The 280,400-nt window shown below is 42.6% G+C and overlaps 1 protein-coding gene and 1 long non-coding RNA gene across 4 annotated transcripts; one reads left to right on the top strand and one right to left on the bottom strand.

The window, feature by feature from the left end:
* The first annotated feature begins 8,274 nt into the window (after positions 1-8,274).
* PDZRN3 (PDZ domain containing ring finger 3) lies at positions 8,275-181,862 on the top strand. 3 transcript variants are annotated; one of them, XM_028719371.2, is made up of 10 exons: positions 8,275-9,129; positions 19,516-19,602; positions 23,189-23,296; positions 161,411-161,664; positions 164,680-164,767; positions 173,853-173,951; positions 174,965-175,027; positions 176,783-176,887; positions 177,978-178,094; positions 179,119-181,862. In XM_028719371.2, the coding sequence occupies exons 1-10, from the start codon at positions 8,410-8,412 to the stop codon at positions 180,649-180,651; spliced, it is 3,174 nt and encodes a 1,057-aa protein (XP_028575204.2). In that variant the 5' UTR covers positions 8,275-8,409; the 3' UTR covers positions 180,652-181,862. The 3 variants fall into 3 exon arrangements, with proteins under 3 accessions (XP_028575204.2, XP_077781155.1, XP_077781156.1); XM_077925029.1 differs by lacking the exon at positions 19,516-19,602; XM_077925030.1 differs by lacking the exons at positions 8,275-9,129; positions 19,516-19,602; positions 23,189-23,296 and adding an exon at positions 138,763-139,031.
* Positions 116,880-215,717, bottom strand: LOC144327028 (uncharacterized). Its single transcript, XR_013392005.1, has 3 exons — positions 215,455-215,717; positions 134,796-134,900; positions 116,880-116,990 (listed from the first exon to the last, which is right to left on the bottom strand). It is a non-coding gene; the product is annotated as an uncharacterized LOC144327028 (long non-coding RNA).
* Between the last annotated feature and the right edge of the window lie 64,683 nt (positions 215,718-280,400).

Raw genomic sequence — 280,400 nt, forward strand, 5'->3', positions numbered from 1 at the left:
AAAGAGACTGTGTTAAAAAAAAGTTTCCTGCTGCAAAGAGCAGCAGCAGCAACAACAAAAAATCCCTGTGCTGGATTTGTGCCAGCTCTGAGTCTTGGTAGTATGACAAGGCCCCCTCACAGACACACTGCTTGAGGTTGTGACAGGAGATCAGCCTGGAATAAAACGACTCTAACGGTTTGAAGAGCGACTCCACCCCAGTACGCTACCTCCAGTCAGGAGGGTCATTCAGACTTGATTTAATAGGACTCCTCCCTCTTCTTGGCTGCAGTTGCCCACTGCTGATGGCAATTAACGGAGAAAGCAGGGCTTCTGTCCATTTCAAACCTCAGTCTGAAGAAAAACAACTCTGGAAAGGCAGTGTTAGGTGCCTCCTCCCTCCTGGACACCCAAGACCAAATGTTCTGAGAAGTTTCTTTCATGGTGTATTCTACAGCCCCTCCCCCTTGCCGCCGCCGCCCCCAGCCCAGCCTCTATGTAACGGCTTTTCAGCATGAGACGTGAGCTATGAGCCAGTAGCAGCTTTTCAAAATAACGCATAAGCTAAATACAAGGCACATAATGAGTGGGTGGCTTGGAAATCAGATTTTTCTCTCTCATTCATCAACAAAAGCCAAAGCCCATGCTGAGCTCATATCCAAAAGTGTATCTCACACACATTTAGCAGCGTCAGCTGCTGAGAGAGAAAAATCCTAATGAAAATACTATTCACGACGGTTGCCCATATTTTTCCACCCTGGTATTTATGCAGGCTCTCAAATAAGAGACTTTGCCTATCAGGGTTGGATTCATCGCTATGCTTATGACAACTGCGCTGAAGTCTAGAAACTCCAACAGTGAGGATTATCTGGGTGACTTTTCTAGCATGGAATGTGTGTGCCCATATTATTCACTGTATAATTCTTCAGGAGCTCAGAAAGGGATGTTTCATTCCCCTATCACAGGGCAAAAAAAGGAGGCCGATATGCTATGCTGTGCATCCAGATAATGAACATTTGTCGGTGTGGCAGAATAGTAGAGCAGCAGAAGGTTCCTATTCTGTGTACAGAGGAAATTTCGAAGGTGGTAGAAAGAAGTGTCTCTCTCTCAGACTCGAGGTAGAGAAAAATAGCTAGAGAATGTGGAGAAAAATAGCTAGAGAAAAGGTTTCTTACTATACAGTTTCTTACTATACAGTTTCTTACTATACAGTGGTACCTCAGGTTACATAAGCTTTAGGTTACATACGCTTCAGGTTACAGACTCTGCTAACCCATAAATAGTGCTTCAGGTTTAGAACTTTGCTTCAGGTTGAGAACAGAAATCGTGCTTCAGCGGCAGCAGGAGGCCCCATTAGCTCAGAACACAGCAGATCTCTGGCTCAGTGTGCGGCTTCCTGGCTTGGCCTCATGTTAAGTCCTCAACTCCAGTTCAGATGAAGATATTTGGCATAGCTTGCTCATCCTGGTTCAACCAGAGCTCAGCTGGCTGAGCCAAAGCTGGCTGAGCTGAGGCCGGTGCAAGTCCCCCAAATGGGGCATTGTGAGGATGTGGATGTCAGAGAGGGGAAGGAACATAGGCTGTCTACCAGCTAAGACCCTACCTGCCTACAGACTGTCTTGCCAGAGTGGTGCATGCTCTACAGTAATTATCTCCTGCTTGGACTACTGCAATGCGCTCTACATAGGGCTACCTTTGAAGGTGACCTGGAAACTACAATTAATCCAGAATGTATCAGCTAGACTGGTGACTGGGAGCAGCGGCCAAGACCATATAACACCAGTCCTAAAAGACCGACATTGGCTCCCCGTACGTTTCCGAGCACAATTCAAAGTGCTGGTCCTCACCTTTAAAGCCCTAAACAGCCTTGGCCCAGTATACCTGAAGGAGCGTCTCCACTTCCTTCTGGCGGTTCCCTCCCTGTGAGAAGTGAGGTTACAGGGAACCAGGCAGAGGGCTTTCTCGGTAGTGGCGCCTGCCCTGTGGAATGCCCTCCCATCAGATGTCAAAGAAATAAACAACTATCTGACTTTTAGAAGACATCTGAAGGCAGGCCTGTTTAGGGAAGTTTTTAATGTTTGATGTTTTATTGCGTTTTTAATATTCTGTTGGGAGCCGCCCAAAGTGGCTGGGGAAACCAGGCCAGATGGGTGGGGTATGAAGAAGAAGAAGAAGAAGAAGAAGAAGAAGAAGAAGAAGAAGAAGAAGAAGAAGAAGAAGCAGCTGCACCCTAAACCAAATCAGTTCAATAATATGTGCTGCCGCTGAAGCACCTGGCTACTTGGCAAAGACCACTATTTTAAAGGATTGTTCTCCCTCTGCCAGGCTTAGGCAGAGCAGCAACCCCACTGCTGAATGGAGTTTGGATCTGGTTTCTTTTGCCTCCCCACACTGGTCTTCCCTCCACTTTGGCTGCTGCCACCCGCTGGAAAGGTTTGGAAAGTGTAGCATCGGGCTTCATTAGGGTCTAAGACTGGAGCTGAGCACTCACCCTCCTTTGAAACAAAGCTGTTTGGTTTTCTTTAATAGCAAAAACATATTGGAATGGATATGTGAATTGCATGTTGCACTTCACCCTCCTCACTTTGGTAGAGGAGGAAAGTATGTCTATTTTCCAGATCTTAGATATCCTTCTGGTGTGGTCTTACATAGCGGCTCTTGATTATACCTTCTGAATGCATGGAGATTATATATGTATGGAAACAGATTTTCCAAGAACCAAGCTTTCCTGGCCTTAACACACGCACATAATTCTCAATGACATTAATGGGACCGTAATAGACCACACAACGCAGAAAATATATTTTACTATAAAGAGACGCAAGCTTGCATGAGAAGGCTCCATTACCTCGTTGCGACAGCTCAGAATCCAGCAGGGAAAGCTGAGGCCTTGTGAGTAATGGAAGTGGCTGCCCAATCTCCCTCCATCCAGAAATATATTTGCCTGGTTGACCCACTGATTTCAAGAGATAATATTTATGTGTTGTACTGGTCAACTAAGTGCTGTACAAGATACTCGAAACCAGATAGACTCTGCTTTACAGTGTAAAAGGGCAATTTTGTTATGTTTTATATTTTGTTGCAGATACACTGCATACAAAATACACCTCTTCTCCTGGGTCAATTATTAAGGATGTACACTTTTATATATATATAAATGCTTTATTTAGCAAGTCGGCTCTCAAGAGAATAAATGCCCTGGACCCAGAAAGGTAAAGGTAAAGGTAAAGGTACCCCTGCCCGTATGGGCCAGTCTTGACAGACTCTAGGGTTGTGCGCCTATCTCACTTAAGAGGCCAGGGGCCAGCGCTGTCCGGAGACACTTCCGGGTCACGTGGCCAGCGTGACAAAGCTGCATCTGGCGAGCCAGCGCAGCACACGGAAACGGCGTTTACATTCCCGCCAGTAAGCGGTCCCTATTTATCTACTTGCACCCGGGGGTGCTTTCAAACTGCTAGGTTGGCAGGCGCTGGGACCGAGCAACGGGAGTGCACCCCGCCGCGGGGATTCGAACCGCCGACCTTTCGATCGGCAAGCCCTAGGCGCTGAGGCTTTTACCCACAGCGCCACCCAGAAAACAGTATCCCAAATGCCTCTCTCCTGGCGTTCCCCCGGTGTCTCATTCTTCTGTATCAAATATCAAATGCTCTCAGACCATCACTTCATTTGCTATTGTTCACTTAACTAGCAGTTTCCAGCTGGAAAGCCTTGCTAGTTGGTTGCAGCAGAAACAACGGAGTGGCAACTTAAATGCTTATACGTTCACGAATCTTTATAGTGCTATAATTATTATTATTCTTTATTGAATTTGTTAGTCGCTTTATCCTGCCCAAGGCAACCCAAAGTGACTTACCACAAGGCTCTTTGTTGTTAATGAACTCCTCCAAATGACCTATGTATTATTATTGAGCATTCATCCTGATTTGCTTGCACAAAGCTTAGGCGGGGGTTGGATTGTGTTTGATATTTATTCAGCATTTGTTCTCATTTGTTTGTGGGGTGGCCATACTACAAAGAGCATTTATTCTGATTTGCTTGCTGGGTGTTTCTATGTCTTCCTGCTAGTCATTCCTATGTCCCCATCACTTTCCTAAGCACAAAAAGTCTATTACTTGATTTAAGTGCATTTGCTGTGCTAGGGCAATGCAGCATGTTTTTGTAACCCACTTTTAATTGTGCAAATCTAAAGTTTTGAAATTGTTGCTATTGTTAATTAATTAATTAAATTTCTATATCACCCTTCATCCAATATAAAAATACATCACAATAACAAACAAAAAAACAATTATCCTCCCAACACGCACACAGTTTAAAAGTCCATAGATTGTTTTATTAGCCAAAGGCCTGGGAGAAAAGGAATGTTTTGGCCTGGCACCTAAAACTATGTAACAAAAGCACCAGGCTAGCCTCCCTGGGGACAGCTGTCTACAAGTAGAGAGCCCCCACAGAAAAGCCCCCTTGTTGTGCTGCTGCCCTCCAAACCTCTCACAGAGGAGGCACATGAAGAAGGGCCTCAGATGATGATTGCAAGGTCCAGGTTGGTTCCTATGGAGAGAGGTGGTCCTAGAGTAGGGGTCAGCAACCTAAAGCCCATGGGCCACAAGCCAGCCCATGGACCCCCACCACTCACTCGGGGACCCCCGTCGCCCACTCAGTTGGCTCCCATGTGCCGCGCTAAACCAGCACAGAGCAGAGCGGGGACCACCTTCTGTGACACTGGCCAGCTTCCCATTGGCTGCAGGAAGGTCCTGCAGCCAATGGGAAGCTGTGCACGCCTCCTCTGCACCAGGAGGAGTGCAGGAAATAGTGTTTGTGCATGCGTGCATGCGCGCACACACACACTCCGGCCCACCGCAGCGTCTGTGGGACCATGAACTGGCCCAAGCCACAAAAACTTTGCCAACCCCTGTCCTAGAGGTATTGCAGCCCTGAGCTATTTATGTGCTTGAATCCCTCCTGCAAGATACTGACAGTCTAGGTAGGCACTTTATAGGTCAAAGCCAGCCAGTTTCCATATAGGCAGGTTGAATAGCTTATTGGAGTGAAGCATTTTGACATATATTTTTTAAGACTTTGATTTTAGGAAACTTGGCATATGCCCTGAGCCCAAAGAGCAGTGCAAGTTGTGTACAAAATATATATTAATTTTGTCCATTTACTCTTGTTCAGTCCCCGCCTCTTTAAGATTCAGGCTGCAGTCCTATATAGTCTTTATTGGAAGTTAGTCCCACTGAACTCAATGCTGCTTTGTTCCAAGTAGACATGTATAGACTCACACTGCACAGGAATTGCCCTCCCCAATATATCAGCCTGCATTGCAAATATAAAATATACATTAGTTAGAATGCCCATTCACTTTTAAACCTGTTTTCTTCTGCTTCCTCCCTTGCTGTGGCATGGCACACAGAAAAAGCTCAAAAAAGTGCCTTTCAGTGTCTTGTGTGACTCTGGTCTGTCTTAAGACACAATAGCCCTGTCAACTCAAAAGTTTTACATTTGGAGTGATACAGGTAGGGCACGAGATTTGCAGTCCAAGTGGTAGGAGTCTCAGCTGTCACTAAAGTCATAGGAAATTTAGAGACTCCGTGCTCATGTGAACCTGAGTTTGAATATGGGCTGAAAGTTCATCTTGCCCCCCAAATGTTTACCTGGGTCTATCCCACCCTTTTGCGAAATCCCGTTTGGCCAACTCTAAGACCTCATTTCAATATCCTATGGACAACAGTTATTCACATGTTATTCAAGAGGGTACAGGATGAGATACAACATTTATATCTCGCCCAGAGCCCCTTTTACAAAACCTCCTACCCCAGCCTTCATTACCTGTCTCACAAGTCTGCTAAGAACTGTTAAAAAAAATGCTGCAGACATTGTCCTTTGACCCTGTCTGCTGCCTTTCCCCCACCTCCACAGTCTGCTAAGAGTTGGAGAGGGCGAACAAAGACACTTTTGTCACCCTATACAAAACACGAGGGTATAGGATAGGTAGCCAGATGTCCTATATTTTCCAAGAACTGTGTTAGGGGGAAGGGCTGTGGCTCAGTGGCAGAGTACATAGGTTGCATTCAGAAGGTCCCAGGTTCGATCCCTGGCAAGTAAGGCTGAGAAAGTCTCCTGCCTGAAACTCTGGAAAGGGATTGTCAGTCAGTGTCGATTAGTGGTTCCCAACATTTTCCCCCACAGACCACTTGAAATTTGCCAAGCAAGGATCTTGGTGGATCCCTTAATGACGTTTCTGACTGTTGCAGAAATTGTAATTCCACGGAACTCAAATTGTAATACAACCAGAGACAATGCATGAAATAAAAGAAGCAATAAAGATCCAATATATTCGACACAATGGACAGCTTGTCTTGTCTTCAACCACAAATGCCATGGACCACCAACTAAAGGTAGACCCACAGCAGTTTCCTATGTTTAATTAAGTAATCCTGGGCAGTGTAGGAATTCCAGCCTTTCTGCCTAGCCTCTGCTTGAAGACCTCCAGCGATGGAGAGCTTACCGTCTCCTTAGGTTATTGGTTCCATTGACAAACTGCTCATACCATCAAGAAGTGTCTCCTAGTGTTCCACCTGAATCCACCCCAGTCTGTTAGATCTAGCCCTGCCCTCTGGGATAGCAGAGAACAAGTTCTATGGAAAAGATATTTGAAGAACACTGTCATGTACCTCCCCAGTCTTCTTTTATCCAGGCTAAACATACTCAGTTCTTCCAATCTTTCCCCACAGAGCTTGTTCACCATACAGCAGACCATCTTCATTTTCCTACTCTGAACACATTACAGTTTGCCAATGTCCTTTTCAAGTGTGGTGCCTAAAACTGGATGCTGTACTCTATTGGCTGGACTAGTGCAGGATAAGGTAGAGCTATTGCTTCTTGTGAACTGGAAACCACAGTTCCATTTGTGCAGCCTGAAACGGCATTAGTCATTTCTGCAGTCACATCCCATAGGTGACTCGTGACCAGCTTGAGATGGACTTAAGTCCTGAGGTCCTTTTGACATATACTACTGCCAAGCCATCCTATAGCAGTGCAGTTCATTTTATTTTCCTAAATGCATTTGTCTGATGAGTTTCATTTTGTTAATTTCAGTTTTCCATTCTGTCAAGGTCATTTTGAATGTTACCTCCATCTTCTGAAGTGTTAGCTATCTCTCCTGGTTCACCTGCAGATTTGACATCTCTAAGCTGGTATGATAAAAATGTTGATGAGTACCAACCTTAGGAAGGAACTTCAACAAAATTTAATTAAGCTCAACAGCCCTGAATAGCTCCACAAAACAGAACCAACCCTGATGCTCCAGAACTCCACAGCTTCCCAGAAACGACATTTCCCAGTTCCATGTATTGCTGAATATAATATCCTGCCATTCTGTGCCATTCTGTCACAGAATGATCCCCTCCAATTCCATGGAAAATATGCACTCAGGGCTCCACTGTCACCACCTCCAGGTCCACAAAGAAAAACTCACAACTCTGTAGAATGGAGAACACGAGAACCAAACAAAACTGAAAAAGGACATGCCAGAAGCCAGATAACTCTGCAATAAGAAGGAAAGGCAGCTTGCAGAGAGAGGGAGAGACAAGAGTACGGTATGCCACAAATCCATTGCATAAACACCCCACAGCTCCCCTGAACGTCATAAGACCAGATGCCGCCCCAAGAGCATCTCGGAACACAGCCCCACAACAACTCGAGCAAACAGATGAACGCGCAAACAGCTGTGCAAACAGATTCCCATAGCGCTATAACTAAGACCGCACAACCCCCTCCTTTTTCATATCGCCAGCATGCCTTCGTAGAGATGATTGTGCTCACGAATAAACAGCATTCTTAGCTGCGCTGGACAAAAAAGCGCGCGCGCACACACATGAAATTGAGCCAAAAGAGGGGGGAAATGGGGGGAGAGAGAGAGAGGGCGAGTGCAGGAGGGGTTGGGAAAGGCTGCGTGAAGGAGGGGCGGAAGGAGAAGGGGTGGGATGGGGGGAAAGTGGGAGAAGGCAACCTGCGCTTTCACTAGAATCAATGCGGTAGAGGATTCCTCCCCAGCATTTTCGAGGAAGTCTGAGGCAATTAGTTCAGTCAGTAGACAGCCTGCAGCCAGCCAGTCTAGGCTGCTCCCAAGGACTAGCGGAGGAACCAAGAAAGGAGGGCGGCTGCAGCTAATTCCCTAGGATCTCTGCAGTTTGGGGACTTCGAAAGAGAGACAGACAACTGTTTGGGGGAGGCTGTGCAGTTTGCGGGTGGGCGATTTGAAATTTTGGAGGGAGGGGGAAGATAGTATTGCAACCCCCCCCCCCCGCCACCTCTTTCCCCAAGAGGAGTTTTGGAGCGAGCGCTTGCTTGCTTGCGCGCGTTTTCCTTGGGGGTTTCCGCTTGTTTGCTTGTTCCATTTTTTTCCCCCCGAGAGCGTGGGGCGTCGGCGGGGCGATGGGCTTCGAGCTGGACCGCTTCAGCGGCGAGGTGGACCCGGACCTGAAGTGCAACCTGTGCAACAAAGTGCTGGAGGACCCTCTGACCACCCCTTGCGGCCACGTGTTCTGCGCCGGCTGCGTGCTGCCGTGGGTGGTGCAGCAAGGCAGCTGCCCGGTGAAGTGCCGCCGCATGTCGGCCAAGGAGCTCAACCACGTCCTGCCCTTGAAGAGCCTCATCCTCAAGCTGGACATCAAGTGCGCCAACCGGGCGCGCGGCTGCGGCGCCGTGGTCAAGCTGCAGCACCTGGCCGAGCACGCCGAGGCGTGCGGCTACTCGGCGGCCCGCTGCCGCCACCGGGGCTGCGCCGAGGTGCTCAACGCGCGCGACGTGGAGGCGCACATGCGCGAGGCCTGCGCGGCCCGCCCGGCCGGCTCCTGCGAGCGCGGCTGCGGCTTGGCGCTCACGCACGGCGAGCGCCAGGCCGGCTCGCACTGCTGCCTGCAGGCGCTCAAGGCGCACGGCGCCGCCCTGCAGGCGCAGCTGGCCGGCCTGGAGAAGGAGCTCAAGAAGGAGGCGCTGCGCGCCGGCAAGCGGGAAAAGTCGCTCCTGGCGCAGCTCTCGGCCGCCCAGCTCGAGCTCCAGGTGACGGCGCTGCGCTACCAGAAGAAGTTCACCGAGTACAGCGCCCGCCTCGACTCCCTCAGCCGCAGCCTCGCCGCCTCGACGCCCAACAAGGTGAATCCGCACGGAGGCCCGCCTTGGCCCCAGCATCGCCCTTCCTTCCTTCCTGCCTGCCTGCCCCCCCCCCCCGCCAGCCACTCGCCCTCCATCCTCTCTCAGGCGCAGCAAAGAATCCCGCGGCATCCTGAACAGGCTGCGCCGGTTTCTTTGGGGCAAACCTTCCCCCGCTCCCGCTTCGGTGGCTGAAGCGCCCTCTCGCGCCTCTGAGGAAGCAAGTGGCCCAGGCAGGCTCCCCTCTCTCGTATGGGACAGCTGCATGCTGCATTGCAGGGAATTGGACTGGGTGATTCTCGGGGTCCCTTACGTGATGCAGATGCGTTAGTCTGGAAATGAGCTGGGATAGTCGTGGCTTCGAGCTCCGCGTTGGGCAAAAAAGATTATTGCGTCGCGGGGGGATTGGGCTAGATGACCCCTTTTAGTCCCTTCCAACCGAGCCAAAACTTTGGCATCCCACAGAGGGGCGAAAATCAGAAAGGTAATTTCCAGCAACAACAACCAGGGGTCTTGTGACATCTCGATTTTATGATTTAAGTTGCCACAAGCCCCCTGGTTGCTGCTGTTGTTGGTAGTCATCCTTCTGCCCCCCTCCAAATGACACAGTTTTTGGGTCACAGGACCCAGCGTTTGCACAGTAAGGCATGGGAGCATCCTTCTAGTTTTGTCCCTGGTAAATAATTCCATAAACAGAATGCTGCAGGGCGCGTTTGCATCCTCCCTTCTTTACACCTCCCATATTCAGACCCCTGGCAAGGCAGTTCCAGGACCCCTACGGAACCTCTGAGAATGTGTCATTCATCACATTCAGGCGAAAGCTAGAGGTTTGGCACTGATGTTTTAGTGAGAGTAAATACCCCTTTGGAACAAGCACAACAAAAGGAGAAGCAGCTCCCGGTCCCAAGTGCCAGACTTTTGGCATCCTGTGGTGAAAGTTGTGTTTGTGTGTGTGTGTGTGTGTGTGTGTGTGTGTGTGTGTGTAGATAGGTTCCGGCCAGACAGAAGGTAGCAGGGAGGAGACAGGATTTTTGTTGTTTATTTTCTTCTCTTTTCCTCATTAGTAAGGCTTGGGAGTCTGCTAAGTGGTCAAATCTGTCCCCCGCTTTCCCCTTTGAAATCTATTTTTTTGCCTGCCTGCCCTCCCCCCATCTCCACCTCCCTCTCTCTCCCTTTGCTTACAGACATGTCTGTCAGCTGCAGCTTCAGCCAGCTGGAAGGCTCAACATGAAGGGCAAATATTTACAGCTAAGCTGCTCACCACTAACTTGGGAGAAACAGGACCTGCCTAGGAAAGGAGGGCTACAGAGAGAGAGGAGGGGGAAGGAGAGTACTATCAAAACATAAGAGAACTTATACCAAGTTCCCATGTTCACTGCGCTACATTTTAAAAATGAAACAGAATTCTTCTCATAACCGTGACAGCTGGCCTCTTGGGCAGTCTTTCAGGTGCTACATTGTGGGGTTTGTTTACTGCAACATCCGTGTGTGTTTAAACACTTTAGTATTTCCTCTCAAACATGGATGAGTGCTGTTTTTCCCCCTGGAAAGCGTTTTCATATTTTTCCAACACACTCTTCCCACTCATGGCTACATTTGATAGATTTAGTGTTTGAGTCTTGCTTGCGTGTTTTGGTCAGAGAGAAAGAAAAACATTAGAAGTTGTAAAGTGGGAGGCACAGAAAATAAGCCTGTTGAGGAAATCCAGGTCACAATTTCTTTTCCACTCTTCCTCGCCCCTTAAAAGGGGACTTTTATGAACTCGAAATGGGTGCCCCCCCCCTTGAATTCAACGTTGATTTTGAATCTCTGTTAGTAACCAGGATCATAGAATAAGGACGCTCCCTGACCTGAAAGCTTTCTAAATGTGACTTGCTAAATAACATATTATTTCTAGAAGAGGCTTAGCTTGAGCATAAGGTCGCTAGGATCAGCCATTACAGAATATGCACAGAATTTAAAATCTTTAAAACTTGCTCTGATTTCCCAGAATAATAGAGCTCAATGGCAGTGTACTTGTAGGATAGATGCAACACTCTTCAGACTGATAGTTCTCCCACCTTTTCTTCAAAAAAATAAATAAATCTCTACAGAGTTTAGAGAATGGGGTTTTTGCACCTTTCATGGGCATCTTATGCCAATGGACAGCAGTTCTTTCTGTTAGAAAGTGTTTTCTGGTGTCCAACTTAAATCTTTTCTATCTCACCTTCAGAGAGGGTGGAATTGGCTATCCACATCCATAGAAACAACCCGGGATAGCTCAGTTGGTAGAGCGTGAGACTCTTTAAGTTCGTAGTCATGGGTGTGAGCCTGATGTTGGACAAAAGATTCCAATTGCAGGGGGATTGGACCAGATGAACCTCATGGCCCTTTACAACTCTACGACTCCATGATTATTATTAGCTTCTAAGCTCTATGCAGATGTTCTAAAACCAGCTAAAATCATTGTATGGGGAAGGGAGTAGGATTGCCCCCCCCCAACTTCCCCTGTCCCCAACCCCAATGTATTGATTACCCCTTGAGTACAATCATACAAGTTGTAAGTGCATATCTGTAGAAGTCCTCCTGTCTATCAGTATGTTCCTTCTGCCCTTTGTTCACATTGCTGGTCCTAATCCTATTATGCTTGTGGTGCTGATATGTAACATCACTTCTACAACCTGAGCTGGCCTTTTCTACATACTGTTGCGTTACTGACTTCACCATCATTCAAAGCAGATCCTGAAACGGTTCTCCTTTTATGAGATTCTGCTGCTTGGGTGACGGTCCCAAAGTGTCGCTAGTTCCTTCTTCTAGTGCTGAGGTCTGCGCTCAGCCCCTACCGCTGGTGCATGAATATTCATTGTTTATCCATCTGCTAGTGGCTATCTGGCACTTTCAGAGGTGGTATGTCCCTGCCCTTACCCCCTGTGTTACAGCAACCATTTCAAATGTCTTCCTTGTTGCTTGGAATAAGACTGTGTTTTATTTACATTGGTGCACACTATCACTGTAGATAAAGTTGACTCACATTGGGGTGCTGATTTCCACTGGGTTCCTGCTAGGATGCCCCTTCCTGATGTGAAACCAGTGTCTGGATACCCAGGAGAGAGTGTGAAATGCACACAGCTTCCTTAATTTCCCTATGTCCTAAGCACTTGAAATTTTTCAAGCCTGATTCTGCAATTCACAGTTGCTAAGGAAGCAAGCTGTGTGCATCTCATAGTATGTTTTTGTGAGTGTCCAGACATGGAGTGATCTCATCATTGGAATATGTAATGTCTGAATCAACTTTTGGTCTTTGTAACTGTTCTGTGGCATTATTAGATTACTCAACTGGGTGTTTTAGTTGCTATTAAAAAAAAAAAAAAGCACATAGCCCCCCAGATAGTGTCTACAGTACGCAGTGTGTGCAGCAATGTTTTCATCAGATTTATGGACACAGCTGGTTAACATGACTGTTTGTTTTCAGGCTGTCCACAAAAAGGCTGTTATGCACTTTTCAGAAAAAGGCAGCGTGTAATCTGCAGAAAGCCAAAAGGTGTCATGTCACCACAAAACTGTGGTGTAGTGCTCAATCAATTACATGTCTTTCACAGCCATTCGGGCAACTTTCCAAGATTAACAGTTTCAGCCAGAAGAAGTGCAATTAGAAAATATACATCTTTGTGCGCTGGAGAATTGTGAAGGAAGACCAGCATGGGGATTGTCCTGCCACATGGCTCGCTTCGCTGGCGTGTGTATGGAGAGGGAATGGCTTGCTTCCAGTATTTTGATCCCTGGATTATTTAATCAGACAGCGATGTCAACATAGTTGTGTGCTGCGAAGGGCAAAGGATATAAGCAAGTGGCCAGGCATGCACACTGGGCTCAGGGATTTTGTAGATTCCAAAATATTCAGGCTAGCTGTAGCACCTAATATAAAACAGTGTCGTTCAATAGATTCAACCGCTATGGTCTTGTGACATCAAAACCCAATTTGGGAATGCTACAATTTGGATTGGGAGAATTTTGCGAATATCTTAATGTCCTTAGGTTCTTATCTCTAATCAGATGTCTATAGTCCAAATCCTTCAGACGATTTGGAGCTTCCACTTCCAGCTACTGTGGTTTCCTGCCCAAGACAAGTGGGACAAGACCATTTTACTGCTGCTTTGAAAACCATTCTACCAAATAGTTCAAGGCTTACTGAGAAGAGGCACATCCATAGTGCCTTGAAATCCTGCCTTCTCGCTTTGTCTAAGACCATCAACTTGTACATTCTGCCATTTAATATCCAGCAGTGAGAAATATTAGTCATGCAACACATGGCTGTCCTGGCATGATTTGCAGTTCCAGTGCCATGCTATATGCTAAGCCGTTGTGCTGGTACTGCAGTCATGTTGCTCCATCTTGGGCACAGCATGACTCCTAGGGTTGAGCCACTTTGTTATTTTAGCTTTTAGTCTGTGTTAACGGTTTCTGGTACCATATTTACGTGTCCCTTTTTAAAAATTATCTAGAAGTATTTCTGCCTGTGCAGTCAGTGCAATAAGAAACCCTCGCAAATTGAATTTTAGGGAGATGGTAGAATCAATGATATGAGGTACTTGGAGGAGGGAGTGCTAAGTGGGCTTGGCACGTGACTGACGAGTGAATTTTAAGGAACAACAAAATCTAGAGGGTTCTTTGATTCATATATCTTTCAGGCACAACATCTAGGCAGGGGAAAAGTCTGATAGCCGAGTGTTCCAAGGTATTCTAAGTCTGCAATTCAATAACATGGAAGCAGTCTCCATTTAATTCAGTGGAGGTTACTTCAGGATTGCATTCTAAGGGCAGTATACTTATATAATTCTCTTCTTCTCTTCATAGTTTGCCTGATGATCCCAACCATTTAATTGGAAGCAGAATTTTCCCACTTTCTGTATACAGTGGACCCTCTGGATACGAACTTAATGGTAATTCATTCCGGGGGTCTGTCCGCAACCTGAAAAGTCTGTATCCAGAGGCGCCACTTCTGCGCATGCATGCGTGGTGAAACTTGGAAGTATAAACTTCCGGGTTTGACGCATTAGCAAGCTGAAGTTTACGTATCTGGAAGGATACGTAAGTAGAGGTACAACTGTACTTAAATGGTGCTTCCCCTGCCCCTCCCACTTCCTAAACAGCTATTACTGGCAAATGGTAAATTACCCAGAAACCTTCTGTGACTCAGTGGTGAAACTGAACCTATTGTTTGAGAATCTGTGTGCTAACCTATTGTAATGGGATTGGCTGAGAAATGAGGAAAGTTATGTTTTTACTCAAGAAGTGAGAACACTCCCAGTGTTCAGAATCAAATGTAGAAGGTAGCTTCCTAGCTCCAAAATACTCAGCTGGGATCTGAAGCAATTTCCAGAATTATGTTTAAGAGCTTGACTCAGCTGTGGGTAAGCAGCATGCCAGAACGATCAGATTTGTTGTAGAATCAGATGATCTGAGCTGGGTGGGGTTAAGCATGACCATTTGCAATAAAATGCTTTAAAATAATAATAATAATTTAGAGTGACAGTGGTAAGTTGTAAAGGAGGCAACTCTTTTAAGAGCTGTTATTTAAAATGGCATTAATCTCAAGATGTGAATTTCAAAAGGGCTGTTGGAGCAACAAGTTGTTAGTCCCTTGTGTGGTGGTGCTTTAGAAGCACATCTGCTAGAATTATCACCCAGTTTCCTCCCTCGTATTACTGTGCTAAAATGCAAACAGCGGATCAGTTATGGATATGCATGGCAAGCTAGCAGAAATCTTTTTAAATGCTTAGAACGTTTGTTTGTTTTTAACTGCCAAATATTGTGATGATTTTTATTTTTACTTTTTAAACTAGCTGGTTGATGCATTGCAGATCTTTCTATTTCTCACTCGCCCCCACCATTCGTCTTTTGCTGAGAAACAATCCAATAGTAATGGAAACCTTTTCCTTCAAACTTTAATTACAGCTACCATCCTGAGTGCAGTCACAGGGTTTTGTGACAATAACATTCTTATGTTTCCATTTCTGAACTTATTAGACCTTAAAAGTGGCCTCACAGGACTGGAAGTTTTTGCCTTGAAATATTATCTGACGTCTGGGCCAGGGGGTTTCCGGGAAAACAGTTTCACCTCTTATTCCACTGCTCTCCTTTTAGAAGAGTTGAGCATGCTAGAAAGCCAGTTAAAGGCAACAAGAGAAAAGAAAAGAGCTGGGTATTTCTTGAGGCTGATTTTTGATGCACAATCCTGTATATGCCCACTCACAAGTCTTAAGTCTCATTTAGTTCAACTGGTCTTACTACAAGGTACAGCAAACTCTAAACTTATGTGGGGTTGTGTTCCAGGGATAGAGCATAAAGCCCAAATCTTGTATAGTCCAAACTCAGTGGATGCAATGGTGGTTGGGATTGCCAAAATTTTATTTCCTGGATGCCTGACCCCTTTCTATTTTGTAAAAAAATAATTTTAAAAATTGCCAAGTGTGCAAAGCTGAATGTGCACAAGTTAAATGTGCATAAGTTGTGGGTCTACTGTCAATGGCTACAGGATTTCAGCTTCAGTGTTACAAATGAGACACAAATCAATCCGTTATGGGGGAAGGAATATGACTGAAATAAGTGAGACTTGCTTCTAAGTAAATAGGATTTGGGGGTGCCTTGCTCTACCACTAAACAACATTATAGTCCCAAGTATAAACTGCTGTGCAGTTTTACAAGTTAATTTGGATCTCTAGATTTCTGTAATTTATACCAGCTGATACTAGCTCTGGGCTTTTTTCTTTCATAGGAGTGACAGGAAAATATATGATGGCTTGAGCAACTCAGCAGAATGTTTCTCAAATGTTAATATAGTTTGACTGACAGCTTCACACTGAAATGCCAAGACGGTGGAGGGGGTGGGGAGCCAAGCTTAAAACATCTGCATTGCGTTATTAGGCAACAATTGTAATTTATGCCATTAATTGGATATGGAAACCAGACATGTTAAATAACTTCCTCAAATTCATGTGTTTGTTTATAACATTTTCATCTGTATAGAATCATAGAATTGTGGATTCTGAAGGGACCATGAGGGTCATCTAGTTCAATCCCCTGCAATGCCAAAACCTTTTGCCCAATGTGGGGCTCAAACCCACAACCCTGAGATTAAGAGCCTCGTGCACTGCCTACGTGAGCTATGGTGTCTGGGATGATGCAAGGTTCATGTGGCTGCCTTTTCCCTGTTTGTTTTCTTCCTAGCAGGGAGGTTGCAGAGGCTGCTGATGTGCACCTGATTATCATCACCCCAGATTAAATTTTAAGATGGCTAAGACTGAAAATTTAAATAATCAAATTAAATATTTTGAATGGCTTTCGATCATAATTCTTCATTAATAATAATAATAATACAGTGGTGCTTTACACCACTGTATACATAATACTTTACAAACAACAGATATGGTTGGCTCCTGTGAGACAGCATTTTAAAAAATTAAGACCTTTACAAGTTGTAATATTTATGTTAAAAATGCACACTGTTTTAGTCCAAAACAATGTTTAACTCATGGTGAGATTGGAAATGTCTTAAGTTGTAAAGATTCATGGTTGCCACAATCAACCAGGCAGTTATCTGGGTGTGTGATTGTCCGTATCAAATGCTAAAGATACCCACTTGCCATCATCTATACATAATAATAGTGTTGGTGGAGAGACAGCCCATTGAGAACCAAGCGTTCATAATGATAATTGAGTATCAGTTGCAAAATAATAAAGGAAAACTGGGTTGAGCGGAATGAATTCTTATAGTATAAGTATAATCACTTAGTTTAAAACAAAACATGCATTCTCTCTTCAGTATGCAGCAATGAATTGTGCTTTACTTCTTAATTATTTTCATTAAGAAGAGTTTGGATTTGATATCCCGCTTTATCACTACCCTAAGGAGTCTCAAAGCGGCTAACAATCTCCTTTTCCCTTCCTCCCCCACAACAAACACTCTGTGAGGTGAGTGGGGCTGAGAGACCAGAGAAGTGTGACTGGCCCAAGGTCACCCAGCAGCTGCATGTGGAGGAGCAGGGAATCAAACCTGTTTCACCAGATTATGAGTCCACCGCTCTTAACCACTACACCACACTGGCTCTCACTATTAAATCCCACTATAGGGGCAAAAGCACCCAGGCAATCGTGGCGTTTACCGTTGTGGTTAAATAATAACCAGAGAGCTTGCTCTTCCAGTGGCTTGAAGGATGCATGACTTCTTCAAGAACTCAAATAGTTGGAACGTACAAACTACACATGGCTTGATTCAAAGCCAGTTGAGGGGGACATCAGTGTTCTCCATGGTTCCCAAAAGCTTTGTGATCAGGCTGCTATGAATAATAGTTGGTGTTTTATTTTTAAAAAGTATATCCCTGACTGGAGCCTTTGGGCATTGGAGTCCAACATCATTTGAAGGGTAACAGGTCTGTCTGCCTCCCCCCTCCCCCCATTCAAAGCACAGGTGGACCAGAACTAAAATTTGAGTGGGGGGGATAGTGCATGCAGCGAGAATTTACAGTGGGGAAAATACAATGGGAAGCAGGCTTTGGGGAAGCCATAGAGCCTGGTGATATAGTTCAGCTCATTCTAAAAGAAATTTATATTTCATTGTATCAACTTTTTTATATTTACTGTATTTAAAAACAGAGGTCAAAGTTACTGAGCTGCACCTTCTCCAGATATACAGGGCTTGGTCCTTTTTCATTTGTTTCTTTTCATTTCTCTACTTTCTCAGTGTCATTTCATTCAAGTCAGTGAACTTTCTTTGGCACAGAAATGGGTGGAGGGATACGTCAGTTGTTGTATTCTTTGGTATTATTGGTCGGCGATTAAAAAGTACTAGAAGAATCCTCCAACTCTCCCAGGAAATAAAATGCTGCCACTTAGATGAATCGGATCAATTCCCCATCGAGCACAGTAACGCCAACCCTGAGTGGAGTGCGTCTTGAACTCTGCTCTCCAGGATCTCAAGTAGAAGTTGTTCTCAGCCCTGCTACCTGATACCCTATTAAGTGGAGCTGAAAGAGCTCAGACTTGAATCCTCATACATGCGAAGCATGCATTCTCCTTCTGAGCTATGGCCTCTCCCTTTCAGAATTGAGAAAGGGGGATGTTATGTTAGCACATGGCATTCCTATATTAGGGAACAAACTCTGCAGCAGACCAAGGCGACTTGGTCAGGAAACTGCTTCATAGCATGCATGCATTATTATTTCTGTAATTAAATGTATTAAACATTAATGGAGAGTTTCCCCACAGAGTTTTCCTGTAGGATCCAAAATACTTAGTGATGGATGCAGTACTGAGAAGGCATCTGCATACAAATGATTATTAAACTTAACTTTCTTGGTCTAAAGGGAGGGGAAGTTGTCATTACATGACCAACATTCCTACAGTTGCTTTGTTAGTAATGCCATTCCACTTCCTGGAACTTTCTTTCATAGGCACACATTATTCAGTTGTAACAACTGAATGCAGTCAAACCACTCTGAGTTTTTTGGTGTGGTGGCTAATCTTGTAGACACTGTGGCGTGAGGTGGAATATCAAGCATAGCATCTATTTCAAAGGGCCTCCGGGATTTGGTGAGGCTAATTGCCAGAATTGTGTAAAAATGGTTGTGTGCATCAGTCTTTGGTATGGAGAATGTCTACACAGTTTTTGTCTGCTATCATACTTGGTGCCTTCTTTATCAATTGCTTCCAATTTTTTTAATTTTTTTTTTAAATCCCTTCCCACATCCATAGAGATTTAGTGCAGGCATCCCCAACCTTCGGCCCTCCAGATGTTTTGGACTACAATTCCCATCATCCCTGACCACTGGTCCTGTTAGCTACGGATCATGGGAGTTGTAAGCGAAAACATCTGGAGGGCCGCAGGTTGGGGATGCCTGATTTAGTGTAAATGTCATCTCAATAAATAAAATGTATACAGTCAGGAAGCAGATGTGGAAGGAGGGCAAGAGAGAGAACCATAAGAAGTCCTTGCATTGAGAGTATCTGTGATGGAGAACCCAGCTGTATTCACTCAATTACTGCTGAATGTGAACCTCCATCCATGTTTCTCTCAGGGAGGTGAGCTTTGCTAATAACCACAACCAGTAACTTTGGCTTTTGTGTCACCAGCACCCTAATCTATTCAGTAAGAATTTCAGGATAAAAACTAGCAACAGCTTCACCTTAATATGAGCTGATTTCCTTGATCCAGTACTGAACCTTCAGGAAAACTTGCCCCTCAAATGATTTTCACTAGAATCTGTGGAGAAAATACAGCTCTATGTCCTCAAGTGTTTTTATGGGTAGAAGCCCTCACAAACACCAGCTTTTAATGTCTTTTTTATGAAGAAAAGCCTGCCCTAAGCTTGCCAGTGTTCAAAGAGTTAAATTGACTTTCCCTGTTCTTTATAGGGTGAAGAGACTAAAGCGCTGACGCTTGTTCTTCATCGTGATTCTGGGTCTCTTGGATTTAATATAATTGGTGGTCGGCCATGCATGGTATGTTAATCATTGATGTATATATGTGTTTCTTATTAGCATTGGGACGTTTTTTGCAGTGGAGGGGATGCTGTTAGGCACATATTCTGCTCTAGAAAGTATTATTTACATGGGCTATCTTCACTTGAACAAATGCTACCCCTATGGATACATTCGCGCCTCTCATGATGTGTTGCCATAGGCATCTGGTTGGCCGCTGTTGAGAGCAAGGATGCTGGACTAGGTGAGCCTTTGGTCTGTTCCACCAGAGCTTTTACTTTCATCTTAGGTAACAGCATAGGGGTGTTCCATCGTACGCACTATGAGGCATGTTCTGTCTCTGCTGAACAAGATAATGTCTGCACGTAATGCTAAGCCAAGCAATAGCTTAGTGTGAACACACAGGCTCCCAGAGGGAAGACTGCAGCCACTTTACTCCTCTTTCGGTCCTGCTGCCACTGTGCTGCTGTGAGCATAGATATCTTAGAAGTCTTCGCTTCCTGTCTGAACCCAAGTTTGACCACATGCTAAGCCTAACTATGACTTGGCTCCCAGCTGCAGGAGGACCAGAGGATGAGCAGAACTGCCTCAATCTTCTCTAGGGTTCTAAATTAGCAGGGTGCCAGGCACATTTTGCGACGAAAGATTCTCCCATTTGTGAGCACCTCAGAAAGTCTGGGTGCCATTTTTTTGTGCCTGGCTGACATTCAAGGATTACTGAAATGTATTTACTTTGAAGCCTCGAAGTATGTGTTAAGGATAGACAATATATTAAGGAGTTTAACAATAAAGAGTAGAGTGTTTTGAAAACTGAAGTACGGTGCCAGGATTTTTTTATTGTAAACACCAAATTAAACATGTATTAACAATTTCTGATATTAAGTGGGTCACTTATGTGAATTGCATATTAGTTCATACTTATCAAAATAATAAATAAAAAGTGTTGCTGACCCCCCCCCCCTCCCCTGTGGCGGCTAGATGTTCTGTTTTGGTACCCACAGCCCAGGTCCCAGAAGCCATTTGGCTCCTAGCTTTCCTATCCCAGTTTCTAACACTTGACTCTGGGATACCATGCATTCACCCTAACCTATGGTTTCTTAGACACTATGTGCAATCTGTATGATGATATTTAGTTTGGGACTTCATGATTTCACCTCAGCTTTTGCTTGACCTGGGCTTGGGCTTCTTGTAACTTAAAACAAACTCTTCATATTTATTGGTTGTTGTCGTACTGTATGAACAAAATCAACAGACCTCCCAAGTCTGCCTTGTAATGTATGAAAGGAGGGAGGCTTATTTTCTTGTATAAAGGTTTCTTTGAAATAATTTGGCAAGCTTGTTGGCTAATGCACTTTAATTAAACCGTTTCCTTGTATTTAGCAGCATTTTAATGACACTTCTGTGCAATCTCATTGATGCTGCTAAAGATCCCTAAAGATGTTTACCCAATTAACAAAAGTCGCTTGATAGATTTATCTCGTTCACTGGTATATAGTTATAGATGGGATTGGGCTGGGAATTGTCACATACAGCGGAATCCTGTGCGTGTTTAATCAGAAGTAAGTTATGTTTCGGTCAATAGAGTTTATTCCCAGGTACATATGACTAGAATTGCAGCATAAACCACATATTACGCTATTATATACTTAGCCGCTGAACTGTTACAGATTAGTCTTTCCATTTTACAGCCCAATGAAAGTATGGACTGTTCAGAATCTTTAGGGAATTGGATCAGCCGTAACGAACAACAATTATGTAACACTCTGCTGCCAGGCTCATACTTCTCTCTTTTTTTGCAGGGGGGAGTGACATTATGAGCGCCATCTCTCCACCCTGCATTGAAAAAGCTTAAAATATGCAAATGTTGTACTTATAAAACAACTTTTTTTGGTAAAGTCGCAGGGTTGAGCCAAATGCTCTCCTATTTTGCTTTTTGCCATGTGTAGTAAGTTTTTTCCATGACTGTTTGCAGACATTCTTTGTCCTTTCTTTCTACTTCTTTACTGTCATTTCTCCACAACTAATCCCAGCAAATTAGGGATCCTGTTCTGGATACGATGATGCCAAGCTCCTGCTCAGCCAGTCAGTTTTTACTATATCTGACCTTAGTTGCTAAATGAAATCCATTTAGAGTGAAGGCAATATTCATGTATACGTTAGAGCAGTTTTTGCCAATAATTTTTTTGGGCAACAGTGAAACACTTTTTCAGTCCTGTTATAGAAGGGCGAACCTCATTTTTCACCAATCAGTATTTCAGCTCAGTTTTACGCAGCAATGTTCTGAAACTACCTTGGAGAGTTCAGCTTACATAAGAAGCTGCCTTCTACTGAACCACACCACTCGTCCATCTTAGCTCTGTTTATACCAGTGTTTCCCAACCTTGGGCCTCCAGCTGTTTTTGGACTACAACTCCCATCATCCCTAGCTAGCAAGACTAGTGGTCAGGGATGATGGGAATTGTAGTTCAAAAACAGCTGGCAGCCCAAGGTTGGGAAACCCTGGTATACTAACTGGCAGCATCTGTCCAGGGTTTCAGACAGGAGCTTTTTTCCATACCTACCTGAGACCTTCTACATGCAAGGCAGATGCTCTGTGCATAGATCTGTGAGGTCTTGGAGCAACACAAACTTATTCTAAACTGTATAGTTTCCCTAACAGACAAGAGCTGTGTTAGCAATGCCAAAATCTAAATGCTTTTCCTTAATAAGCATTCTTCCAAGCCTTACCTAGGCTGTGTGTCTTCCCCTCCTTTCACCACTATTCTTACGCAGTAGGTTTGGGTTGGGTTGCTCTGCAGGTCACGATAGAACTACAAAAGGGGAATGGCCTATAGCTCAGTGTCAGAGACCATGCTTTGGGAGCAGAACATCTCAAGTTCAGCCTCTGGCATCTGTAGGTAGGGCTGGGGTAGATTCACATGGCTGATAAAAAGAACTGTCAGATTAAAAAAAAAATCAAGGGAACAGATTACAGCAACAGATTAAACAACAACAACCCAGTAGCTGACTATTGGAAACAAAAACTGGAAATCTGTCAATTACAACAGTGGTGGGCAGGGTTCTAATAGAAAACTACAGTTATGCCATGAAGGCATGGGAGAAGAGGACGTCCCCTGGCACCAACAGGAAAGGGAGCTGGTAAACATGTCTGGGGAGTGAGTTCCACAGGTTAGGTGGAAGACAGGGATCTTGGCTCCAAAGGCAGAAGCACCTGCTGATTGGCCTCCAGGAAGTTTCATGTGGGGAAGGATGGCTCTCTCTTCTCTTCCACCTCTGCCTTTAGGTGAGACCACTGGTGGGCAGAGGAATGGAAGAACCTCACATTCCCTCGCTTTCTATTTTATCTGGAAAATCCAAAACGGTGGCACCTTTGAATGGTGGCAAGGTAAACACCTACCTGTCTGTGGCTGCGTTTGGCATTTACCCACAGAAAGTGTGAGTGTGCTATATTGCTGGGGCACTGGGCAGCGGTGTACTGAAACGTCCATATGCCGTGCAGTGCTTAAATGGTGACCAGTGCCATGAATTCAACATGCTTCAATCTTAACCAGTGTTTACATTCTTCTCTCCTTCCCCTCCCCCCCCCCAATTTTCTTTCTTTTCAAAGGACAATCAAGACGGCTCATCTAGCGAAGGAATTTTTGTCTCTAAAATAGCAGACAGCGGGCCTGCTGCCAAAGAAGGAGGGCTGCAGATTCACGACAGGATTATTGAAGTAAGAATGCTATGTTGGATCATTCCTGATGGGCAGAATTCCCTCTCTATTCTTTTGTGTATAGGATACCTAAGGATCTCTGGCCTGGGAGAGTTGTGATGTGGGTAGCAGAGGCTAAAAGACCGGGCAGCTCAAATATGTTCAACTTGCTTCAATGCTGACCTTCCTGACTTTAGGTACAGTTCTTATCTAAATATAGAGGCCAGATTATGGAAGGTATGTGCATGTCCTGGCATTTTGAGGAGCTAGCATGTACTTGGTATGCTGCAGTTATTTCTTTCTGAAGCTGTTGGAGACGTGAAGTTATTTAGTTAAAACCATATGTGAAGGCAAGTATCTGTTGTGAGAACTGTGACTTTATTTAGCTTGGTTTCTAAGGCATTTTTTCCCCCAAGAGGACCAAAATGTTTTGAACAGATGATAAAGGACAGAAGCCCCTGTTAAGTGAGCTTTTAAAGCACATTGTGATGAGCTTTCCTGAGAAATTCCTTGAAGGGTTACTGAGCACTCTTTCTTTCTTTTTTTTAAGTTCGTAGTCTGGAGTTCTTCCCATTTTCCTAACATTTTGACTGTTTGAAAAAGCTGTTCCTGTTGTCAAGATCATTACTTAAGATGATAGTTTGAGCTTAAGGGGAATGTTTGATTTATAGAACGGAAATCGGCTAACTGCAAATCAGATTCCATTGTTGTCTATATTAGAATTTGTTCATTTTCTTTCATTGTTGCAAAAGCGGGGAAGTTGGGGAACTACTTTTATTTTTATTTAAGGAAAAGTGCTGCTTTTGTAGCCAAAGATAGCATGGAACAGCCAGTTTCCCCAAGACATGGAATTCCTTTGCTCTTATGTTCTGCAAATGAGCAATAAACAGCTGTTAAAGATTTTCTGTTGGCAAAGCGTGATATATATATTTGCTATATTCTGCGTGGATAAAGAAAACTGCATTCAACAGTGTTTTTTTGTAAGAGGAGAAAATATTATGGAGAACATTTTGTGCTAGAAAGCATGTTTAAAGGTGCAAATGGAGCGAGCCAACACACATATTATTTTTTTTAATTCAACTGATTTCAAGTTATAATAAATTTTGGAGCAGGCTATCTGCAAAAAACACCTAGTTGGTGGGCATTCATGCAATCCTTTCAGTATAAAATGTTTTAGGACCTGAAAATATTTTTGTTCCCTTCAAGCACTCCGTTAGCAGTGGATCTTTGTCAACTTTGTAATACTTGAGGACATGCACAAAAAGACTGCCATCTCTGATTATCTTGTTAATATTGTGCAATATGTAGAAGCAGGATGGAGGCTCAGGTGTGCAGCAAGAGAAGAAAGAGGGTAGAAAGGCTATATATGAAGCAAGGTAAAGTGAGCACTAAATACCTCATCTTGCCCAGAATAGGAAGGCTCCTGACATTTGCCTTCTTGAGACTCTTCAAATTAAAGCTGAATGCAAACAATAGTTGAAGCATGCAGTATAATCTGTGCAAATTTACTTGAAAGTAAGCCCCATCATGTTCATGTAGGAGCAGAGAGATGTTATTCTTCATTTTGAAGAAGTAAATCATACGGACAACCTTTCATCGTCTTTGAGTGCGGGTGCTTGTGAAAAATAAACTGGCTATGAAAATAACAGTATAGGTGTGTGTTTCCTTCTACAAAGGAGCAGCTTGTAAACCACTACATAATTTTACATGTACCGATTAGCTTTTGGCTATGCATGCACAGTGATGAATCTCACCTTAATAAGTTACTCTCCTGAAACAAAAACGGAATATCTCTGCAGTTTAAAGGTTGTTCATTTGTGCCATAATATTAACAGTTGATGATTCTTGCCCCCCAAAGTGGGTTTGTAGCGACCAAAGAGTAGAATTTGAGTTCCGTACATGTACAGAAAAATGTTACGGGGGGGGGGGGGGAATAAGCATGGCATTTTATTAGCATCATCATCAATTTCCTGTGTGTGTCCACTGAGCAGAAATCTTCAGGCTTCAAAGGCTCATAATGCCTGCATAAGTTATCTTCAGTGCATTGCGATAGCCTTAGCAGGAAGAGGGAGCTTGTGATGGTTGAACGTTTGAACCATGTTTTATCTCTTTAATGTCCAAACACATTAACGCTATCTGGACTCCCTCACAGAATCCAATCTAATGTCTGAGGGCAAAGATACATTTCAAAGGTGACCTTGTCCAGCTGAATAAAAGAATGTGGAGCTAAGGAATAGTGATGTCACTGTAGTTATTAATCAGTCGACGAAGGTGTCTTCTGCTGAGCAATTGAAACATATTATTTTAGATTTATTGATCTGGGTCCTAGTTTTATCATCCTGGCTAACTAGCAGAGTGGAGACGGCAATCCACTCTGTAGAAGAGCAAGGCGGAGTGCTGTCTTTTAAATAGCAAGTTACAGTGCAATTTACCCCATGCTGCTCTTCAGCAATATCCATTCATCCAGGTTCCACTGAATGAATGGAGCAGTTCTTTGCATGTGGTAATGATAACCTCTGAAGGTGCCTGTGCATGTGAAGTAAGACAGTTTAAAAATGTGTGGCAATGTCTTTGGCTGGTTTAATAGTCTATATAGGCTCAGTTTATTGCCCTATACTAGTTTCCCATGAACATGCTAATCTGGGACACTGTGTTTCCACTAGTGTACATGTTATCTGAAGTGTGGATTGTACAGGGTGAGCCCTTTAAAAGAGGCCCCGTGGATACAGAGTACTTTTAAAAGAGTCACCCTGTAGTTGGCGTCACTAAAAATAAATAAAAAATCTACCGTCTGGTAACCAAGGGCAAGTCTTGACTATAGGACCTGGTTCATTTGGAATGAAACAGTGTACAAGACAGTTTGGATATAATGCTAAGCCAGGGAGGAGCAAAGTGGTACCATTATGATTAACCATGTTGTGCCAACAAGGCCAATGCCAGCATGATCCTGGAGCAATCTTCAAAATGTAAAAGAAGAAGAAGAAGAAAACTTAATAGCAGAATTTGCAAGCATTCATCTGTTTAATTGGTATGCTCCAGTTTGGGGGGGGCTGTGCTGCAGTTAAAACAACTAAGAACAAGTTGTGGTATTTGGGAAGGTTTCAGAGCCTATGCATTGTGTGGAAATGGTATCCCACCTAGCCCACTTCCAGGCACTTCTAAGTTGCAAGTGCAAAATCTGCAAAATGATGGCTGTAATTTGGAGCTCGCCCTCTTTTAAAGCCATTCAAGTTGGTGGCCACCACTACATCTTTTCAAAGTGTTGGTGCTGACCTTTAAAGCCCTAAACGGCCTTGGTCCAGTATATCTGAAGGAGCGTCTCCTCCCCCATCGTTCTGCCCGGACACTGAGGTCCAGTGCCGAGGGCCTTCTGGCGGTTCCCTCCCTGCGAGAAGCGAAGTTACAGGGAACCAGGCAGAGGGCCTTCTCGGTAGTGGCGCCCGCCCTGTGGAACGACCTCCCATCAGATGTCAAAGTGATAAACAACTACCTGACATTCAGAAGACATCTGAAGGCAGCCCTGTTCAGGGAAGTTTTTAATATGTGACATTTTTGTGTATTTTTCATCTTTGTTGGAAGCCGCCCAGAGTGGCTGGGGAAACCCAGCCAGATGGGCGGGGTACAAATAATAAATTATTATTATTATTATTATTATTATTATTATTATTATTATTATCTTATTGGATTGAATTCCTTAGTTTAACTATGTGCTGGGTGGATTCCCTATATCAAAACTCTCATTAATACACTTTTATTAAATGAATGACCTTTTCTATCAACAGTTACAGATGGGTAGCCGTGTTGGTCTGCCATAGTCAAAACAAAAAAAATTCCTTCCAGTAGCACCTTAAAGACCAACTAAGTTAGTTCTTGGTATGAGCTTTCGTGTGCATGCACACTTCTTCAGATACCTGAAGAAGTGTGCATGCACACGAAAGCTCATACCAAGAACTAACTTAGTTGGTCTTTAAGGTGCTACTGGAAGGAATTTTTTTTGTCTTTTCTATCAAGATCAAGTGCTTTCACACATTGCTGAGCTCGTGGAAAAACCTCCATGTCAACACTGATATGATTTGAGGGGTTTTTAGTGATCCGTAACATCAGCTAGGAAACTACACCTTATGGGCACTTTCAAACAATGTTCATGTATTTGCAGAGATGGACACTACCTCATAAATCAAAACGTATTTTTAAACCCAAAGTAGCTAGCAACCTCTTAGCTATTGTTTACATGGTCAAAGGGCAACTGAAGTGAACCAAGTTGAAAGATATAAAAGCGGGCTCTAATGACGCAATCAAGCCATAATAAATAACTCTGAAGCCTGCTGATTTCTGTGGCAGAATAAGACACGTGCTTCCATCTTTTGCACTAAAATTAAAGGACAGTTAAAAGTGCTTACCTTTGCTTGGATTGCACCTTAAATAATTCAGAACCTCACAGTTGTCTCCTGCTTTCAAGTTAAGTGATTAGTGTCTATTGTGGAATGAATCTGTCTTGATAGCCGATTCATAATTACGCGTGTGTCTTGTTAACGGATATGCAATGATGTCAGAATGATAATTAACAATGTTGTAAATGAAAACACCCAGAGATTCCCTCCTTGCACAAAGAAAACCCAAGTCCACTGATGTCTCGACCACACGAGCAAGTCATAAGGAACATATACTTAAAAATAACATCAATATACAAGCCCAGAAAGTACGAAGTTTGAAAATATGATCCACAGCATCATTTCTCCCCCTGTATCCTTTATCCATAAGCACAAAAGTTTTTCAGAGTTATTATTTTTAAATGCTTGAAGGCATAGATTTATTTTCATGGGAGAACTGGGGGAAGGCAATTTTCATTATTGCAAGTTAGTGAAGTGCTATAGCACTGCTTGAGTGAACAAATATTTTGTCTCTTCTCTCCCCTCCCCCAACACCCCAGTGTATGAGATAACTTTTTTTTGTTAGGCTACCGGTACAGTTTCCAGGGAGGATGATTGCATTTCAACTATTAATAGTGTCTGAAAAAAGAATAGCGAATTCATATCTGAATTAAAGGCTGGATGTTGCAAACTGGCAGAAGATGAAACAGAGAAGTAATATATTTATAAAGAGAAAAATCTGTAGGCCAGAGTGAAAACAGGAGGTCCATTTTTTCCCCTCTAAAAACATTCTCTGGGATAAAGCACTCTTCGATATTGCCTCAGTCTGACTTGAAGAAGGCAAAAAGAAAAACCAAACTGAGCTAGACTTAAGAAAAGAATAGAACAATGCAGATATAATTAATCGCTGTTATTATATTTCCATTCCTTTCTGATGCAAAAGGGGGCAAATCAACTTGAGGAGGGGGTGGGAATTGGAAATAGAGAGAATAATGTCTTCCAGCAGAGCTGGTCACATTAAACACATATTTTTAAACGTATAACTAAAGGAGAGTGTCTGACTTGTAAGCCAAGCCTTAGACAAGGACCTTTCACAGATTAGCAGCATTCTATTGCATGCCCAATGTAATAGAAAATTCACAGCGTGTAGACACACTGTGTGCCAGGGACATTTCATTTCCACCGGGGCCTGGAAATATCTCTTTAATGGATCTTATTTAAATAAGAAAAGATGTAATTAGGCATCTACATAACTAAAAAAGAGGGGGGGGGGACCAAGAGATAAATAATAAGGCACTTTAATGACCAAAATGTATAACGTTTTGGAACTTTGTGGGAATGTCCCCTCCTCCCCAAAAACCTGTAGAGCATTATCAGTTGGAAATAATGCCATTTGAACAATAATGGTGGAAGGTCTGTTATGTAAGAATCAAGTTGGCTTTCAGAACTGAAAGCAAAGTTGGTATTGGCTAGTTTCTCAGTTTTAAGGGTTCCATTTATTTATTATATACTTAGAGTGAAAACCATCTCTGATTGTCTATGATTTTGAAGCCAAGATAGCACCACCAAAGAACGAGAGAGGAGGTACCAGCATGTTTGGGGGAATCCTGAAAGTTGTAGAAAGACCCCTTCTAAAGAAGACACAACCCCAACAGGGCAACCCTCTCCAAAGCTCAATGAGGACTGAGCATGCTCAGTGAACATAGAATGGTCCAGGCTTGTTGTAGTGGGGGATTAAAAAGGAATATTCTGGGAGAAGGCACAAGTTCCAGGCTGGAAAACTGAACAGGACAAGTCCACATTGCAACATTTAATTGCAGGTCCCACTTGTTATAGCCAGCTTTTGTAATGAAAATACACAGGACATTTGCAGATGTGCAATTTCTGTGAAGAAATGAGTGTGATGTGGCTACCTTGTGTATTTTTCTTGGTACTTCTTGGACACCAACAACATTGGTGTGTGTGTGTGGGGGGGGTATATGTAATCAGTATTGTGTGATCTTCACAATCAGGAAATAGCTGACTTATGATAAGCATAAGGTTGTCATGTGTAGTTGTCTCTCTAAATTTGCGTTATGCCCTGCTCTGCAAAGAAGCTGTTTTGTGCTGTGCCACACACACACCCTTGACAGACATTTGATGGCTGGTGTCCCCATGACTCTCCCAAAATTTGAAATGTACTGACTGGTTCAAACAATCTCTTATAATGCTACAGAGTCCACAATAACCTTTTCATACCAATCACAGTTTAAAATGTGAATATTGACTCTCCATTTCACATACGTTCTGTTGAATTGATACTGAATATCATGGATTCTAAATATATGCCTACAGAAATCCAACTTTGAGTCTAGACTATGGGGGAATGTGACTTCATAGGAAAATGCATGTACGACAGCATCCAAAGCATAGATTGAACTGAACAATGAACAGGCCTAGTAAGTTAATTTCACACCAGCCAACTGATTTTTTTATAGTGGGAACTGAAATTCATAATAAAATGAATCCAGTGACTTACAATGGATGTTTACCATTCTGCTGGTCAGCACATGATAAAATATTTGTGAACAGTGCTAACAAATCACCATCTAAATTGTGCTAAGTGAAGTTGATAAACATATAACTGAGATATAAAAATGTAAGAATTTGGAGGTTTTTTCACATCTGGATTAGTTCCTTCAGTTTTCTGTAATCCCCTGTATAATTTTCCACATTTGAAGCCAAAGTCATCATGATTTAACTGTTGGATTTTAATTGGTGGGCTTGAACATTCTTTTTGAGACTCCACAGAGCAAACACTGCAGAGGTCTTTCCCTATCTGTAGTATTATTTCATGCATATCACAATAATTGGGCAATCAGGCACAATCATCCTTAATTTACTACATGTGCAGTAAATTACCATGTCAATTGTATGAAGTGATATGAATAAAATTGGCACAAATAAGCTAAAAAGCTATTAAATATTCAGAGCGCTGCTCTTCAAAATTATTTAAATATATCCAGTGTGGTTTCGTTTTGTTTAAACACTTGGTCTTCAGGAATTGCAGTAAGATCAATATAAATAGTAAAGATACTCCTGAGTTTTGTACAAACTTACTTAGGTTTCGGCAGAACTGGGTCTATATGAACCTTAAAATTTCAGTAGTTGATTCATAGCTTTTACAACGACAAAACCAAATGCTACTCCTAAGTCCAATACTCGGTTAATGATGTCTGAGAGGTATGTAATTAGGAGGGTCAGAAATAGGTAGATTGCATATTACATATTCAGTAAGATTAAAAGCTTCAAGTTTGGTCCATGTTTTTTCAGCTAACGTTTCCATGCCCACACTTAACTGATGCCATACCAACAGCCCAAGACACATGTTCACATGGGCTGTGTGGATATTCACTAGGAGGCACTGGACATAGTTGTATCTGGGTGGAGTTGAGGAGTATTCAGTTGCTGTTCTTCTCTTGTGTAAGAGAGTTCTTGTCTAGCTTCTTCTCTGGTGTGCCTCTTAAGATTTTTAGAAGTCAGATTCTCAGGTCTAAGAGCATTTAGCTTCCTGAGCCAAGATAGGTTAGCCCACCTGTTGACACTTGAGGACCCCTAAGTCATTGGTCACCAAAAGGAGCTATGATTCCTCTGCCAGTACAGGCTCAGTGTGAACTTAGTGCCACCAAGACAAGGTGGCTGCTCACCAGTTTCAATCTTCAGAGACTATTTAGTATAAGCCGCTGCCATAGCTGAGGTTTATATCCACTAATGCTTGTGCCAGATGAAGGCTCTTTGATCCAACCAAATGTGGAGGGAATCTATTTTTGCTGATCCCTCGTTTCCCGTGTTGCTCCATGCATGTCCCAGAAATCTGCTCCAGACCTTTGGGGGACCCTTTGGAACAGTGTAGGGGAATGTGGGGTGGAGGGGCTGGGGAATCAGCACAAATTGCCCTCCTTCTCTGCTCTGCTGATCAGAGCCTCCCCCAGACCAAAGAGTGTTCCATCTGCAGAAGGACAACAGTACCCACCTCAGTAACTACAAGGTCTGAACAGCACTTGGGTTCGTCCACGTAACACCTATGAGTCTCTGAATTACCGCTTTGAAAATTTGGAAACGGCAAAGGGCTTCCATGTTTGCACAGGGAATTAACCATCTTTACCCTCAACTGCAGGGATGCGGGTGGCGCTGTGGTCTAAACCACAGAGCCTAGGGCTTGCCAATCGGAAGGTCAGCGGTTCGAATCCCCGCGACAGGGTGAGCTCCCGTTGCTCGGTCCCTGCTCTTGCCAACCTAGCAGTTTGAAAGCATGTCAAAGTGTAAGTTTGGCGGGAAGGTAAACGGTGTTTCCGTGCGTTCCTCTGGTTTCGCCAGAAGTGGCTTAGTCATTCTGGCCACATGACCCGGAAGATGTCTGCGGACAAACGCCTGCTCCCTCGGCCAGTAAAGCGAGATGAGCGCCACAACCCCAGAGTTGGTCACGACTGGATCAAATGGTCAGGGGTCCCTTTACCTTTACCCTCAACTGCAGTTTTATGTGCTGTGTTGAAACTCACCCCCAGCTTCAAGGGTATGTGTGTGTGTGTGTGTGTGTTTTCATGGGAACTGTGTTCTGTAGAACAGAGATGGGCCAAGTTCTACAGGTTTTCTATTTCTGGTTATCCCTTTTCCATTTGCGTTTGGTTATGACAACCTTAGCAAAACACTTACAAACAAAAAAGGGGAGGAAGCACAGCAGAGTGGTAAATTAATAACGGTCCTCTTCAAAACCATCTTGTTTCATTTTAAAGTATTTCCACACATGGATGGGAAGTTGCCCATTTCTCTGCATCCCCTATTGTTTCCCTGCACATTGGCTTCCCTTCTGCCGCTGAAAGCTTTGAAGGTACAGTCTGCTTTGCAGCAGGGGAGAGTTACTGGCTCCTTCTGTTGCAAACCTTTTCAATAACTGGAGCCGCCTTCCTTAACTCTTTACTAGTTTTAATGGTCTTGTGGACTATTACATTCGTTTCCCATTTTGTCCACTCTTTGAAGTGTGTTTCTTTGCTGCTATGGGGATGGTGCAGTTAATTGGTAAAGGACGTTCTTTATAACACTCCGAAGCAGCAGACTCCAAGAATTGCTGGGGGGGGGGGGGGAGAGAAATGCATACAAAGATGTCAAAATCAGATAGATAAAATATTAGCCTCCCAAAGAGTCAAATAAATCTCTGGCTTTATAGACTATTAAAGTTGCTTTATCTTAGCTTGTGCATTGTGGTATTGTACATTCAGATTACAGTAGTCCCAGCACGCCTCCTCTTCCTTGCTTAGTTCTTTCTTCCTTTGGCTACATTAGGGCAGCTAACAATATCTTGGTAACTTAACACTCTGATAGCACATTGTTAAAAATCTGTGGATAAGCAAAAGCACCGTGGAAGCTTTTTGTTTAATGTATTTAGAGCGGAGCCTGAAGCTCCAGCCAATGGCACTTATGTCCCTTTGATTTTGAATGTTGGTCGTGAGTTAAGCCATTTTCCAGAAGTCATATGATGTTGTTCTTTATTCCTTTCTGGTGAAGGGCCTTAAACCCTAATGTCCAATGGAACAGATGGAATCTAGAATCCTGTGTATGGGCAGGATTCTCACTGTGACAAGTGGATCCCTACAAACATCACCATTTCCCCTTATTTCTAACACGTTCCATGTTAGAAATCACTTCACTGGAGCAAGGCCAGCGGGTGGAAATAAGTAGCATTTATTTGATTGTAGCTTACTTTGACAATTTAATATCGAGATGTTTTTGAAAGTGGTGCCATTTAAAAATAAATACATTATTTACCACTTGGAAGTATAATGGCATCTTTATGTTTGCTGGTTGTGGCCCACTTTCTGGAACGATTTCCTTCGTTTGATTAAAATGAAAACGCTAGGCTTCATCGCTATTGCTGTTAGACCACCAATTCCCCTTATAAAAATTTCCCTACTGTCTTCAGGAAGTCTTGCCTTTATCACATATGCTTAATTAAACAGAGCTGTCAATGAGGCGATAAAACATAGCAGAATTCACTTGGGAGCAAAATGCAAATTTGGAGCTATAAACAGAGGTCTTGGGAAAGGTCTTGACTGCTTTTGCCAGTCCAATTATCACCCAAGGTCATTCATATTCTCAGCAAATTAGGTGAGGGAGATCATCTTCCAAGTGTGAAAGTAAACTGTGAAACAAATGCTAGCAGGAAACAAAGGCTGTTGTGTTATATTTTTCAGCCCTACTGCTTAAAAATGTACCCCCATCAGTATTAACCAGCGCTGTTTAAACTTGCAGGCTGCTAAGTTAATGCACATTGAAAATATCCTAGTGGTGTTGTTGTTTTTTAAATTGTGGTTCAAACAATGAGAAAATACAGAGTAGGATTATCTTGGGCCAAATCATCAGTGTGTGAAATTCCAGGACTTTTTAAAACTTCACACACATACTGTGGCCTGGTTCGCACAGTCATGGGTTGTTGAGCTAAAAGTGTGGCTTGTTTAAACATCCAGACCAGCAGACTAGCTGTGTTGTGAACCCGTGCTTTGTTGTTGGCTTATGAACCAAGTTTTGTTTTAACTATGGTTATGTCCAAACCGTGCAGCCTTGTTAAGTGATGGTTGCTGTGGCCATCTCATCCTAAATGCTCACAAGTTACAGAGTCATGAGGCAATAGCAGCTTTGGAGAACCAAGATGTGGCTTGCTTACATCTCTGTGAAAGGACTCATTGTTCGTTGAGCAGGCCCTGCTCAGCATTATGTGTGAAACGGAAAATTTTGATTTGGCAGAATATTCCATAGTTTTTCAAGGCTACAGATTAGACACACTTGTTCACACAAGCCTTTTTTAAAAAAAAAATGCAGTCAATATGCTATTTTCCGTGGTTTTGGCATGTCCTATGTATTTTGCAGTATGCGTTCACATTTACGTCACCATTGTGTGCAAAGTCCTGGGAAAGTTAACCGAAACAGAATGTGAGGGGAAGATGAGATGCAGCATTTTAATGGAAGTTCAACATTCACTGGAAAGTTCACTGTGTGAAATATGTTTGTATGAGTGGCTCACCGTCAAGATCTCTGTCACATATCCATGGAGCTTGGTGTTCACTGTGGCCTCGTGCAAGCCAGGTATCTCTGTGGCTAATTCGAAAAGTATCAGGAGTTTCAGGCCTTTCCATCGCTTGCCAGTGGAGGAACCGATGTCTTTCCTAGCACATTTTTTTGGCTCACACCTCCAGAAATGACATAATCCTCTCTACATAATGGCAATGAACGTGCCTAGCTTTGATTCAGAGGATTCCAGTTGTGTGTAAAACTGTAAAAGATGTTCACATGAGCCCTGCAGAAAGGTGATACATGGGTGCATACATGATACATTTAATGCTTATGTAATCCATATGTAATAATTCCCACTTTGAGAAACTTATTTCATTTGAAGGCAGACTATTCATGGCCTAAATAAATAACAGGAGTTGTGAATTGAACATGCTATTAAAAATCATTAAGGGTGTCATGATAATTCAAACAGGAGTGCTGCGACCCTTGTTCAAATTCTTGTTGGCAGAATTGAGAGCTGTACTCTCTTGGATTCTGATGGAACCCTTCCAGTGTCTCATTCCCTTGCCAGTCGCCCAAGAAGTTACCTTGGGGGCAGGTGAAGTGGCAGAGGCAGCAGCTGTCCATCCATATACCCGGAGGTATGTCTTCTTATACCGGCGAGTCCCTAAATCCCTGGAGGGAATGTCGCACAGAGCACCAGTTCCCTGCTGGGGATGCTAGAACTTGTAGTTCCAGTCTCCCGAGACACTTGGGGGACAGGGAGTACTTCACACCACTTTCCCCAAGGGATGTTTTGGGGCACTTGGGGCAAAGAAAGGAAAGGCATCATCATCATCATCATCATCATCATTATTATTACTACCCCACCTATCTGGCCAGCAAGGGCTTTTTGAAGTGTTTGATTGGAACACTGTAACACTCTTAATGCCTGTTGGGTCAAAAAGGGGACTCATTGTCAATCCCTAGTACATATAGGTAGGAAGGGATGAGTAAGAAACCAAGGAATGATATTATGAAACCATCCCCTCCAGTAGATACCCGTGACTTATTACATATATGATCCTTACACTGGATGCATAGACCTGCACTCTAAAATACATTGTTTTACAAAAATGAGCCAGGTGGACTTTCGTTGGCCTTTAGATTGATTGAATATTGGCAGCTGGTGGTGGTGTTTGTAGTTGGGTGGACCTCTCTTGACCAAAGTAGAAGCTGGCCATATAATCTACTTTGATGGTGTAATGTCCTGTGTTTGCTGTTCTAAGAGTATACCCCGTTGAGATCAATTCACTCAAGTCCTTTGATTTCAGTAGGTGTACTCTGAGCATGGCTTAGCTGGATATCACCCAAGGTTCCCTGCTTAAAGCACTTTAAAATGGTGTCGAGTTTTTAGGGATTCATTTCAATGGTTTGCAAAGGAGGAGTGTTTTGTGAGTTGTGATTTACGAAAGAAAGCTAGTTGCTGTGTAATTTGAACTGCTTGTTTGTTTATCGTACATGATTTTTACATGTGCAGTTTGCCTCTATTTCACTGCTATAAGATTTCATTTGTTATTTCTTCTACGAATATTTCTTAACAGAAGTTGAAATAGTTTATTTACAACCCTAGGATCATATTATAATTCTGCTCCCCTTAATTAGAAAGGTCTTTCTTTAAAAATGTTCTCTGTTCATCAGTGAGGTGACACTGCTTTTATTGATGGATGCTGTCGATTCAGTACCATATATCTGCTCAGACAGAGTTCCAGTTATTGGAAACTGGGAGGTGTTGATCTTTCCTGCTCATGCCTTGTAGAGTTCCTCAAGGAGGTCTATAGCTTGGCATTGTGCCTGTGTTCCTTATTTCCCCCTAGTCAGTTTCCCCTCTGAATAGTGTAAATGGGTTCCCAAGTTTGGCTTTTTAATTCCATGGGAGTTAATGGCTAAGACCCATAGTTAAACATTTTCTTTTGGTTAGGTGAACAAAGTAGACAGTGTCTAGAGCCAAGGTCAGTAGTAATGCAAGAGTTTGGAGCACAGCCTTGGTTTTAAATTTTATGTTGCTTGGCAAGTGTTTGTACCTGTCAATTCATAGTCCTTGCTCGACAATATATTGCCATATGCGTGTTTAACCATTAAAAGCATTGAAGTGCATCCATTAAAAATGGCAAATGGGGTTGCTTTTTTGCTTTCTTTTATAATTTACAGTGCTAGACAGAGAGGATGCCTTACCCTTGTCAGTGAAAGGAGAACAAATCCTGTCACTAGAAAAGAAGGCATAAAGCTAATTGTTGATGGCTTAATGTTTCAGACCACCTACTCTGAGAATGCCAGGATTTTTTTATTGTTTGTTTGAAATGCCAGATGACTTTGAAGCTTTTTGGAGAAGAAATTTGTCAAAGAGAAACTCAGAAAGGAAAAAGAGCAATATACAAAGTTTCCAAAAAAAATACTGTTGACATTTTTAAAAATAGAAGAGAGAGCTCTGTTTCCTCACCATTGGACTAGCTGACACAGGACTAGTTTTCCTGTGTGAGTTTCTTGTGGCTGTTTAGCTGCTCTCTCTGGGCAAAGGTCAGAGGGGGCAGGGCTTCTGTTGAGGTAGGTGATTAGCTGTGGGAGGAGCTTATCAGAGCTTTAGGGCAGCAGCTGAAGAAGGAACAAAAAGGGTTTTCCTGTGTGAGTTTCTTGTGGCTGTTTAGCTGCTCTCTCTGGGCAAAGGTCAGAGGGGGCAGGGCTTCTGTTGAGGTAGGTGATTAGCTGTGGGAGGAGCTTATCAGAGCTTTAGGGCAGCGGCGCGCGCAGTTTGATCCATATTTTAGATTTAGGGGAGCTAGTCTCAAACATTTGTTGGGGGAGACCTAGGTTTTTTGGGAGGGATTTATTTGTCCTGTCTCCACACTTTTTATGATAGAGGACCACTGTAGTCACCCCCAACGACACGTTCCCAAGATGGAGGGTGAGGGAACAGCTGCAGTCGCCTGTGGTTCCTGCGCAATGTTTGCCATCTTGCCAAAGGTTGCAGGCAGCTTTACCTGCAGCAATTGCATGTTGATTGCCCTCTTAAAAGACAAAGTCCAGCAACTGGAGGAACGTGTAGCTACGCTCCAAAGAATTAGAGAGCTGGAACTCTTCTTGGAAGCAACAGAGCACACCGTCTCCACCAAGGAAGAGACAGGGGACTCCCCTGAGAAGGTGGCTAGTTCACCAACACAGGAGCCAGATATATGGAGAAACGTGACTCAAAGAAGTAGGAGGCCCAGGGTTCGCTCTGATTGTTTAGAAATACGCAATCGCTTTGAGGTCCTTTCCCCTAGCATGGAAGACGAAGAGCAGACTCCATTTGAGGATCTCTCCCTCATTACAGTCGATCAGGTATATGAAGACGAGGAGCAAAGGCAGTCCTCTGGGAATGTCCAGGCGACCTTGGAACCGACAGCTCACAGAAGAACCCCGACCAGACCTAAGAGGAGGCGTGTAGTGGTGATAGGGGATTCCCTACTGAGGGGAACAGAAGCAATGATCTGTGGGCCTGACAAGATGTCTCGGGAAGTGTGCTGTCTCCCCGGGGCTAAGATCCAAGATGTAACTGAACGACTGCAAGGAATCATAAAACCCACTGACAAATACCCCTTCCTCTTGGTTCATGTGGGAACCAATGACACTGCAAGCAATAGCCTCCAGAAGATCAAAAGAGATTACGAGGCTCTGGGCAGGAAATTGAAGCAATTAAATGCACAAATTGTCATCTCATCTGTCCTCCCAGTTGAACGACGTGGCCCAGGGAGAGGGGGAAAAATAGTGGAAGTGAACAACTGGCTTCGCAAATGGTGCAAACAGGAACGGTTTGGATTCTTAGATCACGGAATGCAGTTTCTTGAAGATGGACTTCTGGCAAGCGATGGGCTGCACCTCACAACGGTTGGGAGGAATGTTTTTGCAAAAAATCTCAGAAACCTCATCAGGAGGGCTTTAAACTGACTAATGTGGGGGAGGGAGACAGTGCTCCTGAAGGTAGGAGTCTATCAATTGATGAAGATGATCATCCAAATGTCATAGACCGAATGGAGCAAAGAGCATGCAGACCTAGTGGTGGGAGGAGAAAATCCTTAAATAAGAGACACGGGGGAATGATTAATGGACTTCAATGTCTGTACACTAATGCGCAAAGCATGGGAAATAAACAAGATGAGCTTGAGCTCCTGGTACAGCAAACTAAATATGACATAATAGGAATCACTGAAACCTGGTGGGATAAATCCCACGATTGGAATGTAATAATGGAGGGATACAATCTATTTCAAAGAAACAGACCAGACAAGAAAGGAGGAGGAGTGGCGTTATATGCCAGGGATGTGTATACCTGTGAAGAGATCCAAGATTTAGAACCTCAAAGCCAAAGTGAGAGCATTTGGGTCAAAATTAAGGGAGAGAAGAATAACAGTGACCTCATTGTGGGAGTTTACTATAGATCCCCAAGCCAAACGGAGGACATAGATGATGCCTTCCTGGAACAGATGGCCAAGCATGCAAAAGGAAGGGAGATAGTAGTAATGGGGGACTTCAATTACCCAGATATTTGTTGGATGTCAAACTCAGCCAAGAGCATAAGGTCAAACAGATTCCTCACTGCCCTTGCAGACAACTTCATTGTCCAGAAAGTGGGAGAAGCAACAAGAGGAACAGCCATTTTAGATCTGGTCCTAACCAATGTTGATGACCTGGTTAGTGGGGTAGAAGTGGAAGGATCATTAGGTGCGAGTGATCATGCTCTTCTGAAGTTTACTATACAGCGGAAAGGAGCAGCCAAGCATACTAGGACTCAATTTCTCGACTTTAAGAAAGCCGACTTCATAAAGCTTAGGGAAGTGCTGGGTGAGATCCCATGGACAGTAATACTAAAAGGAAAGGGAGTTCAAGATGGCTGGGAGTTTGTTAAGAGGGAGATAGTAAAAGCACAACTTCAGGCAATACCAATGAGACGGAAACACGGAAGGTGCCTAAAGAAGCCAGGGTGGCTATCTAAAGAACTTTTAACTGAGTTAAGATTAAAAAAGGATGTGTACAAAAAATGGAAAAGGGGGGAAACCACCAAAGAGGAATTCAAACAAATAGCCAGCACGTGTAGACACAAAGTCAGAAAAGCTAAAGCACAAAATGAACTCAGGCTTGCTAGAGAGGTTAAAAGCAACAAAAAAGGCTTTTATGGGTATGTTCGTAGCAAAAGGAAGAACAAAGAAACCGTGGGGTCACTCAGAGGAGAAGATGGTGAAATGCAAACAGGGGACACAGAAAGGGCTGAACTCCTCAATGCCTTCTTTGCCTCAGTCTTCTCCGATAAAGAAAACAATGCCCGACCTGAAGAATTTGGAGCAAATGATTCAGCAGAGGAAACACAGCCCAGAATAACTAAGGAGATAGTACAAGAATACTTGGCTAGTCTAGATGTATTCAAGTCTCCAGGGCCAGATGAACTGCATCCAAGAGTATTAAAAGAACTGGCAGATGTGATTTCAGAACCACTGGCAGTCATCTTTGAGAATTCCTGGAGAACAGGCGAAGTCCCGGCAGACTGGAGGAGGGCAAATGTTGTCCCTATTTTCAAAAAGGGGAAAAGAGAGGACCCAAATAATTACCGCCCAGTCAGTCTGACATCAATACCAGGGAAGATTCTGGAGCAGATCATTAAGCAAACAGTCTGTGAGCACCTAGAAAGGAATGCTGTGATCACCAATAGTCAGCATGGATTTCTGAAAAATAAGTCATGTCAGACTAACCTGATCTCGTTTTTTGACAGAATTACAAGCCTGGTAGATGAAGGGAACGCAGTGGATGTAGTCTACCTTGATTTCAGCAAGGCATTTGACAAGGTGCCCCATGATATTCTTGTAAAGAAGCTGGTAAAATGCGGTCTTGACTATGCTACCACTCAGTGGATTTGTAACTGGCTGACTGACCGAACCCAAAGGGTGCTCATCAATGGTTCCTCTTCATCCTGGAGAAGAGTGACTAGTGGGGTGCCACAGGGTTCTGTCTTGGGCCCGGTCTTATTCAACATCTTTATCAACGACTTGGATGATGGACTCAAGGGCATCCTGATCAAATTTGCAGATGACACCAAACTGGGAGGGGTGGCTAACACCCCAGAGGACAGGATCACACTTCAAAACGACCTTGACAGATTAGAGAACTGGGCCAAAACAAACAAGATGAATTTTAACAGGGAGAAATGTAAAGTATTGCACTTGGGCAAAAAAAATGAGAGGCACAAATACAAGATGGGTGACACCTGGCTTGAGAGCAGTACATGTGAAAAGGATCTAGGAGTCTTGGTTGACCACAAACTTGACATGAGCCAACAGTGTGACGCGGCAGCTAAAAAAGCCAATGCAATTCTGGGCCTCATCAATAGGAGTATAGCATCTAGATCAAGGGAAGTAATAGTGCCACTGTATTCTGCTCTGGTCAGACCTCACCTGGAGTACTGTGTCCAGTTCTGGGCACCACAGTTCAAGAAGGACACTGACAAACTGGAACGTGTCCAGAGGAGGGCAACCAAAATGGTCAAAGGCCTGGAAATGATGCCTTATGAGGAACGGCTAAGGGAGCTGGGCATGTTTAGCCTGGAGAAGAGGAGGTTAAGGGGTGATATGATAGCCATGTTCAAATATATAAAAGGATGTCACATAGAGGAGGGAGAAAGGCTGTTTTCTGCTGCTCCAGAGAAGCGGACACGGAGCAATGGATCCAAACTACAAGAAAGAAGATTCCACCTAAACATTAGGAAGAACTTCCTGACAGTAAGAGCTGTTCGACAGTGGAATTTGCTGCCAAGGAGTGTGGTGGAGTCTCCTTCTTTGGAGGTCTTTAAGCAGAGGCTTGACAACCATATGTCAGGAGTGCTCTGATGGTGTTTCCTGCTTGGCAGGGGGTTGGACTCGATGGCCCTTGTGGTCTCTTCCAACTCTATGATTCTATGATTCTATGATTCTATGATTCTATGATTCTATGATATTAAGGCAAGGCATGTGAGTGACGCAGCTGAATCTTTCACGCACTTTATCAGCAGTCTTTGTAGAGCTGGCTCTGATGTGTGGAAAACTTAATTCTTTCAACAACACAGAACAAACATTAGTGTACAGAATTGATGTGGTGTGTTTTGTTAGTAGAGATTTCTTGCATTCATTCTGTGCACAGAAATTCGGCATCTGTGATAAATGTACTGTATTGTTAACATATTTTGTATGCTACACAGTCAAAGAGGTTTTTATTTTATTTTGACTACGTGTCTGGGTAGACGAAAAAAATGAACTGTAATTCCAACAAATCCCTTTCTATCAGGCAAGCCATCAAACAGACAATTTATATGCTTTAGGAACTCTACCTGAGGACCCAAATAACCCTGGAAGTAATTAAGAGAAGAGTGACATAATGACAGTAGTGAAAAGACTATTTCACACCTTTTACCCACCTTTTTCTCTTACCTTCAGCTGCCTTTGCAGTTTTTTGTGGACTTATTTCAATAGATTATGCCCCCCTGTCCAAGTTTGCATCCTTGTAGTCTTTGATTTTTTTGTGGTGTGTGCACACAGTGCATATCCACCTCCGATGCTGGGGTCATCCAGTGAAACTGATTGGCAGGAGAATCATGAGAGACAAGAGGACGAACTTCTTCACACAGGTGTATAATTAATTTACGGAATGCTCAGCCAGAAGATACGGGGGTGACCACTGGCTTAGATGGCTTTAAAAGGTTATTAGACACATTTATGAACTGGTTGTCAGTAGCTACTTGTTGTGGTGACTATCTGCACAGTCCAGGGTTTAGGGGAAGTATGTGCCTCAGTGGCAGTAACAACAGGAGAGGGCTATTTGTGTTCATGCGATCTGGTTGGTCATTGTGTGACACGGGATGCTAGACTAGATTAACCTTTGGTCTGATCCACTGAGGCTCTTGCATTCTTATGTGAACCTAATCTACTGAAAAACGACAAAGAACAGTATCCACAACATGTCAAAACTGTTCTGGTTCTACAAGACACAACACCTTACATGGTTTCATCTTTCTTGTCTCATTGCTGTGCCTTCTGAATGGATCTGATAATAAGTTTTAAGGGCTGCTGGATTCAGCGGAACAGAAGTGATAGTGACAGGTGTGTTAAGAAGCTTTTTAAAATCCTGGCCTCTTCATTTGACAATAACATCTCCATCTGTCTGATTTTCAGAGTCTATCAGTGCCAAGAATGTGTGTGTTTGTTGCACAAACAATAGAGGAAGATTTGTCACAGAACTGGACTGTCTGCATATTTAAAAGTGCAGACCTAGTTAGGAAGCTCTGCTATTTCCAGGTGTGGCTGAGATTGTTATTCTATGGAATGCCTTTCCAGGAACCCCTTTATTGGCATCTATGGAAAGACCATTGCACTTATTCGTGATTCCTTGAAGCAGGTGGTAGGAATCAATCTACAGTTCATAAAACTTGCAGACTTTCCAGCGTTTCCCTTTCAGCTGCGCAAAATTTGTTTAATTTAGTTAGGTGGGAATTCTGGAAAGGTAGATGCCTAGTTGCTTATGCATTAACCAGTTGCAGATAATCTTTCCACTTAACCTGAATTCCCTCAACATTGTCTGTTGCCATTTTAGCCATGTAACCAAATATGGTCTTTGTCGTCTTAAGGCTCAGTCCTGTGCTACAATTGCAGGGCTGAGCTGAAATGAATTCCCTGACAGAGTAGTCCTGTTTGTGGTCAGTGAAAAGTGCCCCCTTTGGCAATTCTTGGGTAGGATGCAAATGGCAGCCAAGTCCATCTTACCTCTGGCTTTGATGAGCAAACTCCTTCCTTCCCCAGCGTCAGTTCAGAATGAGAGAAATGCTTTCTGCATTTACAGTGCACCAGCTTTGAATTAATGCTGTCCCTCATAGATAAATCTGACTGGCTATTGAAATTGTCTTAAAGTTAATTCAGACTGAGGGCAAGAAATAGTCCTGACTTTGAACAGAAGAGTGGAGCTCAGCTGCTCGTGAACATATATCCAGACAGTTGGGAGGAAGAAGAAAAATAAAAAAACAATTGCAGAGAGAATTGGTGAACCAGAGCAAACAGTTAGATAACCAAGTCGGTCAGTCAATTTATCCTCAAAACTGAACTGTCAGAGCAATAACACAAAAGTTTACCGTCTTCAAGAAACAGTAATACAATGCAAAGTCAAGAAAGTGCCAGCTCTTGACTCACAGATTGTGTTTTTTTGCAACACAGTATTTCTTGCTATTTTGTTCATGTGCTTATGTTGTATCCTCTTATGGTTTTGCCACTAGCAGAAGCACCTTTGCTTGTGTGAGGAAGGACACCTGACTTTTGCCAATTACAGTGGTACCCCAGGTTACATACGCTTCAGGTTACAGACTCCACTAACCCAGAAAAAGTGCTTCAGGTTAAGAACTTTGCTTCAGGATGAGAACAGAAATCGTGCTCCAGCGGCGTGGTGGCAGCAGGAGGCCCCAACTCCACCTGGTTCGCAGGCTGAGACCCTACCTGCCTGCAGACTGTCTCGCCAGAGTGGTGCATGCTCTAGTTATCTCCCGCTTGGACTACTGCAATGCGCTCTACGTGGGGCTACCTTTGAAGGTGACTCGGAAACTACAACTAATCCAGAATGCGGCAGCTAGACTGGTGACTGGGGGCGGCCGCCGAGACCACATAACACCGGTCTTGAAAGACCTACATTGGCTCCCAGTACGTTTCTGAGCACAATTCAAAGTGCTGGTGTTGACCTTTAAAGCCCTAAATGGCCTCGGCCCAGTATACCTGAAGGAGCGTCTCCACCCCCATCGTTCTGCCCGGACTCTGAGGTCCAGCGCCGAGGGCCTTCTGGCGGTTCCCTCATTGCGAGAAGCAAAGCTACAGGGAACCAGGCAGAGGGCCTTCTCGGTAGTGGCACCCGCCCTGTGGAACGCCCTCCCAACAGATGTCAAAGCAATAAACAACTACCTGACATTCAGAAGACATCTTAAGGCAGCCCTGTTCAGGGAAGTTTTTAATGTGTAATATTTTAGTGTATTTTTGGTTTCTATGGAAGCCGCCCAGAGTGGCTGGGGAAACCCAGCCAGATGAGCGGGGTACAAATAATAAATTATTATTATTATTATTATTATTAGCTAAAGTGGTTCTTCAGGTTAAGAACAGTTTCAGGTTAAGTACCAACCTCCGGAATGAATTAAGTACTTAACCTGAGGTACCACTGAGGTACCCACTGCAGCTGTATCTCCCCGTCCATGCCCCCTCAGAGTTTCTCTAAAGTTTAGAAGACCCTCTGTTGACTATATGAATATGACACAGGGGACTGTAACTCATGGAGGGGGCAGGTAAAAGTGGGGTGCTTTACAAGCTTGCAACCTGTGGTCCATGTATGTCCTAGTCATGATTTAGCATAAATAGGTATAGCTTGCAAGTGCAGTATTAGAGAGAAAGAAATGGTAGTAGTTAGGGTGGCCATATGTCCGGAATTTCACAGACATAGCCAGGATTCAGCCGTCAAAACAGCATCCAGGCGGAAACTGCTGAAATGTCAGGGAAAATCTGGACGTATGGCAACCCATGTTGGATGTGTGGATTTTGCCAATTTTCTTTTAAAAATCTCAGAAACTTCAATTTCCCCACACAAAAAAAACCTTCATTTTTTTTAGATTTTGGAATATTTTTTTTTGCCAAAAACAACTTTTGTGTCCAGAATTTTTTTCGAAATTTGGCAACCCTATAGTAGTGTCCAAGAGCTTGCCATTGTTTACTTAAAAATTAGTATTCCATGTTAGTCCAACAAGATTTTAACTGTTAGGCATGAAGAGAAGTGAGTCGGAACAATGTATGCATAGCAAAGACTGCAGCATCACACAGTAACCAACGCAAACTTTCTCTTGCTTATGTGGGAAGTGTCAAATGTCTGACAGCTCTGCAACTGGCTCGTTATTTCCAGCAACTGTGGCATTAGGATAAATAGCATTTACTCATTCCATGTTGGGCTGTTTCACACATCCTCCACACCACTCATGGCTAGAGTATGTGCTAACAAAGTAGTGTATTTCCTTATGTACTCTCTCTGGCACAATTCAGAATATAAGATCTAGGTAAATCAAGCCAAATCCTGGTGAAGAATGTCTGAACTGGTACCATTCTACCTCTTAGAGAGCTCTTTAGCATGGAGAGAGAAGTGAATTTGTGAAGCTGAATGCTAAGAGGATGGAAAATGAAAGTTGACTCCAAATTTTGATTGGCCTCTTACATTTCAAAGCTTGAATGTTTTTTGGGTTATGAACCCTGGTTAGCCAAGTCATACTTTGATGTAATATTGGAAAGGAGACACAATATTTGTGGATACTAGAGGATTTCATGAATGTAAAAATGTATATTTTTAATTATGAAGAAGAAGAAAGTATAGATATGTTCTTGGGGCACAAACCTCTTGCTAGCAAGGACTTTGTTTCTTTAAACCTCTAATGGGAATGCTAACTTTTCGTTCATACCATAATGTAAATTGGAGCCTTTGTAGTTTAAAGCTGCTAATGAATGCACACTTAATTGATGTTTTCCATGAATATTGTTATCAAGCTTGCAAAAGGACATATGAGTGTGGCCAACACTCCTGCTTGTTTACATGGGCTTTGCACAATCCTCTTTTTTTAAAAATTACTTCATTTACAGAATTTGTCAGTTATAAAAGAACAACACCTTAAGCAACATTTCATTAATTACTCATTTCTTTTATATATATATGTATGTTTTTTAAGTGTCAGATTTAACAAAGAAGGAAAAAACAAATATTTTTACAGAAAAGCATTGGTATTGTTTTGCCCACTGTAAACTCACATTGAGAAAATAATAGCCACCAGTAATTCCATCCAAAATTAAACATATAAGTGGATATAAGCCCTCCAGTTGTCCACATGAATTTCTTGTTTATAAAAAGAAATATCTTCAAATATAGCAAAGTGCTGAGGTTCTCACACCGTTGCATAATGCAGCATTTTCCAACCTCTGGGTCTCAAGTTCCTGCAAGTACAGTGGAACCTCTACTCACGACCACGGTCTGTTCCGGAGGCCCGTCCTTATGGCAAAACGGGTCATTGGGAGAGGTGCTGTTGTGCGCAGGAGCGGGCGGCAATTGCCTGCTTCTGCGCAGGCGCGAGTGGTGATTGCCACTTCTGTGCAGGTGCGAACGGCGATCGCCACTCCTGCACGTGCGCGAATGGCGCAAACCCGCCGGTTACTTCCAGGTTTGCGGTGGTCGCAACTTGGAACATCCGCAAGTGGAGGCGGTTGTAAGTAGAGGTTCTACTGTAGTTAATGAAGTCTATGTAGGCGGGTTGCGGGCTTTATAAGGAAGCCCCAAATAATTATTGCTTGTAGTCCTTCATTGGTACAATGAATGCCTTTTAACAACTTTTTGTTTTGTTGGCATAAGACTGCGTTGATATTTGTAATTGAACATCAGAGAGGCTCGAGAGCCAGTGTGGTGTAGTGGTTAAGAGCGGTGGACTCATAATCTGGTGAACTGGGTTCGCTTCCCCGCTCCTCTACATGCAGCTGCTGGGTGACCTTGGGCTAGTCACGCTTCTCTGAAGTCTCTCAGTCTCACTCACCTCACAGAGTGTTTGTTGTGGGGGAGGAAGGGAAAGGAGAATGTTAGCCGCTTTGAGACTCCTTAGGGTAGTGATAAAGCGGGATATCAAATCCAAACTCTTCTTCTTCTATAACACTTAAGAATTGTTCTCTGGCAGGGCAGCGGGTGGTAGTGAAGACTTAAGATCCAAAATTTATGTGACAATAAATGAATAGGTGATCATACCAAGTAAATTTGGATTCGTGGGCCGTACCAAAAAGGTTAGGATTCACTAGCATAATGCATAGTGGGTATTTATCCTTTTATCTAAGGACAAATTACACCTCCAGCATCTTTATGTGCTAGACAGTGCCTTTCTGTACAAACACTGCAGAGTCCAATAAGTAACAATTTTTGCTGGATTGGTCTCAGTTCAAATCTAGAGAAATATTCTAAATGCATTCTCAATTTCTGTTGTTTAGGTTAAATGGAAAATTCTATTTCACAACTCTCATAAGTTTCAGAACATCTGCCTTACAAAGATCCAATAAGCATTTATAAACAGTTGCAGCAGCTTTTCGAGAAGATCCATTAATTCCTTCCAACTGTTTAGGAGATGCAAAAGCACTCGAAGTAGACGGTCCATAAATAGACACCATTGGCTGTTGCAATTGACAATACTGCCATTCTGCACTCACAGGTAAAATTAATTCATTTCAAACATAGCAACCAATATTCACTTACGTTTTCTTTTTTCTGAGTAAAAAGGGGAAAATAATAAATAGAACCTTAGCGCACAATATATTACATATTCTCCAACATAATTTAAAACTCTCTTCCTCTTTATATTGTGTGTGTGAAAAAGTTTCCAGTGTCAGTAAGACAATATAAATATATCATTTCCATCACGAAGCCAGTTGAAATTTGGCCGCTGTTAACAAAAACACATTGTGTACTTTGAATGTTCCCTTTCCCTAAGTAGCACAATGAAACATTAGATGGGTTCAAGGAGATAGATTGCATACCCTGCAATGGACGCTTTATAGCTAAGGATCCTTGCCCAGTATCAGATGAATTGTCCAATTTGTACTCTATCAGTTAGCTGTTGTGGTTTGTGTGGGTGTTCTAAACAGAAATACTAATGTGCTGGTGGTGATTTAATTAAATAGTGGTTTAATGTTGGTTTCAAATCCTGTTTACATGAGAATCATGGTTAGCCATTACTGAGGTTATTGACTTTGTGGTAAGAGGGGGAAATTGTTCCCTAGAGGGACGGTGCGATCCTATAGCTCCTGCTTTTGATTAAATGGCAACCAGCATATTTCTATTCTGTCCCAATGATAGTAAGGTAAGGATATATTTCAGAAATAATAAGGAATGTCCTTTAACTGCTGGCCTTCATTTATTTCTGCTCCTGTTTATCCCCAGGAGTACTCACAATAAGCTGCCTAAAAAGTATTGTTTTATTGCTCCCCTTCATTGCATTAAGTTTGATTAATGTCGAGTCACTTCATTTCTGATGCTTTCTATAGTGTTTTGAGACTAAGACCTGTCCTCTTTTGAGATAAACCAGGGCATGTAACCATTCAAGCATTCTTGTTCTGGCTATATCAGTCTGGCAGCTGTTGCTTTGATTGAAAAGGTATGCTTGACAGCTCAGGACAAGTTTCATAACAAATGGCAGCAGCTTCTGAAGGGGAAAAATACATTTTCAGTAGAATGAGCCCCAATGCTTGTTACACTTTTAAGGATTTGCCCCAGCTAACAAGTGCCTGGAAACAGGAAATTTCTCAGTAGGAAGGGAAATAGCTTTCATTTTAACTTTCCAAAGCTGATGCTAAGATTTTAAGGCCTTAAAGATATATCTCATCGACTGGTACCACCTTACATTGCAGTTTGGATTATACAAAGATGGTACAGAGAGATATTGTGGCTTTTAGTCATTTGCACATCAGAGGTTCGCTTCAGTCTTAATCTGTAAACAATCAACCCATTTTATTAAATCCTAACTTTGGAGTGCTTAAGTCTAGGACTGCATTTACAAAGAGGGCTGCTGGATAGTTTCAGTCCAGACTGGATGTTTAGAAATCTGTAGAGGTAAAGTTAGATCCAAGGTTTTTCTGCACGCTGGTGAATGTATGGCACATATCAGGTTGTCAGTGGTCTAAATAACACAAGGAAGAGTTGGAAAAGGTCATACATTCCATTGATTCATTCAGGTTCCCTGCCTCCAATCTTTTCTCATTTTTTCCTTTCAAGATGTTGAAACATCTCTCCAGCCATTTCAACATAGTCTGGTGGAGGTCTATGCTAGCCCCCAAAGCCCAGCTAACTTTGCATGAGTATCCACATCTTATTCTCAGTCTGTGTTAGTCATAATAGCTATTAAAATAGCTATAATATAACTTTGATAACATTGGGAAGCTTTTGTGCTACAAAGAGCTAAGAAAAGTCACAATGGGTCTTGTTTCAGTGTGCTGGTTTAGACTTAGCCTTGAAGGCGTCTTGTTGAAGGCTTCTGCGTTGCCTCCCTTACACAGTATGATTCACTCCATGATTTGTTGCAAATGAAGAAAGAGGAATCAAGATGTTCAGGACGAGGAGAGACCATGTGGATTCAGCAGGCCTTTGCCCAGGACCTTTGAGGGGAGATATGGAATACACCGAAGGGAGGGGCTGATTCCGGAGCATGACATACAAGCCCCACCCACCAGATGCCCAACATTCTTCTGATCAAATTAGTCCCCAGTGTTTTTCTTACAGCAACTAGGTTGTGTCGTAGATTGAAGCAAGCTATGATTTCAGTCCCTATAGTATGTTGAGATCTTGGGATGTGTCAAATCACGAGGATAGTCGTATTTTCTCCCCACTCCTATTCACACAGTCCCCTCTCAAGCAAGAGATGGTGCTTTGATTTCATCGTTGGCTGCGCTGGCCACTGGTGGCTGTTTGAAAATATACCAGGGAAATGACAGAAACTGGAACGATGGATCTGCGTGACCCTGATGGTTCCAAATTTCATGTTGTAACCCGAGTTTTGGATTTTCACTCTTCTGTTTTCATGGTCCATAAAGAGGTCAGAGAGCAAATAGGTTATTTGATTTTGCAGCCAGGAGCTGACCTATAGCCTTTGCCTTCGTACTAAGCACCTGTTAGAACTAGATGTCCCATCTGGACTATGCAGTATAAATAGCAGGGCCTTGAGTTATGGGAACTCCTAACTATTTTGCTTGATGACAGTCAGAACAGCTGAGGACAATAATTGAGAAAGGCACTCATTTCGCGGGATTTGGTTCATTCAGTGAATGGCATATAAGCATGCTAAATATACCTAACCATTTGTTAACCTTTACACCTTCATGCAGAAGGGAAGGATGTATCAATAAAGGCAGATAGGCATGGGTAGCATAGTTTGGCAAGCAAGGCATTAGCAGTGTTCAAATTACAGATGCAGCTCTGGCCCCAGCCCAAGACCTCCTCCGCCTGCGCTTTTGGCACTGGTGCTCTGCTGGAGAAAGGAGGAAAATAAGGTTTTCCTAGTGGCTTCCTCATACTGTTGCTCTTATTCCTGCTCCAGCTGCTGTAATGGCAGCCCAGTATTGGCGATCCCAGGATTGGAAAACTTACCTTGTTGATTCCCACACCCCTCATTACTGTGATTGATATCCTGAGGTGTGCAAATGCTTTGTAAGCTAGCATTAGCGTGTGAACTGGGCGCAGCAGTTTATAGGCAACCAGTGCAGGTCTCATAGAACTGATGTTATATGAATTTGATAAGATGTACCTCTGGCGGCCACATTCTTCCACTAGTTGCAGCTTCTGGACTTTCTTCAAGGCTAACTTCAGTTATAACGTATTAAAGGTAAAGGTACCCCTGCCTGTACAGCCCAGTCTTGACAGACTCTAGGGTTGTGCGCTCATCTCACTCTATGGGCTGGGAGCCAGCACTGTCCGCAGACGCTTCCGGGTCACGTGGCCAGCGTGACAAGCTGCATCTGGCGAGCCAGCGCAGCGCACGGAACGCCGTTTACCTTCCCGCTGGTAAGCGGTCCCTATTTATCTACTTGCACCCAGAGGTGCTTTCGAACTGCTAGGTTGGCAGGCGCTGGGACCGAATGACGGGAGCGCACCCCGCCGCGGGGATAGGAACCGCCGACCTTTCGATCGGCAAGTCCTAGGCGTTGAGGCTTTTACCCACAGCGCCACCTGCGTCCCTTATAACTTATTACTGTAATCTAATTTGGAGTTTACCTATAAAAGAACCAAGTTCATATTATGTAGAAATTTTAGCCTACAAATCACTTTTCTATCTTAATTCACTTACTGTGTAGCTAAACCCATATTTAAACTCCTATATGTTTTTTAAAAATAAAATAGGACTATTTTACAGTATTTATTTATTTTTTGCAGCTTGTTTGTTTTATTTTCGAATCTTGTGGACCAGCATCTTTTTTTCATAGCGTTTGTCACCTTTTGGTAATTATGACTTGGAGAAAGATCACTGCAGGAGGTTGCTGAAAACGGGACTTGATGGGTTGCCAGCAGATTCCAAGCATACACCACATGTTGCCATATCAAATGATTCAGTCTGAATTTTTCGGTGCCTGAAGTGTGAGGGTGGTGTGAGAAAAAATGGAGAGTACAAAAGCATAGACCATATTGTTTGGTTGTCATTGGCTCACTCAGGCGTTCTTTACAAACATGTGCGTGCGTGCGCACACTGAGTTCCAAATAAGGCGAGTGGGAAATTTGGAAGCACAATACAGGATCAACTCCTGCAGGTTTTGGATTGAGGCATTCACTGGTTGATGCACAAGAGGGGATCCTGCATTATTCCACTATTATTCTCAATATAGGGCATCTATTCTGTTTTCTTTTAAAAAGAGAGAGAGAGAAAGAGAGAGTCCTGTTCTATGTTAACAAAAAGCATTTTACAAGTGTATTGGATCAGGTAGGTACCACTAAGGCACAGTTTATTCCTGTTGTGCTTTGGTTATCTCCTTGCCTATGCAGAGAAAAAGAGGCAGGCATCATTGGTCAAAAAAGTGAAAACCACAAGCTCTTTAAGTTTACTCAGGGGGGAAAGAGGTTATGTTAGCAGGATATGAACAAGGAACCAAAAAAAAAGTTCACTATCGGATTTAGAATAACAACAACAGCAACGATTTACAGCCCTCCTTTTTATGACTCAGGGTGGCTTACATATAAAAATAAGAACTGCTAAAAACATAGAAAAAGCAATCATTAAAAAACAATTAAACGTTGTTAGAAATAAAACTATATACATATAAAATTTATTAAACCATACAAACAATTACAATAAAGGCAGCCTGTATTACTGCAGTCACATCCACACCATACATTTAAAGAGCTATGGTACCACTTTAGACAGTCATGGCTGTAGATTGTTAAAGGTGCTAAGAGTTAGGAGACCACTCACAGAACTACATACGTAAGTTAATATTCCAAGACTGACTTTTGGAGGCACAGGCCATTTAGATATCATAGAGTTGCTTATTTCCATCAGACTTCCTAGTTTATACAGGTGAGTCCAGGGTGGGAGGCTGGACATGATGCCCTCTGATCTGCTTGTCATCAGCATGTGGATAAATAGAACCACCATCTTTGCATTCAGCTTTCAGTCTCTCAGGATAATCTTGCACTCTGAAGTGTCTACATGCTTTATTGCTTTGCTCTCTTGTTATCATGCACTTTATTTCCTTTGTATTAGGCTAGCACTATGTGGTTTCTGAAGATATCTAATGGTTTTGGGGTTCTGTGTGGACTAAGAGTCTGTCTTGCAATCTGTTGATCCATTTGGCTTGATGCACTTAGTTACCTCATTGCTCAGAAGAGCAGTTTGCTGCTTTTGCACAAGTTTGTGCCAATTAATTGTGAGATATTTTGGGATCATTCTTCTAACCAGCCTTGGTAGGATTATTAGACCATTGACACAATCTGCATGCCCATGTAGGTGTCGCGGGTTGTGTGTCTAGAGCAGGCATGGTCAAACTTGGCCCACCAGCTGTTTTGGGACTACAATTCCCATCATCCCTGGCCACTGCTCCTGTTAGCTAGGGATGGTGGGAGTTGCAGTCCCAAAACATCTGGAGGGCCAAGTTTGCAGCCTGTGCTTTGCCTGTGCTAGACAATTATCACTCAGTTGCTTTTGTTCCTTTTTTTTAGGCAAAGTTCAGGCATGCTTGGATGAAACTGAATTTCTAGACCAATTTAAATCCAACTTTGAACATAGTTTTGGGAGAGGGACCATGGGAGTGCAACCCTCCTTGACCTCTTGACTGCTTTTTGGTACCATTAATCACAGTATCCTTCTGGACCACCTCAAGGACCTGTGATTGATGGCACCACGTTGCAGTCCTTTCCAACTCTACAATTCATTGTTGTTATGTTAAAGCAGGGGTTTTCAACCTGGTCCCTAGTGGGCATTTCAGGATTCTAGATGGGCGGTAGGGGGTTCTACGGCACAAGCTGAACCCTCCTTCCATTGAGCACTGGTGGGCGGTAAGGAAATTTCACCATCAAGAAAGATGCATTAGTGAGCGGCAGGTATAAAAAGGTTGACTACCCCTGTGTTAAAGTATGTATATCATAATTGTTACAGATATGAAATGTATAATAACATGTATGCTTAGATTGTTGACCATTAGTAAAAGGTTTTTTTGTATCAATAACAACTTTAATTTATAGGGATTTCACTGTTAAGGTTCAGTCTCGTCACCCATGCTGCTTAACATCTGTATGAAGCTGTTGCAGGCTGTTAACAGATGGTTTGGGGGAAGGTGTCTTTAATATGCTGATGACACCGAGCTCTACCTCTCTGTACCATTGATTTAAATAGTAAATAAAATAGTACATGATGCAGGAAATTTGTGAAACCATCCTATAATAGTTTAATTTCTGTCATACAAAATTCATATTCAGCCATGATTTTCATCAAACAGATAGTTGGACAAGATGACTCAGAAGACTCTCTCAAACTGTAATTTTACTTTACCATCAGTGGAATTGTTTGCTGACTGGCTGAGGACCTGCTGTGCTTTCCCTTGCTTCAAAGGATTCTGGGGGCACCTTATAAAATGTGTTATAGTCACAGTGATGTCTAGGCTTACTGGAACAGGGTGTTGGCCTGACTAAACTGAAAATACTCCCTCCCCAGTTTTGCATTTGTGGCTGCATATCCATTGTCTATAGTACAATCTTAAGACTGTTACTGAGCACATAAATGCTCAGGGCAGAGTATATTTATCAACATGTATGCAATAGCACCACAAGCTTTGGTTTTGTGCCAGTGTTGCAGTAGCACTATGCCAGCGCAAATATTTAGCAGAAGGTGTCACAACTGTTGTTTTCCAGAACTTTGCCGAGTGAAATTGCGGTCTCACAACTGGAGAGTCTCCATGTGACTCTAATATAAACATGATATGCATGACTAATGTACATGCGCATTTGCTTTTAAATACCAGAGTAGTTAACATGTCCCCCCCCCCCCCCGCTTCACGTGCATTTTCAGTGCAAGCAATTATTTCTGTTGTGTTTCATTTTAGGACAAAAAAATCACCCTACACCACCAGTTTAAACTTTCTAGCATACAACAAAACCAAGTTGCCCTCTAAATTGTTAGTGCAGTTTTTCTCACATGCACAATAAAAAAAATCTGCTGTAGCAGCAGCTGTCTGGTTTTGTGGATGTAAGCATACATTGCAGAATGTGCTTTTGTTTAAGGTTTAAATGGCTTTTGCAGTCAAGTGTTGTAATCCATTAGTGATAAGTAAAGGTATTTGTCTATCGGTTGCGGTTAACTGAATTCCTGCATTAGCAACAATTTAGCCTCTAACGTAAAACGGGCACAGGAAATTGTTTAGAGGGAGTCTGGCTGCAGAGATGGAAAATTGGAGGAACTGGGATTCCCCTCCCCCCATCAGTAATGGGATGTATAACGGAATGGTGACAGCTAACATCTTAACCTTTGGAAGTATCTTGCACAGAGCAACACTGCAAGCTTTTTTTTCTTTTAGAGAATCAGAAGTTATAAGCAATCAATCTGGATAAGTAAACTAAAGATCCATGGTTTTATAAGTCTTGAGTGGCTGATTTTAGAGAATAGTTTTCTTTCTAGTATTCTCCTTTCTTTCTCTTCTAAAATCTTGCCAAACTGCGCAGAGAAACTTACATTCTTTTAAGGCAGCACAGAGAAAATTACATTCTTTAAGGCGCACTTCCAGATTTTCTGAGCATTGGATAAATTCAGATCGAACAAATATTTCCATTCAAATGTTTCCATAATGAAAATACAACTATTAATGCAACCATCTGGCACTGTGACATGTTTCAAACCATACAGATAGGATGCTGAAGTCCCAGTTGAACATTCTCTGCTTCGACAGCTGATTTTCTAGAGAACCTTTGCAGGAAAAAGTAGCTCTTTATTATTCCCTTTCCCATCTCAGTCCTTTCTCATATTGCTGTCCATTCTCCCAGCATGTGGTAGTGAGTTTCAGAGTCCAGCAGTGATTATTGTAGCTGTTGCATGCAGTACTGGTTTACCTTTTGAAAAGCATGTACATGTTTATGACAAATTAGTTTCTGTTCACGATACTTTGGAAACCATTGTATGATTCTGAGTTTCAAAGAATTGCTGCTGGTAGTGGATAGTAACAGGGCTGGTCCAAGGCATGTTGCTCCCTGAAGCAAAGGGAGATAAATTGTCTCTTCCCAGTCGCATTCCAGGTACAAAAGCTCAGCAGACCGTTCAATCTTATTTCAACATCCTCCACTGCCCCCAGGGGCAGTGACAGTGGCTTAGTTTAGTGGGTGATGAACAGGTTGCATAGCACACACACAGAGATCCCTCCACTTGTTGCCCTTCAATATTTGCCACCTGAGGCACCTGCCTAACACTGCCTCATGGTAGGGCCGGCCCTGGATAGTAAGATATATGATCGCCCATCAGCCATTCTTTTAAACTTGGGATTATAGAGTTGAAACCAAGAAGCAGGGAATGAAAGGAAAGTAGCCACCAGTGTAACTCCATCAATGCTTGCAGGAAAGTTCTAGTGTTATATAAGGGCAATAGCCTAAAGCAGTTCTCAACCTTAAGGAAGTGGAGGAGCATATTTGGATTTAGCACAAGATGTAAACCAGCTCTACCTTCTGCAATTGTAGCCTTTCCATAAATGGAAGTTTTTCAGCACTTATCCCCATTTTTATTGTCTTTTCTTTGTATCTTTCCCTAGCTTAGTTGACTCTACTTTGAAAGTTGAGACTAGAACTGTCAAAAGTCTACTATTAGATGGGTCAGAGGCAAATGGAAAAGCACATGTGTTGCCTGCAGAAGGTTCGATCCCTGGCATCTCTTGGGTTGTTCTTTTTTTAGGGATGAGGTTTTCTTTTCTTTTTTAAAGGAAACAGAAAGAATGTGGTGAGGAAAATCTATCTGCCTGAGACCCCAGAGAGCTGCTTGAAGTCAGGGTGGACAACACAGGCTAGATACACAAATCGTCTGATTTGCTTTCACCTTCGATATAGTGATTCTGTAATGATTCTTCAGTACTGGAATGGCCAATTCATGGGAATTGTACCTGGTGGAGGTCTAGTTGCAGCGTCTATAATAGATTTAAAAGTAAACCAAAGAAGGCAGAACTCAGGAGTTTGAGGTGGTAGAAGGAGTGCTGCACAGCTGCCGAGAAATGGGTACAGAGAGTGCTGATGTACCAGAGTCACAGCCAGCATGGGACCCAAACTCTGAGCATTCATTTTTTTAAAAAAAAAGTCTCTTCCTCTTCTATTATTTATTTAGATGATTTATATGCAGACCTTTTCACAGTCCACAGGGATGTTTACTATAAAAATAAGTAGACGAGAATGCAAAGAATATCATTTCTATCTAACATTTCTACCGAGATTACAGCTCCTGGTCTCTCTTCCTTCTAAAGAACTACTTACTGAAAAAGAAATGCAACCATTTCACAAATAAGGTAGAATAAATATAACTTAAAGAATGCCTTTTAAGAAGCTTGGACTTCATATACCATGCATCGATTGCTAGAGTTGCTGCAAAAGGAATCCCTGATCCAAACCTTTTCAGAGTAGAAATGACTTGGCTCTCCACCACAAAACGACACAGTCATACCTTGGAAGCCGAACGGAATCCATTCCAGAATGGATCAACTTCCAAAATGTTCAAAAACCAAATCATGGCTTCTGTTTGGCTGCAGGAAGGCCCATTGGACATTCGGGTTCCAAAAGAACGTTCGCAAACCAGAACACTCACTTCCAGGTTTGCGACATTCAGGAGCCAAAACGTCCAAGTTCCAGGGCATTCAGTATCCAAGGTAAAGGGACCCCTGACCATTAGGTCTAGTCGTGACCGACTCTGGGGTTGCGGCGCTCATCTCGCTTTATTGGCCGAGGGAGCCGGCGTACAGCTTCCGGGTCATGTGGCCAGCATGACTAAGCTGCTTCTGGCGAACCAGAGCAGCACACGGGAACGCTGTTTACCTTCCCGCCGGAGCGGTACCTATCTATCTACTTGCATTTTGACGTGCTTTCAAACTGCTAGGTTGGCAGGAGAAGGGACCAAGCAATGGGAGCTCACCCCGTCGCGGGGATTCAAACCGCCGACCTTCTGATCGGCAAGTCCTAGGCTCTGTGGTTTAACCCACAGTGCCACCCGCGTCCAAGGTACAACTGTATCCAAGGTATGACTGTGCAAAACAGCACATTGCTCTTTAATTGTCCCCGAGAGGGGGCAATGACAATAAAGATATTATTATTATTATTATTATTATTATTATTATTATTATTATTATTAACAGCAAGCAATGCTGCCCCATCTCCTTTAAGTCCTTAATGCAGTTCAATAAACTTTTCTGTCTCTGGTCCCAGAGAGAGATCCTATACAAGCAAGTTGCTTGTAGCAACATCGCTGAGCTGACATGGCATCTCTTGTTTTCTGGGTGAGTCATCATTTAACCTGAACAGAATGGTCCACCCTTTTCTTTGCTACTTACAGCTAGAGACAAACCTCTCTTGCCTAATACAAACATCTCTGCATTGCATTTTAAATACAGTGCTTCCAAACATAGCATTTCATGTATACATATTAAACCTATGCCATTTTCTTTCTTGTATGACTTCTTTATCTCTGTTGTCCAACATTATTAGCACAGCTTACTAGATGTCTGCCATATGAATCTTGTCATGTTTAGAAGCATTTGTTGTGAATCTGACTTCCTTTGCTTGATAGCAGATAGAACCTGGCTACTTAAGTGAAGGAGAACAACTAGGAGGCTACTTAACTGAGGATTCTTCACCAACTTGGTTATATGTTTGTCCAGCATTCTGTCATTCTATGTAACATTGATGATGAACCTAAAGCTTGTCTGTTGATAAGGCAAACTGCCCTGGGCTTCTTTGGGAGGAAGGGCAAGGTATAAATTGAATGAATAAATAAACGAAATGAGAAACTCCCTTGCAGCTAGCTTGGATACTTAATTTTTTTATCATATCCAACTGCTCAGCAACAGGCTTACACTCTTTGCAAAAATAACGTGCAGATAAATTGCACACACATTTTTCTTTCTTGGTATTCTCATTTTACACACTTACTGCCTGATTCCCTTTTTTTCAAGTGTATGATGTTTTAGGAACAGTTCTTTTGTCACTCTTTACAAAAACTTCTCAGACCAAGAAATGGATTCTTGTTTTGGACTGTTTGTGTTTATATCTCTTCTGCGTAGATGTACTGTTGTTTAAAAGGCTAATCAGGGAAAGAAATATTCTGCTCAGCATTCACTCGGTGAATGCATAATCCAGAAACCAACCATGAATAGGAAGTCAGCTCTATTGCAGGCCATAAATACAGTTGTATAAAACAGTAGCTATAGGAGGGCAGACTTCGGGCTCCAAATTGTAAACACAATCAAATTCATAAAGTAGTTTCTGGTTTTTATAAATGGTATTAGACTTTTGATATGTGATTACAAGAAGGTTTTTCTTTCTGGGAACCTACCTTTTTCAACCAGCACACTGCTTTCAATTCATGAAGATCTTTCCCCTCTTTTATAGAAAGTGCAGTTTGGCAAGTTTTAGCATATATTTAACTAACTCCCACCACATATACTGAAAGCATGGTTTCCATTTATAGCAAAATGAATTAAGCTGGTTTTAGAAATGCAGCATGTTGACAGTACTGGCCAAAAGCACATGTGTGACTTGCTCTTTTTTCTGAGTATCTTGTGGCAATAAATGGCGACCATGTAATCTCTGCCTATAATGCTTCTCCGAATTTTGCAGTGCAGTTCTCCTGACAAAAACGATACATTCCACATTTATACATATTATGGAAATCGTATAATGATACATATTTTCTTGAAAATAACATGCAAATGTGTGCTATATTAGGGGGAATTGTTTGGACGGGGGAATTGTTTGGACGGGGGAATTGTTTGGATATTAGGCAGATTTGCATGCAAAAATTTGTATAAGGGGGAATGCATATTCAAATTCTCACCTTTGTGACAGCTTTAAAAAAAAGAAAAAAAGAAAAAATCACAATTAGAAAGTGAGTGACACTGAAATGGACGGATTCATCCTTCCTTATGCTACAAAATGACTGTGCTAGAATAATCCCACTGGGCAGGAGCATCAGAACTTCATGACTGCAGCACTGTTGAAGCACATTGGTTGTTGCCGACCGCTCCAGGTACTTATTTGTTTGCACCGTAATTCTTAGCATAAGAACATTGTGAAGAACACTGCTAGATTATGGTCTGTCCCCATGCTGTTTCCAGCAGTGACTAACTACATGTCTCTTGAAGCCAGCTGTGAAATTCAGTGTACAGCTTTTAAGGGCTGAACTCCAGTGTTTTAAACACTTGCAAACACCTTGATTCAGGTTTTCCATTGCTTTTGTACCAGCAGCTCTCTGGGCCAAAGAATGAATCCTGGTCAGTTAGTTTATAGTACATTCACAGGTCTTCAGGTAGGCCTTCAATGAACTGGCATTCCACCTTGGTGTGCTGGAGCATTTTGGTGGTATGTTTACCCTAATTTTATGCATTACTGCAAGCAGTCCTTTGGGTTTATGGTGGATGCTTGTGGAAGAAGCCACTGTTCATCATTAATAAGAAGCCACAAATAAGGCGCTTCATGTCCTGACATTAAATGAGTAGAGTTGTGCATTGCTGCATTTGTTGTTTATTAGGCTAGCATTGAAAACATACGCACTTCGGTATTGAAACAAGCTAGATGCTGTTAAAGACTTAAAATCGCATTATTGTTTTGCGCAGAGGGATTTCACCACAAGAGAACTCTTGCCTCATAAACACTCAACCAATACTCTGGCACAAGTACAAAACAAATGATTAGTGGAGAAGCAACGGAAGAAGGTGCTACAGAGATGTGTTTGGAATAGATCCTGGAACTCTGCTGGCTCTACCAAGGGCCTCTTCATTTCAGTCATGACCACACTAGGAGTTATTTAATAAGCTTCGCTGAATATTCCAGAGATTGTAATATAATGGTGTAGCAGAGGGGTGAGGAACCTGCAGTCTTCCAGAAGTTTTGGACTATACCTCGCATCACCCTGATTGTTGGCCATGCTGGCTAGAGCTCATGAGAGTGGGCAGCGGAAACATCTGGACAACCTTAGGTTTCCCCTCAGCTCTCCAGTGTTGCAATTCAAGTTTAGCTTGCAGCAGTAATACATTTTATGCAAATCTGTGCCTTTTCCCTCTTTTTTGAGTGTGCTACATTTCCTTCTTTTTGCGATGCAGAGGTGCTCACTTTCTTGGAGACTGGTGTTAGAAATTATTCCTGAGTGACAGGAAGCTTCAGTTGCAGCTTCAGAATTAATTATTCTGTTAAAGCAGTAAAGGTAAAGGGACCCCTGGTAGTTAAGTCCAGTCGCGAACGACTCTGGGGTTGCGGTGCTCATCTCGCTTTACAGGCCAAGGGAGCCAGCGTACAGCTTCTGGGTTATGTGGCCAGCATGACTAAGCCTCTTCTGGCACAATGGAACACCGAAACCGGAGTAGCACACGGAAACGCCGTTTACCTTCCTGCCAGAGCGATACCTATTAATCTACTTGCACTTTTTGGCATGCTTTCGAACTGCTAGGTTGGCACGAGCTGGGACAGAGCAACAGGAGCTCACTCCATCACGCTGATTTGAACCACCGACCTTCTGACTGGCAAGCCCAAGAGGCTCAGTGGTTTAGACCACACATTAATACAAAAGCTGCATACAGCAATTAAAAAGAATGAAAACAGATAAAAACTATTCTCAAAGAAGCATTAAAAATTCCCCTGAGTAAACTCAGTGTGGTGTAGTGGTTAAGAGCGGTAGACTTGTAATCTGGGGAACCGGGTTCGCGTCTCCGCTCCTCCACATGCAGCTGCTGGGTGACCTTGGGCTAGTCACCCTTCTCTGAAGTCTCTCAGCCTCACTCACCTCACAGAGTGTTTGTTGTGGGGGAGGAAGGGAAAGGAGAATGTTAGCCGCTTTGAGACTCCTTCGGGTAGTGATAAAGCGGGATATCAAATCCAAACTCCTCCTCCTCTTCTTCTTCTTCTTCTTCTTCTTCTTCATGCTTCTGAAAAAGCCTATACAAATGAAAAAGTCCTTAGCATCTAGGGGAATGTGTACAGGGTTCGAGCCTATACAACATCTGTGGCCAGCACGTTCCACAGGGAAGGTGCCACTGTCCTGAAAGACTTAAGTCCCAGCTACTGTGGAACAAACCTTCAGTGAATGCAGCAGCTCAAGAAATTTCACAATATGTAAAATGGGACAATTTGTTTTATTACTATACACTTCTCTCCATGGCAGTAATGTATTGCAAACGGTAACAATCACCCTACCTTAATTTTTGTTTACCTCTTTCTAAGCTTCCTTTCCTGTAGCATTTGTAAAGCCTAGGCAGAGGAGTTTGGTAATATGGTTGGGAAGGAAGCATACATAGTGAAAGAAGAAAGGTTTCCTTCAGATCTGGAACGGCCAGATATTTTAAACCCCCACCCTTGCCTTTCCTGTACAAATCCACCAGATCTATATACTTCTTTATATTTAAAACAAACATAGCTGTGTTCATTACCCTAGCCCACATGAGATTCTTCTAAATAACTTACAAATGTGCATGCCTTTGGAAACAAAAACAGATTTTGGTTTTGGGCTGCCAGTGTTTATGACAGTAAACTTTGAATTTATAAAAACAACAACAAAAGAAGGAGAAGAAGAAAATGGGATTTTTAAAAGCGTGCTTGGTGAAAAATGTCACTTTTTAAATGGCAGATCCTGCTGTAAACTCTTTGGAGTCATGTGAGCAGACCTCAGAAAATCTAGCCTTCAGTTCCTCAGCTGAACAGAAGAGTTGCGCAAAATTTCTCCAATGGTCCCTTTTCCTGTTGCTCTCCAGAGGTGTTTAATGTTGATGCATGGTTTATCTTCTGGCATGTGACAGTCTGCAGCGGGTATAGGCAAACTCTGGCCCTCCAGATGTTTGGGACTACAATTCCCATCATCCCTAGCTAACAGGACCAGTTGTCAGGGAAGAAGAAGAAGAGAAGAGTTTGAATTTGATATCCCGCCTTTCACTCCCCTTCAGGAGTCTCAAAGCGGCTAACATTCTCCTTCCCTTCCTCCCCCACAACAAACACTCTGTGAGGTGAGTGGGGCTGAGAGACTTCAAAGAAGTGTGACTGGCCCAAGGTCACCCAGCAGCTGCATGTGGAGGAGCGGAGACACGAACCCGGTTCCCCAGATTATGAGACTACCGCTCTTAACCACTGCACCACACTGGCTCTCAAAGGGATGATGGGAATTGTAGTCCCAAACATCTGGAGGGCCGGAGTTTGCCTATGCCTGATCTGCAGGGATATTCCAACTGCATTCAGTTGAACACAGCTTGGAATCTTCCCTTTGCTGGGGAACCCTGCTTGTATGGGGTGCCTAACTGAACAGGGTTAAAAGGGGGGCGGGAAAGGGGAGCTGGTGTCTCTGGGGATATGCAGGAGGTGATTGTGAGTGCATCCCCTCCACACTCTAAACCAAAGCACATAATTTTTTATTCCTGAAAATATTGGCAAGATTGAAGCACATGGATAGAGAGTCCCAAATCTCTGTCAAATTAACCAAGTTGTTGAAAGAGTTTTCTTTTTCACATAGGCGGCAATACCATTTTTGTACTTGTGTGTTGTACAGAACTGGGGGCGCTGTGTCCCAGTTGGCCACCTGAGGTGAAATGGGAATGTACTGCCCCCTGTATCAAACTGGAGTGCTTCCCAGGTTTGCTGCAGAGGTGGTGTCCCACCTTCCCCTTTACCTGTGAAGAAGCAGTGCCGGGCTCCAGTGAGATTTCAGTGAACTCTCACCAGAAAGCAGTGTCGCTGCTGGCACCGCTTCTCTGCTGGTGATGGAGGCAATGTTGCACTGCCTCTTCAGCTTCCAGTGCCCAGGGCGGCTGCTTCACCTTGCCTCATGGTTGGGCCAGCCCTGTTCAGAACAGAGAGGCAAAGGGCAAAGGACATCACCAGTTGGAAACGCTTTTGAATGTTCTCTTGGCAAGACTAGCCAAATCAGTTTCCCGCAGTGTGGCTCAAACCCAGAATGATGGTGCTGAAAAAGAGATTCAGGGTGGTTAGGGCCGGATTAGACATTACACTGAGGACATATGTACCATTCTCCTGATGTTTTGGAAAAATAAAAATAATGAAAAACAGCTGTGGAAGATAGCAAAATGGGAAGTGGAGGAAGGGCATCCAGAAGGGTGGGGGAAGGAAGGGGCTGCTTAACCCTTGTAGCCCTCACCATCTTCAGCTAAAAATCAACCCCCCCAAAAAAACCCATACTGTTTGTCCACTGATGGGGGGAAAGCCACATCTTTTCATTGAAAACAGTTTCCCTCCCGCCCATTGATCTTACATGTTTGTAACGGGTACGATCTAGCTTGGCCTCTCATGCTGTATGTAGGCCCATTTACATCAGGCTGCGTCCCACATAATATCTTCAAAGGAAAGATTGGCAGGACAGAAGTTAACAATCAGCTACAATAACAAATAGTAAAGAGATCAGTATTCAGTTATGGGCCTTTTAAGTTCAAAAGAATCTTAGAGGTGTTTACATTATCAAAACTAATTCCCTGGTTGGTGTTTTTCCTGCACCCCTTCAAATAGCCCCACCCATTTTCTTTTCTTACTAAGGAAGTAGAACCAGTAAGTTTCTTTCTGTTTTCACTTGATGGAAACCATAAAGTCCATCTGTGTGTGCTTATAGACGAAGATAATGCAGTAACTGGTAATAACTCTGCTGATAGCGAGGACCCTAAATCAGCGATATTGGATTGAGGGGATGGACGTGCCTTGCTTGTTTGGATAACCTTGAAACACAGAGATATCGTTAGCAAGGTCGGGTTTTAGAAGGCCTTTGGAGCTTCTGTTAGGTCTGCAGGGAATGAAAACTTCATAGGTAGTAACTTTTAAAAATGTGACAGACAGGTCTAGCATCTAACAGTAATGAAAGAAGAGAGAGGTGGGTTTGGTTTTTTTAAGACTTCTCAAAATGCCTGTGGTTCATTGGGTGCTTGACTTGATGTTTGTAGTGATGTCACTAATTATAATTGGTAAGGAATGCTATTTCTCAGGCACACTAATAGAGGATTAATCTAGTCACCCTGCAGTTATTTTCATCCAACACTGAAAAGAAAGAATTTATGAAGGGGCTCTTGCACTTCACTGCTGTATGGAAAAAACATGAACACGTTTGATATGTGATCCCTCAGCTGCTTCATACATTGAATTTCCATTAGGCTCACAGAGAATCTGGCTCTTTTGAATGCTGTGTTCCAGAAGAATAACTAGATGTGTCTGCTGTAGGGTATAGCAGAAACACTGAAGTGTGCTGCTAAACATTTGGAGATGAGCATGCTTATTGTGCTATGAACTTTCATAGGCAAGTGCCTACTTCATCTGCTGCTTGTAATTGGACAGGGAATCAGCAAAATATGCTGGAGGATTGGTCTGATTTCTTGATCAAGTTGATAATATCCGGCGATAATCATAGAATTGTTGAGTTGGAAGGGACCCCGGAGATCATCTAACCCTCTGTAATGCTGCAATCTTAACTAAAATAGATGATCATCCAACCTCTGCTTATAAACCCTCCAGTGAAAGAGGATCCACCATCTTCCAAGACAGTTCATTCAAGCAGCTCTTACTGTCAGAAAGTTCTTCCTGAAGTCTCCTTTCTTATAAGTTTATTTGGGTCCGATCCTCCAGAGCAGGAGAAAACAAGCTTGCTGCATCTTCCATGTGACAGCCCTTTAGATATTTGAAAATGGCTATCATATCACCTCTCAGTCTTGTCTTATCCAGGCTGAACATACCCAACTCTCTCAACTGTTCCTCATAAGGCTTGATTTCCAGACGCTTGATCACCCGCCTCTCCACACGTTTGTCAATATCCTCCTTAAATTGTGGTGCCCAAAACAGTTGTGGTGTGGTCTGACCAAGGCAGAATAGAGCCGTACAATTACTTCCCATGATCTGGACACTATCCTTTTGTTGATGTTAATATCTGGGGAGAGAGGAGAAAACTGATGTTTCCTGTCTATATGCTCCTTTGTAGAGCAATATGGTGTCATTCACCTTGCATTCCTTATAACTAAACTGTAGAATTTGATGCATTCTGACCTACTGTATTCCCTGATTCTTCAGTAGAAATACTTGTCAGCAAGATACCTATGTACAGGACGAGGAGAAATGAAATTGTGGGGTTTGTCTCTGAAAGACAAACAACTTTGTGTTCGTTCTTTCCATATATTTTCACTCCAGCCAGTCATTACAAGAACTTGGAAAACAAGAAAGAGGGTCTGAGCTTTCTTTTCCACCTCCCGATACCCAATCCATTTGCCTTTTGTGCCATGTCCATTAAGTCTGGAAAGCTGGGGACAGAGACTGCCTTATCATTGATATTTGCACATGGCTCAGGAAGGCTTTTTGGCTGAAATAAAACAGAGTAATGATTGGAACAAAAATGCTTCAAATAAGTAATAAAACTAAACTTGTCTTCAGATTTATCATGTGATTTCACTTAAACTTTTTTGGGCTGGATGCCGACAAAGTTAATTGCAGTTCCTCTTGAAATCAGTTGGATTTAAATGAGCTGCAGCAAATTCAGTCTGGATTGAACCCTATGTAAACATGCATAAATAAATTATCCTGAAATGTATTGGAGGGGTGTGTGATTTCGCGTTCTTCACAATTTAGCAGTGTAGGGAGATGGCAGTCTTGAATTCCACAGAGATTGCTTTCCTGCTGTGCAATCCTACTGCCCCTGAGTGTTTGTTATGGAGACATTCAAGTCTCCAAGAATATTGAATTTATTGTAATCCAGTTATGCTGAAATATTTTAGGAAGTTTGATTCTGCAAAAGCGGTTTGTTGGACTCCTAAGGAAAGGCTAGAAATGTCAATGGCTCTTGTCCAGCTCCCATTTCCATTAGGTGGAATTAAGTTTAATTTGGTCCTGTTTGACTATTTTACATCCGATAAAACAATTGCTCGTCAGATGTTAAACAAAGGGAGTCATTTATCACTGCAATAGTTAGTTATGTTCAAGTTCTGACCTAAGAAAAATGGATATGTCATTTTATTATGCAAACTCGTAACCATATCTCCAGAACTAGAAATCTAATTATCAGCCATTGAGTCTTGAATTTTAGCTAATCTTAGGCTGATTTCTCTGACTTTGCTCACATGGCTCTAATTAGAGGGCCAGCCCACTCAGGCCAAGCGTTTCTGCCTGAGCTGATTCCCACCAGCTTCCACAGTTGACATGGATGACTGCAAGATCAGCATGGGCTCTGCAGGTTGCATTGTTGGTGTCTCACTTCGAACAAGGGAGCCCTAAGGCTTCCTTTTTCGGCACTTGAAACCCTTTCGGTTAATATACAGTACAGGATAGAGGGAGCTTAACATATATTGCAATAGTTGTTTGTTTGTTTAAAAAATACATTTTATTGCATTGTTTCTGATCCTTAAATACTGCATGCACGCGCATATATATATATATGTATATATATATGTTTGAGAGATCTAGTTGAATCTCATTTTGCTGCGATAAAAGTATTCTGTGATGTTTACAGAGATCAATAATTGTTTCCATTTCACATTCCCGGCATTTGAATGGCTCCACCCTCACGCAAAACAGTGAGTATTAAGGTTGCCACTGAATCACATAATACATTTAAATGTGTCTTGTGACGTGCTGTGCTCCCTCTGTTCAGAAGTTAAATTCTTCTTATTCTGAAAATCTTTATCGCTGAACAAATAGCTTCATTATTACGCAAACCCAGAAGTGACCGAAAATGTTACAAAATGTGTCATCACAACGGTATAACAGGACAGGGTGAACTAATATGTGCACTGCCAACGTGTCTGGGGGCCGGGAATGGAACCCCCGTGTGAAATGGCCATCGACTGTAAGCGATCAGAACTTGATTTATTATGGACTAGGTCACAGTGTCACAACCTGGAAATTTCTCTTGCACCTCTTTTTCCAGTTCTGAAGTCCCCCACCTGCCTGATTCATAGAATCACAAAATCGTAGAGTTGGAAGGGACCCTGAGGGGCCAGCTAGTCCAGCCCTCTGCAATGCAGGAATCTCAACGACATAGGTCATCCATGACAGATGGCCATCCAACCTCTGCTTAAATATCACCGGTGAGGGCAAGTCCACCACCTTCCAAGCGAGTCCGTTCCACTGCCAGAACAGCTCTTAGCCTCACAAAGTTCTTCCTGATGTTTGGTTGGAATCCCCTTTCTTGTAACTTGAATCCATTAGTTTGCATCCTGTGGGCAGACAAAAGAATTCTGCTTGCTTCAGTAGGTGGGATAAGAGGGAAGGCTATAATTTGAATACATTGGTACCTCGGGTTAAGAACTTAATTTGTTCTGGAGGTCAGTTCTTAACCTAAAACTGTTCTTAACCTGAGGTTCCACTTTAGCTAATGGGGCCTCCCGCTGCCACTGCGCCGCCGGAGCACGATTTCTGTTCTCATCCTGAAGCAAAGTTCTTTACCCGAAGTACTATTTCTGGCTTAGCGGAGTCTGTAACCTGAAGTGTCTCTAACCTGAAGTGTCTGTAACCCGAGGTACCACTGTACTTGGGAGTATTCCTTTGTGTATAAAAGCTTTGATTGGAAGTTTTGGAAAAGTTCCTTTTCTACATATCATGACGCTGATAACACGAGTTTGTCAAACGTTGTTAAGAGTTATGTTAAGAGTTAAGTTATCTAGCAGTCTTTACTTCACAACTTACGTCAGGCATCCCCAAATTCGGCCCTCCAGCTGTTTTGGGACTACAACTCCCATGATCCCTAGCTAACAGGACCAGTGGTCAGGGATGATGGGAATTGTAATGCCAAAACAGCTGGAGGGCCCAGTTTGAGGATGCCTGATTTACGTGTTCTGTGCTTGTATGAAGTATGCCTGCCTACTAGCAAAGTTTCTTGGATTGTTGTAGATTAGCAACAAAAGTGTGCTTGGTTCACAACATCTACTGGGAGCTGAAGCATTAAGCCTCCTCCTCCTTGCCTTCAAGCTCAGATGCTTTTTATTAGTCTATATAGTCACTTTTGCCAATAAAGAATAATCTTGGGACCGATGGTCTGGCTCTGTTGCGTGAAACGTTTAAGAAAAACAGGCTCAGTTTCAGCATTCCTGTGGTAGCAGAACAATGCATTCTGAAATTTAGATATAAGAAATACACATTCTAGGACACGCTTATACAGCAAGTCGTATCAGTGCATGCGGTATTCTCAGTGAATACATATTCTTAGCATCACATTTAATGAGGCGGTCCTACGAAATTTATTCCCATACTTACCTAAAGTTGTTCATACTGGGTTTGTTGTAAAACTCATTGCTCTGGTTACAGGCAGTGGTTTTAGCGTGCTTAGTTCAGATTTACTTACTGCACCCAGTGGGTGTCTTGAGTAAAACCATAAAGCAAAGGCTGCTCTTCAGTGGGGCATTTTGATGGAAATGTAACACTGCACACAGCAACCTATCTGTATAAGCAGCACTTGAATTTAATCATATGTTTTGCCTTTTAAAATACAGCAAGACAGAAACACCTTACGCTCACACTAGACTGGTTATACTAAGCCTTCAGGATAGAAGAATTGTAGAGCTGGGGTCATCTAGTCCAAACCCCTGCAATGCAGGAAACTCAACTAAAGCATCCATGACAGATGGCCATCCAGTGTCTGCTTAAAAACCTCTGAGGGTATCTATTCCACTGTAAAACAGCTCTTACCGTCTTGATGTTTAGTTGGAATCTCCTTTCTTGTAACTTGAATCCATTCGTTCAGGTCCTAGCTTCTGGAGCAGGAGAAAACAAGCTTCTTCCATCTTCCATGTGACAGTGCTTTAGATATTTGAAGGTGGCTATCCTATCTCCTCTCATTCACCTCTTATCCAGGCTAAACATACCCAATTCCCTCAACTGTTCCTCATAAGGCTTGGTTTCCAGACTCTTGATAACCCTCCTCTGCACACATTCCAGCTTGTCAATATCCTTCTTAAATTGTGGCGCCCAGAACTGGACATGGTACTTCAAGTGTGGTCTGACCAAGGCAGAATAGAGGGTACTATTACTTCCAAAGTTGTACTATTTCAGGGAACCCAGCATCATTAGTATTTCCTACCCGTGCTTCTGCTTAAACTTTTCTATCATATTCAACACATCTTGTTTCTCTTTACACATTGGGTCTTCTAACTCTAGTAACCAAAGGTAATTGATTATCTTCCTTATGTTTCATTCATTTATTGTAGTAAGTCCTCTGTACAGAGGTCCTTCTACTTCTTCCTTTTGTGTGGTACAGTGCTGTGTTATATGAAATATATCAAAATAGTTAGACCAGTAAGTGAGTGTAGTTGGGGAATCTGTGACCCTCCAGATGTTGTTGGGTTCTGTCTTCCAATCGGCTTCTGTCTGTATGCCCAACAGTAAAGGGTTGGTTGGAGGTGGGAGTCCAATATCTGGAGTGCTACAGCTTCCACATCCTTATGGTACAGTATGAGGAATTAGTTCCATTGACCAGCCTTTTCTGATTGTTTCTTAAATACTTAAAGGTAGCTAGATTTATAGTTTGAAAATCCTGAAGCAGACCTTGATCAAAGGCATAATGGGAAGATTGGGGTTGGTTTGCCCCAAATACCTTAATTTTGTCTTAATTTAATTTTTCATTTGGGAGCTAACAAGCCCTAATATGCTTCTTGCGAATTACTTTTGCTTCCCATTCCTGCTTAAGAGTTTACATCTGGTTCCTTACTAGATTTTGCAAGTCATCCTCCCCTGACCTGCTACCCCCTCAAGACTTAAAAGATTGTTTTGGAAAATGATGGCATTCTCAGCATAATGCCTGACTTTTTAATTTATTTTTTAACCATTCTTGATCTTCACTTAGTGAATGTATTGTGAGTAGGTTTTAAATGTGACTGTCAAGGTGCGCACAAAGAATCACAGTATAGCAAAGGGAGAGTTTCCCTTTGGGTACAGAAGTGAAACAAAACTCTAAAGTGCATGTAAAACCCAAACCTTAAGATTTCTCTGGCCCAGAAACTGGAATGAGCAGTTCAGTCTTAAAACTGCCGAACGCCTTCCTACTTCTAAGTTTTAAATAAGAATGTGGAAAGGCATTTCCAAATAGCCTCTCTCAGGTTGGCTTGGAAAATCCATGTGATCTTGTTCAGTTGTGTAATATATTCTGGTCAATGTTCTTTACATTGTCTGTCTGTGGAGAACTGGCTAGAGCTTAAGGTTGAAGGCGGGCGGACATTATAAAACGTAATGAAAAGTGGTTAGACAAGCATTAGCTTCAGTCCCCTTTTAAGTATAAGACTGGTTGAAATAAAGAATTCCTGTGTGTGTAGGGGTTTTCAAACCCCTTCCAAGACATCTCTCTTTCTTCCCGACCATGATTAGGTTGCTGGGTTTTTATAAAGACTACATTTCCAGCCAGCTTTTAGGAGCTGAGAGCACGGGGACTGTCTGCAGTAGGATGCCACCCGTTCTTTGAGGATCCTGCCTCCATCATGCATGGGCTGTGATAAGCCTGCATCAATGTGTTTTTCTCTGTTACTCTACTTTCAAAAGAGCTCGGAAGCTTTGGAGTTCTAGTTTAGCATATCATTCATTCCGTTGTCTTTTCTCTTAACAAAAATAAAATGTGGGTGATTTAATGTAAGCTGTGTAAGTGCTGATCTCAGGACTGTCTGATACGTATTTTCATTGATACTGTCTAATGGTTCACATAGCTAAAGCTCAACAGTGCCAGAGTAGCTAAATACCGTATTTTTCGCTCTATAAGATGCACTTTTCCCTTCCTAAAAAGTAAGGGGAAATGTGTGTGCGTCTTATGCAGCGAATGCAGGCAAGGGACTCTGTCAGCGCTCCCTTTAAAGAGCTGCGTGGAGCGTGTGTGCGGCTCTTGGGGGCTTTTCCCGAGGAGGGAGAAGGGCTGCCCCTTCTTGCTGTGAAATATTCACAGCAAGAATATTTTTGCTGTGAACATTTTTGCTGTGAAATATTCACAGCAAGAATATTTAGGCAGGTAAAACTGTGATGGGTCAAGGTCTCTCATGAACCATTTTCAGACTGAAAACTCTGGGCAATCATGCAAACAGATTAAAAAAATTTCAGCACACAACTACTCAGAGCCCTTTTTATGTGGTTACGTTAACTGTTCTCTCTGAGGCGGGGGAGGGGTGTGGTGGAGAAGGTGACTTGGAGTTGTCTGTGCTCAAAAACCCTTCTACCATTTCAGGTATTTGCAAGTTGTACCTTGAAGTTTGTCAGCTAAAGTCCTGGTTTCAGTATTCACCTCTGCTAATGGGAATTAAGGCCAAATTGTGACCACATGCTCAATTTTTATTACTGAAGTCAGAATCGGGAAACATGCTGGAGGAAATTGGATCAGAGCTGTGCAGTGAAATTCTTCCAGCTTTCTGATGATCGGGTTCCAAGGAAAGATAATTCAAGTTTCATAAACTCAGGCCAGCTGCATTTCTTTAAAACAGCATAATATTTTCCTTCAGAAACAGGGCAGTTTTCTTAACGTGGTGAAGAATAAGTTCTTGCATATTGTTTTTTGAACAGCTGTTCTTTATCTTCCCATTTCTTAGTTTGAGAAATCACTGGGGTAAAGCCTTCAATCAACTGACTTTACACTGTAAAGTTTTCCCTTAAATTGCTATTGTGCTATGCAATGCTCTTCTTTAACCATGAATATTCAAGGCCTACAAGACATTATGAGGGAGGGGAGAGAAGAAAAGGAGATTCCTCCTGTTCCTTCTAGAATCAAAATGTCCGTCCCCTGCCCCCCAAACCGGTGATAGGTTATGCTTGGAACTGCTGCCCAGAACATTGTGTGATGCCAACTCTCTCACTTCATTCAGATATCTACCATAAATATAATAAAATTATTATTTATAGTAAATGCAGCTTATCAAACACACATTGGACACGGTACTTGCATGCTCAGGTGCCCTAGTGCTTTTCCCCCTAAAAAAATGTTTAGGGGTACTCTCATTTTCCTGCTGATATTGAAATACTGCCGCTTAATGAGGCCAAACTTAGATTCACAAAATGTTTAGGGGTGTGCATCCCCCCAGAAAAAAAAGCACCAGGTGCCCCATAATTCCAAGCCATAGTAGCAGCCATCTTGCAGTCTGTGAAATGGAGCAGTATGGCATTCTCTAAGTGGGGGAGTCCAAGGTGATTTGATGGATGTGGGAATAGACGCTGGCTGATAATGCTCAGGTGACTTTTGCTTCCTCCAGACCATTGTAGGAGTATGAAGCATTTGTTCACTTTCTTCAAGTCTCTGGTAACCTCCTGCATATTAGCAGTCAACAAGCTATTCCACATCTCACATTTAGCTCCCTATCTGGAACCTGCTGGAAATGTGTCTGCATGGCAGAGCCTTCACATATCTGAAAACTGCTTGTCGTGCGGATGGCCCTAGCCATGTATAGGCCCAGTTCTGGCATAACACTAAGCCAGGCTTCCTCAAACTCAGCCCTCCAGATGTTTTGAGACTACAGTTCCCATTATCCCTGACCACTGGTCCTGCTTGCTAGGGATCATGGGAGTTGTAGGCCAAAAAATCTGGAGGGCCTAGTTTGAGAAAGCCTGCACTAAGCCAAGCGTTGGTATGAACCAAGTAAGCGTGGGGGTTCCTGGAGTGAAAATTCTGGCTGTGAAGTTGGGGTGAGGGAATGTCAATTTATTTAGTATGGAAAAGCAAGAAGCAGGGAAACTGAGGATGGGTGTGGCCAGATAAGGGGCGAGAGGTGTGAGTAACCTTTGTTGTTGGCCTTTCTGTAACTCACCATCCTTTAGTCAACTTTGCCAGTTGTGATGGTACTTACTTGTGGACAGGTGGTACATCAAGAATTCTGAATGTTGGTTGGGAGGTCTGGATTTTTCCAAAAGTAACTCGATCTCGTCTCCTTTTATTGACTCTGCAAACAGCTGTGTGTACATGTGTCAAGCACTAATAACATCCTGTGCATTTTGCATAACATTATGGCTTCCGTGTACATCTGCGTCCTCGAAATTGAACAGGATAGTCAGCAGACTTTGCATTTTACAGTAACTGCTAGATGCTTGCATATTGGCTAAACATTTGTGTTGCCTGTGTACTTCAGCCCTACATCTCTAAACTGAGAGGCCCTTGAGCCCAAGTCTGCCTAGGGAGTCACAGCAGTTGACTCGATTCTGCTCTGATCATAGTTGTATGGTTTATTGTTGCTCAGTAGTGTTGGAAATGCGCTCTGCGCATGTTCAGAGGCACACACAACCATGCTGTTATTTTGCATATTCCTGGAATTCAAAGTAGGTTCTGGGGCTGAGTCCTGGCAAACCTTGGGAGTTCTATACAGTGTACCATGCTGTTATAGTATAAATGTATACTACTAGTACAGAATAAAAAAGGCAGTGAGGTTGGGTCCAAACTTAGTACAGACCAAGGGTTCCCAAACTGTGGTCAGTGGATCACCAGTAGTTTGTAAACTTCATTCAGGTGGTCCACAATGTGTCTGTGAAGAACCCATTGTAATAAAATAAAATAAAATACAAGATAAGAAATAAAAGAAGAAATGAAAATACAATTAGAAATCACATAGCATCTAGCACAGCTCATTACATTTGCTACAAAGGGAATAATAATAATAATAATAATAATAATAATAATAATAATAATAATAATAATATGGTCTGCCAAGATCCTCAGCAATTTTAAAGTGGTCTGGTGGGGTCACTGTAAAAGACCCATTGAAATAAGTTGGATTTAGGTAATGGTTTGGATCCAGAGTTAGTTATGCTTAGAATAGGCTAATTGAAATCAGTGAGACTTTAATTAGCCACTCAAGAGTAAGCACAGCTAAGTCTAGAACCAACTCAGTATTTACAAATACGTATATAGAGCAAGCAAAATGGTATGCCTACCCTTTTTGTGTTAATGTTTTTATTTTGTTGATTTTTTAATAGTTTTTTTTGTTCTTAAGTATATGGTATGTCACTCGAAGGGTCCTTTTAGTCTGAAATGCAGCCTCTAAATGTTAATATAAATGTTCAGCTTGGGCCAGCAGCAGCAAGCAAGTTTCAGACAATTCTCCAGGGCCTTAGGCAGGAGGTTTCCCAGCCCTGAAATCCGAATTTCTGTAACTGAAGATTCTGTGGATTGGACAGAGTGCCATGTGCCTGCACACCATTAGCTCCGCCACTGCAAGTGTGATCCGGATGATCTTACTGAAAACAACATTGCTGTTGTTTTCCCACCAACTACAGTGGGACGAGATCTCTCAGTTTTTTATCTGGTTAATACAACTGTGCATCTCTGGCTCAGGACCAAAATCCAACCTCATTCATCAGACTGAAATGTGAAACCTCCCATTCAAGTTCCTGTCCATTACCAGTCCTCCTCTAATGAGCCGGCCCACAAGACCACAATTAAGTTATGGGCACCGTGCCATAGCACACAAAGATAGTTAGCAAAGGAAAGCAGTACTTGACCCAGTGCAATTAAAAGATGACTTTGATGAGAAAAAGGGAAACACCAGGCAGCAGTGACCTGGGGGCCTTTACATAGCAATACCTGTATTCCTCTTATGAGTGGAATGTGCAGAAAGCAGCTCTGTTGAGTACTCACTCGCAGAATTCTCCATATATCCACATCAGTTCCATACAGGTACATTCACCATATCTCGTCAGATGAAGGTTTCTCCCAAACAGTAAAAAGCACACGATGCGAAAAAGCATTATGCATGATTAGAGGATCAATTTGTATTGTTAATCTCAATGCCTATATTCCTGTTTGTCCAAGCAATCCACACCTTTTGCAGTTGGCTCAATCTCAGCAGGCTGGAGGTGATGGAGAAGTTAGAAAGGTCCAAGCATCACTAGGAAGTCATGGATGGAGCGGTGCAGAGATATTGCTGGCAATGTACATACTAAGAGAACGTGAATTTTAATAGTGCAAGCTAGTGGGGCTATTAGGATGGGCAGGTACAAATGAGAACAGGGCACAATTAATAGTTGTGTAGAAGAGAGAATTGTGGCCATTGGCCTGATCCATCAGGGCTCTTTTTAAATTTCAGCAGGTGCACCTGGCTTGATAATTCCCTGCTTCAGTTCCCTCTTCTACATAACTATGGCAAGTGCAGGAGCTCTGTCCTTTGCATCTGGCTGCCCTAGGTTTCATGGGGCAAATTGTCTCTGTCAAACCAGATCCCAGAATTTTGAGACTGATGGCACCTGAGGGCTACACGAGACTGATTGTTTTGACATGTATTTAATGATTTATGAAAACACTTCCCTGCCTGCTCTTCAGCCTAAACGAGTTTCTTGTGCTACCTTCCATAAAAATCATACAAGCAGTCCAAACCAATAAGCATTCTGTAAGCCACACTCCTAAGAAATGAGAAAAACTATTCAGATTTGACCAAAGGTTCATGAAGTCTGGTGTTCGGTTTCCAACAGTGCCCACTCCTTGTCCTGTGGAACTCATGAAAGCTACAGTCCAGAGCTGGCCCTGCAATACTTAGGTGGTGGATTGGGAAGGGAAGTTGAATGAGCAACCCCACGGTCTGCCTGAGTTTGTGCAGCACCGCCTGAGTGCTGCTGTGCTGCAGTGAGTGTATTCCTTGGCACTGTGGAAGGGACACGGGTGGTGCTGTGGTCTAAACCGCTGAGCCTCTTGGGCTTGCTGATCAGAAGGTTGGCAGTTCAAATCCCCACGACGGAGTGAGCTCCCACTTCTCTGCCCCAGCTTCTGCCAACCTAGTAGTTCAAAAGCATACCAGTGCAAGTAGATAAATAGATACCGCTGCAGTTGGAAGGTAAACGGCGTTTCTGTGCGCTCTGGCACTCGTCATGGTGTCCCTTTGTGCCAGAAGCTGGCCACATGACCCAGAAAGCTGTCTGTGAACAAATGCTGGCTCCCTCGGCCTGAAAGCGAGATGAGTGCCACACCCCATAGTCGCCTTTGACTGGACTTAACCATCCAGGGGTCATTTTACTCCTTGGCAGCAGCAGCACCTGAAAGCATCTGCCATGCAAAGCCAAAAATAGGATCCATGACTTGGCAGCATGCTGTGAGCCACCACAACCTGTCAAGAGTGCTTCTCACCTGGTTCTACTAGTGGTGCTCCAGCAGGGCAGGAGCCTGACTGTGGAATGCTTGGTCACACAGCTGCCAGAAGCAGGGCTGTACAAGGCTTTGGTGTTTGTGCTGAGCAGATAGCGGTGCTTGGGATGTAGTGATGAGACTCGGGTGGTGAAATAACTTGGGCCGGCCCTGCAATGGCCCTTCCTAGTTGCTGAGCCTCTGATCATGGAGCCTCTGATCATGGATGTTCCATTTTGTTATCACTGCTAGTTGCCATAAATATCTGCTATGAATTTATCAAATCTTTCTTTAAGACCATCTGGGCTCCTGGCAGCAGCTACATTTTGTGAATTATTTATGTTGATCATGCATTGTGTCACCCAAGCCATCATACCTTCACATCCTAGCTTTCAACCTTGGTCAGGAAGCAGAAAATGAACCTGTCCCCTCCTTCACATAAATAATGGTGATTGTTGATTACTCTTGTACTGCTGTTGAATGTTATTTTGGGACCCATAGAGCTGGCCTTGAACAAAGGCTGCCCTGCTTCATGCATTTGCTCTCCATCTACCTGGAGTGTGCAAGTTACTTCAGCATTGTTTAGCCATAATTGCATGCAGGAAGCTCATTACACCAAACACAGAAAACCCCAGTTAACAGCAATGCAAATGAGATGTTTAAGGCCAGCCAGATACAGAAGCCTGCTATATCCCTGCTGTTCTTCCTGACAGCTGGTGCAGAGGCCTTTCAAGGTATATATCAAGGCACAAAGCTGCCTATGGCAAAACACCATGCTTGCCTTCGGGGATTATTATTATTGCCGTCCTCCACAGAATATGAGTGTTTGTTAAACCCATGGATTTTAGTGGGACTGAACACTGTAAGGATGCGGGGGGTCTTTTAATAGTTAGATAATTGGCTGTGTAGTTCGGAACCTACCTAGCTTTAGAAAGGCATTATTCTGCAGCAGAAAACACAAGCTCACACGATTTCCCCTACCTGAGAACAGTTGCGGCCTGACTTTGGCCTCAGGTCTGCCTGCGATTTGTGTGAAGCCGCCTTTTGCCCAGAGATAATCAACAACCATCTCTGCCTTTGCTCCGTAATGTCTCCTCTAAAGGTAAAGGTAAAGGACCCTTGACAGTTAAGTCCAGTCGCGAACGACTCTGGGGTTGTGGCGCTCATCTCGCTTTATTGGCCAAGGGAGCCGGCGTACAGCTTCCGGGTCATGTGGCCAGCATGACTAATCCGCTTCTGGCAGAACCAGAGCAGTGCACAGAAACGCCGTTTACCTTCCCGCCGTACCTATTTATCTACTTGCACTTTGACGTGCTTTCAAACTGCTAGGTTGGCAGGAAATGTCTCCTCTAGCAGCCGCCATCACAGGAAAGTGCCGCAGCTGTATCTGCATACGGCCCGGTTCGTGCTAATGTTTCCTCACCCAAGCTGCCTTCTCAAGATGGACTGCAGCTGTTCTTGTGTAAGAGCAATTGACGGCATGAGCCAGCCCAAACAGTGGTGAGCGAAGGAAAGATTTCATAAATATAAACCTCATGGTCTCCCAGTGCATTCATTAAACCTACATCTTCCTTCTCGAGCAGCTGACAAGGGTATTATTGCCAGTAGAGTCCCTTTTGGATTTTTAACCATATCCTGCATTTCTGGAGTCTTTCCTTGCAACTTTCCTGATGCCCTTGATGCCGTTTTAAAACTTCCCCACTTTTACAGAGCGACTTGTTCTGGGTTTCATTGGGGAGGAAAGAGCAGGTTCTGCCTTCCAGTCCTCTGCTTCCTTGTTCAGAACAAGAGACTGCCTAAAACAGGGTTTTTGTTGCAGTTGAAGTGCATCTAAGAATGAAACTGTGTTAAGAGTACACTGGGCTGTGGTTCTGCTCTGTATCTCTCCTTCCCTCACCCCCCGCCCCCCCGGGCAGCAACCAGCATCTCTGGACGTGCTCAGCTGCTGTAATAAGATCCCCCCTTGCTGCTTGCTGCTGTGGTCCATGTTTGTCTTGGCACTCCACTCGCTGAGGCACTCTAAAACAGAGAGCCAGTCAGAGAACGCTTTGGGTTATTCCTTCGCCTCTTCTCCCTGCATGAAACAGGGTTGGGGTAGGGTGTGGGGTTTGCAAATAAAAAAAAAGCTGATGTTATCTTTGAGGTGCTTCCATTTACGACAGCGAATTGCGGATTTTGAGTAGAGCTTGTTGCGTTAAGCATGTTGATAGGGGAAGGGCCGGCTTTCACGCCTGGCGTAAAAGTCTACAGTAGTTTCCCTTTAGAAGTCTTAAGAACTCTGCCCATTTCCCCTTTGCTGTTCCCTGTGGTTGGGGCTGCCTCCCAGAACACTTGCATGCTCCTTTGTTTCCTCTAAGTCTTCCTCAAAGTTCACCTTTTCTGCGCAGCGATCCCTCTTGCTGTTCTGGCTTCTGGGATTCAGAATATTTTTTTTCTTGTTGTTAGGTTGTGGGTGAACATATCAGACGACACAGCGATTCTTCAAATAGCTCTTGTTTATTCACAGGCCAGGACAGGACAGAACTGAAGCGTTCAGTCAGCCTGCTTATATAGAGCTCCAGTACAATGTAACTGTAACAATTTTCTAAAACTATCCAATCACTGAACTATTTCAATCCCTTATTTGCATAACTATCTACAGTATCACCTGCTGGCCCAGGGTGAGAACTTCAGTACATAACACTTGTTTTCCTCCTCCAAAAACTAGGTGTCTTATAGAGCGAAAAATACGGCAGTTGCCCTTAGTAGGTATCCTTTTTGTCCTCTTTATTTCTTTGGCGGCTTTCTAAGGTGCAAATTGATGGTGGCCATGCATGTATAGCCCGTAAGGCTCTAAGCAAGTACCATATCATAGTGTCTGCTAGGAGCCAAATGGGTTCCTCCTTCCTTAGGCACAGTTCAGCAGTGGCAGCAAGGAAATGCAGCTTTCATTGCTCCAGCTCTGTTGATAAAGAGCCTCATTAACTGGTGCCATCAAAATGAAATATGTTCTCTAACAGAATTCTTAAGGTGTGAACATGGGCCATCATCAACCTAAAGGAGTACTCCACATTGATGAGTGATAATAAGAGTCAGATCAGAATGATTGCAAATTCTAAGTTGCTGTATGCCAGGGTGAGTTCCAGCTTTATGCCTGTACTGTTTGTGTGAATTTGGAGCCAGAGGAAGCAATAAATGCACATATTTGTCTTGAATTATTATTAGACAATAATATTAATATTTTGCATCCCTGTTTAATTTAATAGAAAATAGAATGCTTTTGTATGGATGATTGTCATTGTGAAATATCTGTACAGTGGTACCTCAGGTTACATACGCTTCAGGTTACATACGCTTCAGGTTACATACGCTTCAGGTTACAGACTCCGCTAACCCAGAAATAGTGCTTCAGGTTAAGAACTTTGCTTCAGGATGAGAACAGAAATTGTGCTCCAGTGGCGCAGCAGCAGCAGGAGGCCCCATTAGCTAAAGTCGTGCTTCAGGTTAAGAACAGTTTCAGGTTAAGTGCGGACCTCCAGAACGAATTAAGTACTTAACCCGAGGTACCACTGTATGTGCAAAGATAAACTAGAATGCCTTTCTGTGGGTTAAGGCCTAAGGTTCAGAGTGTAACGTTGGTAACGCTTACCTGTCTGTAGCAAACAGAATGAAACTGAAGCCACAACAATACATAATAAAATATAAGAAGAGCCTGCTGGATGAGGCCAGTGGCTCATCTAGTCAAGCATCCTGCTCTCACAGTGGCTGAAGCCAGCAAGCAGAATTTGAGCATAAGAGCACCCTTTCTCCTCTGGTTTCCAACAGTTCGTATTCAGAAGCATTGCTGCCTCCAACTGCAAAAGGGGCTTCAACTACTGTGTATTATAGGTAAAGGTAAAGGTACCCCTGCCCGTACGGGCCAGTCTTGCCAGACTCTAGGGTTGTGCGCTCATCTCACTCTATAGGCCGGGAGCCAGCGCTGTCCACAGACACTTCCGGGTCACGTGGCCAGTGTGACAAGCTGCATCTGGCGAGCCAGCGCAGCACACGGAACACCGTTTACCTTCCCGCTGGTAAGCGGTCCCTATTTATCTACTTGCACCCGGGGGTGCTTTCGAACTGCTAGGTTGGCAGGCGCTGGGACCGAACGACGGGAGCACACCCCGCCGCGGGGATTCGAACCGCCGACCATGCGATCGGCAAGTCCTAGGCGCTGAGGCTTTTACCCACAGCGCCACCCACGTCCCTACACCACTGTGTATTCTAGCACACTGTATTCTACACTGTAGAATACACCACTGTGTATTCTAGCACAGCTTAAAAAAAATAATATTGATGGAATCGTATTGGCAGGACAATACCAAATGTCATGACATGGCATAGTTCCTATTTTGGGCATTCCATAGAAGTGGGCTTCACTTTACAGCTCTACCACCACTCATGTGTGAAAAGAAATAAAAACTTCGGCCCTCCCTCCCTTCTGAAATTTTACAGAATTCATCCTCTCTCCAAAAACGCAGCCGTCATTTGGCTGCCTTATTTATATACCCCATCCTGCCAAAAAGAACGCTCCTAATACTTTGCCCAGCATTGCATGTGCCTGCATTTTGTCCATCAACTTCAGAAATAGCATCAACCTCAGAAAGTGAGTCCGAGAATTTTGTTGATGAGCAAATGTGTGTGTGGATAGGTGATCACAGTTAACTAGGTCCTAAACAGTTTAGCACAGACAAGTGTTAAAGATGTTGCAATAGCTTTCTCAGTATGACTTGGAATGAGAAGTTGATTTAAAAGGTTAAAAACAGCTATTCAGGGTTACAGCAACTTCTGCTAGGTTGGGCCTTTGGCATGTGAAAGGTGAACAAAGGTGCTGTATAGTTTTTTCACAGCGCAATAGTGTAAAATTATTGTAGGAAGTAAGTATGCTTTATTTCTTTTTCAGAATTCTTTTCACCTCCCACACCCCGAAACTGAGATGTATTGGAGTAGTCTTGTTTTCCTTGAAGTTGCTGAGATATTTCTGAGTTTATCATGCACCCCCACTGTGCAGTTCCAATTTACGATGCTCCATTTGTGAACAGGGGCAGCCAACATTATCTGTATGTGGTTGCTGGGGGTTAGGGGGAGAACTGCAGCTTAAGTGTTTATATAAACATGCAACCACGCTTGTGGAATGTTGACATATGCTTGCTCTGGAAGCTGTTAATTTGCACGGAAGACAGCAAGCTAAACTGAATTCCCAAGAAAGAAAAACCAAACTGGGCTTCACATTCCAAATATTCAACTGTGACCATGTCTCTGCTTTGGCCTGGGGATTCAAAATGATCAACAGCCCTTCTCCTGGCAGATGTCAGGGACAAGCCAGATGCTGCTGCTGCTGCTGCTGCAGAGACACAAATATCCTCCAAAGGGACCTGCCCCAAAGGAATGGAACAGCTAGTGGAGAGATGTCAGATTTCACGCTGCAGCTACCGTTTATAGCTCGGGTTACTTAAGGGAGGGAAGACGTCACTGTTAAGCCACACCTTTCCAAATAACATTGCTGTAGATTTGTGGAGCCTACAGGTTGTTTGGGCGAAACCCAAAAGTGGCTTTGAATGACAACATGGCACGAGGGATTGGGACAGGATTCCTCAGCCCTCCAGATGTTTTTGGCCTACAACTCTCATGATCGATAGCTAGCAGGACCAGTGGTCAGGGTTGATGGGAATTGTAGTCTCAAACCATCTGGAGGGCCGAGGTTGAGGAAGCCTGGACTGGGAGATGATGAAAGGGTGAGATGATGATTAAAGAGACAGATCCTATAGAAAGCAAAGTGTGTATGTGTGAAACCCTGAAGAACATAGAAAATGCAGTGTGCTGTTGGAAAACATGGTACAGTGAGTACCATGTTGGATTTGGATGGGGGATATCCAGGTTCCCTGCTTTTCCAATTTCACTGGCTGGCCTTGAACTCTTATTTCAGCAGCATCTTCCTTATTTGGTTGTTGTGAGGTTGAACTGAGATGAGGACAGGCATCAGCTGAAACTTCTTAAAACAAGAAAGAAAGAGAGAGAGAGAGAGAGAGAGAGAGAGAGAGAGAAGAAAAAAACTTCTGTTATTATAGCTTTTAAATAAACCTTTTAACTAAAGTTGTGTGTTTTCCCTAAGAGTACATCATGGCACATGGCGGGGGAAGTCTTAAATATGAGTTCATGTGACATTTGCCAGCAAAGAAAACACTTGAAAACTAGGAACAGGGGGAGAATCAGTATTACAAAGAACAGTAAAAATAGGCAGCCACTTCAGGAATTCATCCATCTGTGCAAAGCATAGTTTCCCAAATTAGGCCTGTTTGGGAATTAAACAAACAAAAGCTGTCATGTAGACTCACTAATGTTTGGAAATTCTACTGAGCTGCAAAAGCCACCAGGAGAATTTTATGGCATGTTTACAAGGCCATGATATTATTAACAGAAGCAGAAGGACCATAGCATGTGCTCTGCATACGGAGAGTCACTGCCAGTCAGAGCAGACAGTAGTGGGCTAGATGGACAAATGAGCTGGTGGTATGGAAGCCTTCTATGTTCAGGCAATGGGCTATTCCTTGATGGAACTTTGCAGCCCTTTGCTTCTTTCAGGAGCTGATCTGTTTGTCATCAAAAAGCATCAAAAGCTTTCCAAGAGGTAAAAGTCGTGGGACATTCATGACTGCATGAAAAGCAGAAGATGAAACAGAGAAAGCTTTCCCCCCATTTATGTCACTGTCTCTGAAAAAGCTTTACCTGCACTTTACTTGTAATTGGAGGAACAAATCTTACGTCAATGATGAAGACACATCATGTCAAACAGGCAGAATACGACCGGCAAACCTCTGTTGTGATTTCTTTCCCTCCTTTTTCCAGTGACCAGAAAGCTCTTGACATAGTCAACGGTGCTGGATGTACAGATTTTTCTCCAGGGGGCAAAGGTCTGCACTGCCACCCTTGCAACAATGACAACAGCCTCACTGTTGGGGGACCAGACTATGGGACAACAAAGGAAATGACATCTTTCTCCCTTTATGTTGCATGTGGGCTTCTTTAGAAAGGCCCACCTTCCTCACCTTCCTCATCTTCATCCTGCCACTGCTGGGCTGGCCACGGCCCCCTGGGGCAGGCAAGGAGGCAGGTCTCTCTATGATCTAACCCTAGCCAGGCACTCTGCATCTACCTTTACGGTTCTGATGGAACCACCCACCCACCCTCTTTTTATAATTGAAAACTGGCCAATACATAAGGAGTCACCAAGTGTGTGCCTCCCTCCTCCCTCCCATGCTCTTTTGCCGCCACCCCCCAACTTGCTGACTGGGACCGTGTCCCCCCCCCCGTCCCGTCCCCCGCAATCCTGGCCTGCCAATCAAAGGAAGAAATAAGAAGATAAAAAGAACCTTGACTTACAATGTGCTAGTTCTGCCTTAGGTCACTAAACCTTAAATCTTGCCAGAAGTGTTCAGCAAAATATAAGCTTAATTAAGACAGATGGGCTGATTGGGGGGTATTGGCCTGCCTTTTATAAATCCTTCATTGTTGCTTCATTTAACTTTGCCAATGAATCTCATCCCTTTGATGTTAACGTAACAGGATTAAAATCAACTTGTTACGATGAAGAGTGAGGTCACAGAAAGATTCATTAAGACCAGGGTTTGGTTAACATGTCTGCTTTCCTGGAAAAGTAGCACTATTGCAGAGCTTATTAGTGCAATAAGCCTTCACTTCTTCTTTCATGCTTCACCAGCTTTTACTCAGCTGTACTGAACAGTATTTGCGAAGCCAGAAGACTGTGGATATGACAGTCCATTAATTCGATTTGACCTGAGACAAAGGTACAATTGGGATGGGATGTGCAATTCATTTGTTCATTCGTTTTAATGATTTACGTCCCCCCACCTTTAAAAGCAAGTTGTCCCAAAGGCACAGCTTTGCTGGTTCATTATCCCTCAAATATTATATTATGCCAATAACATAGCCCAACACACCAAAATAAATGTGCATGATTGGAATACTACTACTCTCTACTGCCCGCCCACCCCCCAAGAAAGAAATCTAGATACCAGCATTTTTATATTCTATGTTTTTCATAAGTTCGGGGATATGCAGTTCTCTACTGCATTTCATGAGTGCCTGGCGTGCTCTGGTCCATGGGGTCACGAAGAGTCGGACACGACTAAACGACTAAACAACAACTGCATTTCATGTAGCACAAATTTGAAAGAGTTTCGAATTGCCTATTGGCAACGTAACACAAATTTTAGATAAACATGCAAACATTTTGTTTTTGTTTCTCTGGGACATGCTCACTTACAGCTCTCATCTCTATGTCTCCATCCCCTTTCCCTCCATGGCTAAAGCAAGTTGTCTGTGCTTCTCCCAACTCTTTGCACTGATCTTTTGCAAACAAAAAAAAATGTTGTGGGATCAATCAGTTCTTCCTCTGCTTTCCCCCCTTCCAGTCCTGTAGCATTAGCACTGAAACATGTTCTTATACAAAAACATTTGTATTTTACTTGATTATGACTAAGATGCTCATACTCTGTGTTCACAGTCAAGCTTTGTTCTCTAACCTTGTTCTGCTGGAAAAGGACAGCAAACAATGTAATGGGGGATGAGGGGAGAGAAAAAGAAATGCACATTGATGTGCAGGGTGAGCTAATGCTGATCAGAGGATATCATGTTCTGTATTAGTACATTGGAAAGGTTCCCATGCAATACATTGATCAGAAGACTTTTGACGTAGAATCTGAAAACACTCACTTTAAACCAGTTGCAATCCTACAAACACATAGTTGGCAGTAATAAGCCTCATTGAACCCAATGGAGCTTACTTCTGATTGCTCAGAATTTATTCATCCAGAAGCTTCATCTTGTAATCCATACCAAGCTGCAAATTTATTACGTCTTGGGGCATCTAACTTGCAATGAAATTTTATATTCAAACTGTTGGCTGCTTGCCTTGAGGTTTGTCTATTTAATAACCTAATGTGATACGTACTGCTTTATAAGACTTAATCTATAATGGTCTCATTATTTGGGAATGGTCTTAAGTGACCATTTATGTATTTATAGGCATGGGTGCTAAACTGTAAAACCTGTTCTTGCTGTGAAGTATAAGAAGCAATGAGGTATAAGAAGCATGTAGCATTATCGATAATATGTATAATGCTGTGATGTAGTGAATTCTAAATGCATTTCCGCATCTTAATAAAAATATTCTCCAAGCACTGCTTCTCACCTTACAATTTTGTGCTCGTGAGATCAACGCTCCTAAATGGTGATGTATCTGTTTTGGTGTGCAACAATAGCCTTGCTAAGCCTGCAAAATGTATCTTAAAACTTTATTTCTGCCTCCACTATTTTTCATCAACCCAAAAAAGATATTTGTGCAACAATTCTTACATCATTGTAAGAATCATTGTGTATGTTTGTTGTATGGTCTCATAACATGGTCAAAATAACAGTTGCCAATACAGACACAAAATAACCGGGTCTGCATTACCAAACTGTTGTGCACAAATAGCTGCTTCCCATGTGGAACTGCCTTCCTAGTACCACATTTTAAGCATCTTATTGCTCTGAAACTTGTCCATGAGATGCAATGGACCCTGATCATAGGCATAAGAGGCTCAAATGTAAACATGAAGCCAATACACTGAGTAAGAAAAGGGGTAAAACTTAGAGCTGGAGAGCATGCAACAGCTGTCATGGATCATGGGTCGGCAAACTAAGGCCCGGGGGCCGGATCCAGCCTTCTAAATCTGGCCCACAGATGGTCCGGGAATAAGCGTGTTTTTACATGAGTAGAATGTGTCCTTTTATTTTAAATGCATCTCTGGGTTATTTGTGGGGCCTGCCTGGTGTTTTTGCATGAGTAGAATGTGTGCTTTTATTTAACATGCATCTCTAGGTTATTTGTGGGGCATAGGAATTCGTTCTCCCCCCCCCCAAAAAAAAAAATTAGTCTGGCCCCCCACAAGGTCTGAGGGACAGTGGACCGGCCCCCTGCTGAAAATGTTTGCTGACCCCTGTCATGGATAGTCCAGGACCTGACCTCCTTTTGAGTAGTTATTCTTCTCTAAATTCCAGGCCACAAGTCTTTACCATGTGGATTGGCACCATGGGATGTAGATCAAAGTTTTGGGGACTCCTCGGTGCTCATGTAGAGATTGTAACAGGAGCATTGGCTCACAAAGAGAGGGATTTCAAATCGGATCCATTCTTTAGTAAGCTTTTGTGGGATGCTGTGTAACTGAGAGCTGAACTAATCATGTGCAGAAGTCAGCATGCACAGTTTTGTTACAGAAGGGGAAGTTTGAGCACCTTAGTACTGTGGACAGTGTCCTGTGCAGAGGGAGAATTTAACTCTCCATCTCCTCCTTCCACTGTCCCAACAAAAATAATAAAATCATAGAATTGTAGAGTTTGAACTGACCCTGAGGGTCATCTAGTCGACACCCCCTCCCCCGCAATGCAGGAATCTTAACACACAGCCCCCCGTCCAATTTGAAACCAGACCAGACTCTGCTTAACTTACCAAATGTGCTAGCAGTTTTACTGCTGCACCAGCAGCAGCCTCTCTGAAGCTGCTACTTGCATCATCTTGCACTGCCAGTTATCAAAACTGCTGGAAAAAAGAGAAAGAAAATGCAAGTGGGTCCTGCAACAAAATATTGCAGCATAATTCCCAAGGGGAGTGTTCCTGTTCTGACAATGTTATAGTACTATTTAGGCCTCTCTAGGAAGGGGATATATTTCAGGAATGAGGAAGATATAAATAGCACATTTCTGCACTGTTCCCAGCCCTTCTTGCACCCCAGATTTCCTTAGGTTTACTATACAGTGGTATTACATACGCTTCAGGTTACAGACTCCGCTAACCCAGAAATAGTACCTTTGGGTTAAGAACTTTGCTTCAGGATGAGAACAGAAATTGGGCAGCGGCACAGCGGCAGCAGGAAGGCCCCATTAGCTAAAGTGGTGCTTCAGGTTAAGAACAGTTTCAGGTTAAGAACAGACCTCCAGAACGAATTAAGTTTTTAACCCGAGGTACCACTGTATAGTGCTAGAGAGGTGGAAACTCCTAACCTCAATACTTTATAGTTGTACATCAAGGGGGCATGGAGTAAAGGGAATGAAAAAAAAAATCCTTCTTAACCCTGATTCCCCACCTTTCCCCTAACAAAAATTGTTAGGTGCAGGTCGATTTTTGCTCTTTCTCTGCCTTCCATTTCCCCCTTTTCTTCTTTCAGACTGACACATGAGCATTCTGTGTCTCAAACTGCTCTTAACAATAGACGTGATAGACAGACTCACACAGTTAGCTTGACCTCTGGTTTCTTTAGCCCATTTCCCTCTATCTCTCTGTAGACTAAACCTTCATCAGCAGGCTGTAAGATCACAGGCTCCTGTCAGGTAGCTTTGGGTTTGTTTGTTTGTTTGTTTGTTTGTTTGTTTGTTTGTTTGTTTGTTTGTTTTTGAAAATCATATTTTCTTTTAATTCTGAAACATAATGTATTTTATGGGCACCTAGGGCATCTCCTCTAAGTCTGTAGACACCACCACTTTATTTTCGGACGGTCATCTTTGCTCCCAAATCCATAGGCACTCAAGACACCCAAGTTCACTATTAAAAGGGAGTTTCTGAATCTTTTCCCCCTCTTTCTTGCAGCAGTTGCTATTTTGCCAGAAAGTTACAAAACACACGCACATAAAATCTTCAATTAATGATGATGTGGCAAGTTCTCAGCTGACTCAAGAGAGGTTGTGGGGATTCACACCAGCTGTGGGTGTTTCTGCTGCTTTTATTTTTCCTAGCTGTTTGCTTTCTTTCCAGCTCAACAACTTAACAGCTTTGTTGTGGTGCTGTATCCATGCAAATATTAAAAGTGTGCAGTTTGCTTATACTGCTGATGATTTTAGTGAACTGTATACTTCCATCCCTCACACATCCAGAGTCTCTTGGAATGGGCAGAATTGTATGTGACAATTGTATACTATGGGTTCTTCAGTGCAATGGACGCTTCAAATACATATAATTTCTCAACTGAAAGGAGATTGATTCAAAAATAGGTGGGGAATAAACAATACAGTACTTTGTCCAAAATTTATGGTATTGAACAGTCACATATAATGTTAAGCTATAAAAGTGTGTGTGTGTGTGTGTGTGTGTCTATGAGAGAGAGGTGTCATTTTCCATATTGTAAACCCATATTTCCCTTGTTGCACAGATACCTCTATTCAAACAGAAGTTTGGTTTTTTCAAAATAATGCAAAAAAACAACAACTTGTAAAGAGTATTTCATTGGAGACAGAAAGTGGGATCACCACTAGCAGCATTCCTGCTCTCGAAATGTGTCATCAGTGCTTTCCCTAAAACCTGCTGGTCTCTTTGCAGCCATAGATTGTGATTTTCGTCCATTTAACTAGGCTTTAGTTTGCTTCTGTTTGAATGGTTCAACAAGAGGATTATGAGCAAGGGTTCTTTCTCTTTCCAGGCTGCACCCAACATTGTCTGATTGGAGAGCAGCTCACATAGCCAACCTTTCCTTTCCACTCCTTCCCAGTGGAAAAGCTTCTCCTGAGGGTTGAGGGGACCTACAGGACAATTTTGACAGTGTTGTAGCTGGAAATCTACTAAAACTCAGTGGAGGAATCTTGCACAGGTCGTATAAAGTTCCCCAATGCCTGGAGATTCCACCCTTTCGCTGTGCTTCAGGTCCTTGCAGACAGCCATGTTCATTAGGTCCCTGCAACCTTCTAGGGAGAGGCTTCTTTGGGGAAGGATGCAAAGGGAAGCAACAGTAGTGTGGGCTGCCTTCCTCTTGTGCAAAACTGGATACAACCCTCTATATTAGATGAAGCAGTTCTGCTGCTCGTACATATGCTTCTACTCTTATCTTCTTATATTTCTTTGACTGTGGGTTTGAAGTCCCCTGGAATTTTTGGTTTCAGTTTGAGTATTTTCTTCTTGAAAAAGCAATGGGAATACGGTATGCGCCAGATATTCCCTGTTAATCTGGTTAGGCATGCAGCTGCCCTAAAAAACGCTTCGCTTAAAGCAGAGAAAGAGGCCTTGATAATCAGGCTACCTTTCTCACCCCTGTTGCAGACTGTAATAGAGATATTATCTATATTGATCTAATACTTTCTATAATCCCTGTTAAATAATCACTTGGTGTTTGCCTGAAACCATAAAAGCTATAAGGTCCCTGTATTTTGTTTCTCTTCAAGTCCCGCAAGCAATTACAGGCTTTGGGGGATAACTAGTTTCATCTGAACTTCAAAAAGAGCGTGAAGCCGTTTTAATCTTTGTTCGGGATGGCATGAAAGCAGTAGCTGGGCTGTTTGAAGGATTAGCTGACGGGCGCTTTAAACTGGCCACTCCTGCAAGGTAGTGTCCCAAGTCAAGTTTCAGCCAAGCATGAACTGAAGAAGCCAAATTGGTAGCGAGCACGAAGCAAGCACTCCTACGCTGCATGCTTCCTTGGTTTTTAGTGGAAGGCCCTTGACTCAAAAAGGCTTGAACTCTGACCTTGACCCCAGCAATCTTGAATCAGCAAGAGTAATTTGCTAAGGGTTATTGTGTGTGCAGAATCCAGTCTACGGGGCATTAGCCGCTTCAAAAGCAAACAGCAAGGAGTTCTAATGCGCTGTAGCAGGGGACCCTGTCATTTATTTTGTCCGCGTCATTTGTACCAATCTAGTCCTTTTGTTGCATCAATTCCTTTCTTTCTCTTGGGCATTTCAGCAAAAAATCATATGAAAATTATCCTGCCTCTCTTGTGTGTGCTGGTTACATTGCGCCTTCTGCTAATTTCAGATGTGTGCTGTGTAGTTCCAAGTTGACTGCAACGATATTCCCACAGGTTGGCCAATGATTTCGTAGTTGCATTTTCTGGTCCTTCAGCAGATGCTTGAATAGTTTTCAAAAGGTTAAGACAACCTCCTATGCGGGATTGGGAGTACAGTGGTACCTCTAGTTACGAACTTAATTCATTCCAGAGGTCCGTTAACCTGAAACTGTTCTTAACAAGAGGCGTGCTTTCGCTAATGGAGCCTTTTGCTGCCGCTGCACCGCTAGGACATGATTTTCGTTCTCATCCTGGGGCAAAGTTCTCAACTCGAGGTAACTCTTCCAGGTTAGCGCAGTTTGTAACCTGAAGCGTTTGTAACCTGAGGCGTTTGTAACCTGAGGTACCACTGTATAAAGGTACAGTATTACTAACAGAGGTGCAAACTCATCCCTGAGCCCTCCCTTTTGTGCATTGGTTATAAAACAGAGACCTGGTCTCTCACCTTTGCAAATGAGTAGAATAAGGAAAAATATTTACCTCCTCTCTGGCCTTGATGATCACTGGTAGAAGGGAGAGGAAGGAGAGCACAGCAAAGCACACTTATTAACTTTTGTATGTACTTAAGTCCCGTCCCCCCATGGCTAGGGGTGCATTTTTAAAAAAAACAACCTTGACAGCCATCTCATGTTTCCTTGGAGCCTACTTGTAAGAAGACAGAGAGCCCAAATGGACACGGTTTAGAAGATCTGTGATTTTATCTCCCAACATCATCATTTCGCATGAAAGCAGTTGTGGGGGTGGGGGGAGGTAGTTGATCAGGGCTGGGAGTTTAACTCTTTCCTTGACATAAATATTCGCTTAAAACAGCTATTGCACCCGAAAGCTCATACCAATAACAAACTTAGTTGGTCTCTAAGGTGCTACTGGAAGGAATTTTTTTATTTTGTTAAGGCCATATTCATGGAAGAAGATCTTACTCGGCTACGAGTGATCGCCAAAGAGATCGCCAAATTTCTACTTTCCAGTTGTGAGTCTCATCCCACCAGGTTTCAGCAATGCCTATTAGATCATATTAGCTATCCCATATTAAGAGCTCAAATTCAACTTTGCTCCTAGGACTAGGGTGATTCCCTAAGTTGTGTTCTTCAGGCTACAGTGTTCATACAAACATTAAAAACCACCCGTATCCGTGATTCCAGGTGGAAAATAGAGGAGGGGGCAGTGGCGTAGCGTGGGGGGTGCAGGGGGGGCCGGCCGCACCGGGCGCAACATCTGGGGTTAGGGCAAATCCATGGGTTAGGGGGCGCAAATCCACAGGTTAGGGGGCGCAAATCCATGGGTTAGGGGGCGCAAATTACTTGCCTTGCCCCGGGTGCTGACAACCCACGCTACGCCGCTGGGAGGGGGCACTTAAATACGCAGCCAAAATAGAGGAGCTTTTTGACAGTAGTGAAAGTGAAACTAAAACTAAATAGGTAGTTTTGCCACAACTCTGCTTTGTGCAATCCTTGTGGTTTTCTAATCTGTTTAATGTTGAAATAACAGTTGTTGCTCCCCCCCCCAAAAAAAATATATTCATTCCAATTTGTTTTCCCAGTTGAGCATAGTACTGCTGAGAACTCTTACTTTTAGGCTGAATTAATTAAATTATGGAATGCCAATCAAAGCAACGCCTTTCGAAATAAAAGCTAGCTTGGTGGGTCTTGCCCTTAGAAATCTATTTTAGGGGAAATACTGATCTTACATCAAAGCAACCAGTGAGGACCAACTGCTCTTTCATTTTTTAATAAGAGATTTTCTGATCTTAAAGGGGCACACCTGACATTGTTTGCATCCATAGCAAGTGGTCTGTAATAAGTGGCCCTATGGAAGCTTAAGCCAGCTTTCAAGGGTCATTGACTTTCCTGACTGGTGCTTGATCTGTTGATCTGGCTAATTTGCCCATCAGAGGAGGACTTAAATCTTACCATGATTGCCTCCTGAATGCTGTTGCAGCACTATTTTGCATTTTAAAAGAGAATTAAGTATTAACGTTTTCATACAGCTGAATAAAATTAAAAGTGTGTAGACATACTGTTTGCTTTAATGAATGCACACCTTTGTAAAAGCTATCCTTTGTAATAATTTGCAATATTTTCTTTTAAGCCAAACACAGGGAACCTATTTTGCACCAGCACATCAGTTCACAGTACCGTTTAATTAATGTGGCTTATGCTTCTTATTAAATCAGTCTAGAACATTTCATGCAGGAAAAAAAGGTACTGTGTGTGGGATGTATTTGAGATGTTTAACCCTGGTGTTTGCTTCAGTGGCTGCATTTGATCAATGCATTCTCAGTCCTCTAAACCATGGACTAGAAAACTGAAAATTGGCTGTGTGTTCACACAACCCCTTTCTTCTCTCTAGAGCGTTGTTTCCTCTCTGTAGAAGTGTGCATGCACACGAAGAAGATATCTGAAGAAAAGCTTATACCACATGAAAGCTTATACCAAGAACAAACTTAGTTGGTCTCTAAGGTGCTACTGGAAGGAATTTTTTATTTTTGTTTTCATGAACATTTAGCAGACTATCAGATGGCACAGAACTAATTAGGATTTTATATGTTTCAACTGTGTCAGACGAACACGGCTACATACCTGAGTCTAGAACCATGAAAAGCATCACTTTTTACAGGGAGCTCAGATCCCAATGGTCCAACCCAGTGACATACTACTATTTTTCCAGTTTATTTGTAGTGGGTCTTCAGCACTTCTCTGTCTTTTTTGAGACTCTTCCTGCTTCTGTCTAATTTATTATTTCCTCTTTCCTTCCCACTGAGGCAAGTGACCAGTCATCCTTGCTCAGTTTGTGTGTGTCCACATTTTTGAAATTGAGTGGCTGGAAGGTTGGTAACCAGGAATGCTTTGGACAATCTGATACGTCCTTTCTGCCTGGAGTTGCTACAAACTCACTCTCCTCAGCTGCTAGGCAACTACAGAATATGGGCGGAGCCCTGCCACTTGCTTTTCACACCCAGTCATGCTGGTCCCCACTGACTTCATTTACATTGATGTACATTAGTGTGCCTGCATAGCTACAGGGCAGTTTAAGAGAGAGAGAGAGAGAGAGAGAGAGATCCTAGTTCACTTCCCCATTGCATGGGACTTAATCTTACATAAGCTTTCCGAGGCTCTGCCATTGGGATAGGCAATATAGTATGTTCATCATAAGGTCAGCGGTTCGAGTCCGTACAACAGGGTGAGCTCCCATTGCTCTGTCCCAGCTCCTGCCAACCTAGCAATTTGAAAGCATACCAGTGCAAGTAGATAAATGGGTACCGCTTTGGCGGGAAGGTAAACAGTGTTTCTGTGCACTCGTCATGGTGTCCCATTGCACCAGAAGTGGTTTAGTCATGCTGGCCACATGACCCAGAAAGCTGTCTGTGGACAAACACTGGCTCCCTCAGCCTGAAGCGAGATGAGCGCCGCACCCCATAGTCAAGTTTGACTGGACTTAACCATCCAGGGGTCATTTACCTCTCTTAAATGTCATGTGGAACCACATTTATATTTGTGCTTTCACTTCACTTGAAAGATCAACGCTTGATCAACAATAAATAGTGTGGAGCCTCTCATTGGCGATCCAAACTATGGAAAGGTGGGGGGGGGGGAGGAAATGAAAGGAGGGGCTGGAGGGAACATGTGACTTCACAGCACATTCCCACTACACCAAACTATGGTGTGGGAACATAACGTCTGAATGAGCCGGCATATATGTTTGGGCGGTAGTCATTTTTAGTTTGGAGAAATTACTATTTTTAGGCTGGAGAGTTACTTTGGAAAACTATTTATGACTCCTGTCCAGGCTTGGCTTTTAGAAGAAAACAGCTTGACAAAACATCAGCTATAAAGCAGGATGTTCCAAGCTCGTTTCAAATGGCAGGTATATGTTTTAAGAGGCTCCTGAAAAAATAAAGTGCTATTTTGGAAAGCCTCTTGGAAAGACACTTGACCTCTGCTCAGCAGCATCTGGTTTCCAACTTAGTTTGCACCCCTCTGGGTACAATCCACGAAGCACTGTTCCAGCACAAGCCATATTTATTTCAGTCAGGCTTGCCTGAAACAGCATTTGGTGGATTGCATCCTTTTGTTTATAACTCTGAACCACCATGAATAGTGCAGACTTGTCAGTAGCCACCTGTTCACCTGTGGCAAGTAAGCGTCACCCCTTGATGACCATATGGTGAAACTTCTATAAAATTGGAGCAGTTGATTCTTTCCCCTGCCCAGTCCCTGACTACAAGTGTGCTACAAATAATATATACTTTTGTGGGTGGGTGAGAAAAGTATTTTTGGGGTCAGGATTAGTACCTTTTGTGCACAATTGCAAGGCTGGAATAAAGTCTGAGTTTCAGTTCAGATACGGTTGCAAACAAGGTATGGTTGCCACTGAAAACTGCTTTTGTACATGCTGCAATAATGATTTATCTGTTACCATAATCACATGTGATTTGGCCTGCATCACCTGGAAATGATCCACAACAGTGCCACTGGTTCCCAAGCAGAAGCAGCACTGATGTAGGTTCATACCACAACACACACTCTGACCAATACCTCTTTCAGAATACAGTGGTAGCTCGGGTTACAGACACTTCAGGTAACAGATGCTTCAGGTTACAGACTCCGCTAACCCAGAAATAGTACCTCGGGTTAAGAACTTTACCTCAGAATGAGAACAGAAATCGTGCAGCGGCAGTGGGAGGCCCCATTAGCTAAAGTGATACCTCAGGTTAAGAACAGTTTCAGGTTAAGAACGGACCTCCAGAACGAATTAAGTTCTTAACCCGAGGTACCACTCTACTACATTCCACCACCCCCTTCCTGGGGTTATTTTTATTTTTGGTCTCCTCCCCAGAATAGCTTTGCCTCATTCAGTTTCTTGGAGACCAAATACTGATTCTCAATCATTATCTTTTGAGGTTAGTCTCCACTTGATGAAATGAGGCATACCCCAGGCCATTAGCCTTTAATGGAATTACTACAGTTAAACAGTAACTGTGTTTGAGTTCACGCTTCTGGGACCAGTTGAAGTAGCAAGACATACAGGGTTATTATTCTGAAGAACGTTGAGTAAGTAGAAATTAGCACAACAGGAGAAGCCTACTACTGTTGAAACCCAAGAGTCTTGGACGGGGATTGACAAATACCTACTCAGTGGTAGTCCTCAAATACTCTCAAAGTCTCCTATCTAGAGGAACTTGAGGACACAAGAGAACACCTCTGTTTGGATGAGACTGTAGTTCTTTAGTTTTTACAGCTCATGATGAGAATTGCATACACCTATGGTCTTCTGAATCATGCTCATAGATTGTAAGATTTTACTGAATCTACTTTAAAACCAGGGTTCATTAGGAAAAAAACACCTGAAATACCTTTGATTGACTCTTAACAAATTCCTGGCTTCAATAAATACATGGAAAAACTTAGCTGGGACATAGTACTCTAAGAAAAGTCTATGAGGCATATAATTTTTATGAAACATATATTTAAAAAATTAAAAATTGTCCAGTAGCGCCTTAGAGACCAACTAAGTTTGTTCTTGGTATGAGCTTTCATGTGCATGCACACTTCTTCAGAAAAAGTCTTTTATGAAACATGGTATTGCTTTATTGTATATGTTTGAGAAAGAAAGAAAGAAAGAAAGAAAGAAAGAAAGAAAGAAAGAAAGAAATCCCAGTCCTCTGGTACACATGGCCAAATGTGGTCAGGATATCTGGTAAACAAACCAATTTTTCTTCTTTTTCATCACTCCTGACATAAGCCTTTATCATACCTGCTGAAACCAACTGTACCTCTTTTATTTGTGTTTTTATTATTGTTATTATTGTTTATTATTTCTACCCCACTCATTATTTCCTCAGCCACTCTGGGTGGCTCTCAGCATATATCAAAACCTACTAAAACATCAAATATTTAAAACTTTCCTGAACAGGGCTGCCTTCATATGTCTTCTAAAAGTCAGATAGTTGTTTATTTCCTTGACATTTGAAGGGAGGGCGTTCCACAGGAAGGTGCCACTACCAAAAATACCCTCTGCCTGGTCCCCTATAACCTCACTTCTCTCAGTGAGGGAACTAGCAGAAATCTTTCGTTATTACTAGGCATATTGTAAGCCTATGAAAAATTAATAAACATATTTATTTTCTAAAACACTCCTTTTGTCATCATTGGCGCTTTAGTTTTATTGATTGGCATGTGGGCATTACATGGAGCAAAGAAATTACCTTCATGACTGTGAAGGTAATTCAAAATAACGGAAAGAAGTGAAAAGTGAGTTGCTGAATGTTCAGGTGCCCAAAGGCAAATTCAGTCATCAATTTATCGATTTCTGTGGAAGTTCACAGCAACCTGGGATAAGCTGAAAGCATGAATTATGGTCTACAACAGAGGCAAAAAAAACCTATAATTTATGGTGTTGACTGCTTAGGTGCATATTAACAAATGTAGCAACTCAGTTTGGGGATTTTATTTGTTTACTTGTTTGTTTTTTTAGAGGAGGACTAGATTGTTGTGTATGTGTTTGGTTTCTCTGTGTTATTTAATAAGTAGATAAGTAATTAACAACCAGCATCATAATTACAAGAGGGAGAGACTAGGAGCTTGTTTGTGCAAAGCTCCCATTATCCTAAAGATTTTTGTCCTGATATACAACAACGCCTTGCCTATATTTTAAATACACACCCTTGAATCGTTTGTAGGTTACTGTGTTTCTCTAGGGGACTTGAAAACATAACCTTGAGAATTCCCCTGCCAAAGATAAAAGTCCTATATTGTTTGAATTATCACATACAGAGGATAAGACAGTGAGTCAAGTCCCCATTCTGTATCATTTGTACTTGGCCTTACCGCTTAGAGAATAGGCTGTCTGTTCTCTTTCAACTGACTTAAATCCCTGGTAGCCTATCAATGTGACTGGGTGATAGTGTCATGACTACCTGGAGGCTTTGTGCAATTATGTGTTGAAGGTCTCTATGGGCACAACCCAAGGAGAAGGCTTTCCACAGGCCAAATCTGTGAAGAGCTCATTCCTCAAGGCTATAGGCATTTTGCAGGAGTCATTCCATACCAAACATAATATCCCAGGAGTGGGAGTGGCAGTGGTTTCACCCCGGCCCCGCATGGGGCTGGGGCTGATTCTGCTTGTTCCTCCTCCGCAGGCTGGGCACTAGCGGCAGAGGGAGTCAGGCACAGGCAAGCCCCCCCCCCCCCCCAATATACTGCCAAATGAAGGCACCATCACGCTCTGCCCCTCAAATTGGTCCTGGGCTGATATACTCATACATCGACCAGGCCTAGCACCAAACCGGGGTTCAAGCCCAATCTTCTGGCCAGTCTACACCCAACCCCAAACTTCCAACTAGTACAGGTATTTGCAACAGACCTTGCCAGTTGCCATGGAGAGCTTGCATTATGAAGAGAACTTAAAGAGTAGAAGCCTATGGCATTTTTAGGAGCCGCTCCGACCACGCGCACTTGTGAAATAAAAAGTATCTGCTGACGTTGATTTTTTTCCAGTCCTCTGCAACATTTGTGCGTGCGTTCCTCAGATGTACTTGTCAGTGGAGGAAATAATGTTAAATTGGAGCTGCCTTGCATTTTCTCACAGATTTAAATGTGCGCCAAAGGAGACTTTTGCCACGCTTGCTGTGTGCGTAAAGGCACAAGTTCAGGGGCATGGAACGTGAGGAGCAGCTCTTTTACTTAGAGTCGGATGATGTTTAAAGATTAACTCACTCGGAAGAGTAGGAATCAGGGGGCCCCCAACATGATTTGTTTATCATTACCCTTAATGGCAACATTTTATGATTCAGAACACACTCCGTGCTTATAGACGCAGTCGACCCATCACTGCCATTGCCCAGGCTACATTAATTTCTGCTGAGCTTGCTCCAGACTGCTGTGCAAGCTCCAGTTACAGGAACTGAAGGGTTGTGAACACAGAGCCATACAAGATCACAGAATCATAAGATCAAAGAGAGGAGAATGTGGTTCCATGAAGGAAAAACATAACTCAAAATGAATGAAACATTTAATCTTTCTCAGGGAAACACCATATGCCTTTCACGGGATTTGCATGTCCAATGTATTTGGGGGAGAAAGTTTAGTATCGGATTCAGGATAGGTCACATTGCTCACATTTTAGCCCCTGTGCAGTTGTGCTTATGAAAACTGTGAAAGGACAAGAACTCGAGCCAATGTGTTCCAAAATGTACCGTGTGCTCACAGTGACGATACTTCACCACAGGAGCCCAGGTGTTTCCTGTCTGAAGTTTGGAATGGCCGTTCAGCTTACAGTGGGCTTACTGAGACATGCTTTTTATATGTTGAATATGCAGCAAAGAAACATTTTACTTTGAGTCTACCTCAGCAAAACACAAATGGCCAAAAGGACTGCACGAAGCCAAGTCATATAACAGTGCAGCTAATAAGCGCCTTGAAAAACTGGGTGTATTGTGCTTTTAACATCTTAAAGATCACTTCCTGGGGAATTGTGTTTTTAAAAAGGAGGTTATATTGGTTGTGTTAGTGAATATGGGGATGCAGGTGGCGCTGTGGTCTAAACTACTGAGCCTCTTGGGCTTGCCAGTCGGAAGGTCGGTGGTTCAAATCAGCACGATAAGGTGAGCTCCCGATGCTCTGTCCCAGCTTCTGCCAACCTAGCAGTTCAAAAGCATGCCAGTGTGAGTAGATAAATAGGTACCACTGCGGCAGGAAGATAAATGGCATTTCTGCGCTCTGGCACTCGTCACAGTGTCCCATTGCTCCAGAAGCGGTTTAGTCATGCTGGCCACATGACCCGGAAAGCTGTCTGTGGACAAACTCCAGCTGCCTCGACCTGAAAAGCAAGATGAACACCACACCCCATAGTCGCCTTTGACTGGACTTAACCGTCCAGGGATCCATTACCTTTACCATTTTTACCTTAGTGAATATACTTGCTCATTGGAATCTAAATCTGTTGGTTCTGCACCTAATACCTCAGATTGGTGTCAGGCAAAAGTATTAACATGCATAGATCTGCTGCTACAAACAAGTTGATTTGACTGTCTACTCCTAGGCTATGTGCTTTGGATTGTGGTCCTCAGGATCACTTAGGGGGGAATAATAGTTCCTTAGTACATGTTATCACTTTAGCCTTCTTTAGGTGTTCTTAAACCTATTCTGTAAGGGGGTACAGTGGTACCTCGGGTTACATACGCTTCATGTTAAATACGCTTCAGGTTACAGACCCAGAAATAGTGCTTCAGGTTAAGAACTTTGCTTCAGGATGAGAACAGAAATCCTGCTCCAGTGGCGTGGCGGCGGCAGGAGGCCCCATTAGCTAAAGTGGTGCTTCAGGTTAAGAACAGCTTCAGGTTAAGTACGGACCTCCGGAACGAATTAAGTACTTAACCCGAGGTACCACTGTATGTGGCTGTGAACAAAATCATCATCCCTGGCCTTCCTGCATTGAGCAGCCCTCCTTATGTTACACTCCTACCTGCAGACGGGAACCGTGACTGTTCAGAATTCATGAACACGAGAGGACTGCCAGCACATTCAGCCAAATGTGCTTGCAGCCCCCTTCAGACCTCCCCACTCACAATTCAGGGTGGTTGGAGTTGGAGGGTGCACAGACCCAAAGCAGTTCTTCCGTGGAAGGAGTTTAAGACTGCTCAAGGAGAGCTTTATGTTGTAATCATCATCAGGCTGGTAACTGCATTTATGGGGGTAGAGAGGTTCTGTTCTTAGTTGGTGCTTGTAAATGCAGATTGAGGGCAAGGCAATTGAGATAAATTCATCTTGAATCAACAGGTATGGTTCTATCATATAGCTTACCACAAAGCATTGCATTTTACAGGAGGTACATGACTTTCTATTCACTGAATGCCTGCTGCATTAGGAAAAAAGAGACTTTTTAATATATCCCTGCCTAGAAAACAACAGACCTCTGGTACACTTCAGATAGTTGGAAGAAGACACATGAAACCCGTGCCTTGATCACAGACTGTGAGGAATTGGGTTGCTATGTATATATGTGCTGAGGAGCTGTGACCAACTGCCTAAGCTGCAGCTGAAAGTGTCCTCCCTTGTTATCTCTTCTCATGACTGTCTACACAAAGATTCCACACCTTTTCCTGTCCCTGTAGGAAGATTTTCAGCATTGGAAGAGGTATTTAATGCGTGGCCTGGCTTGCATGGAAATCTTTCTTCCAGTTCCTGCCAACCTAGCAGTTCGAAAACATGTCGAGGTGCAAGTAGATAAATAGGTACAGCTCCAGCGGGAAGGTAAACGGCATTTCCGTGCGCTGCTCTGGCCCGGAAGCTCCCTCGGCCAGTAAAATGAGATGAGCGCCACAACCCCAGAGTCTTAGGGGTCTCTTTACCTTTACCTTTCTTCTAGTGCAAAGAATAAGCAACAATAGTATGCATTGGGCAGGAGGGTGCCAGGATATGTTTAATATTGTGGGGGAGAAATGATGGGGAAAGATGGCTCAGTAGGAGAGAATGGAGTGGATTTTATAGAGTTCAAATTCTGTGCTTTCTCTCACACAGGGTTTTGTATTTGTATAGGATTCTTCATAGTTCTGCAAATTAAAATCCTTTGCCCTTATCGAAGACCGCTGTCTCTTTGTTGGTTTTACCAACATGGCTTGCAATATTTGATAAGATTGCAAGCCTTTGGCCAAGGACATGGGGTTTTGTTAATCACATTTGTACCATATCATAAATTCAAAATATATTGCTTTAAGCCTAGAACTGGTGGTGTACATTTCCCCCCTTACTGGTTAATGTGGCATCCCAGACGAGGGAAGCTTATCTAAGAGTGAAGAATACACCTCTGATACAATAATATAAATTGCTCTTTTATTGTTAGGATAGCATCAGAGCTGAAAGCAGACCCTTACTGCTCCCAGTTCATGAATCTTTTCTACTGCTCTAAATTCATTATTAGGAAGCCATCTAGTGGACATTTGTTTCCTGGTTTAAGCACTCATCTCAGGCATACTGCATTGGAGTTGAGTTTTGGGACTGAGTCTTGAACTGTATATTACTTGAAGTTCTGTGATTTTTCAAGGAAAAATGGGGAGGAAGGCAGCTTGGGAAGAGTGATATTTGAGGTATCCCCCCCCTCAAAAAAACCAAAAACTCCAGGGAAAAGAGCACACCATTCTTTCTTCTGCTCTGACTCACAGCCTCTCTTTGCTGATTTTTATATCCTGTATACTACGGGTGCCAAGCCTCTGAACCTACAGATGTTACTGGACTTCCATGAGCTTCATGTGGTCCAAAGGCTTGCCACCAGGGCATCTGGTTGATGAGGAAACCTCCCCTCACATAATTAAAATTGTCGACACACACACACACACACAAACACACACACACACACACACACACACACACACGGCACCATTGAATCCAAGCCTAAGTGTTCTTGGTTAGTGAAGAAATGTATAAGTATTTCACCTGTGTGAAATACCTGTGTGCCTGACGAAATTGTGTAGCTGTTTGTCAATTGGAAGAGTTATGGCTGTGCTGTTAGCTTCCCCCCCCCAAAATAGTCCAATATTAAGCGGTTCCAGTTGGCTTGTTCTAGCTAAGCCGATGGAAACAGTCTTGATAAACTATCAAGTATGGCAAAGACATGAAACTATATTTTTTACTATGGAGTTTCCCCCTCTGTTGAGCGACTACACAAGTTTTGGCTTAATTATATATTGCAGTGGCATTTCAGAGGATAAAGTCCAACATGACTTTTGTGATTTGAATTATTTGAAAGATAATATGTTCTGCTTTTGTTTATTCTATTTCCTTTTTGCTTCTTTCCATATAGACCAAAGCAGAAATGTAATCAAATAATCACACAACAGCACACTTAATGAGTAACACATTGTATTTTCCAGGCCCTGATTGAGAACAACTCCTTGTAAATATGGTGTATTTGCCCTCAGATCAAGAAACCAGTTTTTTTGAATAACATCATTAAATATTGTATGATGTGTATTCGTAATTACTTGCCAAAATATTAAATGCTGTGCAACACTTATACGACCTAAGTTAATATAATTTTATGCTCAATTAAATAAACTTTTATGCCAGTTTTAAAACATTTGCTTAGCTTCCCCCTGGTGTCTACAGTGGTTACTCTGAGCCAAAGAACATTACAGCATTTGTTTAAAATGCCAGAAGTCTTAGAAAAGGCCTAATAGACGTTAAGATGAATTCTTAAGTCACTATATGGTCATAACTAGGCAGAAGCCATTATACTAAACAATTGGTGGTTAATAAACATATTTTAAACACATTATTAAATCACATGTTAATGTGTTAGAATTAATGAAATGTTCACTGCAAAAGGGGGGGGGGATGAAATAGTTGGGTTTTGTCCGGTGTGTGTTGCCATGGAAACAAAACCCTTTTCTGGGCAATAAAAAACAACCTTCCTGTCTGCCGAACTAGGCTGGCTCAACTATTTGCACAGGTGGTTTTCTTAACAGAGCACTCAAAGCAAATGCATTCTTCCTCACTGCTTTTGTTATGTATTCCCATAACACCGTGTTTCATTCCGGTGCCATTGTAATTAATGGACCATTATCAACTAATTAAATTACGTTTATATTTTAGTTGGGTTCACATGTTGCACTGGATTGACTTGCCAAGCCACTTTGCCTGGACATGTTTAGCTTCGTAACAGTTTTAATTAGCTGTGAGGTTGAGCGTAGCACTGCAGGCCAGCTCACTCCTCTGTACTTCATGAGTTGGTTTCTGCAAGATTCACATCCATGGTTTGGGATTGAGGTCACAGACAGGTTATGTGTCTAGCAGTGTGCGGCCCACTGACTGGAGTCACGCCATAAGCTGCAGAGAGAAACACCACAGCAACCGAATCAAAGATAAGGTGTTTGGGTTAATAAAAGTTGGATGGCTTTAAAAGAGGGTTGGACAATGCTTGCCATGAAGGCTGTGCTTTGCCTCAGCAGCTGGAGGAAGTGATGTTTCTGAGTACCAGTTGCTGGAAACCACAGGAGGGAAGAGGGTTCTCATGCTCTGGTTTTGCTTGAGGGTTTCCCACGGGCATCTGGGTGGCTAATATGGGAATGGGATACTGGAAAAGATTGGCCATTGGCTTGATCTTACTTTGAGTTCCCACTGTCTCCCCTTTATAGAGAATGTATTCACAGGGACCCTGTATCTTTTATCTCAGCACTAAGAATCACAGTGCTGAGCTTGATAAGGGTAAAAGACAGCATTTCTCCCCACCCCACTCTCACTCTAGCACCGGGGTAAGTGTTAGGGGCATGCTACCTTGTAATCTTTGTGCACAATGGTTTCATTCTAAGCTTTTTCTCCTTAGTTGAGGAAATCACTGTATTCCAAGTGATCTGCAGCATGTAAATTAGAAGCTGAAGCATTGGTTTTCTACAACAAGCAGAGATCTAATATGGGATCTCCCTCTCCAGCTCTGACTCTGATGTCCGCAAGGGAGATCCTATGGCTCCAAGGACCTCCCAGTCACTGAAAATCGTCTTTAAAGTGTACCTAACCAGGCTTATGAAACTTACCTCTGGCCAAATATTCAATCTGCTGGAATTGTCTTACTAAGAGCTAGGTTCATGAGTGCACATACATGTAAAATTCTAGCTTTTTAAGTATTCAATGTTCCTTTGAACAATGGCGTGCAATGAAACAGAATAAAAACTAGCAGCTGGAAGGTTCTAGAAAAGCACATGTGCAGAGTGCTTTAGTGGCGTCTCTATCGTGGATATGCAAAGATGTTTCTAGAAGTGTTGCGCTGTGTTTTGCACTGAGCAATTCTATCAACTCTGAACTTCATCCACATTAATAAACTTGTAATGATGTGCGCGCTGCTAAATGTGGTTGACATAACGAAGGGACTGGCCCTTTCAGCAATCTGTTTGTACACAATAACTTGTAAAATGAAAGTGGCAATTTCTGCACCAAGTTCAAAACTCCATCTTCAGCCCTGCACCCATGGCACTGTAATTCAGAATCTCATATAGCATGCCTGTATCTACTCTGTGTCTACTTGACTGGCAGCGGCTCTCTCTCAACTAGAGATCTTTCACAAAACCTTTTACCTGACTCTCTTTACAGGAGATATCAGGAGTCCAGCTGCATGCAATACATGGGGTTTATGTCTGAGATACTGGAATGAAATTTTGTATGTACAGCTGCAACATCATTCTACACTTAAAGATCAAACACCTGCTCAACCCTTATGCCCATTTTGGGAGGGAGAAAGATGCAAAAAAGGATCTTTAGAGCAGTATTTGAAAGTGAAATTTAAAAAAGGAAACTTTTATTATCCCTGTGTGCTTTTTCTTTCCTTTTTTTAATTCACCTCAGCTCTGATTAATTCCTTTGATTGTATACACAAATCAGCAGTTGAATCACATGAATAGTTCCTTCTAAATTGCTTATCATATAAACAAGTCATGTAGTGTTTATATGAGCCAGTGCACTGGGGAACTAGGAAACCCAGGTTCAAATAAATGTTTAAGGATCCCTAGAGGGTTTATATTTTGCTTCTCTTTGCCTTTTTTTTTTTAAAAAAGAATATTCATGAAATGGAAAATTCATACTGTTTAGTTCGCTTTGATAGCACCTATAACACTCATATAACTTTACAACAGGCATTCATTGTGACCATAATCTTTCACTAGATGGCACTAGAATGCCATAAACCTTGGAAGAAATTCTTAATATCTAAACTGTTCATCTATAAAATAAGATGTACCAGATGTCAAAAATTAAGCATTATAAACAGCTAAAGAGAATATGTTTTCTGGAATCATGTGAAGTTTTTTTCTTTCCCCTCAACTAAAATGTAGAAATAAGGTCTTATTTTTATTACCTTACATGCTGCTAATATTGCAAAGTTGTATGGCAATTTAAATGAAGCATGGCTGAAGGGTTCAATATATCATAGAAATATGAAATATAGTAATAAAACTTTGTTACACAGGGAGATGCAGGCAAGCCAAGTAAATATAAAAACAAATTTCAGCAGGATTGGGGAAATGTGGGGGGGAAATCACTCTAAAGGAAGGTTTATCATAACAGTCCCACAGAAGCAGGAATGCAAACGAGCTATTGAAAGTCACCCTGGTCTCAAATAACACAACGTAAGCATGCAGACATGCACCCCAGTTGATCAGGAGAGATCTCAGTAGTCTTTTGTTCTTGTTGCAGATGCTTACCACAATCTGCATTGTGATGCTCATTGACACAAGAAGTATCTTTTTCTGCAAATGGCACTAAGCAGACCAGTGATTGTGTCAAATGGTGAACTGGAGCATGGTACACTGGTGTGAATACCAACTGCTAGAAACCACAGGAGGGGAGAGTGCTCTTGAGCTTGGGTCCTCCTTGAGGGTTTCCCACAAGCGTCTGTTTGGCCTCTGTGAGAACAGGATGCTGGACTAGACAGTCCATCGGCCAAATCCAGCAGATTCTTCTAATGTTCCTGGGAACATGGTATCTAAGGATTTAAATCAGGATTGACTAACCTTTTCCTCTCTTTTTTTGTCCCTGGTGCTACATGCATGCTTAGCCAACATTGAGCAATTGTGTATACCCCATACTTTCACAAACACAACTTACATGCACACACATTTATTAATATTTAAATTTTGCTGTGAGCCACCTTCTTAACGAAAGTTAAGAGGCAGAGTATCAATATTTTCACTACATAAACAGATGGGCCTTAAACTCCAATCCTAGATGCACACTCGACTGATCAAAATTCCATTCTCTCAATGGGATGAACTTCTGAGTAGACTTGCATAGGATTGAATCGTCAGTCATGTGTTTGAGTCCTGAGGATTGCACCATGTTAAAAACAGCATTGTGGCCTACATAGTCTCAGTGCTGAGTTTCTTAAAGGGCATCACTGTGCAAATGTTCACAGGATGGCACTATGTAGTCAACCTTTCCTAAAATTTCTGCCCGCCTTTTGAAAATGCATCTTGCTCCCCCTAATTTTTATATTGATTTTACCCGATAATCTCATTAAAAAGCGTGCAGTGAACACAAAACCATAATTTACCTGGTGTTACAGATTCGTTAAACATCAAAACGGAACTTGATGGAGTAGAATAATCCTATTTTGCACCCTTCATTGAACATCTTTTCAAAATAATTTTATTCATTTAATTTGAAGGTTTCTCTAAGTGGAGATTGCCCTGGCTTTTCCAGCCTAACAGAATTTGCATTTGTCATCCAAAGCGTTCACTGTTTATCTCCACTTTAGTGTGTGAGATCGCATACTGGAAAATATCTGAGCAAATTGGTACTTATTTTCAAAGTGATGTTACTTAATACTCATTCAAAAGTGAAGAACTGGAGAAGGTCCCATTAGGGTTTCCTATGTGGAATTTCCTCTTCAGTACCATGGATTAGTCATGGCAAACAATGAAATTTACTCAACATTAAATGGGATTATTCAATATCTTTTTCACACTGGAAAGTCTCATACATAATACTTTGTATCAAGTAGCCAAGGACCGCAAATTACTTCCATTTTTTCATCTCCTTAAAGAATGACTTAATACCAAAGACATAGCTGCAGTCCTTAGAAGTGTCTAGATCAGCTCAATATGAAGGTGACATTTTTCTGTGGCCACAAGTTGCAGTTCACACTCACAGTGTTGCCCATAAACATAGTGAACTGGTGTGTTATAATTCTCTTTATGTATCTTGTATTTATAGAACTTAGTATATATACCCTGCACTTACCTTGGGGAAGAATGTTGCAGTTTGTTGCTTTACTGTCCAAGTCATTATGAGAAACATTAAGAACGAACCAGAGTTCTTCGCTTCATTTTCAGAATGAATTCACAATAGTGCAGAGGAAAAGACCAACCTGTCTCTCCCAAGCTGCCTCACTTCCTTTTGACTACTTGTTGGTTATTCTGGATCACTTTGGAGAACTCACTCCTGTTCACAGAATAGAAGGAAGAAAGAAGCAAGATAAAACTAGGGTTTGGGGGCCACGTGGAAAAGTAGGAAGCAACGGAGTAGGTTAATAGCAGTGGAGTTTGAGCCCAGAGAGCAAGAAGACAAAAGTTAAATAGGAAAGGGGCAAATGGTTGTGGGCAGGGAACTGAAAAATAGCCAACATGGCCTCTTTCCAAAAGATTTGTTGTTTTCTCAACCCTTTTCCCAACCACGTTGTGCTGCTGCTTTCTATACAGCAGCCATCTGTAATGTGGAGGGCAGAATTTAGAGCAGTAACAGTAATGGTGGGTGTATAGGAAAGAACATACCAAGCAGATTAGAAGGTACGATTAGTATATGATTAGTATGTTAGTATTTGATTAGTATATGTACCGGGGGGTGGAGAGAGAGAGCAAATCAGGGGTGCACAAAAGGGATGGCAGAGTAAGATTGGTGCAAGCAGTTGTGTGGGGCAATGGATCTGTAAGCTGGCCCGGTAAATAGGGTATGGGGAGCTTGTGAACCTTTTATTAGTGGTGAGGAAGGTATACCTGTTGAAATAAACTCTCAGGTATACCTTCAGCTTGTTTTTGTTTTTATTTTTATTTTGTATTTTGTGTTTTTATATTGTGATTTTATCCTGTGAACCACCATGAGACCTGTGGGTATAGGGTGGTATATTTACTTACTTACTTAATAAGGAAAGAAGGTGCAGAAACCATCTCCACTTTTTCATCTTGCCAGCCCAAGTCAGTCCTGTCATATATGAAATGGCAAATGAATTTACTTTAGACTTCATTTCCATTTACAGTCTGATCTACGAAACTTTTCAACTAGTGTTCAACAACAACTTTTAAAAAATATTCTGGTATACAGTTTTAATTAATCATGAAGTTTTATTGAAGAAGTAAAATGCAAGCATCCCACTGAGATTTGGGGAATATAATGTTTGGGAAATTAGGCCCAGTGTGTCTATTAGCCATGTCATAACAACACAGGGTCTACATTAGTTTGCTTTTTATTCACAAAGATACACATGTGGATCTTAAAGCCCTGTCAATTGTATTATTTATTGACAATTTTGTTCAATGACATAAAATAGTGAAATAATTGGACTTCGCTTGTGATGCCAGCATAGGCTTTAATGAGAGATTATTTCACATTTGAAACATGGTTTGACATAATTGGCAGCTCGACACATGACAGTGAGCTTGTGCTTGTCACCTTCAGAAGCTCTACAAAAACACAACAGATAAATTGCAGCATTTTAGCCTGCTCTCTAAAGTTGTTTTACTTGCTATAATGCCATCCTTTCTCTGATAGCTTTATGAGCACTAGCCATGATACATTAATATCCTGTCACAAAAACTAGCCTTAATCAGTTGATTTTTTAATTAGGACTTGAGACGTGCAAACATCTGCATATTTTACATGGCTTTATTTAGAACAATCCGAGGTTGAGAGGAGGAGGGGGAGTTGTGATTAAGTTGTGTTACTTATGAAAAGATTAAGCTTTTTTGTAGAATGGTTTATATATTAATATTCAGTTACAATTTCTTTTATTTTCCTTTGTTTCTTGCATTGACTTCAGATCAACCTGTTTTCTTTTTAACTGCATACTAGCAACAGAAAGGTATCCAGAGTGTGCTTTGTTACCTCACTGGCTGCAATAGGCCAAGCTGACTTGGTGCAGGCCAGGTCAGTGGGTAGCTTACATGGTACCCACCAGAAGTTGTAGACTAAAACTCCCATAAGCCCCAGCCAGCATGGCAGTGGCCTCGGGTGATGGGTTGTCCAAAACATCTGGAGAGTACCATGCTGTCTTCAGTGAAGGAGAAAATCCTTTGTACTATGTGAATTGCCTTAGAGTAGCGGGTGAGGGCCTGTGCAGGGCATGCTGAAGAAATTCGGCTATCATTTCTGCTCTTGCAAATGTTTTAATGTATCGAAACAATATGATCTTCTTCTGTCCAATTTGAGTGGCTGATAACGTGGTCATTACCAACACAAGCTAGTTTGTTTGGACTGATTTGTGTCTAAATAACTCAGACTGTATTACCTCCTGGTTGGCATATGAACTGGATTGTGTCTAGTTTCTGCTTTTCTGTCCAAGCAGAAAGATCAATTCCCTGTCTACTATTGGAGAGTGTGATACAAATAAGAGCTCTTGTAGGCTTTATGGTAATCAAATGGGAAAGACTGACGGAGTTGTGTTTCCAGTTATTAACACACATACAGCAATTGCAACAGCACAAGTTTGCAGCCTGAAGAAAGTTGTCCCATGTCCCTCTGGGCATGAGTGAATTAGAAGCCTGTTTATTATTAGGCAGCACCATGGTCATATTTAGAACTGATTGAAAAATCTGATTGAAAAATCAAAAGATGTTATTCATCAAACATTCAGCTAAAGAATTATTCTGTCGCACAACAGCTTTTAAACTTCTTTTCAATTTCACTAAATATAAGCCATGCTCATTTTGGCATAAAACTATATTATTTACCTCCACCCATCCCAAAATACTATTTCATAGGTTATAAATATTTCCTGCAATAAATGTTATATGAGGTGCTTTAGCATCTTTAATGGTGTTCTGTAGGAGAGCTAATGACCTTGCATGCTGCAGGCATAAATTATTTTTCTGCACCTTCCCCTGAGTAGCTTTATGTAAATACATATGGTGACTACTGCTCTGCAGTGAGCTATTCACTTAATGGAGAAAAAACCAAGATCCCATTTCATATAGTTGCCCTGTACAGTATTTGAGTTGATCCTATTCCACCAAATGAAATTGTATGCTAAGTATCATATGTAAGAAATATAGTAGATCTATATTCAGTTAATTTCATGCAACTATTTTGTGCTTTTGACATTGGAAACAACAATTTTATCATTTATACCCTTCCCATCTGGCTAACATACTATAGATGAACATTTGAATCCTGCACATTTGCACTGGTATATTTATTTGTGTTCCCTACCAAATTATAATCCGCATCTTATATTGTTGGCATCTGTCTGTCTTGAGGGGCAATGGAGTGCACCTCTAGGTGTGAAGTCAAACTGCTGCATTTGCAGCACCAAAGTGCCTCAGGGCACAAGTCTGGGCAGTGTGTATAACGGTCCTGGGCTGCCCAGATGAGTAGACCCTGCTCTCACCTTGCTGATGTCCAAAGGTAGCAGCTTTGGCATCAGCTTGGCTGCAGGAGTTGCTGAAAGGAAGAATACAAGGTCCCGTCCAACCGTCTTAGGGACTTTACTCCAGATTTGTGTAGGGTTTATTCCTTAGCTTTTTCTTACTGTGTCAGAAAGGTGTTTGACAGCACAAGGCAAAGCACTGGTTGCTTAATAGTCCTGCAAAATATCTCTTGGTTTACATGAATATGTGCTATTGGAAGGTAATCATTATGACGTCAACAGAATACCTAAGCTCTAACACAGGCATAGAGAATCTGTGGCCCTCCAGATGTTGTTGGACTCCATTCAGTCCTAACCAGCACAATCCAGTGTTCAGGGATGATGGGACCTAGTGTCCAACAGTTATCAGGAGGGTCACATGTTTGTTCCAACCAGTCAATATCGGAAGCCAAAACTTAAATTTATTGTTCATCTACAAGTAAATATAGCATAGTAGCGAAAAGATTGAGTTACAAATCTGAACTTTGAATTTCACTTTTGCCATAAACTCATTAAGTAGCCTTAGGCAAGGCATTTTCTCAGCTTCACTCCCCATTTCCCCTTTTGCCTGCAAAATGGAGATAATAAATGCTAATCTACCTTACAGGATTACAATGAAATACATAAGGTACTTTGGGCATTCTAAAATGCTATGTAAAAACTAAGTATTATTATTCCATTTTAAGGCAGACAAATTAACTATCCACTCTAAAAACAATGGTTTGGTTCCCAGTCTAGCATTATTACAGTAGAGGCTCAATAATGTGTTTTAAGCCACTGAGTGTGCTAAAATTATTTTGTTTTCATTGGCTGTGGCTCTGGGTGGCTGTAGTGCAGGTGGGGCAGCTATAGATAAATTGGAAGCTTTTTCTACAGCCAGTCACTTGACTGAACAGGGAAACCTGTTTTATACTGAAATGTAGCTTGTTCTCACCAGGTGATTGTTTGCAATAAAAGCTACATGGTTCTTGGCTGTCTAGGATTGTAGCCAAGTCTTTCTGGAAAGTTGTATAGTATATATATATATATAAAGTAATAAACTAAAAATAATGAATGTGGAAATTTCTATTCATTAATGGCATTTCATGGAACTTCTCATGCTGTTTTGTTTCTCGAATCTCCACGAATACAAATTTTAGAGAACCATGCTCCCTGCTATTTGAAAAAGTCATTATTTTCAATAGTTGAGGGCTTCCAGTGCCATAGATTGGAATATGAAATAATGAGTTTTCAATTTCTTAAAACTGGGCATGTTTGAGGGTAGGGGAAACATTACTGCTTTAAAAATCCCAAATATTTAACCATATTTTCAGCAAAACTACTTTCAAAAGTAAGCAAAACTTCTTGCCCATGGTCTTCTATATTCCATTAAATAAGAAAAAAATGTACAATATTCATAAGTGTGTTTTCATGGTTTCCCATCTTAAAAAGAGGCGGGGTGAAAAGAAGAGGAACCTGCAGTTTTATCTTTTTAGTTTCTTTGTTTCGAAGGGTTTCATCCATTCTTCGTAATCAGGTGTTCACTCAAATTTTGTTGTGCTAAAATCTAATGCTTTGTTTTTTGCTACAAGGCAAATCGTATTGATGCATACAGATTATATTTCCAAGAATGCACATTGTTCTGCAAATCAGCGTGAGGATAAGAAATGTTTTGTGCATATGTGCTTACCAAGGTTCTCATTAAAGTAATGCTTCTTTGACCCATGCCATTATAAACCAGACTCAAAGGCAAGAAAGCTTGTACTAATGAGTAGCAAGCATATCTTTCCCTCTCACAATTAGGTTACAGTCAGTGGCAAAACCAGATGGGGCATCTATGTGATGCTTATGCAGAAGAGTCTGGGATCAGCAACAGTAGTTTTTAAAAAACAACCCTGGATCATTTTATGATGGTCTTTGTAGTTTTGTCTCATTTTTAAATCTCTCTCTCTCTCTCTCTCTCTCTCTGTCTGTGTGTGTGTGTGTGTGTGTGTGTGTGTGTGCACTTACAGAGAGGGGGAAAATACAAATTTAGATATTCATAATGTCCAGTTTCAAGAGCTCTGGGCAGATAACATAAAATTTTAAATGCACATAAAAATAACCAAATTCAGTGGTGCAATGAGGTGATTTTTACATATTGGACTTAATGGTCTTAGCCGGGTAGGGAATAGCTCTTTAGATTGTGATATGCCATTTTATCCAGTATTACAGGATCAATTTCATCTACTGTGGTCTGAGTATGTGGGCAAGTGCTTACAGTGATTCAGCCAACTTTTAAGTCCCCCTGACTTTCTCCCATCATGGGAGTTAGCTAAGGAGTAAGTTGGTTGGGTGGATCCAGGGTGTGGTTAAGGAATATTTATACAAGGAGCAGTCCCACTCTCTGTCTCTCTGTTCCGATAAGGTTCCAATAAATTTGATCCCACCTCTTTGCTACCACAATGTCAAGGATAGCAAGTTCCCTCACCTCACTTATATAAACACGTGAGAGGGACACCAGCATTAGAGACAAGATGAAGATAAGATTGCTGATTTATTAAAGGGATGCATAGCTGCCAACGTTTCCCTTTTTTTAAGGGAAATTCCCTTATTCCGAATAGGATTCCTCACAAGAAAAGGGAAAAGTTGACAGCTATGAAGGGATACTAAATGCATAATGGGAATACTAATAATTATACCGAGGTTTTAAGAGTGCTTGTTGACAACTTCCAAAGACGCAAGAGACGCTGTTTCTGACACTAGCCTCTAAGTTGCCAAATTCCCTTAACCTCCACCCTAGCCAAATACCCTTACGGTTCAGTCTAGCTACTGGGGACAATCTGTCTCTGTAGTGCAAAGCTCCTCTGGTTGCACCCCTGTCTGCTTGGATAGTTTAGTCAATCTAGTATCCTACTTCCTCTGGTAAGATATTTACATAGGGCAGCCTCTCCATCATCAACTCTCTTCCCTTGATCTTCACCAGAGAGGTATTAAAAACACAGTAGATAAAAATATTCAGGCCCAACTTTTGCCTCAGCTTATATTTCTGGTCTTTCCCCTCACACTTCCCTCATCAATTCCCTTCTCTCTCCAACACCCCAATTGTTCAGTTCCCAAATGTCAGTCCCTGACAGTTAAGTCCCAGCTGACTGGAACTTCCAGCCAATCAGAGTCTGCTGTCACCCAGACCCATCAGTCTGAACTTAACTGGATCCAGGCCCCATCTAATGAAAACTTAAAGTGATTGTCTCTCTCCTCCTCTGTCAGAACCTGTCACCAAGAACCGCTGCTACACAGGCTTGTAGCATCATAACCGCACACAGCCTCAAATCTTTAAAGCCACGGCCACAGAACAGTTTTTCTTCAAACCTGAACATAAACAGACATAGATATATCACTGCCCCACAATCATTGTGATGGACAACCTTTATCAGAAGAGGAACAGAAGGAGTTACTTTTCCTCAGTCTCCCAATGGCTTTTGATACCAACAACTCCTGGACCAACGCCATAGGATGGGAGTTGGAGGCACCATATTGCTGCTTCTTCCTGCGGAACTGATTGGGTTACTGCACCTCATAAATACCCCAGTGCCATTTAACATCTGCTTGAAGCTGTCTGGAGCAGTTGTAAGAAGATTTGAGGCAAGATGTCATCAGTACACTGATGTTCATTTCTATTTCTCTGCTACACCTGAGTTAGGGCTTGCTGTGCCTGACTTGGACTAGTGCTTCAATGCAGTAGTGAGCTGGATGAAGACCAATCAGCTGAAACTGAATAAGACAGAGGCCCCGTTGGATAGCAGGGTTAGTCCCTGTGTTTAGGAATTCACCAGTTCTTAATGGGATTGCACACTGACTGGAAGAATAGGTACACAGTTCTAGATCCGTCACTGTCATTGCAGGCTCAAGTAACCACCATGGTGTGTCTTTCATAGAATAATAGAATTATAGAGTTGAAAAGGGCCACAAGGCTCATCTAGTCCAACCCCCCATTCAAAGAAGGAATATTTTGCCCAGTGTGGGGCTTGAATATACAGCCCTGAAATCATGCTCTACCAACTGAGCTATCCCAGCTGAGGAGTGCCTACTGCCATCTAACTGGTACACCCATTCCTAGACAAAGGTAGCTTGGTCAGAGTGACCCATTTACTGGTAATTTGACTATGTAGGGCTCTGCAAACACCCACTAGTGTAAAACGCAGCTTCTTGGCATCTTACTCTATCAGTGTATATCATGTACATATTATACCACTACTAAAGGAGTTACACAGGCTGTTTGTAAACTAGTAGATGAGGTTTAGAGGTTTGGTATTGACTTACAAAGCCCTAAACAACTTGGGGCAAAATTACCTGAAAGAGCACCTTTTCCACTATTGCCTAACGGAACCATTATCTTCAGCTAAGGAGGCCCTCCTGGTGATGCCACAGCCTATTGAAGTTTAGTTAGCAGCCACTAGGGGGAGGCTTTTCTGTGGTGGCACCTGTACTGTGGAACCATCTTCCCTCTGAACTTAGGCTAGAGCCCAAAACAATAAAAATCAGGTGTCTTTTAAACGCACATTTGTGCTCCCAGCAAAAAGTCCCCCCTAGATTTTCAGTTGCATTGTTGTCTTCTATTTCAGAGTTTTGATATGTGTTTTAATATTGTTGTTCACTACTGTTGTACACCACCTCAAGACTTCTCATGGGAGGCACATGAAAATGCTCCTAGTCAATAAGTAAATAAATTATGTGCATCCAGCTAAGCCATTGAGAACAGCTCTTGCTGATGTAGGAACATCCCCTACCTCTTCTCCCACCATGTGCTCCCCAAACACCACACCCCAAATCTGCTCTGGAGTCCCCCCAACCTTCTGTAGCAGAGTTGGGGGTGGGAATGTTCCATTGTGTGAATAGAAGTCATTCCACTTAGGCAACCAATGTGCATTACTTCACTCACTCCAAAATGTGCGCTGGCCCTGCTGTGCTTGGGAGCTATGGTTGTCCATTTTGCTGAGTTGGGGTGCTGAACGTCTGCCCCAGACGTGCACCATTGGCCATATTAAAAGTAAATACATAGAAAACAATCCAGCAGCCACAAGCATTAACTTCATCAGAAAATGCCAGCTCAGATAAGAATATTTTATAGCTTATTTTAAAACATAGATTGGAAGCAGGTCTTGGGGTTGTACCAGTCTGGCTGTACCAGTCAGATGGCAGTAGGCACATCTGAACCAAGAGACTCAATCATGCTTGTTTGTTTCAATGTGAAGTTTCTCTTGGCACTGGATGTTGAATGTACTTTCCCACTTAGGAAGCACTCATGTTCAGCCTGACGCTTAGGCCCAGTGCCCATGTCAATGCATAGAGGTGAAAGAGGAGGCAAAACTTAACTCCTCAGCAACTATGAGTGGAACACAAAGAGGAAGACATTATTCTGGTTTACGAGTATAGTCCTGTGAAAGTGACATTTTGTTCTGTTTTGTTTTGTTTGTAAATAATGATACTAGGAATAACTGTGAAGCATAATTGCAGTAACCATTTTAATGCCACATAAAAGGTAAGTTTCATATCCCACTTAGAACTATTCCTTGATAAGCATGCTTTCATTTTTGCTCATCCCCTTCTCTTATGAACTGTCTGAATCCCACTAATGAAGATAAAAAGTGGTGGGTAAGAACTGCTCATTGTAACCATTCTACCAGATTTGAAGTTAATTTCAGAAAATGTGAGAAATGAATCATACGTAATTATTTCTAAATATGTCAGCAGTTATTTAATAAAGGTCCTACACATTGCCATGTCCAGCACTCTTTGTTCTTTGTTCATGGTGGGACTGCTCTTGCTTATCTCAGCTTGCCTTTCAGACCGTCTCGGCCTTTTACTATGAAATGTATGTAAATATTCCAGATTGAGATTGATAAATGTTGGTTTAACAAGGCTGTTGCTTTATTGGATTATAGGCTGGTCTATATTAGATATATTTGATTACATTGTGTTACAGCAGCATTATTTGCACCCAATGTAATTACAGTTGTGTCGGAACCTACATTGCAAAGTCCACCTTCCATGACTGTTGATATTCATTCTTGCCGGCGATGTGCCATGCCGTAGCGCTTTGCCAGGAAATGGTTCTTTAAAAAAAAGGAAATTGGTTTGGTGGATGTTAAAAGCAGCACACAATGGATTTGCTTCATTGCTTTCTGTTCTCATTGGTGTTCTGTTAATTTGCTTTATTCAGAAAGGAGGAAACTAGCTTCAAATAATATGAAAAATAGAACTAACAGAAGCAAATGTTTTAACTATTTCCTTTCCTCGGTAGTAATGTAGTCTACTGTAATCCTGGCACATTTATTTGAGGCTTTTACCACTGAACCTTGTGGAATTTAGTTCTGAATGAACATTCAGAGACTGTAAGGCTGTAGTCCTAAACTCACTCATTAGAGCTGCTTTCCACAACCTGCCATGGAGGCACCTGCTAGATATTATTGGACTACAACTCCCATCATCCATGTCTATTGGCCATTCTGATGGGAGTTGTAGTCTAACAACAGCTGAAGTACACCAGGTTGGTGAAGGCTGCACTTGAGAGTAGGACCATTGGACTGAAATGGAGTTTACGTCTGAGCAAACATGGTTAGATGATGCTGCAGAGCTTCGTTCCTAAATCTGATTACAGTGGTACCTTGGGTTACAGACGCTTCAGGTTGCAGACTCCGCTAACCCAGAAATAGTACCTCGGGTTAAGAACTTTGCTTCTGGATGAGAACAGAAATCGTCCCCTGGCGGCGCGGGGCAGCGGGAGGCCCCATTAGCTAAAGTGGTGTTTCAGGTTAAGAACAGTTTCAGGTTAAGAATGGACCTCCGGAACAAATTAAGTTCTTAACCCAAGGTACCACTGTACTTGAAAATACATGACACTTTTAAATAATAAGTTTACACATAACCCAACTGAAGTAAATTGCAAATATTGCATGATTGTAATCTCGGCCTGTATGGACTCCGCTATAATCATACACACGCTTATCACCCAAGCACTACACAGAAAAAACATTTGAGCCTTTGATGATTGGTGCAGTTACTGTGGGCATGAATTTTGGTTGCAGGCTTAGCTGAGGATCAGTATACAGAGCATTATATCCCCCCCCCCCCAGTGAATGAATAGAGATGTATGCTGCCCCCTTATATTTGCCTGATGGGCATAAGTAAGCATGTACATTCTCTTGCAAAGGTAGAAACTCTGATGGGCAGTCATTATAGACAATTTGATGCTAGCTCACACCATTATAATCCCTGTATTCTGGTGTGCCCAAATGATTAACTGCTACCTTACTTACAACCCACCAGCAACAAATATCCAGAAGAAAGGGGTGGGGGCTTGAAATAGAATAGTGATAACTTGCTCAGTAGCATCTGGAGAACTATAGGAATAAATTTATCCGTGCTCCATAAACACTTAGACATTTATGGGCACAGAATGCATTTATTCCCTGATAACCTCTCTCTGGCATTGGGTGCATCACTTCACTATCTGCTTACCAAACTACATCTTGCAGAAACATTTCATGTGAATCTTTACTGGAGCCCACATCTACCGAGTTTTTAAAACCTCATAAAATTAATTGCAAGGTGGCCACGATAGGGAACAGTGGAAAGCTGATCTTCAAATATCTCCATTGTCCTTTAAAGTTGAGCTGATGAGCCAAATGACTGCTGGTTTTTTCCCATAGAACGGTAAAATTACTTTTAGCATGAATGATACTGCTCTTGTAAAGCATCTGCTATCTTGCACACTGATAAAAGCCATGGTTCTTGCATTATTAGCCTGCATCTGGTCTCAATTATTATGTAGTTAATTGAGAAGCAGAACAAGTGGGGTTTACATCATTGTAAAGTCTTAAAACTATTCATGACAACTAAGGAAGCTCATTGAAAGGTCTGCAAAGATGCACTGTTCCTTTCAGTGACACATTGGCAGGGGCTGTTGATTCAGGACTGCCTGAGTGTGAAATCCTCTGCAGTCGCTCCCATTCATCTCCAGCTATGTGACAGCCATGTTGATAAAAAGTACATGTAAAGTGGGGAGGTGGGCTCGGCTGTATTTTTTTTTAAGGGATTGATTAAGATGATTCATGGAAATTCAGGATCATCTGTGGACCTTCCATGCTCAGGGATGGTATAACCCTTGAGTACCAGAGGCTGGGTATAAAGCAGAGGTTAGACCAGGGGTCGGCAAACTAAGGCCCGGGGGCCAGATCTGGCCCAATTGCCTTCTGGATCCAGCCCACGGACGGTCGCATGGAATGGCATGGGGATTCTGATCATTAGGGCTGCGCCATTCCCCCCCCCCCCATTCACACACACCATGGCGGTGCCTCCTCCCTCCCTCCTCCTGGCTTCTCCCTGCCCTGCCTAGAGGAGGAAGGGGGCTGGGCTTTGTTGAACTGCAGTTGGCTAAGTGCCATTTTAAGCAGCCCCTCTCCGGAGCCAGCCCTTTTGCACCGCTCATTGTCCTGCCGCCGCTGCCAGCCCCTGCTGCTTGCAAGGGATGCTGGGAATTGTAGTCCCAAAACTTTCGGAGGGCTGAGGTTGAGGAAGCCTGGCATAGTCTCTCCACACCTGTATCCATATGTTTCTGTATCACATATCAAGGCAATAAACACATGAAGCTCCATTATAATGGGCCATTTTGTTTGTTTCTACCCGTGAGCTTCAGCGACTCTCCAAATCTCAGGTAAAGGTTTTTCCCAGCTCTGCTACCTGAGATCTCTTTTTAGGTGGCGATACCAGGTATTAAACCTGATGCATTCAATATGTAAAACGTCTTCTTCCACCAAGCTATGGGCCTTTCACTCTTCTACAGAGTTACCGGGAAGTCCAAAGCAGGACATGAGCACAATAGAAGTCTTTCCCCAAACAGAGGAGTGTCTGGTGGTGTGCATGCTAGCTGCAATCCAAAACAGAGTAAAGTGTATTTAAGTCCACAGAAATCAATGGGCATAAACTCCTCTATCTTTGAATTGGATTGTGGCTTCTAGGCTCAGGGTGTTGTCTTTTTCATCAGACTTAGTAGCAAGTGTGTTGCCTTCCACTTACTAGACCATCTCTGAGTTGGGATAAATGTTTTGTTAGCTTGTTGCTCTGTGTATACTTTAGGTTTCAGCTTTTGCATTTCACTATTACCAGCTCCCTGATAAGCCTACAGTATCTATGTTACAATTTAATGATTTCTCCCAGCCCCCCATATGTATTTATGTCAAAAATGTTGCCAAGTCCTGTTAATTTATTTTACACAGCCATGATGTAATCGTTAAGGGGCCATAATGAAGATTGAAGGTTTAATAATGCCAAGTGTTACAAATTTCTATTTAATCATTCCTAAATTGATTAGTTACTCTTTGCCCAAATGCCTAGCCATTGAAAGGCAGGGAGCTAAAGATACAAACTCCTGTGGTCGAGGTTTGATGAATGTGGCTTTGGTGCACTGGTAATTGAGTTATTGAATTTACTCATCTTCCAAATGATGTTTGCATTGTCTCAGCCATATGTGTTTAGGGCCAAGGGAAGGTCATTAGGAGCTTCAGTCCGGGGGCATGTTTAGGTTAAAGTGATTTTGAACAGCCAGCATTGAGGTTAGTCAATTAAAAGAAATAGCACAGCAAGATGCTATGGGCAGTTGGGGGGAGTGCGGGGTGGGCATGTCACACACTGGTCAGTTCCCAGATCCCAAAGGTCTATTTAAAATAGTCTGAAGGTCCTTTAAGTAAATGTCTACTTCTAGCCTCAGGCTATTTAGCCATTGATAAATTGCTGCTGTAACTGAGAGGCAATTTTATGTGAAGGACACCTATAAACAAACCCCTCTGTTTTATAGCTAAAGATAGGGTGTACAGAGCCAAGGTAAAACGTTAAGTAATAAGACCTACTGGATTTCATGAAGGAGAAATGTTTCAAGAATGGGCCTGTTTTGATCACAATAATTTAGGGATATCCTTGTTGCCTTTGTTGAGATGCACCCCATCAGAAGTGAATTGAAAATGGCATAACAATAAAGGTGAGCTCTACTACTTTTAGTTATGTCTAAGGTTAATTTAGGGCGGCTTTAGCCACAGTTATTTGGAGGAAAGTCGTGACTGTCTTCACTAGAATTTGTGCCTGGGATTGCAGCCTTAACAATAGCAAGACTATAGATATGAGTTCCTGGAATTGGAGACAGATAGGTTATCACAAATATTTAGGATAATAAGCCCAGTTCTAACATCTCCATATGCAAGGAGGCTGGATAATTCAGTTAAAACAGTATCTTGAAAATAGCCCAGGTGAGATTGAGGATTGCTTTTAATTTGTAGGACTGTTGGGGGCTGAAACTCTGCAGCTAGATTCTCAACACAGCAGGCCTAACTCTTTAAATATGCTTCTTGAGAAATTTCATATGGTTCAGCTAATGCGATGGGTTGATCAGATGCAAATGAGGACAGAAGCTGCCTCTATCCTTCCATACTTGTTTAGAAAAGATAATGTGAAAACCTTGCTGAATTTGTCACTATTGTTCTACCCAATCTGTTAAAAGGTGCAGGAAAATTGTTTTCTCTTGTTCATGTATTTATTCATTTTATGATGATGTGGGGGGACACACACTTTGCAGTGGTACCTTGGTTCCCGAACTCAATCCATTCTGGAAGTCCGTTCGACTTCCAAAACATTCGCAAACCAAGGCACGGCTTCTGCTTGGCTGATTGGCCCCGGAAACAATGCCAATAGCTGAAACAGACGTTCAGCTTCCAAAAAACGTTTGCAAACTGGAACACTTACTTCCGGGTTTGCGGCGTTCGGGAACCAAGGTTCGACTGTATAGCCCTTTATATAGATTTCTCAGTGTGCTTGCGGTAGCTTATAACAATTGTATTTTTAAAGTAAACATTTACAATTCCAAAAACACAAAGACAGCTAAACAGGCTAGTAACATCTGGATTTTAAAAAAGGAATCAACTTTCAATCAGCATTAGCCACATTCGCTAACAAAGCCCAACCTTACACACCAAAAGCCTCTCAGAACAAGGAGGCCTTGAATTTCCCCCACCAGAAGGTAGGGAAAGGGACATAGATGCATACCTCTGGACTATCCTGCCATCAGCATGGTTATAAAGCAGCATTCCCCAACCCTGCCCCCTCAGTCTTGGACTGCGACTTCCATTAGTCCCAGCCAGTATGGCCAGAGGTCAGGGATGATGGCAGCTCTAGTTGAACAATAACCAGAGGGTGCTAGGTTGGGGAAGCCCTTTGTAAAGGCTCTACTCTTTACTATAGATGTTCTATAATTCTCCATGGAAGGAATTTGGAGCAGGGCCCTATCAGGGCTGTAGCTGGCAGGGGAGAAAACTCATATTACACCTGGCCACATCATTGCAGTTTTCTTTCCTTTCCTTTAAGTATTTGGGTAATGCTTCTGAGGATTTTTCAGAGGCTGTGACAAACTTAGTGGCTGGATGTGTGCTCTGTTGCAGAGTGGGCAGAATATATGCTATATCACAGTGTGGGCATTCTTTCTGGATTGCTGCTTTACCTCTTAAGTCTGATATACACCGAAAGATTTCAGGAAAGCCTCCTCCATTCCTGCTGTTTTACTCCGTCCACTCTTGAAAAAAACTGATACTGCATAAATACTGCTTTGTATTTGATTTCTGTCTTCTAAATACTATTTAAATCACAAGTAATATTTCCCAGTCCTTTAGAGGAGTTAAAACCCAGCCTTTAATCAATAAACATTTGATAAATGCATAGCTTGGGGATACTGCACTGACTGATGGGTGATAATTGTGGGACGATATTGGGACTTCTGCAGTGAAATCTTTTATGAGTGACTGACTTTCCCAAGTGTTAGACACATTCATTGTTAGTGGCAATTGTACGTTCAATGTGCACGGTTAGTAGGGCTTGTCATGAGCAAGTGAAACAAAGAACCATGTCCCCGGTTTTAACATGGAAGCCTGATTAACAGCTAACATGTCTGTATCCTGAGTAAAGGATGGGGTGGGAAGATATCACCTAGCAGAACTTTGGCCCATCGCTGATCGTAACAAAAACTGTAACTTAAGTTAGTTGAAGAGGGATTTCCTATATATTACAACAGATGGAAATTGCACATCTTTAGTGTGCAAATAATTGCACTCCCTATGATTTGTGCACTCATATTTAAGAGTCATCATGTGAATGGGGACCACATGCCAACTATTTACAATGGGAGGTAAACCTCACTCTTGATTTGGAATGGGACCACAGCAGCTGCAAAGGGTTAAAACCCCTCCTTCTCCATGCCATAGTCCCAGTCCGGATCAGCCCTTCCCAGGCTGGGTATTAAAAAACAAACAAACCATGAAAGAGCTAAAGTCATGGAAATGAGCTTTCTTTTTTTACTTTATCTTATTTAACAAAAACAGTATACCGCTCAGTTGAAAAAATAAATGAATAAATGCGCACACAAACCTCTAAGCAGCTTACAAATATCAGGTCTAGTTTGGCCCATAGAATGATATCATCTGGCAAGTTGAATGTTTGTGGCCTACAGATGCTATAAATAGGTGAAAGGCCTTCCTTCCCTGGATATCTTAGATAAAAAGCTATTTTGATCTTCTAGTTATTTATACAGTCCAATACTGTGGGTGTAATTGTCAATTGTTGATGGCATACAGTGGTACCTCGGTTTAAGAAAAGTCCTGTTTATGAACTATTTGGTTTACGAACACCGCAAAACCGGAAGTAGTGTCCCAGTTTGCGAACTTAACCTCAGTCTAAGAATGGAATCTCAACGGTGGAAGGGCACCGGCGGCAAGAGGCCTCATTAGGGAAAGCGCACCTTGGTTTAAGAACAGTTTCGGTTTAAGAACGGACTTCCGGAATGGATTAAGTTCGTAAACTGAGGTGCCAGTGTATATGGAGTCCATTGCCTTAACCTTTTGAAGCCCACTTAGCTGACTTGCTAAACCAATACTTCAAAATGTTCGTGTTTGTTTTGTTTAACGTGTTACAACAAACTTAGTATGAGTAACTTCTCTATCCTCTTCGTACAGCTTGCTACATATGTTTTAGTGAACTTTTATTATCTGTTCCTCGTGTTTTATGATGCATCATTTTACTTGTTACTTTTATTGTTATGGTTCTTGAATTCTTAATTTAGTTTGTGATCTAATCTGCCCTAAGAACGTTCTGTTTCAGGACAGCCTATTAATGCCATAAATAAATAAATAAAAACGATCAGGACAATGCAACCTCTTGCCCTAAGAGATTGTCCTGGAACAGCCCATGAATGCCCCTTACTCACTTTGTAAGAAAAGCCACATTCATTACAACAAATCATTCTTACCAGCCCCTTCAACGATTGCCAGAAAAAAATTGCATATGCCGCATGATATTTGTTAGATCCATCCTGCATAATTTTTTACTTGGCTTCTTCACACTTTGCTTAGGTTACCATATGCCATATTTGTTGAATCTTGTTAACAATGCATTTTTATGTCCCATTATGAAAGAATTATAGCCCTTGCATGGAGAGGGGGGGAAAGATCAGAAGGGTCCATTATATCACTCCCTGCTGTGGAAAAAAAAACCACACCAGAACATGCATTTGCCACAGTGAGGCTTTATAGTGTAACTTAGGAATTATCTCTAGCCATGACTCCCTTTGTAGGTACAGTATTACAAACTGTGGCATGGCCGCAGTTAGAAAGAAACAGAACAAAAAGAGAAATTAAACATTCAAGTGATCTTGCTTCTTTTCATTATTTCATACATGCGTTCTGTCATCAAATAATGGCCACTATTCAGCTGGTGATGAAAGAGACAAAGATTAATTATTTGGCTTCTTAACGAAGAGCGCCCCAAATGTAGGGAACGTTTTGGGATTTTAATATATCATATTCAGTAGATCCATTTTCTTTGTTGCTTCAGCTATAGAGGCACCCAGGGCTGTATCTGAGATGACAACTAGGCAATTAAGGAAAAATGTGTCCAGGCTATGCCCCTGTCAGACTGAATCATGACCCTCCTTTTGGCAGTCACACGCATGAATCCCTCCCGGGGGGTGGGGTGGAGTGGAGGAGTTGCTCTAGACAATAGCCAACTTGTCAGATGACATGATACGTACTTTTTTGTGCATGCATGTCATGTTAGTGATATTATGCTTCCATTGGAAGCAGAGCACGCCATGCCTGAGTAATAGGGTATTTTAATTAGCTCTTACTGGTCTGATTGTCTCATGAATCGTTAAAACCAAAAAACATGCATAGTGGGTGGTATGGACTTTTCCTTTGCAATTTGTATATATTCATAAGGGATGGTATCTAACCAAGTCATACTCAAAGCGGAACCATTGAAATCCAGAACTTGCCACAGGCTGGTCATCTGCGTTCTAAATCATGTCAAAGTGTGTATGTCTTGCCACTTAACATTGCCATTCTTAACTTGCTCAAGAATCAAGACAGAAGGAAAATGTGCCTTCTGCTTTGAAGACAGGTAGGATACAAATGTTCAGAATAAATCAATAAATGTTACACATGCAGTTACTTTTAAGCAAAACATTGCCATTTTATAAACACTTGCTTCTAATTTTACCCTCAGGCAGAGATTTTTCATATCAAGGGGTCCTTCAGATATTTTTAGCTGGAGATTGAACCCAGGATCTTGAACATGCAAAGCTATGGTTACTCCCCTAAGGAGGCTTGAATGTATATGGGGATCCCCCTCCCCAATTTAGGACAATTTAAGGGTCCCCTGGATATGGCTTGTACATATTTGCTGCAGTTCTGCCTGTTGTTGGTTTGCTTGAATTCCCCTGAAGTCAGTGAGATTTAAGTAGCCAGACTGAGATTACAGCACTAAGTTACAGGCCACTGATCGTCACTTCTTCCACAAATATGTGAGATTCAAGTTATACTGATGGGCAATTCTGTCTCCAGTGGCCTTGATTTCTTCAGGAAAACTGGATCCCCTGAAAGCAAAAACATTCCGATGCTGACGTGATTTGCCATATTCATGAAAGGCAAAAGGGAACCATAGCTGGCTGAGCCATAGATGACTTGCAGAGCTTCTGCGTTGCATAAAGGAGGTCCCAGATTCAGCCTCTAGCACATCCTGTTGAAAGGAGCAGTTAGCAGGTGATGAGAAAGACCCTGGCCAGAGCTCTCACCGATCCACAGCCAATCAGTGTAGGCAGTGAGGCAGCTTCATGTAGAAAGAAACAGAAAACAAACATCCAGACTTACTGATGACCCAGTCTTGGCATTGGGAATGACAAAAGTTACCTGCTAGCTCCTTTCAGTAGCACATGCCATTTTGATAAGCAAAAGCAAGGAGCCTGTGACTGCTGGGGTTGCATTTTATGAAGGTGGGTATTTACATTTTTCACAAACTGCCCTCAGTGCCTATTTGGCAGAAAGGTCACTGAAATGTACTCGGAGTTGAGTGTGAATTTCATGCTATATATACATTATTTACACAATGGGCCCCGTGTGATTGGCTAATTCTGGGCTGCTCCTGTAGGCCAATCAGGTTGCAGATTCACCTCCTCCAGAAGCCTGATTGGCTGCCCCTGCAGGCCAATCAGGTTGCTGATTCACTTCCACCCCAAGCTGGATTGGGTGGCTCCTGTGGACCAATCAGACTGCTGCATTCTGGATCCTATTGTTCAGTACATAACAGTCATTTAGACATTAAGACACAATGATATGTTCATGGACTATAGTTGTCCTCTAGAAAGTGCAGAATTAGTTGGTAGCACTTTTTTTTAGTACAGTCTGCGCACGTGTACACACATACACACAATTTAGTGATAGCATAGATTCATTATGAGTTGCATTATTTAGTAATTACATATAAAAAGAGTCAGAGAAATTTAACACATTGGCTAAATATATGTATGTAACTCCTAGTTTTCACACATTTGTGTGCCACAGTAGTTTTCCTGCTACCAAAGGCAGCTTATAATTTCATTGTCTTAATGACAACAACAGTCACTTTGCAACTTCCCTTCATTTCCAAAAATGAACAAACGGGCACTTTGAGGCAAGCAAGGTAAAATTACTTTCTCCCCCTTCCCCTAGTCTTGAGAAAGTGTTAGTTTACAAGGCAAAGGTGGAAAGAACTTTGCCTCGCATTTCAAAGAGGTATACTGCAACTTAATTCTGCTAATGACAATTAACACAGATGGCTAAAAAAAGTAATTATCTCTTTTCGTTTTCTGCCACCTGTCACAAGTGAACTGTTTTCTTTAATTGCTCCAAATTACTCTTAATCACACAAAACAGCTATTTAAATTGGAGTTGCATCTTGAAGCCCAGGAGGAAGATTTAACACCTGAGTTGCGAGACTTTAAGAAACCATCATAGCGGCATAAGCTGAAATCCTTGAGACCAATCCCGGTTAAACCAAAGTATAGCTTGAGCTGAGTAATTACAAAGTCAACCAGAAGGTTATCTCTATGTGCCAAGGATTTTATCTCCCTTCACTAAATTACAGCCACATCCTTAGGTGTGTGTAAATGCTTACATGACTACCCTTGTGAGGCAATGTTTAAGCCCTGGCATATGCGATCTAAAATGGGTTTGTCACATCACCTGTGCAGTTTGCTGAACTAAAACAGTTTAATTTTTTTAAATAAAAAAAAATCTGAACTCCTTTCACTGTGTCTTGGAATTCTGACATGGAACTCAGGGTGGGTTGATGAGTAGGGAGGGAGGATAGATTGGTTGCGTTAATGTGCAATTCTCCAAGCAAACTTGTGCAAGGTGCTGAAAGTTACAACACCTTGTGAAATTCACCTTGTGAAATACAATATCCACCTCTTGCTACAAGCTTAGTACAGGGTCCTCACTTAGAAGAAGTAGTAACAAATATTATATAATATATAGTGCTTTAAATTGTTCAATGTAATGCCACATCTTGTTATCCCTACAGCAGCAGCACTTTAAGATAGGTCAGCAATATTATCCTCCTGTTGTGGAAGCTGAAGGTGAATGACACAGACAACACCACCTTATGAGTGCACATCAGAGCCAAGATTCAAACCAGCTCCTTCCTGATTCGTAGCTCAGTCTCTTCACCACTGTGCTACACAAGCTTTTGATATGTTGCCTAGGTATTTTACATTACCTTTTCCAAGTACAAACATAGTGCAATGTGGGGAAGAAGAAATACCACTGAAAATTCTACTATAACTGGAAATGTGAGCTACCCAAACCATCATAGAAATCCTATTGATCTAGAATCTAGGTGCTTCCATAACTCACGAATAAAAAACAAACAAACACACCAGCTGATCTCGCCTCAGTGCTGATGTAATGAAAGAGCACCCTGGAATGTACTTTTTCTTTCCAGCTGATTTTCCATTGGCATTTGTTTTCCATTTATTCAATTCCTTAGTGAGACTATTGGGAAGCATCTTCCTGCCATGACCCAAAGTGACAGACTTTTCTCTCTGTAGGTTTAATCAGTGTGTCTTCTGACCCATAACGTATGCTCCCAGAAGACATTTGCAGTCAAAGTATTCAACATTTGTAGACTGACAGTTCATTATCTATTGTTAACCTAGTTGATAGATACATTATCCTTTTGATTTTTTTCAAAACACACATAAAACTTAAATTATTAAGTATGCTTGTATATAATAGAATAAGTTTTGTGTCTAAATACTGTTAAATTTTCACACAAGCCTGAAGTACAAATGAACAATGAACAAGGCCTTTTCTGAGCTTATCCCCCACTGCCCCCCAAAAAACCACTTCAAAGTACACATTACACTTCCAGGCTGACTTCAGACATTGCTTATTAGGAAACAGAAGGCTGCTTTTTCATTAACTCCAGTTATTCACTTTGGTGAAATGTGTGTCTACCATTGTGACTGTGGAAATATTTCATGGTCACAACATTTCAGGTTTACAGTCTAGCACATGGGTGGCCAATGTGGTACCCTCCATGAGTTGTTGGACTACATCTCCCATCTTCCTATTAGTCAAGGTGACTGAAACTAATGGGAGTTGTAGTCCAATCATATCTCAATGGCACCATGTGGTTATTCCTAGTCTTTTACAAGGCAGAAGTAAACTCTTGAAAAAAATAGCAAGGGCCAGGTTGGGAACCTTAACCGGTAGCAGAGGATTGCGGGCATTGTGGAGAATAGAGTGATACAGGAGAATTTCAGGGAAGTGAATGTATCAGAAAAAGGAGAGTGGTTTGAGAAGCAAAATATAGTTGTAAAAACAGGTTCTCTGCCCTATGTAATTTTTGTAACAATTGATATTACAAATCTTTGAAATTTCTCGACTGTACTATCTGCTGCAGAGCACAATGCAATGTGGGGCTTTAAAGTGCAAGTGTGAAATGAGATTGACTTGCCTCATACACTGGGGGTGGATGTTAAGCTCTTGCTGCGACTGAAGAGAAGATGGGAAAATCCCATTGGGCAGTGTATGATCACTGACTGAGCACGTGGATCACTGCCATTCTGTGAATGATACGTAGTGACATAACAGGACCCGTATGCTACAAAAATGAAAGGGTAGGGAATTCATTTATGTATATATTCTTTCATATCTATGTAAATTCATATTTATGTAAATAGTAATGTGTCAGCAGTAACTTCAAAGTGCTTTTCCTTAAAAACAAAAACCCAAATCCAACATCTTACAAATGTTATCTGTTGATCTCAGTGACTATCAGATAAAAGAAAATTGTCTAGATCCCTGAAAAGGCCCAACAGTCTCAAATGTGAGGAGATAATTATATTATTGATCCTTAAAGATTATTGTTCTTGTGGGAATGACAATTTTGCAAAGACTGCCCTTGGATCGCAACTGATGAGGTAGAACAAATTCATCTCAACCTACTCATGACAGGGTTTTATTAAATTGCATATTCATCTCTTGTGTGAAATTAAAAGCAGGGGGATTGTGTTACAGAGAGTTACACACATCTTTTCCTAATTTAACATTGTAAGTCTTTGCACGATTAACAGTGTGGCAAGAAGAAAAATAATTGTGTGGGGTTTTTTCCATATGCAATCCCTCATAATAATTCAAAAATCAATATGCACCCTTTGAGAATTACACCCCACTCCTTCTTCATCCTAACAGTAAATTATGCAATTCAGGGTGGCCTTCTCTCATTTCCCTATGAATGGGAGATTGAGGATACCTAGGGGTAAACCAGGCATTATGTGTGTGTTTTTTTAAAAGAAAATGTTTAACTATAACCACTGGGACTAGAATCATTGCTTCCAATGCCCTAATGTGAATATCAATAAGACACCGGTCCATGGAGCTCCTTGCTTGATTTGACAGTTTAAAGGATCACTTAGTTAATTAGTTGCCTCTGCATCCTTTAGCTGCCTCCTGCCTTCTGCCTCCTCTTCTCATTTTCCTTTTTTTTGACATGTTAGATTACATCATTACTGGTGGTTTCACTTGTTAACCACAACAGAAACTGAGAATATTTTAAGCGTTAATTATCTATGGTTTCTCATAAGACTTGTCTTTCACTCGGGTTCAAAAGGAAAACACCAGCTCCCATGTTTCAAGAGTGTCCTAGCATGTAATGCTACCTAGCCTTCATCTGGATGGTTTTGAAGAGCGTGTTATTGAAAAGAAACATTGAAGCCTTTGTAGGCTGTACTAATGGCCTGTGACCTTAACTAAGAATCTGCCTTCTTTTTTCATTCTTGCACTTCAATACATTTCCTGATTATTTTCTTCTGTAATGTATACAAACAAGACTTCCTCTTGACAGATACATCTGTGATATGGTACATTTGCTGCACTGTACAATGTTCGTTCTACTGAAGCCCATCTTTGTAGGGTTTGTTGAAAAGCTTTTGAGCTCATCACCATATGCCCTACAACAGCCTAATTGGTTTGTGGTTCAGTATCTTATACCGTGGTACCTTGGGTTACAGATGCTTCAGGTTACAGACGCTTCAGGTTACAGACTCCACTAACCCAGAAATAGTATCTCGGGTTAAGAACTTTGCTTCAGGATGAGAGCAGAAATCGTGTGGCAGTGGGAGGCCCCATTAGCTAAAGTGGTACCTCAGGTTAAGAACAGTTTCAGGTTAAGAATGGACCTCCAGAACGAATTAAGTTCTTAACCCGAGGTACCACTGTAAACTGACAGTGAGACTGCAGAAATCCCTCATCAGGCCATTTAGGCAAAATGGTGATCATTCTAGAATATAGAGAGGTGGATAGGATAATCTGAATTTGATGGTGTCACCTCATAAGACTTGGAGGGCCCAAATAAGATGCTTGCCAGTTCAACTGGTTTGATAAAATTAGTTGAGGTGCAGATATTAACTCACCCACACTTCTCTCTAGTAAACCAGTAGATATTTGTGGGAGAACCATCCTTATGCTTTGAACAACACTCTTTGAACAACACTGTATTTATGGTTACAGGTAAGTAGCCATGTTGGTCTGCCGTAGTCGAAACAAAATAAAAAAAATCCTTCCAGTAGCACCTTAGAGACCAACTAAGTTTGTTATTGGTATGAGCTTTCATGTGCATGCACACTTCTTCAGATACTGTGTATTTATGCACAGTACAAAAGCCATCTGAAGAAGAATCATTTGTAATCTAGTATCCTGTGACATCAGGTTTTGTTTGCAATCCCTAAAGGCAGTTCACCTTAAAGACGCTAAGGTCAAACACCAGAAGGATTTAGATATACTAAACAGATTGATAACCCCATTGTATCTCCACAATATTACTGTTTTACTTCAGCAAACTAGCAAATATTAGATGCTTCTGTGGGTATCATGGTAAATGACCACAATTTCCCTTGCCTCTGAGCTATAGCCCTATAACTGTGATCTCAGATTACTAGATGTAATCTAGTTCCTTTGATGAGATTGTTTTTAGTTTAGTTTAGATTAGTTTAGATTAGTTTTTGATAACGTGCCTATTGGTGTGAAAGACTGAAAATTATGTCAGTTGATCTCTACAACATTCATGTTGATTAAACAGCTGCCTTAAAATTTTGCTTTAAAAAAAACAACATCCATTCACCACATCACTGTATGAAGCATTATTTTAGATTAATATGCTACAGAGCTAGAGTGTTGGCTTTTGTGTGTGTTCAAACCTTGTTCAGGTTAGGTTTTTTCCCCTAATAAGACTGTTTCCCATAACTATTTGATACCATTGGTCCATGCTTACTCCTGACAGGTCTCTCCACGAAAACAAAGTTCACTACAGCCAATCACAAACAAACAACCACACCCCTAGACTAAACATCTCTCACCACCAAAGGAATACAAGTGAATAGTAAAGAGAACTCGCACAAGCGATGCTGACACAAAACCCCACACATACACTAGGTAGAATAGAAGCTTTGCCACCCCACCCCACTCACCATGGCCCCCTCCACCTCTTCCCCCTTTTTCTTCCTAATGTAACACTAATGTCTCAACATAGGAAACTGATCTGTAGAAAACGTAACTTGGAAAAAGAGACATTGTACATACTTTTGTAAACCAAGAAATCCTTAAAAAATAATATGTTTTTTTTTAAAATCCTTGTTCAGCTATCGTATAAAATTCACTGGGCTTGGAACTCTAAACCAGGGGTAGTCAACCATTTTATACCTACCGCCCACTAATGCATCTTTCTTGATGGTGAAATTCCCCTCCCGCCCACCAGTGCTCAATGGAAGGAGGATTCAGCTTGTGCCATAGAACTCCCTACCGCCCACCTAGAATCCTGAAACACCCACTAGTGGGTGGTAGGGACCAGGTTGACAATCACTGCTCGAAACCTTCACAGAGTATTTGGGAGTCTGAATTGTTTTTCTATAGTTTATTTAACTGATCAGACAATCCCTTTACAAGGAGGCCACAAATTAAATGCAGTCCTGGCTCTCACTAGACATTCTCCATCTAATGCAGGGTTTTCCAGTTTTATTTTGTGCTGCTTCCATCAGGAAAGGACAGACCAAGTGGACTCTGTATGTGGAATGTAGAAGCTCCCAGACTTGACCTTTGATGGGGGGATAATATAACATTTCCCAGTTGCCCACTCAGGCAATACTGGAATCGAGCTCCTGCAATAGCCTTCAAATGATCCAGAGCAACATGCTGGAAATCTGTGTGGGTGTGCAGCTGTGCAATAAGCAACTGAGGGAGAGGGATGCCACCCCATAAAAACGGATGAGAGGTTTACCAAAGCATGGGCAGCATCTTTGTACCAGTGGGAGGACAAAGACGGCAAGGGGGGTGGGGGTGGGCCCAAGATGGCAAAGGCAGGAATCGGCCCAAATATAGCAGTTGCGATTCCCAAGTTGAAAGAAAACACTCAAGAATTCTCTCTGCACAGCTGTGAATTTTGAAGCGGCTTCCCTAGGAAAGCCAGGAAAAGCTGCTATGGTTTTGTAGATTTTGCATGAGAGCCAGACAGGAAGGCAAGTTTGTTTGAAGGAAAGGCTGCCTACTTGGCTCTTCTCAGGCCTTGAAAGGATGCACCTACAAGCTGCGGTCTCCGATAGAGAACAAGCTCCTTTGCACCCAAGCCCAGCCAGTGCTTAAAATTCACTGCCATTATGGTGCTTTGAGGTGGGGCAGGTGGAGAATCACCACTGTGGCTCCTCTGTCTCCCAGTCAGGCCTACAGTGGGGTGGGATTTTACCTGGGCATATGCCTGTTCAGTTCACTGGCTCAAGAATCAGAGTAAGGACTTCCAGCCAAACTTCCTCTCCCATATGATTTCAGGGAAACCTGGGAGGGGGAGGATCAAGCAGTTGCTCTGTGACCTTGGATCGGGTGGTCTCGGATGACATATGAGAAGCCTTACGATGAGAGCATCTATGCCAGCTTACTGCCGGGCAGCTGCTGGAAGTGAACGGATTCCTCTTGCCTCAGAAGCTGAGAGAGCCAAAGTATGCCTGCTTTATTTGTTTATTTATAAATTTCTTCCTGCACTTCAGGACCAAGCTATAGAGGAGGCTCTGTAGAGAGTGCTGTAATAATAAATAAGTTGTCATGATCGCACTGCCAAATATTTCTGTTCGCTGTGGCCTAGCAACTCAAGGCCTAATTCTTTCCAATAGAGGGCAGTGGTGTCATTTTAGCCAGTAATGGGAGCTGACAGACTTATTCCACGCACAACAGGAGTAGCTTGATTTTTGATTTTTTTTTTAAAGGTAGTTTACTTCGTTCAACCTGGGAAATCACAGTATAACTGGCAGGGTTCATTTAAGCTAAATTGCACAAAGGCAGTTTGCTGGGTGTGGCCATATTACCAAATGCTGCATTGTTCTCAACATTTGACGTTTGTAAACTAGTCCAAACCCATTGTGTTGCTACAAAATCACACAAATAATTTCTAGTGTCCCTGTTCAAAATATCAAAGAAACAAAACTTTGATTAATAATTTCTATATCATTTTTAGAATGCAGAGGCCTTCAGTGGTATTTCGTCTTATTATTCATCATAAGAGTCTGATTAGCTCATTTATTTCTCACATATTGGGGAAACCAAGGCAAAGGCTTTCAAGAGCTTACCATTTAATTAACAGATGTGGAGGGATTTGAGCATGTACTGGAACAGCAGAAGCTGCCTCATACAGAATCGAGGTGATGGTCCATCTTGGTCTATTGACCAGCAGCAGCTTTGCGGGGTTTTAGACAGAAACCTTTTTCAGCACTAACACATTGCATTTACTGTACTACTATTTGACCCTTATTAACTGGAGATGGCACCTTGTACATGCAAAATATGTCCCCTTTGGCTAGCTACAGCCCTTCTCCATTCTGAAGACTGCAGTTCTGAGCTAGAATGATCACCACAAAATAATCTCTTTTAAAAATTCCTCTTTGTAACGTGGTATTGTAAAAGCGGTCACAAGACATGAAAACCTGGGGAGAAAGCTAGTTTTCTAGTACTTTTCTAGATATGGCAACTCACAGCTGTGCAGTGCTGGTAAGTGTTCTTAGATTCACCATGTGATAAGATTTTTCAATCTTCATACTGTATGTGTTGCATGATGGGAAGGAGTTACAGCCACAGCAGCTGCAAAAGGCATAAAAGCAGTGGATGAGCATAGAGGACAACGAGTGCTGGCAGCAGATATGGAAGAGGGACAAAGCTATTTATTTTAATCACAGAATTTAGGGTGATTCACACTTTGTTTTGTTCTTTTTGCACATCTTACCATAGTGACAGGGTAAATAACCCACAGGAAAATCTGCCCTGCAAATTCATGGTAAAAAGATCTAATTGAACAACTAATATTAAAATGGCAGGAACAGTGTGGTAAGTACAAAAGAACAAGGCAAAGGAAAGACCTGGAGGCAATGGCTGTTGGGACAAGGGAGACACTTGGTAGGTGATTTGTGGCTAGGATATAAAATCACAGTCAACAGTGGAGGGCACCAAGGCCATGTCCTGGAACCGGATAAATGGGAATTAGAAATATATTAATAGAGTTTGTTCCTAAAAGACATTTTTCTTTTATTTTGGCACTGGCTCCAAGTATTCATAAGGTAAAAGCTCAGCCTGCACAAAACAACAAGTCTGTAAGTCTCTAATTATTGAGAGCCAAAAACTTTTCATGGCCATAAGAGCTTTATGGTATTGGGAAAGCCCTTATAAATAGCCCTATTGATAGTCGGATACATTCTCCGCATAGTCACTAAAAGGGCTGATTAAGCTGACCCAATTTTTGTACTTGGTTTTTTTCATATAAAATAAAATCTGAACACATACAGAAACAAACACCCCAGATTTCTTTTCTTCTGTAAAGTGCTAATGTTCCAAACAAATATCTCCCTTCCTTTCACCCTCTTTCCTACAATGGTCATCATCATCATAAACTCAGCTTACATAAATTTATTACAAAGGAACAGCTGCTCTCTCTCTCTCTTTCCTCTTGCCCTCCTTCCGTATGAGAAAAACGTTGAAAATGAAAGAAAGTTAATTAGGCTATTGGTACGTTAAGCAAAATATTATTTCATTGCACCCAGCCTATACAAAGACAGTTTGCTTAAACAGTTGCTGATAAGAACACACAACTCAACCCAGGTCAATTTGAGACATTAAAATGTGTCCTCAATTTAGAAAAGGCTCTTTGCTTGATTGTCACACTGACTGCACTTCCCAGCCAAGTGGGCTCATCATACCACATGGATACCACAGGGGTTATTGAATATTTGTCAACAAGAACATGGGAAGCCAACCCTCTTGATTTATTCTTCCATTTGAGATTACAGAATATTTTAAAGATATGTGGTGATATTCTTGTGTAGCTGCATATTAACAGGGACTGCTTCTGAATTGCATCAGGGACCTGTCCTGTTATTTTGTTTCATTTAACTCGTACTGATGAAATAAACTACTGATTTATTTCACTTGCAGCTGAAGAGCTGTTATCCCAATCTTCCTGATTCTTATATTAGCTTAGCAGATGTTCCAGTTCCTGGTGCACCAAAGAACACACTGTACACATTATACGTACCATGCTATGAGGTCGCAAATGCAGAAGGTGGCCAGTGGAGAGTCAGATTCCATTCACTCTCCATAAAGGACAATGGGATGTGCTGGGAGAAGCTTGGGAGACAGAACCTCCAGATACAGGGAAATTTGAGACATGAAACTCAAACCTATCTCCCACTGAGTACAATGTGGTTAACTTCCAAGTAAGCAAGCATAAGATTGCAGCCTGGGAATGTGAAACTCCAAGCAACTTCAGGGAACATTCAGTCTTCCCAAAGTTGTCTCCTGAATCATTTGCCCCAGATATCCTGTGGTCTGTTCAGATTTTCTTTTCACTTCACCCTGTGTAAGGTCCTCCCACGTTCAAACCCTTAGAGAAATACTTTTTCATGTTAACATATGGGCTGACCAAGACAAGGCATTGCAAATCCTCCCAAAGCTTTCAAAAAACCAATGCAGACTGTTTTGGTAACAAGGGCAAAGGCAACAGAAGTTGTCATTAAGGGTAGACATGTTACAGAAAGAACCTGCCACCATATTTCCTTTTGTTCTTCAGCAGAGTCCTTACACTGTTCTTGATCTTTCTTGTCCACTCCACAAACATCTGATGAGGAACCTGTCTCTGCTGAGTGAACATACACAGTGGTGTGGGTTGATGGCTGATTTATGCTTTCTTTGGCAATGTTTGTGCTTCACTTGAGAGACTAGCATCACACTTTGATGATCAAAATAATGTTCCTTGGTTTGAGGCAATACAGTTACTGTACATCCATCCCACTGTGTCCCGTTGTGGGAGAAGAACAGAATTACTTCCAGGAAAGAATAACAGGCTTCATCTGTTCACAGGACACTTTTTTTGACTCTCAGACTGCACACATACTGTCAATGGGTGAGTTTAGCCAACAATCAGTGGTTACTACTGTGAACAAGTGCTTCCTAAGGCTCAGTCCACTATTGCCCATTGAGGCACAGTGGCTAAGAATGTTGTGATAGGGCTGGATAGAACTCAGTTCTGATCTCCACTCAGCTACAAAGCCAGTCACCACCTCCAAGCCTAACTTACTTCACAGGGGACTCCTCCAGATAGCCTCTTTCTTGAGCATTCATTCTGATTTGCTTGTAGGGAGGTTATATGTTTTGTAGGGAGGTTATATGGTTATCCCACACTTTGTTGTGTATTTCCCATCACTTTCCTAACTGCAAGAAGCCAAGTGGTGGTGGTTTTTTTAAAGTGAATTTCTTGCACCAGAGTGACAGAGCACTGTAATGCACTTTAGTTGTGCAAACCTCAATTTCCAGTAAGCAACTGAATTCCTCTGCAAAGTATTGAGTGTTTGGAGGTGACCAGAGGTGTTCCAGGGATAAAGGGGAGGGGGGACAGTATATGCTGGCTTGATTACATTGGCAAAAAGTTAGGATCTACATTTTATAAAGGGGGGGGGACCCTGTTGCCTCCTATAATTTATTCCCAACTAGAAACAGTGTTTGTGGAATTTCTGAACACAGAAAGACACCTGACCCTTCAAATGCGTGTTACAATAGATGAAGCCGAAACTTGCAAATCATCACTGGGTAATGATTTCATTTGGTGAATGGGGAATAATTTTACTTAGAATTTACCAGCTGAAGGAAGTAAATATACAGAGAGGGTTTTTTAAATACACATCATAAAGCAACTATAGCAGTCACATTACCATGGAGTGCACATGCTATATGGTCTTTAGAAGACCTTGAAGTGTGCTCAGCTGATTATATAGCTCCTGTTTAGCATATGCATAAGCACAGAATCATCACATAAATACTATTAATGGGTGCTGTGATAATGTGTAACCATTCTGGTGTCAGGAGGAATTTATAAAGAATTATATTATTGTGAGGTTTGCTGGCAATATTGTACTTTAATGAAAATGAGTTGCAGAATTTGTCCCATTCCTAGTTGCATCAGCTCCTTGAGCTGTTCCATTCTTCATTTTTCTTCCTTTCTTCTTTTTTGCTAAATGCATGCTTGTTCACTACAGACTTCCATTTAGTTGTGACCACGTTCTCTTAAATATTTTAAGGAGTGTTTTATTTAACTTTGCTGAACTGTTTAATGTTGCTTGTAATAGTTCTGTATCAGCAGCAGATTCGTTTTGGTTATGACTTACATTTAAAATGTATTTGTAAACTGCTTAAATATGCTAAGAATTATCCTTAGGGACCACAGTAAAATGCAGTCATGTTTATTTGTAATTGCTACAAAATGGTTTACAGAATTGTTAGTGTCTTTTATTATGCCCTGCTACTGAAGTGCTTGCTTGTTAATTAGAGAAATTTCAGCTGTCATAGGCAGCAATTATAGCTTCTGTATCACTGTCTGTTATGAATAGTCAATGAGAGCTGATTAATATGCATGAGCAGCAGTATATAGTGTGTGCATTGGACTAAAGCAGTAGAGGGAGTGTTGTGTACTGTGAGTGGAGGAGGGAGAGCATTAAGGAAGAAGGCAGAGTTGCTTGCCAGTGATCAGAGCATCACCAACGTAAACCGTTTCAGTTTCATCTGACTCTCTGAGTGTGCCAAAGGGATATCTACATGCATGCTTGCTAACAACAACTTCCCGGGCTCTTGCGGTGAATAAGAAAGACAGTTTTCTTAAACATGGGATGCAGCTTGTGCTCTCTGCAGAAGCAAGAGGAACAGTACAAATTGCTGTATGAAGTTTGCCAGGTAAAGCCGTTTGCTTTGAATTCTAAGGACGTATATATGTTACTTTAGCCGCATGACAATTGCTGTTATTTTTATTGTCAGAGCAAGAAGAAGGAATAGGCAAGGAATGTTATACCATTGTAGCAAGTAAGCTATTACCTTATTTGACATGGGCTTTGGGATTTATTTATTTTTTATGGTGATGTGCCTTATGACACAAGTGCAGAGGTTTAAATATTCGTTGAAATGCACCATATATGTAATAAACAGGCATCTATAGCTACAAGGCAGTAGACCCTGAGACCCTGTCCCCAGCATGAGTTAAGGAAAACATCTCAGCCAGGGTCAGATCTTGGTCATGCTCTCTTTGAACAAGTTTGGAAAGACACAAGTGATGATTGATGTGGCGTAAGGGTTGGTCTCTGTTTACCAATAGTTCTATGGTGCTTCTTTCTGGAGGACAAATGCACTAACTTATTCACCACAGACAGTGAGCCACTACCTCTACCGATACTTTGACTCAAGTTTAATTTCCGTAGATTCTGTGTTTCTGTCAGTTGTAAAAATTCCTTTTGCTACCCAGGGGAGATCCCGTCTAGAATTCTTTCTTTATCTATATACAATATTTTCTCTTTCCCAACTTCTCTGGCTACAAAGCACAGTGCGAAAAAATGAACACTTGAAAAATCATTCTGATACAGTCCATGCCATTTTTTAACTATTTGTTTGGGCTCCAGCCATTTGCCTCTTCAGTTGATTCTGAAAGATCATCTCATCCCAAAGTACAGGTTTGTAAAGAAATACTATAATAGTAGCTCCAGTAAAGTTAGACATAGTGTCAAAAGGAAATGCAGAATTTGACAAGACAAAACTTGTTTTACCTTCTCTATACCAATAAATAAATAAATCTGAAAAAGTGGCCATCTTTATGCTCTATATGTTATTTGACTCTAGAAGGGAGATCTAAACAATAATTTTAAAATATAACTATCTGTGAACATACAAATTGCATGTGGGGTGATTCCGGCTTTACAAAGTACTTTAAGGAAATGAAAAACAGAGCACCTAGCAACAATTATTGCTAGATGCAAAAAGTGTTTTGTTTTTACATTTGCCAGCAGAGGGTGTTGCAAATCACAGAGAAAGGTGAGGTAGTCTTTGTTGTGGAACTACTCATGTCAATCACAACACAGTAAATAAAATGGGCCTTGTGTTCTGTACTAGCAGGAACACAGTTAAATTTTAAGCACCATTTTTCATATATATGTCTCTGACACTTCCCAGAGAACACAATGGCTAAGTAGAAAACTTTGTAACTACAAACAGAAAGGCATGCTCACTGTCGTGACTGTTTTATATCAGCTCCCAGTTTTCCTATGTATTAGGAGAGCAAATGTTTTAGAAAGCAAGGGAGCAAGACTTCTTGGGCATCATCACCACCACAAACTTATATCAACATTGTTCTTGCAAATTTTATCCTAAGGATTAGATACTCTGTCATAAGAGTTAACCCGTAACACTTCCTTGTTTTTTATTATATAAAGATCTTGAATACTATTAGCTTTAGTCCTATGACCACTTAAGGAAGGATTTGTGATTATAGTTAATTCGCATTGCAGATAGGAACTTTGCAAAATGTTTGTAAAGTATTGGTGGGGAGAGGGTCTTCATAAAAATTTTGATAGCAGTAATGGACCACAGTGCTGGAAATAATTAGACACAGGTTTACTGAGAGCCAATTGGATTATTAGAAGAGTTGTAAGGGGGGGGCTAATGTACATTATATCTCAATTACTTGCAGTTTCAATGTACTGTCAACACAGCAATCTCGATTTCAGGGAAAGAAATCCTGCTTATATTTTGATTAGGAGATGCTATGCAAATCATTAATTTCAAAGTGAAAAATCATATCTAAGAAATGGGCAGTTATTTTTTGCATAAGGTGTGTGCATCCATTTCTTGACACACACATTATCCCGTGCATTGAATTTTACCCCTTATTTTAGGTCATGAGCAGCCTGATCCATGACCTAGTTAAATGGAAGTACTTGAACTTCAGCCAGCTTACAGCTTGAACTCCAAGCCAGCTAAGTTGGAATAGTAGGATTTAGCCAATGGTCAGCTCGGTCCTATTGATCAGCTTTACCGGCACAAACAGCAGTTTTGAGCAGTGAGAGCTGAAGGGATGTACTGCACTACCACATTTGCCCAGCCTCCCTTTGCTATTAGAGATCAGCAGTAGAGGGCTGCTCTACTGCTCCTGATTCCAAGGCTGTTTCTCAGTCTTCGGCATGGTAACAGAGGGCTCACCCCATGGCCCAGCCAATCCATGCATGAAACAGCTGTGCTGGAAAAGGAAGAATGCTGATACAGCAACATTAATGGCCATTGCTTTGGCAGTGCTTGGGATCACACTGGCACTGCACTTTCTCACATGCACGGTTGCTCTTTATGGTTTGCTTCTGCTCTACTAACACAGCAGGCTTGGGCTTTGTTGTTGTTAAGCTGAATATTACCAGTGGTTTAGAGACTGCATGTTGAAAGGGCTGTTGTGCCAACTTCACTTATTTTTGCATGTGCTGGGGGTGAGCAAATATTAAATGGGAATCCTACGTATAATAGATATCACTGGGTATTGGTTACCAGATGTTCAGGAGGTATTCCAGACAGTGCAGACTATGGAGATCATAGATGTTGATTCAACATATGCTTGATGTAGCATAGAGTAATGTTGCTCAATTACAGAAGCACCTTAATGTGCCACAGTGAAGAGCTGGTTCAGTAAGTTGTGGGATATAATGATGATGGGGGGGGGGGATGACAAGTTGTGTAAAACTGAGAGATGACAATAATCAGATAATTGTATTTCCAACTATCATATGTCTTACTGTATTTTCTTCTTATTGTATTTGTATTAAAGAACCTGAAAATACAAAACAAATGTAAAAGGCTTGCATATTCCAGATTCTACAAAGTCCTGCTCAGCATTAATCTTTAAATGTCTGTCTGTCTGTCTGTCTGTCTGTCTGTCTGTCTGTCTGTCTGTTTGTTAATCATTGTCATTCCTCCAAGGAGGGAAGGGCTGCTGTGAGCTACATGGCTGAGACCTTCCTGGCTGAATAGGGTTTTTCTGGTAGCTAAACAAGATGTGCTTAAGTTCCATGATCATGAATTAAGTTCCTTCTGTCTCCATATAATAACTCTCATTTCTTATTCTCAGTTTTTGGATTGTAAAAATCATATATAGTGCTACGTCGGGACTATCATTCATTCTGTCATTCAAGCCATTTTCAAGACTGTAGCCCTCTCAATACAGCTCATGTCAATGCCATTAAAAACAAACATAAAACATATTCAAAGCAGTTTTAAATATGCCCAATAGAATAAAATTCAGTAAATGTTGACGAGGACTCAACAGCAGCATATACTACAAAAACCTACATTGAAAAGTCAAGGGAAACTAGGCAAGTTTTTGAAACTTTTTTTAAAACCAGGACTGAAGGAGCCAATCATGCAATTATTAAAGAGGCACTCTCTGCACTGAGATTATAGCAGAAGGAAAGGAAAGACAAATTCTGCATTTTTAGAGCAATACTATCTCTCTGTATGTTTGTCTATCCACCTCTGTATTGTAATTGGATAAATCATGAGCTGTTCCTATGCGCTTTTGACTTACAGTGAAAAAACTCCAGTAGAAGAGATGGGGGAAATGTTACTTGAATGAATTGGCATGCTCACAGATAACACATGTTCTGGTTGCCAAAGGTTTGTAGTCCAGGCTTCCTCAACCTCGGCCCTCCAGATGTTTTTGGCCTACAACTCCCATGATCCCTAGCTAGCAGGACCAGTGGTCAGGGATGCTGGGAATTGTAGTCTCAAAACATCTGGAGGGCCAAGGTTGAGGAAGCCTGCTTTATGCAAATCAACAGGGAAAGGAATTTACTCTTCTCACCCCAGTCCCTATGTTAAGTTTGTGTTAAAATGGTAACATCTGATACCAGTTTTTGCCAGAAAGAGCTTTTCTGCTCCTCTTTGGTCCATGCTTAAACTTGAGCACTGGGAGCAAATAACCTCTACACCTGTTCAAGTTTGATAATCAAGCTTGGGTGGAAGGAGCTACCAGTTGAACAAACTGAGGAGAGCAATGGATGCCAGTGGCCTGAAGACATAACATAAATGTATGTAGATTGGGCATAAATGTTGAATAAGTTGAATATAGGATAGAGCACACTTTTCAAAAGTTTGAAATATTTGCTTCATTGACACTAAATAAGTGATGGACCACCTGTGGCCCTCCAACTGTTGTTTGGACTCCAACTTCCATGAACCCCACTCAGCATGGTTCACGGTCAGGGAAAATGGAAGTTAATAGTCCAGCAACATCTGCAGGACCACATTTCCCCATCCTTGCACTAATGCACTAAGGTAAAGGACCCCTGACAGTTAAGTCTAGTCGCAGACAACTCTGGGGTTGCTTTACTGGTCGAGGGAGCCAGCGTTTGTCTGCAGGCAGTTTTTCCGGGTCATGTGGCCACCATGACTAAGCCGCTTCTGGCACAACAGAACACCAAAACCAGAGCAGCGCATGGAAACACTGTTTACCTTCCCGCCAGAGTGGTACCTATTTATCTACTTGCACTTTTTGATGTGCTTTCGAACTGCCAGGTTGGCAGGAGCTGGAACCGAGCAACAGGAGCTCACCCTGTCGCGGGGATTCGAACAGCCTACCTTCTGATCGGCAAGCCCTAGAGGCTCAGTAGTTTAGACCACAGTGCCACCTGCATCCCTTGCACTAATGCACTAGCCATACATTTATTTTATTTTATTTTTTAGGCCATAGACCTTATCCATTTGAGAGTAACCCCATCAAACCCAGTGGGGCTTACTTCTGAGTAGAGCTACATAGGATTGGGGATTCTTATTTGAAGTGGCCATGGAGAAAGTTGAGGAAGGGAGGTCTGTATTCTGGACCAGTTAATCCAGAACACTTTTGTCTCTGCCTCCACCATCACTGATTCCACCAGCATACAGTAATACTTTCCAAGGGAATGCAGCCCTTGACAGAGTAAAAAAAGATGGTTCTCCCTTACCTTATAGGAATACTTCAGCTAGGAAGTCTGAAGGGAGGGAGGTTCTGATTTTAAAGTGACATAGCATAGACCCTTCATTGCATACATACATTTGCGTAATCTGAAGACTTTTGTCCTGGGCTGGGTTTTCTGCTGCTTAATTAGTTCAGCATTCTCGTTGATAGACTGGAGACCTGTAATCTGCTGGAAAATGGCCTTTAATTATTGTGGCGCCTGTCCATGGCTCAGAATCCCCCTTTCTTAATTAGACCATTTACTAGAAACTGGCAATTGAAATTTTCCTCTTCATTTGATGATGAATAATGCAACACCTCCATTGGATTCTCTATAGAAAATACAGTTTCTTCATGGTAGAAGGGTTTTTTTGTTTTAAAAAAAAACAAGTCATGGTTTGAAAGTTTTGTTTCTTTTTATTAAAAAAAACCCCTACTTGTTATGAGTGATGCACTAAAATAGCTTCAAGTGCCTTTCTGCATTACAGCCTTCAAAATATTAATATAGTAATTCACCCAAACATGTAAAATCTGAAGTAGGGAGTGCCTTTACTGTGCTGGGAGTATTTTTCTCTCCTTAAAATGATAAATGATTGGGTGAACAGGTTTGTAATGGTTTACATATATACATCTGTTCAACGCTATGAAGCAGGTGGCAAGAATTCGCAGGGGAGGAAGCACTAGGGACATTTGCTCTGAGCTTTACTGTCACATGTCAAATACTGGAAGGGAAAACAGGCATATGGAGCAGAGGGAAAAGTGCAGGTTTAATAAATGGGCTGTGTTATGTTCATTAATAATGAAAGGGAAGGTCATGACTCATTTTCAGGGGCACCAAAAGAGCACTAAAATTGTGTATATTGGAATTGAGACAACTGAATAGTGGTGCAATAAGTGTTAATAAAGCATCCATTCACATTTTTCTGACTTGGTTATTGTGGTCTGAATCTAATGGCCGGGGCAGGTGGGAAGACTCATTGCTCAAAGGCAAATATGGGTATGAGCAGCCACCAGAACATATTGCTCCGCAGAGAACTTTTAAAAAACAACAACTACTATTTTACCTAATACAGAAAAACAACTAGGACATAAGGGTTTAGCAAAGAGGCCGGCTGAATTTGGGAGGCTGAGTTATCTGATAATGCATAACTGTGAGGGAAACTTGGTTCTTGGCCATTGAAAAAGTCAATGAGCCTAGTCCGTAACACACTGTATAATGGTACAGTTTATTCCACACCCTCTGCCCCAGACATGCCCCATTTAACTCCAGAGTATCAGTTCAGCAATACTTTGGCTTAGCCCAGCTTTTAACAAAATTGTGCGCATATCCACCTGTTCACCAACCCAGTAATTCAAAAGCCAGGTTCTAAACAGGAGATAAGAAAGTATGAGTACAAGGAACATGCACTATGCTGAATAGAAAGTGGATGGAAACTATTTCCTTCCTTGCCAGACCTGTTGCTCCAAATACCTGCATAATTGCATATTGTTCTCCCATTTAGCCCAGCCTCCACTTCCATCCAGTTTTATTCTGTTTCTTCCATGCCAAACTTTAGATTGTAAAGCCCTTGGAGCAGGGACCTGTCCTCTTCTACTCTGCAAAGTGTGGATGGCACTATATAGATGATGATGATGATGATGATGACGACGACGATGAAACAGCTGGTGGCGATGATACGTGCCAGCTGTTAATGTGTGTGGTGGTTGTTTTTAATAAGTTAAGTTTGAAGAGTGAGAACAAGCCTCTTGAATGGATCCTTGAACTACTGCTGCAATTCTCTTCCCCCCACTCCAGGTCCAGTCCAAAAGGCACAATATAAAAAGTAGAGTCATGACATGTGTTTAGGTGCACCGTGAGCCTGGTTTTCTGATGGATGCAGTAATAACACAAGCAGGTCTAAACAATGGTTCAAGCCACCAGTCTTGTCCTTTCTTGCATCAGCCTCCAAGAAACACAGGAGCATGACTCCTAGCAGGTCAGACTATTTGTCCATGTATTTGGCAGCAGCTCTCCAAAATCTCAAGCAGAAATGTTTGCCTTTCTCATCGCCTGCACGTGACCTTCTTAGCGGGAGATGTCGTGGATTGAATCTGAGACCTTCTGTTTGCAAAGTCTGTGCTCTTCTCCTTACACGTGATTCCTCCCCAAAGCCTATGATCTCCTGTTGTAGCTAGATATACTGTATTTAACAAAGCTCCTCTCAGCTAAGTGCTTGAGACATCATAAGCTTTGCAGCCTCATCAGGAACCTGGCTGTGGAGTGCTGCCTTGACGTTCTGAAACTGGAGGGGGCAACTAGGGAAAGTGACTCTTCCCTGAAGCTTCAAACAGCACTTGGCTTTCTGGTAATGAACATCTGACAGTTTGCTTGTGGGACCAGGGAGAATCTGCTGTCATTTTATGGGTCTTCACTCTTAGTGTTTTATCATAGATGGTAGACTTCTTTAGATGTTCTGTCTTACCAGCACTGTTGCAGTAGCTTCTGTCAGTGTTCCCATGCTTTTGATGTTCCATCTAAAAATTCCACTACCGTGACACCTATGAATGAATGTCTTCATCAGCAACCATGCAAGCAAGACACCTCCCAAAGGTTGAGACCTGCTGCCCGCATTGTCAGAGGCAGAATTCTCCAACTGCTGCAGTTATCCTGATAAAGAGGGCATGCTAGGAGTCACAATTACCATTCCTATCCCACCACCCAGTCTAGATCTCTTAAGCCTATTGGATTCTTCTCATTCATCATGGCTACCCTGAAACAAGGCTCTCAGTGTGTCACCTCACAATTTCCATTATTGTCCCCTGGGCTCTGCTTGACTGTTCCCTTGGGTGCTTCTAATGAAAAAGCTACATGGAAATCAGGTTTTAACTCAGTATCAGTAACTTTTGGTTCAAAGCAAATAGATTAAAATCTATCTTTTTGGTTTAGGCCAGCCCCACTATATATATATATATATATATATATATATATATATATATATATATTTGAACTGTTACTTTCTATATGCCAGAGACACACCAAAATAAATCAGTCATGCAAGGTTCATTCTAATTAACCTATCTCAGTGTCGTTTTCTTTAGAGCTGAGGTTTCCCACTCGGAATTTTTTCCTTGGAGAGCTAAATATTTCAGAGAGGACAAGTGGATTTTGTTTTATTCAAAAAAGAATTTTCTTTTTAGTCTTTTTCTTTATACCATCAATAGCTTACGAGAGAAAAGGGAAGTGCACACACTTCAAAACAGTCTGTTGCTAAATAATACAGTTCTGCATCTATAAAAAAAAGAAACTGTCCTTTCTAGTGAAATAAAAGAAGGATTAGATGAAGCAGTAAAAAGAATTAACCTGTACTTTGAACCTCTTTTCTCTAGACTCTGGCGGAGAAGAAGAGATTTAGAAAATAGATTTTTTTTGCTGTTGCATTTGCCATAAAAATGTACTGCTCCCCCTCCCTAAAATGCAGACTTCTTAAAAGCTGGCTAAATAAGTGTATCAGACCATAAAGTGTGCTCTAAATAAGACACAGACATCTGTAGTCTGTCAGAATGGCAAATTTTGTAGTACAAATCCCAAGGATTGGCATGCTTTTCTGTAAAGGAAAACTTCTTATTCTTTATTAAGCACAAATGTTTTCTTAGACGCATTTGTCAGTGGCATAATGGACAGTGCAGACATAATAGATGATGCAAAAAAAATATGTTTGCTGTTCATGAAGTCAGTAGAAAGCCTGCCTTGTCTGACAGGCAGTTCAGTACAGTATATGATTTTATTTCAAAACATGAAGATTACTGTAAGTGGTCTTTCTTTGAGTATCTCTTCCTTTCTAATCACGCCTGAGAAGGTGGCATCTCAAGACATGTCCTGAAAAGCAGATTCACAAGTGCATGGGTGGCTTCCATTTTCACTTCCTGTTGCCATGTCCAAAATAGGAACCCCTCCCCCATGAGAGTTCAAATATTTGTTCTCCTTACATTAAAAATACAGCAGCAGTGGCATCCAGTAGAAAACACATGTCTACTTTGTGTTGCATGCTTTTTATCACAAAACTTGATCCACACGTAGATCTCTCTTCAGGTGTTAAGGCAATCTGGAAATCTAGCATGTGAGGGGTGTTTCTCTTCCACAAATTGGAAGGTGACAGTCTAAAGCAGACTGCCTCCTTGTACTCATTGAGACACCCTGAGTTGTGGAATTTGCTCAGTTTGTTGTGTTAACCTCTCTGTTTCTGAGGTCCAGACACCTTTAAGAACCCGAACATGCTTTTTAGCTCCCATGCAAAAGGCCTCCTGTGGTGGGTTTTCAGCATCTCAGTTATAACTTTTGGTTCTGCTTACTTGGTGGGTGTTTCATATTGTGTGTGGAGTTTTCTGTGCCAACACCTTCTGCCTTTAGGACTTTCAGATACTGGACTGGAAACTCTCCACATTGTTAGGAAGGATCCGTTTGGCAGAACCCTTTGGACATCATAAGTGGAATGTGGAGTAGTCACCACTTGGAAGCAAGCAGCCTCTTCACCAGCCCTAGGAACAAGGCTCAGGGGAGCTTACAAGCACAGCTTCTCCCACTGCCTTACATAGACTTAACCTGCTGACCATTTCTCTTGTTGTGAACCTTTATTTCCTTTTGCCCTTAAAAAACAAAAGAGCCCCCCCCCCCTTTCACCAAATCCACATGATTGATGTGACTGTTTCAGATGTCCTTAGCATTCTCTTGCTTGGAAGATTTTCCATTTGGATTTGTGCCTGGGCCTCCCACTTTTCACGTTATGGTGCCATCTATTCTTGATTAGGAACATACATCATGTGTTGCCTTAATGCTCTGTTGTATCATTCTGTTTCTCTCCCATGACTTCCGAGTGTCCATGTCCATTGTGTACAGATGGATCGCACTGTCCCTTTTACATCCTTTGCTACTCTGTTTGCATGATAAGCTGACCAACTCATCTCAGAGCCAGATCCACCAAAATTCATTCTCTGCAGTACCCTTTTCAGATTGAGCTCATAGTTTAAACGCTTGACGGTAGCATGTCAAAATTCTTCACTGCTCAAACTCAGAAATTACTGTTATTTATAGCACCTTGTACATTGCTACGTATTTTGCTATGTATATTTTAATCATGCTGATACAGCATGGACTATGCAACACCTGCATGTTGTTTGTGAAATTCTTTAAAGAAGTTGAGAATTCTTTAAATTAACATATTCTGACATCAATATCATACCCCTTAAAAAAATCAGATAGGCTACAAATAAAGGTGAAGGCTGCTATGATATAAAAGAGGAGTCATAGATAGCGTGTAGAGCCAGTGTGGTGTGATGGTTAGAGTGCTGGACTATGAGCAGGGTTCAAGTCCACACTCAGCTGTGAAGCTCACTGGGTGACCTTGGGCCTGTCACCATCTCTTCGCCTAACCTAACTCATAGGGTTGTTGTGAGGATGAAAGGGGGGGGGGAGAACCATGTATATGACCCTGAGCTCCTTGAAAGATAAAAGTGGTATATAAATGTAATAAATGAATACATATAAATGAAACTGTTAAGTAGCTGCACTGTAAGCCTGGTTTCACAATGGAATTAATATGTGAGTATACCAGCAAATTGAGTGTTCCTTGCAAATTGAGTGTTCAGGCTTGTCGTTCCTTGGTCTCTTTATAGCAGGTCAGACTATTTATCCTTCTAGGTCTGTATTACCTAATCTGACTAGCAGTGACTCTCCAGAATTTCAGCCTTTGCTTTTTCCATCACCAGCTACAATATCATTTTAAGTGGCGTCTGAACCTGGAACCTTCTAAGCCACGGGTAGGGAAACTAAGGCCCGGGGGCCAGATCCAGCCCAGTCACTTTCTAAATCCCGCCCACGGACAGCGTGTTTTACATGAGTAGAATGTGTCCTTTTATTTAAAATGTACCTCTGTGTTATTTGTGGGGCCTGCCTGGTGTTTTTACATGAGTAGAATGTGTGCTTTTATTTAAAGTGCATCTCTGGGTTATTTGTGGGGCATAGGAATTCATTCAGTCCCCCCCCCCAAAAAAAAATAGTCCGGTCCCCCAGAAGGTCTGAGGGACAGTGGACCGGCCCCCTGCTGAAAAGGTTTGCTGACCCCTGTTCTAAGCATTCAAAACATGTGATCTACCACTTAGTTACAGCATACATATTAGAAGTACATTTTCAGTTTTATCTTCTTTGTAAACTGCTTTGAGCTTTTTTCTACACTCAAGTGGTATATAAATTTTATTTAAAAAAAATTATGGGTCAGTTGCCACTCGTACAAGGAAGCAGGTTGTGTTCCCAGGTTTAGCTTTCTGTGGTTCCGCACTGACAAAAGTAAAGTATTGCACTTGGAGAGAATTTTGTAGTGGGGACTGTCAGGGGGCATTGACATTCATCCCCACTGTTAGGAATCCCAGAGCTGGAGAAGCAGAACATTTCTCTGTGCAGAGGGTAGAGATACACTGTGCATGTGCACACATGCGCATGAGTAGAATATGCCTTCTTGCACACAAACACTGCCCATCGTAATGAGTGAGCCCAAGAACGTCAAAAATAGCTTCTTTAAATCACGTAGTAGATCACCCCATATACAGGGTGCCAGTTGACAGAAGTTACTCTATAAATCATATAAGTGACTGGTTTCTTATTAAAATATTCCTCTTCCAAAGAATTATTGGGCTGGATGTGCTTTGCCATTGATCTTCTTCACACACTATGAGATCGTTATAATTGGATTCCCGGGGCAAGATAGACATCTTGCTGGAATACCTCATTCTTCATTAACAATGTTCAAAGTTGTCTCGCTAGTAGGATATGGGATGAGGTGTCAACCATTCTGACACTAATATAAATCTAAACAACTCCCAGGAAAGCAGTAGTGTTATGTTGGATTCACATGGCTGATCTTCTTCCATATCCTGGTGACTTTTCCAGTCACCCCAGATAGCCCCATGTGAAAGATCTAATATGCAATCAGCATACCAAACATCAAGCGTGCTCTTCTCATGGGTAAGAACTTTTCATAACACCAAGTTCCCATTTAAATCTCACTAAGGGTTGAGTAGAAAGTAGCTACATGAATTTACAGTTCAGGCCTCAAGCAAATCATGGCTACCATGAGTGCAAAAGTGGTTGTGCAATGGTGGGCAATGGTGTCCACACATCTCTGGGCACCTTGAGCTTTAGCAGGCAAATGGCTGGAATTGTGGGTTTGCAAGGCTTGCCAAAAACCAGCCCTCTTGCTCCACAAACACTAGTTCTCCCATCCAAGTACTAACCAGGCCCAACCTGGTCAGGCAGGACTAGGTGCTTTCAGGGTACTGTGGCTATAGGAAAAACACACGAGTTCTGCCTGTAGTACTATTTACCCCAGCTCCAGGGGGTTTTGTGGATTTCAGTCTATGAATTAAGAGCAAGAGCAGAGTCCAAGCTTCAGAAATTTCAGTCTTTGGACATTAGAATGATCTAGGTGATCATAACGTTTGAACAGCCATTCAGAGAAACAATAACAATCTGTCATCCGTTCCTTCCTCCCAGCATGACTCTTATGAGTCAGGGGTTATTTTAACGAACTCATAATACTGGAGAACATGCTCTGTTGCTAATCCAAGGTAAAATGATGACAAGACCTCTTGACAGTTGTGAGACATAAAAGCCAGCCCCACGGCTCCCATCCATTATTGTCAATACAGCCTTTTCAGTAACACTGCACCCTTCTGAGGAACAAACTGAGTCTCTCTCTCTCTCTGTTCCTTCCTTCCTCCCTCTCCTCTCTTTATCTCTTACACACACACAAACACTAACCACAGTGAGACAAAGAGAAGTTGAGGCAACACTGTTTTACTTTATCCCACAGTAGTCAGTATCTCCCACTGAGTTAGAAGAGTCAAAATAAAGAAGATGCAATCAAGAAGCCTGTTTAAAATGGGAGCGAAGCGTTCACCTACCCTCTCCTGATACTGGGTTTGCTAATGCACTGAACAGACAGCAGCTTCCTCTCCACACCCTCCACACCACCTCAGAACCACAAGCAACAACAGAGGCCCTTTCACTTTTCCACATATCTGTCAATGGCTCCCATTGACTTCTGCGGAACAAAATTAATACAGCTCATGATCATACTGACGGGCAGTTCATTAGTTTCATCATAAAGCCCGTGTGAGAGGGGGGAGGCGTGAACCTTGCCATCCACTACAAGAAAGGAAATGAAAACAGGAAGATTAAATGTTTTGCAGATGAGCAGCTAAGGAAGCAACTAAATAAATAAAATTATCTGTGGAGCACTACTGCCAGTTGTGTTCTTTTCCTGTCTTTCTACAGAGCGTAGTAGCCAGCTCTTCAGCAGGTTATATGGGAAAAGAGTAAGAAGTGTTTTCCATGGAGCACAAGTTCAAACATGGCAACTTCCCCTGTAGGTTGGCCACTTGTGCACTCACATCTTGCACATGGTGTAATCCTGCAGCAGGGGTGGGGGAACTTTTTTAGCACAAGGGTGGCCTTCCCTCACGGGCAGTCTTCTAGCAGCAACTTACTAGTGATAGCCAAGACTCTCTGCAAAAGTGGGCAGGGCAATAGATGTGACTCTTCCAACATGTTATGTTCCAGCCATGCCAAAGTCTGAGGTTGCTACACACAGCACAGCCATCTTCTCCACCCTCCAACCTCCTATATCAGGCAGAAGATATGGAAGCATGATTAGTCACACCAACAGGGTAAAGAACAGCTTCTATCTGTGGACTGTTAGGCTGCTGAATGAAAAGATAACAACAGGGCAACTGACTTTCGGGTTTGGTGGGTGTGCATCAGTAAACGAGGGGAATTAAGACTAAGAGAGCTGAGTGGGGGGTGCTCGTGTAATCTCACTGTATAAAAGTTGTATAAGTGACAATAAAGTATTTCAATTTTAGGCAAGCAAAAGGCATTAGCACAGTTCAAGCACACGTTCCAGCTATGGAAAAGCACTCAGGGAGAGGGTGTGATCACTGGGAAAGGTGTGGTCAGGGAAAGGTCCCGGTGGCCAAACAGTGAAGTATTTGGCCCCCTGGCCTGAGTCTCTTCACGCCTGCCATATGAGCGCCAAAAGTGGGATAAGTATGAGACATAATCTAATGTTTATACTGTGAATCCCATATATTCCACAAAAGTTAGCCCTGACCAGTTACTGTGACGATTCACCTTTCAACATGGCCAGACGATGCTTTCTAAAGTTTACAGTCACTTTAGAGGCTGTGTTACTTAAGTGCTTTTTCTGCTTAACAGCGAACAGCTATCTTTAGCAATGTTACACTCGATATAACATGGGTTGTTTTGATATGCTTTAACTCTGATTGCTTTGTCACCCTAATTGCTTAGTCTTGTAAAGAAAAGATCAGTACTAAACCTCGGGCATTGGAATTTGCACATTTCGTTTATTGTAAATAATAAAACTTTGGACACAATCAGCATTTCTCTTACTAACAGAAAACATTAAATTGGGCTTAATTTTACAGCTGTACAAATTGTAATGTGCTCAAGAGGGCGAGTTAATGGTATTTAATTTGACCAGGCCAAAATTGAGCGTGCCTTGTCTTACATTTTTGCAGCTGCAGTCAGCACCAAGTGCTTACGCAATGTGTGGGGTAAAAACAGAAATACTTTCGTTCTCAGGTTGAATGCACACACTAGATTAGGGATGCACAGCTTAGAGCACTCTGAAAGCCTCTTTTACATTCATGTTAATTTAAGAAGGCTGTACTGCTTTGTCAGCTGCAGGGATGCTTTTTTGACACATTTTTAGCCCAGCCTTTTCTTTTTCGCTCCTATTAACTCTCTCTTTCCCTCTCATTCTAGAGCTCCCCTTTTCCCTCTACACTTCAAAGCATCTGGTCTCTGGACCACCACAGATTTCTCTTCAGCATCATCTCATCTGTATTCACTTTTTCCTCCATGCTTATCTGCGTCCCACCTCTATTAGCCTATTTTGCACTCTCAACCCCATACCACTATGTGCTTGTCTCCTCCTTGCAGGACAGCTCAATGCCTCTCTGTATTTAATCTTTTCTTTTTCTCTGGAGGGTGTAGTGGGGGCGGCCTATAGGTCTGCCTTATGGTCATCTGAGGCGAAGGGGGTTGCACCAGGCTGGGAAGTCTGAACACTGTCTGGTGATGTGCAATGGATCATGTCTGCTAGAAAAGAAGTGTTTCAGAGAGGCAGCTGTGGTAGTCAGTTGCGACAAAAACAGCAGCCTTGTGGCACTGTAGAGAATAAATTTATTGTGGCAGAGGCCTTTTGAAAGCCACAACACCACAAAACATGACGCAATAAATCTGTTAGTCCTTAAGGTGCCACAAGACTCTTTGTTGTTCACCTTTAATTTAGAACTGACAAATCATTAAGTGCTTATTTATTGTATGTATTCTGCCCTTCTTCCAAGGAGATCAGAGCTGTATTTTTACTTTACAGCAGCCTTGTGAGCAAGCTTAGGCTGGGATATTATTACTGTGTCTATCTTGGTAAAGCAGATTCCATGGACATCTCAGAAGGGTGCAAATTGTTCAGTACTGGCGGGAAGCAGTGGCAGGGTTACAGCTAAAATGAGGAGTTCCTGAAAAGAAGGGAGGTCAGTGGTAGACCTTTCAGAACCCTGGACAGAGCACGCAAAGCAGACTATTTGTTCCAAGGAACATAAGGCACAACTGAGCCATTTTATGGTCCTGGACCCCTCAGCTGAGTCCTTTTGTGCTCCCCTTGCTGCCTAGTGGAGAACCTTAAAGGGGCAACTGTCTGGCCTGGAGCCTAGAAATCTGTTGTCTGTCCATCAGCTTGCATCAAGCACATTGCCTGGGTTGATGTATCAGCTCTGTGGAGGCAAGTAGGTCAGCCCCTTGATAGTGCTGGGATGTGGGGTGTTTGTTTGTTTAATGTATTTATATCCTGTCTTTCTCCCAAGTTGGGACTCAAAGCTGCATGCAACTTTTAAAAAACATCGTCATAAAATCTAAAGTAATAAAAATAAAAACCTAGTTAAAAACAACAGCCAAATTAATTTAAATCACATTTAGAATGAGCATTTAAATAATGCTGTAGTAACTGGAGATTCAGGGATCTCATGTGCCACGGCCTTCAGCATCTACATCTCTGTGTCTCTGTCTGAGTCACTGCTGGACAAAGGCCACACACGAGTGCCACAGCTGAGCAGAGATTTGGAACAGGGCTTTCCAGATCTATAACCAATACTGTGGCTACTGTGGTGAACTGGTTCTTAAAGCTGAAATATTAATTATTCTGGCATGGAAATGAATTCCCTCGGTATCCTTGGAATTCGTGTTTTGAATAGATGTTCTTGGAATAATCCAGTCTATTCTAATTTACAGAGCTATTTGATGACTTTATGCACACACTCCATTGAAATGCCAATTGCTGATCACAAGCAGAAGAGGCTCTTGCACACATATTCTGCTTGTGGGCTTCTCCTAGGTATCTGGCTGGCCAGTATGTGGACAGAAGATCCTCATCCAGCGGAACTCTTCTAATACTCTTCTTATCCTCCTTTCTTACTCAAAAGGCATCTACCAACAAAATCCATTCTTTGTTCAAGAACCACTTCCAATCCCAACTCCTTGTTCTGATTTTTTACCTCTCCCACTCCTCTCTTCTCAACTTCTGCTGCCACCAGACTCCGTTTTCATAGCAAGATAACTATGGATACCTAGCCAAAAAAGTACCAAAAAGTGGGTAATAGTAAAGCAATAAGTGTTCCCTGATTTGTGAAAGAGAGCCATCATATATTTCAAATCAGGAACTTCAGTCGCCCTCCATTGGGTTCCGGGGTTGTTGAATAAGAGAGCTAGCCTTTTAAAATGAGAATTTCTACTCATATTGAAAGATGTTCAGCAATTCTTCTCACTTACAGAGTCCCACCATCTACTAATGACTTTCACTTACTGTAGTCCTATTTGGGCATTGTTGCTGCCGTGTTCATCAACACTGGAGGAGGGATGATGCCAAGTATCCCTGCCCTACTAGCCTTTGTGCAAAGAGCATGACTGTATTCATGCACAAATGCTCTATTGCTGAAGACTAATGGCAGCTGGGTGCTTCCCCTCACCTGTGCAGACAAGCACAGGAGCAAGAACTGCCAAATAGAGAACGGACATATAATTTTCACTTATTATTATTTCTCCTTGCCATCATTCATTTTTTTAAAAAAGAAAAAATTGAAAAGGCTAGCAAGGGGATGGAGTCCTTACTTTTGCAGATGGGGTGCAAACAGCCCTCTGCAAAGTCTAGAGAATAAATGCTTTGCCCTGTATAGATGCAGAGGCCCAGGCCAAGTGGAGAACAGATTGTGCTTAAGGTCATTTTGAGCATTTTAATTGCAGCAGGCAGGAAAACAGAAAGACTTATGTTGGGTAAAGGTAAAGGTACCCCTGACCATCAGGTCCAGTCGCGGACAACTCTGGGGTTGCACGCTCATCTCGCTCTATAGGCCGAAGGAGCTGGCATTTGTCCGCAGACAGCTTCCCGGTCATGTGGCCAGCATGACTAAATCGCTTCTGCCGAACCACAGCAGCGCATGGAAACACTGTTTACCTTCCTGCTGGAGCGGTACCTATTTATCTACTTGCACTTGACGTGCTTTCAAACTGCTAGGTGGGCAGGAGTTGGGACCGAACAACGGGAGCTCACCCTGTCGCGGGGATTCAAACCGCCGACCTCCTGATTGGCAAGCCCTAGGCTCTGTAGTTTAAACCACAGCGCCACCCATGTCCCTTTATGTTGGATATGTGAATGTAAATCCTGAAACTGATCAGAAGCACTAGTTAATTTCTGAGCGGAAAAGGAGCCTGAATCCCATGTTATCCCTTTTTGTCAGGAACATCTGTTCTCAAATTTGTTGTATACGGTGTGTTGATTCTTAGTGGTTTGCAGCCATTTTACTTCAGATATGCACCTTCAAGAAGGCTTCCTCCTTGCAGTGTGATTTTTAGTAATTCCCCTGGCTAGAAACGGCCGTAGTCGTAATGTTTACAATGCTAGCTGATATAAATTAATTCATCTCCACTGAAGTAACTGATAGGCGTTCAGGATCTGGCCAATGAAGTGTGGCAAAAAGGATGATTCATCAATCTCTGATTAATAATGCTTGTAACATTTATTGGAGTGAGATCTGGCATACACTCGACATTAGACAGGAATATTACAAGCCCCCTTCTTCCTTAATTGATGTCGGCACTGCAATAATGCCAAAGCTGTTACAAAGGTACTGTAGATCATCATGTTGCTTCCAACTGTCCAAGAATAAATAAGGCATTTGGACAGTGAAACATCTTTAGTCTGCAAAATAGATAATTGCCACGCATTAAAAGTACTGTGTTAAGCCTGGTTTGAGTGATATCATTGAGCTAGGGGAAAAATTCACTAGTCGTAGCAGCTTGAGCACTTGAGATGTTCCTTTGTCAAGGTATAGGTGTGCAGACTCCTGTCTTAAGATGGCACCCATTCAAGCTGAAAGCAGGCTTACCATTTTCCACATGTGCCAATTTCACAGTGACGTTAACTTCTATTGCCAGGCCTTACCAAGATTCTGAAGCAGGTGGTTTTTCCTACGTGGAGTTGTGTGCATCTTGAAACAGAGGTGTGCACATAGATGTCTTAAAAATTAATGCCAGAAGCAAAATTTGTGAGGCCTGCTTTGATCTCAAGTTACTTTTCTGCATAAATCTGCTCTCTCATAGCTGTCTTGCACTCAGTCCCTTTCAGATCTATTGTGCTACACGTTCCCTATAAATAAACTCTTGTTTATAAAAGGGAACAGAAGAATGTATTTCCTCCCCAAGCACACCACCCATGCTTTGAGTAGCTAACAGAACAAGGCTTTTGATGTTCCGCACAGCTTCAGATACATAGCCTGCTTCAGCCTGATGCAAATTCACTTCTCTGTGGGCATCCAGTCCATATATGGAAGCTTTATGATCAATTTGGGTTGACTGTAAAACTGAAGGAACCAGGTGTTTCTTCATACAAAGCCATTATTTGATTTTATCTGGCCATATTGACTTGAGAAGATCCAGCTTTTTTCTTTCTTTTAAAATAACAGAAGTGATCCTAAAGGTCTGGTCCACAAAACCACTTACTGCAGGGCACTCTTGTCGGATATCATACAAGTTTAGAACAAAAATCTGCCATGAAACCTTTGGCTTAACTCATTTATTTACTTATAAAACTGTTCATAAGCTGTTTTGGGGAGCGTAGACTATCCAAGGCAGCTTATGTATCATTAAGAAAAATGCTAACTTTTAAAAAGTGACAGTTTAAAAGCAGCAGCATGACAAGTATCTTAAAAAGAGGCCAGTTAAAAAATAAAACAGCAAAATGGAAATGGAATAGGAATTTTTAATCACAGGCATAATTAAGAAAAGGCGGCTTGAAACTAATGGGGTTTTAAGCCCCATTTAAACATTTGAAAAGTTGGGGCCATTCTCTATCCTCTTACCCAAACCTTGCATAGTTCTATACACCTCTATCATGTGTCTTCTTACTCACCTTTTCTCAAAACTAAAGAGGTGCAAATGTTGTAAACTTTCCTCATAGGGAACTTGCTACACCCCCTTGCTCATTTGGGTTTCTCTTTTCTGAACCTTTCCCAACTCTGTAGTGATAAGATGCATACAGTATTCCAGGTCCAGGTGGACACTAGATTTGCATAAGTTTTGTTTTATATTCCTTTCTGTTATGAGTGGATGCTTCAAGTTCAATCATGAGGAACCTGTGACCCTCCAGACAGTGTTGGGACTCCATCTCCCACCTTCCCCAGACAGCGCTGCCCCCAATGGCCAAGGACAATGAAATCTGTTGACCAACAACATCTGCGGGGGCCACAGGTTTCCCCATCACTGCTCTTGTGCTTACCATACCGTCAATATAATAAATACCCCTTACCCCAAATTGAAAAATAAGGCAATGGCAATAGTAGTTAAAAGTGGGCAACAGTTCTTGTAAGTTTATTTATATAGAGAACTTTGGGTCTGTAGATACACGTTTATCAACCTGACCATGTGATCCTGTGAGTTCATCAGTGACAGCTTCCATTTGAATGACCAGAACAAAGTTGGATATAAAGTAGGCCAAAGTAGGAAGCCTGTGCTTTGAACCAGATGCAGCGAGCTTGTGAATCGCCTGGCACTACAATGGGGATTTCTACCCTTTCCCAACCCCTGAAATTGCCTCTTGGGGTGTCAGGAGAGCCCTCTCAGAACAGCAAGGGGAAATTATTTCCCCCAGCACATTTACCATAGCTCAATGTTATATTCTACCCTAGACAATCCCTGCAAGTGGGGGCAGGATGAGAAGTGGGGAGTTTCCAGTGGTAATTTGGTTTCAAAAATGGATGGGCCTTTTCTACACTAATATTGGTGCAGGTGTTTCTCTTGTTTCATAGATGGGGGATACAAATTAAATTTTATCAAGTATGACAGATTGCCTGAGGCTACCTATAAGTTGCAGTGAAAATGACACAGTGGATTTCAGTTTATCCCAAAGAAGGGGGGGAACCCATATAATGCATGCTGGACAAAAAGCATATGGAAATAATTTGGGGGAAGGAGCCTTAGATCCTTTCAAAATCAATTGGGAAAGGCTGTAGAGCCAAGAGTGTTGTGTTGACATCACTTTATCCAGATGGCTGAGCCACGTCTGAGGGTACTTAGCAGATTGTGATACTTAGCTGCTCCAGGTGAATATCTCTTCAGTGCATTTACACTAAAGATTAAGTGTGTGTGTAGCATCTGCAAAACAAACTGCTTTGTTATACAAAATGGACTTGAGAGACATGATAGGTGTGGAAGAACGTTTTAGAAAATAAACTGAATATAGGATAAGATGATATTTAAAATAAAGGAAACAGTATTTCAGTAGTTTAAACAGGCTGCTCACAAAAGATATAAATATATTACTACAGAATATTATTAAATGATGTAGGAATAATATTACTATTCTTTCTACATCATTTCTCAATCCTGTGTGTCCCAGAGGCCATACAGTAGATTGGATCTATCCCTCCAGCATCAGAGACACAGCAGAGATCCAGTGCTAGAGTCAACCAGGGCCAGCCCAGCCATTGGGTGGGATGAGGCCACTGCCTCAGGCAGCTGGAAGCCCCCAAGGTGGCACCCTCGTGGTGGAGAAGCAGCTCCCATGTCGGCAATGGCAGGACAAGGCAGTACTTATTGTTTTGTCTCAAGTGGCGAAATGAGACATGTCACCCCTGGAACCAACCTCTCTGACACACCTAGCTCTTCCAAAGCTCTGGCCCAATTGACATTGCTGCTCTTACATTGGAGGTGCCCAAAAATAGGTGTCCTAGGGGCATGTCATGGCTCCCAAGGCTTCCCAGTCATCTTGACATGCCTTCACACGTGGGTTTTCTCTCTTGTTTCCAATAGGAGGGAAAGCATCAAAACCATTAATTTTTTAACAGGCAAGCAGACAGAAGAATGCAAGATCATTCCTTCTTCCTCACTTGAACCTCCCCGGCTCAAATCTAGCAGGGCATAGGATAAGGCAGCTAAATCACCTTTGCATTTTGCTTTATCCCAACCTCCGTACAACTGCAGCCTTAGGAAACATTCATGCCAAGATGAAGGACTTGCAGAAGGCCTAAAGTTATGGCAGAGATTACTGTCTTGTCCAGATACCATCAGCTTACTTTCAGCAGTAGGACTTCACCTTATGGTCTAGGCCCATTCTCTGCTCCATGGAAACTGTTTTTAATATAGTCATTATTACAAGTAGCAGCTAAGAGGATGGGAATAACTTTAAATATTTAAGAACCCTGTGTTCAGCAGTCAGGAAATGCATTCCCAAGGTTGCGAAGGGAGTTGAAGAGTTTATTAGTGGATTCATGGATGTAGCCACTTTTGCTTCCTGTATCATGTTCTTCTTTTGTAGATCAGAGCTATAACAAAGCCCCTGTGATAATACAGTTTAAAACTATGAGCCTTTGATGATGTGCCCAACAGTGCAACAAGAGCTTAGTCCAATATCCTGAACTTTTTCTTTTTCTTTTACGCCCACACTGCCCCTGAACTGATTTCAAATGGAAGTGAATCGGGCTGTGACTTTCTGAAGTTGCCGAAAGGTGGTCGTTTGTTCCGCAGAAATTTAACCACCCACTATGAACTCCTTGCTGTTCTTTCTCATTGCTAATGCACAGCAGGTTAGAGTTAGGTTATCCAGAGCTCCAGCCTTACTTTCAAGTAGCACTTACAAAAACAAAGCTCATGTCATGAATGGTTTTACATGAAGGGAACGCTAGATAAACGAGACTCACCTTTCTTCCTCTTCCCCCACAGGTAAATGGGAAAGATTTATCTAAAGCAACCCATGACCAAGCAGTAGAAGCCTTCAAAACAGCTAAAGATCCCATCGTGGTTCAGGTCCTGAGGAGAGCGCCACGCAGCAAAATCTTCAGCCCCTCTCATGAATGTCTCCTGGTGGATATGGGCACCCAGACTGACATCACCTTTGAACACATCATGGCTCTTACCAAGATGAGCTCACCTACCCCACCAGTTTCAGTACTGGACCCATATCTCTTACCTGAGGAGTAAGTACCAGTATTTTAATCACACCTCGCTATATTAAAAGGCAGTAAACACTGAAGCATTGGGTGGGGCTAGATTTCATACACTTGGGATGAAAATATACAACGACCATACATCATTATGAAGATCTAAACTGCCATTTTCAGGAGCAAAAACATTAGGACTGAAATATCTGCAAGATTTTATGCAACCATCCACTCTAATTCTGATGTTCAGTCTGTGAGTGCTATTGCCTAAGTAACATTGCCCAGACACAAGAAAGGGGTATCAGCAGACATGGGGGAACCAAGTACAAAAAATATATATATTTAGGCAGGGGCACTCTTAAGGAAGAAAGGAGGGACCCCAGTAGGACTGAGCATCTCAATGGCCACAGAATGCTGACTGCTGGAAGGAAAACTGGAAAACTGGGACTAGGCAAATCCAGTGGCAGGGAACACTCAGCACTGCAATTTTTTCGTCTGTGTCCCACATGTTCAACCAATTTCACGAAATGGTGGAATCAGTGCAGTAACTTTGACTGTTGAGAAATTGCAGGCCCATTGGCATTGTGAATGAGAAACCAAATGAACAAGACAGTTAAAAATAAAATGCTGTGAGGCTACCTGCTCACTTCTAAGTTTGCATGTGCAATTATGCCAAGTCTCTGTGTCTTTAGATGAGGAGGAAAAGGCTGGGTGAACCCACAGATAAATAAAGAGTTTCTTAGAACTCTGGCCCGCAGCAATGGCTTTCCAGGGTCTCCGGCAGAGAAATTTCCCAGGCCTGATGCCTTGGGTCTCCCAACTAGAAAAACCAAGGATTGGACCTGGGACCTTTTGGGCTGCAGGTCTTCCCCCTAAAATCTGGACTATGGCGTATGTGTCTGGCAGTGCTCTCTACTACCTGTTTACAGTGCTGCTGTTCAATCTTATCCGTTTTTTAATGGTGGCCATAAATTGCAGATTGCTAGGAGCCACTACGTTCTCTTTCAGTGTATTAATTACCTTTTATTATAATCCCGTGGCAATGTTACACAAATAAGCTGTTCTGTAGGGCTGATCTTTCTTTAAAATGTTGTCAAGGAATTTTTAAAATCAATTTTTAATTACTGTTAATGGGAGTCTGAAACTTCTATACTAGCAAGTTATACACACACACACACACACACACACACACACACACCCCTTTACATATTTGCAAGTCCACCTATACAGATAGTACAGGAATCATTTTCTCCCACAACAAATGTGGAGTGCCATTTGTGATGGAACTCTTCCCATCTTGTTCACAGAAACTGGCAAGGACATTGCTGATAGGATGGTGCATGAGTGGTAAAAAGCAATGTCCACTTTTGTGCATGCACTGGCAATGAAATAAAAGAAGGACCTTCCAATGGAGCTTTGGATAGTGTTCTTGCTTCAACATGGTTTCAGCCTAAGAATGTGGCCACTCCCCCTTGGACTCCTTTCACAGTGCTAGGAAGTGGCTGATGGGAGCTGTAGTCCAAAATATCTGTAGGGCACCAAGTTGGGGGAGGCTGATAGCAGAGTGAAGTGTCAGTAATTGTAGAGTACTGGGTAGCTTAGGCACCCATCACATGCAGAGACACTCCACTTCTGTACAGATCCCAACTGCTTGAGACTTCTGTGAATAAATCACCCATGCAGATAGAACAGTCACATGGGACCTTCAAATCTAGTCAGTACCCTCCCACAGCATGGGATCCCACTACATGGAAGGAGAGAGAGAGAGAGAGGAGTCCCAACTCTCCCATCAATGTATAAACAAGAGTCCTGGCTCCTTACGACATCGCACATCAAGATCTCATGTTGGAGCCCCTCAATCTACTTGAGAAGATGGTCCTCAACATCTGGTATTCAGAAAGATAGAATCCTTGAACATAGAGACTCGTTTTCTTTTGTTATGGTGCCTAATGAATTTGCCTAGTTCTTTTTAACGTCATCTATAGCCGTCTCCATATCCCAACGAAGTGAATCCCAACGAAGATGTTAACTATATAATGCTTCTTTTTGACAGCTGTGGACCTGTTGGCAGTCAATTTCACTGAGTTATCATCCCAAATTCCCATATTTTGAAAGCGGAATTAAAACCTGGTTGCCCACTTCCTCTGCATATAAATATATATCCATTTTTTTAAAAAAAAAACCTTACATCATTATTAAAGACAAAACATTATTTTCACAATCAGAAATCAGGCAAATGAGCATGTGCTACAAAGCTCGGGGTTGGGAAGGTGATATATTTGTGCAATTTCTGTCAGAGATTAGGCACCGGGGGTCATGTTCTCATGCTATTATTGTGCAGTTATCCATATTGCTTTTCTGAGGACAGCTTTTTTTAAAAAAAAGAAAGAAAAAAGAATAATTATTAATTAAGTTACCATTCTTTTCTCACATGCTCACTGTGGTTCCCCTCCACCTCTGAGGCAGAGGGAATTGGAGGATGGATTTTGGCATATTTTCCTGTTCCTGAGGTGATAAGAGGGCGCGTGGAAAGGTGGTTGCTAGGAAACCAGCCTGTATGTTTCCCCCCTGAGTTTTCTCTGTGGAAGTAGTAGAAGTGTGGAGCCTGTGCTCAGGTGTAACATGGGAACCTATGACCACTACCCTGTATAATAAAATGTGTGTGCTAATGCTTATTCTGCCATCCCTCTTTTTTTGGCCCTCATTTTTTCCCCTTCATGGGTCCATCATGCCACCCCCAAGCCTTACCTCCACAGCATTTTTTTATACCATCACCTGTCTTTGACAAATGTTCCCCTCTGTCTCTCTAGTGCGCCACCTCTGCCTGGTTAGCCAATACGTTAAGGCAGCGAGACAGTTTTTTAAAAAAATAAATATTTGTTTTCTCTGTTGTTTAATGAGCTTACGTCCTCAACACCATTGATCACCCGCAGCGCATCAGTCTTGATGTATGTGTGACATGTTAGTGATGATCTGCCATGAGGCTGGGGGAGGATTAATATGTTAATTAGAATAGGGAGTGATAACCTAAACTGTGCTTTATTTTCCCAGGCATTCATCAGGGCACGAATACTATGACCCAAATGATTATATGGGAGGCATTCATCAAGAAATGGACAGAGAGGAGCTAGAATTAGAGGTATGAGTAATACTAGAAGCAACCATTCAACATACAAAATATTTTTATTATATTTTCATGTGCCAAGGACTTAGCAACTAGTGCTGCATTCAAATTATGAACTTATGCTACCAAAATATATTGGAAAATCTTTTTACTCTGCAATTCGGTGTACAGACGGCAGGAAATTAGTGCTTACTAATTTTAATATGTAGTTAATTATATGTTGTGTAATTAAAGGATTAGAGGTCATGTCCTCAGCTCATAATACAAGCAGCCATAGGTTTCTCCTTATCTGTTCCAGTTATATTATTCACCCCCTCACAATTTGGGGAGATAAGGTATTTTATTTATACACTTTTTACAGTTTTGCATACATGGATTTTCATGTGGGAACGCAGTATCAAAAGCGTAGTTTTATATCTGTGGTAGATTTCAAAGAGAAGCTTGCGGGGTTTTGTGTGTTTTTAATTCTTGTAGAAATGTTACATCTGAAAGAAGCATGTCTTGTCTCCATTTGTTTACAGCAAAGTGCTTCTTTCTCCTCCATGGCTTGTTATTGTTCTCTCAAAGTCCCCAGTCAAGATGCTTCCCCTGCTATCATAGACAACATAAATTCAAATTAGAAGTTTTGTAAAAAGTACAAAAGTAGAGCAATGAAATATATTTTAAAAAGGCAAATTACAGAAATATTATGTGTCTCATTTAGTTTGAGCAAAATCATGGGGCTGGTCACACTCCAGAGGTCACACTTTCGCCTCATGGAATTCAAGCTTTGACTAACTTGCTGCACGGATTTTAATGAAATTTAAGAATGACTAGCTTAATCTGTCTCCAGCTTCATGTTTTTGCTCAAACTGCCACCCACTAAAAGACCTCTAGCTCCCACCCTGTACACATACAGATAAACAAGGAAGGGGGAATGCAAAGTCGCTTGGGCTCATCATTCTAGAAGATAATGCTGAGGTAAATGCCGCTCCAAACCACTGTGAAAATCCCAAAGCAGGGGTCCAGATTAACTTCCCATTCCTGCTGAATTCTTATCTCCAGCAAACCCTTACACACAGAAGGTGGTTTTCTGAAAAGCAACAACTGCAATCCAAAAAAGTGTTTCCTTTGCCCTCCCCGCTACAGAACAGGGAACTCAACTCAGGCAGTCTGCCGCCATTGCTGAAATGGTATGGGCCTAGTAGGAGCTGGGCAACAAACTGTTGCTGCTATCACTGCTCATAGTGTCAGACAGGTTAAGCTGGCAGCTGTTTCCACATGTGCTCTTGCCATCCAGTAACTATAGCATGTGTGACTCAAATCATTTCACGGCATTTTATAATTTTGACATTAAGAGAGCACTTAGATTGTTAAAATAATAAAGTTGTGTAACAGTACCGGCTAAACATTTAGGAAATGCTTGCAGCTTAAATAGCCTTTCTCTGAAAGCCTTTAAGAATCGTTTCAAACCTGGGAGACTGAGATCAATGGAAAGGGTCAAAGTGTAACAAACACTCAGGCAGCTTCTAGCTGTATTGTTTGCTTATTGACAGATTTGTCTTAAACAGACTGCAGACGCACTTTTTCATTGACTCGAGTCAGAATGCTGAAAAGGATGTAAAATATCAAACCACACCACCTGGACTACTCTCTCCATAAAATACACTCTGAATTCCAGTCCATCATCTAGGCTTTTATGACCATCCTAACTCACAATTAATGACTTAACAGATATAGTCAACAAGTCCCCTGTGTAAATGACTATAGTTCTTGCTAGAATTCAATGAAACGCAGTAGAATTGCCTAGCAATCTGTACAGGCTGATATTAGTCACAAGAATTGAGTATCTGCCAAGAACAGGCCATTGAAGGCCTTTAAGTTCAGTATCTGAAACTGGCATCTGGTGTTACAAGGAATGCAGCCCCCAGCATATTACACAGCCTCTCTTAAAGCCCAAACCAAAAAATAGTAAAAGAACACTGTCATGGCAGCATATCAACGGTTTTCTAAATTGCAACTCTTACTCTGAAGCTTTAATTGGGCCTATATCTTATGTATCCATGTTGGTACATATATGAGCCATAAAGCTGTTTAAAAATGATCAAGGCAAGAAATAAATAACATTGCCTCTACATACTTTCTAAAGCAGCCACCACAAATACAAGTAGATTTCCATGTTGTTTCAACATACAGGGTAGGGTTGTTAAAGGGTTCACTTACAGACAGTTTTGTAATCTCCTAATAGATACCATGACAACAAAAAGCAGTTAAAGTGACTGATTCTTCCAAGAGGTAGGATATCATTAAATGCGTTACTGCAGATGAACCTTAGAACATGTACCTTGTCTAGAGCACATGTCTAGAGCACCAAACAGACACAAAAATGTGAGAGCAGTAAAAGTACAGGTCAATCCATCCTTACCAGCCTGATTTGGGGAATGATTTCTCAAAACTAAATTTAGCTGAATTCAGTGGGATTTATTTGCAAAAAGTGTGCACCTGATTGTGGTTTAGCTTCATTTCAAGAAGAGTGGTGACTGATAAGCTTTTTCAGATAGCTCAGTTGGTAGAGCATGAAACTCTTCATCTCAGAGTTTGAGTCCCACGTTGGGCAAAATAATCCTGCATCCAAGTCTATGAGTCTATGTAAAATGCTCAACAAAACTGGACATAGCTGACTTTCTGGGATCCTGGTTTTTACAGTTAAATCTCTGCTGACTGTAGGGAAGCCCATTGGACACAGATTTGATGTCTGTCATTAGGATTTGCTTTCTGACAAAACTGAGGGAAGCATCCAAGCTCCTTATCTTATAGCCCCACTCACTCCAGAGAATTTTATTTCCAATACAAGTACGTATTTTGAAAAGACTGGCTCCATGTTTCTAAAGTTTTAACCTGCCCCTATAACAGAAGATTGTTTGCAACTCGATATAATAATCTGTTGGGCACAAATTTCCATTTGCGTATACAGAGGCTAATTTACTATTATCTTTTATTTTGAAACCATAGTGTTATGAATGGCCACAGGCATATATCAGAGCACATTATGGTATTCTTGTCTCACTGTAAATGGCACTTATATTTCCGCATTCAGGTTGTTTAGCTTTCTTTATCTGCCACCAGTTGGCGTAGGGCCTGAATAATTTTATGTAATTGTCTTGCATCCATTTCAGTTTCAGAGATCTCATATCTGTACATGCTTTGGTTTTATCGGAGCTCTATATAAGAAAAGGGTAATCTACATCTCAAAAAGTTATGCTAATGCTTACTCATGACACTTATAATATGTATCCTCTTTAGATCATTCCTGACTTCTAAGACAATTAGGGTACAATCATCCTTCACAGTGGCTGCATATCCTCCTTTCGCTTCAGTGGGCCTACAACGGATCTCTGTGCATATTCTAAATTATAATTGCATAATGCACAACATTACTCTGGCGCTGTTGGTTGCTGCTGTCACATGTATTGATGTGAAGAGATGCTCAGGATCCAGATGTGAGACATCTAACTATATCTGCAGTGACCGTTCACTTGTGCTCTTGTAAGAAGCCCACTTCTACTTGTGGCCTTTGCGCTGGTTACTGTTTGTTCAAGTAGAAGTTATTATAGTAGTCTTGGTCCGCAATACAGTGGTACCTCGCAAGACGAATGCCTCGCAAGACGAAAAACTCGCAAGACGAAAGAGTTTTTCGTTTTTTGAGTTGCTTCGCAAGACGAATTTCCCTATGGGCTTGCTTCGCAAGACGAAAACGTCTTGCAAGTTTGTTTCCTTTTTCTTAAAACCGTTAATACCCAGGGTGCATTACTTGAAGAGGTGCAGTTGCGACTTGACCGTGCTTCGCAAAACGAAAAATTCACAAGACGAAAAAACTCGCAGAACGAATTAATTTAGTCTTGCGAGGCACCACTGTACATGGAAAATCTGCACACCTTACCATGTTAACCAAAATACATTATTACTTTTTGAGAAGCAAGTAGAGGTCTGTGAATTATTCTGTGTAATGGGAATGAACACTCTAGTACTTGTAGGGTGTGCTGTTGTTTTTTGCTTAAGCAAAGTACTCTGTTCCAAAAAGTACTCTGAAAATTAAAAATGTTCTTTGCTTTGATGCTTTTAAAATTTATAGAGTTGATGTCCATAAAATCTTTTGAAGCTTTATGATTACATAAAAACTTTATTGAAGCATAGGCAGCTAGGAAACAGCTGTTCTTCTTTCTGTGTACACAAAATTACCATATCTAGGGTAGCATCAAATCCCAGTTATTTCTACTTCTAACCAGGGCTGGGGGGATAGAACCCAAGGGTAAGTCTACATCTAATTACTCATAAAAATTCAGGTACCAAACACCTGCTCTGAGGCTATTCTGAAGGGAATTTTTTACAAAGACCATTTGCCTGAGCACGGTTTCCTCAGATGTGTGTGTATATTTCAGATATTTCTCAAGTGGCTTCCCTGCATACAATATATCCCAAACAGGAGATGTGGAATGAAGCGTTCTGGCTTTGAAGCATATTGAAAAGCTCAAGCTCTCTGTTGAAATACTAGAGAATGAAAAGCAAAAGCATGAAATATTAAAGCTTCTTTGAAACATAAAGCATCTTTGAAACATAAAACTTGATCTCAGTCCTAAAACATATTTCTTGATTGATCCACATGATTATGATTAGATTCAGATTGTGTTTATCGTATACTGACGTTGCTCAGAATTCAAAAAATCAGTGCAGGATTGAATTCGGTTGTTAAAATCAGTGCAATCCATTTCAGTTATGCAAACCTAAATTTACTGTATGCACTTGAGCCCCTCTCACAAAATAATGGCAGTCTGGAGGCACCCAGTGTGTTGGTAGAGTGTGGGGCTCTCTTTGGGTGAAAGACAATGGGGGAGAGTGGGCTATTCCAGGATTAAGAGGAGTGGGACTATTGGTAAGGCCACTTGCTTAGTCTTCACCCAGGTATTTTGGTAAATCAGAATTTTTTTTTTCATTTCATGTTCATTTAATTCTGCTCCAAAATCAAAAGTTATCAATTTTTCCTTAAGAAAAAAAAAAAGCCCAAACTTTAAAGATATCAGACACAAAAGCTTCTGCTGGACCTATTCGTCTGCTCCGCAGGGGCTGTTATGTCTGCAAATTGCATCTATTCTGTCAAAAGTAAAAAAGTTATAGCCACTTTTTAAAGTTTCTCTGTAGTGAAAGAAGTTGACTGGTGGGTGTTGAGCTGAATCATGGAGCCCCAAGGGCTGCTTTGCCTCACGCTGACAATTCCTTGCTTTCATGGGAGTTCCAGGCTTAAAGCTCCCCCATTCACTTATAAACATAGAATTGCAGAGATGGAAGGGACCCTGAGGGTCATCTAGCCAGACCTCCTTCAATTCAGGAGTTCAGCGGAGGGAGTACCTATGAATACACAGAATACATGAATTCTCCATTGTACTGTGCACAAGGAGTTATTCTGCAGAGTCATGTTGGTGCCACAGCCCTTGCCTAAAGTAACTTGAAAATAGCTTTTTGAAGCAAGACTTCTGCTCCTTAAAATATGTCCTTGCATATTGTGAAAGCAAAGTGAGAAACTGACTGTGCCACGTGGCTTCTATGGCATCCAGAGTATATACATATACAGTGGTACCTCTGGTTAAGAACTTAATTCGTTCCGGAGGTCTGTTCTTAATCTGAAACCATTCTTAACCTGAGGTACCACTTTAGCTAATGGGGCCTCCCACTGCCACCGCGCCGCTGGCTCACGATTTCTGTTCTCATCCTGAGGTAAAGTTCTTAACCCGAGGTACTACTTCTGGGTTAGTGGAGTCTGTAACCCGAGGTGTTTGTAACCTGAGGTACCACTGTATTAGAGGAATCACTGACTTACAGGACATTTAGAGGGCAAGATTTAATGAAACCCAGAAGTGCCAACTCCTGACTTTGCCCCGCCATTTATTTAATTCTTTAATTGCATTTATATTAGGGTTGCCATATTTCAAAATGTAAAAACCTGCTGAGTAGGGATTTGAACCCTGCTCTCCTAGTCTGACACTCTGTGGCCAAATCATGCCCACCCCCCACCCCCCGTCTTCTACAAGCAAAAGCTAAAGAGCCCCTGCCTCCCTCCCTCCAAGTAATGTTAGCTGCTTATTAAGAAGGGGTATTATCCTGTCCATGCTGCAGACAAGATGGTGAGTGGTGCCATTTACCAGGCACATATCGCACCCATGATCAGGGATCTGTAATTTGTTTTTGTTTTGTTTTTTAAAGGAAAAGGCAGTAAGTTTCCTAAACATAAATTAGAGCCAGAGTTTACTGACTTCATTTCCATTTGCTTGATGAAACCTAAAGTACTGACCCCAGCAACTGTACTTGGCTGACATTATCTAATCTTCCTTATTGATCAGCTTCAATCCTCTTTTCTTAAAAAAAATAATGGCAGAGCCTTAGAAATATGGAAAACTTCTGCCATTATACTGATGCGTTCAACCTTTCTGTAACAAAAGAAAGCACGACGAGAGAGTGTGGAGCCATTCACAATAGTGCCTATTGATTGAAAATCATTTAAATACCATCTGAAATGTCACTGACATTTACTGCTCTGTTTTTTTCAAAACAAATTACACATGTTGACAAGTAAATAACAAGAGATTGCTTATCGTGGCAGCTGTCATCTAGACATGCCAATAAATTATTCATATTGGTGAGTTTTATTGTCTTCCCCCGGTGAATGGCACCGCGGGTTGAAATTGAGAGATGCTCAGAGGCAAGACTATTATGTTATTAGGACTTTTAATGCATTAATACCAGGAGGAAGAAGCCAGCAATCTCTCTTTCAATCGGAACACAGGGCGTGTTTTTCCCCCTTGCCTCACAAACGTGGGAATTTTTAAATGGCTTCCAAGCTCATTATTACAGCACTGTCTGTGTACTGCCAGCTTAGTCAAATGCTTAAAGGAGTTCTAAGCAGTGAGTAACCAAAGTCTTGGGGCGCTAGGTATCCTGCAAAGTATTAAGTTGTCATTTTAGTCTAGTTTATCCAGAGATCCAAAGGACTATGTAAAAAAAAGGTTGGTTGTTAAATGTCGCAAATTAGTAATATTGTTTTGGAAACCATGATTTCCCTTTCAATTTCCTTATTCCGAATCCCCTCATTTGGGGGAAGTTCCGGCTTTTGAAGTCAAATGTGACTGTGCAGTTGCCCACTTACATATATGTTGAATTTGATAGTGCTGTGGCCATTGTCCCCAGCTCTTTAAGCAACGCATCTCACACCAAGTTCCGTTTAAAATCAAGGCTGGAATCCTAGCCATGTTTACTCAGGCTGTTGATGATTTGGGGAGGTGGGGAAGGGTTAGAGGTATTTTTAGGGGATAGGCATTGCTCACCCCACTTAACTATTTCCGTGATACAAGCAGCATGGGAGTTAGCAGGTTTGAAACTGTAGTGCCCACTTGGAGAGGGAGATTGCAGCATTTGTTTTTCAAAGATGAGGGATGAAATGCAAATTTCATATGATATGATGGGTGATACTTTTGAAGCAGACAGTCGTATCTTAGTTCGCAAACACCTTGCGGGTCTAATGTTTTGGCTCCTGAACACTGCAAACCCGGAAGCGAATGTTTGCAAACGTGCTTTGGAACCCGAACGCCTTCCATGGCTTATTGAGTACAGGAAGCTCCTGCAGCTAATCAGAAGTTGTGCCTTGGTTTCCGAACGTTTTCGGGAGTCGAACGGACTTCCGGAATGGATTCCGTTCGAGAACCAAAGTATGACTGTATTTGCATTTGATTGTAGAGGTTTGGAAAACTCTTCAAAGTAGATTTAAACCACCCACCCCCCAAAAAAGTATATAAAAGAGCATCCTGAGGTCTACCAAAGTACTAAACCAGTCTTCCCCAACTTGATCCTCTCCAGATGTTTTAGACTACAATTCCCATCATCCCTGACCTATAGGTCATGCTGGCAGGGGCTAATGAGAATTACAGTCCATACGGAGGGTACTAGGAAAACCACAGGCATGTCAGAATTCAGCTCATCAGTATTTGGATGGCACAATACTCATTATCTGCATTGGGTGTAGAATTTCACCACTCTGTGCTGAATTTTGACAATACAAAGGTATGACATTTAAATGGCAAAGCACGCTCAAGCTGTGGAAAGCCATTAAGCCATTTTTTATGATACTGCTGACTTTGTTACTTATGTAATTCATGAGACTAAAATTTAAGGTTGTATCCAATATTAATCCTACTTAAAGTAGACCTCCTGGAATTAATAATTGTAAATTAGTCATTCAGTTGATGCGACGAATTTTGTTTGATAACACCTTATAAATTGCTCTGCTATCATTTTTGGTGAAAGGTGGTCTAGAAATCAATAACAATAATAACGTGTGTAGTTTATAAATTAATCTCCCCATTTCATGCAACTAAGATTAGAAAGAAACAGCTTTTGACTTCCTCACTACCTTGCTGCAGGCCACTTTTTCACAGACCATGAAACAACTTCCATCACAAGAACAATGAAAGGTTGTAATCTGTGCCAACCTTGTTTTCTTAGTGCAACACTAATGCTAATGTTTTCACTTGCCCAGCCTTATGTGCCTTTATGGGGATTTAGTCATGGCTAACTTTGCCTTGAAGTATTTGGATTAGAGACTATTCCAGAATTGCATTGCACTAGTCTAGAGAATGCTAAAATGTGATTAGAGAACAAACAGCATCTCCAGTTACAGAAATGCATAGATTTAGTATTTATTTATCTCTTTGCGCTAATGATGTTACTGTTCCTAGGGTGTTGGGAATGTAGGAAGACTTCGGTTCCAAAGACTCACTTGACAAATATTATAGTGGAGGCACTAAAAATGGGGGGGGGGGGGGTTGCCACTTCATGAGAGATGGACCATTTTTCTTCTATATGATCAATAAGAGAGTCTTATTTCCAAAACGACTGCATATTGATAGAAGAGCCAGAATTGCCCTCTGTATTGATCATGTGTCCATAATCACTTCAAGCTCAGTAAATTAACATAGTGCAATCTTTTCAAAACAGAAACTATAATGTAAGCAAAATATTTCCACATGTTTTTAAAAAAACAACAGACATTCACCAGTTTCTCATTCCTTTGCCCTAGGAAGTAGATTTGCATCGAGTGAACAGCCAGGACAAGTTTGGGCTTACAGTGTGCTACAGAACTGATGATGAAGATGATATTGGCATTTATATCAGTGAGGTGAGACCAAATATGATACCTGCCTTTTGACTGTAGTTGTGAAAAAGTCATTTCCCCCCGTCAGTTACATTTCACGTTACTTGCAAAAGCAAGTTTTGATGTAATATCAAACAATTTTCCTACATTTCAGGCACCTATTTCTGTTCTTTTAAGATCAACATTAGAAGACCTATTCCAGATGTACCCACTTTCAGATGAGTGGCGACCAGAGAGGTGGTGGTTCCAGTTGTGAACACAGGGAACCTAAGAGGCTGCCTTGTATTAAATCTGACCACTGATTGGCCCATTTAGACCAGTGTTGTTTACATTGACCTTTCTTAGACTGGTAACCTCCAGATGTTGTTGGATTGTCATTGTCATAATCCCTGACTGTCTGGGGCTGGGGGACTTGTACAAAACATCTGGAGGGCACCAGGTCTACATTGACTGGCAGCTGCACTTTAGGGTTTCTTCCCCACCTGTACCTAGAGATGCCGGAGATGGGACCTAGAATGTCTTGCAAATCATATGTTTCCTAATAAAATAGTGCAGTGTTTCTTTCTCAGGTTGGGGAACCTTCTCCAGCCCAAGTGTAACTTTCCCTTCAGGGCAAATTTCTGGGGGTGACATGCCTATGTGGGCAGGGCCACAGGCAAATAATGTGGGCAAAGCAATAAATGTAAATTGTATGTTTGTGCCGTAGGCTAGTTTCTTCACACTCACACACCCCTCTCTATCATCTACCAAGGCAAGCAAGAAGAATTATTAGAGGACTCATTCCACCCAGGCAAAAACACTCAATGAGAGGCCAAAGTTGGGTGGAGGGGCATGGTTCAAGAGGGTGTGGGGCTTGGGGGGCAGGTAGAAAGGCCTGGGGGCAGCATTTGAGCCCCGGGTCTGAGGTTCCCCATCCATGTCTAAGAGAAACAAGGAGGAGTGTGAACTATGTGTATAGGCAATCTCAGATAACATGCCAGGGAAGTACGCAGGGAAGAAATGCTGCAAAAAGTAGCCAACTTTCTGCTCTTTTGTAGATTGATCCCAACAGCATTGCTGCAAAAGATGGTCGCATCAGAGAAGGCGATCGTATAATTCAAGTGAGTTTATGTTATATGAAATCCTATTACAGTTTCTTCAGTTATTCTATTATGTGACATTTCCGACAGATGAGCCAGTGTGGTGTGGTAGTTAGAGTGTCAGACTAGAACCTGGGAGACCACGGTTTGAGTCCCCACTCTGCCATGAAGCTTGCTGGGTGACCTTGGCCCAGTCACTGCCTCTCACCCTAACCCGCCTCACAGGATTAAATGAGGAGCAGGGAGAACCATGTCAGGCACCTTGAAGTCCTTGCAGGGGGGAAAGTGGGCTAGAAATGCAGTAAGTAGAATAAAATATATAAGAAAATGTATTTCAAAAGTCCCCGGTATAAATATTCCCCCAAATAAGTCTTTTGATGAAATACCTGAAGGCCAGATGCTCGCAGTTTAGGGCAAATGCAGTCGTGTTTACTTTCATAGATCAGCCATGAAAGCCAAAGTGTTGCCTGACAGCATTATGTTTGTGAGAAACTACCAATGGGGACAGTTCAACAGTCTCTGAACACTGGCGTAATGTTATTGAATTTGCCATCATATAGCGCTTTTAGCAGGCAAAGAGATTTATCATCTTTATTTTATTCAGCCTCAAAACAGCCCTGTGAATCCCAGTTGTCACATTACTTTCTGATGCTGTAAAGTTTATGTGGCAGGAGCAGGTATTTATCTTGCCAGGGCAAAGTTTTAAATACTAGAGCCTGCCCTGCCTTGAAAAAAGCAGCACTCTCTATGTGATGAGGCACTTAAAACGAGTTGCCAGTCAAAACTGTTGATTTAAAGTTACATGTTGTGCCAAATCCCTGCCCTGCCCCCAGCCCGTTTCATGAAAACCTTTACCCTCAAGAGAAAGCAGTCTATGTTTTTCAGCTTCATTTAACATTTTTTTTTTGGGGGGGGGGGGGGAGATAGGGAATCTATTTAAAGGAAATCAAATCCTCCAGAGCACTTCAGTGCTGCGCAGGAAGAATCCTGCCAAGACACACGTCTTCAAAAGCCTAATGGAGGCAATACTGATTTAGAGTTGTATCCAACAATGTTGTCCTGTTCGCACCTCTATCTCCCCGCATCCCAGCCAAATCTGCATTGGAGGGTTGGGGGAACCTCCAGAACAGATTTGGGGTACACACAGGGAGAAGAGGGAGAGGGACTTCCATTGCACAAGGAGAAGTTCTTGCATGAACAGGATAACTTCATTGGATACAACCCCAAACATTCTCATAATAGGCATTTCAGGAAGCATAAGGTGTTGAGAAGCTGGTATGAATGAATGAAGCTTCAAATTAAGACCACACACCACTTGCCCACTTCATAATGGCCACTGTACTTCCTTCCCCCTCCCCAAAACAACAAGTGACCTATTTTCTAAGGTCATTTCTTTGGAAATAACTGGGCAAAAATAACCGCCACAGCATTAGTTAAAGTAGGTGCTTGGTGACCTCTTTGCATAAGAAGTCTCTTTGAGAGTTGGGTGTGAATCATTTCCAATGAGTCTGAAGGGCACTGACCTTGGTCAAGGCAGGCCAGAGGCTTTATGGGTGAACTTAGAATTGAAGTCATGACTCTGACATGAGGCTTTCATTCATTTCAGTGCAGCTGGTTCTGAGGAATACTCCATATGAGGCAAATGTGTCTAAACCCAGACTAAAATTCTCTGCATAGAGTTGCATGGTTTTTAAAAATATAAGTGTACTTCACATATAATTTCTGAGTTCTTTCTTTTGGATTTCTATATAATGGGATTTGAATTTCTTTCTCCAGATTAATGGCATAGAGATACAGAATCGCGAAGAAGCTGTGGCACTCCTTACCAGTGAAGAAAGCAAGAACGTTTCCTTGCTCATAGCAAGGCCAGAAATTCTCCAGGTGCTGCTTCTAATTATTATTAGTTATTGCTTATACAGCACCATCAATGGGCATTGTGCTTTATAGAGCACGATGCTTCCAACAGTTGAGGCTGGTAGAGCTGGGTGAGTGAAGGTACCGGTAGAGATGCATCAACATAAGAGAGCAGAGAAGCTAGGAAGGGTGAGGCTACTGAGGGCAAGGACATGGTGCTAGAGTTGCAAGCAAACAGCACCTTCAGATAGTGTGTCCCCGGCCCTGTCTGACATGTCACTACACAGGATTCAGAATAAACTGTCTGGCATAGTGCTGATTATTGTGCAAAACTGCACCCATGTGGCCTCACTATGTCCCAATCTCACTCATCCAGCATTAGTTAGCTATGTGCTGCAATAGTCCAGCTGTAGACTTGACCAGTGTTGAACAGAGTGATTGTCCATGGTGGATGGGGGATTGGCATTGACCTCCCAGCAGTGAAGTTGCTGCTGCTTACTGGGAGGAAGAGTGGGAGGGGCAAGGCAGTGAGGAGGTTGGCACTGTGCAACTCGCCTGCAGGGCCAATGCAGTGCTGCTGCCAATGCATTTGCACAGCGCTAACCTCCCTACCGCTTTCCCCTCCCAAGTTCCCTCCCGGTAAGCGGCAGTGACTCTGCAGCCGGGAGGTCAGGTAAGCATCACCACCCCACCATCTGCTACTGGCGATAGCACCCATGCCCTGTACATCATGCTGTTTTTAGCAAGCCAAAATTATTTCCTGTTTTATGATAGTGCTGCATTACTATTGCATGCATGCAGTTCCCAACGCATCTGGATTCTTTAACTCACCAACAGATCTGTTTCTAGGAATTAACGAGGGTGGAGGAAATTATTTTCCCAACACATAAAACTTCCTAATGCATTGTGCTTTCTGTCAAGAACTGGAATATCCTTCCGCACTTCAGATTCACATCAGGCAAGGAAGGAAGCACAACTCGTATGCTGAGGTTGTTACAAGTTGTGCATGAAATAAGTCAGATTCCCAGAAAAGCAGTTCTTGAGTTCGCTTTATTTATTGAGTCACATCCGCATAGCAATATTCGGTGCATTTGTTTTGTATTTCTTCTCCTTGTAGCTGGATGAAGGATGGATGGATGATGACAGAAATGATTTTCTGGATGATTTACACATGGACATGCTGGAGGAACAGCACCATCAGGCAATGCAGTTTACTGCCAGCATGCTTCAGCAGGTAAATGTCATTCTTCTTTGTTAGGTGAAATACCTTATTGTCAAACCAAAGTCATGCTGTTCCCTGGCTCTTATTTAAGCATTGCATTAAACATTTCTTACATATGCTGTGAGCCCTTCCTAGGATGGAAAAGAACAGCTGTCTCTGAATAAGAATAACTGACAAGAGAGCATCCTACAATTGTAGAATTTCTTCACTGCACCCTCATTACTTAGTTTCTTTTTGAGCACTGTCCATATTATGTATGTGGTTAAGGTTCTGCTTTTCCTCCTGTCCCAAACATCTTACAATGCATCATTAATCCCTTTGGTCTTCCAACCCAACCCCTTATCCTGAGTGACGGGGAAACTGTATAAGGGCATCCACTAAACACCATAGGACACTGCTGTCCACTGAGTCAGACCACTGGTCAATTTAGTTCATGACTGTCTGCACTCACCAGTAGCAGCATTTCAGCCAAGGGACATTCCCAGCCCTCAATGGAAATGCTAGGGGTTGAAACTCGGACCTTCTGCATGCCAAGCAGGTGATCTGACACTGAGCTACAGCTTTCCACATTTCTTCACAGAGATTTGAATTAAGGTCTTCTGATCCAACGTTCCTCAAATGCAGAAAAAATAACAATATCCAAATGTTATAAATAGTGTTTCGGGTTCTTTGAAAATCTGGTCTGAATAATAGATTCTTAAAAATTGGGGAGGAGGGGAGAATACACCCGAAATCTATCCAAAATGTATATCACCATCTAAACTATGCATTTCCTAGGTAAAAAATGAAATTTCCACTCCTGAGTAAAACTAAAAGAAGCACTTTTCCTGCAAAAACTCCTTATCAGTGTTCCTCGGGAGATGTTCCAAGTGGACCATACCTATTTCATCTATAAGGATTAGGTGTGTGTGTGTGCAATTTATAGAAGAAAATCTGTAGAAGAAAATTCTGCAAATAGGGAGAAGAAAATTAGTCTGCCTATTATATTTATTTGCATTTTTTTCTTAACGAATGTACCTTTTCTTGATGACTTTAGAAGAAGAAAAATGAAGAGGATGGAGGCACCACAGATACTGCCACCATTTTATCAAACCAACACGAGAAAGACAGTGGCGTAGGGCGCACCGATGAAAGCACTCGGAACGACGAAAGCTCGGAGCAGGAGAACAATGCCGACGACCACACGACTTCCTCAAACACCCTGGGGAGCCAGAAGAAGCTGACCTACAGCCACGACACGCTGGGCAGCGGGGACATGCAGTTCAGCAATGAGTCGTTCATTTCCGCCGACTGCACCGACGCCGACTTCCTCGGCATCCCGGTGGACGAGTGCGAGAGGTTCCGCGAGCTGCTGGAACTGAAGTGCCAGGTGAAGTCCACCAACCCGTACGGCCTGTACTACCACAACAGCACTCTGGATATGAGCAAGAGTGACCACGAGAGCGTGGACCGGGAGCTGGAGATGCTGAACGAGGAGCTGCGCAACATCGAGCTGGAGTGCCTCAACATCGTGAGGGCCCACAAGATGCAGCAGTTGAAGGAGCAGTACCGAGAGCCGTGGATGCTGCACAACAGCGGCTTCCGCAACTACAACACAAGCATTGACGTCCGCCGGCATGAGCTCTCGGACATCACCGAACTCCCAGAGAAATCGGACAAGGACAGCTCCAGCGCTTACAATACAGGGGAAAGTTGCCGGAGCACGCCTCTCACCCTGGAGATCTCCCCCAACAACTCTCTGTGCAGGACAGCAGAAGATCTCAATTTGCAAGTCAGCGAAGGAGCAGAAGGGTCTCAGAAAAATTTGCTGTCTAGCCCAGAAGGTCATGAATATGGCACAGCTAAAGCTCACCCCAAAGATGCTGAGCAGCTGGAAATCAAAGAGAGGAAAGAGAGCGACGGAAGCAAAAGCCCAGCTCAGCCCCCCAAACCAGGCAGCTCCTACTTATCTCCCTATCACCACTCTCCATATAAACATGCGCACATCCCTGCCCATGCCCAGCACTACCAGAGCTACATGCAGTTGATACAGCAGAAGTCGGCGGTGGAGTACGCGCAGAGCCAAATGAGCTTAGTGAGCATGTGCAAAGACTTGAACTCTTCCAACCAGAGCGAGCCCAGGATGGAATGGAAAGTCAAAGTCAGGAGCGACGGGACCCGTTACATCACCAAGAGACCCGTGCGGGACAGGTTGCTGAGAGAGCGTGCCATAAAGATCAAGGAGGAGCGAAGTGGCATGACGACGGACGACGATGCCATCAGCGAAATGAAGATGGGCCGTTACTGGAGCAAGGAGGAGCGGAAGCAGCATGTCGTGAAAGCCAAGGAGCAGAGGAAAAGGCGCGAGTTTATGATGCAGAGCAGGTTAGAGTGTTTAAAGGAACAGCAGGGGGCCGAAGAGAAGAAGGAAATGAATATCATAGAACTGAGCCACAAAAAAATGATGAAGAAAAGGAATAAAAAGATATTTGACAATTGGATGACAATCCAAGAACTGCTGACCCATGGCACAAAGTCACCCGACGGCACAAAAGTTTACAACTCCTTCCTGTCGGTGACTACTGTATAATCTTCCGGTGCCAAAGTTGTGTACATAAAACCCTACCGATGGGGTAGAGATTCCTGCCTCGTTAAATGTGGCAACGCTCCCTCTCTTTTATTGTAAATAAAAGACACGTTCATTGGCTTTATACTTCAAATACTGAACTCTGGGTGCAAAAGAGGAGAGAAAGAGTCATCCACCCAAAATCTCTTTTAAGGCAATACGGAACAGACAGACCTTATTTGGAATACCAATAGTACCTTTTTTTGTAACGTGTTACACTTTTACATAAGATGTTTTAAATAACAGGAAAAGCATATTAATCATACTTACACAGGTAATATCTTTTTAAACTATATTCATATTTTAAAAAGGTTACACATGCAGAAACTCAAAAGACAACTTCAAATATGTATTTTTAACAAAGCAGTATTTTGCAATATATCTTTGCTATTGTGCCCTTTTTCTGCACAAGTTTCTGTTTTATCAATATTTTAGCTGAACTACCAAACTCTTGATAGAATCATTTTGCAGTAATGTACATGATTTCTCAAACCAGTTGTGTCTTTGGGGTTGTGCACTCATACTGCTTCGCTTTATGGCACAGCATGCATGCCCAATTTGTGACCTACCAAGCCCGGTGCAGACCACTAGCCAGATATTGGGACCTGTCCTGTGCTCAGTAATGCACTCTGGGTGGGCTGTTTGGCGAGTCACAAGTTGTAAAGGTCTCTATGTTGTGACTGCTGCAAATGTCTGGGTAGCTGCAGCCCTCTTGCAGGGGGGGGGGCAAAGAGTGGTGGTAAACAGCAGAGGCAGCCAACTACCACAGCAGTTTGGGGACCGAGGACAACTAGGCACTACACTAAGCATATTATGCACACAACCCCTTAAGAGTCCTGGCTAAGAGCTACACACTTTTATTTTCTTTCTTTGCGGTTTCTGAAGGAAGTATGTAGGTATCACTTGAAAGAGCAGAAGCAAACTGCTGCATGGTGCAGCCCTGGAACACTTTGAAGCAAGTTTGCCAAGGCTGTGGGCCTGTTGGAAGAATGTGCATGTGTGTCCAATGTTTTTACAAGGCCGTTTTGTGTAATTTGAAATGCCCATTGTAGTAGCTGTCTGCTTTGTAGATTTGAATGTATTGAAATTGAAAGCAGTTTTCATGAAATCATGACTAGTTATAAACATTAACAAGTAAATGAAGTTAAAAAAATAAATTATTGTTTTATATTTCATATCCTTTGGCTTTTTCTTAACTTTGACCACCTTTACCACAATACCTTGTGTAAGCTGCATTGTTAGAAATTAGGTTTATCTGGCTGAACGGATTGGATTACTGAAACTGAGTTTATTTTAGGACAGGTATGGACAGCAAGCAGGCTGGTGGCAGAAATTCAGGTCCTGAGGCCCCCATGCTTGGAATCACACTTGTGGATTAGTTGGAAGAAAGGTTTTCTAATCTACATAATTGCAAAGAATGAAGCAGCCTTTTACAGAGAACAAAACTTCATTGCTTCTCTTCTCTCCATATTTTTTAAGTCCTCACACAAAGATAGATTTTTTAAAAAGGTTGATTTGCAGTTGCTGCTTTTCAGATTTCAGCACACTAAATTCCAAATGAGCCTTACGAAAGCTTGAACAAATTAAACAATCCTATTTGCATGTTGTGCTTAAAAAAACAACAACCATCAGCTGCTGTTTACTTCTTCATGTGTCAAAAGTCAGTGAAGGATTCTGGGTTACGTCTCTTGACAAACCTTTTGGGGAAGTCAATTCCAAGCTGAGAACCATACTAGATGTGATGTTATTTGTGTAATTGGCTATTCTGCGGCTGCTTTTTTACCATAAATAATCAGGACAGTGAGCCAGATTTGGGGGGAGGGGGTTACCCATGCAGCAGTCCTGCTGCAAATTCGGCAACCCCACACCTGCTATATAAACATAATAATCAGCCACATAAGGACTAAAGATGTGAATTACATCACTTCTAGTTTGGCTTGGAGAACACTTCCTTTAATTCCCTTGTAGTTTATGCTTGCTGCAGGAAGAATATTTGTGCTGACCCCAGTGGCTGTATTTTCCATTCGGAGGGCCCAAGCCATCCCGATTCTGTAAGGCAGCCTTAGCCAGCCCGGTGTTGTTGTACTACAGCTCCCAAGGCCGTACTGGCTGGGGCTGATGAGAGTTGTAGTCCAGAACACCTGTCAGACACCAGACCAGCATTTTGCACTGGGCCCGAAAACATCATTAAATGGTAGAGAAAGTTGGAGCAGCGCTGGCAGAATCTTCTTGTGTGTGGCTTCATTCTAGTCAGCTACATTTTCCAACCACATGAGAGGGCAGCATGCAGAGTGCCTGCATTTCAGGGAAAGCTGGGACAGCGAAAAGGGAAGAAGTGTGAAGGGGTGTGCATATGTGTGTGTTCACACATGCATGTTCACATTCCTCGGCTTGGGAGGCAATGTGAATTAGTATAAGGGTAAAAAGCTTCACTATTTAAGAGTGTACAGTCAGGTATCTGTGTCTTGAATCTATGTGATTGGTACTTGAAAATAGGTATGTGTCCCCATACATTACTATTCTAGGTACAGTGGTACCTCGGGTTAAGTACTTAATTCATTCCAGAGGTCTGTTCTTAACCTGAAGCACCACTTTAGCTAATGGGGTTTCTTGCTGCTGCCACGCTGCCAGAGCATGATTTCTGTTCTCATCCTGAAGCAAAGTTCTTAACCTGAAGCACTATTTCTGGGTTAGCGGAGTCTGTAACCTGAAGCATATGTAACCCAAGGTACCACTGTACTAGCTCTCGTCTCTGTCTAAAGCTGCAATCCTAAAGACATATATGTCTGAGAGTAAGTCAGCATAGATGTGCATAAGATCAGACTATAAACTGCAGAAAATTTTCTTATCCAGAAATAAGCAGCGTGCTGTGCATTTAGGCATGTTTACCGATGCAATATTTATAGCCAGCATGCCGCCGCCCTGCCAAATTGTGCCAGACCTAAAAACACAATTTTCCAGTTGGTTTTTGGCTTGCTCAACCACCCCAGCCCACCCGCTTCAAATAAAAATGCGAGTTCTCACACATTAGGGATCACAAAGAAGAGGTAGGCAGGCCTGTGTATTGCCTAGGGACTAGTGGTTGGAGAACTAATTAGGATTATAAACTGGAAGTATGTAAATTAAACCAAATATAATTATCTGCCAGTGGCCTTTGGAAATAGGTTACAGGATACTTGTTAGCAAATTTGCTCAAATGCCTGGAAGCCACACAAAAGCAGACCATCAGCAGTTTAAACTCCCTCTTTTGTTTTGTTTTCGGCAGAGTCCTTCTTGTAAGGAACTGCATGGAACACAAACTAATTAAGAAAAGACACCATTAACCGAAAGGTGATGTGCAGAGATTGGAAGAGTGTAATTCTTCCCTTTACCTCTCCCTATCCTAATCCTACAGATTTGATTACATTTAAATTCCTTGCCACACAAACGACAAAAGACTGAACCTTGGATGCTGTCACTTCCCCCTAGGATCTGTGTTTTCCTTGCATCCCTTAGAGGAAGGAAGCTAATCCTGACGAGCAGGCTGTTTTGCTGCTGAAACAAACATTCCTGTGATGCAAACTTTTTTAAATAGCATCGCCGCACTTCATTCAGAAAGGGCATTTACAGAACCAAGTAAAAGGAAACACACATAATGCATGATCCTTAAAAACAAGGAATTCTCGCCACAACCACCCCAGCATGGCAAAATAAGAAAAACATTTTTTCTTCCCTAAGGATAGAACTACACACTGCATGTACCTTTGCTTAATGAAACCCAATGGCTCTGCTTGTAGGGAAAACATAGCTCACAGGTGTGGAAGGGGGCACTTTGGGAACAGAGGGTGGGCAGGGGGCTTAGCCCTCCCCTTCTACCACCTGCCAGGTTCACATTCAAAATAAACCACAAATTGCTTTTCTTCCACAGAATTCCAGGTGCATATTTATATTGGTAAATATATGTATGGAATCCTGCGGCTATCAAGATTTTGTTAGCAAATGATTTTGTTACGTGTTGTTCTATCATTTTTTAGGCTGAAAAGTCACATTATGAGCAACTGCTTAGCTATCGGTAGCTTGCAGTTGGACCATGTGGGAATTGTTTAACAAGACCACTCTTTTTGTGTTTATTCGTTTATAACCTGCTTTTCTATTTCCAAGCTGCTCGCAATTAAAATATTAAAGACAGCATATACAACATATTAAAAAACATAGAGCCAGTCTCAAGAAAGGAAAAAACCATGAGATGAAATGATTCTACTTCTCAAAGCGTTGCATTTCAGACTGGTATGTTTACACACAGTCATGCTTTGCAATAATGGCCCAACAGAGATGCGTTTCCAGACATGGGCCTTCTCCAATAAGCCAGAAGCAAATTCCATCTCTCTTGACATATGTCTGCCATGTGGCCTCCAAATCTTGGGGACACACATTTTCCCTCCACACTTAACACCTGTGTACCCACATTGCTAAAGTAAAATGTAATTTGTACCTGTGGACTTTCTGGCCTGTGGACTCAAGTCACCCTTCAGTAGCAAACACTCTTGCATCAGGGCAATTACAGGCGTGGCAGCACCTAGACTTTTGAACTCTCTGCCCAACAACATTCGATGGGAACCTTTCTTACAGTGTTTTAGACACCTGCCTACCCAGACTTATGATTTCATTAGGAATACTTGTTTTTATTTTATTCTGATTTTATCTCTTTATTATTGATAGTTGCCACTTTCATGCATTTGATCAAGCAGTTCATAAAATTTCTTGCAAATAAATAAATATGCCAGTCTGGAACGTTTCATCAGCCTTGAGAAGTATTCCAATCGGCTCACATTAGATTGCTCAGAATGTATGTCAATGTAAAGTTGGCTGTCATCCACATCTTGGCACCTCAGTCCACACCCCTGACTGACCCGCCCTCCCAGGAGTTTCACATGGATGTTAAATAGAATGGGAAACAAAATAAGAGCCCCACAAATCTCCATAATCACCAATAGACTGAGTCATAATCCCTGCAACACCATAGTTTCAAGCCTCCACTCAGACACTCAGTCCAGAAGGATATCATGGTAGATGGGAACATCTCAGAAAGACAAGAACGTGAGTAAGACCTTCCTTATAGCCCAAGTACAAATCCCGGAAACATTTCTTTATTAGCCCCAAAGAACAAGTTTTACCAGCACCTCTGGAGGCATCTGAGATTAGTCTTTTTTAAAAAAAAAATCTACAAACTATGTTTGTCCTTAACCTTACATGTTGGTGCTGCTGTATGAATGACAACAACATTGTGTCATTCTGTGGTTCCTGCGCCATAATATCCTAGCCTATGCACAAGAACAAAAAAGAATCCCTGCTCCTAAGAAGAGCCTTGACTGGATCAACCTATTCATTGTTGTTGGGTGTGAGGTTGTTAGGATCAATTCTTGGAAGCAAATTTCAAAATGGAATATTTTGAGTCCTGTAATAAATATATCTGAATGGTTGAAAAGGAGACATTTTCTCTTCTGGATTTCCCAGACATCAGAAAGTCTAAAAATCCCACTTTTTCTTTTTATTAAAATGATCAGAAGTTGTGCATGAGAAGAGAAACTGGACCCAGTTACTTGGGTAGAAAAGAAAGCCAGGAGAGTCGTGACTCTCTTGTCATCTGCCACCTGCAGGGTGCAAATAGGCAGTGAAAAAATGCAGATAGATATACATAGACAAATAAATTTAAGGAGCTCCCCTGAGAAGCCAAGGGTATTTCAAATCCAGCACTCGGGAGCTGGGGACATTTTTCACCCTGAGGGACACATTCCCTTCTGGGCAACTTTCCAAAGGTCAGGTGTCTGGGGTGGTTGGGGCTGGGACAAAAGTAGGTGGAGCAGTGAATGGCAATTTTATGTTTGTACAGTAGGCGACCACCTGCACACACTCACAAACGCCTCTCCTATCTTCCATTGAGACAAGCAAGAGTCATCAACAGCCCAAGGACCCGATCCAGATAGACACAAGTACTCAAGTTGCAAAGTAGGCTCAGTGTTGGAGGTCTTCTGGGGTCAGGGGGTGCGCCCTGGGGAGCTTTTCAAGGGCCACATTCAGCTATTGAGATACTAGTGATTGAAGCAGCCATATCACACCTGCAAAGCAGTTCCCCAAAGGGGGACCTTTTCCCCTCTTCCCAGTGCCCTCCTTTAGCAAATACTTCAGCACATCCCATAAAGTGTTGCACTACTGCACACCAAGGAAGCACCTTCCAACCAACTACAACGTGAACTGACAGCTGACATAGCAACAGCTTCCTGATTCTTATGGTAAATAGGAATGAGGCAATTCCTGGTGTCAGCACCACTTGGTGACAAATTTGGCTTCTTGACAGCAGCTCTCGCCATGCTTTTAGATGAATAATCAGCTGGAGGACTTTCCAAATAACCCCTTTGACAATTCAGCCTCTTTATGTACTAAGCCACTGCAGGACCTTACAACGGGGAGCCCCATTAAGAGCAAGGAAAGAGTGCCTCTGTCAAATTGAACTCTCGGTGACCTCCCCTCCGAATAAATGCTTGATCATATTGGAAAGTGGGAGCCCCCAGGTGTCACAGCAAGACGTGTGACATGGGAAGGCCTCTATTGTCTCCATTAGGAGAACTGGCTTTGGCAGGGAGTTTGATGAACCATTCTTCAGCTCAGCCTTTGTTATTATGGGAGGTCCCGAACAAAGGCCTCACAAAAGGCAAACCCATCTAAAATTGCTTAATAAATGTGAAGTGGGGGAGCAAGTCCTAGACAAGATCAAACTACCTTTTTTAAAAAAAGAAAGCAGCAGTGGCTGCACATTGAGATATGCAGATCAGATTCTACAAATCTGACATTAACAGATAAAATAGTAAATCAGTTCTGGCAGAAGCATTCACCTATAATCATCTCTGATTGACTATATTTCTATATTCTTGTCAAAGGAATGCAAGGTACTCTTTTAAGCAAAATGTGCATAGCTTACATAAATGTGCCCAAAAAATCAACACATTTCTCCCAGCATTCCACTTCAAATATTATGCATGCTCTAATTTATCTGGAGGCAGAAAAGCCCTGTTTGTGAGATGGTGTCTCCCTTCCTGCTGTATATCTAAAGGATTAATAAGAAGAAAGTTTTAACACTCACATCCTTTAGCCCATCTCTTTAGAGCATGGGTAGGCAAACTAAGGCCCGGGTGCTAGATCCGGCCAAATCGCCTTCTCAATCCAGCCCACAGACGGTCCGGGAATCTGCAGGTTTTTACATGAGCAGAATGTGTCCTTTCATTTAAAATGCATCTCTGGGTTATTTGTGGGGCATAGGAATACGTTCATTCCCCCAATATATATATATTCCGACCCCCCAACAAGGTCTGAGGGACAGTGGACCAGCACCCTGCTGAAAAAGTTTGCTGACCCCTGCTTTAGAGTATATTCACATGGCAGCTCAAAAGAAATCTCCAGTCCTTCCCGCACAGCCATTTGCAATCTAGACACCCAAATGCCACCTGTTCACATGGCAGATGGGTTATTGCCAAGCCGGATCATGCTGTGCAGACTGCATGGCTTAATTTTGGGTGACAGTGAAAGAGTGTCCACAGAAAAGTTGGGTTTGTTGCCAAAATGTGGGCCGATCCAACTTTAGGCAGTGGGTGTGGGGTTGCATACTAGATTCCAGATCTAATCTGATCTTCAGCAGCTCCATATTATGAAATCCTGGCCTACCGAACTCTTACAGGAGCAGAACTCCTATAAAGAGAGGGTGGGGACTCCATGAAGCTCAAATACTGACCCAAGAATATAGGAACCTTCTGCATGGACCTAGAGTAAACATTAGGTTTCCTCCTTGCCACTCTCCATAGAGCAACCCTAATCATAAATCGTAAGTTTGGTCGATCTCATGGTTGCATGCCTTGTTTCAGAACGAGACAGAAGCTTCTGCCTTCTTATGCAAACATCTCTCCGGTTCTAATGTGCATGGAAAATAAGCAGAAGCATGGAAAAGACAAGAAGATTTCTGTCCCAAAATTAAATTCTGCCACTAGAACTGTGGCTGTAGAAAACGCCACATATAAACCAGGATTTATAGTCGCAACATGCAAGAAACCATTTGGCATCATATAAACCTATAGTAGAGCAATGTGAATTATTTTTATAATCAGGTGTTCTTTAAACCTAGGTCAAACCATCTTTAATGGTGTTAACACAATAGCTGAGGAGCTAGGCAGTGTTTTTCACGGTTGTGATTTCATTTGTTTTATAAAGCGTAGGCATGCAACAGGAGTCCTACAAGAGTCACGGGATCCTGCGTTGCCCTTGTCTGCCACATGTCATAGCATATGATGCCCTAGTAAAGTTTCCATCTGTCTAGGAAATTGTTTGGTAAAGAATGTAGAGTCTTTGAATGGGGTGAAAGATAAGGATCCATCTGCCTGTGCTAACTTCCTGCTGTATCAGCTTCTGCAAGGCGGCAGTACATTTATTCCACCAAGGGCTGAAGTCAGCCTGGGTTAGCTTTAGGCATACAACTGAACTAACTAGATTTGCAACAGCATCCCACCAGCTGATTGCTGCAAACCATTCCTGGCTGAAGTGTATGCAGTTAGTCCCTCAGATATCTCCTGGGCTTTGCCGTGCAGTAGAAAGCCAAGGAAATAAAAGTTTGGTGGCCTCATTCCCATTCTAAGGAACGTGTACAGCTCATTCCAAATGATTGATCCTGCTGGCCCAGCTCTGGCTATTTCCAGTCTATATATCTGAGATGAAAGTAGGCTGCTGTAACAGATTGCCCCACACAATTCCACCGGTAGACCTCTGGGGTGTGCTCTGCTGGTTAAGACTTCCCATATATCTATCATCCAGTCCTTGCAAGTCCGTATGCCTAAAATCCTACAGTTACCACCAGTGTGCAATTTGCAAATCACTGGAATGCAGACGTAATTGGGGTTGGAAACAACTGCTGAAGGCACTTCAGTCTCCATGGCCTCTTGTGGGTTCCTGCAATCGCAATGGCACACAAGAGATAACAAATAACTATTGAGTTAATGGGGCAAGTGAAACAGGGAAAGAACTGGGTTGAAAAATGCAAGAACCCAGGCTTCTGAAGTCATCAATTCAACAGTTGGCCTGCACAGCTTCAGCCAGTGGAAGCTGGCCATGAGGGTGACTGAGCCATTGCCCCAACAACTTCAGCAGGTTGCCTGCCTTCTTACCAAGGGGTATAATGAGCAGATGGGCATGGTATAAACTTATTATTAATTATTATTATTATTATTATTATTATTATTATTATTATTATTAGTGAATAACATATTTGTCCCAGAGGAGGATGCCCAGTCTCTCCATATTCTGCTAGCAAGATAGAAAAATCAAATAGATCATATTCCTATGCAGCCTGGTATACAAAACATCCACACGAGGATGCTTGGAGTTGTAGCTTATTGAAGAAGATCCAGCTGCAGCACATGCCTATCAAACAAAGGTTCAACTTGAAACCTTAAAAACAAAAAAACCCCAACCTATAAATGGTTTGCTCTTTCTGTTTGAAAGAACAAGTGAGCAGATATGCTAAATATCTATCAGCCATGCTACTGGCAAAACAGTTTTCTTCACTCGCAAAGCTAAATGTTATTGTAACTCATGTATGGGGATGGTATCATGAGGGAGGAGATAGATATACACACACACAATCACAAAATGGTAGTTGCTATTATGCCAATGGTAAGAAAATGACCAATAGCAACTAATAGCTGTTTCTCAATCTGAGAGAGCTTTTGCTTTTATGACCTTGTCACAGGATGTTTGATACTAATGAGGCCTACAAGCTGAAAACCTGATGGCTTCCTCAAAGACTTATGATAATCTCGGCGTGGTGGATGATGAGCAAATAACAGTGCACACGTAATGAATTGTATGTATTTATGTCCTTGCTATGAAAGTTAAAGCTATAAACACTGACTGCACTAAGGGCAACGGTGTCTATTGCCATTGATTAATGCACTGTAGTGGAGAACGATAGGGAGGTCAGCATGAAAAATAAACAAAGGCCCATTCCCTCTCGTCTCCACCTTCCAGCAATTCTGCCGCTTCTCAATCAGCTCTATGCGCCTAAGACAATTGCAAAAAAAGTGCCAATCTGCTTAATGCTACTATAGAAGGGATTGCAACACAAAATAAGCAAATGATCACTGCAATCTTGGGCGGAAAAACAAGATTTCCTCATTATTAATCCTTAAAACAATCTTGCTGCATCAGTCGCTATTACAAACAGGATACCGGAATGCAAAGAAAATGACTTCCACAAGCCTAAGTTGAAGTGCACTTTTGCTCCCAAAACAGATTGGCTTCAACCTGAATTGAGAAAGGGAACAAGCTAGCTCCATTTTAAGCCAATAATGTGTGCCCAGCCCAAATAGTTCAGCCACACTCCCATTTGCCCTGCTGTTTTCCCCCGGGAAAACTCCTTCTTTACTGCTGAATCGGAGCAAATGTCAGCCAGGTTTTCCGCAAAATGGCATTTGCTCTGATTCAGCAGTAAAGAGTGGGCTTTCCCAGGGAATGCAGTGGGCAAATGGGGAACTGATTGGACCCATACCTAGAAAGCATGGGACCAGTGGAGAAAGCTCAGACTCTTACTTTCTAGACATGGACAAGCAGAATTGTGGAAGAGTCCCAAGTGGGGGGGGGGGAGTATTAGTCACCCACTTATGCAATATGCAGTTGGAATGCCTCCTTGACTGTATTCTTTACTTCAAAATCTCCTTGAGAATTTTAGCAGAGGGAGAAATTATACACACCAAGCACCTAACTACATATGTTTTGATCCTGGGAGGGTGACCCGCTGTAATGAATGAGAGAACTAGTGAGATACGATCCTCTCTGGATCCAAAATCTAAGTGAAGCACAGGAAAGGGTCTGCAAGGGGTGGTGGTGTTCTGTATAGAGCCACACAAAACTTGTTTCCCTATAAGGAATATTCAAATTCATTATAATTGCTGATAGTATGCCCACACACATATTTATATTGTAAACAGAACAGTTCCCTTTCATGTGAACATTCGAATGAGGAGACATCCCATGTAGAGGAGAGCAAGTGATATATAGTGGTACCTCGGGTTACATACGCTTCAGGTTACATACGCTTCAGGTTACAGACTCCGCTAACCCAGAAATAGTACTTCAGGTTAAGAACTTTGCTTCAGAATGAGAACAGAAATCGTGCGATGGTGGCGCGGCGGCAGCAGGAGGCCCCATTAGCTAAAGTGGTGCTTCAGGTTAAGAACAGTTTCAGGTTAAGTACGGACCTCCGGAACGAATTAAGTACTTAACCCGAGGTACCATTGTAGAGGGAAATGACAAAGGACAGTTTTCAAAATCCCGAAGTAATTATGCACAATGAAGAGTCTCCTCCAAATGCATCATATCAACAGGAATGCTGTTTTAAGCTGGCTTGAAACCCTTAGCAAATCTATAGGCATGTGAATTAGGCTTGCGATAAATGAAGCGAACAGGAAGCCTGACCATAAAAACAATCAAGTGAAGTACTATGGATAATAGAAGCTGGACACAAATCTCTGCAAACCTTTGGAAAGAGATTGCAACTCTTGAAATATTTATAAAAGACAGAGAACTAATCAGCCATTTAATGGGCAATCCTATAAAATGAGGAAGGGTAGAAGGCTGCTGCTATCTAGAGATAAATGGGTTTTATTTCCTCATAGCGTTTGTGAATTTTAAAAGGACACAGCAGGGTTTGGTTTGGTTTTTTAAAAAAAATATTTGGGGAGGTATTTTAAGGAATAATCCTTTCCTTCAACTGGAATAGAATAAAGCTGAGGAATAAAGATAACCATTGAAACTGACAATAATATGTTATTTATATAGAAATGCTAACCACCAAGTAATATTAGGTTAGTGTTGTCTTAGAAGTTCATTCGGCAGGGAAAAGAGTAGCTGCTATACAATATTTTGAGCTCTCGAAAAAGGCCAGCAGCATGTATAATTTGGCCAATTTCACACACAGCCCTGGAAACCTGAGTCGGTGTCTAGGAAGGTAACAGAGTCCAGGCATATCCCAGAATGCTACTGTCAGGGAACTGACATCGGAGCTAGGGGCGAAGGGAAGGCTCTCAGATGATGCCGGAGAAGGGCCCAGCAGGGAGAGAGGCAGCTCAGTAGAGGGGGAAGCAAATCAGCACAACACCAGGGATAAAGGGGGGCAGATGCGAGAATCGGCGAGGGGGCTCCAGGACTCCTCGCCGGAGACCAGCGGGGAGAGCGCAGGTCCTCCACTACCCACGCCCTTCCTGCGCAGAAGACTTCCGCGCAGTGAGAGGAGGAGGAGACTGGGCGTCAAACAACTTTTATGTTGGAAGAGGTTTAAGAAACGCCCACTGACGGATTCTGCTAGCGACTGAGGCATCCACGGTGAGAAGGGCTGTCCAGTCAGAAAGGTTTAACAAGGCAATTTAGCCTGGAGAGGCGGCAGCTTACGCACGAGCAACCCATACGCATTACAGCTACTGAGCAATCCATGCGGCCCTCATCCTCATTGTATGTGGCCCTTCCCCTCCCACTACTACTCACCTACTCACCCCTTTTTCAATGGGGGTGGGATGAGAGGGAAGCGACTGGGGAAAGAAGAGCAGCAGGGGGGACAAACAAAAGAGGACGCCTTCACCCTGGCGCAACAAGACAACAACAGGACCACCGACTGCATATGAATCAAGATGGCTAAGCTGACCCAACAGCCCTTCCCCACTCTCACAAACAAAACTCACTACAGTCAACTATAGGCAACCAACCCCCACATTCTCTCTCACAGCCAACAAAAACCAATAAATGAATAGAATTCCCATCATATCATCCCTGACCACTGGTCCTAGCTAGGGATCATGGGAGTTGTAGGCCAAAAACATCTGGAGGGCCGAGGTTGAGGAAGCCTGGTCTATAACATTAGTGTCTTGCATTGAATATGAATGATCTGTAGAAAGAACTCTATGAACTGAAAGCAGAGATGCTTGTATGTACCTTTGTAACCCAAGAAAATCTTTAATAAAAACATTTTTTTTAAAAAGGGGGGGGGGAGGGAATCACTTGAACACAAATGAATGCTGAATGAGATTTCAGTACACACAAAGGAACAACTGAGCCTGAAATTTCACTTCCTGGCTTGAAACTACCGGTATTTGTTTTGCTTTATGAGCAGTGGTTGCTACAGCTAGAGTTACAGGATGCTGCCCAGCCTCGCATTCAAGCAACAACCACCAATCCTGCCGCAGCTACTCAACGCCATGACAGATACCCTAAGTTGGGCCAAAACAGGGAATAGGACTCAGTGGGGCTTCACTGGCAACTTGCTCTTTCACTTTGCAAGGCAGCATCAGCAGTTGTCACACAGCATTTGAGTTATGTGATGTGGCAGTCTGGTTGGCCACTGTGAAAACGGGACACTTGAGGACTAGAAAGACCTTTGGCGTGATCCGGCAGGCCCTTTCCTTAGGTACTTATATAATTCCCAAGTACACCTGGGGGTTGCTGGCAACTGACAGCCTGCTCTGACAATGGAATATGGTTGTGTTTGTGTCCATGGGCCCCAACATCTGCCTCGCCATATTACAGAACAGTGCCTCAGGTTGTGGGAGTTGTGCTCACTGCATTCATCACAAAAGTCAAAGTCAGTCATTGGGCTTCCATCAGTAGAGTGGAGCAGGGCCAGCCCAAGACCTGAGGCAAACCCAAAAATGGTGCCCTCCTTCCCATCAGGGAAGAAGAACTGAGTGAATATCTACATCAGGAATAAGGGGGTAACAAAGATAGACATTGGGATCTTCTGTCTTTGTGGAACCTGCAGCTTGAGGCAGCTGCCTCACCTGGCCTCATGGACTGGACACACACAAAAAGAAAAACGAACAGCCAACTAGAACCACATTTTAGTTTTTAGCTGTTGCTTTCACACACCTGCAGTTGTGCATGATTTGAAGGGAATCTCATACAAATTTTAGCAGGGAAGAGGGAATCCAGTCTGAACTGACAAATGTGTAACCATTTCCTTAGCTGCTGGACAAAGAACAAACAAGTATTTTGTGTACTTTACCATACAGGTGAAATATAAGGAGAGGGGGGACCAGTCTACACAGTGATAAATCCTGAACGAGGCACAACTACCTTCCTCACAATGCTGGCTGAGACAGAGGTGCCTGAGGTTTGCAATGGCTTCTTATGGCTGTCAAAAGCTCCTCTTACTATTGCTAGCAGTTGGAGCCTACTGAGTTTCCACTGCCGTTGGGTATTACGGGAATTCTTTTCAATGTTTCATTATTGACAGCTGTTATGGTTTGCTTTTGAAAGTGCAGTTCAGAAGACAATACTTCTAAAACCACTGGCGTTACACTATAATTTGTGAAATGACTTGAGAAGTGTGCCGTTTGAGGCTCCGCGGACACTCCCTGCAGATGGCACCTCTTAGCGTAAATTGATCCTCTCCCATTGTCCAGTGTTCATTCAAAGCACAAACATACAAAGAAAATAATAAGTTTCCACAAACATGGAATTAGAGTGCATCAGACTCCTGGAAGGAGTGGGGGCTGGCCTGGCTGTGCGCTGACGAACGGCTTCTATCTGTGTACACTAAAATGCTCATTTTCTAGATTTAAACTCTGCCTGAGAAAGAGACAGACAGAAGCTAATATAGCTTTCTAAAGAGCTGTGTTAGAGCTACCTTTCTGCTGCAGTGGCTGCTCAATATTCTTAACCGCCAGCATTGCCAAAGAGGAAGAAAGAACAAAACACGCTTCTCCACAATAAACACTCTTTATAATACCAATAAGGCCCACTCCAGGGAGTGTTGTTATCATGCAATAATCATTTCCCTTTGGGACGTGAGCGCACTTGATTGTGCTTTGTAACACTTGCAGGGCTGTGATTATATCGGAATCACTCCATCCCCCGCTGAGCCTTTTTGCCTAGGCATCCACATGCCCCAGTGGGCCGAAGCTCTTGGCACGTCTGCTGGGAACACGTGCATAAAAGAATGACAAGGAAGCAAACAGCTGTGTCGGACGTACAGCTAGCGACAGCTGCGTATTTTAAAGAGATTCGTTTGCTTGCCACCGCGGCGAATTTGGTTCCAAAACTGTGCGACAGGACACACCAATGTGCTGTGTGCCATGAGAAATAAAACTAACCATTTGAAAGCTTGTTTGGACTAAGGTATTTACTCACCAAGGAGGCTGCCCGTTGCATCTCTGTATGAGTTGATTGCCCTGGCCCTGGCTCCTTTTGAAGCAGCATCCATTTTCGATGTGGATGTAGATTTGGGAAAACACAATGAAGAGCTCTTCACTTATTTGCATAGGGGAAAACAAAGATCCATGTGAATAACCAATGCAACTTTCAATCCTCCCCCCAAATCACTATGATTGGAGAGGTCTGGGAAAATACTTAGCTGTGACTAAAAATGAGACATGTCTGTCAAAATGAAAGATTCTTCCCTCCCTGCTGCACTCCATCTCAAGCTTTGGGCATATCCTCAGTCACGTTGGTATTGTTTCTAAGGGGGAAGAAAATTGCAGGAGTCCCCCATCCACCACCGTTGAGTTGCCTTGTCAATGGCATATTCCAATTCAGAAGCATGAGATCCTTCCCCAAATCACTCACCATCAGGTGTGCAGGCAGAGCCCATGTATACCAGCACATGTCACAGAAAGTAAAATCAGCCTAAAAACTAATGCAGGTTTAAAAGCCTAGGAAAATGGAAAGGTCTTCACTTGGCACCAAAATGACAACAGTTGGGCCCCAAAGGAGCATCTTTGAGGAGGGCATTTGACAGCCGAGGCACCACCATTGAAAAGATCCGTCCTTCCATAGCCAACCATTGCATGTGCTTGGCTAGCATCGTATTTCCCAGATCTCCTTTTGAACCATGAATGTGGGAATCCTGCTTTTAAACATCAGGTACTGCAAATGGTAGGATTCTAATACACCCAATGCAGTCAACACAGAATTTTGATTGACTGATTGAGCCCTGCCCATATGACTAGGTTGTCCCAGTCACTCCAGGTGGTTTCCCACAAAAAGTCTTTGTTAACAGAATTGTAGGTTGCCAGGTTCAAGACTGCTTAGCATAGAAAAGTTAGCTGGGGACAAGGACCTGCAAAAAAGGAATGGTCAATTTGCAGTATTTGCCATCTCTGAGTTAGAATAGCTACCTGTAGCACTTGATAACCTGTGTTGCTTCACATACCTAAAGAAATGCATAGGTAGTCACGGGTTTCCTATTGGAAGAGCAAATCTCTCAGGATGGTGAACCAAGATATGCTTGCCTATGGAATATGAGATACATGTTTGTGGGTCATTGGCTGCAACAGCCAATGGAGCCAATAGATCATTTTGTTCCACCTGGTGGAATGGAAGAGTTGGCTGTTTGCTTGGGGGAGGCTGAGCACCAGCCAGTGTGATTAATAGGGGAAAGAAAGTCTGGTGAGGTACGGTTACTAAAAAAAAAGAAAATGAAAATGGCATGGCATGAAATCAAACTAAAAACAGCTATAAATATTTTAGGCACCTTAATAAAAGATTGGAGAATATTTATTTCTCACATAAATCCTGTTGCAACATCCACAAAGGCGGGGAAAGGATGCTTATTTCTTTTGGCTTGACCCCTTATTTGTATAGAACACAAAGCCCACTATTCATTACATGTGAAAATTCCCCCAGAAACACACTTTGCCCTAAAATTTGATTTGCCAATTTGCAGCCCCATCTGAGAACTCCTTCTTTGTGCATCCACACCTATCGTGACCTATCCAAACGCTGCCCCTTATACTTTGGGACAGTTCCATGTCCTAGGCACTCCAGCCAAGGATGGCACATGTTGAGTCTTTATTGACAAAATAACACACATCCAGCAACTTCTCGCCTCTAGGTGGCTGACCCCAGGTCTGTACTCTGCAGGGCAAAGGCCAAACCACTCGGACTTGTACATAGAAAGCAGGGGAGAAACAGAAAACTGCACAGACCTGCACCTACACACAGGGAAAGCAGAAATGTAGACAAGCCCTAAGTTGGCCATCAGTATTGGGTCATGGCATAAGAGTGTTGAGATTTGGGCTCAAGGACCTGATCAGATGTTACAGAAATGGTGGGGCTTTCCTCAAAAAAGGCCTTCTTCCAAACTATCTCCTCCCAGCAAGCATCTCCATCTTCCTTCAAAATCCATCTCTATCGAGCAAGTGTTTTAACCTTCTGCCACTGTCTTAAAGGTACTTCGTTTTGGCAGCATCATGCCCAGTCTAGATGTTGGTCATGCCCTTATTTTAGCAATGAGGGGCAAGTCAAAGGCTGACCCCCACACACACACACACACAATTTCATCCTACTTACACCTTTTGCTGAATTCAGACGGCACATTTGCAGTATTGCCTTAAGCTGAAAGATTTGGCTCGAGAGAAGAGAAAGGAGAGTCTGGGAACTTTTGCCCTTCTGATTGCAGCAAATGCCATGGAAATTTAAAATTAATAGCAACCATTATAAAAAGGGGGGGAAAGGGAAATAAAAGAAACATTTACGGCCTTAGAAACAGCTCGGTAACTCTGACATTTCCATATCAGTGTAACATCCTCCTGCTTTTAGCACCAGGAAAGCATAAAACACGTTCTTACTGCAAACACCATGAATTTTTCTGTCCTTTTAAACTTTAGCTTGGTAAGGTTGCATATACTATAAAAACAGAGGAAGAGAATGGAAGGACTTTTATTCTACATAAAGCAATTACCACTGCTGTCAGCAGCAGCAAAATTTACTGCTGAAGGGAAAGGGTAAAGAGAAGGGAATCAGCAACGGAGACCAGAGAAAAGGAGGGCCAAGCTAAACACTCAGTGGACCAAGTAAGCAATGTGACATTGTTCTAGGTTCCAGGGTCTAAATATCCTTAATTCATCTCAGTCCACTGGCGACGCCAAGACATTAATGGTTTTACACTCAGTCGTTTCATTTTGACTTCTTAGAGTATTTATTAGTTGTCCTAAATTGGGCACGGGGAACCTTCAACTCTCCAAATGTTGCTGAACTACGTCTCCCATGATCCTCAGCCATTGGCTATGGTTCCTGGGGCTGATGGGAGTTGTGGTTCAGCAAAATCTGGAAGGCCCAAAGTTCCTTACGCGTGTCCTAAGTCTAGGAAAGGAGTAGGGAACCTTTGCTCTGTTGAGGGCCACTCAAGAGTGGGTGGGGCCAGAGCCAAAGTGAGTGTAAACAAACAAGAAGTAGTCAAGGCATTCCCCCCCCCTCTCTTGCCTTCTTCTTCAGCTGCTTCCCTCCCACCCAGCCCATTCTTACCCCTTTTTAATTAGGCCAATAATTGCATACGACCCTCAGGCTATGATTTGACCACCCCTGTTCCAGGAGGTACCAGTAAGACTGTATCCACACAAGCACTCCTTATTTCAATCTTTCTTGATACTTTATCCATCCTCATTTGTTCTGACAATACCCTACATTTCCCTACATTTGTGCAAGGACCACATTGGCTACCCCCAGCTCTACAGAGCTAGCCAAACCTCTCTGCCAAACTACTGTGAAGTTAATGGTAAATTCCAGAACCAGAAGAAGTGGGGACTTGCCATGCAAGACTCACTCAAAGCAAACGGAGATTTGCACCCTAGTGCAAGTTCTGCAAGCTTGCTGCATCTCAATATACAAAACCTGAGCTGTTTCACGTTGTTCCACTACAACAGCTGAAGTTATTATAAGAGTTCATCATTGAATGACATTACAATTATATGTTGGCCATTTCCAGGGAAAGAAAATCTAGAATTAGTCTCAGCGGATAGTGCAAGGACCCAGTGTGTTAAATCCACAGCAAATAATAGCCTACTAATTAAGGCAACATCAGTATTTGCCTGGCAGTCGCCTATTCAGTACCCAACAAGTTTTAGTTAGAAAGTACCCTTTAGTTAGAAGAGGGATTACTGAGTAAGTAATCAGCACATGTCTCTCTACAGGAAGTCTATTACCGGTTCCACCGGCAATTCCCGGATGGACTTGAGCTCTGCCAGATTAAGAAGCTTCTTTTAATTATGATCTCTGTGCTCTTCATGTAATGTTTTGCAAAGTTCTTTTGTCCCTGTTAGCAAAAGTGATTTGCTAATATTAGGACATTCCAAGATACCTTTTTGTTTTGGGATTTAAAAAAGCAAAATACTTTGGCAAACAGCCAGGTGTTGATGGAAAACGTTGGCAAAGCAGTAGAACTGAAAGTAGTTTTACCTGTGAAATGGCAGGTGAAAAAACAACACCTTTTCTGTTTCAAGTTTGTCACACACACACACACACACACACCTGTCTATCACTCATTCTGGATAATGACCAATTCTTTCCATAGTCACTTGTATAATTTTGTTTGTGTTTGTTTCAGACACCAAACCAAAATAAAATGAAAATAAGGGAACATTCAAGTTGTCTGTTCTGAACATTAGTATTTAAAGTGCTGACCTAAGCTACTACAAAAATGGAGCATTAGTTGTGGGGTGTACATTGCTTTAGTTTGCTTCTTCTGCGATGGTTTGTAACCAGAGAAAAAGCAAGTTGCAATACAACACTGGAAGAGAGAGTCATTCAGTTGTCTAGCCAGAGAGACAACTTCTCCCTATCTCCCTGAACAAATAACACAAAAAATGGCCAATCCGGCTGTGCCTTTAGGATAGATGTTTTCCACCAGGTTTTTTGATTGAAACCTGTGAGTTCTATGTAGCTTCCCTTTTCTTTTCTCTTTTAGTTCACTTTCTGGACCGCTTGTTTGAAAAGATCACATTGTGTGTGAGAGGACAAATATTTCAAAGTTTTGTGGATCAGATAAGTTGGGTTTCTCCTGTTCTGGAACAACACTCCCCCCAAAATATATATATATATATTACTATGAAGCATTATGAACTCAGGGTACTTGATTCAAAAATGAAGCAACCCAGATGAAGCAATGCCCCTCTAAAGGAAGGTTGCAACATTTGGGAATTTTTAGCTCAGGGGTGAGAAAGGTGAATAAGGAGGGTGATATGACAGAGACATGTAAGACGTTGCATGGCGTGGTGAAAGTGAACAGGGCCGTGGTTCCCAACGCCCCACAGGGGGGCATTTTGATTTTTAAGGGGGGCAATTTGAGAATGAGTTATTAACAGTTAATGGCCTTTTAGGCTTCCTCCATGTGAATAGGAGTCCACATTTTGAATAGTAAGAATGATATGTCACAGGGGGGTGGGTGTTACCAGGATTTTAGAGATGCTTAGGTGGGGCATGGCCAAAAAAAAAGATTGGGAACCACTGGAATGGGGGGGGGGGGTGCTTTTCTACATCTCACATCATGTTGGAAGATTCAGGACAAGCAAAAGAAAGTACTTCTTCACACAGCGCTCAGTCAAGCTATGGTATTTGTTCCCTCAAATAGCTGTGATGGCCACAAACCTGGATCTCTGGATGATGAAGAAGAAGAGTTTGGATTTGATATCCTGCTTTATCACTATCCGAAGGAGTCTCAAAGCGGCTAACAATCTCCTTTCCCTTCCTCCCCCACAACAAACACTCTGTGAGGTGAGTGAGGCTGAGAGACTTCAGAGAAGTGTGACTAGCCCAAGGTCACCCAGCAGCTGCATGTGGAGGAGCGGAGACGCGAACCCGGTTCCCCAGATTACGAGTCTACCACTCTTAACCACTACACCACACTGGCTCTCTGACCCTTCTATGATTATATGCTTTGTGGAAGGTAAGGCTATCAGTACTAGACCTGGGCAATGTATTGATAAATCGCCCAGGACCGGTACGAGGGCCAGAACACAATGGCTGCTTCAACCCGGCCAGATGGCTTAGGGACTCAGGAGCAACAGCTGTTTCACCTGCGATAAACGCTGGGTGAAGCCACCAGTGCACTCTGGCCCTCAAGCCGCAGAGGGACCATACGGATGGGCAGCTTCTTTAAACTGCTCCACTGCTTGCACCTCAGCGAGCAGTTTAACGAAGACCCCACTCTGGCCCGTGGGAGCTGGAGGCCAGGGCTTGATCAACTGAGAAGCAGGCTTCCTTAAATCCCGTTTCTCAGTTGATCAAGCCCTCCCCCCCTTCAGCTCGCACAGGGAGGAACAGGCTGTCTCTTCCTCTCATGAGAAAGAAGGAGCCCACCAGCCTCCCCTCCCCATGCCAAGGCGGTGGCAGCAGATAAGGCAGGCCCGTATGAACGGAAGAGGCAGAAGCTGCACACAGCGACGCTAATTGTCTCCATGGCCGGCAACTGCCTTCTTCCTCCCCACATCCTCTCCAGCACCATAATATACCACCATGTCACAATGTTTAGCTTATGATGTTGGAAAGCAGATATCGCCCAGCCCCAAATCAGTACTTAGGTTCTGCCTCTGATGGCTAGTTGGTGGGGAACACAGAGACGGAGAACGCTGTTGTTGTTTTGGATTCCTCTTAGGCATCTGGTTGGTCACTGTGAGAACTGGACGCTGGATCAGAGGAAACCTTTGTGCTGACTCAGCAGGACCTTTGGTTAAGTTTATATAAAGACACTTCGCTTGTAGAGGAACAGAAGCCTTGGACCAATGTCTGCAGCATAAGCACATAAAATCAAGACGTATTTTTTCTGCCAACCAAACTCCTTGCTGGAATACAGAAAGCACGTAGAAAGCAAAGATTTGGAGAGTCCAAGGACTTACTCAGAACAGAGCGGCTTGCTGGTTATTCTTGACTGGCAGTCTCTTTGCAGCCATACACAGGGTGGGTTTCCTCCACTGGTTTTGTCAGCAAGTATAACCAGAAATTACGTCTGCTCTAGACAGAAGATGTTAACTTGCTAGTGCCACACTTTCTTATTGGGCATCCTCCATTCCGGCAGGGAGGCAAGCTGTAATAACTTTCTAAGTGACAAGCAGTAGTTTTGACTGGGGAACAGGGGGTGGGTGAGGAGAGGAGGAGAAATATGAACATAAATATTAACTTCCACAAGAATCTCTTGTATTTCATATTCCAGCTTTGAGCACCTTTTTATTGCCAAGCTGTAAATGCCTGAAATTAACGCGCTTTTCTCCCTCTGAAATGCTGACAGATCGTTTGTTTTAATGGTGCTGGTGGGCACAAAGGCCCAGCCAAAACACGAACACTGGTCTATTTAAAACGCAACAGCAAAACCAAAATAGAGCTCGTGGGGTTTCTGCCAGCCTTACAGCAGCCTGGCTGGTTTTACAGATCTTTCTACAAGCTTCTCAAGGGAGACCTGGTCAGTTGCCAGAAGGGAAGAACAAAGATCATTCCCACTGCTTTGAATTGGGCAGGAGGCAGGGAGAGATTGTTCCCCTCACGTCTTGGCATTGCCATGATATCATACCTGTCTGTTCAAAGGCCTCTGAGGGTAAAGGCCTGTGTGGTGTCAAATCTGGGCATCAACTGCAGATCCCAGAAGGATTGAAAACACTTCAGTGCTGCCTTGATTTGAACTTGGTTCACCAAGAAGTATTTGTAAAGTAAAACCATGAATTAGATGGTGTACATTTGATGAGACTCAGAAGACCAGGATGTCAAAGTTCCTTCTAAGAATGTGAGGCAGGCAGGTCTCCATGACAGCCTTGTTTCCTTCCTGGGAAAGACCTTTGCTTTTTGTTTGTTTCTTGTGATGAAAAACAAAGCTCTAGCTTAAAAAAACAACAACCATGAGAGCAAAGACCACATTGTGCTTGAATCCATACAGTGATGTTCCCCAGGCCTTGTGTAGCCTAGTCTGACGAGACACAATGAGATATCTTCCCCAATTTATGTCTCTCCTTCCCTGATTCCATGAATGAATGAATGACAAGTGGGAAGCATCCATCTTCGCAGGATTTTGACTACATGCCGGCACCCCACAACTCTGCCACCTTTTGATCAGCTGGGTATCCCCTCAGGATTGGGGGGGCAGGATTCACATTTTAATGTGAGCCTATCAAATCCTCACTTCCCAAACCAGTATGTGAACTCTGATGCAGCTATCCTGATTCACATTTCTCTGATTCAGTTCTCTGTCCAAAAGAAAAGAAAAAAATTGCATGCAAGGTGCATATATTACAGGAATGTTTGCACAAAGCAATATTTCCCTAGCAATTCATGTACATGAGACAGAGAAGAAGAAGAAGAAGAAGAAGAGTTTGGATTTGATATCCCGCCTTTCACTCCCCTTCAGGAGTCTCAAAGCGGCTAACAATCTCCTTTCCCTTCCTCCACCACAACAAACACTCTGTGAGGTGAGTGGGGCTGAGAGACTTCAAAGAAGTGTGACTGGCCCAAGGTCACCCAGCAGCTGCATGTGGAGGAGAGGAGACGCGAACCCGGTTACCCAGATTATGTGACTACCGCTCTTAACCACTACACCACACTGGCTCTCAGAGATGGTCTTTGTCGTTTTTGGATCTCCATAAACATATTTCCATCTTCTGGTTTATTAGGGTCAGTTGTATGGACAATCATATAAGCTCCCTGCTTCAGGGAAATGTTCATAATAATTCACTGGAATGCTCTGGTTTCTCTTCCGATTGTATAATAACTCCCCATGCAAAACACTGCTGACAAGGTCCATGGCATCTCCAGTTTGAAGGATCAGGAAGTTATCACAAGAACAACCGGAATCACGCCAGTCAAAAGAGAAGCAGATTGGTGTTGGGTCTCGCTAAGAGAGCCTTATCGGAATCCCAAAAAGTGTACCCAAATCAGGATCAGAAAAAAACCCTTTTTGTAGCAAATGAAAGGAAAGAAATAAATATTAGCCAATCCCAGAATAGGCAACTTCATACAGATTAATCAGGGATGAACAATTAACTTGACCGAGGAAAGGTATAGAAATACCCCATACATCCAAAGGGGGGGTTGGCACAGTGGAGGAAATTCTCTAAAGAAGAGTTAACCTAATATAAATAACAGGAAGAAGGACAGCAGGGATCTATGGCTTCTACTGTCCAGTGGCAGCCAGTGATCCAAATAGGAAACCAAACTTTCACACTGGATCAGCCACGTTTGGCAAAGGTGCTTCAATCCCATGCCAACTTACTTGGGAGTAAGCCCCACTGAATCTGCTTATGAGCAGATGTGCCTAGGGTTGTCTGTAAGGCTGCAATCCTAGGAAGTAAACCCCACTGAACACAGTGAGCATTACTTCTGAGTAAACATGCATAGGGTTGCGCTGTAAACTGGCCATATCTAGAAACTTTTCATGCTTCCCATATTAATTTTTCCCTGGTAGTGGAAATGAAATGAATGATTGGGGTTTGTTTGTTTTTTAAGTGAAGTGTGAATCAGCAAGTGCGTACAGTGCATCATTTATATTCTTGAGGGAATAAATAACATGGAAATAAGTAAAAAGCTACACACACATTACATTACTGTGCACAGCATCCTGTTATTTCAGCCTAAAATTCTACATCAGCCGGCTTGTGTTCATCGCCCCTTGTGGCTTAATTTGGCCAAAAGGTATGAGCCTTAAAAAGAACACACTGAATTTGGTTCGATATGTAGAGGGTGGGGGTTGGGGGGAACATTATTTCCCCTACTTCTGAAAGAAAGGCAGGCGGAGAGCCCCTCTTAACTGCAATGAAACACGATAATCCATCCTCTGCCAGTCTCCTCCTGATTCACAGTAGGTTCACCACCTGTTTTCCTTTTCTCACAGGCAGCCCAAACTCAGCAGGAGGTCAGCCCCCTGCTGTCAGGATTTCAATGCAATCAGAAAAAAAAGGCAAGGCGACAGCTCAATTCAATTCCTAGCCTCAATGGGAAGTATTATGAACAAATATTTCGGTGAGGCAGGCTTTGCAGCCATCGGTGGGTTTTGCCTGAGCACACATCCATGTGCTTGAACGCGCTGTGTGATGTGCCAGGGTCCTCGTGGTTAAATTATAAACCAGAGTGGGATAAAGAACAACAAAAAATGTGTGGCGGGGGGTGGGGGGGGGAGAAGGAAGAAGCCTGTGCAGTCATCAGATGCAAAATATTCGACCTGTCTTCTTGAAAGAGTTCTTTCTTCACAAGCCAGCATGGCCAAGTTGAACTTGAATCAGCCTGTTTAACTTTCAGAGCCATAAAGCTCTGGTGCCTATGATCTTTTTGTAACAGCCCAGTGATTCCTCAAAGAGGCTAGGACACAGCTCTTGCACCAACAAGATTATATTCTGCACTGAATTAAACTGGCAAAGTTGCAGCTAAAAGGCACCTAAAGCACCTGCAAATTTTCTGAGGGCTTCTTTATTCATGCTTATATCTCTTGCTCTTTTCCTTTAGATCTTTCATTGAGTTTGTCTTGACTGTGCTCTGTTTATTTGAAATGGCTCAAGCAATACTTGTCCGATTTCATGGAAAGCGTTCCAACTGCCATTGGGAAGGGGAAGGGTGATATATAGCTGGAAGTTATTAATATGCAATGCACCAGTTGTTCTGGTCCCTGGAGTGAAAGTTTGAGAGTGGACGTAGAAAGAAAGCAAAATAAATGATTCAAGCTTAGGGTCCTTATGCTAAGGCAGGAGGCATTTTCTCACTGCCTTAAAAATCACTAACAAAGCAACCCCACCCCATCCCCTTACACTGGGCTGGTGGGGTTAGGATCAGCAGAGGTGTCCTTTAGCCCGGCTCTCCTGGCATAGCACCGGCTGCCACTGGAAGGCCCAGAAATGGCCAGGAAGGATCCTTAATCACTTTCCTTGCTGTTGTGCAATATGCTTGCCCCCCACCTCTGCTTCAGCCGCTGTGCACAGATGTGGCAGTGGCCCCTCCATTCCACACAGCCTCACCAGCAATGAGGGGGGGGGTGCCATAAGACTGCAATGGGAACCAACCCAGACCTTGTCATCATCATTTGAGGCCCTTATTTGTGTGCTCCCTCCACAAGACGTTTGGAGGGTGGCAACACAAGAATGTGTTGTGGAATGCTCTCCCCGGCAAGGCTGCCAGAGCATTTTTTTCAGCTGGAATTTAGTTCTGGCACCATTGCTATTCTAATAGAATGAGGGATGTGTTCATGGTGAATTCTGGCACCTCTTTTTCTAGAAAAATATCACAGGTGGCTGCCATATTGAAAGGAATAAAACATGGGTAGGCAAATTAAGGTCCAGGGGCTGGATCCAGCCCAATCGCCTTCTCAATCCGGCCCGCGGATAGTCCAGGAATCAGCGTGTTTTTACATGAGTAGAATGTACCCTTGTATTTAAAATGCATCTCTGGGTTATTTGTGGGGCCTGCCTGGTGTTTTTACATGAGTAGAATGTGTGCTTTTATTTAAAATGCATCTCTGGGTTATTTGTGGGGCATAGGAATTCATTCATTTCCCCAAAAAAATATAGTCCGCTCCCCCACACACAAGGTCTGAGGGACAGTGGACCAGCCCCCTGCTGAAAAGGTTTGCTGGCCCCTGGAATAAAACCATGCTCTAAAGGCTGTTTACTTCTCCAAAATCCTACATATTATGTTTCTCCAGTGTCAGAAAGGAAAGGAACTTTGATTGTGGCATGTTAGCCTTCGCCAATCAGACAACATTTAAATGTTCTGGACCACAGCTCACTATGCTATGTACAAGAGAAGCAATTCTACAGTCCACAAGGGAAAACATTTCTCTTTCCACCACTCCCCACTCCCTCTCTCAGTTTCCTACAATGCCCCATATGCCTACTTCTCACCAGTTCCATGGCCCAATCACCACCGACTATTTCATTTCACTGGAGTCAGTGTCTCCACAAGAAGAAGTCAAATAAAATTCCATTAGTTTAGAAGTTATTTTTCCTCCTTTTCCTGTGGCATATATTGACTTGATATTAAGGGTGGGTGACACTGCCTCAGTGCCTGGTGTTTGGATACCATTCTAATGAAAAACAGTGTAATCAGAAAGATGACAATAGTTATCCACAAGGATCTGGAAAGCCATTACTTAGGCCAAGAACAGCTTGGCAAATATTGACCTTCTCACCTATTCTTTACTAACCCAATAGCAGACAACCAGCACTGTAGTTATTAACAAAGACAATCCTATAAGCCTGATATGAGCAAATGATTTAGCACCTGCAGGTAAAACTTTTATGCAGTCTTAATTTACTACCCACTAGTGACCCTTTTTTTATAAGTCAGAACAGGATAGATTAGATCTTGCATGTAAATTTTATGTTTTGTCATTCGGGAGATTTATGATTTTAGTTACACCTAGCGCATGCAATGAAGTAAAGCCATGTAATAGCTGAACATGTCATCTTAAACTCCATGAAACTGCAGAGCTTCGGAGGGTATTACACTCCTCCTAAAAGCCACAAGAAGTGGAGAGCATTTCAATCAGAATGCAGCTCGGGTTTGTTAAATTTTACAATGTGGAGAGAAAGAGAGGATTATTATCGCAAAGTCTCTGAAAGTATTAGTGGTCTTATCGGGAAATTGTGATGTCATAAAAACAGATCCCTCGTTGTTAACAAAACAATGAAGTTATCCAGCAACAGATCTTCTGAAACAGTTTTCACTAGCTCATATTTTACACTTTTCCCATGTTGACTATTCTGTAGTAAACACACTGCCAACTTAAACTCCCAGAAACAACTTCTGCAACACGGAAAGCCTTTTGGAGTGGGTCTAGGTGTTACTTTCTCCCCATCTGTGCTGAGTTTCCCACAACCTAGAAATGCCATGAAGCAAAACTTGCCCGTAATGCAGTGTTCCCACCCACACACCTATAATCCATGTCAACAGCTGGTTCATGATTGGCCGGGATCATATGGTGAGTCCTGCTTCCCAAAATGGCTAGGAAATTGGAAACTTACTATGGGGATACCAATCATATCTGGTTTATTTTCCCAGTTTGTTAAACGACATTAAGCCAGAAGTCTCTGATTCCCATGTAACAAGGAACTCCAGCTTAGTACTAGAAGGGATCTGAAAATGGCACAGGACAGGACAAGGGAGGAGCTGGGCATGTCCAATAACATCTGGAGGGACACATCCTTTGTTTATGAAGCTATGAATGAACCAGAACAATAAACTCAGGGGTGAGGGGAGTATATAATGGTTTGCCTTATAACACCTGCCCCCAACATTGTGGGTGTAGAAAGCTGTTTGCCATTTTGGTCCTGGCAAACAAGCAATCTAAAAGAGGCAGGGGTGACCCAATATCTTATACTGGATCAACAGTTTGGGATTTAAGTAGTTGGTATTTGATGTGTGGGGGAAGAAAACCTTGGCGTTTTTAAGGCTCTTTCCAGTTGCTTTCTAAACTAGTTTTCAAAAGGATGTTTGAAGAGGGTCTCACATCAAGGATACCTGTCAATGTGCACATGGGGAAGGATTGATTGGATTAGAGCAAAAGGTTTCACTCCATTCCTTCCTTTAAAATTTGTTTGCAATAAAGCAAAGAATTCCATTTTCAAGCTTAGTTCTCCTGCTGGGACTGCCACTGCCCCACCTATGCAGTCGGCCCAGATGTAAACTTTAGAAGGAGATTAAAATTATTGATGCTATAAAAGTCAAGACCAGCTATGCAGGGAGCGCAGGTTTCACTAAGTCCCTTTTACAAAGGACCAAAACAACCTGCACTTTTATTTATTTTTATTTTCTGCAGAGCTCTACTTCATGTACAACTTTCACATATACTGAGTTTATACAAAGTTATTTTCATTGCCCATAACCTTAGCTCTATATGCAGTTATCAACACCTGAAGCTTTATTCTAGCAAGTAGAAATCACTTAGTGAGTTAGATGTTGTTTTGAGTTGAAAATACCACTTTGCATACAAGAGTCATGCTTTAATTATGTAGTAGCAACTAAATGATCTCAGCAAAGAGCTCTGTCTCATTCTTCTAAGTCAAATTGCTAAAATACAACTATTTTCTAATAATGTGACCATCTGAACAATGAAATAAGTAACTATGTGGATTGTCAAATTAGTATATTAAACTCACATTCACTCATATTTCTAGAAGTTCTAATCTTTAGTATTACTTCCACAAAAGCGGAATAAATGAAGAAAGAGGTCATTATACTACGATAATTAATAATGCAAGCATACCCATAAGGCCTTGAGTACAGACTAAGGTTGATTTTAGCATATTGTTGTCAGAATATTTCCCTCCCTACAATTTTTCTTTTTCCTGTTCTAGCCCAGGAAAGATTAATTAAGGCTGGCGTAACCTGCGAATATGAACTACAACTTGACCAAGGGTGGCTAATATTTTTTTCAGTCGAGGGTTGCCTTAACCCATGGTCAACACAACTTCAGGTCACAGTGGATGTGGCTAAAGTGTAGAAGTGAGTGTAACCAAAGTGTGAATGTGTCATCCTTTTTAAAAAAAAATATTTATTTTAATTAGACACAGGGGGATGTCTCTTGGGAGGATCAGGAAAATCTATCGGCACAACAAAATTACAGCAGAGGATCTGTAAGAATGGTCAGGGGGTGGTAGATACTTGGTGTAAATCCCTTCACTGGCACTTAGTAAATGACTGCAGCAGACAATCATGTGATGATAAAGTTCATCTCCATATAGTCATACTAGCATTTCATGAGGAATAGGCCCTTTGCGTAGACAAAGGGGACATCTACCAGCCATTGTAGCTGGGCAAGTATCATCCATTTTGGTGGTGACTCCTATGAAAGGCCCACTGGCATGGATCAATTTGGTGCAACTGCAGCGGGGTTTATTGGGCTGCCTCTCATTGCAGGTCTCAACATTCTCTCTGAAGCATCGGCTGACAGACCAAAGTACTTCTGTATGCATATGCATGCTTGGGTGGGTGTTCTTGCTTGGTGGGTGCCAACGTTTCCCCTTCCTTATAAGGAATGACATATGTGACAACCGACAGTTGCAAATGGCAAGAACAGGTGTCTGATTACACACAGTATCATCAGTGTTTACTAAGCCACATCTGAGCTTTCAGGGAGAAAAGAAAGAAAGAAAGAAAGAAAGAAAGAAAGAAAGAAAGAAAGAAAGAAAGAAAGAAAGAAAGAAAGAAAGAAAGAAAGAAAGAAAGAAAGAAAATGCAACAACAAAGATATAGCAGGCTGTTGTAGGTGACCCAGACACAGAAATAGATGCTGCCTTAACAAGTGTGACAAGGCAACACAGCATGTTAAGTAACATCACATTACACCCACATCCATCTTTATTCACTTAGCAGCTTATTTTTGACACCATTCTACCATCACATTTATATATGTGTGTATTTATATATATCATTTATATATGTGTGTCTGCCAACCTAGCAGTTTGAAAGAACATCAAAGTGCAAGTAGATAAATAGGTACCGCTCTGGTGGGAAGGTAAACGGTGTTTCCGTGCGCTGCTCTGGTTCGCCAGAAGCGGCTTAGTCATGCTGGTCACATGACCCAGAAGATGTCTGCGACAAACATTGGCTCCCTCGGCCAGTAAAGCAAGATGAGTGCCGCAACCCCAGAGTCGCCCACGACTGGACCTAACAGTCAGGGGTCCCATTACCTTTTATATGTGTGTCTAAGATGCGCAAAGTTTTCTTCAGTGAATACACAGCAAAGAAAGGTTGTAGGTACAAGACTTCTAGTCTTATTGGCAGTGTGTTCTGAAAACAAGCTAATCTGCCAATGCTGCTCAGACAGTACTCCAGTTTTAAACCAGTCTTTTTCTACCTGCAAAATTTGTTTGATCAGAGGCAGTGAGAGGGTGAGTATACCACCACAGCTCAATGGCTGCAAAGCACAAAAGGCTCCCCGTGTCTGTGCCATTGGCACTGCTGAACTGGAAAGAAAAACAGTGGGGGGACCACCCCAAAACCACAGAGCAGCACTTTGAGGATAAGGGACTTCCCATGGCCCCTAACACTGCATTCTGGGAAACCCATCCAATTAGGAATGGTGCTATCTTGCAATAGAGGCAGTGGGTTTACATGGGGAGTTGGTGGGGGGGAGTGGGCCAGAGCTGTCCAGTTCTGCTCCACTTATCAGCACAAATGTTTCGTTAACAGTTCGAGCCTAACTCGTGTTTACCTAAAAGCAAGTGCTGTATTCACTGGGGCTTTCTCCCCAAAAACTATGGCTAGGATTATGGCATAAGCATTGCAACTGAGGGCAACTAGTTTGCAAATCAACTTCACTCCAAGTATTTCAGGCTCAGCTAGTTTGTGGATCTGCTGTATCTAAGCAAGAATCTGAACTGGGGTTTCTGTGCTATGGAGCGATCCCTCCCACTGAGAGAGTCAACAGTGGGATAACGCATGCTGTTTGCAGAGCGGGGTTTCCCTCTGGGAACTTCATTTAGATTATTTACTGGCATATCAGGTTTGTGCCAAGCATTTGCTCAAGCCAATTACTGGAGCCCCTCATCTGGATTTGATTTTTTGTAATGTTACTAATCATCCCATCTTGCTGAAAGAAGAAAGAGAAATTATGAATTAATTTATTGACTGCCACAGAAAAGCTGCATAGAGACAATGCACATTGGACTTTATTTACCATGAATTTCCAGAAATGGGGATAGAGATCTTCAAGTCTCTTAACCAACTGACTGAGACAACAAGTCTGTTTTTTTCCTTCTTCTTCATAAACACCTTTGGCGTTATTTACTTTCTATCAGTGGGGGGGGGGGGAATTCCCCTTACAGCATGTTCAGGATATTAGGAAAGTAAAAAGGCAATCTATACAAGCAAAAGGTAAGATATTGAACTAGATTCCCTGCAGCAGAAGTCTTCCACATGGAGGTAATATTTTAGGATGACGGAATTGATTTCCAAGCCTGTGTAGCCGTGTGTTGCATTCATAAGATCAGATATTTAATGGGAAAAGCCAACATGAAAGGCAATATCAGATTTCATAGGCTATGAAGTCTACAGAAGACTAATAGTGAATAAATCCCCCATGACAATGAATGAGAAGTTGAGGAAAATTTGTGTGCAAAGCCTATTTTTCCACTCTTCTCTTCAGATCAGCCATTTTATTCTTATGGTATGTCTTGTTCCTCTCAAGTTATTCTTTCCTTAAAGCTGAATGGATGTAGCCATTTCTTTCCAGTTCTTTTTGATTTGCCATATATATTTCCTGAGCACCTGCAGCTGCATGTGGTGGATGTTGGCTGATATCTGGAGGGTCCTCCATCAGAAGACCAGGTTGAAGTAGATGATCTGTGGCACTCCTTCCCATCCCGTGCTTCTATTATTCCCTTGATTCCTCTCACTAGTACATCTACTGACGCAAGACCCACACTAACATTTTCAGTGACCCAGTGGAATGGAGTGTGGACCATTCATGAAAAGTTGCCCAACTACACTTGTGCAAGTTCATCTCCTTTCACTGGGGTTTAATTTAAGCCATGACCTTACATTACTCTTGGAATCTCTTTTCATTTCAGTAATAATAATAAAAGATGCTATATGCAGAGTGTGCTCTGATGCCCAACTGCCAAACTGTTGTGAATTGTGGTAAGAGCCTCCAGGTATAAGCTCTCAACCCTTAGCATTGTCAATAATTGCATCCTTGCACACTTCATGAAAGAAAATATCCTTGAAGGGCATCCCAACTGAGATAATTTGGATAGATTTACATGACTTCCTTATCTCCCATGAATATTCCCTGCCCCCCACCCCCCAGTTTTATCATGGCATGTTCAGATTGAGGATGTTTTAAACTATTAAGCTAGAAAACAATACCAATTAAAGAATTCCATGTCAGCTATTTACAGCCATGGGGCTATCACAGGGTATAATAGGCTCAACACACCTAGCAGGACACACAATGAGGTCGTGTTTTTTCACTAGCTTGGATTTGATGTTTAATAGGATGAATTGTTTTAACTGAATATCCTGCAATGATTAATTTTATTTGTTTTATATTGTGAGATTTGTATATTCTCAACTGATTTGGATGCTGTGTGCATGTTTGGAGGGGGCAGAATGTGAATTTTCGAATAAAATAAAATACTCTAGGTTGAACCTAATCACCATCTGACTTACTCTCTCTTATCCAAGAAGACTTCTTCCAGTAAGAAAAGTATTTTATATGGATTTTCTTCCCCCTCCCTTTAAAAAATAATCAGCCAACTTCTATCCCTGTATCTAACTAAATGTACCATATCTAAAGACAACATTTATATGAATTTCCTCATACATTCCAAATCCAAAAGTTTACTTAAAACTGAATGATAAAATGCAGCTTTGGTTTACACATAAAGAGATGCGAGATCATCTCTGAAGACTAAAAAGAAAGATTGCCAGGTTCTGTCAAATTAAAATATGAGACAAATTAACCCTCATTAAAAACAAGCACCTGCATCACAGCCTACCAACTGTGAAAATAGCAAGTGTCCAAAAGCCACAGACAATATTTTCTTCACCCTTCATTAAACAAAACCACCAGATTTTGCTGAGCAATCACTTATGGTGATTGTTGCACTTATGTTGCAACAACAGGCACCTCTTTGCAAAAGGTAATCATAATCATAAGACCGGGCTTATACATGCAAAGGGTTTCTAAAATAGGTTGCGTGCTTGTCCAGGACACAAGGTCACACAATACATGACATAGGAGGGACATTGTTCCCCTTCTGCATGCATAATTATCCCAGCTCATTTTAACTGAAAAGAAGGCAAGGTTACCGGTTCAGATTAAGGGATGGCTATTATGTGACTTAGCCACTTCCCCTTGAATTGCCACAGCTATGACACGGTCTGTTGTACAATTATGTGATTAGCTAAGGATGTCTAGAGCCCTCTATGAGAGAGAGGTTGGCTGTAGCGAACCCCAATGGTCAGAGAAGGAGTTAACAGCCATGGAGGAGAGGGAACTGGCACACTACTCTGGAGTACAAAAAGGCAAGTGTACTCAGTGTTTCCAGCATAATCAATTGCACTTGGGCAGATGTTCACTCAATCTCAGTTCTTCCACATACTCACTTTCGCAATCCAACGTAACTCTCTGTTTTTGAGATCAGCGGGCTTAGAAGTGCCTTTTATGTTGGATTGTGGCCTCTACTTGGCTTAGCTATGGAACCCACTTAGGTTTGTTTACTTGGAAGTCCCACATAAGTATGTCTTCCTCAAATCTCAGCCTCAGGCTCAGTTCTCCTTCATAAGACAGGGGCAGCAACAGTGCTTGCTGTACTGCTCTGATAAAGGTGGCAAAGCAACTGAAACCCTAAACATGTAATATAATATACAATAATTCTGCATTTTAAACTGGGCTATTCACTCTTTCACACAGAGGAAATATAAAGACATCTCTTTGGCTGTCGGGGCTGCCTTGAAGCTGACTGTACGGTGTTTTGCCACACAGCTGCCCGGTCTGCCTAAGCAGCCTCCCGATTTCCAATTCCACACATATTGTTGTCTTTCCCCCCAGTGAGATTTCATGGCCCAGCTCACTGCCAAAGGCTACTCTGATATGACAGGGTTCAGCCTCCGCCGAATCACACATAATGAAAAAGGGAAACTCGCAGCCAACAAAATTGACCACGGGTCTTCCTCTGGGACCTTCTCTGAGTAGAATCAAATGAGGGAATGTGCTGGGAGGGCAGGGACTGTTTGGGGTTTGTGTTTTGCTTTTGCTCTAAACAAGACCAGTGTATTTTCAGCAGCCCTTCTGGGTCACACTGGAACACTAACCGTTCTCATCTGAGTTTACCAGGCCATGCATGGTAGAATACCATAGAATACCAGCAATATGCTGTTGTTTGGCAGAACTAGGACAGCAGTGGCAGACCTGTCCGCATATAACGCAGGAGAGTCCGGTCAATTTTGACAAATGGGGCTCTGCCCCACCAGCCTCAGTCTGCCCTCAATCAGTGCTCACCTGCTTGCCTTCTTACTTACAGTCAGTTCACAGGATGGCCCTGGCTGTCCGTTTCCTTTCCCTCAGTCTCAGTGTTACCTCTTGTAGAACTCAGCAGGGAGGAGAATGTGGAGGAAAATGTTCTGTTGGCTCTACCTGTCACTGGCCATGTCTCTACCTCTTGTTGATCTCCCAGCCTTCTGCCAATGGACAACAGCCACGACTGATGCAACATCAGCAATAAATAGGGAGTTCAAATAGGAATGGATTTTGTTGCAATCTCATATACAGTGGAACCTCAATTTTCGAACGTAATCCGTTACGAAAGACCATTCAACTTCCGAAACGTTTGAAAACCGAAGATCAAAGGGCAGTTGGCAAAATCCATTGAAAAAATGGAGAAACTTCCAAGGCACATTCGAAAACGGAAGCAATTACTTCTGGGTTGTTGGCATTCGGGTTCCAAACTGTTCGTCAACGGAGACGTTCGAGAACCAAGGTTTGACTGTATATGTTTCGTTTTAAAATATATATTGCAGAGCATAGGCCACTATACCTATTTACTTATTTTAACAAAAAGTCCTGTGGCCGCTTAAAGATTAACAAATGTTATCATGTCGTTTCATGGACTAAAGCCCACGTCCTTAGATGCATCTGATGAAGTTGGCTGTAGTCCCCAAAAGCTTATCCCATAATGAAATCTGTTGGTCTATTTTTAGGGTGCCACCAGTTTCTTTGATGCTTTTGCTGCAACGCAATTGCATGCCTGATAACCCTCAGGCATTTGATATGAAGAACCCCAGTAGTAAATTATACTAAAAGCATTGGCAGCATGGCTCTTTCTAGGAGTCACCAACAGTAAAAGTGATATGTGCAGCACCCCCACCATCTAAACGGTTTGGGTACATTTGATAACTGTCACACATACCTCAAGTAGAACAGGGTTCTGTCCCGACAGCCACCACTCCATTCTCCTATAACACTTGTACTCTGTGTGACAGACAAGCCTGACAAATCTCATCTGAGTTGTCTTGAGTTGTATTGGATTTGATTTTCAAATTCTTAATCTAATTACATAGTGTACATGGATCATTGTGGCAGGGTCATTGGTCTTTTGAATTCCAACTTACTCAACAAACTCTGCTCCCTTAAAGTTCACCATCAGTCAGCTCAATGGTTCTATTTAATATTATCAAGGACAGCCAGAAAAGAAAAGAAAAAAATCTTGTGCAATTTCTCTATCAGGAAGTAATGTGCTGCAGCTTTGAAATATAGCACTCCTATGTGCATCTCATATTGTCGGGTGGAGAAAAACATATCAGAACTTTATATATACACACACATGACTCCATGCATGAAAACATTACTATTCGAGGCCATTGTTTACTACTTTCTACTGAAGTGTTATATTGCAAAACAGATATATATTTCTTTTTTAAAGGTACTGTACTGTTAAGAGTATCATCATCATCAGGGTATATTGCAAAACAGATACAGTATATATTTCTTTTTTAAAGGTGCTGTAATGTTAAGATTATCATCACCATCAGGGTGTGAAAACAAAATGGCCCATCATAATGACCTGGGCTAAGTTAAAGCAGACCATAAAATTTCAACCAGTCATTCTCATCCTGTAACTCTTCATCTTTTGATATTTACTCAAAAGTAAGTCCCACTAAGTTATTCCCAGTGAAGTATGCATTACAGCTATAGCATAACTCACAAGTGCCACGTAAAAAACGGGACAGCCCATTTTTTCACACAAGACTGTGGCGGTCATTTGGGGTGCCACAATCTTGCGTGCTCTCATGCTGCACTCTTGCCCTGTAAAAGCACTTTTGGGAGGTTTTATCTCATGAGAGAATGAGGTGCCTGTCACATGACTCACCTGGGAGCACGCCCTGAAAGATGCATGTCCTGGTTTGGTGCTTGAAAAAGTTGGACAGTGTGCTATAGTGACAGAAAAGCTGAGCTAACACAGCTCTTCATTCCAGGCATCTCAAGTTATCTAGCATCCATATGTGAAGCCCCTAATTTATTTTTTTGTGGAGGTCAATCTAAATGAGTTTATGAGATCACAGTCTTCCCTTCTGTGGTGAGAGGCATTTCACTAGCCCTGGAGCTAGGTTCAAGGTGCTAGTTTTGGTGGACAAAGCCCTATACAACTTGGGACCTGGCTATCTAAGAGATTTCCTCACCCCTACATCCCCAACCAATCACTGTATTCTGCAGGAGAGCACATCCTACAGATGCCATCCCACCAGGCGGGATGGGTGAATCTGTCACATTTGGTTTCTCTCATTTTCTCATTCTACCAACCTTCAGTCCATGTCTCCACATTTCCACATTAGTTTGTGATATTTCAAAAAATCCTCGTGAAAATTCATAAGCATGCTGTGAATTTCTCCCAGTATGCAGGAGTCCATATACAATTTTGCCTAATGTATACAGTTTTGTAAAGCAATTTCCACAATAAGGCATTTTTGTGCCTTATATTCAACAATATATGTATTTCTATGGACATTTTACACTCGTGTATGCCTTTTTATACACATCACATGGCTGGGAAGCATTATGGCAAATCTCAGAGAAGTGCAAATATTGGAGGCTGCATGCGTTTTGGAAATTGCTAATGAGGCCTTCAAATGTGAATTGGATTTCCCCCATCCCTATCCATCAGTGGGTCCATTCTGTGCTATGCCAGAATTAGGCCTATAGCCTACCCTTTGGAAGTCCCTTCCCTTATACAGTGGTACCTCGGGTTACATATGCTTCAGGTTACATACGCTTCAGGTTACAAACTCCGCTAACCCAGAAATAGTGCTTCAGGTTAAGAACTTTGCTTCAGGATGAGAACAGAAATCGTGCTCCGGCGGCGTGGCGGCAGCGGGAGGCCCCATTAGCCAAAGTGGTGCTTCCGGTTAAGAACAGTTTCAGGTTAAGTACGGACCTCCAGAACAAATTAAGTACTTAACCCGAGGTACCACTGTATATCAGACAGGAATCTTCTCTGCTGTCTTTGGCAGCAACTGCTAAAGACATATTAGCACTCCTGATAGTGGAGGCAGTCCTTAGACTTTTTGGGGCGGGGGAGAAAAATAAAGACACACAGAGAGCTAATTGTACTCTTGTTAGAAAAGCAGCGTCCTCCCCCCCCCCCAATTCCATTCCATACAGCTAATCACCTCCCGCATACCATTCCATACTATTCACCACATTGCAATCAAGGCTGATTTCTTATCTTTTATGCTTTGCATATTTATTAGAAGATGCAGCAAGTACTACAAGCTCCCCAAGGGACCATCTGCATTAAGCAAATATGGTGCTGCAGGCGAAAGGGGGTGGGCAGGCATTTAATTTGGTGCAGGAGGTGGGTGTGAGGCTGAGAGGGAGACGTCTCTCTCCCAATGAATGAATGTTTGGCGGCTCAGAGTGGTAGGAGAGTGGCATCAATAAGCCCAAGAAACACAATGCAAGGGAGACCATGCCCCTTTCTTTTGGCCCAGTAACTAGGATCATCTCCCTTGTTCTGTAATTATTGCCTTCAGCCCCAAGGCAGACTCAGAAGCCGGATGCTTTCTCTTCCTAAGCAAAGCCCACCCAACCCACACTTCAGCAGGTGCTGCCTGCTCTCTCTCTTAGAAGTTCTGCAGTAGTTTGCAAGGACCATAGAGATAATGGGCCCATCAGAACTAGATATTAAATCACCACTTTAGTAGTCATGACTTCCTCCAAGGAATTCTGGGAATGTAGTGCTGAGAGTTTTTGTTTTGTGTTGGTTTAGTCGTTTAGTCATGTCCAACTCTTCATGACCCCATGGACCAGAGCACGCCAGGCACTCCTGTCTTCCACTGCCTCCCACAGTTTGGTCAAACTCATGTTTGTGGCTTCAAGAACACTGTCCAACCATCTCGTCCTCTGTCGTCCCCTTCTCCTTGTGCCCTCCATCTTTCCCAACATCAGGGTCTTTTCCAGGGAGTCTTCTCTTCTCATAAGGTGGCCAAAGTATTGGAGCCTCAGCTTCATGATCTGTCCTTCCAGTGACCACTCAGGGCTGATTTCCTTAAGAATGGATAGGTTTTATCTTCTTGCAGTCCATGGGACTCTCAAGAGTCTCCTCCAGCACCATAATTCAAAAGCATCAATTCTTCAGCAATCAGCCTTCTTTATGGTCCAGCTCTCACTTCCATACATCACTACTGGGAAAACCATGGCTTTAACTATAAGGACCTTTGTTGGAAGGGTGATGTCTCTGCTTTTTAAGATGCTGTCTAGGTTTGCCATCGCCTTTCTCCCAAGGAGCAGGCGTCTTTTAATTTCATGACTGCTGTCACCATCTGCAGTGATCATGGAGCCCAAGAAAGTAAAATCTCTCACTGAGAGTTTTTAGGAGACCCTTATTCCCTTCCCTGAGCTACAATTCTCAGAGTTCCCAAGAAAGACGGAATGATTGTTAGACCACTCTGGATAAAAGAAAAGAAAAATTGGTGATTAAAAAAACACACCTGCATAAATTCAAAAGAGCCAAAATCTTACTGTTATCGGGGCATAAATTTCTCAGCTTCAGGATCTTGGGCTTTACAGTGACCTGAATGCATTTGCTTGCGTATGATCTTTAAAGAGACTGCTGAATTTTAGATACCCAGGATCAATACGCCCAAGTTTTAAGTATTTTCAAAGCAAATGTTATACCAATGTTAATTTTTTGTGCTACTAAAATTGGAAGAGTTCAAAAGCAGATTTCTGCATATAATTTTAGGGGTTTTAAAAAATCTACCCCGTGTTATTTAATTAGAGCGGAGTTTGGCATAAATTTATTTCTGGTTTAGTATATGTTAGGATGGCTACTTATTGCTGCAAAAAAAAAAAATCAGATGAAGGAAGATAGGCAATCTGAGCTCTGCCCAGAGGATACTTGTTCAAGAAAAATTCTGGTTTTTCAAATTTTCAAAACTACTTCCAAATTTTGGATCCTCTGTAAATGCGCTGAATCCAAGGGGAAATATGCTAGAAATGCCTTTAAATAAAAGAGCTTTGGATGAAGGAACACAAATTGATGTGAATGCCCTCATATCCTCAATAACAGCAAAATGGTAAGCGGACACAAGACATCAACATCAATATGAAAAATATCAGCTATACCCCATGATGATGGAACATCGGAAACCTTTTACTGGATTAATTCTAAAATAGGTGATTCAGTATTACCACTTGTACGGGTCTTTGTTTTGTCTTGGTTGAGAGAATTTAACTGGCCAAGGAGCTCTTACAAGAAGCTCTGTTTTTAATCAAGTAGCTCAGCCATTGCAAGCCTTATCTTCTTGTGGTTTGTGACACGTTAGAGGGCATTCGGCAAAGCAAGCAGAAAACATAATGTGGTAAATTAAGATTCAAAAACTGTAGAGCTAGACGGTAGACCTTATATGGGTACTTTAGCTGCAAAGAAGGTAATTGTGTTTAGAACTTCATTGGTGACTAAATAATCAGCTTTTCTCTCTGCAGTACGAATAGCAATGCTACAGTTGTTGTAATGTACCATATTGGCCTTACCTTTTTTTTCAAATTCCAACCATAAAAAGTTAAAGTGCTGCTTAAATTCACAACCTTACAAAAATTGGCTTTTGTGGCATCGCTGCTGAAACAGACATACGGTAAATGTTTTATTGCTGATTTGCGAACTTGGGACTGTTCATTTGCCATTTACAGGTGTGAGTGCCTGCGGAATTGTAGGAATTCAATAGCCTTTTCTGCAATTTTAGCGATTGTACAGTAACTTTTGCGGGCTTGCAAGATCAAAGGCTTAAATTGGCTCGGAGTTACAATTCTACCAACCGCAGCGATTTTCAGCCTGTAACCCAATTTTAAGGGAGCGGCTTACATTCGGTTATTGTCTTTTCAAATTTATTTTCCCCCATGAATTTTAAAGGTGCGGCTTATTTGCGGGTGTGGCTTATATTTAGGCCAATACGGTATTTTCTAAATTTCAGTCAATATGCAGAGTGGGGGCTTCTCCTTCATGTATGTTGGCACTAAGGCCACAGATGTTGCCAAATTGCTGCTCAATCTGCCAAAATTTGGGGGCAGGCCATGGGAAGAGGGAAATGACAGGATAGAACAGGTGGCCACAGAAACACTATCATGAATAAACACATTTGAATATCTCTAGCGGCAGCATCCTCAAAGGGGTAATCAGGGAGTTTAACAAAATCAGTTTCCAACTACTGCCACTCATGACCGTGAAAGAAGGATAGCTAACAACAATGTGAGCCATGCAATTGTGAGTGCAGCTACACTGCAGTTAAGAATGTGGCCTAATAGACATACCTTGCAAAAATTGACTAGGACCACTGTCTCCCTAAATATCTCGCCCACTATTTGGCATACCCTTAAAACATTGTCACTTACTAGCAAAGCGAAACTGATTTGAGTGATATTTAAATCAATATATTCTTCTAGAGATTAAGAACATACTTAATGGGAAGTAAATCCCACTGAAATCAATGTGACTCTTTTGCTAGTGAAGTTGGGAGAGAGGAGGAGGATAGCCATCTTCAAATATGTTATGTACTGAAGTTCTCACCCTGGGCCAGCAGGGGGATACTGTAGATAGTTCAGGTCCACATATGCAAATAAGGGATCGAAAGTGACGTTCAGTGATTGGATAGTTACAGAAAATGGTTACTGTTGCGTTGTAGTGGAGCTCTATATAAGCAGGCTGGCTGAACCCTTCAGTTCAGTTCTGTTCTGGCCTGTGAATAAACAAGAGCTGTTTGAAGAATCGCTGTGTCGTCTGATATGTTCACCCACAACTTAACAAAATATCTAAAGGGTTGTCACATGGAGGATGGAGCAAGCTTGTTTTCTCCTGCTCCAGAGGGTATGACCTGTACCAATGGATTTAAGTTGCAAGAAAGGAGATTCCAACTTAACATCAGGAAGAACTTTCTGTCAGTGGTGGACTCTCCTTCCTTAGAGGGCTTTAAGCAGAGGTTGGATGGTCATCTGCCATGGATGCTTCAGTTGAGATTCCTGCATTGCTGGGCGTTGGACTAGACGGCCCTCACGGTCTCTTCCAACTCTACAATTCTATGGCTCTATGATTCCATGCCAAAGAACTTCCCTTTTGCATTTTTGTTCACAGTCACTTTAAACCGGCAGAAAAATGTGTGCAGATAACAAGCGGGGTCTTCTCCACAACCAAAAATTACTGAGAGAATTAAACTGTAGTAGATAGAAGTGACCTGGACCTAATAACCTGCCCACACTCATAATCTGAGACCCTTCTCTATTTCCCTCTACCATGTGAAGTTAGAGGGGGAACTAGGGAAGGGGCTTTCTTAGTGGTGGTGCCAAAAGCTATGGAATGCCCTGAAAGGCTTGCCTATCACTAACCTTGTCACCATTTCAGTGCCTGGCAAAGACTTTTTTTATTTCCAGGGGTGTTTCAACATGTAAAGTATGTTTCCTTGGTCATGGATTTATTGGCCCGCACGCTGAATATTATGACTTTCTTCAGCTCTTTTATTCTTGCAGTGTTTCATATGTATCTTGTTGCACAGAAGTCTTCAAAATAAACTAAAACGTTCTATAACAGGTGGAAATCAGCTTTTCTCCATCAGTGCTTCCCCACCCCACAGGTGGCATAAGATGCTGCTAAAACAGTCAAGTCCAATGTTTGAAAAATAGCAGTTCAATAGGACAAAAGGACCCGTTTGTAAAGAGTAAGGAAAAGAGTCGTTCATGCCAAATCTGAAACTGGCAAGTTGAAGTCAAACATCTGTACGGTGCTATTCTTTTTTAAAAGACTGTTCAACTGTATTTTTAAAAATAAATAAATAAATCCTGATATATTATTAATCATTTTACCACATCCTGCAGTATTGAAACTGACTCCGCTGTGTGGAAGAAACATTCCTTTTGTTCATTTGAAACTCTCTGCATGTTGTTTTCATTACGGTACCCCTTTAGTTTTGGGTATTAATACAGTTCTAAATCATATGTGGTTTTAGATAGCTCTCATCATACATTGCTTTTTTAAAAGTTGCCGCTTTCTTCTATTGAAAGGTCTTAAACATTTTGAGTTTCTCCTCATGTGGAACCCAGTTCGTGTACATGATAATTTCTCTCTCTCTCTCTCTCTCTCTCTCTCTCTATTCAAATCATATTTATGCTTAAGGGTGGGAAAGTAATAGTCATATATTTCATTTCATTTTATTGTTCCCCTTTTGTAGTAATCTCTGTAATCTGCAATGGTTCCAGCTGCAGAAAATAGAATGTAAGCAAAATTAAGAGTTATTTCCCACCCCGGTGTAATGATGTCATACACCAGCCTAATTCACATACAACAATAAATCAGTTAATGGTTTATCACATGGGTCACCTCCCAGGCGCCACAGTCCCTAGCCCACCCCTCATTAGGTATGACAAAAAGACTCTATTAGAAACAATAGAACAGGGTGTGGGGTGTGAGGTATAGTTCGTTATAGTTTCCCCAGTTCGTACATGGGCCCATGGGGTAAAAGATGGGCAACTCCTCGTTTACCATGAATGTGCCAATCTGGGTTGTTTTGCTTTTCCCTTGCTAGCGTGTGGCATAAACCAGCTGTAATCCCTGGCTTAAATTTAGGGAATCATGGTTTGTATCGTTCCAGGAAACCATGGTCAATAAGCTATGAACAAACCTTGGATCCAGCTTGTGATTTGTATGGAGTGAAGAAAACCATGGCTTTTGGTATGGGCAGCAAACTATGTCGGGGATTGTGGTTTGTTTCTCCTGAGCAATAGCAGGGTGGAGCAAAACACCCCAGACTGGAGTGTTCATAGTAAGCCGTTTACTGTGACGACATGCCAACCAGGCCACTGGATTTTGTCCCATAATCTGTGTGATTGTTCAAAACAAAATTGTAACCACTGTGAAAGTTGAAGCATTTAGAACAGGCAAAAGCAAACTCAGCCCTCCAGAGGTTTTGGAACTACAATTCCCATCATCCCTGACCACTGGTCCTGTTAGCTAGGGATGTTGGGAGTTGTAGTCCCAAAATATCTGGAGGACCGAGTTTGCCTATGCCTGATTTAGAATATAACATTTCCAATAAAATAAGGAAAGGTTATAGCTTTTGTTATATATAAAAAATGGACCAGTAAATTCTGGAACAATTATTATGAAGGAGGATAGAAAAGGTACAAGGGCAGATGTCTACTCACTATCTCATCCCTTAGCTGAGGACCTGCTCTGCCTCTGATCCACAATCCATTCTAGGCTGATTCTCACAAGCTACATTTTTAAATTGGACCATATGCTGACTTTTAGCAGTGTCTGAACTCATTGATCCAGTCATATGAATGCCAACACCATGCACAGAAATCAGAGCAGATCAACCTCTTTGCTTAACAAGCTGAGATATGAATGTGCCTATATTGACCCCTTCACTCTTTCCCTATGGAATGAGCAATCGAATGGGGAAGTTTCTAACTACAGTTTCCTGAACTAGGAAAGTATGCTTACCAGCCTTGGGACAAGCCCAGGTTTTAAACCAAATCATTGTTTGCTATCTTGGCTTGTTCTGAAACTGCTAATCATAGTTTCCTTTATCAGAGAAAATGGGAAACTGTGGTCAGGTAGAGGTTTTAACCTTTGATTACTCATGCCACTAAGGGAGGAGGGAAGGGGCTGCGTGTGCAGGTAAAAGGCTTGCCATAATACACAAACATCTAAGATGGCTTAGTAACAATAATAAAATTAGATTTCCATGTTATCATGCATTTGGTGACCATTTCAGATGTTGGAGCATGTCCTTTTCTTAAGGTTTTTAGTAAAAAAAAATCTTGCAGTGAAAAGGGGATTTAAAAATCCTGCATATTTCATCAGAGTTAATTTCCTGTTTCTTTTTAGCAAAGAATACCACATTTTCCAGTATTTTGTTAATTCAGATGATGGTGTTGGAGCTCAGCCAGCTTTGCAATGTGTGAATTGGATAGAAAGGAAGAGAACACCAATTTCAATTCATGACTGGAAAGCTGCTAAATTTAAAGCTATGCAAATAATCCTAGGTGCAGAGTTTGTCCAGACCTACATAAACTCAATAGCACAAACTGGTGCTTATCAAACAACAAATCAAGGACAGGGAACAGAAGTTCTTCTGCCTGCATCACCATCCTTCACAGCCAGACCAGAAAATTTCAGCCATTCTCTGTTAAAATTATCTCTAGTCATTGATGTTATTCCTGGATTTCCGTGCAACTTGAATGAACATTCAGCACCGTAGAATTTTCCTCTTCCATCTCAGCTCATTGGCTGATCTACAAAAGCCAAAGTTCCGATCCAACCTGCTTTGTGTGAGAGTCTTCCAAAGACCTCGACTTGATTCTATCCAATTGATTCTGATCTCCAGATGCATTTTTGTTGGCTTGCTATCCGTAAAACAAATATGTACTCAAGTCTGCAGATGCTCATATCAGGACCAACACTTAATATTTCCATGAGGAAGGCAGAAGTGTTTTGAAAGCTAAAAAATTCACAGCAGGTTTCAGTGATGTGCTTTTTAAGATGCAGGCTAATTTTAAGAGCATTTGCTGTGATTACTTTTTTAAGTATCTTAATCAGAGAGGTTCGTGCTGCTGAAAAAACGCCGCCGCTCTCCCTGTATGGCAGTAACTCAGGCTTGGGAGCTGAATGTGGCCTCCTATCTGGCCTTTGGGACCATCCTAAGCCTTGCCCCTCCATAGGCCACACCCACTCGATCACACCCATCACAGACCTGCTCTGTGTTCTCCTTGAGTGCTTTTGTTTGCATAGAACATTAAGTATAATTTACTGAAATTGGGAATGCTTAAATGCATTATTGCATGTGTAATTCTGGAACATTCCCCAGTAACTCAGTTGTGATTGGTTAATTTTGATCACATGGGAGGTATCATATTACATTCTCAATTTTGTTTTGTGTGTAAGTGACTTGAGAGTACTGGCTGCATCTCCATGAACACTTAAGAAGAGACAGTATTCCAGGGGTTGGCAAGGCTTACCGGCCATGGGCCAGATCACTCCCATGGAGATCATCCATGGGCCAGGCCAGCTCAATGCAACGCCGAAATCGCGCCTGCGCAGAAGCGATTTTCAGCGTCTGGGCATGCGCAGAAGCGATTTCCGGTATCTGCGCGTGCACAGACGCGATTTTCAGCAAGTCCCCATGCCTCGCTGCACTGGTGTAGCGCAGCACGCGGGGGACTCACCAAGCGGGCGGCTCAGTTCAGAGGTAGCTCATGGACCGGTAAAACAGTCTTTGTGGGCTGCATCCAGCCTATGGGCCGCATGTTGCCAACCCCTGCAGTATTCCATAACTCTCTGTCTAAATGTGATACAGGACAGGAGTACTAATGTTTCTGTGTGAATGTCTGTCACAAAAGAGGGGGGAAGCCATACCAGTGAAGAATTAAAATGTCTATGTTGTCTCTTTGTTTGCTACTACATTTTGAGGTTTCGTAAAGCTGCATTTCCCCCCACAATGTCAATAAATTATTAGAGATTTTCTCTTCAATGGAAAAAAAGAGTTCATTTAATAAGCCTAACCTAACTTTGAGAAACCTACGTTAGCATTTAAGACCACACCAGTAAGACATATCCTAGATTATAAGGTCACTGCAAAATGGTATAGCATCAACAAACATTCTGCCCAAGAAACATTAGACTTAGGCTGCAGTCCTAACCCTACTTACCTGAGAGTAAGTGCAAGTGAATGCAACAGGACTTACTTCTAAGTAGACCTAGTTAGGCTTGAGCTATTGGGTAGTACTCAGTGTGATGCTCGTGAGAAGGTAGTTGATTGCAACATTTATGGTATAAACTAAGATATAACTTGTTTGCTACCCATCATTATTGCTGGCTACCCACCAGTATCCAGATGGCCATCTCACATTTTGGGTAACTTAGAGGGAGTGGTAAGAAGTCTTGCTCAAATGCCCTTCCTGAATATAATTAATTGGCATTACTCTATAAACCCTTCCCATAAAATATATATAATTATTGATTTCTGTCGCTACAAACACTCCTGATTTCTCTAAGGAGCAGTATCATAAATACTTCCTGTCACTTAAATCACTTCCATCAATCCATGCCTTCCATATAAAAGTCAGTTGGTGGTTCATTTTTCTCCAGTCTTACAAAAGGAACTACTTCGTGCATTGAGGAATGTTTCTGCACAAGAGAAGCACAGAAACATGTGAGAACAGTTCCAAGTTGCAGCTTGAGCAAAGTCAACCAAAAGAAAATATGTACACTCAGCAGAACTAATTTTAGCACCCATCCATCTGTCTCAAATGTGTCCAATTTGGTGCCCTAATTTATTATTATTATTATTTAGAGAATTTCAGGCATGGGAGTGACAAGTGGGTAGTTTCTCCCTTGCCACATCAACAAAATGTAGGAATTTGCCATCCAATGAGAGATGCATTCAAATGCAATGAAATATTTTGCCCATAAGTGCAATTGCAGTCAGTCTAGGTCGTTTCCAAAAAATAATGGATTTGTAGGTCAGAAAGGAAAAGGGTGAAAGGTTCAAGCTAGCAGACAGTACATTGCAATTAAAATGCCTGTCATTCCAGGCCTTAAAAAGGCCTTGGCTCTGCTCTTTTCCTAATTGCACCACTATTGGAGATGCAGGCATCTGTGGTACTAAATGCTCCTAGCCAATTTCTAACAACAATTTGGAGGCATAATTGCATATGGAGCAAGTTGCTGGTGAACAGAAAATTAAATAAAGTGTGCTACTATGAAGCCTCTTGGAGGGAGTAGAGCATTCCAGGACATTAAAATAAGAGCAGTGAACTGTGGCTTTGCTATCCTGTGCAAACGGAGAAGCTCAGAGCCAGTGTGGTGTAGTGGTTAAGAGCGGTAGTCTCGTAATCTGGTGAACCGGGTTTGAGTCTCCGCTCCTCCACATGCAGCTGCTGTGTGACCTTGGGCCAGTCACACTTCTTTGAAGTCTCTCAGCCCCACTCACCTCACAGAGTGTTTGTTGTGGGGGAGGAAGGGAAAGCCTCTTTAAGCAGAGGCTTGACAACCATATGTCAGGAGTGCTCTGATGGTGTTTCCTGCTTGGCAGGGGGTTGGACTCGATGGCCCTTGTGGTCTCTTCCAACTCTATGATTCTATGAGAATGTTAGCCGCTTTGAGACTCCTGAAGGGGAGTGAAAGGCGGGATATCAAATCCAAACTTTTCTTCTTCTTCTTCTTCTTCTTCTTCTTCTTCTTCTTCTTCTTCTTCTTCTTCTTCTTCTTCTTCTTCTTCTCAGCTCCAGATCTAGTTCTGGATGTGCAATTATGCAGCAGTCAACATACTGACTGCAGCATTTAAATCCTACTGAGATTGCATAGCACAAGCTTACAGTAAAAGAAGCCATATGTAATGGCTCTTATTTCCAAAACTAGTTAAAAGGATGGATAAGTCCTGTCCCATAAACTGCCAACAAGAGTACCATACCTGCTCCCTACCTGTTTCCTGAGGCTATTACGGCAGTCATCCCAGCCTCCCAAGAAACTATTCTATGTTTTTAAAGCAACTCATCTTATGCAAATTTAAAGACGTGTCATGGGGTGATCCAAAAAAACAGTTCAACTTATAGTCTGCTGCAGCAAATATGACAAAAAGCCCCGCAATTCCATAATCACTTAACATGTTCACCAAAATGGCTTGTACCACTTCACAAAGCAGGTCTGGAATCAGCTGAATGTTCTTCTGTACAAATTATATATTATATGTTGGTGCCAAGGAAAAAAATAGGTATAAAACAAGAATTCTGTGGATGTCAAGATACAGGTTTGGGGCAAGTACCCTTTGGTGAGAGTACCCCAGCAGAGATATAAAATCACAAAATATGCTGCAAGGTAAAGTGTGGAAATATAGGCTGTTAGAACTTTAAACTATGCCTTTCCAGGTGAGTTCTAAAATATCCCTCCTTCCTCCAGCATAGGAAAAGGCCACATGTTTGGTAAGTTTAAAATGCTTTACTTACAAACTTTGTGTACTTTTCAATAAAGCATTCATTCAGAAAACATTGCACAGGCAGTAAAACTTGACTTAGGCACAGTGGTGAAAGTTCCTAAATTACCGGTACAGGAACACAAGAATGGATTGTTAAAGTCTGGCCCACTGTTCTTCAGACCTTGTGGGGGGCCGGACTGGTTTTTTTGTGTGTGTGGGAGGATAAACGAGGGATGATGAGCGGTGCATGAAAGGGCTCTGGAGAGGGGCTGCTTTAAATGGCAGCCGCTTGAAGGGCGCTCAGCCAACTGCGGCTCCTGTGTCCCACAAGTGGCAGGGGCTGGGGCAGCAGTAGCAAAGGGATGATGAGCGACGTGCGAAAGAGCTCCGGAGCGGGGCTGGCACCAAGAAAGCCCAGCCCCCTTCCTCCTCTAGGCAGGACAGGGAGAAGTCAGGAGGAGGGAGGGAGGAGGCAACGGTGCCGCCGCTAGGTGAGAGAGAGGGAAGGAGAGGGAAAGAATGTGCGTGTTGGTGATCCACACACTGGCGATCCACACAGCGATTCCTGGACCGTCCATGGACCGGATTTAGAAGGCTATTGGGCCTGATCCAGCCCGCGGACCCTGGTTTGCTGACCCACGCCCTAACCAGACACTGGCTTCTGACTGATACATTCTCACAATCTTCATCACAAGGAACCTTATTTAGGAAGCAACAGTCCACAATATGCTGGCTGCCTCCCCTCCCTACCCCACCCCACCCAATAAGATGTCCTCCCCTCACAGTATACTGGTGTGAAAAGTGCAGAGAGAATCACATCAATTTATTCAGAGTCCCCCAAGAGTTACAATAATTTCAGCAAATACTTGATGCTGTGTTCTGCAGCATTATGACTCCCACTGGGCGCTGGCGCATTATTTGCTCTGTTAATTCACAATCCAAGTGGTGGTGATTATGTGATTAAATAAGTAAGAAGATCAAGCATTCAATTCAGTTCACTGATGCTTACAGCAGGTTTATTAAATTTTTTTCATATAATTTAACGTTGCTACAAATCTGCATCCACTTTGCCCAATTTTTAAAACAGTTTGGCTTTATTGGATTATTTTTCAACCTCACACACAAACGCCGTGGCATATACAAGGCATTTCCAGCAAAGATTTAATTCTTCCTTTAAGGAATTACAGATTCATAGCACTTCATAAATTATTTTAACAGCAGATTAATATACGTTTAGAAAAATAGGCTTACTAGAGTCCATAAGCAGAAATGGATTCAGGAAATATCCCAAGGAAATATGGTAGGCAAATGGCTATAGGATTGCAACTTCAGGTTGTTGTTTTTGTTTAAATAATAATAATTCAGTTTTAGACCTTACCAAAAAGCACAGATTAAGTCAGTATTTATTTTCCAGAACAACTAGGAGAGGAACTACAGTACAAGACCCATGAATCTTTTCTTCCCTGTGGGCTTCTCTAAAACAGCTGTAGCTAACTTGAAGTTGCAAAGAACTGGAAGAGACTCTTTAATGGTTTGCCTCATTGCAACTTTGAGTGATTGACAAGTGGGCAGCCCTGCTCACCTGTCAAACTTGGTCCATGGGGTGTGGAGGAGATAAGGATCCACCCTACTGGTCAGATGCAGTTCCCCATCCTTCATTCAACCTTTCCCTACCATTTATCCATTCAAAACTACCCCCTTGATCTGCTTTTTTCAATAACACAGGCCCCATATCATTCCCTCTCAGGATGAAAAACAGATGCAGACCCTCCAAGTGTCCCTATTTTCCAGGGACAGTCCTGGATTTACAGCAGCTGTCCTGGTTTCTGATTTGATCCCAGAATATCCCGCTATTTATTAGGGTGTCCCTATTTTCATCAGAGAAATGTTGGATGGTACAGAGTTATGCAATCCCTGAGCCAAGGAAATAAGTAACTATACAACCTTTAGAAGGCATCTGAAGGCAGCCCTGTAAAGTTTTATTAAATTTTTTAAACATATGTTGGAAGCTACCCAGAGTGGCTGGAGCAACCCAGTCAGATGGACAGGGTATAAATAATAAAATTATTATTATTATTATTATTATTATTATTATTATTATTATTATTATTATTGAATGTTGTTGTTGTTTAGTCGTTTAGTCGTTTCCGACTCTTCGTGACCCCATGGGGGCACTCCTGTCTTCCACTGCCTCCCGCAGTTGGGTAAACTCATGCTGGTGGCTTCGAGAACACTATCCAGCCATCTCGTCCTCTGTCGTCCCCTTCTCCTTCTGCCCTCCATCTTTCCCAACATCAGGGTCTTTTCCAGGGAATTATTATTGAATAGGACATCCCTATTTTCATTGAATAAGTGTTGGTGGGTAGAAAGATGGGGGAAACTTTGAATGGGCATACAGATGTAAATGACTTTAAACAGCTCCTCATAGAGGCTCATAGCACACTGCTTTACTTTTGATTCTTTAGAACAAAAGAATCAAAGAACCACATTTAATTCTATCCTAAGTGGTGACCATTCTGGTTTATGTATTCACTGAACGTCTATTTGGACTTTTAATATGTAATCTTCAAAACAGTTAACACTGTTAACATCCCAAGAGTTGTTGAGCTTCTTTCGTCCATAAAAATGCCAAAAAACCGTGAAATTTTGATTGACTCCCCCCCCCCCTACATCAATTCCATATGGCAGCCCTAAATTCAGTGGTGAGACTACTCAAGCCACAGCTTTAGGGATGATTCGGTGAGCATGCTGGCTTACTCTTTCCAGCTGTTGGAATGTAACCCTGTTGAGATGCCTTAGTTGGATGGGTGTAACGTGGAGACAGTCTCAGGAATTTTGAAAAGGGTGAAGGGTGTAAACACAGAGCTCTGATCTATCAATAGGAGAAGGGTAGAAAGCTTCCTCCTTAGATGCCTCCAAGAAAATCCTTCCCTGTCACCAAGAAGAAAGCGTAGCTTCAGTGCAAAACGCCATGTGAGAAACTTTGCTAAAATCTCACATGGGAAGGCTAACTAGACATAAAAAGTACTCTTGTCATCTCAGGCTGATAGAATTGTCAAACAGATTAAGTTACTGAAAACAGGAAGAGCAAAAAAACACAACCTCTCTCTCTCCCTCTAGTATGCTACTTTCTTTAAAGTATTGACAGATGAATTTCTGTTGAGGAAAACATTATTGAGCTTTTAGACTACAGAAGTGATATTCTGGGCCAGAAGTGATATTCTAGATAATGTTGGATGGGAGGCAGGGGCCCTACCCCTTAACAAAAGTTGCCTTAGTGAATTTTAGCTTTTGGAGGATCGTTAAGTAAACACACTATGTCATGTTGCATTGGCTAGCATGATATTTTTTTAAATGGAAAGATTTAGAGCACCCTTGGCAAATTCTATACAAAAGACTCTAAAAATACTTTGCTGGGTTTGAGATTTACCCGGTATTTCACCACACTCAATAAAAATAAGCACCCCCACCAGAAAGAAAAAAGAATGAAAAGAAGTAAAATTGTGTCTAGAGAGCTATTCCCTCTACGACAAGGCTGGGAATGTTTGGCCCTTTAGATGTTGTTGGATTTCCAGCTTCCATCAATCCCAGCCTATCAAGTGTAGAATCTGCGGCACATTCATATACAAACAACAGGGGGAAGAGATCTAATGTGATTTAGTACAATATGCTAGATTTGCACCTAGGATCCAAACCCCATTCTGCCTTTAACTCATTGGCTAATGCTGGGGGAGGAACCCAATCTTCCACTTTCCGTTTCATACCTTTAAAAGTGGGACAGATCTGCTAGTAGTAGTTTTTTTAAAAAAATGATATAGTGTTTTGTTGTGTACTGAAATAACAATAAATGTAAAAGACAGCGGTATAATAGCTATTCCCATAATACACCCATTAACTTAATTTCTGCTTCCTGCACATAAATGAATTATTATATAATCCCCAGGAGAAGAATCAACGGAGGTAGTCGTGTTGGGAGGCGGGGGACAACCACTCCCTTGGTTTTCATGACAGAACAACGTATGTTGACTTGTCAGTCATTCTCTCCAGTGGCTTTAAAAAAAAATGACAGAATTAATATCCTTACGCAATGTGACAAGTTCCTATGAACCTGCTTCCATTCTCTCTGGTGCTACCCTTTTGTCTCTTCACGACAGGCAATTCTGATGCGTGACTTTGCTGCCACTTCCAATCAAGTTAACAAAGAGACTCCTCACCTTTAACAAACCAACAAGGACAGCCCAAACCATTTATGCCAAAACCATCTCTTTGAATTATGCACAGGGAGCAAGGAGCGGTGCAGCTGGTGGGGTAATGGCATAATGTGATCCACCTCTGGCAAAAGGCAAACTGTCGTATTCCATGCATTTCAGAAGCCCCGAGTAAGCATGAAGTGGACATGATCCTGTTGCCATGCGTAGGCTCTGCACGGTTACATAAGCGCACTTTTCTCTCTGACAATACCCCTGTAAGGTAAGCTCCACTGACAGATATTCCTTTGCTTGAAACCTTTAGGGCTGAGTTAGAAAATTAACCTGAGCCTGCACCCAATAAATAGATTGCCTGTTGTATCATGTTGGGGGAAAACTGTTGTTATTAGACTTTGGGCCAGATTTCTGGACTGGATCCTAATTTTGACACTCATCAGATTATTATTAATGCATCGCAATAACCACTGAGGCAGCAGATGGAGGATGCTACACCAGGGCATATTAGATGAAGACCTTTACGTCTCTAGAGACTTTTTCACCAGTAGACAGACACATCCGAATTAGTAGGTTTTGAGTACATGTGCACCACAGCATGATCCTTCGTCTTTGTAATGGATCTGTGGAGAGCTGACACTTGGCACCAGAGCCCTCCCCAAGGACTGCTGCATCTTCTGTCACATTTAAAAAAACACAGAGAGAGAGAGACCACAGATTTTTTTTCTAGAAGATGAGAGGAAACATGAAATAGCTACATTTCCACAGAGTTTTGAGGAAAAATACAACCAATGACAGGCTCTCAAAAAGATGGTTTAGAATTGTGATTATAAAAACGTCAGTGCCACAGTGGGGTATTCAGGGAGAATTGCCTTGGATAAATTTGCATGCATTTGCTTAACGTATTCCAGCCTTGCAAATAATTCTTTAGGAGAGCTAGGTATGCTTCTGTCTTCTGGAGAGAGGGGACACATGGAGCTGGCTCAAGGCTGCCGAGCACATCACTAATTTGCCTGTCTCTCTGTCCCTTTCTGCCTTTAAAGCTCATAAGTGTAGAAGGAAGAATCATGGTCAATATAGGACACTGCTAAGCTTCTCTGTGCAGCTTTCCTCCTTATGCAACTTTTTGCAGCGCAAATTGCACGCATGATGCAGTTGTGCAGTTGTTGTGAGTTATTGGGTGGCAGGGGAGGGTAGACTGTATGCCTGAGTCCCTTCTAATTCCTGAATCCAAAAAGGATTTAACTGCTGGAAGAGCCAGACAAGTTTATTGGTGATGGCCTCTCAGTATGGGTTGTTAGAAAGACCAAGGCCAGAGTTGTGTAAGAGAGCTAGAAGCAGGCTGCAGGCTGGGCAGCTGAGAGACAGAAACATGCCTGATTTCTGCTTGAATCCAAGGCTGTGACTATGGGAGAAACAAGACCTTCTAGGGGTGTTAATGCTGTGAGCCTCTCTAGTGTAGGCTCAAGTTGTATACGTGTGTAAATAAACCATAGATCCTAAAGACACCACTCGTATCCTAAAGCTGTCCTTCATTCCAAGGAAACAGAACCCTGTGTGAGCACCAGGAACCAATGGAACAGCATGTAGCAAGTGCATGTATTATATATCATTCATTTCTTTACAGTATTGGGAAGTGGTGAATCTTAAAAGACTGACCTCATGCTCTCTGTATCCTAGAACCGAAGTGTTAAATAATAAGCACACTGCCCTTCAGAACTGACACAATATCTGCACATTTTGCACTCAGACAGTGAGAAATTGTTCTTGCTTTGCTCCTTACCTACCACAAACCACAATCTTGGTGTTGCATCCAAACTGGGAATCATGGTTTGTTTCACGCAAATGGACCACAAAATTGTCTTTACCCTTTGGTTTGTTTGGAGGAAAATAAATGATGATCCTCAGTTTGTATGCAATTCCAAATCATGGCTTTCTGCTTCTGCTCACCCTAGGGGAGGAGTAAAGCAAGAACCATCTTCACAGTAAACCACTAAATACTTTGATACCATGATATGCAAATGCAACCATTGTGCGAGAAGCCATTAAGACAAGGGAGAACGTTCTCAAAAAGAGAAGAAAGAATAGTACCAGTTAGGTGGCACATTCTGCTCCAATTCTCTCTCCTTGAAAGGCTACTATATGGAATGTCGCAGTATTATATTGCAATACTGTATTTTAAGACTGGGGTGATATTGGTGTTTGTGAAGACCACTCTAAAGCACTCAACAAATGCTAAGTACTATTCTTCTTATTATTAGCTCTTTAACACTGCAATCCTATGCATGTTTATTCAGAAGCACCACTGTGTTCAATGGGACGTACTATTAAAGAGGCTTAGAATTACAGCCGTGCACTTTAATGTTTATACATGTTTATTCATTAGCAGGCCTCCCACTGCGTGTGATGTGGCTTATTCTTCACTAAGTATGTTTAGGATTGGAATCTTAATGCCAGCACAGAGAAAGAGCATGCCACTCATACAACTGAAATTGGGTTGCCCTCTGTTTGACGCAGAGAACCGATTGACTCTAGTTCTCCCTCTGCTAGTACCAAAGGGAGTCAAGGAAAGAAGAGAGAAGTACATGTATGCAGCTGTCATAGAGCTGAGTTCAAGTGGTGCAGCACTGGAGAGGCTGCACTCATCATTTAATTTTTTTTTATTACATTTATTACATTTATGTACAACCTTTATTACTGGGTGCGGGTGGCGTTGTGGTCTAAACCACTGAGCCTTGGGCTTGCCGATCAAAAGCTTGGCGGTTTGAAACCCCGCGATGGGGTGACCTCCCGTTGCTCTGTCCCAGCTCCTGCCAACCTAGCAGTTCAAAAGCATGTCAAAGTGCAAGTAGATAAATAGGTACCACTCCAGCGGGAAGGTAAACGGTATTCCATGCGCTGCTCTGGTGTCAGTGTTCCGCTGTGCCAGAAGCGGCTTAGTCATGCTGGCCACATGACCCGGAAAAACTGTGGAGCGGACAAACGCCGGCTCCCTCGGCCTGTAAAGCAAGATGAGCGTCGCAACCCCAGAGTTGATCACGACTGGACTTAACTGTCAGGGGTCCCTTTACCTTTACCACCTCTATTATCCAAGGAGCTCAAGGAAGTGTACACGGTTCTCCTCCTCCCCATTTCATCCTCAAAACAAACCTGTGAGGTAGGTTAGGCTAAGAGATGGTGACGGGCCCAAGGTCATGCAGTGAGCTTCATGGCTGAGCTGGGATTTGAACCCTTCTCACCCAGGTCATTGTCCAACACTGTAACCATTACCCCACACTGGCTCTCATTGAAAAGAGTATTGCATGTGCACCCAGTGCACATAACTTGTAAACTTTTAATCCCCGAAGTCTGCATAAGCCCAACAACTTCATACAACACTAGCTCCCTATCCATCTCCACCAGGCAGCTTTAATTGTGGGGGACTAGCAAAGGCATTCTGTGAAATGTGTCAGATTTGCATACATTGCCTAACAATAATTTCATTTCCTTACCAGCCAAAGTTAAACAATATGCAAACTTTAAAAGTTAAAAAAGTCTATAATTTTATTCATGGTTTCTGCCTGCTTTTAAATAGAAACCTGCCATGCTAAAAAAAACATATGTAGTTTTAATAGTAATGGTGATGACAACAGCAATATCCATTCACTGCCAATCACTGTCATTTCAAAGAAGCTGAGGGGCTGACATGATCCCAATCTTACGTTACTTCAAGAATCAAATAGTGCAAGGCTCAAGAACAAGATAGTAGCGTGCAGTAATACATTATCCCCGCTTTTGCTGGAAGCAGGGCTTGGAAAAGGTTGGCATATTAGGTTGAGAACTCTGAAATAAACCTCCCCTGGACTTAGATTGTTTCCTTTTTGCTGCAAAAATGTAAGCCAGATTTTCCGAAGCATGTGGGGATATTTCCAACAATCTCAGCCAAACTTTAAGAGAGCCTGGAGACTGATTTTTCATATTTTGGGGGGTGGGAGTGTAGTTTATACGTTGGAGATGGTTGAAAGCATTGGACCCCCTTAGGAACTGTGCAGAACTGTGACTAGTGAAGCTTTAACTTGGCAGTTTCAGTGGTAAATCCTTTGGTTCTCTTAATCTTGTCAAAATTATGGGTGGGGGCTTATATCAGCATCCACTATGGGCCAATCCACACATCTAAGTTTCTAGATGCAGGATAAGTGTTGGGACAATCTCTGCTTATGCCTAGCCATGTTTCCTATAAATCTTCTCATGAACCAGTAAACCAGTATCTGGTATGAAAAGCTGATGCTGAGACTGTGTGCTGAATTCATCCAATGAAGCTTCCAGGATTTCCTGAACCAAGAGTCCAAGTCTTTGAATGGGAGCCTAGACAGATACCCTTCCTCAAAAGTTGTTTTCTGCAAATACTACACAATAATTAAGTATTTCCCTCCACCAATGGCAATTTCAAAATGTGATAACTTTGCAAAGAAGATGGGGGAATTCCCCCACCTCCCGCAAAAGCAGGCAAAAGCTGTGCGCTCTTTAAAGGGGCTCCGCGGCTTCTGCGGGCTTTTCTAGGAGGTGGGGGAATTCCCCCACCTCCTAGAAAAGCCCGCAGGAGCCACGCACCCTTTAAAGAGCGTGCCGCTCTTGGGGGCTTTTCCCCGAGGAGGGAGAAGGGACTGACTGGCTGTTTCAGTCCCTTCTCCCTCCTGGTCGAAAAGCCCGCAGGAGTCACGCGGGGCTCCTGTGGGCTTTTGCGGGAGGTGGGGGTATTCCGCCACCTCCTGCAAAAGCAGGGAGAAGGTCTTGGAGTAGTGCACAGGCTGCGTGCAGCCTGTCCACTGCTCCCAGAGCTGCGGGGGGGATCATATTTTTTCCCTTGATTCCCCCCCCCCCCTGAAAACTAGGTGCGTTCTATGGGTCGGTGCGTCCTATAGGGCGAAAAATACAGTAAGTGGGGCTAGGAAGACTTCCCCATGGTACCCATGGTGTTGTTGGGGTGTGAGTGTGAGGAGAAGCTGCAATGACATACCCTCCAACATTTCTCTGATGAAAATAGGGATGTCTTATTCTATACCCTTCATCATTTTCCCGATGAAAATAGAGACATACATCCTAAGGAAAAGTGGGACATTCTGGGATCAAATCAGAAACCGGGAAGGCTTCTGTAAATCCAGGACTGCCCCTGGAAAATAGGGACACTTGGAGGGTCTGCAATGGCTACACTCTCTCTAATTTTGTGTTATGCCCCCAACACTGGCAACAATGTTGTGTTATGCCATGACTCCCATGGAAGCCTTTTTCTGTTCTACCACGCCCCCATGGCAGCCATTTTGTGACTGGCACCCACAGCACTCTCTCAAATTTCAAAATGTGGCCACTGGTCTAGAAAGACTGGTGACCACTGCTTTAGAGTTAGGCAGAGTACCTGTCAATGTTTCTATGGGAAATATTGTGTGTGTGTGTGTGTGTGTGTGTGTGTGTGTGTTTGTGTTTGTGTTTGTGTTTATTAAAAGGTGTGTGATTGTGTGGGGATCTGGCCAACATCCACTACTGGAATGCAGTAGCCGGCAGCTTTCCACTGGAGTAGTGCAATTCTCAGGCTGAAAAATGTTCCCTACCCACCTCTGACGTATGGGCATCTGTTTCTGAAGTGCAAATGCTCTCAAGCTTTACCAATGAAAGCAGATTTCGTTTAAATCAGCCTAAAAGTGAACAATTCAGGGGCAATATTTACATAAAAATCACAACAAGAGGAAGGAAGAGGAAGGAAGGGAGTCTAATGATCACTATCCAGTCCTTCTTTAATTCATCCCACTTCTTTGTGTTTATGCGCCTCCCCTCTGGGAATGAGAACCAATAACTTCTCTGCAGGAGGGGAAAGACAAGCTAAGGAATTGGCCAAATATTGTATAATGCGTTAACACAGACCATTGGGAAAGAAGTTAATTAAAGACCACAGCTATCCTTTGGGGAAATTCATGTATTAGCTTTACCAGATAAAAGTGTGCCATAATGGAAACACTCCATACTGGAAATTGCAGGTGTGCCGGCCATTTGGAAATCAGTTGGGACCATTTGACCACAAATATAAATACGATCTGCAAGCTTCTTTTCAGAAAAATCATTCCATGTGGGCAGATGAATAACAGTCGCTTGCTTTGGGCTGCCAAAATGGAGTCTCCCTTTGGTTTCAGAAAGCAAAGGGTTCCATTCTGATGCTATTAAATTGATGGAAAGGCGCAGAGGGATGCATCAGTCACTTGGCGTTAACACAACTAGGAAAGTGAGGTCCTCTGAGTTCAAACTTTGTTAGATGCATAATATCACGTGGATAGTTGGGCTACACCTGACCGTTTCACATCCTCTGCTTCTTCATTTGAAATGAAGAGGAAAAGGGCTGTAGCTCAGTTGTAGAGCAGCTGCTTTGTATCCAGAAGGTCCAATCACCAGCATCTCCAGGTAAGGCTGGAAATGCCACCTCTCTGTAACCCTGGAAAGTCACTGCCAGTCAGTGCAGACAACACTGAATTCAATGAACCAATGTTCCTAATGTGATTTCTTCCCTGAGCATTCCACTGTCACAATGGAACATAGTGTGTATGTTTACAGCCTAATTCTCCAATTGAAATTAGAACCCTAGATTGGCAATTCTATCCATTTTAAGGAGATGGGAATATTCAAAATACAGTGTAACACACTATCTAAAGCAGGGCTCCCAAACGCTGTGATTTACTAGCATAAATTGGTTTTCAAAAGAAGGTGTGGTTCTCTCCGAACGAGTGCTGCTAAGGTGACTAACAGGGTTAAGTGACTCAGTTTCACAGAAGCGTGGCTTAGCAGTACGTACAAGCCAAGCAATTGTGGTTTAAAATGGTGGTTTAAAAGGTGCTTTAAGCTGCAGTTGGGTGCTAGTTGGGGAAGGAATTTGGGAGAGAGGAATGCACATGCCTTCTGTAACCTGTAGTAAAATAATGAAAAATAATTAAGGGAAGAAAAAGTAGAAAGTGGCATTTTGATTAGGACAAAGTTATGTGGACACTGCAAAAATCTTCTGAGTAGGAGAAGCACAAAAAACCCCCACAATAAACTGTAGTGTGGAAGCACCCCAAGCTGTAGACTGAGTGTTTTAATTAATTGGTTAATTTTAAGGATTTTTAAAATATATCGTCTGCAATTCCCACTATATGGGACGGCATATGTTTGCATATCAAAGACCTTCTGAGAGTTATTCCAGTATTTTATTTCTCTGCCCTCACTTAAAAAAAAAAAAAGCATACAGTAAACGGGCCAAAGAGAAACGTCTCTTTAATTTTGGAAATGTCATCTACCAGTATGGGGACTCACACTTGAGGTGGGAAGCCCCAGGAGGCTTGCAAAAGGTGAATATTGCAGCCACATATGGAAGGTTTTGAAAAATGTGAGTGGGGGGCGGGAATGATATCTGAAGCGGCCTTTAAAAGATAAATAAAGATGTGCAAGGCATGTTGAGCTCAGCTGCGCAACAACCACCCACGAAAAGGTGCTGAAAGAACTTGCACTGTTAAATGGCAGCTAGAAATTCCATGAAGTGGGAGGGACATCCGTTCTGCCAGATCTCAGCAACACACTGCAGTGCAGATCCGGGTTTGGGATCCCCAGAAAATACCTATACAGACATGGCTATGTGCTTACAGGACCCCTCTCCAAACTGAGCACAGTTCATTCCCACTGATTTAGCATGCCCTTGTGACTCTCTCATAGAAATCAGCGAGATTTAAACAGACGTCTGAATGTTTTGATCATCAGAATGCTACATGTGGCAGAGTGGTGCTCATATTCCATATTTAGAACGCGATACAATTCCCACGTATGCTCCTTTGTGTTTAGTTGTCATTTGATTAAGGACAAAAAAAAAGTGTACGTTTTTTGGCATGGCCCACCCACATTTCACTGTGAAGGGGCCCTTGTTAAACAAGTTTTCTTGGAGGTTAATAATATGGCACGGCCCATTTGTTAAAAATAAAACCAGTGTAAATTCATTCTCGGCAATGTTTCGGAGCAAATCTCTGTCTAGGAATACACTACTGCTATTGTATCCGCTCCCTTCTGTCCTGCTATTGCAATATGCTTCCATAATTACAAACACCCCTTTCCAACAAGGCTCGGTTCTCAGAAAATAGTTTCACATGAAAGAACTGCTAAGCCCAAAATGATGTTTCATTAAACCCGCCGCGGGTTTCTTTATGAGCAGTTCCCTCAAAATTAAAGTCTCTTCTTTATTTTCCTTCTAAATTATGTCAGAGGTTTTTTCCTCGGCCTTTGATGGATGTTTTCACTCTCGGAGACCATTATTATTACTTTTCTTATATAACAATACAGACAACAGGGACCTGTAGTTTATTAGAACCAATGCTACATCTGCCACAATTGCCTCGGGCCAAAATATGGGTGTCCACGCCAAAACTTATTCTTTTCATTTCTGCTCCACGCCACTAACTAGCTCTGCACTCGCACAATGTGGTTTAGTAATGTGCTAAGTAATGTCTCAGGGGCAGACCTGGCTCTCGGCAGTAGCACGTGAGGGATAAACTCTGCTGCTCCATACCTTCATGCTCCTAAACCTCCTCACCCCAATCCCGTGCCTTCGCTCCCTCTACAAATCCATCCTGCCCACTCCCCCTCCATGCAGCTGATATTGTTAACCTTCTTACATGAAGCCGAACAGCCCTCCCCACTCATTTTTGTTGTGGGGTGGGGGAGAAGAAGAAGAAGAAGAAACAGAAGCACACAGAAACTCACAACCCCTTCTCTAAGGATTTGCCTGGGAAACAAATATGCCAGTGTTGAAAGGATATTTTGTCCCTTCCCATGGGGAGAGTAAAGGAAGAGGCAAGACTTAAGATGGTGCTTGAACATAGCGATTTATTATTTGAAGACTCCCCAGCGCATTTTGCCCATAGGTCTTCCTCAGAGGAAAAGGGTTTTCATGCATCTTATTCTGGAGCACCAGTTAAAACTCACCCAGAAAAGTCGTATTTATTAAAATTCTTACTGTCCATTAGCTTGAGATTCAGGTAGTGTTGATCTGACACAGTCAAAATATATTAAAAAATAAAAAAATTGTCCAGTACCACCTTAGAGAACAACTAAGTTTGTTCTGGGTATCGGCTTTCGTGTGCATGCACACTTCTTCAGATTATACCAAGCTTATACCAAGAACAAACTTAGTTGGTCTCTAAAGTGCTACTGGAAATTTTATTTATTTTTTTATATATTTTGACTGCATCAGACCAACATGGCTACCTACCTAAATCTAGAACCATGGAAGGCACCACATTGAGCAGCATGAAATGGAAGTCCATCAACCAGTATCTGAAAAAGTGTGCATGCACACGTAAGCTTATACCAAGAACAAACTTAGTTGGTCTCTAAGGTGCTACTAGACAATTTTATTTTTTCATTAGCTTGAGGTTTGCCTATTCCATTGTTCTTCCATTTTTGGGTGCTACTTCTCCCCGCAGTCCAGTTTATTTGCATCCAACACACAGCAGCGGACAACAGCAATGTTTCAAAGAGCACTTATAAAACGTAAGGGTGCACTGCCACATTTGGTGCATATGTTTGTAAAAGCGAACCACTTGGATCTCCATCTTAGCTCCCGTTTGTTGAACTCACATGCCACAGGATAAGCATCTAGTTAGCTCTGCGTAGGTGATCTCCAAGACAGGTTAGAATTTTGAAGCACTGTTTACTTTTCAAAAGGGCTTTTGAAATGAAAATGTCATAATTATACGGTGTCAATTTGGCAGGCACACAATGAATCATTTTGGCATTTACGGCAGCAATGCAGGAAGCATGCCGCTAAACAAGCATGGCATCATTTTTCACAGTGCTCTCCACCAGAAGGTACTTTGCCAGTGACTCATATACAGCGGTACCTCGGGTTACATACGCTTCAGGTTACACACTCTGCTAAGCCAGAAATATTACCTCGGGTTAAGAACTTTGCTTCAGGATAAGAACAGAAATTGCGCGGCGGCAGCGGGAGGCCCCATTAGCTAAAGTGGTGCTTCAGGTTAAGAACAGTTTCAGGTTAAGAACGGACCTCCAGAACGAATTAAGTACTTAATCCGAGGTACCACTGTACTCTATAAATGCAATCTGAGATAATATGTTTGCTGATTGCTCCACCTTGGGCAAAGCCATACATAGCACCGTAGTTCACACACATAACACCGTAGGTTCAACCCTTGGCATCTCCATTGGAAGTTGTTTTTTATTTTTATTTTTATTATTACAAAGATTTTATCATTTACAAAAGTATGTGCGCTGTCTCTTTTTCAGGTTTTAGAGTCTTTCCTACTGATCTGATGTGAGACATTAGTGTTGTATACAGTATAATGTCAGGAAAAAATTACACTTGTTTATTTTCTGACACAAAAAGCCAAGAATTAGCTGTGCCTCTCCTCCTCAGAAGGAGGGTGAGGAATCTCCAACATAGAATGATACTACATTGCCAACCAAGTGTGCCACATGATCCCATACATTCTAGAAGACTAGAGAAAACCATGGGTACACCTGGAGACATACTCTAAAACATCCCCACGCATACCCATTCCTCCAAAACAAACTAAGGAACACTAAAGAGGTGCACACAGTCCAGAAAAAGTAGGCAAACTGTCCCCAACCCCAGCCCCACCAATCCCCCTGGAATGTCACCCGTTTTTCCATTATGCAGCACAAAACTTCCAGATGAAAACCTGGCAAGCCAAAGGCCTATACTGCCTAGCAGACTTCTACTAAAAATAACAAACGCATATTGACACAATAAATACAAGACAAACTAGGACACCCAAATACTCTGGCTAACACACCAACAACTACATGCCTTCTCCATTTGATGTTTTGAGTTAGTCAGCCCATAACCATATTTTTGCACGTGCAAAATTCCAGGTTCAATCCCTATCATCACCAATCTAAAGTAATCAGACATTGGATGATAGGAAAGACCCCTGCCTGGGATTCTGGAACATAGAATAGTACTGAACTGGAAAAAGCAAGGATCTCACTCAGTGAGCTGTTTCAGGTGCTCTTATTAAGCTGAGACATGCATGGGCCTCAGTTAAACAAGGAAGCCTCTAATTAACCACCAGTGTCCATTTTGTCCAAACTAGGAAACTATGGTTACCTCCTTGGCCAGGTGGAAAAGGGTTGCAAGTCAGGAAGCTGGTCTTCCAGGACTCACAGCCAAGATATGCCTTTCCAAGTGAGTTCCAAAATTGCCCCCTTTAAAAGTTCTTTCCAAAGTTTCCCTCTTCTCCCAAGCATAAGAAATGAACACGTTTGGTAAATTGAAAAATGGCTTACTTACAAACTCTCCAGATGCCAGAGTCCTGTGCTTTTCCAGAAATCAGTCAGGAGAAGTTGCACAGGCGGTAAAACATTGCTTAGTTACAAAGTGGTAAAAGTTCCTAAATTATTGCTATAGGAACACAAGAGAGCCATGCAGCTGAGCTAGAGCCACCAGCTGAGACCTCCTCATAGAGTGAAATCACAGGTAGACAAGGTGGGGAACAAAGGCTTGATTACCTATTTCCTCCCAAGGAAGTGACATAGCTAAGCCTGGAAGGACAGCTTACTCTATGGTATTAACCCCTTCATGCATTAATTAGACTTAAGCATGTTGGTTATGTGAGGCTGGTTATCCTACAGTCCCATCACACAGACCTTTGCAGAATGAAGAGAATGGTTTTGTTGACCTGCTAATCAGTCCAACCTGCAATGGAACAACACTTCTGTGAAGCTAACTTTGTAAGTAGACATTTACATTGTCTGTCGGTGCAATTTCTCAGAGCTACTTAAATGGCAGGTTGTTGTAACCAGGGCACAGAGCCAAATCATAGGAAGGCATTGTCTAAAATAAACCTATGCCTGTATTAAATGATGCCATCAAAAGAAATGCTCATTGACCAATGTCATTTAAATTCAAACAATATTGTTCTTGGAGGTGATCCATGTTATGCATTCACCACCCATTAGTCAAAGTTAGCTTTTCAGAACAAGCCAAGTGGATTGGCTTTCTCAGTTGAAATGAACGAGAAAGGCATTCTGGGCAGAGATTTCTGGATAAGAACACGAACGCATTATTTAATGAATTTCCTTACAATACAAAGGGTGATTATGAAGATTAACCAGTATGTAGCTTTGCTTGAAAATAAGCACTACATAGAATTTAATCCACTTGCAATAGTATTTTTTAATTCTAACTAAAAAGAGCAAATTCAGGGGGGGGAATGTTTTTTAAGCACCTGCCCACTTAAAAACATATAAACTATAGAAATAAATATGAGGACAAGAACATATCCCTTTCAAAAGTCAAAGTGGTGAGGATATTGAAGTTTTCAGAAGCTTGTTGGTTAATAATATTAATAATTTAATTACACAATTTAAATGAAGCTAAATGGCCATGTGGCTTAGAACAGCACAATATAGATAGATAGAAAGACTTGCTACATAAATCATGTTTACAGTCCATACAAGCTTTGACCCTGGCGTAAGCTGCAAAGTTCAAAGGTGATGTTGCATTATGTATTTATGGCTTTTGTGAGCCATTACTCACACCGCTTCATGTATAAGATATATACAGGTAACATGTTTATATGGAAAGGTACTGGTGGCAACAACTTGGGCTGTGGATAATGTAACCTGATATCTCCTTTTTGCTATTAAAGTTTAGTTCATTTGTCACTTGCTTGGCCTTCTGGATTTTGAATAATGCAGAGACCTACAGATGTTTATTTCCCAAATATGCAGACAAGTATGAACTTCAGACCATTCAAACGGTGTGTGTGCACTGTGTCATACGATCAATTATGCAGGGTGGGGCTTACCTGCCACCCCACCCACCCCCCGCAATACTTTATTCAAGTTGGCACCCCTGGAAGGCAGAGTGCTGTTGTACTTGGGCCCTGCTCACATGGTTCCTACAAGCAACTGGTTGGCCACTGGGATAACAGGATCCTGAACTAGGTGGGCCGTTGGCCTGATCCAACAGACTTTTCTTCTGTTCTTATTATATGTATATGTTTTAGGTCCTGTTCAGATGAGTGGAAACAAGTTATATGGTAGTGAACACATGGAGGGTAAATCGGATTGCTGTGGCAGGTCCCACCGCTGACCTTTACACATCGATGGTGGTTTGCGCACAGACCATACAGGTCTACCCTGTCATTGTTGTTTAGTTGTTTAGTTGTGTCCGACTCTTCGTGACCCCATGGACCAGAGCACGCCAGGCACTCCTGTCTTCCACTGCCTCCCGCAGTTCGGTCAAACTCATGCTGATAGCTTTGAGAACACTGTCCAACCATCTCGTCCTCTGTCGTCCCCTTCTCCTTGTGCCCTCCATCTTTCCCAACATCAGGGTCTTTTCCAGGGAGTCTTCTCTTCTCATGAGGTGGCCAAAGTATTGGAGTCTCAGCTTCAGGATCTGTCCTTCCAGTGAGCACTCAGGGCTGATTTCCTTCAGAATGGATAGGTTTGATCTTCTTGCAGTCCATGGGACTCTCAAGAGTCTCCTCCAGCACCATAATTCAAAAGCATCAATTCTTCGGCAATCAGCCTTCTTTATGGTCCAGCTCTCACTTCCATGTACACACAGGCTTTATATGCACAGTCGAGAACCAGGGTCACATTGTTCCTTTGCTATGTGAATTGGGCACTGGACTTGGGAAACATATAAGCCTAGGTTTGAAGTGTGCTGCTGAGACGGGTTCATACAGAATATGTACACTTTGGTGTGTCGTGGCATCTGCCCCAGCCATTTTATCATCCATGGTGAAAGGTCATTAATAATTTGCATAAATTATTTTAAATTAATGCAAATTTCAAATTGCCTGCTTGCTAATCTTGGAGCAAAAGGGGACAATCAATAAGCCAAAGACAAAACAAACCACTGGCCTGTCATCAACCCATTTGGAGGATACAATGCAAAATAAGAAATAAAGCACAGAAGCAGCTTATTTGTATTTCTTTATCTGCCCTGGAATAATTTTACTTCTAGACAAAAGCTTTCCATTTCTCCTTGGAAAGGAATATCCATTAAATCCTACACCAAGGCAATAATAGATGCTAAGAGATATAATATCCCACTCAAAAATTGCTACTATTTTTTAAATGAGAAAACACACTCTATTGGTTTTCATTAAGAAAAGCCCCTTGGGGACATCAGTATGTTTTTGTCTAATTTTTCATTTATCAAACTTATGGTTCATTTATTCTTTAATGGTAAGTAGGGGCTTACTCCAAGCTTGTAATTCCTGGTGACTAGCATAAAAATAATATGATAGATCACCTTGCTTACTAGAATCACATTTGTCTTTTTCCTTCCCCAGAAATATTGTAAGCGATTATGCTTGACTTCAGCGAATCAAGATGAGAAATTAGTTTTTGCTCCTCAGTCTTAAAACACATTTACTTGGTGCTAAATCTCTTTTCACATCGGCAAGGCTTGCTTCCAAAGCAAGAGCACTAGGATTGCCATCCTAAGCTTTCGTCTGTTCTAGGAAAAACCGCTGCATATTAATAGGTGAAGGGATATATAAAAGCAGGCAGTCTCCCCTTCTCCACTTCCCAAGTACATCAACCCAAGCCACCTTTCCTGGCCACCCTTCCTACATTTCTCACATGTAAGGAGGTTGCTGTGATAGCTGGGCCCAGCCCTGACTCTGAGAAAGCCTCTGGGTGCGCACGTGTTTGTCTGAAGGCAGGGATCCTACATGTGACCAGGTCTGATTGTTGGAGGGGGATTTCCAGCCGGTGGCAGAGGACAGAGTGACTCCAGGAGACATAGGTGTAAAAACCCAAACTAAAACAAAGACTTTATTACTAAGCAAATAAACACAAACTCTGGTGGATGTTATTCCTGCAGGCAGGCAACAAAACTCAGCTTTTTTCCTTTATAGCAACGGTCACCTGCAGCCAATTAATCCCAGAAACTTCTTAAAGGTATACACACATGTTTCTGTGCCGAATGTCCTCTAACACCCCCTCTCATTCAAACAGAAACAATAGTATTTTAAACAGAACAGAACATATTTACATATCACACACAGCAACTCCCAACTTTGCTACCAGTCGTGCATGTTTTTTGAATTTCTAAACCGAGATAATTTTTTACTGGACCCAAATCTCTTACTTTAAATTCCTTTCTTAGTTGTTCTGCAAATTTTTCCACTTGCTTGTCACTTTTTGTAGAGTAAAGCAAATCATCAACATAACACAAACACAATTCTTGTTTATCACCCTTTCCTTTAGTGTACAAGCAGTTATCAGCTAAGCTTCTTTTAAAACCAAGATTTTTTAAAGCATTATCAAGACATTCGTTCCAATTTCTAGCTGACTGTTTGAGCCTATAAATTGCTTTGTTCAGCCTATATACAGAATTCTGTTCTCCTGCCTCAAAACCTGGCGCTTGATTCATAAAAATTTCTTCTTGCAGATTTGCGTTAAGATAAGCTGTTTCAATATCAAAATGGTTTACCTTAAACCCACGTTGTGCTGCAAGAGTTAGCAATAAGCGTACACTTTCACTCCTTGCAGTAGGAGAAAAGGTTTCATCAAAGCTTTCACCTTTTCTTTGAGTAAAGCCTTGTGCTACCAGTCTGGCTTTGTACTTAACATCACCATCTGCCAAGTGTTTTATTTTATACACCCATCTACAGCCCACTGTCTTTTTTCCTTCTGGCAATGGCTCAATGGTAAAGACATTGTGTTCTGCTAAAGATTTCATTTCTGCTTTCATTGCATTTTTCCACCTTACTATTTCCTGGTGTGGTAACTTTAAAACTTCCTCATAATCACGAGGTTCCTTTTTCACATCACCAGTTTTAACTTCTTGTATAGTAAACCTTTCTGGAGGTACCCGCTTATTGCTTCTTTGTGACCTTCTAACTTGAACACTCTCCCCCTCTGAACTATCTTCCCCTTCTGATTCATCCTGCTCCGGAGAAATTGGTTCAGCTTTAGGAGATTGTGTACTGGGATCCTCATCCCCTGAATCCTCATCACTGTCACTTTCAGAACTTTCTTTAATTTGTGGCTTTTCTTCCTCAGATTTCACAAATTTATCTGTATCATCAGAAGATAACACAACTTCTGAATTTCCATGTAAACGAACCCAACCATCTTGCTCACAAAACTCTGCATGTCTTGATATTACAACTCTGCCACACCCTAGTGCAAAACGATACCCCTTTGACCAAGTTTGATAGCCAACAAACCTAAGTTTCTTTGCCTTGGGCTCTCCTTTCCTTCTCTGTCCTTTTGGGATGTGAACCCAAGCCCAGCAACCAAAAGTTTTAACATGGTCCAAAAAGGGTTTTTTTCCATAAAGCAAAAAATGAGGGGTGTTGTTTATGGTAGAATGAAACAATCTTTTCTGTATGTAGTTAGCACACAGAATTCCTTCCCCCCAATACTTTCTGGATAGGCCAGAATCACATAGCATTGAATCTAGCATTGTTTGTAAAGATCTTATCTTGCGTTCTGCAACTGAATTTTCTTCAGGCGAAAAAGGACACGATTTACGGTGACAAATACCACGCTTTTTCAACCAAACTTGGAGGGCTTCAGACATAAACTCGCCTCCACGGTCACTTTGCAACTGGGTAACTTTGTAAGGAAACTGCCTTTCTATATAGTTGACCCAATTCTTAATCAGTTGACCAGTTTCACTTTTGTGTTTTAACAAATATACCCAAGTATACCGGCTATAATCATCCACAAGAACCAAAAAAAACTTTGCTCCTCCTTCAGACTCTGCAAATGGCCCACAAAGGTCTGAATGTACTAAAGCAAATGGCCTCTTGCTAATTCTAGTACTTTCAGGATAAGACCCTCGCTTACTTTTAGACTCCTTGCAGGTATTGCAGTCTAGAAAAACTGAACATTTTTTCATTTTAATTCCCTTGCTTAATTCTGGCATTTTTGCAATACTGCGAAAATTGGCATGCCCCAAACGACGATGCCACAGATGCTGGCACTCATCATGCAAGGCTCTATTACAGGCTTTAACACATGCCCCAGACTCACTTACTAGCTGGTCTTTCAAAACAAACAAACCATTTTGCAGCGACGCTGTAACCACTTTTCCAGCTTTCTCTATTCTACAGCCTGAACCAGAAAAGGTTACTTTAAATCCCTGCTTAACAAGACTTGTAACTGAAAGCAAATTATTTTCTAAACTTGGTACACATAAAACATTGGTAAACTTGGTACTTAAACAGTTGATATTCACACTACCCTTTCCAGCTGACTCATGCACTGTTCCATCAGCTAGTACTACATTTACAGATTTACAAGGCTGCTTTTCTACAAGGGTTTGTGCAGACTTAACAAAAATGTTTGTCGCTGCTGAGTCTAAAATCCAGTCTTGTCCATCGTCGTGACTGGTGCCTCGAACTGCTGCAGAAACATACTGGACTCGACTCTTCCTGTCTCCTCGCTTCCCAGCAAACGCAGGCCGCCCTTGTCTTGTATTTTCTCCCACAGACACAGTGCACTGTCGTACTAAATGCTTGGTTGACCCACAACGATAGCATCTTCTAACTGTGAACGCTGCTTCCTCTCTGTGGTTTACAACCTCTTTAGGTTGCCGCTCCTCATCAGTTGCATATCTTTTACTGGACTGCCTCCCATTTCTGGAGTTACGGTGAGGGGTTGTGGCCTTCCTCTCATGGCGTCTTTCCTCCTCATCAAGCAAACGCCCAGTTAAGAAATGCATTGTTAATTGGCTTTCTGGGATTGCTTCCAGAGTCATCACTAAATTGTCCCATGACTCAGGAAGTGAAGACAGCACAATATAAACCTTTCTCTGTTCAGAAAAATGTTCCCCAAGTTCATTTAACTGTGAAAATAAATCACGCATTCTTTGAAGGTGTGTTGAAACACATTCACCCTCACTTAGTCTGGCTCGGTACAGAGCTCTCATTAGAGTAATTTTGCTGCCAGCAGTGTCTCTAACATGTATTGCTCTCAGTGCTTGCCAAATCTCACTTGCTGTTTCAAGGTCTCGCACATGAGATAACTGAGACTTCTCTAAACTCAAAATTAAATTGGCATAGGCTTTGTCCTCCAGCCTTTGGTCTGCTTCATCTACTTCTTCATCCTCCTCTTTTACAGGAGGGTTAACAATAACAGTCCAACATTGTTCTTTCTTTAAAAACGCCTGCATCTGTAAACTCCATGACATATAATTGGACTCTCCCAGTTTCTCTACTGGAAAATAGGAAGCTCCCCCTTGAGCTCCAGCTCCAAGTCCAGCCATGGCACCACCCAGCTTTCAGCTTTCCACTCAGTTCTTACTCACACATGGCTTGAAAAAATGTTCAGCTCCTGGTCCCAAACAGACACTCCCTGCCGATGCCTTCACACAGCCAGCTGCTTGAGAAACGCTGAGTTGCTTCCAGTCTCTGGGTTCTTTTCACGCTCTGTCTCTGCCCACTCAGGACTGGGGACTGGGCCCATAACCTGTTGGAGGGGGATTTCCAGCCGGTGGCAGAGGACAGAGTGACTCCAGGAGACATAGGTGTAAAAACCCAAACTAAAACAAAGACTTTATTACTAAGCAAATAAACACAAACTCTGGTGGATGTTATTCCTGCAGGCAGGCAACAAAACTCAGCTTTTTTTCCTTTATAGCAACGGTCACCTGCAGCCAATTAATCCCAGAAACTTCTTAAAGGTATACACACATGTTTCTGTGCCGAATGTCCTCTAACACTGATATCTCCAGGATCATTCCCCCACCCCAAAAAAGCAAGTTAGTAGCCCTCTTGATTACAGAATCAAAACAGGTAAGAAATGTGGTTCTTGAAGATCTAAAAATTGGTCCAGCTAGGGGATGGGGACTGGGTTTCAATCCCCTGCAGAACTTACTCCTCCCAGCTATCCAGCTTTTACCAGTCCATATTTGCAGGGCTTTTTTTTTCAGACAGAACTCAGTTCCAGCACCTCTCAGGTGGGTGGCCATTGACATTATAAAAGAACAAGGGAGGAGGCGTTCATGGTGAGTGAACCCCTTTTTCTAAAAAATTAGCTGAAGAACCACATCTGGAGGTCCACTCGCTGTTTGAAAATATTAAGCAACATTCTTGGACTACCTGACCTGTTTCTCAGGTTCAGCTTACACGCCAAAAAAAAGTTCCGTATGTTTTCCTGCACAGGAATCTTTTTGGCAAGCTTCTTTCAGAGTCTGTAGAACATCAAATATCAATCAGTATAAAGAGCATTCCATATTATTCTTTTTTGCTAAATGATATAAATCATCACCTTCTCACTCAAGTTAAATTCATGAGTGTGCAATTATCAGCATAATGATGGTTACTCTTACTATGTTTTGGACGCATACAGATCCAGCTGTTGAGCCATGGTTATTAGGTGCACGTGAAGCTCCCTCACTTGAAACTCTCCTCTCCTCTGGGAGGAAATACCTCTTCATCTTAGCTATGATTAAAGGATCAATGAACCCCATGTCAACCCTGGTTACAATAAGCAAATTCTTTGCTTTCCAAGGATTCTTATCAGCCTTTGAGGCAGAAAGAAGGATTTTTACTTCAGGGATGGAGCATGGAATCCCATGGTTTGTCACCTAATTTTTTTAAACTGTGGATAAGACTGTGCACACAACTGTGCAATTAATCCAGAACGCGGCAGCTAGACTGGTGACTGGGAGCAGCTGCCGAGACCATATAACACCGGTCCTGAAAGAGCTTCATTGTCTCCCAGTATGTTTCCGAGCACAATTCAAAGTGTTGGTGCTGACCTTTAAAGCCCTAAACGGCCTCAGTCCTGCATACCTGAAGGAGCGTCTCCATCCCCATCGTTCAGCCCGGACACAGGTCCAGCGCCGAGGGCCTTCTGGCAGTTCCCTCACTGCGAGAAGTGAGGTTACAGGGAACCAACATAGGGTCTTCTTGGTAGTGGCACCCGCCCTGTGGAACGCCCTCCCATCAGATGTCAAAGAAAGAAAAAACTATTTTACTTTTAAAAGAAAACTGAAGGCGGCCCTGTTTAGGGAAGTTTTTAATGTCTGATGCTGTATTGTTTTTAATATTCAGTTGGAAGCCACCCAGAGTGGCTGGGGAAGCCCAGCCAGATGGGCGGGGTATAAATAATAAATTATTATTATTATTATTATTGTTATTATACATTTAAAACACACCCCTTCCCCGCCCCCAAGGAACCTGAGGATTATAGTTTGTTACTATATCCTGGTGAAGGGTAAATATCCCAGGATTCCTTGGAAGGGTAAATATCCCAGGATTCCTTGGGGGGAGTCATCTGCACCAGCTGCTAAGAACATGTGCTTTAGCACCCCACTTCCTTTAAGAAACCGTATTCGGTGTTTTGTGCTGAACTATTTCAGTTTTTAATAGAGAAAAAGCTAAAAGGATACTGATGGGCCATTAAGGTTATTTCTAAGCTAGGAAGCGTCCATGGAAAAGCAGTAAAAAACACAACCATGCCGCTACGTTTATCAAAAGGAAAGAACAGAGCAAGGAAGGCATTGGGCTGAGAGAAGAAAAAGTTCAGCCAGCAACACTTGCCCTAAGCGCTAATTGCCTTCATTCGCCACGGGAGGACAAGAGTCTGCTCCACCAATATGCCTGTTTTTCTAAAGTATTGATCCACACGTTCCCTGTAGGGCTGTTTGCACTTTCTACCAGACAAGTGTCAGCTAAATATGGAAGAGCGAACACCTAGGGCCCACAATGAAACGAAATGCTGCTTAGAAGGGAAATATCAGAAGCAGCTAAGAAAAGCTACATAGCGAGTTAAGTGGGTTTCTGAAAGGCTGAGAAGAAGCAGAGGAGGTAGAGAAAGGGACACTTAAAAAGAACACAACCGTCGTTTGAAAAATCAATATGTGTCACCACCACACACAGAGCCTTCGTCCGCCTACCAGGGATGCGGCGGCGGCCTTTGACAGAGCTGGGAAAGAGGCAGGCAGGGAGGCGAGGTGAATGGGTACACCTAGGCAGTTATCACAACGGCTAATCCTCTCTGCACGAACTTCCAGCTAAGACCTTAGCAGAGCCCCTGTGGAAATATACGCTTGCCTTCCCGAAGAGAAGCATCACTTGCTTCTTAAAGAACTGTCCAATGCGTCATTCAGCTTGCTCCTGTGTAAGATGCACTTTCTATATTGTCACAAAAATCATACAAATCAGCCATTAGCAGAAGTGGGGATTAGGTCTGCAATCCAGTACATGGGGTAACCCCAGGGAGGTGAGGAGAGTGCAGCTCTCTATGCACTTCTGTTTGGCCCTTGTGACTCTCCCCTTTGCCTCTGACTGTTTCTGCCTGGCTGGAATTTGTCCTTACAGAAGAAGAAGAGTTTGGATTTGATATCCCACTTTATCACTACCCGAAGGAGTCTCAAAGCGGCTAACAGTCTCCTTTCCCTTCCTCCCCCACAACAAACACTCTGTGAGGTGAGTGGGGCTGAGAGACTTCAAAGAAGTGTGACTAGCCCAAGATCACCCAGCAGCTGCATGTGGAGGAGTGGGGAATTGAACCCGGTTCACCAGATTACGAGTCCACCGCTCTTAACCACTACACCACATTGGCACTTGAACTCTGATAATGCTCCTTGTTTGTCTTGACAGAGGGCAGAGAGGGCTGTGTGACCACATGTGGATACCAGCCTACTGCACAGAACTAAAATTCACATTCATGGCCCCGCCCACCATTGACACGTGGCTCTCAGACGGTTGTCCAGAAGGGAATGTGGCCCTCTGCCTGAAAAAGGGTTCCCCGCCCTTGCAAACTGGACAGAACAACATAGACACCGCAGGTAGCCCTGTTCTTAAAAGGAGAAATGGCGGCTTTATTTGCTTTTATGAAACTGCTGTGTTCAGTCTTGTCTTTCCATTCACAGAAGGGCTTTTGATCGAGGGGAGGCTTCCATGAATGGAAGTGAGGTGACGGTTTGCATAGAGACCCCTTTCCCTCTGCAACCTCCTGTGTTCCAGAGGACATGGGGACTCTCCAGAGCAGATGGGGGAACCAGTAATTTCCTCAGAAACATGTATTTCTGTGAATGGGAGTGGGCTTCTGCCTTTTTCATATGGTACACACAGACAACAAAAAGAACAGTCTCCATGGAAAAACAAATATTAGCTATGCTCTATGGTTCCTGGTGCAGTTATCAAACCTCCCCTTAGGCATCTGCTTGTAGTATTTACATTTTTTACTAAATTATCAAGTGAAAATCCAATTGTTCTTAATGACATTCACTCTGTGTGTCTCCCATTCTCATATATGAGAAAGGGTTTATTATCCATTTGGAGTAATTAAAGTGCTGATGTTATATGGATCCATAAAAACAACTTCATTGAAGCTACCAAAGTGGCTTTTATCAAAACTGCAGCTGGAAATATATATATATATATATATATATATATATATATATGCGCACCAAATTCAAAGGAGGAGTTAAAGGTGGTTTAAAATAGCAATGTGCAGATCCAAAACGTTATTGAGCTTGACTGATGTGTTATTAAACTACACAAAGTACTGTGTAGGGCAGGGGTGGGGAACTTGTTACCTGCCAGATGTTTTGAACTTCCAGTGCCCATCAGCCCCAGCCAGCACATCTAGTGGGGATGAGAGCAGTTGACTTCTAGCAACATCTGGAGCTCCCCAACCTTGTCCCCAGCCAGGTGTACAGTTAAAGCTGCTGTACATAGCTATTCCTTTTTGTCTACCAAATAACAATACGGAAACACTATAGAATGAAAATGCAAATTAAGATGTAAGAGTGAGTCTTTCTCCAAGAGAGAAACTTAAAACTAGATGACTGTGGTTTGGATGGTATGCAGGTCCATTTTGTGACCTCTCTCTCGCCTGCATCACAGAAGCACTTTTTAGATCTTCAGGTTCCATGTGGATTCAATGTGTGGAAAGAGGCAGCATTGCACCAGCTGTTCCTGGCCTCAGTCTCTGCATCCAGCCAGAAAAATCAAGATCAACCAGAGTCTTGTACGCACAGGTCGTGTGTGCCATCATCCCACCCCATTCCTGTGAATTTATTCCACGTGGAACTTTATTTTAAATGATCTGTAAATCGCTTTGCATTAAAAATACCGTAGTGGCATGCAAAAAGTGAAAACAACAGTGGATAGTTCAGTTGGTAGAGCATGAGACTCTTAATCTCATGGTCATGGGTTTGAGCCCCGTGTTGGGCAAGAGATTCCTGCATTGCAGCGGGTTGGACTAGATGATCCTTGTGGTCCTTTCCAACTCTACAATCCTGTGATTCTATAATATCATAAAAATCAAAATCAAATGTCAAAATAACAAAAAAAAGCCACTTTTGCATATTCATAGTGATAAGCAGTGACAAACGACAGCAATGAAAACTAAACCTGGATGGGGGGAAAATGTTTTTAGCATGCACCAGAAACACTGTGAGTGCATGCCTTATTTTCAGGGAAAGATTCTTCCAAAAAGCAAGTGCCACCACACATAAGGCCCTGCTCTGGGAAGCCACAAGATGAAAAAAAGGCAAGACTGTGTGGCGGCACCAGGAGGAGGTCATTAGATGTTCACAGGCCAGAATGTAGGAGGAGAGGAACAAATATTGTTGGCCAAAGTTGGTAAAACCTTAAAGGTGTGAATGTAGCTAGGGCTGCTATGAGGGAATTATCAATGAAAGCATGGGCAGGGTCTTCTTCTTCTTCTTCTTCTTCTTCTTCTTCTTCTTCTTCTTCTTCTTCTTCTTCTTCAAATGTGCAATCTGAATTGAAGTCAGCTTCAGACAAATGCCACTAAAATAATGTATATGAAGATTTGCAATACCAGCACACCTATGTGCAATGCTACCTGACATGTTCAGTGAGCATGGGAAAGGGTCCAGCTCATTCACATGAAGTAAGATCCTGGGTCAATCTGGAATCCCCCCCCCCCCACTCTTGTGTGAACTCCCTTAGAGAAAGAGTGCTATAGAGCGGATAAAGAAAAAGAGGGAAAGTTAATAATTAGAGGGATTCAAACACTCTCAGGTTGCAGAGAGGGAGAGGAGAGAGAGAGACCACTCAGGGATACCAAGAGAAAAGACTGAAGTAAACACGTCAAGCATAAATTTTTGTTTGAATTGCAACAAAAATGCTTCCCTGTAGTTGATGTCACAATGCGGTTTGAGTTAATAAAAATATTAAAGTGGACCTCAGAGTCATTTAAATTTTGCACTCCTGATTCAAATCAAGATCTGTCAAAATCAGCAACTCAACTATTTCCCCATTGACTTACAGTGTGACACTTACGGCACAATTATGTATATGTAAAAAAACCCTGGCAAACAGATAGATCTTGTCAGAGCCAGCTTGTAAACCCTAATGCTGTATTAATTTGGTATGTTTATAGATCGTATATAAATTCTAAATTAAGGAGCTTTGTCCATTCTGCTCTCTGTTTCAATGGGACCAAGTTGCACCATATGCTTGTTTACCAAGATCTGCTCCCAACCCCCACAGCCACCATTTCAATTTATTTTCGCCTTGGCTATGGAACAATATCCGATGTTTAATGGAGAATTTCATGGTGCATATTACACTGCCCAAATTGCGTCGCTAATTATCTCCTTAATTTATATGAAGTTTTGCTTCTATAAAGCAAATTATTTGCATATACATTAGTCACAGCATGCATTTATACAGGACTGCTGAAAGTAGCACACATTAGCTCCCAATAATGGCCGGTCCAAAGGGAGAAGCGGGTGGGGGATGCCTCTATTATCGCTTTTTACAGCATCTTGCTCAAATGGGTCCCTCCTCATCCTTTGAGTGGAAAGAGAACTAAAGTAACAGACTTACCCCTTTTTATGTCCTTTGTTGTTCTGTAGGATGCAGTTGGCTCGTCGTTTGCAGCATCTTCAACCTTCCCAAGGAATACATTATATCTTTTCACCATTCAAAGGTCTTCACAGCAGAAGGGAACCATTCCATACTTGTCCTTAGGCTGAGGTTTAAAGTGAAGGGAAAGCCTTCCAGTGATACCAGTAAAATAAAAAATCTCACCGACTTCAGACAGATCATTTGCTGTAAATGGCAAAACTGAATTTATTTTAACCAGTCAGATGTAGCTCAACTGGATATACACAGAAATACAGGGGCCTGTTTAAAACGTTTTGTAGATAGCCATGGAAAAACATACCGTGTGAAGTGGTCCTTGGGTTAGATTGCCCCTGCTCTCTCCTATGAGGGTCTCACTATGGGACAGGGAACCTTTTCAGTTCAAGGGCCACATCAGTGGCGTGCGGTGAAATTTTTTGTAGGGGAACAGTTAGGGCCAGAGGCGCCAGCTTGCAAGGGCGATCAGGGAAAGACATCATGTGTGTAAGCCTCGTGCCTCTCTCCCAAAGCTTCCTGGGCTTTGGGAACTTTAATACTTTAATACTCCAATTTACCAGAACATTTGGGGATCTAGCCTAGTCTCCCTAGTCCAGGCTTCCTCAACCTTGGCCCTCCAGATGTTTTTGACCTACAACCCCCATGATCCCTAGCTAGCAGGACCAGTGGCCAGAGATGATGGGAATTGTAGTCTCAAAACATCTGGAGGGCCGAGTTTGAGGAAGTCTGCCCTAGTCCATTGCACTGGGCCTCATCTATTCCCAGACAACCTATTGAGGGACACAAGCCAACGGTGGCTGGGACCAGAGGCAGAAGTGGCAGAGCTACACATGTACATTTTACCAGGAGGCATTATTAGAGTTCAAGGTCACATTCCAGCCTGGCAAAAACACTCAAGGAGAATGCAAAGCAGGCTGGTGAGGGTTGTGGCCAAGGAAGGGATGTGATGGTCTTTGGGGACAGATAGAGAGGCCCTGTTCTAACAAAAAATAGCAAGAAACAAAGAACAGAGCCATCGTTCCATGTATCTTGGATAAAGCCCAAGACATCTATTTCCTGGGACAGCCCCCCCTGGTATGCTGCTGCCTTAACTGCCAGTCCTGCTGCCGCCAGCAGAGAAGCGATGATGATTTTGGGTGAGATCTCGCTGATTTCAGGGAGATCTCATACACTCCACAAGATCTTATGCAATTTTGTCGAGCTCTTTCTTGAAACTGGCACTGATGCAGGCAGCAGAGGGGTGCCACGGGGATGCTATCTTACCCTGCCTAATGGCTCGGCTGGCCCTGCTCTGTCCTCCATCATGTGACCTCAAATCACATTGCATTGTGTCAACCCCAGCCTTCTGATGTCATTGGCTGCATCATACACAGTGCAATTGAATTATGTTACATCGTTGTGGCTTTTGCCCTCCTATGTGTGTGACATCATACTGAGTTCATAGGGAAAGGGTTAACTAATTGTAAAATGACTAATCAATGGGATCCCAGGGGGCAGAGTTAACTGTGTATAAGTTTTAAGCACAGAGGTTTCTAGTGGGTTAGAATGGTTGAGGAGACAGTCTGGATTTAGATGAGATAGAGAAGATAAGTCTGTGGGTTGGGCTAGTCTGGTGGGAGAGAGTGAGAGAATTTGTTAAGAGGAGTCAGTCAAACAGTTGAGATAATCAGTCAGAAGGTATTAGGAAGGTCTGTGTTATACTACTTGTGGTTTGTATGAGTCCGCTGTTTTATTTGATTTGTTTTGTTGTGTTGTGCTTCATGATGGGCGTAAAGCCGAATAAACATTTGTTGTTGTATTAGGAAGGTATAGGCCGGTAAAGAAACTAAAGTTAAGATACTGACAGGAATATTATCTGAGAAACCATAAACTTGTTAATGTTTGTAAAATAAACTTGGTTTTTTGGTTCACTTTTAACAACTGACTAGACTCAGTATTTTACCAGAGAGTAACTGGTTGGTGGCAGCGGGGAAGCAAGCACAGTGGTGGCACAGGGATCAATAGACCGTTAAATGTCCGGGGACCCTGTGTGATCGCCACAATCGTGCATTCAACCCAGCTAAGAGTTTTAATGAAACAGCATTACAGATCAGCCAGAGCTCTGTGTCTCAGAGGGAAGGAGAGATAGAAGCCTAGTAGCAGGGACCTTTCCATCACAGCTGATAGGATGTTAAGCAAACAATGAAAAAGAATCAGATGTGGGTGAAAGCAACCTGCCTGTATCCTATGAAAGATTCAAAATTCTGGGCTATTCCCCTTGCTCTCCCCTGCAGTCTATACATTATTCGGGGGGGGGGGACGGACCTCCTCTAGCCCAGCATCAGGTGTGTGCTCTTTTTCATCCTTTCTGCATTTTGCCTCCTGATGCATCTTCAGGAAGAGAAGAGGGGAGGAAAAAATAAAATGAAACCCTCTTGTTCTTAAGCCAGAAATAAAATCCACACCTGCTTTTTTGCCTGAAATGCTCAGCATGGAATTGCTGGTAACACTACTTAGGAGCATAACTGCTCGAATTATTTGCTATAATGGCACTGCTTTATGGTTCCCAGCAGAATTGGAAATGCTGAATGTTGCAGTCTTCCCAAGGAAGGATATGCTGGGACGGTGCTTATGTAAAAATTCACCGTGCTTTGGCCACCAAGGGAATAAGTCCCCTCCTGTGATAATGCAAAGCATAAAACATGTCAGATTTTTAAGACTGCAAAATAAAACCTGTGTGAATAAATGATTATTTATATAAAAATGCACAGTCAGAACATCTGCTGCATGAAGACCCATGAAACTTAACTCTTTCACTGCACCTGCTATCTCTATTCCTTTCCTGATCAGCCATGTTTGTAGATTGATCTGATCTGGGTCCACTGCACTTTAAGGAAGAAAGTTCAGTCATACACCAGGAGTTCCATGGTCTGCAACACCTCATGCTGCTTCTGGAGTCTGAACAATTCCTCAGCTTTCAGGAACAGCATTTCGGGATGGTGAACCTCAACAGCAGCGACTGGCAGAAGGTCACCCAGTGAGCCTTCAAGGTTGAGTGGGGACTAGAACCCCATTCTTCCAGGTCTCAATCCAGCACTCTTAACAACTGTGCCACACTGGCTCTCAGTCTAACCTTGTGGCCTAACACTAAAATTCAGGGACATCCAATGAAGCTGGATGTTGGAAGATTCAGGGCAGACAGAAGTATTTCTTCACACAAAGCGCAGTTAAGCTCTGAAATTCACTCCCACAAGAAGTGGTGGTGGTCACCAAGTTGGGTGGCTTTAAAAGAAGATTAGACAAATCTATGGAGGATAGCAGTTGCTAGCCACAATGCCTATGTTCTACACCCACTGTCGGAGGCGGTATGCTTCAAAGTGCCAGCTGCTGGGAATCTCAAGTGTGGAGAGGGTTGTCCTGCTTGAGGGTTTTTCACGGGCATCTGGGTGGTCACTAGACAGGGAACAGGATGGTGGACTAGATGGGGCCATTAGGCTGATCCAGCAGGTTCTTCTTGCATTCTTAGGACGCTGCCTGTCAAATCTAACTTTCAACACAAGGGTTATTCAATAACACACCCACATTTGGATTGCCCCTTCTCCATCTCTTTCCTCACACCCTTTGGAGAACACATAATCTGACTGGCCACTTATTTGCCTCATAGACATTATAATAGATCTGTGGTGCTAAACGTTTAGCTTTAGTAAGTACTAGGATTTAATTAGAACATGTATGTTATAGCTGGGATATGTTGTAAGACAGCCTCAATGTGTATTAGAAAGGGGGTTATGCAAGGGGTTCAAGTTGTATAATTAGAGTTTATGTGTAAAGACGTGTGTCAGACTTTGAGAATGTAATCAAGATTCATGTGTATTAGAATGTGTGGACCTACTTCTGAGCATCAGCAATTAGGCTGTGAAGAGTTAATTAACCTAGACAAATATCCTTAGTGTGCTCCAGTCTTTAATCCTAGTCAATCCACAAATGCTGATGAAGTAAGCGGAACTCCTTTGTTAGGTGACACCTGAGGAGATTAACCAGCAGTACCTCAAAGCACTAGGGACGTGGGTGGCGCTTTGGGTTAAACTACAGAGCCTAGGACTTGCCAATCAGAAGGTCAGCGGTTTGAATCCCCTTGACGGGGTGAGCACCCCTGTTGCTCGGTCCCTGCTCCTGCCAACCTAGCAGTTCAAAAGCGCATCAAGTACAAGTAGATACCTTCCAGCGGGAAGGTAAACGGTGTTTCCGTGTGCTGCTCTGGTTTGCCAGAAGCGGCTTAGTCATGCTGGCCACATGACCCGGAAGCTGTACGCCAGCTCCCTCGGCCAATAAAGCGAGATGAGCACTGCAACCCCAAAGTCGGCCACGACTGGACCTAATGGTCAGGGGGCCCTTTACCTTTACCTCAAAGCACCAACAAAACTGACCATTGGAATGCAACTGAATAAAGGAGGCTGAGTTTTTAGGGACAGCAGAAGTGCTGCACTACTGTGGGCTACAATGACCATGCTGCAAGATCTGGAGTCCCTCCACGCAGAATGAAGGTGTAAATAGGTGAATAAACCATATTACTTAAAGCTACAACTGTCTCCACAGTGCCTGTGTTCTCCAAAGGAACACAGACCCTGGGTGAGTGCCTGGAACCCCCCTGGAATCTGGCAGAGAGAGTGGAGGGCGGCACCCAACTTATGTTACAGACACTGTGATGAGTGCAGCCCTAATTTTTTGAGCCCAGCTTCCCTTCTGATGTTTCTGTACTGGACACAGATTGTTGCTTTGGTCTGCTCAAGGTATGGACTCCCCTCTCTGGCAATTTCTCTCTAAGCAACCACCCAGCCCCACTTCCAACTGTCCATTAAATCAATATTCTACATCCAACTGTGGTAGCAAACAGTTGGAGGTTTCCTGAAGATCTTGTTTCAATGCTTCACACCTGCTACTCTGCATCTTTGTTACAGCGCTGGACTCAAGGCCAAGCGAAACATGAGAGAAGATCCATGTCTAAAGACATTGTTTCTTTTTCCAAAAAGCAGATTGAGTTTTGGTTTGGAGTCTGATACGGAGTGGGGCTTCTCCCACCAAAGAATTGTTGGGATACTGCCAGGGAGACAAAGGCCATCATGGTTCCACGTCGCCTCCGGACAATCCATCGATCTCCCGTAGATACAGTATCAGACAATTAGCGACACGAAGCCTCAGAAATAGCTTGCCACATTCCAGAGCTCGTGCACGCTCTATCAGCAGAGTTCGCACAACGAAAGGCGCACTCAGGAGAGCATATTTACAACTTTATTCAGCGTTGGTCAGAACAAAGAGAAAACATGACTGCCTGCTTCGATGTCTCTGGCACAGAGAGAGAACGAAAGCAATAGACAAAATAAACTTCCTGTGAACAGGAAATACGCAGACTCTGTGACTCACAAAGCCTGCTCCCTTTTAAGGTGGAATGGAAATATCCTAACAAGAATGCCCACTTCTGGGGGCGCTAAGCAGCAAGGGTACAGCAGAGATGTAAATGACTATCAGACTTTGCAAAGCTGGTATAACTGGGTCAAGTCCATCTTTTTTGTTGAATTAATTAAACTAAATAGTTTTAATTGGATTTTGAATAAATGTGCAGTCAATTGTTACTGCTTTGAATTTTATTGTGCTGTTATCTTCCTTAGTGGGTTGTGCAAACCACTATTCTAAATAGGATGGAGGAACTGGGATGGATGAGTTTATGGAACCAAGGGGGCAGTGGCCGAAAAGATTTTGAAAGCATTGATTTAACTAGTTGGCATTTGGAGTGACTGTGGCCTTGTTTTCAGACCTTTTCAAAATCCCCTGGCTGGTCACAGGAGTCAGAAACAGAAAGGACCTTGGTCTAATCCAGGGAGGCTCTGATGCTCTCATTGTCACCCTCCCCACACATTTTTCAAGTATTAGATAGCTGTCTAAAACTCCATTTATACTATCATTTTAATTGAATACTAATAAATAATAGTTTGGTGAATACAAGATTTAGTGCGACGCATAAAAAAAATAAAGCAACCATAAAATTTGGCACATAAACTTTTTTTATTTTTGTTTTATAAAGAGCCCTAAACTCTAGCTGTCATATTTCTCGAATGTCAATTTCTTCTTCCTCACGCGCTAGAAAAAAACACACAATAAATTACCATTATTGGTAAACATTTGCATTCAGTCCTGCAAAGCACAGATACTGATAACAAACATAACTCTCCCCTGTCAAAAAACATTCCCATCTTAAAGACGTTATTTATCATGTGTGACTTTTAGAAGGTTTACAAGCAGCATCTGCGGAAGCTAATTTAGGGGAACACCTTCATTCTGACCTCAGGGGCTTTTGGTAGGGAAAAGTAAAACAAATTAGAACTCAGATATTCACAAATGTACTGGATAAAATCAATAGCTTTAATTTTCACATTTAAACCCACAATTTCCCTCTGACAGGCTCAGCAGGTTTTAATGGACACAATTTACTTTTACTGTTTTAATTGTTTTTAGTCAATCACTTTTATTGCTTCCCTGCATCTGACTAAACAAATTAATAGAGCCATGTTCATAAATGATTACTTCGTGAAACTGCTTGGTACATGCATTTGACAATTTCACCTTCAATTACTGCCAGCATTAGTAATATTTATACCAATAGGTGCCTTTACAGATATATTTTTTTAAAACCCACAGAAAGCCAACAGGTTAGAAGCAGAGCGGAAGCAGGGAAGCTTCAGTTACAGAGAGAGACTTGACAGAAACATCATCTAATTTCAATTTTATTTTATTTTTTAAAAGGTGCCATGAGATTGAGGGATAGGCCCATTTAAGAAGGCCACTGAGGGAAGGAAGAAGACACAAGGTGTTCAAATTGCATCAGAGATCTTGTTGCTTTACATGCAAAGGCGGCTAAAGGTCACCAGTTGTAAAACAAATAAATAAAAAGAATACTGATGGAGCAAGCTGACCAGGGGAACCATGAAGATAGACATAAACAAGAATTAACATATTTCAACAAAATTACCCCTTGCTAGTCCTATTGCTATATTCAGGTTCATCGCTTTACCTTGTCTTCTTATTGCCTTCAAAGTCATTTAAAAAAGCATTGGCACGACCATACGATTTGACTTCATGTTCCAATGTCTGCTCTAAGCAATGGGCAACAACTCAGGATACGACACCAAATGTGTTTTTGTAAGTACGTTCTTTGCACAAACAAATAAATCCCGCAAAAGTAAAACCTTGGTGCAGAGATAACCTTGAGGAAATAAGACAGACTCGCTGGTCTTCAGCTGGTGGATTGGAACCTACTCCCGGGTTGCAGCCTGATCTATAGTAGGTTGCAGCAATGCCACTACCAACACATCAATACTTAATTTAAAAAGAAGAAAATGGATGTCAAATGCATGGCTGGCTTAAAGGTAGGTCCAAGGCTGAAAAGGTTGAAGCAGTGGTGGAGCTTCATGCTCTGGCACTGGGGGGGGGGAGCAGGTGGGGGTGTGGCTGAGGCATGTCCTGGGGGCATGGTGCATGTCCCGGGGGCATGGCACGCTGCCCGCAGGGGCGTGGCATGAGTCCTGGGGGCATGGAGCGCATCCTGGGGGTGTGGCCCGCCGCCTGCGGGGGCATAGTGCCCAGTGTGGGCGGGTGGGGGGACAGCCACAATGGCACCCCACCAGGATCGCTCTGCCAGGGGCGGTGCACTGCCCCCACACCCCTCTTCCTCCGCTAGTGGGTTGAAGACTGCTGAGCTGGGGCTTACAAACTGCACCTCCTCAACCGAATCAGGACCTGACAGCAGTGGCTGCTGCATCCAGCTCCTCCCTTCCCCATTCATACTTTTCTACCTATTTGGAGTTGTTTATAATAGGTGGAGAGGGACGCGGGTGGCGCTGTGGGTAAAAGCCTCAGCGCCTAGGGCTTGCCGATCTAAAGGTCGGTGGTTCGAATCCCCGCGGCGGGGTGCGCTCCCCTTGCTCGGTCCCAGCGCCTGCCAACCTAGTAGTTCGAAAGCACCCCCGGGTGCAAGTAGATAAATAGGGACCGCTTACTAGCGGGAAGGTAAACGGCGTTTCCGTGTGCGGCTCTGGCTCGCCAGAGCAGCGATGTCACGCTGGCCACGTGACCCGGAAGTGTCTCCGGACAGCGCTGGCCCCTGGCCTCTTAAGTGAGATGGGCGCACAACCCCAGAGTCTGTCAAGACTGGCCCGTACGGGCAGGGGTACCTTTACCTTTATAATAGGTGGAGAGGGAAGGTGTAAGAAAAGACTAGCAGCAGAAGCCACAGCAGATGTCTGCAGTGAGTGTTCTGGCATAGTGCAGTTCTCTGGGTTGCAACTGTGTAACCCTAGTGAAAAATGTGTAATCTCCCTCTTTGAAATGCACAGGGGTTATGTTGCTCATCTTCTCTTTCTTTCTTTTCTAACTCCCACGAAACCTGTCACCGAATGTAAACAAATCTTCCCACCACTTAATGATAGGAATTATTCTTGATTAAAAGAGTGTTCGCTTCTGAAATATATTCCACCTTTTTCAGTGCATGAATACACACAGCTGTTCGAAAGCAAAAAGCAAAATGAACGCAAATTCATGCATGTCCTTTTAAGTGTAACATTGCACACAGTTTGTGCTCTTGTGTCAAGTGAATATTGTAGCAGCAACCTGCCTTGGATAGCATTTCCCCTGACTGTATTTGTTATCAAGACACCCCCAATAACTGCTAAATCCAGGAGAAGCCAATCAACTGATGTTATGTAGATTCTCACACTTTTATTATGCCCCAGGTTCTCGCTTCTCCTGTCTACGGGGGTGCCAACTTGAGTAAAATATGATGGGGCAGGTAAGCCCTGCCCCACATAATCGATCACATGATGAGACACATGCGCACCATTTGAATGGCAATGCTCATCAACTTTTGGAGGGCGGCCCCTCAGATATTTTATTGGGGTGGCCAAAGGGAACTCGGCCCCTAGGAGTTGGCTCCTATGTCTGTCTAGGTTAACCACAGGCAGAATCTCACCACCAGCATTTTAAAAGCAATCTGGGTGTCTGTTTTTTCTGTAAACGCAAAACAAAGACAAGGGCATTTTGGTATTTTTCTAGCATTGGAAAACCTGCTAATAAATGGAAAAGTTCAGGAATAGTCCATGCTAAAGCTGTGAATTATACATAGTTGCCTGTATTTTTTATTGTATATCTTAATGATATCATCATCATCATGACAATGACTATTACTACTACAGTAGGCAAGGTTTTTCCCAACATGAAGTGATCACAGTGAGGAAAGCTTCCTCTGCTGAATTTTTGCCTATTGTGTAGCTCAAAACAGCACACACACAGAGAGAAAATTGGTAACCTTCGCCCCAACATGTCTTACTGTGTGGCATCCTATAATGTGAAGATAAATTACTTTGGGTGAGCATCGTTAGACTAGCAACATTCCTTGGAAATGGAAAAGTGACTTTCGTTTCTCGACATCCAGTGTTCTCTTTGTGTGAGGCACTTACCAGAAAGTAGTGGCAGGTAGGAGTAGTGGCTGGAGGGGCCACCATTATAATTTCCCACAATGCCCTTGGGTATCAGAGGAGGGAATTCAAATGGCAGATGCACCCAGCTGCCCAATACTAATTAGATCACCAAGTTGGGGTGGGGTGGGGTGGGGTGGGGAGGTTAAGAGTCCAAAGATACAAGGTGCTGGCCCTGCCAGTTAAAACTCATTGGGAATTGTATAACTCTCACTCATGTTGTTAGGATACATAGCTCTTAGTCCTGTCTAAAGAGTAAAACGGTGATACATCAAATTACTTCTCGGCTGCTTATGGCACACCTCATTTCTGAAAACAAGATAAATTGCTGGAATGGTTCACGCCACCCGAGCCCTTCTGTTGCCACGTCGTAAACGAGATCCCAATTTACAAGCTTTTAGAAGGATGCTTGCCTGCCACCGCTAAAGCCGATGGTGCATCTTATTGACACAGTCCAGCTGAGCCTCTGAAAATAATTTCAGCTCCACAATAACCTTTCACAGCAGAGTGTGACTTTCAGGAAAATGCTCTGCAAAAACCCTTGGTATAATGTCATGTCAGGAAATGAAATGGCAGAGGGCTGGCTTCTGCCGAGCGCCGAGCGAAGGCAACTAACCTTTCACCTTGTGAGGCCTACACTTAAGCCCCGCTAAGGTCACAAGCGGCAAAGGTTTGGGAGCCCTCAGCTCACCACTCGGGCACTTCTTATCCTTACTTTATAGCTTACCTTAGAGCCACTCTACCAGACTAAGCCTTTTGAGAGGGAGCGTATAAATAAGCTTTCCATAAAGGCCAGCAGGGTGCTAACTATGTTCTCCTTACTGGTCCTCCTCTCGCCTCCCAGTTTTTATTGCTCCAAATATATAAACATGCTTTTAAAAAAATAAAAAATGTAAATATAAGAACGATCCTTTGCCCTTTTGCAATAAAAGCTTTAAGACATCTAAATAATGGTCGGCAAGAGGCCGATTGCTTGTGGTCCTAAAGTGAGGGCAGGTGAAAAGCTAATACCCTGCAATGCAAAATGCAGAGAGTATTGCTGTGGGTTTGTGTGTAGCATAAACATGGAAGACAAAGGGAAGGAGGTTTTTGTGAAGTGCTGCTCAAACTGTGGTCTTCCATTTTAGTATTATGAGCTTTAGGCAAGATCTGGGTGAGAAAGGGCCTGTAGGGTGAGGCCTACTGATTTCAATGCCTGGTGGGCAGCCCGAGACCAGACATGACCCTTCCATGCCCTCCAACATTTCTCTGATGAAAATAGGGACATCCTATTCTACATCAGGAGGTTTCTCCCGCATTTCAACTTGCTACACACACACACACACACACCTTGTACACATATATACCTCTGTCACCTTGAGCCAATTACAACCTTTCAGCCTAACCTGCCTCACAGGATTGCCATAAAGAAGAAATGTGTGAGGCCTTCCCTCGTGTACAACACCTTCTGCAGATAAATGGAATGAAATAAAATTTCAACTGTAAGCTGTTTTGTGGCAGGAAATAATAATAATAATAATAATAATAATAATAATAATAATAATAATAATAATGGAAACTGTGAGAATGATCGGGAAAATACCGAACTGTAAATCCCATTAAACTCAGTGGGACTTACTTCTGAGTCCCATGGGCGCAGTGGTGGCGCCACTTGTCCTTCTTCTGATAGGAAATGCTATGAGGGGGCAAAAAATGATGGGGGGATGTCAGTTGGTGGGGAGTGTCCCTATTTTCACCTGTGGAATGTTGGAGAGTCTGCACCTTTTAATAGAGTTCAAATAAGAGGTCTTTTTACAATCTGTCATTTCACAGAAACCTGAGCGGTCACACCAAATTTCATACTGAAATGGCGATTTTATGAGGACAGGGATTTTCAGGCGTTATAATGATAAGAGTGCTGAATAAGCAAGCAAGATACCTTCACTACGTAGCCGTTCCTTCACCTGCATAATACCCACCATACAATCCATTCACAACTTGCATTCCTTTCACTGCTCACCCAGTGTAACCGCTGACCTGTATCACCCACTGAAAGTACAGCCCATTAAACAATCTTTGAATCCATTTTTTCCACTCCTGAGGAAACCTGTGTCCCTCCACAGGTTGCTTGATTCCAGCTGCCTAAGACAGCATGGCCAGCGATGATGGGAATTATAGTTCAGCAACATTGGGGAGGCCGTGGGCCTCCCAAACTTGCTCTGGTCCTCCTCGTTCCTCCTGGATGTCCTTCCTCGAGCGAGGCTGGCTCTCAACCCACAGACACATTTTGCTCTCAGCCAAGAGCTCACCCCACCCTGGTCCCTGAACAGCCATTATAAATCCATGAGAGTGATCATCAGATTGAGATACCGCATGTTAAGTTGATATTAATTGATATTTGTTTACGACACTTCATGCGGCACAACAGCCAGACCTGTGAGGCAGGGGGCCTTTCATTTATTCATTAAGCGATAAGTATGCATCTCGACATCGAACAATTAAGGATCTTACCTTACTCATATAGTTACACTCTGCCCATTAATTATTCAAAGCAGCTAATGTATGCACATTGGTTGTGTTTATGCTAAAAATTCTCCAAAGTGTTCGAGAAGAGCCCTTAAGGTTTATCTCATTAGCTGCTCCTGTATAAGGCAGAGTTGGTGATTGAATGCTGCTTTTCCATTATTCAGAGGGTTTTTTCAACACACTCCTGCGCCTTTTCGAAGATACTTCACCGGCATGACAAGTGAGGCGAGTTTCCCCTGCAAAAGTAAGAGATGTCTAAGCCTGAGGAAACCGAGGTTGTGGACAGGCAAGCCTTTCTGGTAGAGCAACAGAAGCCGTTCCACCTCTTAACGCCATTGCAGTGCTGGCTCTGATCCAGAGGGGCTGCATCCCATTTCACCGCCTGAGGCAAAATGGGAATGTGCCGCAGTTTCCCCACCTCTGGGAAGCCATAACTGGGAAGCTGAAGAGGCAGTGCCCCATGGGCAAGGTTTCACCAGAAACCGGTGCCATTGCTAGAGCCACTTCTCCACTGGTGCACCTCTGGGGGCACTGCCTCCTCATCTTCCTCCACCCAGGGTAGCTGCTTCACCCTGCCTCATGGGTGGGCCGGCCCAGCTCTAATTCAACACGAGTAGTCTGAGGTCACATCTACGCCATGCATTGAAAGCACATTGCTTCCCACAAAGAATCTTGGGAACTGTAGCTTGTGAAGGTTGCTGAGAATGGTAGCTCTGAGAGGGGAAAGCAATGGTCACCAGGATCCTTTAAGGCATGTGCTTTAAATGTAGGGGGTGGAACGTGCGCCTTGCCTCTTGAATCTTGACTAATGGAGTCCGGTTCCTCACACAGGAATGGCCACCTTTGTCTGGTAAAGTACAGAGTGAGACCTTTAAAAGAGGCTCCGTGGATACAGAGTACACATGTTCCATGGAGCCTCTTTTAAAAGACTCACCCTGCAGAGAACATCCTCATTCTCCCAGACATGTGGGCAGATATAGCCTTGTTGTTTCTGTGACTATTTTGGCTTATATTTTGATGTTCTCCATGGGGTTTTATGGGAAAGATAATTTATTCCTAAATTGATTGTTGTGGGTGAATACTTTTAGTGTGTTGTTACTGTTTTTTAAGCAATGTGTTTGAATTAGCACGCTGAAGGTCATTTTGAGGCTTTCTCTGGTAGGAACCAAGAAATTAAATCAACATCAGCAACAATACAACAGGTTTATAATTAAACAGGTTTATAATAGAGGCCCCGCCTTTACTATACAGTGGTACCTCAGTTTTTGAACGCCTCTGTAGTCGAACATTTTGGAACTTGAACCCCGAAAACCTAGAAGTAAGTGCCTGGGAACTCAGACAGGAAACATGGCTTCCATTTTGAATTTTCCATACTGAGGCTTGCGTTCTGAGGCTTCCGCTTTTGGTTTTTGGTTTTTGAATGTTTCGGAACTCGAACGGACTTCCAGAACAGATTCTGTTCAAAAACCGAGGTACCACTGTATATTTAAAGTGGTATCACACCACATGCCACAATCATGGCTTCCCCACTTCCCAAAGAATCCTGGGAACTATGGGTTGCTGGGAGTGCTGATAGAGACCCCTATTCCCCTCACAGAGAAACAATTCCCAGAGTTTCCTGCGAAGATCGATTCACTGTTAAACCACTTTGAGAATTTTAACTCTGTGAGGAGAATAAGGGTCCCCAAGATCTCTGAGCACCCTTAACAAATTTTGATTTCCATGATATATATTTGGGGGGGGGGGAGTCACAACTCTTTAAAGTGGAATGATGATGCTTTAAACGTATAGTGCAGATGGCTGGTTGCTTTAAAAATTCTCTTGTATTTTTCCTTTCTCATTAGCTGCCTAGAGGGTTTGGGTTGTTTTTTAAAGGAAAAGACAGGATATGGTTTCAATAAAATGAAAACATTTAAAACATACTAAGGGGACAGCAAGACTGGGCTTAAGGGGCAAGAACATCGAAAGCTGCCTTATACTACTCAGACCATTGATCTATCTAGTTCAGTATTGTCTGCACTGACTGGCAGTGGTTCTCCAGGATTTCTGGTAGGAATCTCTCCCCACACTGTTGATTCACTGCCTGAAAACAACACACTAGCAACATAAACACCATGCAGTTAAAGCACATAACTCCCCCCCCCCCCAAGAATTCTGGGAACTGTGTTATGTTAAGGGTGCTGGGAACTGTAGTTCTGTGAGGGGATAAGCTATAGATCCCATGATTCTTTGAGGGGAGCCATGTGGTTTAAATATGTTTAAATGCTTGTATGAAGCAGCAGAAAGTATATACAGTGTTGTTGTTTAGTCGTTTAGTCATGTCCAACTCTTCGTGACCCCCTGGACCAGAGCACGCCAGGCACTTCTGTCTTCCACTGTCTCCCGCAGTTTGGTCAGACTCATGTTTGTAGCTTTGAGAACACTATCCAACCATCTCATCCTCTGTCGTCCCCTTCTCCTTGTGCCTTCCATCTTTCCCAACATCAGGGTCTTTTCCAGGGAGTCTTCTCTTCTCATGAGGTGGCCAAAGTATTGGAGCCTCAGCTTCATGATCTGTCCTTCCAGTGAGCACTCAGGGCTGATTTCCTTAAGAATGGATAAGTTTGATCTTCTTGCAGTCCATGGGACTCTCAAGAGTCTCCTCCAGCACCATAATTCAGAAGCATCAATTCTTCGGCAAAAGGAGGGAAGTATGGCGGGGGGAGGTGCAGAGGGGAAGGAAGTTTGACCCATTTCTCTAAGGACTCATGGCACCAACTTCTAAATATCTCATGCAAGTCGATGTGTTTTGCTAAACCACGTTCTAATCAGCCTCTGATCTAGTTAATTTCCATGCTCCTAAGAGATGCTTTAAGAAAAGTAATAAGGGAATTAAAATGTTTTGGAATGGCAGGGTGTTACTTAGAGGATTAACTCTGTGTACACCCACTTTTGAACTGGCGCCGTGATCAATCATGTAAATGGATCCCACACTGTTGTGTACTTTTAAAATAAGTTTACAAACAGTTCCAAAAGTGCACTGGGCACAGGGCACCCACAACAGTTGCACTGAAAGGTACACACTTATCTTGTGGCAAGCTCTGTCGCATGCGTCTGGAAGGAGCAGAGCTTGAAATTCTAGAAAAGTCTGCAACGCCAGTAATTGCCAGAAAACCTGGCAAGGCGTGCATGTTAACAAGAGGCCGACAGGCAAAGGCAACTACCTGATACTGCCCCCAGCTCTCTGAAAAGCTCTCACCTGTACATAGGTTAGTGCCGGTTCACGCATGGGGCAAGATGAGACAGCCGCCTCAGGCGGCAGGATCTACAAGGGCAGCAGATCCAGATGTCAATCTTCCTTCCTCTCTTGCTCCTGATGTAGGTATTTCCTCACTCTTTCTTCCCAGGTGGGGAGGGGGCATCATTTGGGAGTCTGCATCAGGTGCCAAAATGTCTTGGGCTGACCCTGGCATAGGTAGATGAGGGGGTTCAGGCGAAAAGGCATAAACTGCATGATGCCAGGTAATCCGAAAAAAATGCTTTTTACATGCTTTCTTGGGTTTAGGACATAGGAGGCAGAAAACGTCTCTTTGCCTCAATGTTCCTTGTGATTTTTTTGCATAACAAATCCTTCTTCCTCCAATTTCCAAACATGGTGCTCCCTCTACTGGTCATTGGTGATCTTGCCCAGCAAAAGCCGTTCAAATAAATGAGGAAAGCACCCTTTTATGTGCATGGGAGTGAGCCATCCAGATAGCAAAACCGTCCAGTAGTCAATAAGTTGTCGAATTTCTTATCAATAATTTTACACGCATCATTTCATCTATTTCACAGTGCTCAGGGGTGAGTGTTGCTCTTACATAGCCAGAATAGCAGCACTCATGCAGAAAGGGAGGTATCAGAAGGCTTGGGAGAAGTGCAAGGTTTGCAGAAGATTAAAAAAAAAAAAAAAGCTATAGGAAAAAACTCCAAAACAGAACCCCAAAACAGTCCAATAAGAGTATAAGCATACTCAGTGGTTATAGAATGCTAACTGGTGGTTATGTGGTGGAAAACCAGATGGAAGATGGAATTCTGCAACAAACGGAAGAAAGGCATTGCTGACTGACCGGAACCATGAACAGGAGTACTCTATGCTGCCACATTTTGTTGCAGGTACCTCTTGTCATTTTCAGTTCATACATTGGTAATGGCATGTAAAAATAGACTTCCTGCTTATACTTTTATTATTTTGAATTTTTTGGGAGTGGGGATGTAACTTTAGGGTTGCCGTGTAAAATTTCTGACACCCGCAAAGTTGTGGAGCTTTTTGGGGGAAACATCTCCCCCCAAAAAACCAAGTGATTTTCAGCTGTTGGAGCTGATTCCGCTGCTTCTTCCATCGCATTGCCATACATCTGGGTTTTCCCTGACACTTTGCCGATTCAGCGAAATTGGCCCCCCACGCCATTTTTACACCCAAAAACCAGCACATGTCAGGAATTTTCCTGATGTATGGCAAGCCTATACTTGAAATGAGGGAACCCAGCCAGTTGTATTATTATTATGTAAATTTAGCTCCCATATCCAGAACCAGAAAAAAAGTGTGTGAAGCTGTCCATCCAGCAGATAGATAGATGATAGATAGATAGATAGATAGATAGATAGATAGATAGATAGATAGATAGATAAATTTTATCCCCAGAAACATGTGTATTAACACACTGTATTTACTCTGTTGCAATCAATCCAGACCTGCACATTCTTTATGGTTCCATGTACAGCTAAGTTGCGCTGGTCTTGGTGGAGCTTCCAAGCACATAATTGAGCACAGTGTTACAAGTCAAAGGAATGAAATCCGCTGAAATAAAATTATTTTCTACTCTAGATCAGTATTTTGTAATAAATGGTGCCATAAAAGAGGGGGAAGAGAACCTAGACCTCCAGTAACTCAAACATCTTTTTGGCTTGGTTATTTAACCTAACATGCCCCTATTATTTTCTGCCTTATACACATCATGACTTTCTGCTGACCAATACCCATTATTTGCTGTTTGCATTGCTTCATGTTATTCTTAATTTTTTTAAAAAAAACCATTTTTTTAAAAAAAAAAAGGAGAAGGAACACAACACAAGTGGTCTGTCATTAGGCTTAGCAATGGCTGCCTTTCAATACAAATTTGCATGGCTGCCTCTCAGGCATTTCCAAAATAACGCTGCCAGTATTAACAAAGCCCTGCTAATCCCTTAGTTTCAGATTTTGTTGAGAATGTACATATTGCTATTACTCACCATCTTAAACGGAGTGCCGGAATTAATCAGTTCACCTATTTAAACAACAAGTAGCGAGCACTTATTTCTGTGCGTTGCGGAACCAAACTCTGGATTAGCAAACTACAGTGTGCCTTTTGCTGCGCTGCCACACGGACCTCCCTGGAGATTTGCTGGGAGACACAAAACACCGTCCTGATACCATCAGACAATTACGGAGATCAAACTTCTCCTCTAGTTAAATAATTAGCTGCTACTAAGCCATCCAGCCGTCACCCAAGGGAGTGCACAAAGGCGCAGGCACCAGACAGGTTGTTTGTAAAAAATCAGAGAGATGTTCTTGATTTACAGGCTGTTTAATGTCAACCTGTCAATGGCTTGGCTGAATAAGCATTGCCAGACAACACACTGTACTCGTGCCATTCATCGGCAGCAAGAGACACCTTGCTGGTCCTCAGTTGCATTGTTCCACATTTCTTTTGCTGTGACAACATCTCAGCTCTTTACTGAAGAGTCGGGAACAGAGCCGTCTTCCCCATTGGGTTTACTGGCGTGTTGCGCCAGGGTGCGGCCTTTCAGGGGCGCCCCAGCGAGTGGGGGAGCTGCGCGGCTTTGCCGGCGGCTTCCCCTTTCCCTCCTGCATGTCCGCCAGCTGCACCCCGTCAACCATATGGCGATCCCTGCAGAGGCTTAGGATGGAAGCTGCGCCCCGCCAACTATATGGCTGGCGGGCATGCAGCTTCCTTCCCAAGCCTCCGTGGGAGGAGAGCGATCCCTGCAGAGGCTTGGGGAAAGGTTGACAACTCTGGGAAATGGGGGGTGGGGTGCCGGAGGGATCTTTGCACCACGGCATCGGATATGCTTAAGACGGCCCTGGTTGGGAACATGGGAAACTGCCTTATACTGAGCCAGACCATTTGTGCTGGTCCCGGGGGGGGGGGGGTGTTACCGTGCAGCGTGGTCTAAGTCCGGTCCTAGGTCGTGGGTAAGGAGGCTGTCTGTCAGGGGCGAAGCAAGGTCCAAAGCAAGGAGTCGGGCGTGTCAGGATCTCAGGAGTGCAGGTCAGGGTGCCGGCAGGAACAGGATACCAACGTTATTGTTCCCGCAACCTGGGTCTGGGCTGACTGACCTTTATCTCCTCTGAGGCCTAGGGCAGTCCCGGCCCACAGGTGACTCGCCTCTCCTGGCCTGGAGGCGAGCACTCCTCCTGTGAGAACTTAGTTCCCTCCGCCTCTCTGCCCTGAGCCTCTGCAGCTCCAGAGAGGCTGGAGGGTTACTGGACCCAGAGGCACCCTCACCTTCTCCTGACAGAGCTGGGAGAGGCGCATCTGCAGGCAATGGGTCCTCAATCACCTCCGGAGCCAGAGCGGATTCAGCTGGTGTCTGCTCCTGAGGATCTGGCACAGGTGAGGGCCCTTCAGGTTCAAGCCCCAGCCCCGGCTCAGCCGGCCCTGGAGGCGGGGACTCCTGTGCAGGCTGGGATTCCTCCGGTTCAGCCTCTGAATCAGATTCCCAGGCCATTAATCCATCTAATTCAGTATTGTCTACACTGACAGACAACACATCTCCAGGATTTTAGACAGGGTTCTCTCCTAGCCTTACATGGAGACACCAGGGATTGAACCTGGGACCTTCTGCAGGCAGTGCAGATGCTCTACCACTGAGCTATGGCCTTTCCTCCACTCCTTTATGGGAGAAGCCATAGTTTAGCAGTAGACGAGGTGTTTTATGTGCCAGAAGCCCCAAAGTTCAGTCCTCACAGCCTCCAGTAAAATCTTCTTAGGGAGCCATTCCAGTATTTTATTGTTTATTAAATTTGTGTACTGCCCTATACCCACAGGTCTCAGGGAGGTTCGCAGCATAAAATTACAATGTAAAAACAACAAAAGACATAATAAAAGCAAAAACAAGAGCTTCCTCCAAGTGACAGGGAAGACCTTTGTGGAAAACTCTCAAGAACCACAACTGTCATGTCATATTGGGCTCAATGGACATATAGGCTATGCACACATTAGCTGAGTTTCAAGGCATATTTGCACATTGCCATGCACACCAGAGAAGGGACAGGGGTGTCTTCACCCAATACACATCCCTTGTTTAGTTTCTCCAACCCCCTAGCAGCCCTCTGATCTCCTATTCACGAAGCTGTTCATCTGTGCATGTGCAATCGCTTAGGTTTTCCTTTTGCTTGTATTAGGAGAATTATAAGGTCTAAGATATAAAATAAATGTTAATAAATGTACCAGGCAAACACATACATAAGTATATAAACCATGTGCCTGAAATAGTACAGGAGAACAATCCTGAAGCCATTTTGACTCCCAAATTGACCTCAAATATTTCTCTGCAAGGAGGAAGGAAATGGGAAAAAGCTTTCTAATTGCCTTTGGACTGCAGGGGCTTACACCTCCCTTTTCGAATACAGTCTGGCAAGTATCTGTTAAGCTGAGCACACTATCAATATGCATAAGAGATTCAGGAACGGAGTATTTACCATCCCAAAAGAATGGCCAGACTGCCCAGAAAATGCAATCAGTGACCATTATCAGGTATCTGACAGACAGAATTTCTGCTGTAGACCACCGCCTCCTCTGCTATCGACTGCCTCCTTCTGTGACGTATGTATGATGTTTCAGGGGGGTGGTCTCACTGGCGGAGGAAGAGGAGTGCAGGGGGAGCGCACTGCCCCTGGCAGTGCAACCCCCAGGGTGCCATAGCAGCTGCCCCCCCCGGTCGCGCTGGGCGCCCCACCCCCGCAGGCGGCACACCACACCCCCAGGACGCGCACCATGCCCCTGCTGGCGGTGCACCCCGCCCCAGACGGGCCCCAGCCCCACCCCCACCTGCTCTCTGCCCCCAGTGCCGGAGCATGAAGTTACGCCACTGGGTGGTCTTGGGCTACAGAGTGGGCAATTTCAAAAATCTATATAAGAGCTTGCACACCAGTGTTCTGGGTTCCTCCTCCATCTTGCGTGGGGGGGGGGTGAGCACCCTGTTGCAACAGTTCAATAAAGATCAGGCTTACTAGCTGCTTTGCTTCTCAATATTCTCTGGTTGGCCTCTGTTAATTTTTCTCCTATCCGTAGAGAACCTACACAAGGACTCTATACGGGCTCTTGGGTAGCCCATAAGGGGAAAGGAGCAGTTTTTTCTTATAACATTTTGTGAGAGGGGGAAACTGTGAGATTGGGAAACAAAAGAACAATACAGATATTATGTGCCTCAAACTCAGCCTTGAGAGCCAGACATGTACGCGAGATAACACAGTTACATGCGCAAACTGAGACAAGCCAGACAATGTATTAGAAATGTGTTGAACTCTGATAGGTAGATTGTAAGCCAAGCCTCCAAAAGAGGGGCGGCAGTAAGGGATAAAACTATTGTACTGAAACTTGATCGGGGCTCTTCGTATCCACGGGTACGAGGAGTCCGCCTTTGCAAACGTGCTGAATAAAAGGGTTATCCTTATACTGAAGTCTTAGTCCTTTGTCTCCACAAATAATATCTCACAATTTGGAAGCTGCTTTGAAGGAAAACAGCAGTATTTCTCAAGAAACTACAGGATAGCACCGAATTGTGGGTAACACTGTGTGTACAAGGATTCAAAAGCCAGCGACGGGAGCACACCATAGCCAGAGTAAAATGGTAATGAGTACACAGTCACAGTCTAACCTGTGTTCCTACCCAGGGACGCGGACTTATAAAAAATATTGGGGGGGCCCGGGAAAGCTCATGAATAATAAATAAGCTCATGAATATGCAAATAAAGTGGCGCCGCCTCCTCGTGAGCGAATAGGGGAGAGCGTGCTGCGCCTATTAATCAGCTCCAAAGGAAATTGGGTGGAGCTTTTGCTCGGGAGGGAGGGCAGGAGGCATGCAGCCCGCCCCTCCCTGTGCATTTTGGGCTGGGGGAGGGGCGGCGATGGCGCTCTGCTGGAGGGGCGCCGGAGATTATTGGGGGGGCGGAGCCCCCCCAAACGAATTTTTGAGGGGGCTCGGGCCCCCTCAAGCCCCATGGAGTCGGCGCCTATGTTCCTACCCAGCTGGCATGAATACCAAGACCATTTCAAAGGCAGGAACCAATTTCAAGTGCAGGGCTTGAAACCTGTGGAGTCCTAGCAGTGTGCTTGAGCAGGGGAACTTCATTTATTCTGTTCATATTTCATACTTTTTCTGCGGGTCTCGGGTAGTAATGGAAGCATCTGTCAATATTTCTTTTCCCCAGTTTTTATTTATTATTTCTCTACAGTATTTTATAGCCTGTTCACCACTGAATATTTTCAATTGCAGCAGCAGGGAGCAAAGAAATAGAAAAATAAATAAATAGAGAAAACATTGTAGTAGATCTGTGGTGCTAAATGTTTAGGTATACTAAATATTAGGATTTAATTAGTACTTGTGTGTTATTACTGGGATATAAGACAGTCTCAGTGTGTATTAGAAAGGCAGCTATGCAAGGGGTTCGGGGGTTTAATTAGTGTTTATGTGTAGAGACCGTGTGTCAGACTTTGAGGATATAATCAAGAGCCATGTGTCTTGGAATGTGTGGACCTACTTCTGAGCATCAGCAATTAGCCTGTGAAGAGTTAATTAACCTAGGCAAATATCCTAAGTGTGTTCCAGTCTTTAATAGGTACCAGTCATTCCAAGAGAAGGAGGGAGGTGTTCATGGTAAATTCTGGCACCTCTTTTTCTAGAAAAATAGCACTGAATTCCTG

Source organism: Podarcis muralis, chromosome 2 (genome assembly GCF_964188315.1).
Source record: "Podarcis muralis chromosome 2, rPodMur119.hap1.1, whole genome shotgun sequence".
Classification (NCBI taxonomy): domain Eukaryota; kingdom Metazoa; phylum Chordata; class Lepidosauria; order Squamata; family Lacertidae; genus Podarcis; species Podarcis muralis.

What these genes read in the sequence shown, in the direction of transcription:
- PDZRN3 (XM_028719371.2), top strand. Translation starts at nt 8,410, where the DNA reads ATGGGCTTCGAGCTGGACCGCTTCAGCGGCGAGGTGGACCCGGACCTG. An exon ending in TTGGCATTTATATCAGTGAG is followed by an intron (nt 173,952 to 174,964) that starts GTGAGACCAAAT and finishes GCTCTTTTGTAG; the next exon opens with ATTGATCCCAACAGCATTGC. An exon ending in AAGGCGATCGTATAATTCAA is followed by an intron (nt 175,028 to 176,782) that starts GTGAGTTTATGT and finishes TTCTTTCTCCAG; the next exon opens with ATTAATGGCATAGAGATACA.